The 288358-nt window shown below is 41.1% G+C and overlaps 3 protein-coding genes across 4 annotated transcripts; 1 reads left to right on the top strand and 2 right to left on the bottom strand.

Annotated features, from left to right (window-relative positions):
• Nucleotides 1-129050: 129050 nt before the first annotated feature.
• On the bottom strand, nucleotides 129051-205543 carry HTR7 (5-hydroxytryptamine receptor 7). 2 transcript variants are annotated; one of them, XM_045810054.2, is made up of 3 exons: nucleotides 204717-205543; nucleotides 136785-137548; nucleotides 129051-130749 (listed from the first exon to the last, which is right to left on the bottom strand). In XM_045810054.2, the coding sequence occupies exons 1-2, from the start codon at nucleotides 205259-205261 to the stop codon at nucleotides 136786-136788; spliced, it is 1308 nt and encodes a 435-aa protein (XP_045666010.1). In that variant the 5' UTR covers nucleotides 205262-205543; the 3' UTR covers nucleotides 129051-130749; nucleotide 136785. The 2 variants fall into 2 exon arrangements, with proteins under 2 accessions (XP_045666010.1, XP_045666009.1); XM_045810053.2 differs by having other exon boundaries at nucleotides 136790-137548; nucleotides 204717-205541.
• Nucleotides 205544-216371: 10828 nt separating this feature from the next.
• RPP30 (ribonuclease P/MRP subunit p30) lies at nucleotides 216372-242448 on the top strand. Its single transcript, XM_045809988.2, has 11 exons — nucleotides 216372-216480; nucleotides 217880-217935; nucleotides 218534-218590; nucleotides 218985-219059; nucleotides 222220-222291; nucleotides 228330-228419; nucleotides 236960-237076; nucleotides 237650-237679; nucleotides 238080-238117; nucleotides 238500-238579; nucleotides 241977-242448. Exons 1-11 carry the CDS (start codon nucleotides 216399-216401, stop codon nucleotides 242084-242086), a joined length of 807 nt encoding a protein of 268 aa, XP_045665944.1. The 5' UTR covers nucleotides 216372-216398; the 3' UTR covers nucleotides 242087-242448.
• Nucleotides 242449-249010: 6562 nt separating this feature from the next.
• ANKRD1 (ankyrin repeat domain 1) lies at nucleotides 249011-258092 on the bottom strand. The gene is made up of 9 exons (XM_045810003.2): nucleotides 257862-258092; nucleotides 257033-257212; nucleotides 256050-256187; nucleotides 255815-255922; nucleotides 254500-254598; nucleotides 253013-253111; nucleotides 252685-252783; nucleotides 252450-252548; nucleotides 249011-249881 (listed from the first exon to the last, which is right to left on the bottom strand). Exons 1-9 carry the CDS (start codon nucleotides 258075-258077, stop codon nucleotides 249771-249773), a joined length of 1149 nt encoding a protein of 382 aa, XP_045665959.2. The 5' UTR covers nucleotides 258078-258092; the 3' UTR covers nucleotides 249011-249770.
• Between the last annotated feature and the right edge of the window lie 30266 nt (nucleotides 258093-288358).

Genomic DNA, 288358 nt, shown 5'->3' with positions numbered 1-288358 from the left:
ACTCTACAATGAAAACCAATCATAATGGATTTGGAGTGAAATCACATTGCTCAAGTTGTTCAGATAGCCATGCCAGCCACTTTGTGCGATGGAGAAGTGGATAGGAACCTGAAGTACGAGTACTAACCTACATCAAAACTCTAATCATCTCCAATGTCACACAATTTTCTCTTCAATCATGACTAAATGTGTTATGGTCTATTTGATTTTTTTCATCTGAGCAGAACACAAGAACTAATTTTTTTCATGCGGTGAAGAGGGAGGAAGAAGAGTTCAACTAGAAAATGCAAGTGTGCAGCCAAAGCAACCTTTTTCATGACACATCTCCAAAGGCAAGAGAAACAAAAGAAAAAATGAACTTGTGGGACTTCATCAAGATAAAAAGCTTCTGCACAGCCAAGGAAACAGTCAAAAAATTAAGAGGCAGCCCACGGAATGGGAGAATATATTTGCAAATGATGCTACAGATAAAAGACTGGTATCCAAGATCTACAAAGAACTTCTCAAACTCAATACGCGAGAAACAAATAAACAAATCATAAAATGGGCAGAAGATATGAACAGACACTTTTCCAATTATGACATACAAATGGCTAACAGACACATGAAAAAATGTTCAAAATCATTAGCCATCAGGGAAATTCAAATCAAAACCACACGAAAATACCACCTTATGCCAGTTAGAATGGCAAAAATTGACAAGGCAAGAAACAACAATAGCTGGAGAGGATGTGGAGAAAGGGGATCCCTCCTACATTGTTGGTGGGAATGCAAGTTGGTACAGCCACTCTGGAAAACAGTGTGGAGGTCCCTTAAAAAGTTAAAAATTGAGCTCCCCTATGATCCAGCCATTGCACTACTGGGTATTTACCCCAAAGATACAGACGTAGTGAAGAGAAGGGCCATACGCACCCCAATGTTCATAGCAGCTTTGTCCACAATAGCTAAATCGTGGAAGGAACCGAGACCCTTCAACAGATGACTGGATTAAGAAGTTGTGGTCCATATATACAATGGAATATTACTCAGCTATCAGAAAGAACGAGTTCTCAACATTTGCTGCAACATGGACGGCACTGGAGGAGATAATGCTAAGTGAAATAAGTCAAGCAGAGAAAGACAATTATCATATGGTTTCTCTCATCTATGGAACATAAGAACTAGGAAGATCGGTAGGGGAAGAAAGGGATAAAGAAAGGGGGGGTAATCAGAAGGGGGAATGAAGCATGAGAGACTATGGACTCTGAGAAACTAACTGAGGGCTTCAGAGGGGAGTGGGGTGGGGGAATGGGATAGACTGGTGATGGGTAGTAAGGAGGGCATGTACTGCATGGTGCACTGGGTGTTATACGCAACTAATGAATCATCGAACTTTACATTAAAAACCAGGGATGTACTGTATGGTGACTAACATAATATAATAAAAAAAAATTTAAAAAAAAAAAAAGAAAATGCAAGTGTGAAAACATGGAGAAGGGACCATATCCCTAGGCTCGTAGCATGGCGAGTGTTTAAGTGTGGCCCAAGAGCAAGCTTGGTGGAAGAGATTAAATAGTGAGGGCATGTGTAAAAGGAATAGGTTTGGAAGGTTAGGCAGGGTCGCACATACTAGGTAGTAACTTTGGACTGTATTTTGTCCCCAACACACATTCTAAGCCATGGACGGAAGCAAAGTTGAGAGAGGACCAGGACTATGTTTTTAAATGATAACTGAACGGAGTAAAAGATGAATTCAAGAGGAGAAAGAATTGATAGCCAATGGAAAGCCCATTTTATGAAACTGGTCTTGAAATTACCACCAAATATAGGAGATTATTCTCTATTTAAATCTTTCCACATCCAGGTGAGACAGCTTTGGTATTATTCCAACACCCATGGGTGTTAAACAACCGTAGTAACTCTTTTATATAACTCAGGGAACATTAAAGCAGCTTAGTTAAATGATGAGTTCTAATTACAGTTTAATTAGAAATAGAAAGCAGCGTAGTTAGAACATGGCTTCCTATAGCTAGTTACAGGGCTTCATCTGCACCTTTGTTGGAGATTTTAAAACCCTCTATAAGCTGAATTAAGGAAGACGGGGATTGTGAATATATTCTGCCAAACTCATGGGTTCCAGGAATCATTGCTAGGAAACATGGGACAGAAATATCATCAGAAAGCCCCTGTATTTGTATCCATGCTTCTCAAACCCTGTTTAAAGTCTGCACCCAAGGGGTGCCGGGGTGGCTCAGTCAGTTAAGCATCTGACTCTTGGTTTCAGCTCAGGTCCTGATCTCATGGGTGGTGAGATTGAGCCCTGCCTCAGGCTCCAAGCTCAGGAGTCTGCTTGGATATTCTCTCCTTCTGCCCCTTCTTTCTCTCACTCTCTAAGATAAATCAATATTTAAAAAAGAAAAAAAAAAAAGCCTGCAACTAAAAGACCAAGGTGATGGGTAATAGAATTTCATCTTGATTAGACTTAACACTGATCAAATGATAGGCATGAGAAGGGTGGGACTTTAGGATGTAGTCTCAGCTGAACAGGGAAGAGTACTGGTAAGGACTCTGATAGATAAGCTGCAAGAGGCGGAGTGACTGAACACAGGAAATAGTCTCTCCAAGCAGAAGAGACAACAATCAGAACAGGGGCTGCATCATAGCCTTGTGAATGCTTCATTCATGTATGCTGCCCCTGGTGTCTTAAAATGATTGTTTTCTGTACTTCCTTATATAGGATCCCACTCCTAGGGAGTCAGAAACAGCCACATTGCCTCTAGAAGATTTAAATTCCTTATAACAATAAAAGAAACAGTAAGTTTTGAGATTTTTTTACTTCTAAAATAGATTTTTAAAAAGCTATTAACAGAAGCAATTGTTTTCAAAGCCAAAACTTTTAAATTGCAGGAGACGGGCTTTGTTAAATCAAGAGGAGTCTCTTGCAAATCAAAGGGAAAGTTCTAAAAGAGCCCGGGAACAACAGATTGAGCAAACAGGAGGAGGAGATTACACAGACTGAGCAGGGTGACCTGGGCTTGGAGAGACGGGGAGCATAGCAGAGACTGGTTGGGACCACAAAGTCAGTGGCCTCACAGAGAGGAGCGAACTGGCCACTTGTTGGCTCAAGAAGAAATGTTAAATGTTTATGAAGACTCGTTGTAATAGATTAAATATGTGCATAAAATATGGTCAGCAAAAAGCTTGTGCTTGAAAATATGTTGCACATTATGTCAATTGACCTAGAATATACAAAGAGCGTGCTTTAGTAGAGCCTGCCACAGTCCCAGGGACACATGGAGACACAGAAAGGATAGGCTGAAGGCTCTGTTCTGAATTTGGCCCTGAGTCACCTGAGCATCCAACTCAGCTGACGTTTGGTCATGTGCACAGAGATTCACCGCACCTTCCAGTTTGCCCTTCCCACCCCCACCTACGTGGCATCTCTCCTCATGCTAGTATTATAATGAGCTTTGGGGAAGGGACATAATAGAAGAGTAAAGTCATAAAGGAAGATGGTTGGCTGGTCACTCAAAGGGAAGCCCCGAGACTGTGTGCCAAGATCATCCTGGACACAGTCGCCTGTCAGGACTCTCTCAGGCATGGTCACAACTAGGACAAATAAGTGGATACGTATGAATTCACTGCATTCCTGGTTTGCCTATTGACCCACTGTGGGAAAGGAATTCCAGAGGTGAGGTCATACATCTATCATCACCATGAATTTAATTTTTTTGAAGAGGACACACTCTCTCTCTCTCACACACACACACACACACAATTAAAAAGTAATTCTTTAAATAAAATATAGCTTCATGAAAATCTATAGACTTACTTTCTTCCTTTGGCCTCTCAGGAGTGAGAATGTGCTCTTTTATTTTGTGCAGAGGCCTTTTGGGGATACCCTCCAGAGATTCAGCTGTAGGAAAGTGAGGCCAGCAAGACTGAGCAGAAGGTGAAGCTGACCTCCAGTGTTGTTGCAGCTGAACCTTATTCTCTCCTACAGGGAGCTCTGCACCTAGGATGGCCTTTCAGAATTATCTCCAATTGAGCATTAGAGCTAGGCCTTGGTGTCCTGTCTCAATCACTTATAGACCACAAGCCATCTCCTCTAGGGAGTGTAACCGTGAACGGGGCAGTTCATTGAAGCCAAGGGCAATTTCAGTGAAGGGTGGAGCCATGATCCCTTGGAAGCCAGTATTTCCAGCAATAGGGGTGAGTGTGTCAGCCCTGACGAGCCAGCACAGACTGCCAACATATATACAAGCTTCCACATCAAACCTGATCAGTCTAAGTATTAACATCAGAAACTACCATCTTCTAGGCAATTCTTTCAGTTCTCCCCTTCAAAGACTCCATGAACACAGGTAAGGTCTCCCATTACTACCTGCCCCCCAGACTACCAGCATTCATTTATTGACTACTGTCCTGGATTATGAACTGCTAGGGAAATCTGGGTCTGCCTGGAATGTGATGGATGGCTACACTGATTAGATACCAGCAAATCTTGAGAACACACACACACACACACACACACACACACACGGGGAAAAAAAAAAAAAGATTCCCATAGGAATGGGAATTTAATTTTTTCCCCTAGAATTTTACACACGATTAAATGTAAGCCACTCTGATGCCTTATAAGGTCAGCCCTGACAACAGTCACATGTGGCACAAACACTGAGTGGCTGCCTGGTATCCCTGTGAATCAAAGCAGCAGGAATGTTGGAACCCAGCAGTGGTGGTGTGTGCTGGTGGGCATGTCCTTCCCATTTTGCATCCTTTCCATTGTCAAAATAAATCAATCTGTTGGCCTCCAGTGGCTTTCTTCAGCACAACTGTGAACTCTTAATGGGATAGACAGACACAGGAAGGATAGAAAAAGCTCCCAAAGAAAAAAAGTATAATAATTTGGGAGAAAAGTTAAATATACAGGTTTTAAGTACAGTTTAAAATATAAGCTATCTAAATATGTATATTCATGCATACATGTGTGTGTTTTTATGTGTGACTAATATTGTAGAGTTTGTTTTTTTAAAGTCTTCCTCTGAGGTGGGACTTGAACTCATGACCTCCCAAACCCTCAAGAGTCACATGCTCAACCAACCGAGCCAACCAGGGACTTTTTAAGATTTACTTATTTGAGAGATAAACAGCATGAGCAGGGAAAGGGGCAGAGGGAGAGGAAAAAGCAGACACCCCCCCCCCCCCCACTGAGCGAGGAGCTTGACACAGGGCTCTATCTCAGGACCCCGAGATCATGACCTGAGCTGAAGGCAGACGCTTAACGGACTGAGCCACCCAGGCACCCCCAGCCAGGGACCTTTCTATCTGCTCTTTCTTAACTTTATTATCTTCCAGGACCTAAGATGTCTTCTGCTAATCAGATGTTAACTTGAAGTTTAGAATTTCTACTTTCTTTCCTTTGGTTTAATTTAGAATATAAATTTAGTTACTTTAAAAAAAAGAAAACAGTATATATAGGCCAATGCCATTTTTCTTAAATTACTTCTTGCTATTAATCTAGTCATCTTTCTCTGAACTCATCCAGAGAACACATCTTGAGTGATGTTCAATTATTAAAGACATATTTCTGTGTTGGAATTTAATGGGATTTTTTACTTTCCCTTTTTTTCCCTATACTTTGCATTTTTAATATGCATGTATTTTTACAGATCAGTAAACTAAAGGGTAACATTACAATTTAAGAAAATAGAGAAGAAATTTAAAGCTTCTTTAAACCTTATTTCAGTATAAGTGGATCATCTCCTTATTCCCATTTAATCAACTTCAACCTCAAGGTGAAGCAAAAAACCACAGACAGAGGGAGCCCTGCCTTTGATCCTAGAGAACATCTGTAATTGAGAACGGTCAGAAGCATGGTATTAGGAGGGAGGGCTCTTTTTACTTCCATTTCTTAACTTATTCTTAATTTGTGTGTATCCTCAAAATAAGCCTCCTGGAGGGAATATGAAATATGGCTAGGAAAACCTTGTGAATCAGATGAACCCCCTACTGGGGTCACATTTTTAAAAAATTTTTTATTATATGTTAGTCACCATACAGTACATCATTAGTTTTTGATGTAGTGTTCCAGGATTCATTGTTTGCATATAACACCCAGTGCTCCATGCAATACGTGCCCTCCTTAATACCCATCACCGGCCTATCCCAATCCCCCACCCCCTCCCCTCTGAGGCCCTCAGTTTGTTTCCCAGAGTCCATAGTCTCTCGTGGTTCATTCTCCCTTCTGTTTACCTCCCCTTCATTCTTCCCTTCCTTCTCCTACTGATCTCCCTGATATTTCTTATGTTCCACAAATGAGTGAAACCATAAAATTGTCTTTCTCTGCTTGACTTATTTCAATTAGCATAATCTCCAGTCCCATCCATGTTGCTGCAAATGTTGGGTAATCATTCTTTCTGATGGCTGAGTAATATTCCATTGTATATATGAACCACATTTTCTTTATCCATTCATCTGTTGAAGGGCATCTCGGCTCTATCTACAATTTAGCTATTGTGCACAATGCTGCTATGAACATTGGGGTACGTATGGACCTTCTCTTCACTACGTCTGTATCTTTGGGGTAAATACCCAGTAGTGTAATTCCTGGGTCATAGGGTAGCTCTATTTTTAACTTTTTGAGGGACCTCCACACTGTTTTCCAAAGTGGCTATACCAACCTGCATTCCCACCAACAGTGTAAGAGGGATCCCCTTTCTCCACATCCTCTCCAACATTTGTTTCTTGCCTTGTCCATTTTTGCCATTCTAACTGGTGTAAGGTGGTATCTCAACATGGCTTTGATTTGAATTTCCCTGATGGCTAATGATTTTGAACAGTTTTTCATGTGTCTGTTAGCCATTTGTATGTCTTCATTGGAAAAGTGTCTGTTCATATCTTCTGCCCATTTTTTGATTTGATTCTTTGTTTCTCGTGTATTGAGTTTGAGAAGTTCTTTATAGATCTTGGATACCAGCCTTTTATCTATAGTAAACAAAGCTGGGAGCATCACGTTGCCAGATTTCGAGCTATACTACAAAGCTGTGATCACAAAGACAGCATGGCACTGGCACAAAAACAGACACATAGACCAATGGAACAGAATAGAGACTCCAGAAATGGACCCTCAGCTCTATGGTCAACTAATCTTTGACAAAGCAGGAAAAAGCATCCAGTGGAAAAAAGACAGTCTCTTCAATAAATGGTGCTGGGAAAATTGGACAGCTACCTGCAAAAGAATGAAACTTGACCACTCTCTCACGCCATACACAAAGATAAACTCCAAATGGATGGAAGACCTCAATGTGAGACAGGAATCCATCAAAATCATAGAGGAGAACATAGGCTGTAACCTCTTCGACATCGGCTACAGCAACTTCTTTCATGACCCATCTCCAAAGGCGAGAGATACTGGGGTCACCCTTGAAGCTGCAGATTAACAGGTAGAGCAAAGGAGGAGCAAATTTTAGTGAGCTGAATAGGTAAGGGTTAATTTTTTTCATGTTTCTTGCAGTTTGGGGAGTTCCGTTTTTAAGAAGAATTAAAACACATACAATGGAGGCATAAAGATCGTTTCTAATTTCATTTTCCAGCAGCAGTCACCATTAACATTTTAGTTTAATTATAGGGGTTTTTCTAGGCATTTTGATTGGCACGATCAAACTGAGTAATATTTATACTGTTTGCTCCATGTGACATTGAAAAGTTTATCAACTTACACAGTTATGCAAATACATGATCATGAAGAAATTAGAAAATATAAAGTTAATCATCCTGCCACCTAGATATAAGAATTTGTCATGCCAACTGCCAAGCTTTTTTAAAGGGTAAAATTAAACAACCTCTGGATAGCTTATTTAAATGATAGACAGTGAACATTCTAGATACCTCTACTTTTTTGCTATTATAGAACTTAAATTCAAATGCTTTAAGATATACCCTTATATTTTACTCAGGAGAAAGTTCTAGTGGTGAAATTGTGGAGTCAAACTGTAACATTTTAAAAATTATTTCTGATTTTTTAGAAATAGGTTTGTGCCAATGTGTAGTTTTACCAGAAGTACCTAAGAATGTTCACTTCCTATTTTGGGTATTACTAAATTTAGCCTACTCATCCAGTAGAAAAAACAAATCCTTTTTCATTATCTTAATTTGTGTGCCTTGGATTATTCTCAAGGCTAAGGAATTTCATAGAATTACTAGGTCTTTCTTCTAGACTTTCCTTATTGACATGGCTATTTGTTTATGATATTTACTTATTCCTTTATCATCTGTTCAGTATGTTTTTAAGTTTTTTTATAATTGAATTAGCTAACATTCCAGAGTGAAACTAAGTAATAACGTAACAGAACCTTTGTTCTTATCTTGGTTTTAAGAAGAATAAATCTCATCTTCCAACCAGTAGACATATCTGTTCATTTGAGAGTAATAATTCTTCTAATCCTATTGTATTCAACTTATTTTTAAGATCAGGATGGGTTTCAAATTTTATCCAATGGCTTTCTAGGATCTATGCTTTTTTTATTTAATAAATGATACCTCATTTTTTCTAATATCGAACTTCTTTGCATTCTTGAAATTCACCCTCCTTGGCATTCAAGGTTTAGATCTGTTCCATCTCTTTTCATTTTCAAAAACACCAGTTGTGCATATATTAGACCTCCTTTATTTACTTTTGTAAACATTAGACCACCTTTATTCTTTTTAAGTTTTATTAGTTTTATAGGATTTTCCCAAGCCATCCACCCTATCTTTGCTAGAATTTTCATTACTATTTTTCTACGTTGTTACTGTCATTCTGTAAGGTCTTAGGTTTTGCTTTCATTTCTGAGCTTTTCCAACATATTTTTTGGTGTTATCTTTTAATCTTCTGAGCTTTTATTTTTAGAAGAATTACATTATCTGTAATTTTTTTGAGAATATAGAGAACTATTGAACTCAACCTTTCTTGTGTTTCTTTGCAGTTCCTTTTATAATGTATGTTGTTTGTTTTCTTCGAAGATTTTTACCCATCTTTGAATGATTCATCTGTCAGATTCTAGAAGAATAACATTCTATGGAGGTAGGGAGTTGTGAGCTGGTGATCTGCAGCCTCATCTTTCTCCTTTACCTTCTCTCTAAATCTTCTAGTATCCTAGAAGCAGAGTTGGGGGGACAGGGGAAGCACAGAAGATCATAACTAACCATAGGGCTCTGAAGTCACCTGCTTGGTTCCTAGGTCAATGACACCACTTACTACCTCAAGGCCAAATAACTAGTATTTTTATTTCTTTTTATACATAAAACGGGGATAGCAGTATTTCCTGTATGAAAATTAAATGAGCTAATACTTAACCTTGAGCAGTTCCTGCCATATACTAGTTATGGTATAAAGTTTAACATTATCATTAAGTATTATTGTCCTGTGACCTTTCTGCTATTTGCAACTGCTGCCTTCCTTTCCTTAAGACACTCTACTCCAGGTATTCACCTCGATTATGAGAGCTGGTTAGAGACAATAGAAAGGACACAAGGTATACAGTTCAGTTACACTTCCTGGACTTCCTGTGGTTTTGAACTAAGAATGTGTAGGGACATCCCCCATCTCCCACAGATGATCCATTCCTCCAGCTGTAGTCAGAAGTTCAGTGGACTCCCACCACCCCCCCTTTTCAGGACTACAGCACTAATTTGAGGAGAGATCTGTATCTTGCTCAGGGTCAAGAGCACCTCTCAGCAAGCTCTCTTCTCAGTAGAGAGCACACATTTGGCCAGTACTTTGTAGTTCTGGGTTATAGTAGACATCATTCTCTTTTATCATAGTAGACAGTAGTTCACTCTTTCTTGCTCTTTCTGGTAGATTTTAAATAGGGGAATAAATATGCCTTAACTTGGAGATTTCTACCAGAAACCTGGAGTTAGTTTCAATAGCTTAAGCATGGTCTGAAAGAACTCACTTGTAAAGCGCTCCAGGATAAAGCCTCACCAATGGTGAATCCTTAGGAAATTATAAAATCCAGCATGGTCATTACATTACTTACATTCCTACTGAAGACCTGTTACTAGTGGATATTTTCCAAAATGTCACTAAGACTTCCTGTTTTATTATTTTTCTTGTTTTTTTTTTAAATGGCTTTGGTGTTTCTTATTATAACACCTTTTTCATTGCAAATACTGTGTATATGTGGTCTTTCTCCCTTACTTTCATTGCCAGGACCTTGGCTATTTATTGGTCTTTCCAAAAAGCCCATTTATGGTTTTATTTGCTTTTATCCTTATTGATCTCTTCTTCTATTTTCCTTAGCTTAATTTTTAATTTTTCAAGATTCTCAAATAGAATGCCTGATTTCATTCTTTGTTGTTAATGATAAACCATTTGTAGTGAATCATTTTGCTCTGAATTTAGCTTGGTGATGTTAAACTATCATTTGTTTGCATACGTATTTTAATGATAATGAAATAGTCTATGGTCTACATAAAAAAGACTACAAAATACTGAACTGTTCATTTTCTGCTTGTAGGTTAGTTCCATTTTGTGGGTAGTTATAAACAATTCTATTAAAAATACTACTTTTTCTGGATATAATACAGGTTATAAAAAACTTGAAAGTTCATAAAAGCTAAAAGAACATTTTCCACTAAAAAAAAAAATCTAGGATATATTTAATGTTCCCTCAGCCTTTTATGGAGTTAAGTATTATTTTCATAACACTATAGTATGTTTACTGATTGTCAAAGAAATATATCACCATCTGCTTAGTATCAGTGACCTGTGACACTAACGGTGGTAAATGACAGATATTGTCAGTCAGAGGCTAATGTTAATACTTTTGTTTACTGCCCTGAAATGGTCTTTGGTTTAATTTTATGGAAAAAAGTTCGGTCATCTTTTCAAGTCATGGGAATTTCACTAGTAGGTTAGTAGAAGATATACCTGACACTATGTACCACTATAAGCAACGAATTCAACCATGTTTTCCATAAAACTCTGGAGAAAAGGTGGTGATTGGTTAGAGAAGGCTCTGACAAAGAACCAGAAGTCACTGGAGATACCCAGTGGGTGTGATGAGGAGATTGAGGTCTTCCAGGAACAGTGCTAGGAACTGAATGGTCACGTGATAAAGTGATGAAATTGTAAGAAATGTTGAAGGATATGGAGAACAGGTCTTTTGGGAATAGAACATTAGAATGAGGTAATGGCTGGGAAATTTCCCCAATTAGAATACATGAAATCTCCGACTGAATAAGCACCAGAAGTCCTAAACAAAATAAGATATCTACATCTTCTACTCCTAGAAATAGCAGAATGTCAAAGATACTGAATATAGAAATTTAAAAGTCATAGGAAGAGAAAGAGGCCGATTACTTTGTAAGAGGGAATAAACTGATAGCACAGTTCTCAGTAGCAAAACAGACCAGAAAAAAGGAGGAAATTGAGGCCCAGAGAGGTCACATATGCTCCACAAGGACTGGTAACTAGGGGTGCTCGAGTTCCTTTAAATAAGGTGGTCTGACTCTGAAGCTCACATTTTTCAACATTGCAATGCCCCTTTCTGGAAAATATGCTGGACAGTTGTCTTTAACTTTTTACAATGATGAAAGAACCTATTTATCTCAATTCAGTAACTGAAATAGTGAGAAGAACCATGTGTGTGTCTTTTAGCATATATGAAATTGATCTAACTAGAATTAATGATGTTTATAAAAATTCAAAAGTAGAGTTTAGAGCACTCATCGCAAGTGGTAGGATGGATTGTAGAGTTCCACACTGGGTCCAATTACATTATATTTAGACATGACTAAAGCTGAAATGCTCTTGACAATGTCATCCAAAAATGGAAGGTGGGTGAATTTTAATGGATAAAAATATTTCCAATTTTTAATTAGGCATGCCATGTGTAGTAAATTGAGATCTGTTGATTAAGATTTCTCCATTTCCCACATCATCTCTAAAGCATATGATCTTGAATATAAATGAGCTGGGCAACAGATCTTTAATTTAGGGAGTGTTACACATGTATTTGGAATTTCAATAATAGAAGAAATTATTTTTAAGATGGGACAGATTTTCTTTTGTAGCTCATTACCTAGTTCTGAAATATTCCCAAATAGAGGGATCAAAGGATGGTGGTTGAAATAAATATTTGACCTCCCACAGTGAATTCTTTGAAGGACAATACATATTAGCATATATATAAATTAGGTCACAGCTCAAGTAGTGTGAAAGACATTGAATTCTTCAAATATTCTCACATTTCCCTGTATCAACCAATGTTTCAGCATTGCATGGCACAAATGGAAACTACTCAATTTACCAGAAGAGTCCCAGAAAACTGCTATTCTGAAATTATTAATAATTTCCTTTATTGACAAAAGCTATTAAATTAGTGGCCAGAGAATGGTCAAAGGACTGGAATAGGCTCAATAGTCTGGTATTAAATGGGAACTATTTTCATATAATACTGCAAAGCTCACTTTCTAATAAATGACAAGCCTACTGGGAGGTGAGTAGTATAGCTGGAGCTTAAAAGATTGAGTTTAAATCCTTCTTATCCTATAACCTTGGAAAAGTTACTTGAAATCTCTGTTCTTTCATGTGGATAAAAGAGATAATACTTACTTTCAGGCTTTCGGTGAGGATTAGACAAGATAAGGCTTACAGTGGGAACTCTACAACTGGGAGTCATTTTTATCTCCAGTGAAATTGTGCCAGTGTATGATAGGAGGAGCTGTCTGGGAACTCCCGGGTTCTGGTCCTGTCATAAAAGGCAGACAGTCACACATACCTGATAAAGGTGTAGAGCCTGGGTACCCTAAAGAGACAACCCCAAGAGTTGGTTTATTTGGATCTAGAATTCCCCAGTCCCACCCTACGGTCAATGGAGTCTAGCCCAAAGATCCAAACCTTCACACCGGAGAGGCTTTCTGTCCACCATGACTGTTCTTGGCAATTCACGCCATGTGGGTAGACAGATATTCCTCAGCCAATAAAACCACCCAGCAAAGAAGGTACAAGTGACATGGAAATCAACTGGGATGAGGGGGTGAAGGTTCAGCCTATTCTGTTCCATTCTAGGACTTGGGCTAATGGGACAGAGCCTCCCAAGCAAGGGGTCCAAATGTCCGGTCAGTTCCAGCCTTTGACATTTCTCATGCTACTCCAAAGGACGAGTTACTTAATCTTGGCAAATGTCTCTCCTCGGCTAGTAACCTGGTCTATTAGCACATTCCTCAAACCAGCCCAGACACTTTTCACCAAGCATGGTCCCAGCCCTTACCTATCAGGAAAGAAGCAGGCCTGGGAGGAGGGCTACTAGCCCTTGCCTTGCTCCCCTGGTGCCCGTCCTAGAGCTTCACTTCCTACAATAGAGCTCACGTCTCTGAGAGCCTCCATTTGTTCACTATGAAGTTATTGAGCACTCATCATACTACAGGAGTCCTGTTTGAGTGCTGCAAATTCAAGAACATGCTAAGTGCTTTTCTATATGGATTCTTATTTAAGATCCCCAACGGTGGGGGGGAAAGGGCAAGAAATCAGTAAACTAACATGAATGACACAAACATGAAGTTGGAGGGTCTCTTTTAAAGCTGAGATCCTTGCCACTTCACCTATCAAAAACCCTGATTTTTGGTCTTCTGACCAGTTAGTATCCATCAGTCCCAGCTCTGTTCCCCCGGAGCACTCTTTAACCCTATTACACCATTTCTTTCACCTTCATCTTGTAATATGGCCTCTTGTTGGATTCAGAGCTCCATGAGGGCAGTCAATGGGTGATGTATAGCTTAATGATCTCAGCTTCCCACATAGAGGAGATAGCAATGCATAATGGAAAACACAGCATCAACACTACTACACCTACCTGGAGAGGACGCCTCTCGACGATAAACAGATCAAAGAGCCCAGGATGAAGAAGTCACGTGGCAGAGGAGTGTGCACTGTTGTGTTTATACCTCTTGGCAGTCCCCAGGGTCATAGCCACCAACTACAAGTCCAGAGATCAGAGTGCTGGCCCGGGCCAGAGCGAGTGAACAAACCTTGGGCATCTCCCAACATCTAATTCACAAGCACAGCCTATCTGGTCGACCTTCAAATTCAATTTTAATTCAGCCACTCCTCACCACCCAAGTCCACCCATATGCCTCACCTGGTTTTCTGTGGAAGCCTCCTAGTTGGCCACTGTCCCCACCCCACAGTCTGTTACCAATCTAGCTGACAGAGCCTTTTAAAAACTGTGTATCACATCCCAGTTCAAAACCCTCCAATTGATTCCCATCACACTTAAAATCCACTTAAAATCCAAAGCTTCTGCCATAGTCCAAAATGCCACCTATGGTTGTGCCCACTTCTCCCAGACCATTCCTACCTTGTTTCCTTCCACGCCCCCCTCACCCCACCCACCTTCTTGCTATTCTGTGAGCACATCTAATATGTTTCTTCCCCAGGGCCTTCGTCCTGCCTCTTTCTTCTGGCACTTTCATTTTGGATATCCTTAAGACTCACTGCTCGTATTATTCAAGTTTAAGCGCAAATGCTACCTCTTCCGAGAGGTCTCTCCCATCCTCTCCATCTAACATAGCATCCCAATTATTTGTGATTCTCACACTCCTTATGCTTGAGGAATTATTACTATCCGACGTGTTCTTTCGTATCTCCTGTAGGAGCAAGGGCTTCGTGAGAACACGGACTCGGTCTTTATTCACCGCATAGTCCTCAGGACAACACTTGGTATGCAATAGAAGGTTATTAAATGATTGGTCATAAGAATTAGCATTCAATGGGCCAGGAGATTATAGGCTCCAAGAGCAGACAATCTCAAGGGCACCTTATAGTCAAAGAGTCCGGGAACAAGCCCTGAGAAAGGAGCAGCTGGAAGTCTAGGTGTCCTCCAGCTGCTCCACCCACTTAGCTGCAAGGACGTTCTGACAACGAGCTCAGCTCAGTTACCCACTAGTCAGTTGTGGCTTACGGAGAGCACGCAGGAATCAACCTGAAAACACTTGTAGGTAAGCCCTCGTCAGCTAGTGGTAGGATTTAGGCAAGTTAACCTACCTTTCTAAGCCTCAGTTTCCTCAGTAAAAACAGGAAAACAGTCATCAGTACTTTGCAGGACTCTACAGGCAACAATTTTGATGAGCTAATGTATATAAGAGGGCCCAGAATATTAGTAAAGGCTCAGCAGCTATTAGTTTAATGTGACCCTGGTCTCCAAGGAAACAAGGTCAACTACCAACCTTTATCTTACACCTAGGAGAGTATCCCAGTACTAGATCATGAAATATCCAGAAAACTGTCCATTACTAATGGAGCTAACCACCTCACTGACCCATATTCTGGTGTAAATTGAATTAAAAAAAAAAAAAAGGCAATGAAGATACAAAAAAAAAAAAGAAAGAGTAAATGTAGGTTACTGTGCTGGAAACTTACAGCTTCTTCTCTGTCCTCAAGACCTCCCTCAGGGCCCAGCCCATCCCCAGGCAGGAAGGTCCCTAAGGGGTCCAAAGGAGCCAGATGTAGCTTCACATCCTGAGAGTTCAAAAGGTTATCCCCAAAGGTCTTTGGGTGCTTCTGAATTTCAATGAGCCCCTGAAAGGCAGGTGTGGAAGTAATTGTGGAAAATAGGGCCTAGTTTGCAAATGCTAAGCGAACATTAGCGGGTGAGTGTGCTTTGTGAATTAACTGACCATTTTTGCCTCTAACATGAAAAAGCCAGCTTTCAACACTCATGCTTTGTGCTGTAAAAACACAGGGCAGGGAGAGTCCCCAAACTTCTATATCCCTTGTAATCAGACCATCTTTCCCATCATAACTTAGGTGTAGGCAAGGGATAGCAAATTTGGGTCCAGTGAAGGCTCCTTGTCCTCCCAAGCTTTCAGATTCATCACAGCCTGTTTCCTAGGGCGCCCTGACATGGCCTTGCTTCATCAAGTATTCCTGGCAGGTACAGTCAATAAATTTGAATTGAAACACAAGAAAAAAAAATTCAATGTCTTCTTCCCAAGGATTGTTGAGAAGGGAGAACAGGTTTTATGGGAGCCCCCTCTCCTGCCCTGTCGTTGTGTACAACCCAAGCTTAAAGAAGAGAAATTATTCACTCCCCCCCCCCAACCTGTCCGGAGCTCCATCACACACTGACTACTTGGAAACTTACTCAGTGTATTCACTGGCACCAGCTGGCTGACTAGAGGAGTCTTACCATTCTCCTTAAGTATCAATGAAAACATTCTATTCGGTCTCTTGAATGTTTCCTTTTGGTTCCTCTTTTGGGGCCTTTATACTAATCCTCTTGCTGCTCGGACTCCCTCCCCTTTGCCTTGTCAATGCTTCCTCAAAGTACCTCAGTGACTCCCTTAGGATAGAAAGATGCTTTACAATTCGAGGTGACTGTTCACAAGGCAAAGCTATGATTTTATAGATGAAGAGGCTTGGTCTCAGAGGTTGAAGGACTTGCTAGGTGTCACGCAGCTGGTGGGGAGAGCTGGGTCCAAACGCGGAGTCTTCCCAATTTCAATGCCCAACATTTTCCACTCCACTGAGGAGCTTACCTTCAGGGCTAAGATGGCCTCAACCCCGAACAAGTCCTAGAGTCGCTGGCAGTTTATCTCCTTCAAGGTTAAAATACAGAAAAACTAAGGTTGTTTTGTTTTGTTTTTCTTTCAAAAGACCATCATATTCTCAAGAAAAATACATGGACAGGTCACAGCAGTGGTCTTCAAAACGTAAGCTTATGTGTCGTTGCCAGACTTGCGGCAACCAAGTTTCCATGAAGAATGAAGAGTCCCAGGAGGAAGCAGGAATGCGCGTGATACAAAGGGAAAAAAGGAACTACTGAGTAAGATGAATGACGAGCAAGAGATACACTTCTTTGGTGTTCAAGAGGTCTCTCCCCCCATGATGGCAGCGGTGTCTAGAAGGCCAGGCGCTCCTGCCGCCCCAGGCGGGGAACAGCGGGCTGGCGCCCCAGAGCCCACGTGTGCTCCTCGTAGTCCTCCCCCACATCCCGTTAGCTCACCTCCTTAGGGCTCAGCTTCCGTGTCTGTAAAGACAGTAATCCTACCGTGTCCTAGTGTTTCTGTGGCACACTCAGGACAGCTTATATAAAGCCCCAAGCACAGCATCTAAACGGTTTCAAACTAAGTTAGCTAGTTTTACTAATGTGATCTTTTGTGCTAGATAGAAATCCTTTAATGAGGACTCTTTGCCCTTTCCTGCCGCATCTCTGTGTGACCTTGGGTCGGTCACCTTCACGGAGCTCAGGTTGCTCTTCTATAGACAAAGACAATAATAGCAGACCTTCCCACTTCACGAACAGGGTAGAGTAGTAGAGTGCTTTGTAAACAAGTTTTGATTACAGTCTTCATATTCTAGCTGGGTCTCATTACAATGGGAGCTGAATCACTGAAGATTTCAAGGAGTGAAATGCTGGAGTCCTCTTCAGCCCAGCTGAATGACAGAGGGGTTTTTGTAAGAATGGGGGGGGATTTGATGCTGTGCGGTCCATCATTTATTATTCCTTTATTTCTCCACTTACAACTATTTATGGGGTCCCTGGTATGTGCTCGTCCCTGGAGTTGTGATGGGGCTGGAGCATGAATGAAGCAAGTGGAGAGCCTGCCCCACGCCGCATGCTCTCATAAGCCGTTGGAAAGTGCACACAAAGCCGGGGTGCACTGCTGGAAGAGTCTAGCTCATCTGGGAGGGGCAGGAAAGGACACCCAGGGAAATATTTGAGGGGAAGTCCAAAGGACAAAAAAGCATTATGTAGGCAAAGGGGAGGGCATCCTGGCAGTGGGAGGATGGGCACAGAAGGCCCCAAAGGAGGAAGCAATAGGAAACATTCAGGAGCCTTAAGGAGAGCAGTGCGAATGGGACCAAGCAAGCGAGGGAGTAAGAGCAGAGGAGGTAGGTAGGCGCTGAGCCCGACAGGCCAAGTCAGAGGGTCTGATCTTCATTCTAAAAACAAAGACCACCACCCACAGGATTACGATAAAAATGACCACCGAGAAGATTACTCATCTGACAAGATGGGAAGAATGGATGGGAGGGGCAGGCATGGATGCAGGGAGAGCAGTGAGAGCTGGGGCTCCTGCCTGGTCCAGACGGGTTAGAATGGCAGTTAAGGAGCCTATCGAAGATAGAGAAGTAGACAGATGCGGGAGAATACCGATGAGCAAAGAGCCCCAGAGCTCCGTGCTTATTCAACTACAGGATGAGAGGGAGATGCTACGGTGGACCCCTCTGTTTCTGCCCCCATTGCTGCCAGAAGCACCAAGAGAGACCACGGAATTGCCTCCGAGAAGGTGATGGAAGAACAGGTCTGGTCAACCCTGAGGCGTCCGAGTGGAAGGATCGAGCAAGCAGGGCAATGCTGGTCCAGAATACGGAGGACCTTGAAGCACATCCAAGCTAGATCAGCTGTAGACTGAGCATGGAGAACTCAGGAAAATGCTCCCTCTGATGCAGGAGAGGAAATGACGAACAGGAAATGAGCTTCTCTCCCCTTCTCAAGTCCCCACACTGAAGACGAGAGGACTACCATCCGTTCACCCCCCTCTCCACTCATAACCCTGCGCTGCTCTGGCCGCACTGCCCTTCTGGTGGCCGTCATGCTCACGTACGGAGCGGTCAGATCTCCTTACTGATAGAGTGGATTTCCTTATTGGGACAACACGAGGACAGCATCTGCCAGACAGCAGGGAAGACAGCAAGAATTAAAGCAGTGGGCCTTTCTAACTGGCTCTAGCATGGTTGGATTTTTCTAATAAGCGTGTTGACTGACCCTACAGGTCCTCAGAACCCGAAGCACTGGGACAGCCCGTGGACCGGCGCACCTCCCCAGGACCTCTCCTTGCTGGGCCAGTCTACATAACGGTTTCTCTGCTCTGGTCAGGTTCTCTCATCCATCCTCTGAGCCACAGGCTAACGACCTTAGGGGTCAGTGAGTGTCCCAACGGGAAGCACAGGAAAGTGTAAGAAAAGGAATTTGTGATGAAAGCTTTTCTTGTCCTTAGCTCTCCAACTAAGCATTCATGCGTGATGTCCGGTTTTGCTATTTGCTAGCTCTGTGTTTTTAGACAAGTTATTTAACCTCTTTTACCTGAGTTGCTTAACTGTAAAGCGGGATACTGTTGCTTTCCTCATAGGATCATCACGGGGCTGAAACAAAATAACATTCAGGAGGAACGACGGATGCACAGGAAGATGTGTTTGGTTGGTTGGTTGGTTTTTGGTGTGTGTGTGTGTGTGTGTGTGTGTGTGTGTGTGGTTTTTTTGTTTTGTTTAAGAGAGGAGAGACGGTGCTCGCGTGCTCAAGCAGGGCTTGGGGGGAGGCACAGAGGGGGAGAGAGAATCCCAAGCAGGCTCCATGCCCAGCAGCACAAGCCCCACTTGGGGCTCAATCCCACAACCCTGAGATCAGGACCCGAGCTGAAATCAAGAGCCAGCCACTTAAGCCACTGAGTCATCCCAGTGCCCCAGGATGGTCTCTCTTCTAGCGGATTTTTTTTCCCAAAGGATGGTCCATGAACCATCAGATTTAGTTTCACCTGAGAGGCTTATATATAAAAGAAATAATGCGATTTTAGGCACTCCTCTTGCCCACTGAGCTAGTCTGGAGTTGTATGGTGACAGACAGAATCTTATTTCCCTCAGTTTGAGCCATCTGTACCCGTGTGCTCAAAGCACTGAAAAGTGTGCAGACTTTCGGTCCTAGACCGTTGCTGCTCAACTTCAGCTACACATTTCACAACCCTGATGCTCAGGCCTGTGCCCTGACTAGTTAAATCAGAACCCCTGAGCATGGGGCCCGGGCATCCGCATTTCAAGAAGTACCGGTGTCCTGGATTCTGGAGTGTAGCCAGAGAGGAGAACCACTAGTTTTACTAAGCTACCAGGGAATTCTATCATTCCTTTAAAATTCCATTAATATCTAGCTCCCCTTCCCCTTTTCTTTCCCTAGCAAGAAATCAGCCTCCCTCCATCTTGGATGCTGGTCTTCTTTGGTATTAGCGCTTTAACATAGAACCATCTAGTCTCTCCTAGAAGAGACCTCCAATATTTACCTATTAACAGCACTGCCCTGTTGACATCCCCTACTTTGAAATGCAGCCCGACAGGCCACTGGGAGACAGGGCTAGAGGCTGGAGTTGAGAAATGGTCTTGACCGCACAACCCCAGGAGACACAGTCTCTCCAACGGCCGAGCAGGTGTACGTGGTGGCCTGGAGAGGGAGTTAGGCAGGTAAACGGAAGCTCATTCCCTTAAGAGTGGCAACTGTGTAGAGGAATTGTTTCTATGTAAAAGCAGGCTTCTTTCGTGACCTAGCTTTGTACAGTCTTTTAATTAGACTGTTCAGTTGCAGTCTAATGGAATAAAAAAGGTAAACCAAAGTAGTTAATTGCTAGGGGGTAAAAGTTAAAATTTTGGACAGATGTCATTGGCATATGGAAAACAGAAAAATGGAGTTAGCTAAAAACTTGAAATATGGAGACTTGGAAATTCTATGGTTCTTTGCCTTACGTTTTTCTGTTAAATGGCAAACACCCCAGGGTTGGGGGCAGGGTGGGGAATAAGAAATTAAAAAAAAAATCCAAGTCTTATTTTTTAAGATGTTATTTGAGAGCGAGAGAGAGAGCACGCGTGCACGCATACAAACAGGGGGAGCAGCAGGCTGAGGGAGAGGGAGAAGCAGGCTCCCTGCTGAGCAGGGAGCCCTACATGGGGCTTGATCCCAGGACACTGGGATCATGACCTGAGCCAAAGGCAGATGCTTAACCAACTGAGCCACCCAGGCGCCCCAAGACTTTTGGCTTTAATATAAGCAAGTTTATGAGCTCTTCTCTTAGAAGTAGGATTGATGGGGATGGGAGAAAACACAGACCTCCATGAACTTGAAGAGGTAGAAAACAAGAGCAATAGGGAAGGTGCCGAAGGAAGCAGGCAGTGATATTTTTGGAAGGAAAGCTATTGTGTTTTATATGCTCACCTTAGCGTGATGGTCTGCAGCTGCCTTTGTCCCAGATCAAACCAGAGAAACCAGCTCAACATCAAGGATAGTAAGCAACCAAGAGCCTGAGAAGAGCTAGAATGCATGCACTTGAAGCTTACCCTTAGGCCTACCTGATCTGTAATCTTGCCTCCTGGTGCCTCTCATCTCTCTTCCTCCTTTGCAAAGTGTTCTAGCCAACTGGGGAGGTTTGCTTTTGACACCTACATGCCTCTGTTACTTTGGTCCCTGACTGTGCTAGGTTTCAAATAAGATTTGTAAATATGTTGCAAATAAATCTTTCTATTTCTGACAAATGTGGTCCAAGCTTTCTAGCCAATATGAAGCCTGAAGAGCCTCACATCCGCAACTATAGAACAGTGCCCCACAAATTCCTCAGGCAAGACCCATGGTTGGGGAGTGGATACTGATAGGGACTCAATTTCTGAGCCTACCCTTGAGTGCATCCCAAGGATAGGCACCAGCCCACAATGGCAGAAGAGAGCCTCCGAGGAAGGCCCAGACGAACATCAGAGGAGTTGAAATGTCACTTTGGTTACAGTTCACGTGGGTCTTCTTTTTTACCTTATTCTGTTCTAATACTCCCCTTTTCACTCTTAAATCATCTCAAAATAGGTTTCCCTACTTCCCGTTAAGAGGAAATTAAATGGATACCACATTAGGTCTTTATTCTTAGAGAATAAACTCACTAGGGAACACTTTACCCCCTTAAATAGCCAACAAGCCAGAACACCCACTTACTTCCTCATTTTCCCTTGGTCCTGAGGCAGAACCCCAGAGGAATCCAACACTAACCAAGGAAATGGAAGAAAACAGGATTGGGGAAATTGGAGTAGGAGGACAGGAATTGAGACTGCCCTGAGGTGGGCCTGAATAGACGGCTCTGAATTTAATGGGTGATGTCCACAGGACCCTGAAAGAAACACAAAGAGTCTAAAATAAGTTGATTGAAAGGCATTTCAGAAACATGGTGGGGATTATGAGAACATTCTGATCAAGATTCACCAGCCTGGATTCGGAAGGGAAAGAAGAAAACAAAACAGCAAAACGACAGCAACACTGCCTCCATGCAGCCTTGGAAGCGGGCCCTTTATTCGCCTGACAAGGAGTCAGTGAGGGTGATACTGTCAAGTTTTTCAAAAGCCTTTTGACATGGTTTAGCTTCTGGAGATAATAGCCAAAGCAAAGGCCACAGAATAAAAGATAAAATAGTTTCACGTAGAAAAGTCCTAGGGCCAGGAGAAAGGAAGGCCCGGGTGACTCACCGAACACGTGTGGCTGAGGCTACGGTTACTGAGCTCAGGGGAAACTCCCATCTAAGCCCTTTAAGGACCAATTATTTCTGGGAAGACACTTCTAATCCCACCCAAACCATCTTCAAGTGTAGTCCCCTGGTCACAGAGGATAGGAAAGGCTGAAGAAGGCTACACAGAGTACTCTAAAACCACACCCTTGCCTAGGCTAATAAAGGAATCCAGGTCAGAAACTGTTGACAGTTCATGTATTTAAAAAAAAAAAAAAAAGCTAAGAGGGTAGGTCTTAGGTGTTCTCATTACAAGAGAATAAGAGAATACAGGGCAGGAAGAAACTTTTGGTAGTGATGGACAGGCTTAAGGCACGGTTTGCCTCAATAGTTCCATGGATTCCATGGGTATAGGCTTCTCTCTGAACTCATCAGGTTGTAGGTGTTGAACAGGTATGGCTTTTTGTAGGTCAATCTCACTTCAATAAAGTCCAAAAAAAAGCAGCCTCTGATTTTGACCTCAAATTTTTCACCCTAACCAGCCATTTTCAGTTGTTTCTACCTATAAATCTCTAGGAAGACAAAGGCTAACTCTTACAAAAACCAGTGATAAATGAGAACGTACGGCTCATTTATCAAGTTTGCTTTGGTCCCCCTCAGGTACTGCTCCCCTTCCCTTGCTGAAGTTTCTATCTACCGCCTGCAATGACCCCTCTAGAGGTAGGTGCCCAGGCCTTGAGGAGACCGTGCCCCTTGCCACTGAAGACCCACCCCCAGGGATGGGCTTCGAGGAGCTGTTTATGATATGAGCCAGATCTCCAACCCTTTGTCAGTGAGCCAGAGTCGGACTTTTGACCAGCTGAACCCCTCACAGATCATCCAGGAGGAATCTGGAAGTTCAAGAGCACTAGACAGCCTCTGCTTTGGTTTGAGGGATTAAAAACTAAGTCACCATGGGAGAGTCCTATTCCTCCATGCAGGCAAAGAAGTAGAGAAAGTGAACGAGCAGAGAATGAAAAAAGGATGTACAAAGAAAGAGCTGGAGAGAGTCCTAATTTTTTTTTTAAATTTCTATGAAACATCCTAGTCTTTGTCTTTTTCCTCATGTTGGCTACAATTGTTGCCTCCTCCTTGTAAATCACTTCCCCTGGCTAAATACATTGCCCTATTTTCTTCTCTTCTCCCTTCCCTCACCATGCGGAACATGGGAGGGAAAGTGTCCATCTCCAATGCCCCCAAAGTGCTATTTTGGCGGTATCCTAGCATGGGTTCTGGAATGCTCTGGCATTTAGTCATTAAGAGAATGAATAGAGGGTGTAAGCAATCTATTGTTCTCTAAGTTTCCAGTGAACCCTGAGAGATCTTCGTTAAGATGCGACAAACCATCAGAGAAGAATAATTTTAGAGTTGCCTTAGGCAAAGTGTGCCTTATTTACCCAACTTGCTAGCCCAGAGAAGATCTGGAAGACATGTGGATTATAAGATGCAGACAGGCAACATTCAGAAACTAAATGAGACCTTTCACACATCCTCTTCATTACATGCATTCTGGAAATTGTAGATACTTTTTGGCCAAATAGTCCAAGGCCCTACTTCTCTGGGAGCCTGCTGTATCCTGACATGGTTTTCGGGCTGCTGTTAGTTCCCAAGGAAAAGAGATGGTCACCATGAGTTCCTAGAAAACTGAAATTTCACAGATGCTCAGGCTATCTGCCATAAACAAATTCCCTGTAGAGATAAACTAGGATTTTTATTGGTGGACACACCAGAAGAGTGTGCTGTTGAAATCCAAGTAATCTAAGATCTAGTTTTCAGGAAGTCTCCAAAGCTCCTTCTTTCATGGTTGTTTCATGTATTAAAGAACACCTGAGTATCTACTGTACCCCAGTCACTATGTTCCATTGATGGGATGAGCAGCATTATTCAGAAGCGAACTGGGGAGCCCACTCTAGATTGTCTGGACAGTAAGGCCATGAGGACTAAGGATTCTGCTTTCCCACCAGAAGGGATTGCACCTGAGATTAGCTCTTTATGGAACCAGGGGCTTCCTTCCCAGAAGATTGTTTAGTCTTCCATGGGTCACCTGGGTCTCCCAGAAGACTCCTTTAAACAGCTGGCACTCAAATCCAGATGGCCCAGTGGAAAAGTCATCTAATTATCTCCCCCACTCAAGAGGCTGCTCTCAATTTTTCCCTCTAAAAAGGGCAAGAATTATGAATTCATATCCCCTCAGATTCATGTTGAAACCTTACCCCCACACCCCCCACACACACTTTGTGTGATGTTATTAAGAGGTGGGCCTTTGGAAGGTAATTAGGATTAGATGAGGTTGAATGAGACTGATGCCTTTACAAGAGTCATGAGAAAGCTCACTTTGTCTCTGTTCTCCACCATGGGAGGCTACAATGTGAAGTCAGCCATCCACAACCCAGAAGAGAGCTCTCACCAGAACTGGACCATGCTTGTGCCTGGAGCTCAGATTTCTGGTCTCCAGAACTGTAAGAAGTTTATTGTTTGTAATCCACTCAGTCTAGAATATCGTTGGGGAGGAAAGTTTTCTTCAACCTTCTTAGGGTCCCTGAGTGTGCCTCAAAATTAAACTGACAAAGACAAGAAAAAAGACCCACACAAATTTAAGTTTAAGGAGACAGAAGAGCCTTCATAAGGAAATCAAGACCTGAAGACATGGTTAAGCTGAGATTTTTTTATATTAGGTTTTATGCAGAACTGACAGTCATGGAGAAATAGACTAGGGCAAAGTAGGAGGTAAGTTTGGTCAACTAAGGGATACTTAGTGAGGTCGATTTGGATTATTCTCAGCATTCTTTTTCTTTGGAAGTAAGGTTTCTTTCTGTTCTAGGAAGGTAATCTTCACATAAGGTTTTTAGGACTTACTTCAGGGAGAAAGGGTGGGGTAGGGAGGTCAGAGTGACTTTCCTGCTCCTGCCACTTTCTCAGACTTGATCAGCTTAAAATATTTAATACGCCAACATACCATATTCTGGGGTAACCGGTCTTGAACCTCATCAGTGCTTTGTCACAACAGCCCACACGGACTGAGACTGATCAGTAACGGGGAAGCGCTCCTCCCCTGACGCATAGACCTGTCTGTGCAGCGGCCCCCGGCTCCACCACACTTGGTGTAATGATGGATTGATGTGCTTTTCTCGCTGTATCCTGCTCTCGAGGTTTTCCCTTTCCCTAGTAAAGCTGATTTCTTAATCCATGCCATAGGACAGAACGGAATTCTTCCCAACATTGGCGCCTATCATAGGAGGGCTTGGAAGGGGCCCACCTTGAGGTCAGCTGATGATTGGCCAGCCCCACACAGGAGGAGGAAAAAAAATAAAAATCAACACGAATAATTGTAAATTGAGAAAGGTGCTATTCAAGTAGTAGGGATGATCCCATGACAGAATAAATGTGGAGACCAACTTAGGTGAGATTATCAGGGAGAAGAAACTGACCCCTGATCAGTGAAAAGGGCCAACCAGCCATGTGAAGAGCCGAGGGCAGCACTGTCCAGGCAGAGGGCACAGTACAGGGGATGGCCCTGAGGAAAGAGGGCTTGTGGACTAATGCAGCTCAAAGGAGGCCAGTGTGGATGTAAGAGGGTAAAGTGGTGAATGCATGGTTCAAGAAGGGTCTATGCAAGCACTTGCCACAACCCAACCACTATTCGAAGTCCACACACCACTCTGGTTTGGCACCTGCAATGGAAGATAAGCTACCTTTCATAACGCTCGAGACTCTTCCAAGGCAGTACTATAAGAAATCCCCAGCTCACCAGCCACGGGGGTACTTCCACGGAGCACCCCCTCCCCTGCATACTGTCTACCATGAGGAAATGGTAGGTTCAAGAATCCTCTTCTCGGGACGCCTGGGTGGCTCAGTCGTTAAGCATCTGCCTTTGGCTCAGGGTGTGATCCCGGGTCCTGGGATCGAGCCCCACATCAGGCTCCTCCGCTGGGAGCCTGCTTCTTCCTCTCCCACTCCCCCTGCTTGTGTTCCCTCTCTCACTGGCTGTCTCTCTCTCCGTCAAATAAATAAATAAAATCTAAAAAAAAAAAAAAAAAAAAAAAGAATCCTCTTCTCACTGCCAGGTTTGCAGGCTAGACCTGCAGCCAGAAGGGTGGTGGTGATGAGGGTGCTGAGACTTAGAACCAGTGACAGCTAACACTGTTGGATCTGCCAAGTGCCAGGACCTAGGTAAGACACTCTACAGCTACAGGATTTAATCCTCCGGCGTATATCCTTGTCACAGAGCCAGGGGTAGTAAGAGAGTATCTGTGAGAGAAACAGGTCATGAAAGGTCACGTTTGCTTTCCAGAACATTTGTCACAGTGGCAGGATAAATTGGGTACCAAAGCACGTTTACGTTGCAGAGTCCCTGCTTTCAGATACAGGGACGTTTAGGCAGGTCTCTGAATTTGGCTTGGGAACACAAAATTCACAAAGCAAATACCCTACTTCCGGCTCGGGCCAAACAAGAATCCTAAAATCTGGCAGCAGATAGAAACTTTGTAATAAAATAACTAGGCTTTTCTTAAAGGGAAGGTCTTGAGGAGCTCAAGTCTGGAAGGCAGAGAAAAAGTGGTTGCATTTTCTTCTGGACGCAGAGTATGCAGAAGGGAGGGCCACTTTACATACATATAGCAGTCTTGCTATAGTCCGGTATTTTCTACACTGCAGCCAGGATATTTCTTGAACTTATATTTTTCTCAATTTCTCTGTAAAAAGATATTCTCTCCTGTAGCCCTCAATGCCCTCTTCACTCCCAGGCACTGAATTGGACAGCACAGCTTCAAACCAGCAGAAGCAGCTCTTCTGAAAGGACCCCCCCCCACACCCAAGACATTCCCAGGGGCAGCCCCGGTCCCTCCCAACTTACATGGCATAAGTAGCGATAGTCCCCTCAAAATTACCCCCTTGCAATATGAGCGCTGTTAACAGCTGGGTGCATTAATTCTTCACTTGCACACAGGCCCCCTCTATTTCTTGTACTAACAAATTCTTTCCTCCGCTTTCCTGGCTCACACTTCATGGTCACATTTCCCCTGTAGTGGTTATCTGCCAAGCACAGCCGTTCTTCTTGGAGGAGGTGCTTCTCTCATGTGAATCCTGCATTTTTTTTTTTAAATATTTTAGAGAGCAAGAGAGCATTGAGGGGAGGGGCGGAGGGAGAAAAACCAATCTCAAGCAGACTCCCCGCTGTGCACAGAGCCCCATGAGGGTTCGATCTCAGGGCCCCGAGATCATGACCTGAGCCAAAAAAAAAAAAAAGTCCAATTCTTACCTGACTGAGCAACCCAGGCACCCCTGTGAATCACACATTCTTGATGAGGGCTCCCAGTAACAGGATCCCCTTTTCCTCATGATGCTGATCAGCCCAGACTAGCTCTGTAACTCTGAGCATAGCACTGTGGCCATGGGAAGCAAGGGGCAGGATTGGCAAGACCTGTGTCACGCTGTGGAACATAGACAGTTTCTGGACACAAGCCCCCATTCCCACAAAATATAAAGTGGCCTAGTCATCAGACCAGCCTGACTCCCAGGAAAAGTCAAACTTTAACTGACTCAACCTCATGAGAATTTATCTAAGATGTCCCACAAAACAGATTGTAGAGAGACCCTCCCAAGCCGGTCCATGCACCCCAGCCTGATGGAATGGGGATCTGAGTTTATAGACAGACCTGTTGCTTTGCGACACTAAACTGTTCCTCATAAGTGTTCAACCACAGACAACATAGAGCAGAATTTTCCTTCTGTTTCCTGTCAACTCTTCAGTACTCTGGGTAGAGGAGTGCCATCAACTACTTGCAGTAGAAAAGATCTGTTGCCTCAGTTACCAACTGCAAAAACTATTTTTGATTTTCTGTTCTCTGCATCTTCATCTCCTAGAAGGATATAGCCTTTCGTTTGGGCAAAAATTTAATGTGCAAGAGATAAAGTAAGAAGAATGACCCAAAGCAATCTCCTTTCCAACCATGTATTTTATCACAGAGAACTTTAAAATTTTCCATCTAAGGAAAAAAAAAAAAAAAACACTATTTCTCAAAATAATTATTTTTTGGTTTTTGTTTGATAAACGGAGGCCAGTAGGTCATAAAATGAGAGTTTGCTGCTGGATACACTCTTAAAGTTACTCTGGCTCAAAGCCTGGTCCTTAAAGGGCCCAGGTAGGATTGTTCACCAAGTATCCTCTACTTCCAGAAGCAGATTCACTCCTAATCACTGCACAAGATTGAAAGACAGGGTCCAGGGTATGTGTCTGCAGCGGAGCGCTTTCTTTCCCCTGGGGACTGTGCTCCCAAGCTTCCCTGCGGTGAATATACAGAGTTTGACAGGGACTAGGGAAAGAAAAGACTTCATAGACTAACAGGGAGTACAGAGCCCTTGACTCCAACTCACCAAGACTGGTTTCCATCAAAAGCAGGAGAAACAAAAACAATACAACAACAACCAAAAAAAACCTGAGAAAAAGCAAAGGCCGTCAGGCCATTAGCACTGTGTCCATTTTCCTGAAGAAACGGAGTTCAGATCGAATAGCCAATGGCCTGTTCCTTGTCAAGGATGAAGAAAGTTAAACCTCCATCAGTAGGTAACGTTGCTTCCCGTAGGGAGGCAGGGATCACCATGGGTGAGGGCCTGGCTCCACCTGCCCGCTCCGGGACTGCCAGCACATGACTGACCCTCGGTCCCCCGGCTTTTTTTTTTTTTTTTTAAAGATGTTTTTATTTTTGTGAGAGAGAGAGAATGAAAGAACACACATGTAGGAGTGGGGGTGGTGCAGAGGGAGAAGCAGTCTCCCCGCTGAGCGGGGATCCTGATGCGGGACTGGATCCCAGGACCCTGGAATCATGACCTCAGCCAAAGGCAGACGCTGAGCCGACGGAGCCACCCAGAAGCCCCTTCTGGCTTCGTTTCTTTAAGGAGGCTAATACATGGCCTCAGGATGTAGACAGGCTTAAGGAAAAAAAAATACCTTGGGAGATCGCTATTTGCAGCCTTTCCCAAACGAGTTTAGGAGTGCTGCCCACAATGCACGAGGAGGAACTGACCCCTAAAATTTAGTCTTTGCCACATGAATATCCCTGGAGAATCCGCAACTGGCTATCGAGATCAAGCCGACTCGCCATGACGTTGTGTTTACGAACTTCCGTGAACTCACGTTCTGTGCGCCAGGAGAAACCGCCTGTCACACCAGCCTCGGAGTCTACTCTTCTGCAACCTGGTCCCCCCTGCTGCCTCTCCCTTTCACGACCCACTGTCCCGCGCTCTCTCTCGGGAGTTCTGGTCTCAAAAGAAAAGGCTACAGGGTAAGAAATCATCTCTCGGGTTAAAGCCTAGCTCAAAAAACAAATACAAAAGAAGCCCACTTTTTTAAAAATGCAGACTTTAGTTGTATTATTTTCATTAAACAGTATTTGGTAAAAATGCCAAAATAAAAAGTAGTAAGCTAGGGGATGCTAGGAGAATTAAGTGAGTTAATCCATGGAAAGTGTATAGGGCTTCCTATCTACCAAGCACTTAAAAAGTGTTTGCAATTATTACATGCCTCATTTAAATGCGCACTCTGTGTCCTATTCCTAATTAAGTTTAGGTTTAGCTAAAATTAAAGAGATTATTCCTGTGAAATAGTTGGAAGTGAAACTGTATTATAAGGAAATAGAAATTGTTTTGAGCACAGTTCCATCCTGGAACACAAGTGGCTGGTGAGAGGTTAGGCAGTCAACTCCCTTATGCAAGGCTGTCTGTCCAGTGCACGTCTCTGGTCAGTTCACAGACACTCATGGAGGCTCTCATGTTCCAGGCTGGGGGCTCGACTTTGACAGAAGAAATAGGGACTTTGAGTCAGGTTGATTTAGATTCAAAAATGGATCCTACCTTTCTTCCCTATAAAAATTCAGCCTTGTTCCTTAACCTCTTTAAACACAAGGCTGCCTACGTTCAAACCTCAGCTTCCGCCTGCTAAGGCTTCATCCTTTGCAAATTACTTGACCGCTTAGATCTTGAGTTTTTCATCGGAAGTGGGGACAGTGGTAGTACCCACTTCACAGGGCTGCTGGAGGATCAGCCGAGACTCCCCCAAATGCTTGCGTATTCCCACGTGTCTGGCACCTGGAAAATACTCAGGAAATGGGAGTTGTTAGGAGGACCCCCTGACAACACAAACGCCTGGATACATACGCCCTACAGGTACAAAGGGTCTAGTACACATTCCCTCCCCATTCCCCACTGCCACCACCCCACTTCTGCTCTTGGTCTGTCTTCCATCTGAAATTTTGACTTTCCTGTGACTTCTGCTCAAACTAACATTGCTCTTCAAAGATCACTTTCAAGATAAAACCGTTCAAGAACAGGCTCCCAAACCACTTATAGTGTTTGCCTCTTCTACACTGCTGTAGCATTTTTGGTACATCTTTTACAAAACTTTGTGTTCCTAATTAGATAAGCTTACCAGGAATAGAAATGCAAATTTTACTTCTCCCTGTCCAGTATAGTACCAGAAATTGTATTCATGCTAAGAGATGGGCAGCATCAAATTTTCTAAAAATAGCCTTGATCAGCACATTGCTTGACTGATCTCAGAAATCCTTAGATGAAGGGAAGGTAATATTTACTGAATTTTGGAATTTAGTTGAATATTGGATCTTGGGGCCAGTCACTGAACTAGATCTTTTACGTAGGTTGTTTCATCAAATCAAAAGCATGATGAGATCATCCCTATTCCACATGTGGGGACAGACATTCAGGTTCATGGAATTAACTTCGAGAGATTTAACAGTATGTGCTCGAATCGGAAATCAGGCTCAAGTATGTGATTCTAGCTGAACATTCCTCTCCCAGTATCGTACCACTTCCTGGCTGGTTAGGGTTCCATTCAAGGAGAGAAAGGCAGCTCCATTTCCCAACTCTGCCCTCACTCAGGTAAGGGGAGGCGAGCTTACCTTACTTCACCGAGTTTCCCCTCCCTGGCTTCTGAGGCACTCAGAGTAACCCTACAGAGCCTGAGATCCATCAAGTGCTGCTCCTTGTCCGGATTCTCATGGACAGTTGAGCATCGTGCTGTCAGTAAGTCAGAAAGCAGACAGATGCCCGTGGTCAATAGAACACCTATTTTTAACCGGGGGAACAAGGCTAAGCTGTTTATACTAGAAAGCATCCTTTTTAATGTGGCTGTCAAAGCATTCCATACAAACTATATTGCAAAGATAGTAATAACATTGTAATTTATATTTTGTACAGGATAATCTACCCCTTTCCAATGATGTAGAAGTTAGAACTCTGGTCACAAGCGAGTGAAATATTTAAAGACCTTCCTCTGCTCTGGGAGAACAAGTTTTATAATAAGCCTATGAAAAAAGTCAGCTGTTGGAAGTTACCCTACATGCTGTCCGATCTAGCAAGCGGACTATGCTGGCCTCTACACTGCTCAGACCGCATATGTAATGTGTCATTTCGGGCACCATGCTTCAAAAGAGACTGTAAAGCAGAAGAGATTCTAGAGTGGAGCACTGCAGATGCCGAGTGCTCTCTAACGGTCCTACTCGCAAGGGTTGCAGGAACAGAGCAGTCTCAAAAGCAACAAGTCACCGGTCCCTAAATACCTGATGGATTCTCGAAGAGAAGCCACACGTACTTTGTGTTACTCCAAAGGCAGAGCGAAGATCAGAGGTTAGAAGTCTAAGAGAAGCTGATCTCCTAGAACGGTCTCAGAGTAAAAATTCTTTCTGCAGTGCATGGGAGAATGTTAACCATCAGACCCAGGCAAGATGTAGGAGGCCACCTGCTGAACACTGAACCACCAGTCGCTGCTCATACCCTCTAGAATCTTGAGCTGTCTCCGAGTTCCCTTCCAATTGGCATATTTTTTTTCTTTTTGATGACGGGTCCGACCATGGCTCAAACTTCTCGCCTTCTACCCCACTTGGCCTCTAAATTGGCCACAAAAGGAGACAGAGGCAGCTGAAGTGGGGGGAGGGGCAGCTGAGGCAGAGCCTCTCCACACTGTGTAATGGGTCTTGACAAAAGTTCCCTGGACCTTTGTCCTCTCCAAATGCTGTTACCAAGGCAACTGCTTGCTCATGACTGCAAGAGTAGACAGCCCCTACATGAAATTATGGCCACTTTGTTCTAAGAACAAAATGATTTGAATGATCAGAGCTTGTTTTACACAAAATGAGATGCCGGCTAAGTGTTTCCGCTCAAGGGGAAAAAGAAGTGTTTAAAGTCTCCAGCTTCAAGATCCACCATTAGAAATGTATTCTGTCGGGCGATGGAAAGGTTACGAGTAGACGACTAGCAAGGACAAGAAAGTAAGTTACAAACACCGACGGGACTGAGTTGATCACCCTCTTCTAAGGTCAATAAAGTCAAAAGCAGATAATAGATGCGTGGACTTTCTAGTGAGACTCCCTCGTTTTGAATGTGGGCCTTGACACTTAAGAGCTGTGAGCCTTTGCCTTTGGCAAGTTACTAAACCTCTCTGCCATCAGGTTCATCTATAAAGATAATACCTACCCCTGAATTGCTGGATAAGTGATTTAATACATTTAAAGTGCTTAGAATGTGCTTGGCACATAAGCTGTTTAGTGTTAGCTATTGCTGTAATGGTGACGGTGATGCTGATGAGGAAGAGAATGAGGAGGAGGAGAGACTAAGAAGTAGTGGAGACAAAATGTCAGGACCCTTCAGATTTTTACCGGGGATCACAGGCAAGTCAGTCAAGGAAAAAGGAATGGACATTTCCTGAGTACCTAGGTACCCAGTAATAAGCCATTAGAGGCTTGATTTCCGGGCGTAGGGGGAGACAAATTTTTGGGGAGGACAAAAATCTTGGGAAGTGTCCTGACCCTCATGACTTCTAACAAACACAATGGGAGAAGGATCATGAACATCTCCAACCCAGCCCCAGAAATGGGTGTTATCAGGCTGCCAAGAAGAAGCACGGAAGCTCCTTCTAGGAGAAGGTTTTACTATTGCCTCCCAATTGCGTCTCTTCCAACTTCCCACTCCCCGTCATAGGATGGGGGGAGGGTGGGGACATCGGCCTCCCATGAAATACTACCCTCTGTATTTGCCTTGTAGGTAATTGCTGTCTGGTACCTCAGAAAGATCTGGACTTTCTGAGCATCTTTGTGCTTGTAGCAAATCAGACCAGACAAATATAAGCAGTGATATTAGCTCCTACCTACCGATCAGCGTTCATCAGCCAACAGTCACATCACCCAGGACTATTTGAAGGAAAAGAGATGCAGGAGAAAGACCGTTGCACCACTTGGTTCTAGAGCGGCTTGGATTTCCCAGCTCAGTGGCTGAACACAGAGGCCCACAGGGTCTGACTTCTGGTTCTTACAGTAGAAGCTCCTCTTTTCTCTCCTCTCCCATCAAGTGCCCTCCAGACTGAAGGCCACCACATTGCCCCATGTTGGTCACCTCAGCAGCTCTCCCCAAGCTGGAGGACAAGTATGGGTTCTTGTACTGAGAAAACAGTGCGAGTCCTGATAGGTTCCCCAACTCCAAAGAACAGACTTATGATAGTCCCAGATGGTCTGCTCAGTGGTAGGGTACCCTCTGAGGTGGCTGCTCCCTTAAGTCTCACGAGGAAGTAGGAGGGTAACAGGAACATTGACAGCGAGGTTTTATCCTGCACAGTGAAGGCCCCCCTGGTTCTCAAGGTAGACTAACCACTCCCTTCACCCTGCCTATAATCTGTATATAGGCCTAATACCTATAACCTTTTAGATTTTTTATGAATATTTGTCTCCCTCCAAGAGAATGAACCTTTGGGGAGGGAATACAGATAAGGTCTTATTCATCTATGTAAAGTATTTACCTCAGTGTTTCACACATTGTAGGTCCTCAGTACATCTGTTGGGTTGAACATTTTTTAGATCATAAGTTTCATTCCAGGAAAGATGGAGAAAAAAAATGTAGTCATCACTAATTATTACAGAAGATGGATACAAAAAGAATGGATTTTTCTCAGAAGGGTAAGAGGGTTCCTCAAAGGAAGAGCCAGTAGTGTATGTGTATCTATAAGATTTAGAAGAAATGACCACAAGAGCCAATGGTGTAATTCCGGTTCGAATGCCCGCAGGCTGAAGACCCAGGATATGCAATGTTTCAGGTTGAGTCCAGAGGCATGAAAAAGCCTACGCCCCAGTTCAAGGCAGTCTGGTAAGAAGAATTCCCTAACTGAACATTCGGCGGGGGAGGGTTAGCTTTTTGCTCTATTCAGGTCTTCAAATGATTTCTCTCCATATGTGGGTAGCCCTCATCCACATCAGCTTTACTCAGTCTATTGATTTAAACGCTAAACTCACCTAAGAACATCCTCACAGAAATTCCCAGAATCATGTTTGACCAAATATCTGAGCACCCTCTGCCCAGCCAAGTTAACATGTAAAATTAGCCATTATGTTAATTATCTAGAGGTCCAAATAGAACATCCCCACTCCTCTTATATTCATTCAAACGTGTAATGAGCACCTACTACATGCCAGGCATTATGAGATGCTCTCTTTTCCAGGTCCTGTCTCTCACAGGGTCTAACACGGCTCCCTGAGAAGGTGAGGGGACACCTGCATAGAACGACTGAGCTAGGGCTTCATAGGCATAAACTAGAAACACCCAGAACGAAAGTGCTCCAGCCTAACCACCAAGCAGGACTCAACTCAGATTTTCTTTTCTAGGCAATACCTCTAGAGAAAAAGGCTTTCCTCAGAAAAAAAAAAAAAAAAAAAAAGTCAAAGGCAGTATCTCTCAGAATGATTCACACAAACCTTCTCAAACTTGGCTGTACTTTTAAAATCACCTTGGGAGCTTTAAAAAAAGAGAAAAGAAAGTACTATGCATGAGCTCCAATTAAATTAGAACATCTGGAGGTGGAGCCGAGACATTGTTTTTAAAAGCTCCCAAAGTGATTCTGTGCAGCCAGGGTGGAGAACCGCAGGTGCATACAACCCAGCTCTTCAAGCTACGGGCTAGGCTTGTGATGATAATTACTCACTTGTCTGCACTGGTGGATACATGACTAGGCTTTCGGGCTGTGGCAAGAAAAAGGCAAGGACGAGAGACCGGATTCTATTAAATGTCCAGTTGGTCTGGGAGGAAATCAGCCCAGTGCTGCCATGGATTACTAGCTGAGGTTGGAGAGTCGATGGCTCATGCACTGAATGGTTCTAGCTAGAACTATTCTCTCTCGAGGTGTTCTTCGGTCTGGATGCTGCTGCTGTGTTTCCCACAACAGAGTCAAATACCCACATCCGATCTAGTGGCCTAGTCCTTTTACCCGAGTTTGTCAGTCTTTCCAAGTACTGGGTAACGCGGCTTGATTATAGCGCGAGACCACTACAGACTCCTCAGGTAAGAAGCAGTTAATTCTCTGCTTATGGTCAGGACAGCCCAGGTATGGGAGGGGGAGCAGACAGGCTACCAGGAAGATGCAGGGAAGGAGTACTTAGAACTTTCCTGAACCCATGGAGACAGACTCTAGTACACGTACTGCTTTGAGGGCCAGCAAAAGGCCTTTTACAGGAGAGGGCAGCCATGCACAAAGCCTTCCTCTCCCCCAACTTGTCCCCTACAACGAAGGAGGTCATTTCTGAGAGTCTCCGGATGTGCAGGGGTAACGTACCTGAGCGGTTTAGGAAGACAGGCCATGAAGGCAAAAAACCTGGGTTTGAATTTCGACATTGCCACTTACCACCTGTGTGACTTTGGGCAAATTATTTACCTTCTGGTTTATTTTCCTCGTAATTAAGGAGTTACACTAACGCTGACCCGTGAAAGTTCCAGGATGTAAGGCACACGAAGGGGTGAGCACAGGGCTCGGTGATGAGTCGTGCTCAAGTCAATGTAAGTTATGCTTAATGGAAAGGTACCTCCCAGAAGTATCTGCAGTTTGTGTTCTAGTCGGGACTCACGAATTCTCAGGTCCCTTCAGAGTCTGGCCTGCCCGTCATGAGGGCCTCCCATAGCTTAGTCACCCCACACTCTGCCCCAGAGAGAGGACGACTGGTGACCCATTAGGAACCACCTCATGAAAAAAATATTAAAAATGCTTTGGAAATTAAGCAGTGATCCCCAGGTAGCTGGTAGCATAGTGACATCCAACATTGCAAGGAAGCAACGCACACAGGACACACTCTTCCTGCAGCGACAGCTTCCTCGTCGTTTGTTTCTGTAATAAAAACCAAGGCAGAATGCCATCTTTTGTTAGGAGATTAATACAATCCTAAGAATTCCTTCCCACACACTAAGCACATCATGTGGATTTTGTCACATCTAGAAAAACACTGGCTACACACTCCACTCCTGGGAGAACGTGGTGTTTCCAAGGAAGTGCTCTTAAGATACCACTTACCTCCAACCTCAAGAGGATTCTTTCCGGCTGGTTGACTGGACATTTCTTATTATCTAAATTCTCCAGGTTTACCCATACCAGATCAGGTTTGGCCCAAATGTGAGCATAACACACACTGGTCTACCATATGCAAGTCTACTGCCGTTTCAATCGGTAATGGATACCATTTATTGAGTAGGTCACAGTTACCACGTAGTAGAAATTGTGCTAAACATTTCGCATGCATTATTTTACAAAAACTTCACAACCCCCCATGATCCCTGCTTTACATATACGGACTTCAAAGCTTTGGAAAGTTAAAACCACAAATTACGAAGTGGCAGAACCAGGATTTGAATGCGTGTATTTCTAACTCCCAGAAGCCAACGGTGAACCACAAAGTCCGCTGAGAAAGCAGAATGCCGAAGCAACCTTCTCTGCCAGATGGGGCTGAGACCCAGTCACCGCAAACCAACGTAGCCTTTGCCCCTGTCCCTTACAGCCCGGTTGTTTCCTTCCAAACATTCATCAGATTGAGAATGCCACCAGTCAAGATAACAAAAGACAATACAAGCAACAGCGAAAATCTGAAATAAATTATCTACAGGGAAGAAAAACTGATGAGTTTGAGAATATCCACAATAGAATCATTTTTACTAAAAAATGCAGTGACGTCAAGTTAGAGAATAACTAGTGAAGTACCTATGGAGCTTGGGTCTCTTGTAGGTACAATCACTCCAGACTTAGCAGGTTAGGACAACATGAACTTGTGCTCTTACGGTTCTGGAGCTGGGAAGTCCACCATCAGTCTCACGGGCTTAACGTCACGGTGTTGGCAGGACCCCTCCTTCCGGAGGCTCTTGTGAAGAACGTCTCCTCCACTTCTCAGCTTCCAAAGACCTCCCGTGTCCCTCCAGCCGCGCGTCTGCGCCGGCCCCACTCTTCTAAGGGTCCTTGTGGTTACATCGGGCCCACCTGGGTAACACCAAACACTCTTCCCATCTCAAGACCCTTAACACATCAGGAAAGTCTTTTTTGGCCAAATAAGGTAATATATCCACGAGTTGTAGGTGTTAGGACGTGAACATCTTTGGGGGCCATTCTTTTGTCCAGCACAACGACCAACATTTGTATTTTTTTTTAGTGAAGCCAACATTTTAAAATTAATTACAAAGGAATCCAACCTTTTCGTAAACACCTGTGTCCAATTTCCAATTAATTTGTGGTTTTCGGGGCTGACTTTCATGGCTAAGTAATGAGGTTTTTTTTTCTCTTGGTTGGAAACTTTCCGGAGCACGTGGGTGCAGGGGCTGCGGTACTGTCTGGGTTGCTGAGCAGCTTGGATGAGCATCTGTGGAGGAATCACTGTGCTGGGTTATATTTAAAAACTGTTTCTTCCAAATGTTCAGAACAGGGCCAGGTCTGCACTAAGAAGCAGCCTTAAATCTGCTGCAGAAAGAGAAAAAAAAGGTAGAGATTATAAAATGCAGAAGGTGGTTACATCAATTCGTTTAATATTAGCAGCTCACTAATGAGTGATGAAGCAAAGAGGATTAAAGGAGAGAGATGAAAACCCGCAGCTTCTTGACTGATCATTGGACCCGTTAATCACACTCTGATTAGAAGTGAGGAGAGCAAGAAATCACGGGCACAAGATTCCCCTGAGTTTTTTCTTCCAACCACGGAAAAGAAGACCCAGAGTGTGATGCACTCTGAATGGGGCTGGATCCCAAAAAACAAACAAACAACAAACAAACAAAACAAAAACCCGCAGTAAAGTCTGAGTAGGGCGAGCCCAAGTAGAAAGGTATTTATTAGCTTTTCTTTGTTGCTTCCTTACCCACTCCCTCAATGCCCTGAGGAGAGATGCAGTCTCTTGACCTCCCGGTCTGATGAGAAAAGAGCCCTACACCTGTTGTTACACAGAGCTCTGGGTTTTTGAAGTTTCACGTTGCTTCTTCTAGAAGAATCAAGTGAAATTGAAAGTACGTGGGTGGGGGAATGGGGTAACTGGGTGATGCGTTCTAAGGAGGGCACGTGTGGTGATGAGCACTGGGTGTTATATGCAGCTAATGAATCGTTGAACACTACATCAAAAACTAATGATGTACTATATGCTAATTGAACGTAGTAATAATAAAAAAAGAAAGTACATTTGTAAAGAGATTAACACAGTTCCAATAGTTGGAAATCCATGTTTACCTAAATGTTCCCCCCTTTTTCAGGCTTGCTTCACCTAACATTTCAACGTGTCTTTTCATCTCCTAGGAGGGCATTAACTGATACACATATTACTTTATGAAGAAACTATAATGTAGCTTATTTTTAAAAAATAATCTAATATGAAAATACATATCAGATGCTTTAAAACAACAAGCCATATCTAATAAAATATTCTTATTACCCTAATTAGAGTTCTCTTCAGGTCAGTGAGGAGAGAGAGGGAACTTTTTGGCTAGTAGTTCCTAATACCTGCTAAAGTACCTCTCAGTCTTTAATGTGCACACAAAACACCTAAGAATGTTGTTAAAATGCAAATTCTGACTCAGTGCGGGGAGGGGGGGAGAAGAGGAGCATCATAGATTCTCTATTTCTTACAGGCCCCCAAATGATGTCATCATTGCTCATCTTCCCCTGTAAGTAGCAATGTCGTAGAGAACTTTATAAAATTACAGATTTCCCAAGTGCCCCTCCCTGACTCCCGGCCTCCCCGCAGAGCTGTGATTTTAACAAGCCCCTTGGCTTATTTCTCCACCACCAGCCTTACACTGATGGAGTGAGCGGAATTGGCACAGCAGTTACAATTCAAATGGTTCCTAGGGGCATGTGATCACCTAAACGCTGGAATTGGACTTACCTGAAATGGGTGCGAGGCTGCCTGGTTTGGGACTAAGCCTCGGGCCAGCCTCCCTCACGCACCTCGTGCTCTGCGGCCACAACACAATACGGCCAACACACGTGGTCAGTGCACGGGCCGCCAGGGCGTAACCTCCGAGCCTAGAGCTGGCAGTCTGAACGTTTCGAAGGCCATGACCCCTGTGAGAATTTGATGTGCATTATGGGACGTCTACTGCCAGCAAAATCTACAAACACATGCACACATTTCATAAACAGTTTCAGGAAGTTGCATATTTCCTAGTTCGTCCATAGATTCCCTGAAAGTGCATGACCTCGGTCTGAGAATCCCTGGGCCGCCGGCAAGCACCATCTGTCTCAGCGATGGACAACACGTTAGTTTCAGATCTCATCTTGTTATCCTTTTGACTCTTCTGGGTCAGCCCCAGAACCTTTCCCTGAAACGATCCACTGCACGTGACCAAGGGTTTCTCCCTCCCAACCCCCAGGGGCTCCCTGTGATCCTGGCCTCAAAACCTGAGCTCAGGCTGCACTGTCTGCCTCTGCTTCCCATCCTGTCTTCACTTTTTCCTGATTGAGCCTCTAAAAAGTCCGCCTGCGATTGTAATTATCCCTTTCAAGGTTACGTGTCTGTTTTTTAAGCCTTCTTTGCCAATCTCCCAGCTTTGAAACTGCTACCTTTAATCAGAAGTTATTACTTAAAAGACAGCTCATTTGATCACTTAGTATCTTACCTTCCTCTTCCAAGAATCCTCTTTACCAGAAGGGTAAAAAGACCAGAAAGGGTCTTATGCTTCTTATCCTTGCAGTTTTAGCAATCTCGAAAGCCCTCTGCTTAGAGGGACTTTCTTTTTCACTCTTTTTGAAAGAAAAAAAAAAAAAGGTTTTAAAATGCAAATATATTTTGAACGGAACACAATTATACTTCAGAGGATGTGCAAAAAAATATAAGAATTTTAGCATTAAAATGAAGAAATGAAGTGTCTTCCATGTGGGTTTGGACGGCTACTGCATCTGCACACTCATACACACACACCACAGAGCTCTGGCATTGTGTGGTTATTCGGGTTAATTATTTTATCACCTGTTTCTGTAAATTTTCTTAGGAATTTATGTTTCATAACAGCTCTTGTACTCTCCTGTGCAACAACAGGTGGCTGTATACTAGAGCATTACTAATGAGTTGTAATATATGACATTACACATTGAAAATTTTTGTTGTAGTTTTTCTTCACTTAAAGAGAACACAAATAATTAGTTGATTAAAAATGCAGAACTAAGAAGTATCGGCAAATATTAGTTTTTCCTTTATCGTGAAATTTATCACATTGTAGCTGCAAAAAATAAGAGGAGGAGGAGGGGAGGACCTAAAGATTTCTCCAAACAAGCATTTACTGCCATCTTAACTACACGATCACGAGGCAGCTGCTCGGTACCAAGTTTTCTGTTTTACATGACGAAGAAGAGATTTTATAATTCAAGAAAGAATTCATTTGGATATAAACCTCTTTCTTGATAAGTAGACTTAGTGTTTAGAGCCCAGAATGAGGCTGTGCCTAGTCACTTGGTGATAATGGAAATTAGTTGATTTCTGAGAGTGAACTTTTAAACCAACATAGAATTGATCAGAATGAAAGTATGCAAAAATCAAGTTGGTCCCCAAAAGCAGTGTACCCGAGACCTGTATGAACATCCTAAATATCCAAAGTAAGATGGTGACAGTTATGAAGGGATAGGTCAGTCAACACAGCATTTAAAAGACTTTACAAAGTCAAAGTATAGTACTGCACACCCACACCTTATGAAGTTTTGTCCAATAGATGCTAATTATGTGTTTGTATTGTTAGGTGGAGAAATCAAACCATTTTAGGCTAATTCCATCAAATATTTGACGCCTCTGACCTTTTTTTCTTGAGCCCATGTGTATTGTTTACCCATCAGTGATATAACAGATTTCCTCAAACCAAGTAACTTAAAACAATACAAGTTTATTCTTTACTATTCTAGAGGTCGGAAATCTGAAATGAGCCTAAAATCAAAGTATCAGCTGGGCTAGTTTCTTCTGGAGACTCCAAGGGAGGGAAATCCCTTCTTTTCCTCTGCTAGATTCTGATGGCTATCAGCATTCCTTGGCTTGTGGCCATGCCACTATGATCTTTGTTTCTATTGTCACAATGCCTTCTTCTACCCTAATCTCCTGCCTCCATTTTATAAGGACCCCTGGAATTACAGCAGGCCAACATGGGTAGTTAATGAAACACAAACCTCTCCATCTCAAGATCTTTAAATTAGCCACATCTGAAAAATCCCTTTTGCCATATAAAGTAACACAGGTTTAGGAATTAGAATGCAGACACATTGGGGGCCATTATTCAGCCTACCACACCATACTTACAGAGCAACCTTCCAATTACGACTTGGTTTCCCCTATATACTTTCCTATTGAGAAATAAAGGGCTATCCACACAGGCTTAAGTAGTTCAGTACTTACATACTATATTTCTCAAAATAAATTAATGAAATGACAGTCCAGTCTTATCCATCAGGCTTGTGAGTTTATAAGTCTGCCCTGATCAGACTTCCCAGTTCAGTGCACCCTTATTGTCAGATTTTGGAAGTCTATAGGGGTAAAATTCAGACCCTACAATGGTGAGTTCTTCAAATCCACAAACAGTATCTTTCCACAAAATGTCCTACATTAATTAATAACTTCATAATCTCAGTGGCTTACTTACAACGATTGACATTAATCACAGTTGTGTGGGTCAACTATGGCTTTATTCTTCCTCTTCTCTTTCTCAGTATTAGGCTTAAGTAGAAAACTATATTTGAGACATGTAGTTCTTGGGGCAAAGAAAAAGAGTACACACACACACACACACACACACACACACAAACAAAAATAACAAGAAAACTAACCTAAACTAAAATCACTTACCTAAGGATCCTAAAAAGTAAACAAAGGCAGGTGAATTGGGACAGAAGGTCAAACTGGAAGAAGTGACCTACACAAAGATGAGTTTTCCTTTTTTCCCTTTTTTCCCTTTTCTCTCATGGCTCTGCACTCAACCAGACCTAAATCACTGAACTCCTTCGCACATGGGTGGCGCTGGTGGCAAAATCTCTGATAGAGATCCTGTCTTTTCTGGCCAGCAGAACCAGAAATAGGAATTTAGCAGGATGGAGATTGTGGGGAAGTCCCGGAGAAGCGAGAGCTAACAGGAGATTCCCTAACTCTGTGTATGAACCTGCCCAAATCTTGGACTGACTCATAATTTATGCATTTGTAGGGCAGATCCAAGCAGCAGAGCAAAGGCTCTGAGAACTGAACTGAAATTAGAAACACTTCCTACAGGAGGAAGGACAGCTTCTGGTCTGAACCCAAATGGTTCCAAAACTACTGACTAACTAAAGGACAATACAAAATGTGACTAATTCTCATTGGCAAAGACCATCAGTAAATGGCAAACACAAGATGACCCAGATGTTAGACTTGCCAAAGATTTAAAACCAGCTATTATAACTAGCAGAAATGTGTGGAAATGTGTGAAAAAGGTAACAGTTTTCAGCAAAGAAATAGAAAGTACTAAAAAAAAAAAAAGAACAGGAAAATTCTAGAAGTGGAAACTATATCTGAAACCAAAAACTCACTAGATCACCCAGTAGCTGAATGGAGATGAAAGACAGAATCAATCAATCAATCAATCAATCAGTAAGCTTGAATATAGGGAAATAGAAATTATTGAATCTGAACAACATACAAAAAAGATTTAAAAATCAACAGAACCTCAGAGTTCTATGGGACAGTATCTTCAGGCCTAACACATATGTTGTTGGAATTCTAGAAAGAATAGGGAAAAAACATTCGGGTAGAAGAAACATTACAATAAGTAATGTTTCCAAACATGACAAATTTGGTGAAAGAATTAAATTTACAGAAAAAAGACAGAATCAATCAATCAATCAATCAATCAGTAAGCTTGAATATAGGGAAATAGAAATTATTGAATCTGAACAACATACAAAAAAGATTTAAAAATCAACAGAACCTCAGAGTTCTATGGGACAGTATCTTCAGGCCTAACACATATGTTGTTGGAATTCTAGAAAGAATAGGGAAAAAACATTCGGGTAGAAGAAACATTACAATAAGTAATGTCCCCAAACATGACAAATTTGGTGAAAGAATTAAATTTACAGACTAAAAAAGTTTGGTGTACCCCATGTAGAAGGAACTCAAAGAAAATTACAATCGAACACATCAAAATCAAACAGCAGAAAACCACACACAAAAAAATCTTAAAATAGCTAGCAAAAAAGCAATCCATTGCAGACAGAATGATCACAGAATTCTTGTAAGAAACCAAAAGATAGTAGAACTACACCTTTGAAGGGTTGAAAGAAAAAACTCTCAGTCCAGAATTTTCTATCTAGTGAAAATATCCTTCAGGAATGAAGGCAAAACTAAACATTATCAGATGAAAGAAAACACAGAAAATTCATCACCAACAGACCTACCCTAAAATAATTGTTAGAGAATGATCAGGTTGAAGGGAAATGAGGCCAGAGGAAAAGTTAAATGAAGAAAGCAAGAAAATGTACATATTTGTGCAAATGTAAAAACCTATTTTTTCTTGTAAGTTCTTTAAAATACATATGATCAATGAAAGCAAAAATTATAACATTCTTTCAAGGGATTTCAATAATTGTAGATGAAATTCATATTACACCTGTAACACAAAGAGTAACGAGAGGAAGTAAATTTACCTATATAGTTGCAAGAATTCTACGTGTTACTTGAAGTGGTAAGCTATTACATCTAAACAGTGAGAAACTGGATATGGGTAGTGTAATCTTTAGGGCCACCGCTAAGAAGAATCATACAAAGAGAAACAGCCAATAGGTAAATGAAAACGGAATGCTAAAAAATATCCAAATAATCCAAAAAAGGCAGGAAAGAAAGAAAAGAGGAACAAAAACCGAAGTTAAAGATAAATAAAATGAGAGTCTTAAATCTAACCTGATCAATAATTATGTTAAATAATAATGGCCTAAAGAAAACACTCCAATTAAAAGGAAGAAATTAATAGTGTAGATTTTTAAAAAGCAAGACCCAGCCATATGCTACCTCAAAGTGACAAATTTTCCATATAAAGGCAAAGACAGTTTGAAAGGAAATGGGAGGGAAAGGAGATAAAGATATACCATGCAGACAATAAGCCTAAGAAGGCTGGAATGTCTATTTTTATATCAGAAGAAAAGGCTTCAAATATAAAAGTTAATGAACTTTAAGACAAAAAAGGACATTTCATGATGATAGAAAATATAATTCATCAGGAAGACATAACAACTTAAAATGTATATTCACTTGATGATGGAAACTCAAACTGTATGAATCAAAAATTGAAGAATTAAAGGAAGAGAGAGACCACTGTACAATTAAAGTAGAAGATTTTAACATCCATTTTTCAATAATTCAGAGACCAACTAAACATTAAAATGTTAGGAAGGACATAGAGATCCAAATACCTTTAAACACTTGCATTTAATTGACCTTCATAGAACACTACATTCAACAAGAGCAGAATATATATTTCTTCAAGCTCACATGGTCCATTCACCAAAGGAGACCATACACTGAAATATAAAGGAAGTCACAATATTCTTATGGCACTGAAATCATACAAAGGGTATCCCCTGATCACAACAGATTTTGATTTAAAAATCAATAAAATAATATATCTAGGAAAACTATATAAAGTTTAAACAATATATTTCTAAATAATTTGTGGGTGAAAGATGAAGTCACAGGGAAACTTTAAAATATTTTGTAGGGCAGGCCAGCAGGCTGGAAATTGAAGGTAAGAGTTGATATTGCAGTCTTGAGCCTGAAATCTGCAAGCAGGGTAGCTGGCTGGAAATTCAGTCTGGGGCTATGTTGCAGGCTTCAGGCAGAATTCCTTCTTTGAGAAACCTCAGTTTTTTGCTCTGAAGGCTCTCAACTAACTGGGTGAAGCCCACTCACATTTTAAAAGGTAATCTGCTTTGCTCAAGGACTACTGATTGCGAGGGTTAATTATAACCCTTTACAAATACCTTCACAGGGACAACTAGTCTAGTGTTCCACCGAACAGCTATACACCTAAGTCAAGTCAAATTGACACAAAAAAATTAACCATCACATATGATACATCAAAATGTGAAAGATGAAGCTCAAGTGGTGCTTAGGGGGAATTTATAGCTTTAAATGCCTAAATTTGAAAAGAAGAAAGAGCCCTGGGTGTTGTACGCAACTGATGAATTGTTGAACACTATGTCTGAAATTAACATGTTGGCTTATTGAATTTAAATTAAAAAAAAAACTGCATAAAAAAAGAAGAAAGAACTAAATACAAGCACATAATGATCTACCTTAAAAATAAGCTAGAAAAAGAGCAAAGTAATCCCGACGTAAGTAGAAGAAAGGAGACAATGAGCAGAATTTAATGAAATAAAAAATGAACAGACAAGAGAGAACATTTACAAGTCAAAAGCTGCTTTTTTGAGAATGTCAATAACATTGAGAAACCTCTAACTACCAAGAAATAACAAGGAACAGAAATCACCCATGGCGGGAACAAAAAGGTTATTACCATAAACATTAAAAGGATAGTATGAAAACCACATACAACTTTGTTATAACAAGTGAACCACGTAGATGAAATGGACAAATTCTCAAAAAAAAAAAAATTTACCAAAATTGACACAAGTACCAACAGAAATAGGAATAATTGAATATATACTAAATACTTTAAATGTGATATCAAAACATCCCCCAAAAGAAAACTCCAAGTCCAGAAGGTCTTAATATTGAATAATATTATATATTCCAGGGAGAAATAAGAAATAAGAAATTACTCAAACTTTTTTAAACAATAAAGAAGGAGGGGCGCCTGGGTGGCTCAGTCAGTTTAGTGTCTGCCTTTGGCTGGGGTCATTATCCCAGTGTCCTGGGATTGAGCCCCAAATTGGGCTGGCTCCTTGCTCAGTGGGGAGCCTGCTTCTTCCTCTCCCCTGCCCCCCCCCAAGTGCTTTCTCTTTCCACTGCTGTCACTCTCAATTAAATAAAATGTTTTTTAAAAAATTGAGGAGGAGAGATTATTGCTCAACTCATTTTATGAAACCAGCATAACCCTGGTGCCAATCTGACAATGACATTACTAAGAAAGAAAATTACAAATGAATATTCCTCATGAATATAGATAGGAAATCCTTAAGAAAATATAAGCAAGTAAATCCAAAAACTATATAAAAAGGATAACAGATCATGACCAAGTAGGATTTATACCAGGAATGCAAAGTTAGCTTAACATTAAAAAAGCAATCAATATAATTCATTATATTTAAAAAAAAAAAAGCAGAAAACCATATGATCCTGTAGTATGGAAAGGATGCATAATAAAAGCTCTGAACAAACTATGGATAATAGTGAACACCCTGCTGTTCTATTGTCTATTACCCTATTACCGTAATGTCAAATGGCATCTATGAAAAACCTATAAATAATATCATCCTTAACGGTGAAAGTGTGAATTATTTTAACCAGAGATCAGGAACTTCTACCCTACGTTGCTCTGGAATTCCTAGTTATTTCAGTAAGATGAGAAAAATTAAAAAAAAAAAAAAAAGACATAAAAGTTGGAACAGAAAAAAAATGGCATTGTTTGCAGATAATATAATTTTTTACATAGAAAATCCCAAAGACTCTACAAAACAACCAGTAGAACCAATAAAAACACTTACTCAGGACACAGGATACAAGGCTAATATGTATAAAATCTATTATATTCTTATATACCAGCAGTAAATAAATGCAAAGTGAATTTTTTTTAATTCCATTTGTAGTGGGGTCAAAAATAGAAAATACAAAAGACTAAATCTAACAGAAGATACCCAATATCTTGACATTTAAAACTGTAAAATATTGTGGGAGAAATTAATGGATTTCTAAAAAATGGAAAGATATGGTCACAGATGGGGAGGCTCAGACTGTAAAGCTGATAATTCTCACCAAATTGATCTATAAATTTAATATAAGCCTAATTAAATTTTCAACATGATTTTTATAGAAACTGACACACCAATTCTAAAATTTATTAGGAAACGCAAATTTCCAGATATCAAAACCAATTTTGAAAGAGAAAAAGTAAACTTGGAGAAATTATTCCATTTTAGAACTTACTTTAAAGTCACAATAATGAAAGTAGTTTGGTATTGGTAAAAAGACAAACAGATTAATGGAATAGAGAGTCTGGAAGAACTACATGTATTTGTTTAATTGATTTTGACAAATTTCTAATGTAATTCAAAGGAGAAAGGAAAGTCCTTTCAACAGATATTACTACTCAACTGGATATCCGTGTAAGAAAAAAATGAAAATTGACCCTTATCTCACACCACAAACTACTATGAACCTTTTGTGCACAAGTCTATATAAGAACTTACATACATATACTTTTCTTGGATTAATTCCTAGAAGTAGCATGGTTAGATGTTCTGGTAGGTATACGTGTAACATTTTAACAAATGGCAAAAGTAGTTTTACAAATTGAAAATTCAGGAAATGGATTATTGACCTAGATGTAAAATCCAAAATTATAATACCTACACGGGGAAAAAGAGATTATGGTTTTGATTTTTTAGGTAGGCAATGGGTTCTTATATATATATATATATACAAAGCATGCAACATAAAAATTTTAAATTTATGAATCAGACTTAATGAAAATGAAAATCTTTTCCTCTTTAAAAGTCACCAGCAAGAAAACAAAAACAAAAGCAAGCCACTGATTGAGAGAAACATCTCAAAACACAAATATCAAAAGACTTGTATCCTGAAAATAAAAAAAAATATATCATTCCAGCTCAATAATAAAAGGCAAATGGCCCAATAAATAAATGAGCAATAGATTTAAAGACACTTCACCAAAGAAGATAAACAAATGGTCAATAAGGGGCGCCCGGGTGGCTCAGTCGTTAAGTGTCTGCCTTCGGCTCAGGGCGTGATCCCGGAGTCCTGGGATCGAGCCCCACATCAGGCTCCTCTGCTGGGAGCCTGCTTCTTCCTCTCCCACTCCCCCTGCTTGTGTACCCTCTCTTGATGGCTGTCTCTCTCTCTGTCAAATAAATAAATAAATAAATAAATAAATAAATAAAATCTTTAAAAAAGAGTGGTCAATAAGTATATCAATAAAAACCTCAACATCTTTATACATCAGGAAAATGCGATTCAAACCATAATGTGATATATACTCATGAGAATGGCTACAATTAGAATAACTGACCATACCATATATTGGCAAGGATGTGGAACAATGAGAATTCTCATACACTTCAGTTGGGAATGTAAAACAATACAATCAATTTGTAAAACTACTTTTGCCATTTGTTAAAATGTTACATGTATACCTACCATAATATCCAACCCTTCCGCTTCTAGGAATTAATCCAAGAAATGCATATGTGTTTAAATTCTTACACAGACTTCTGCACAAAATGTTCACAGTAGCTTAATTGTAATAGACAAAATCTGGAAACAACCCAAGAGTTCATCAACAAATGAATGGGAAAACAAATCATGAATGATCCATATATAATGGAATATTAGTCGGCAATTAAAAAGAAAGAAGTACTGATAGATGCAACAATTTGGATTAATATCCAAATTTGGATTCTAACAATTAGAATCATTATGTTGAAGAAAAGAAACTGCGTGAAAAAAAAATCTGCATAATTCCATCTATTTAAAGCAGAAAAACTGACAAAACCAATTACGCTGTTAGAAAACAGTATCGTAGTTACTTTTGAGAAGTGGTAGTGACTAGGGGGTATTGAGAGAGGCTTCAGTGGTCCCTATAATGTTTTTTATTTCTTGATGTAGGTACTGATTATATAATTGTGTTCATGTAAAGAAAATTTATCAAACTGAATATTAATGATCTGTGTACATTTCTGTATATATGCTATAATTCAATATAAATTTCAAAATACAAAAGCAAAAGAACATGACTACAGACTCTGCATTTTCTACTGATTTGAGCATTAATAGAGCTATTTGTACTAGTATTTGCCATGCCCTCCGTGACCCTGTCACATTGCATCAGAAGGCCACACTCTATCCTTGAACCTGAAAGCTGGTAGCCCCCCTCATCCTCATCATTAACCAACACCAGCACCTGTGCTATCCAGCAGTGGCAGCCACGTGAACATTACAGACCTCTTGGCTGACATCAAATGAGAATAAACCTCTGTTCTGTTTAGAGAACATTTGCAGGACATTCTAAGTTTATTTGTTCACACACACACACACCCACCACCACCACCACCTCTACCACTGAAAGGAAGAGAACAAAAATTATATCGTAGCTATTGAAAGTAATATGCTTTGCCATATATCTGCCTAGTTCCCTTCTTCTGATGATCATGAGGGGGAGTAATGATAATTCTGTCATTATTTTGGGCAATAATTACCTTTTTGTACAATCCTAATTGACAAGTGCATTTGCAAATTCAGGCCATGTGCAGATGGTCATGATTCTATGAATAAATAGAAGGACTTTTATTCCAAATCTGAAACAAATATTTGCCTCTCCAGGTCAAGATCAGACAGGACTATCCGTTAGAAAACTTGTCTCAACCCCAGGAATCCTGCTCAGGGGAAAACGTGGTGGCCTACATAGGTCAGTCACCATGAAGCTGCTGGAAAACCTGATTCTCTCCCAGGGAAGACAAAGAATTGTCTGGAGAGCACATCAGAGCCCAGTGACAGATACTAAGATATCTGAAGTTATGAAAAGTTGATTTAAAAAACAATCCCAATTATATTCCTTATCATACCTATGCTTCTTGAAAATATAACTTTGCAGCTTATCCTATCAAAATGATGAGCCTTTTGGGGCACCTGAGTGGTGCAGTTGGTTGAATGGACTCTTGGTCTTGGCTCAGGTCATGATCTCCGTGTTGTGAGATCAAGCCTCGCGTCAGCTCCGCACTCAGCATGGAGCCTGCTTGAGAGTCTCTCTCCCTCTCTTTCTGCCTCTCCCATTCATGTTCTCTCTCTCTCTCTCTCTAAAATAAGTAAATCAATCTTAAAAAAGAAATGATGAGCCTCTTTTTTCATCCCCTTGAATCTAGGCCAGTCCTGTGACTTGCTTGGGCTAATGGACTATGGAGAAAGTGATGGTGTGCTGGTTCTGAGCTTAAGTCTCAAGAGGTATGTGTGCTTCCCCTCTTTCCTGCGATCCGGCCGCCACTGAACAAACCCTAGCTAGTCAGCTGAAGAGAGCTCAGTTGTACTAGCCACAGCTGTCCTAGACCAGCCTACAGCAAGCTGATCCTGATACCTGGAAGGGCCTACCCACGATCAGCAGAGTTGCTCGTCCAACCCGCAGCTGATCATAGACACAGAATGAGCCTGGAGGAGTCCAGAACTGCCTAGCTGACAGTCTTGCAAACCAGGTGTATTTGTATTATTAAGGCACTAAGGTTTGGGATGGTTTGCTATGCAAATAGTTAGGCAACAAATAACTGAAACAGAAATCTGAGGGTATCTATACTACCATCATCAGACATGAAGATCTTTGGGAAGAGTCAATGGTCTAATTTCCTCATTTTATGAATATAAGTAAAGGTAAACATAAAGAACATGAACTAAGAGTCAGAAATACTGCCCTTTTCTTTTTTTTTTACTATATTTAGCTAATGTTATAAAATTTCTTTGATTTAGCTAATGTTGTAAAACTTCTTCTTTTATGAATATAAGTAAAGGTAAACATAAAGAATATGAACTAAGAGTCAGAAATACTGCCTTTTTCTTTTTTTACTATATTTAGCTAATGTTATAAAATTTCTTTGAACAATTTCATTATAATAACCATATTAATAGCTACTGGCATTTAGGCACTTACTATAGACAAAAGTATTCTAAACATTTTACATCAATTTTTTCCCTATAATCTGAGGAAATGAAGGATTGTTCAGAATCACACGCGGAACTAGTATACGCATGTAAATCCTTCTGACACCAGAGCCCTTGTCCTACAGCTTCACTCTCTTCTACCGCCTCCCACGATGGTGCGGCATCGAACTGTACCTTGAGTGGGGCTGAAATTCTTAAGTCAGTACATTAAGCAAATAATGACTACAGTCAGAATTATCCTAGAAAATGTCTTTGTCTATAAATTATAACACCAGCTGTCAGGAAGTCCACCAGAGTCAGTTTTATCCTCCAATATTGTACAGACAGCTACAGTTTGGGAGGGACAGAAGTCAGTCTCATAGCTGGACTGTGTTTCAGAGTCAGAATAAACAAGATACATACATACGCGGCCACGTATTATATACGTGCTTAGCTGCTCACACTGTGAGAGATGCAGGGGACCTGAACCCACTGAATGATCATCGCACTCGCCCATCTCATTTTTCTTTTGGCTCATAATCCAGACTGACAGATGGAATCACTTGAGGTATTAAAATTTGCTCTTTCTCTATTCCTGTCTCTTCTCGTTGCCAAGTGTTCAAACACTTAAATTCACAAAAGTTAAATGTGTATCTGGTGCGACTCCACTATACTGTTTTGGGAAAGGATAACATGCCATGGTTCCAGAGTAATCAAGGAGGTTGGAGCTGTGTGGAGAACTGGAAAGGGTGCTACCCCAAGAGTCAGGAAGCCCTGGTCTTGGTCCCTGATCTGGCACTAACATGTGCTGTGATTTCGTTGCGTGTCAACATTCAGCCGACATCCTGAAGCTCAGTTTCCTTGCCTGTAACAAGTTTTTTGACGCTGTGAAACAAGCCTGAACCCTTTCAAACCAAAGATAAAATCTACCAGGTAAAATCTGACTGCTTCTGGGAAATCGAAAAGGGGAGGGGAGGGGAGGGGCAGGATCGATGTTAGGCTCCTCGTTCTTAGAGCACAACTGGCTTTCTTGCAACCCTCCTGGATGCTTCCTGAGATGCAGGCTTCCCGTGCCTTCCATGAGCTGCACCCTGCGCTCGCTGGCTCTATGATGTCATGAACCCAGGATCTGACAATCCTGAGCTCCAACCTTAGCTCTTTCCCTTATTACCAGCATAAACCTTGCAATGTACCTAAGCTCTTTCTAATTTTAATTTCTTCATGCATGCAGCAGAACTAATAGTGCATACCTAACCTACCTATAAAATAATAGATGGTGTTTTTGTTAAATATCTAAGATAACATATGTTAAGCCCAGTTATTTTGTGTCCCTTGATATCATTTAAACATTTCATAAGCAATAAAAACAGAAAACTAACTTAAGCAAAAAAAAAAAATAGATAAATATATTGGAATGATACTGAGTGAGCTCAAAAAATTGAAGGAACAAAACCAAACCAGGGAAGACTGGGCCCAGGACAATTTGGGTATTTCCACAATAGAGTGAGCATTCCTAGCTGGGTCTCCCCCACCCACCTTCTGTATCAGGGTGTGAATTGCTGGGAGAGAGAACCCAACTGGCCTAGTTTGGACATCTGACTGCACTGGATCAAAGGTGAAGAACCCTGTGGTAGAAAACCCCATTCAAGCCACACGGAGTGAAAAGGGTGAGCTCCCTAGAGGAAGGAAGCACTGTTTCCAGAACAACAGAAGGGATACTAGGCAGACAGAAAGCAGGTTCCATGCCCAGTCCTGAGAGTTATCATCAACGTTACACAAAGGTTAGATCCCAAAGTCATTGCTGTTATTTTCTAAATGGCCTATCCAATGATATTTTCCCCTAGCTATGTCCTTGCCATGATCTTTTCTGCTACCCTACCTGCCTTCCTGTTGGCCCTTTTTGTGGTTCCAGACAGTTTCCTGTTGAAAGCCTTGCTGAGTTTAATTACTTTGAGGGGAAACACTCTTATGCTGGTGAACTCAGCCATAAAACACCATCAATCCAATGAGTAGGGCTAGGTTCCCCCTAACAAGATTCTGTTTTTGTTTTTTTCACTTACAGAACAATACAAACTCCATATAATTGATGAATCAATACAGTTTAAAACTTCGATCGTCACCCAGAGACAACGCAAAGAAACTCTGAAGCCAGAGCAGGAACGTAGTGTCTCCTTCCTCCATGAGCTCACTCAGTGCTGTCACAGGCTTGGTCTGATCTCCTGAGAGCTCCATGACATTGGGTCAGACAGTAAAATCAACACCACGTTTAGCCATGAGGGAATTAGGAGATGTGGGAAATCAAGGTCAAAAATGGACCCGTGAATAGTGCAAGCTATTTTTTGGTTTGCAATTTTTCTTAGGAAAACAAGGAGATGCTTGGTCTATATATTTAGGCTCGAGAGGTCCAGATCCTAACATGAACTTTCTGGGTAATGTCTTGTGATTCATTTAATCTCTCAGTGGCCTTTTCAGACCCAGCACAAAGCACATGGGTGGAAATTCACACCCGTAGGTCACAGGTGGGGAACTGGAATTCAGCCCAATTCAGTTCTCAGTGTAGCAGAACCACTACAAGTCAGGATACTTGGGCTCTGATCGAACTGCCACCTGCTTCCTAACTTGAGGGGAGTTGCTTTCCTTCCATGGGTCTTGGTTTTCTCCTCCCTCATACGGGGATGCTGAGCTACTTGTTTCTACGTTGCTTTCCTTCCTGTGTTGATGTTCAGTGAAGCTAGGGCCAGAGCGTTTCCTAGGAATAAGTGCTTCCAGTACTCAGAGGACCCAATCTCCTCCTGGGGAGGAAACGTGGAAATTAAAGGGCCCCATTTGCTCACCTTGACTTAGCTGGGGATGAAGAGCTGGAAAAGGCACTTGCTGATGTTATTCAAGAATCCAGAATATCATTCTTTGTGGGCACTAATTCTATAATATTTGGGATAACCATAAAAGTTGGAGTCAGCAAACTTTCTCTGTAAAAGGTCAGATAATAAATATTTTAGGCTTCACAAGGCTAGTCTCTGTCGCAATCACTCAACCCCACCACTGTCGTGTGAAAGCAGATACAGACAATCCTTAAATACATGAGCAGGTCGTGTTCCATTGCAAAACAGGAGGTGGGGACTTGACTGATGCGCTGTGGTTCACTGACCCGTGGTGTAAATGACAGCCTTTGGAAGATCACTGAAATAGGAGCCACAAGAGGTAGGTCGAAGCCAAAGTCCACCATTTAAGTAACTGGCAAATTGTTTAACTTCTGTAAATCTCAGTTCCTTCATTTTCAAATGAGAAAAAGAATGGAAGAAAATGAAATGGTACACACTGGGCCTCAAAGGAATAAGACTACTACAGTTAACATTGGAATATTATAAAATTTAAAATATTCCTTTCACATTTATCCTCACATTTAATTCTAAAAAACAAAAACCCTTAGTATGTACCTAAGCTGGGAGTTGTTACCGAACTCCTAACATTCCGGCTTGTAGATATCATTATTCCCATTTTATGGGAAAGACACTGAAGGGCATGTGAGGGGGAAAGTGAGGAAAACTGTACAGGGCTGTATTAGGGCGAGGTGCTGTAATTATTCGAGATGAGGAAAATAAGGTCTCCTGAGTCTTCCCTTCACAGGTTCAAATAGGGGATTTTCATCCTAGTATTTAAAATCCAATTCAACATACATGTTCTAACATCCACTGTTGTGTGTAATCAGCCTCCACACTCAAGGAGCCCTCATTTACCCCTGAGGAGAGGCTGGAGAATCCCTCCTGTGTCCCTGTCCTCTCTCGGAGCATAGCCAGGAAAATGGAGTGGTTGCTATTCGCAAGGACATGGTAGTTACATGGCAACAGAGAACCAGGCATGTTTCCTACCTGTGCCAATAAGATGTGTGGAGGAATGGGGAGGGGGAAATACTAGAAGAAATCTGGAATCTTCCAACTGCCAATAGCCCTGCAGGTGAGAAGGCTGCAAGGATTCTCCTTTGCCTGAGGCCAAGAAAAGACAAGGGTGACAGGTACACAGGCAGTGTCTTCCCAGGCTTGAAAGGGGATGATCAGATTAAAAGACACACATGGAGAGCAGCACTTTCAAGGGTTTGAAATCATCCCAGACATCACTTTTAAGCATTTTACAATTTTAAAAAGCAAAGATCATAGCTGTTGAATTCCATTTGTACAGTATAGTTTGACAATTACATGACTTTTTTGGGTGTTTTTGACATATATTTTTCTACCATTAAAGGGAGCATTGTATTAATATGGAAAACACAGAAAAAAAATAATTGATGAAATAAGAGTAATCCATAATTCCACAAGGCAAAATAACTATTAATGTGGCAGATTGTTGTCAAAGATGGCCACGGCCTTCCCTCCCTTGTGCAAGCCCTTTTGCTACTGACCTTGCCATTCTCCTCATCCAGAAGTGGAGTTTGATTTTCCCTTCCACTGAATCTGGGCAGACACTGTAGCTGGTTTTGCCAATAGAATGTCAAAGTAACATTGTACAAACAAAGATGCTAGGCTTTAAGGGGGCTTACAGCTTACAGTTTTTGTCTCCTTAAGCCCTGAGTCTCCATATTAAAAAAAAAGAAAAGAAAAAAGTCTAGGGGCAGCTGAGTAGCTCAGTTGATTAAATGCCTGACTCATGATCACAGCTCAGGTCTTGATCTCAGGGTCATGAGTTCAAGCCCCACATGGGGCTCCTTAAAACAAAACAAAATGAAACAAAAAACGATCTTCTAAAATGATCTATTTAAATAAGATCCAGAGTCTTATAACACTGCAAAGTCCAAATTTCAACGGAAAATCAGGCATACCAAGAACAGAGAAGATCTCAAATCAAATAAGAAAAGAAAATCGACAGACACCAACAACCAAAACGACACAAATGTTGGAATTATCTGACAAGAATTTTAGAGCAGTCATCATCAAAGTTCTTCAATGAGCCTATGAACATGCTTGAACCAAATGAAAATATAAGAAGTCACAGAAGAGAAACAGGAGATATAAGAAGGAATCAAATGGAAATTATAGAACTAAAACACACCCTAAATAAACAACTCAGTGAATGGGCTTAACAGCAGAATGGAGAGGACAAAGGGAGAATTGATAAAGTTGAAAATGAAACAATAGAAATTACCCAATCTGAACAACAGAGAGAAAACAGATAGAAAAAAAAAAAAGATGTATAGAGCCTCTGGGACATGGAAAACTATAACAAAAGATTAACATTCATGTCACTGAAGTCTAGAAAAAGAGGAGAAAGCAGGCTGAAAAAGTATTCTAAAAAATCATGGCTGAACAGTTCCCACATTTGGCAAGACGTACACGTGCAGATACAAGAAGCTGAAAGAAACCTAAACAGTATAAACCCAAAGAGATCTACGTCAAGATATATCTGGGTTAAACTGAAAACTAAAGACAAAGAAAAAAAGAAAACCTTGAAAGTCGCCTGAGAGAAACGATGCGTACCTGTAGGGAAAAAACAATTCGACAGAGTCAGACTTCTCCTCAGAATCCAGGAAGGCCAGAAGTCGGCATCACATTGTTCAGATGCTGAATGACAAGCATCGATCCAGAATTTTATAATTAGCAAAAACATCCTTCACGCATGACGGAGAAATGAAGATAGTTTCAGATGAAGAGTAACTAGAATCTGTTGCCAGCGAAGCAACGATGTAAGAACGACTGATGGAAGCTCTCTAACCAGAAGGAAGATGGCAAGGGAAGGAGTCTTTGGAAGTCAGGATGGAGGAAAGAACACAGGAAGGAGGAAAGAACACAGGAAGTAGAAAGCACGGGTAAACGCACGAATACTTCCTTCTTTCGTTTTCTAAATTATGTTTGACGGTGGAAGCAAAATTGCAACAGTGTGTGCTGTGGTGCTCGATGTTTATGCAGGAAATACTGGAGGCCAGGGTCGTGGGAGAGAGGAAAGAGAGGTAGGGCTTCTCCGCTTCTAACTGGTAAGCGTTGCCCAGTTTACGTAGGTGCGGTAAGGGGTGCGCGGAGATACCCCACACCCAGAGCGATCACTGTAAGAAGTAGATGAAAAGAAACGCTCAAAACACTATCGATAAATCAAAATTGAATTTAAGTAATTCACAGGAAGGCAAGAAAAAAAGGAAGCAGAAAAATGAAAAAGAAAACAAACAGAAAGCAAACTTCTTCAAAGAAGCCGCCATTACAGTGGCCTGCGAGCATTCGGTGCAAAGCGGTTAAAGCCCGGCCTCCGGAGCCCGGTTCCTGGCTCCGGCCCGTTAGACAAACTTCCCAATCTACCTGCACCTCAGGTACCAGATCTGTAAACTGGAGATACTAATGTCTGCTTCACAGCATTTGGTGAGGTTGAAATAAACTAATGTTTACTTACAACAATGCCTGATGCATGGTAAATTTATACCTAGATTCCAATTAAATAAGTTAAATTGATTCCAATAAATTAAATTGATTTCCCAACATTCAATTATTGCTCTGTTTTACCCTCATAATTTTTTTATAAAAATCTATTTATTTATATGAGAGAGCGAGCCCACGAGGAAGGGAGGGGGTGAGGAACAAAGGGGGAGGGAGAGAGAGAATCTCCAGCCGACTTCCGGCTGAGCACAGAGCCAGCTGCATGAGGTCAGGACCTGAGCCGAAATCAAGAGCCCGAGGCCCAAGGAACTGAGCCACCCAGGCGCCCCGACCCTCATCAATTCACTCTGTGAAAAACATCCTATACTTTCGTCTTATTCCATAGTTCTATTTTTAGGATGCAGGAATCCTCTGAAATGTTTTGATGTTCATGTGCCGCCCCACTCATTTTTCCTGGCAGGATAAACTTCACAGACTTCTAGAAGAACTTGAATAACGAGAGCAGCTGCAGTTTTCACCAAATTTGTTTTGCCGGCGCACAGAATTGAGAGCGCAGGTCTTTACGGCAGGTGATGTAAGGAGAGCCTAGCAGCTTATGACTGCGCTGACGACTGCACCACAGCGTGGGCTCCGAAGTTCCATCGCGTCCGTTCAGACTCCAGCCCTATCCTTGATCCGCCCTGCAACCTTCGGCACGTTGCTTACCCTGTCTGCGCTTCCGTGTTTCGTTTTCATCTACGTAAAGGGGGAAATAATAGTATCACAGGGATGTTACGACGATGAAAAGAGTTAGTACACCTGATGTGCTCAGAGCAGTGCCTGCCATTAGATCAAATAGAAAAGTTCCCGAAGCCTCCTTGCTGATGGGCCAAATCCGTCCCACAAGCAGGCCGATGGGAAACTGATGGTGAACCTCCATGTGAAATGGTGAGGCAGAGAGGGAAACACCTCCCTCTGTCATTGAGCCATGTTGGCTGCCAGGCGTGTTGTGATGGGGCGGCTGGGTACGTGCCACCACTACGGTGGCCTCCGCAAGAAATCATCCCTGAAGCATGAGTGAAACGAGTCATTTCTATAAAGCGTTTTTCCATCTGAGCTGATCCTAGCTGCCGGCACATGTGGGAGCTTAGCGCGTTTGCTGGATGACAGACAGATGGCCTGTTCCATCGGGGTATCCGAAAGGCTCAATGCGTGGTCTGAAATCTTTGCAATTCTTGGTCTACGGGAACTCCATGACTCAAAGGGAGTATTCTTAGATTTCTTATGGCTATAAATCAAAGTATAAGATCATGCTTGGGGAGATGTTGTTTATTGTGTTTTTAAGCGGAGTTAAAAATAAACTGTTAAGATTCCCTCTTAAACTCTGGGCTTACGGCAGATTCTATTCTGAGGTATTATTACTCAGTATGTAAACAGACTCTGCAGAGATAAATTGTACAAAATTCCATAATTCCTTCCTACCAAATAGCAGCTGGTTCCTGCAAAATAATCAGCTTCCTATCTTTCCTTTCTCCTTTCCTCATTTTTAACAGCTGATTTTACTCTGGAGTCCAGACCAGGGACAGACTACAGAAGCATTAATCTGTCCATTGTATTCAACTTTGCAACAAGATATTTAAGACCCAAAGGGATCACGCTCAGATTTCATGCATCATAGAAAAGAGAGATGTTTGAGGCTGATATCTAGGTCCTCAACTCGTCCCTAACTAGAATGTTGACCATAGATCCTGATTTCCTATCACAGTTACGATGTGAAATATTCTGGCCTATTCTTAGCATAAGTTATCAGATTATCCTGAAATCCCAATAGCTAAGCATTCTTGTTACACTCCTCTAAAACCCCGAGGAGCCTTGTGTCCTATTTTAAGGTATGAAACATATTAGGACCAGAGCCCAGGCAGTTCCTCCTATTTATAGCTGCCGAGTATGGTCAGCCCATTTCCAGGGTACAATGTTGGGGTCTGGACTCCATAAGTTGGAGAACTTGACCAGCATTCCAAAGAAAGCCTCAAAAGGGAAGCTTCTTACAATTCCTTAATTTCTGCCCCAGTGTGTTTTGCAGGCCTCACAGATTTATTATTTTTTTTTTTTAAGATTTTATTTATTTGAGAGAGACAGCACCAGTGTGGGGAGAGAGACAGACTCCCCACTGAGCAGGGAACCCGACACGAGGCTCCATCCCAGGACCCTGGAGTCATGACCTGAGCCGAAGGCAGACGCTTAACCAACTGAGCCACCCAGGCGCCCCAGGCCTCCCAGGCTTAGAGGAGAATTTGGTATAAACAAGAAGACTCTGCTAGAGGATTTCCAGCTGGGGACTATTTGCATATTGAACCCTGTTCTCATAGGAGATAAGCTCAACAGAGCAAGACCAAGGTAATTGGAACAGAAACAAAAGGGGCACCCCAGCCTCTGTTGCTTTAAGAGTGTGCACCCTGGGACACACTGGATCAGACAGCCTGGATCTGAATCTTGTCTCTACAACTTATTAGCTGTGTCAACTTAGATAAGCTAAACAAATTCTCTTTGGTGGTAGTAGTGTCATCCTGACAGGGTTGCTGTGAGGAGTAATTGAGCAAAAACACATAGACTAGTGCTTCTAAAACAACATTTCCTGTTTTAGTGTTCTTATCATTGAAGTTATTAGCATTGTTGTGTCCACGTTGAGAGAGATTTACAATGGTTGCTTAGAAAACCAGAACCAATAAAATGTGTGAAACACCTACCGTTCACTCAGTCTTTAGCTAAGCGCTTGGTCTTCAAGGATGTAAAGACATGAGTAAATGGGGGAGAAGAGACAAATCTGCATAGAAGTATTTCAAATAATTTATCTAGATACTCAGCAGAGCCTACTCCTTGAGTGTGGGCTGCACACAGCGACTCTTTCCAAAGAGCCATAAATAGTACAGAAAGGGGTGGGAGGCCAGCAGCGTTAGTGAAGAAACCTGACAAACACTAACTCGGCCAAACAATCCAGCTCATCGTAACAATAAATCATGCTAATTATATGCACCCCGGCACCAGTCAACTCACAGGAAAAACCCGAGACAAATCACTACCGAGGGACATTCAATACCTGGCCAGTTCTCGTCAAAACTGCCGAGGTCATCAGAAACAAGGGACATCTGAGAAGCTGTCACAGCCAGGAGCAGTCTAAGGAGATAGGAACAACTAAATGTAGTGTGGTTGGTGCTGGAACTAAAAGGACATTAGGCAAAAACCAAAGAAATCTTAATAAAGTATGGATCTAGCCAGTAATGCCTCATAGTGGTTTCTTTATAACGAATATGCTTTACCTAATGTAAGATGGTAGTCAAGGGAGAAACCGGCTGCTGGGGCGTACGGGAACTCTCTGTACTGTCTGCAATTTTTCTATAAATCCGAAACTGTTCTAAAAATTAAAGTTTACAACACCTGGGTGGCTCAGTTGGTTAAGCATTTGCCTTCGGCTCAGGTCAGGATCTCTGGGTCTTGGGATCGAGGCCTGCATTGGGCTCCTTGCTCAGCAGGGAGTCTGCTTCTCCCTCTGCCCCACCCCTGACCCCATGCACACTCTTGTTCTCTATCTCTCCTTTGCAAAAATAAATAAAATCTTTAAAAAAATTTTTTTAAAAATTGAAGTTAAAGTTTATTTAAAATAAAAAAGATATGGATTTGGCTCATAAGGATGTCCCAGAGTAATGGGGAGACAAGTAAGTAAATCATAAATGACAAAGCAGTGGGGTACGTGGGACCACGGAAGCATGCATATACAGGGCCTGCACACAGCACAGAAAGTTTAACTCCAATGTCGAGCATGGTTAAGCATGGCGTTAGGAGGGAGGCAGTGTCTGAGCTGCAATTTTCAGGAGTGAATCAGAAGGTGGGGAGGGCAGGCCTCCTAAGCAGAGGGAATGCCTGAGTCAAGATTTGGAAACTATTGAGAATTTTGGAGTTGTCAGGGCGCTAAGTGTGAAGGGAAGGAGTCACAAAACAGGAGACTGACGAGGGAAGAGCCAGATCAGAAAGGACCTGGCAGTTAGACTAAGGACTGGACCTCACTTAGCCAGAGGGAGGCTGGCCCATCAAAACCATTCCAAAAGGGGATGACTGGAAGGGCAAAGCAGCAGGAAACACTGCTGACGGGCACCCCATTCTCTTAAAATTAAAATGCCTATTATCCCTCCATTGATAGAAATAACAGCTGGAAAGCACTGGACTTGACCTATTTTAATTCCATTTGTCATTGGGCTCAATTTATTGATGGCTAATAGGCTCTTTCTAGAGGAAGATTCGTGACTTGAGAAAAGGAACTTACCATTGTTAGTTGGAAGGCTTCTCCTGGAATGGACAGAAAAAATATCAAATAAGGTTTGGCCTGGATGACCATTTTGGCCATCTCAGCCTGTGTAGGGGTCCATGTGAGCCAGCACCAAGACAATGAGGGCAGAAAGGTGGCAGACATTGGGCCGGGGACAGGGATGGGAGTGGAAAAGTCCTTTTATAATGAGTTAGAATTCAAGGAAATGCTGTAGGGATTGAGCTCCAGCCTGAACACAGACCAGCAGACTAGAAAGGCTATTAAAATAAAACTACAATTCTCCATCACTTTTTGCAGGAGTCTAAGCATATTGCCACATCATTAGGAATAGGCAGTGTGGGTTATGGGCTCAATGGTGCCAATTTAATTTCTAAATTATGAAATCCATGAAGAGCAGAATTTGTCCAATCAACCATTCTGGTTGCCCCAATGATGGGAAGAGGCAGAAATTCCAGACGTCCCACAACACTTGGGACAGACCCACCCACAAAACAACTCTGCATTCTACATACTTCATACATGTCACTCCAGACAGCCATGCGGAACAAAACCCATCTATAATTATCAGAGCCAAGAACATAACTCTGTCTTACCTATAAATACAAAGTATCTTTTGCAAGATACTGATTTTGTGGAAACCCAACCACCATGTAAATCAGAGAGAGAGTTTCCATTGTTTGAAACTTACGAGAGTTGTTCACCATTTTGGATGATACCATGACTTATCTAATAGCAGCACTAATGGTAGTTTTGGATCCTAGACTCTGTGAGCCTGTTTTTCACAGTCTCTGCATTCGCGGAGTTTCCAAATATAAATGCAAGTATGCAACACCTTCATTGTGGCCGTGTTTGAAAATTTACATATTGAAACACATCTTATTTTAGTAGAAATTTCTTTCTTTTTATTTCTCCTCTATATTATCACTAAGATGTTACATTAATGTTTCAGTTGTGTGAATAGGTATTTTATTTTAGGAGAGTAAAGAGGACATTATAAGATGTTTGCTACACGTAGGTGTTGGGTGTGATAGGGTTAAGAATCACAGTATTAGATTCAAGGAGGCTAAGAAATGGGGAGAAAGCCCCTCCCAGCAGCCTGCCCCTTCATTATCTCTAGGAGGAAGTTAAATAGCTCTGGGGGGCTCTGTTAGTCCACTATAAGGGATTTTGCTTAAGGAAATTCTTGGGGGCAGAAGCCCAAGTGAGCTCCAGGGGTGTCTCAGAAGTTTGGAGCTGCTCTGAGACCCAATTAAGTGCAATTAAATTAAACTCCAAACATGCTTCACAGATGTCGGGGGAAGTCTAGTCTCCTAAGGTGCTGAGACCAAGCCATGAATGGGTTCTGCCTTAAAAGAGTAATATCTCACACACAGAGACAGAAGGAACCCCCATTAAAGTGTTTTCGATCAGAGGGCAGGGTGACCATTTACCAGCTTCTCCTACATTGGGCATCAGCGTCTTAGCTGAAATCAGTAAGTAGATTTCCTTTGTTCCAATAAGGTCTTGTATTGTTTTGTTTTGTTTTGACCTATGGAAGGATTTGGTGAAGATGACAGTGTCAGTAAAGACAAGATGCTTGCTATGAAGCAAGCTGGCACACAGTGGAAAGAGAGACCCTTAGGCTTCTGATGCCGGTCTCCAGGTCCTCCTCACCAAGCAGCACAGAGATAGCCTTTAAGCAGTAGGACCAGGGGACCAGTTCTGACCCAGCCAGGCTCCTTTTCTGCACACCACATCGCATTCTTGACCCACACAGCCTCAGGTCTTTGGTTCCCACATCAGGGTGTGGTGCACGGTGCTCAGGAAAGAAAACCTGGACAGACGTCCATAGCAATGGTATCTACCACAATGCCCCACCCGAGTTGTAGGAACAAGCTTCCTCGGTGTGCAATGCCTGTTTCAGAAGATTCTAGACATTAACACTGGATGGGAATTGGTGCCCTAAACAGAATTTCTCAGGGTATTCATGATTTTATAAATTGTTAGCAATAATATTACCCTTTCCAATCTCCCAGGGCTTTATCTGGCTCAAATCCTATTATTTGTCTCCATTTCCCTTGGTGAAAATATTAAAAGGTCAGTGCTTGAACGAGCTGAGGAAATCCATGTTGTACGCAAACAGTGGCATCCTAGATCCAGTCTGAGGGAGAACTTTTCATTGAAATGCTTCCCACGGAACCCTCATGGCTCATACGATCAGCACCAAAAGTCGTTTGCAGAAAGCTATAGGTCAGGTGTTGATCTCTTTAAGAGTTTGGAACTTTTAGGGCAGTTTCCAAGGAATTTTCCTCTGAAGGCATTATAAACAACAACAAAAATAACAAAACACCAATACCAATCAAATGCTGTTTATTGGGTCCTGGGTCTATTTCAGATATCACACTCAGGGCGTGTGGCCTCTGCCATCTCCTTCCTCACAACTATTCCACCACAGAAGTATTACCATCCCTGATTTCTAGAGAAGCAAACTGAAGTCCATGTATGCTAATTAGCTTTTCCAAGCAGTGTGGAAATAGATGTGAGTCCGGGACAGAATCCAGTGCTCTCAACCTCATCATGGCAGGAGAGGCGGCACGGGCCATGGAGAGAATATGAACTCCAGCATAAAATATGTCCCCGGTCACTGGCTGTGTGATCTGTAATCAATCTCTCAATCCCGGGCTTCGGTTTCCCCGAAATTTCAGGGGCTGTATATCCACCGATCAGTCAGAGGAGAGCATAGATGGGTGCAGACCGTTGCCTGAGCCTGGACTGGCTTGTTTATTCTCTGCTGAAAGGTCATGCAGAGGATACTCCCAGGTGCACGCTGACGGCGAGAGCAGGACGCACACTTGAAGAAGAATGGTTACAACTAATTTACGGATTTATGTTTGCAAGGCCAGGGCTCTTGAAGCTGTTCATTTCCTGGTCAGTCCGTTTGCACAAGATGGGGAATAGAGACAGCTGTCCTCAGTTTCCTGCTGTCTTGAGTATTCGTAATCACTGCTATCTGAATGTCGCTGAGATTTCCTCACCCTTCTGGATTTTGCTGCTGTTGGGTGCTGGAAACTGTTGAGAGCTAAATCCAAAGGAAAAAAATATATAGACTTATAATCCATATGGTATATAATATATAGGACTATATATATAACATATACTATTTATAATAAATAATATATATTTGATATTATATGTGTGTGTGTGTATATATCTGATATATATGATACATATATCAGAGCGCAATTACTAGCTACATGTACACAAAAGTACATAAAAGTTAAAACTATATATGAAATCAAGTATGCTGTACCACATGATGGAACTAATACATGAAATGGACATAAAATTCTCGAAAGCATAAATTTAAAAGGAATATAGATTTTATTTAATCATGAGGGGAAACTTGAGAGCAAGAGCTTAATTCTTGCCTGGCTCTGCCACTGGCTAGCTCCGTGAACTCCATAAGACCCCATGAGGTCTACAACAAGCATATGGGTCAGACAATTTAAATTATGGTGTGACAGTTTAGGTGTGCAATAGCAACCCAACACACAACAGTCCTATTTGTCCCACAACTAATCACATCGTTGTGAGGCTCTCTATCCAATGGTGGAAAGACCATAGGGGAAAATGAAATACTTAAATTGGACAAGTCAAAGTGATTTAATCTCAAGTTTTAAAAAGTCTCCTTCAGTGCAACAATTTTATTTGAACAAATAGTCAATTCAAACTCACACTCAGAGAAGTTTTTCCCTCTTTCTTTATTTTCAATATTTTCCCTTTGCTTCCTTCTTCACAGTATAGTATCGGAGTAGAGGGGACGTCTATTGTGTATCTGCTTCTTGGTAGGGCTGAACCATCTGGTCTACCTGCTTTCCTTCCCTCGCTGCTCTCCAGTGTATGTGTCATTGGTGCAGACAGGCTCCTGGGCCTCTCTACCAGTATCTGTGGAGGTACAGCTAATCCTGGAGATTTAGGGTGTTATGCTGGCCCCTGCTCCTTAGTGTCCTGAATATAGTGGTCAAAACAAATCAAGAAGTAAATGTCTGAGAAAGTATGGGAACGACAATCTTATTCCAGCTCCACCCCCAACATCAATAACCGTTTATAGTAGATGACTCAACGTGTTTTATCTCCAGTCCTACTCCTTGAGCAGCTGACATATGTGGCCAGCTACTACTTCATATCTCCATCTGAGGCCTGAAAGACACCTCAAATTGAGTATATTCAACCAAATTCATCATCTTAATCCCCCCCAAATCTGGCCTTGTTTTAGTTTTCCTTACAACAGTAAGTACATCTACCATCTACCAACTATTTGAGCTAGAAATTTAGAGTTCATTTTTAAAAGCCTCTTGACCTCAGCCTCTATATATAATCCATCATCAGGTCCAACTGTTTTAACCTCCTAATTACCTCACAGATCTGACCCCTTCCTCTCTGTCTTCACTGCCCCCTGTCTCTCAACTGGACTTCCTCAATGGCCTCCTGACTGCTCTACCTGTATCCATTCTGGCCTTCTAATCCACTTTCCACCTCAGCCAGAGTGATGTTTGCTAAGTAAACCAGTGCCAGCAGCATGTACATGTAACCGTGTATGCACGCGTGTGCACACACACACACACACATGCACACACACATTTCCTAAAACTCTAGTTGGCATTCTATTATTCTAAGAGAAAGACCAAAATATTTCACATGCATCTCAGAATCCTATGTCATCTGACCCCCATTCGTCTCTGCAGCTCCCCTCACACACTTGCCTTCACTCTCTGAGTTCCAGTGACTCTGGCCCAAGTTCTACCTCTCAGTCTGAAAGCCTTCTTCCTGACACAGGACCTTTGTCTCTGCTATTCCCTCTGTCATGAAGGCTCTTCTCCCCACTCAACCCTCCTTTGCCTGGCTAACAGAAACTCTTCCTTTGAACGTCACCTTGGCATCATTTCCTCGGGGAGCCTTTCTAACCTTCCTGATGATGTAAAATCCCCTTGTCAAATGCACCTTCTTTCATCTCTCAGTTTACACGTATGCATATGATTCTTTGATTAATGGACATCCCCTTTCACTGGATTTTAGGCTTCTCGAGAGCAGGAACTATATCTGCTTTTGCTCACCTTGGTATTCCGAACCATGCATGGCACATAGTAAGGTGCTTTCATACATATTTCTTACTTCTACTCATTGAAAGCATAACTGATTGAATAAAATCCATTCAGAAACTCTTTGAGGATTATATTTTTTAAAAATATAATAAGTTATTGATATTTGTGGTATTGACTGTCAACGGGAGAAATGTTTTTAGGTTGGAGATTTTGACAGCTGTCTATGCCGCCTATTAGCTCAATAAGCTTTGGAAAATCATTTAACTCAGCAGCAGCATTAAAATAATAATACCTGCTTTCAATCACAAGGCTACAGATAAACAGTCAAGTATTATACAAATGTAAGGCATTTTGATTTATTAGCAAAGTTTAAAGCTTTCTATGCAAAAGCCACAAAAAAAAAATACATGAGAACACATAATTAATATTGAAAAAAGCCTTGTGATTTCTCCCACAGGCTTTAATTTTATATTAGTGAATATGATGTTTAATCAAATGTTACACTAAATATTTATGGAACATTCTTTAGGTAGCCAGTACCTTGCAAAAAATATCTATCTATTTCCTATCATGCACTCATTATTATAGTTCAGTTCCATGGATAGTAGCAGCTCCTTCCCCATAGATGAGGAAACTGAGCTTTACTCAGGTAATTGCCTTGTCCAAGGTCATGAGCTAGTAAGGGATGAGTGAGGATTCCAACACGTGATGTCTGTTACTTTAAAGATTTTATGTATTTATTTATTTGTTTATTTGACAGAGAGAGACAGCCAGTGAGAGAGGGAACACAAGCAGGGGGAGTGGGAGAGGAAGAAGCAGGCTCATAGCGGAGGAGCCTGAGGTGGGGCTCAATCCCAGAACGCTGGAATCACGCCCTGAGCCGAAGGCAGACGCTTAACGACTGTGCCACCCAGGCGCCCCTGATGTCTGTTACTTTAAAAGCCATCCATGATTCTGGAAATTTGGGTTAATTTAAAGAAGAAATTTTATCAAACAAAAATAGCATTTTCCTTTTTTTGGTGGGGGAGGATCATTATTCAAATCCAAATTAGTAGCCTAGAAAATGGCCTGCAAGAACTATCTCAAAGACCTGAGAAAAAAAGTATAGAAATAGAAACCATGAAGGAAAAGGCTAGAGATTTAGAGTCTGTATAACCAGAAGACCTACAAATGAATGACATATTTTAGAAGGACAAAGCGAGTTCGATAAGAGGAGGTAGTCGTTAGAAAAATAAACAGAAAATGTTTGTGAGATAATGAAAGACTTAAGTCTACATAATTGAAAGGGCTCTCTGATTTCAAGCCTGGAAGATTCTTAGGCATGCCTCAACAGAATTTCTGATCTCTTAAGGATAAAGAGAAAAAAATCTTAAACACCACCAAGGGAAAAAAAAAAAAAAGCTACCTACACAGAAAGAAAAGAAATCAGATAGGCACTTAGAACATTGGAAGTTAAACAATAGAATGAAATCTACAGCTAAGAGCAAAGACTGCAACTGAATTCTATACTCTATGAAAGTATGCTTGCCCTTCCATGGAGGATGTGCAAGACTTCAGAGAGCGAATTGTGCATAGAGTCCATCTAAGGAAAATACTCAAGAACATTCACTGAATAAGAAGTGAAACCATGGGGTGCCTGGGTGGCTCAGTCAGTTAAGCATCTGCCTTCGGCTCGGGTCATGATCTCAGGGCCCTGGGATGGAGCCCCATGTTGAACTCCCCTCCCGGCAGGGAGTCTCTTCCTCTGCTCTTCCCTCTGCTTGTGCACGCTCTCTCTCTCTCTCAAATAAATAAATAAAAATTTTTTAAAAAGTGGAACCAGAAAGAAACTTCAAGATGAAAAAAGAGAAAAATAAAAGAGCAGTGAGCAAATAAACCTGATTGATTTGTACATAAATCATGGTGCAGATACATGTAGAGCTGAAAATATAGGTATAAAAAATGAGCATAAACGATCTGATATTTCCCAACAGAGGGTTAAAGAGGGATGCTTGAAATAGCAGAGGAGGAGGACACCAAAAGATACTAATTCCCAGCAAAATCTAGAAAGTGAGAGTGAGGAAAAATGAAAGGGTTCCAAAAGTTTAATGGTAGAAAGAGAGGAGAGAAAGGTGAAAGGAAAAGTAGTCTCATCCTGTAAGATGGGGGGACTGGAGAAATGGAGCATCCCACAGTGAAAGCACCCAGAGTTAGGGAAATACTTTATTCATCTGCTGGACGACGATCATTAAGAAAAGGGAAAAATACACTACTACTTCCAAATTAGTGGAAGGAAATAGAATGAATATCAACTTAAACCAGCTAGGTTAAGAAAAAAGAAACGAAGTGAGGAATGAAATGCAAAGATTGAAGAAATAAAATCATTACACTGAATGTGAATACACTGGAGTATCCTGTTCAAATAGATTATATATATCTGTATATATTGCTATTTGCAGAAGACACACTTGAGTGATAAAGAGTGATGGAAAATGAAAAGATCAGCAAGGAAATACCAGACAAATGCAAACAAAAAGAAAACAGATACAGCAGTATTAATACTAGATAAGGTGAAATTTAAGGTTAAAACATTATAGAGGATTGAAAGAATCATTACATACTAATAAAAAGCACAGTTTAGGAATTTCACTAAATCATTGTAGGGGCTCCTGGGTGGCTCAGTTGGTTAAGCATCTGCCTTCTTTGGTTCAAGTCATGATCTCAGGATCCTGGGATGGAACCTGCATTGGGCTCCCTGCTCAGCAAGGGAGTCTGCTTCTGCCTCTCCCTTTGCCCCTCCCTCCCCACTCGTGCCCTCTCTCGCTATCCCAAATAAATAAATAAAATCGTTGAAAAATGAAGAAATAAAAAATAAATCATTATAAACTATATGTACTAAAAAAACCATGGCAGTTAAGTAGGGGGAGCAAAAACTACTATCTATGTAAGGAAAACTCGAAGAAAATGCAATTGCAACAGGAGCCTTCAATACAGTTTGCTTAAAACCTAGTCATCAAGGGTATGTAGGGATAGAACAATTTAGTAACACAGTCAATACACTTGATTTAATAGACATGTGCAGTGGGGCCCAGGAGTTGCTTTGTACCGGCTTTGAAGAGCTAGCTGTACGTCCACCCCACCTCCTGCTTGCGTGATGTCTCGCTACTAGCTAGAAACAGGCCCTGGTGGCCACAGGTGCCTCTGGAAACCCACATGCTGCAGGTGCTGCAGGCCATCGTGTCCAGAGAGCTGGCTGTTCCATTGCTTTCAGCACACCGCTAGGTCTGTACGTGAAAATTCATATTTAAATAGAGAATATCGTTTTTCTCATACACTCAGAGAACATTTTGAAAAATTAATCATGTACTTGATTCAAAACCTTAACAGATTCTAAAACTGGAGATTTCTACAAACTATATTTTTCTGATCATACACCAATGACACTTGAAATAAGTAATATAAATGTGACAAGAATTACTTCCGACAATTTAGAAACATACTCCTGGTAAGTGCTAGATCAAAAGAGCACAATAAAAGGGAAATCAGAATCATCTAGAAACCAAGGAAAGAGAGAACCATTCATTCAGAATCTATGAACAGATGTAAAGCTCTACTCCAAAGAAATTGTATAGCCTTAAATGACTTTATCGTTAAAGAAGAAAGAGTAAGGACAAATAATGCAAAAAGCCTACGAACTAATCTTAAGAAACTGGAAAGAAAAAAACCACAACATGAACCAAGAAGCAATGGAAAGAGATCTAATAACAATAAAAAATGAAACGAACAGAAAACACAGAGTAGAAAGGATAAAAAAAAGAAAGAAAGCAAGCTGAAAACTGACCCTTTGGAGGGAAAAAGTAAATTTTTTCATCAGGATCTTGAATAAAAAAAACAAGAGAGCAAACATAGAGCAATATTAAAATTAAGAAAAGAAATATAACCACAGATGTAGGAACAATTAAGGTAATTTATAAGAAAATGAAACTAAGGAGACATTTGAAAATGCTTTTTCTGCAAAACACAAATTCTTTAAACTGATCTAAGAAGAAAAGGAAAACTCAAATATTCCAATGACCCTAAAATTGGAAAAGAGATTAAAAATCCACCATTCAAAACAGCACAAGACCATCTGGGCTCATTGCTATGTTTTAGCCATCTTTTAAAGAACAGACAAATATTTATTTAATCTATTCCATTCCTAGAAAGAAGATGAAAATGTCTCCAGTTAACTTTCAGGAGATAAAATTATTCTGATATCAAATCTGATAAACAAACCTGATAATCAAAATTTTTTTAGAAAAGAAGGGAAGAAGAAGAAGAAAACTTTCTTATAGATGTTAACTCCATGAGAATGGGATCTTTACGCTTAAATACTATAGCCTCAGCACCCAGAGTAATACATGACAGAAAGCAGGTACTCAATAAACATCGTTTGAACGAATAATAGACCAATTTTCCTCATGGATAAAGATGACAAAACTAAAAACAAATGTTAGTAACTAGAATCTGACAACACATCAAAATATTAATAGCATATTAACAGATGCTGAAAAGACATTTGATATCTTAATGTCATAAAGTATTTTAATTAAAATCAGACATTACAGAGGGAATGATATATAATACCAAAATTCTTTATTGTTATTATTGTGAAAATTCTAGCCAATTCAACAAGTAAAAAAAAAGTAAAATAATGAATATAGGCATCAAAAAAGAAAAAAAAGGAGTAATATATTATTGTTGATGCATGCTCCTGTATTGAAAACCCAAATATCTTAGAGAAATTTCCATAGGAATCATTGAGTGACAAAATCAAAAAGCACTGAAGTGGGGACAATATCTCATTCCCTAAAACAATAGCAAAAAAACACAAATATGCAAGAGGGAGAGAGATTTGTAAGCATGGAAAGATATATAGAAGGTTATTTTGGATTATCATGTGTCAAAGAAGGAAGAAGAACAGGAAGGAAAAGCCGGGTAAAATCCAAATGCAAAAAAAGTTTCGTATGTATACACATACACACTTATGGTAAATTATGCATTTATATGCATTTATGCAAAATTATATATGCACGTGTACAAAATATAAATAAGTTAAAATTTTATTTTTATTAACAAAATAGTTTTTAAAGGATTCTTTTTTTTTTTTAATTTTTAAAGGATTATGTTGCTTCAAAGGAAGGTACAGAATGAAAGAATTCAGAAGTTATCCTTCCCAACTACAACTTAAGATGTTGAGAGGCAAACTGAGAACACAGAGAGCATGAACTCCGATGCCATCTCCTTCCAGAGCACTGCTCTAGCACCCCTGGCCTGCTTTCTGACTCAGTCTTTCTCTGCAACTTTCCATAGGGAACGGCCTCCAACCACTTGGTGATTTATCAGCCATAAGAGGGAATTAGCCAACAACCACAAGTGTGTGCAGCTCGATGCAATTTCTCCACCAATGGGCCCCTTTAGAGTGTCACTTTCATTCCTTTATGTTCCTGCTCAAATTACTGCATGATTAAGATTTCTAATTGTTTCTTTTCTCCAAGCTTCTTCTAATCCCTCTGTTGTACAACTATAAAACCAGGAGTAGGTGAGACTGTCTTGAAGAGCCTTCCTTCTAAGGCAGCAACCCCTCACCCCATTCATTTGACCATGGTTTTCTGAAAAGGGTAGTTCATTAAACATTCAGAGGGATGCCCTTGAGGTATACTCACTCCATGGTTGAATGGATGGTTCAAATGTGTTCAGTGATGCTAGAAATATTCAGTGTATTTTATCTTATAAAGTAACAAAAATATTAGAGAGTTTAAATCATCTTATTCATTAAGATTAAAGTAATATGTTTAATCCTACATTTTTGTTTTAAACTTGGGATAAAAATATTTTAATATAAGAAGTGAATTTTTTATTCTTATTACTTATCCTCTGACTATGAGGTATATTTTGGATCCTGGGGCAGTACCAAGATTATTCTTATATTTGTTTTCACTATGGCATTATTTAAAAATCCCAGTTCACACAAGTCCATGGGAACAAAAGATGAACATACATGTTATGTCTTGAGATATTTGGATATTCTTAAATTGGACTAATCCAAAAAGTATTGATTGTTTCATTATAAACAATCACCTTTTTCTTTTCTTTTCTCTTCTCTTCTCTTCTCTTCTTTTTTCCTAGAGAAAGTGAAAGCAAGGGGAATGGGGGGGTGACAGGGGGGAGGGAGAGGGACAGAGGTGGAAAGAGGGAGAATCTGAAGCAAGCTCCACTGCTCAGTGTGCAGCCTGAGTTAGGGCTTGATCTCACAACCCTGAGATCATGACCTGAGCAGAAATCAATAGTCAGTCACGTAACCGACTGAGCCACCCAGGCACCCCATTATCTTTTTCCTTTTAAAGAAACTATGGGCTTTGATTGTTCATCTTCAATTTTGCAATAGTCCTTTGTGTGTTTTAAACTAATATATAACTTTTAAAACCACAAAATTATGCTCTTTTGATTAAAACTCTTTAAGCTATACTAGGTTCATGACAGAATACTTTGTTTAGTAAAAATATTTAATTAACAATTAACATTCAATAGCACAATAACATTCATCACCTTGAATCACCCTCCCGAAATCAAGAGAGACCTGTATGTAGATTACAGAGAAACTGAGTAGGTCTGGAGCCATTTATTGGCAGTTAGCTCATTATAGCCAAACAAAACTTACAATTATAAGGTGGAATGTCTTTCTAGAGACAAATATAGCTTGTCTACATATTTTTTAAATGCTTAATTTCTCCTATTAATATGAATCTGGCCCAATTCCTTGTAAAATAACATCCAGGTCATTTCACTGTAGAGTTACACTTGTCCTTCCTCATATTAACAACAGCAACTAGTTACACACTGAAATCACTCTTCTTCTAGTCCTCAGATTTCCCCTTTGTCCCCCAAAGGGGAAACAGACATCTCAGTCCATCCTGACACATTATTGTCATTACTTGATGAATACCCAGCTTTTCCCCAGTAGAGTGTAAATTCTGTGAAGTCAGAATCCTAGTCTATCTGGATCCCCAGTGCCATTGTTTCTAGAGCTTGTATAGTTCCTGAAACAGTAGGAGCTCAGTATTTGTGGAAACAAGAAGAGGAGGAATGGGGAGAGGAAGGAAGGAAAGAAGGAAGTCAGGAAGCAAGCAGGCGTATAATAATAAATGATAGCTTCTTCTTCAATAAGTGCTCACGATTATCATTGCTGTCACCACTCACATTTTATGGATGGAGTTGTAAGTCCATTTGCTTGCATTTACAAAGACTTCATTAGTCCTTCAGACATTTTGTTGGGCCTTCGCTACAATATAATCATATTTCCAGGCTAACGTCTCTGAAAGAAATTTACTGTGGCTTCTGTTTTATTTCTAAGCAAAGCATAGGGTATCGACATTTTCAAACAAAACAAAACAAAAAAGTTTTTCTGAAGATATTTGAACCAAGAACAACAAGTTATGTTTTCACAAGGAAATGGATTTTCTATTAACCGGCAAATTCCATTAAATGGCTGTTTCATAGAGTTCTCGGCAAAACGGTGTTTTTAAAAATTTACATGTTTAAATTTAGATCACTGGAAAGTCCATTTCAAGCATGGTTTCTGAACACAGAAAGAGCATCCTCACTCGGTTGTGAAGAAGGCCAATTTTCTCCTACCGCACGTCACTCAGCGTTTTGCTCTTCTGAGATAGAGAAACAGGCTATGACACTCTTTTAGCCTTTAAAGTTTCTATTACAGTCCACATCATCATCTCAAGAGCACTATTATATTTTAGCGCTTTTCAGAAAATTTATCATACTCAAAAATATGGCTATTTGTCAACATCCTCATCTGAACTAAGATGAATTTTCCCCTCCCCTCCCTTTCTCACCAGCAATGCTTCCTCAGTGTTTGAAATTATTTTAAACTGAAAAAGTAATTCTCCATCTTTGTTGGTTTTATCCAAAAAATGGAAACGATGTGTCATTACTGTCCACACCATCCTAGCTGTCACCCATGGCAGACATCACTAATTGATTATGGCAAATTCAGAGCCTAGATTTGAACACAGAGTTCATATCAACCTGGGCTTCCAGGCAGTCACCCACAATTATTCAGATTGTTTATGGTGAAATAAAACTTGTTTTGCCAGAACTAGTCTAGAAACTACCTGAAAGCAGTTAGGGCAATTAGACACCTTGAGATCCATTTCAGTTCTATTATTCATTCTTATCTACAAATCTTTTTACCTCCCAAATTTGGGAAACACAACTCAAGCAATCTTTTATACCCTAGAGTAGTAAGATTTCAACATTTGTCATGCTGTTGTCAGCCATCAAGTAAGAGAGTAGCGACTAGGTGATAGGTTTAAGTAGTAGTAGTTGTATGTCCTATGGAAAGATTGCAGTGTCTCTTTAGATCTCATATAAATCAAGAAAAAGAAAGCACATGAGAAGTCGGTAAGATGCATGTTATTGGAAATGCGGAATAAAGTTGGTCTTGGGCGAAAAAGAATGGAAAAGAGATCCCAAGAAGAAAGGGAGAGAGGATAGAACTAACCCTGCCCATTCAAGTTGACAAAACATGGGACAAGAGAGGAATGAATTCTGCTGCAGGATGGGAGGCCCAGAGTGTGAAACAAGGTATGGCCACAATCAACTAGTCCAAAGCTACCACATTTTACCTCAAAAAGTGTGGTGTCTGTGTCATTTTTGCATCTGTGTTTGTATTTTGTGTTATGGACCATTCAACTCACACAAGTTTTCTTTAGTGGTACAGCATGTTTTTACAATTGAAGCGATGGAATAGGGATGCTTCCTGATTATGAAGTAAACTGGAAGACAGAGTGGTAATTATTTGGGTTGATAACCTTCAGAGCCCAAACCCAAGCAATAATCACACATTCCCACCATTTTCCATATGGAAGTGGCAAGAACATACCAATGGTTATAGGCTAATATTTTTAGCACGCAAAATTTTACTAATTTGTATGTTTAAAGTGATTACATGCTGTCTATAAGATAAACACTCTTTATTATACTACAATAGAATATTTGGGTAGCAGAAATTAACTTCTATGTACATCTTTCTTTTTTTCATTCCCCGAAGATCCATGATCAAAGCTGTTCTAAGAGTTGTAATACTAAAGGAAAGCATTGGTTTTCTTATACAGAGGGATGGTCTTCCCAACCCAGTGTATATGGAAGGCATCATTTCAGTGCTTTCCACTATCGTGATGGAATAATTCTGTCCCGAGCCATCCACATCACTTACCTGCACCCCATTACAAGCATACCTGTTAAACAGTATATTGTGACGTCACGGCCTCATTTGTAAAATTTTTTTTGTAAAACAGAATTAAATGTGTGAACTTGTTCTCATATAAATGTCATTTTTGAGAGCTCAAGAGAGATACATCTTTTATCCTATTCTTCTGGAAATAATAATCCAGCTTCCAGCTACCTTAATATTATGTAAAGTCCTGGTTAAAAAAATAAATAAATAAATAAATAACCTTGCCCTGAGATCCACTCTGACTCCTCTCATGTAGATCCCTAGCTAATGCTAAAAGCATAATATGATTTTTATAAAGATGGGGATGTGCCTCGACATAAAATAAAATATGGTGTTATCAGAAGGAAGCCAGAGGAGTTTATGAAGTTTCAAAATCTTCCCCGTATTTTTCTGTTTTGCTAAATATAGAACCCATGAATCATATGAATGGGTGTGCTCAGCGTTCCTCTCCCCAGCTCCAAGCTCTTTTCCTTTTGGGAGGGGGCGGCTTGAAATGTGGAACACTGTCTCAGTTTGCTTTCAACCCTCTGGTCTCCCATCAAAGTCGTAGAAGTCTAGATACTGTTACCAGTTTTTCCCTGGTCCAACTGGAGACACAATTTCAGGAAAGAATGAAACACTCTGTATCAGTCAGAATTCCCCAGAGAAGCAGAAAGTAGAATTGCATTTATTTATGGATATATAGCTATACAGATAGAGATAAGATATATATACAATATATAAATAGGATACAAAATAGGATATATACACATACATAAACACACATTTATATATTATGTATATAATATATAATACACACACACACACACACACACAGTCTTGAGTCCAAAATCTTCAGGGCAGACCAGCAGGGTGGAAGCTTAGGCAGGATTTCTATGTTACAGTCTTGAGGCAAAATTCATTCTTCTTCCTAAAAACTCAGTTTCTGTACTAAAGATATTCAACTGATTATATAAGTGCCACTCACATTGTCAAGGGCAATTTCTTTCATCTAAAATCAATCATTACTGTAAATGTTAATCACATCTACAAAACACCTTCACGACAACATCTAGGCTAGTATTTTACCAAACAACTGGGCACAATAGTCTAGCCAAGTTGACAATTGAAATTAACCATCATGCATCAGGCCTAGCGATGTCTCAAATTGTTGATCTTCTAGAAATTAATTCTTTACATATCATTCTATCAGATGAATAAATATATGATTTTTCTTGTTCTAAAATAAATTCAAGAAATGTCAAAATGATGGCTACATACAGAGCACAGAGCCTTTAAAAGTGGAGGGGAAAATTATGTCACAAGCTTAGAGTTGTTTAAAGATAAAAGAAAAGCTCTAAGATATTGCAAGGTCCTTAAATATAGGAATAAATTATAGGAATACATGTAAAAATAAATTGGAATTGGAGAGCATTCTCAGGGTAGATGTCTGATACTGTCATCGCCCCAGAAGTATATGACTTCTAGAATTGAAGCAACACAGCTGAAGTCAATACGCATGCAAGACCCGCTGCAGCAGAATCTGGAGGGTTTTTTCCTTTTACAGGAAAGAGAGTCCAATCTTTTTTAGGAGTTTACATTCTCTGTGATTGCTTTCATTTCAATAAATAAGATCAACAAGAAAATGAAGGTGTTTTATTATCGCCCAAAATTCAACAATAAATAGACACAATGTGGAGCTGATTTAGTTTATGACACCATAAATTCAACATCCTATTGTTCTAGAAGTGCCTTTCATTTATGCTTTAGTGTTGTTATTCAACATGACTGCATGCCTGCTATGTCGCAGGCTCTCTGCTGTGGACTGGCGATGCAGCAATTTCCAGCATCATGGCAGTGACCCTCAGAAGGAATTTCTTGTGTTTATAAAATACCCGTGAGGCAGAGAGATAACATTTTTTTCTGTGCGTAAATGCATACACATGGCCTGAATGGCTATTGCACCACCTGCCAGATAGATGCATCAGCCAGGCTGGGTCGACAATGTTTGTGTATGCTCAGTAACATCCCCTTTGAAGTGTGCCTACCTCCCAACACACCTGCCAGCCGTGCTCCCAAATCCATCATTTTTTTCTTTCTTTCCTGGCTCCTTTGAGTTTTTCCTCAACATAGCAGGATCGTCACTTATTTGTTAGTATCTGTTTCTTGTTCATCCTTATATCCCGTTCTTGGCACAATGCCTAGAAAAGGAAAAAAGATGAATACTCATTTGTTGCATGAATGAACAAATAGCAATTCTCAATTATATGAACTCTGAAACCTGCCCTGGGCCTGGGAAGGAGGGAAATATACCTTACTCCCTGACCAAACAGGCATTCCCAACCACGGGCTGTGTCTGTTACTATCCGTGAAAAGATACATCTTTAAGAATAGAAAACCCAGAAATGGACCCACAGCTATATGGTCAACTAATCTTCGACAAAGCAGGAAAGAACACCCAATGGAAAAAAAAAAAAAAAGACAGTCTCTTTAAAAAATGATGTTGGGAAAACCGGACAGCAACAAGCAGAAGAATGAAATTGGACCACTTTCTTACACTATACACAAAAATAAATTCAAAATGGATGAAAGACCTAAATGTGAGACAGGAAACCATCAAATCCTAGAGGCCAACACAGGCAGCAACCTCTGTGACCTCGACCATCACAACTTCTTACTAGATATGTCTCCTGAGACAAGGGAAACAAAAGCAAAAATGAACTATTGGGACTTCATCAGGATAAAAAGCTTCTGCACAGCAAAGGAAACAATCAACAAAACTAAAAAGCAACCTTCAGAATGGGAGAAGGTATTTGCAAATGACATATCTGATAAAGGTTTAGTATCCCAAATCTATAAAGAACTTATCAAACTCAACACCCCAAAACAAATAATCAAGAAATGGGCAGAAGACATGAACAGACATTTTTCCAAAGAAGACATCCAGATGACCAATAGACACATGAAAAGGTGCTCCACATCACTCATCATCAGGGAAATACAGATCAAAACCCCAATGAGATACCACCTCACACCAGTCAGAATGGCTAGGATTAACAACTCAGGAAATTCCAGGTGTTGGCGAGGATGCAGAGAAAGGGGAGCCCTCTTACACTGTTGGTGGGAATGCAAACCAGTGCAGCCACTCTGGAAAACAGTATGGAGGTTCCTTAAACAGTTAAAAATAGAAGTACCCTACAATCCAGCAATTGCACTACTAAGTATTTACCCAAAGGATATAGAAATACTGAATCAAAGGGGTACATGGACTCTGCTATATTTATAGCAACATTATCAACAATAGTCAAATTATGGAAAGAGCCCAAATGTGCATCGACTGATGAATAGATATAGAAAATGTGGTATATATACACAATGAATCATTACTCAGTCATAAAAAAAGAATGAAATCTTGCCATTTGCAATGACATGCGTGGAACTAGAGTGTATTATGCTAAGCGAAATAAGTCAAAGACAAACACCATATGACTTCACTCATATGTGGAATTTAAGAAACAAAACAGATGAATGTGGGGGAAAGGGGGGAAAAAAGAGGGAAACCGTAAAAGACACTCTTAAGAGGAAACAAGCTGAGGGTTGCTGGAGGGGAGGTGGGTAGGGGGATGGGCTAAATGGGTGATGGGTGTTAAGGAAGGCACTTGTGATGAGCACTGGGTGTTACATGTAAGTGATGAATCACTAAATTCTACTCCTGAAACTAATATTACACTGTATGTTAACTAACTAGAATTTAAATAAAACTTGAAACATTAAAAAAAACTATTACATCTTTGAAGTGCAAGAACAATGGGGACCCTCTATAACCTGAGAGAATCAAGCTCTAATGCCCTGAAGCATCTATTGTATGTCAGAAATTAATGTCTCTCTTATGCATCTAGAATGTTCTGTGTCATCCTTAGGAAACTGCAAAAATAGTCACCCAAATCATTTTCTGTGTTCAGATGAGAAAGGCCGAGGGGAGGTACGCCCATACCCGAGCGGCAACTTTTCCACGCTGTATCATTGCAAATACACTGCATAACTATAACTATATATATATATATATAGTTTTATATATCTATAAAATTAACTAGATAATTACTCATTATTGGCTTGTTCCTTCCATTTCCCCCTCTTCTTTAATCCTGACCAGTTTAATTCTATATTGGTGGCAGGAACCTATTTGTCGCTGTTATTTTGACGCGTCACTATTAGGTAACACTTCAGGTCCTGTTTGTCAACTTTTGTGCTGCATCACCAGAGGGCCCCAGACACGGGGAGTTCCACGCTCCCGGCCCCCTGTGTTCCTCATGCAGTGTCTGCTATTTCTCAGTAGGCCACAGAACACAGTCAGTGCCAAGAATTTTGGGAGATTGGGGCGGGGAACCTAGAACCCCACTGTCAAGTCTGTTGCAGAGCAGTAAGCAATAGAAGCTAATCCAGGGACAGCCAGAACTCCAGGTGGAGGAGGGAGTGAGCAGGACTGAGCGTTCTCCATGCAGTGGACGCCTGCTGGCCGGCTGACTCACCACCTTATTTTCCTCTCATCGTTCTCCTGAGAAAAACAGGACTCCCTTTCCTATGCTTTGCTGCTCTTGGTAGGAGCCCAAACCTCAAAGCAGCTGGGACAACAATGTGAAAACAAGGATTTTTGATCACATTATATGAAACCTTGATATAAGGAGAAGAGAGCCTACCTCCTGTTTCCATGAAACAAAATACGGCTCAGCAGTTTGCTTAATCGGAATACATCTTGGCTCTTTTTTTGGCTATTTTACCGCTTTAAGTCTGCCGACCATTCTTTTAAGACGGATGCAACAGGAACAGTGTAACCCGTACGTCTCTCCAATAACAATAAGTAGAGAATTATTACAGATCTGGGAGAGGCACGCTTTTCATGTACCCTTATTGTGCTACTGAATTTCTAAAGTTCAGACCCTCATCTAAAATTTCAAGTAGTATCTGTAACAGCCTAAAATGGGTTTTCATGTCACTTGTGGGGATAAGCGATACTGATAAATAAAATAAGTCATTCAGTTAGGGCTTTTCTTTGTGTATGAAAGATGTTTGCTATCCCTTAATAGGTTTAAAAATAAAAGATCAGCCCTACACAGACTAGTCCCTTCCTCAAAGACCTAAGTCAGCTCTGGGTGTGTTGACCAGACCAAGAAGTTCCCCATGTGGTGTAAGTTGCTGAGGAAAATGAGATGAAGCATATTTCCATGCTCCTTGATGGTTTTTCCCTTCAGAGAAACTGTAAGAATAATAACACGGTACTCATGAAGCATAAATACATAACAACAGTAAAAGCAAAGCCAGTTGACCTTGGAACAGCATGGGTTTGTACTGCACAGTCTACTTACGTGCGGACTTTTTGGATAGAAACGTATTTCTCCTTCTTATGAGTTCCTTAACAACATTTTCTTTTCTCTAGCTTATTTTATTGTAAGACTACAATTTTAACACACGTAACATACGAAATGTGTGTTCCTTGACTGGTGATGTTATCAGTCACTATCCTGTCCACACTAGGCTATTAGTAGTTAAGTTTTGGGGGGAGTCAAGGTTATAGTGGATTTTCGGCTGCCCAGGGATCAGCGCTTCTAACCCCCACGTTGTTCAAGAGTCAACTCTGCTAGAGCACTTACTGGGAGCAAGCAGGTACTCTTCTGAGCATTTTACATTTACCAGTTCATTTAATCCTGATAAAAAACCTCAGGCAAGGGATGCCATTATAATCTCATTTTACCTATTAGGAAACTAAGGCACCGAGGGATAAGTAACCTTCGGTCACACAGGAAGTACATTGAAATGATACTGAAATAAAAACAGTTGGGTAAGAATGGTACCTCTTGTCACTAAATTTTGTTTCCATCACCACTTAATTAAAACTTGGCTTAGGAAAATTTTCATTTTCTCAAAATAAGAAAAAAAACACACAAAAATCCTGCTTGCCTTCGGCCAGGCCTCCCCTCCTAGCTGTTAGCAGCCTGCACGTTCTAACACATGGCAGACCCTTCTGCTGACAAAGTTAAATGGAGGCCAGTTCTCCCTAAATATTCATGCTGTGGGTAAAGAGAACCGCGACCTGTTCAAGTGGATTGTGTTATCTGTGGTGATGCCATATTGTTCCTCTTTCCGCATCAGAATCAGAATAACGGAGACTTCTGAAATCCCCAAGAGTCCCCAGAATGGTCATTCTAGCCATCATCTCCGTGCCACAAAACTTATTAAAGCACGAAGTCTCTGGTTCATTCACACAGCCACCCTCCTCTTGCCCACGGAGTTCCCTGCTCTGGCGCTTGACCGTCTCTGGCTAGCCTGTGCTCAGCAAGCACAGCTCCTTACTGGGGCCTTACTGAACATTTTCAAAAGAGCAGTAGTTTTTAAATACAGTTACATACTGCTTCCTTAGTATCTTGTGCAAGTATCTTGTGCATTTTAAGTGAGCCTTTTTACCTAAATCCTACCTAGACAGACCTTAGTCTCCAAAATAAAATTTGCCAGATTTTAAATCTGAGGCAAGTTCAAGGTAACAAATGGCCTCAGGTTCCACTACGCACAACACAGAAATTTTATAGCTCCTTAGCTTGTGTTTTAGTTCCGGACTTTGCTCCCCAAATGATGAAGCTAATTTAATTAAGGGTCTGTGGAAGCAATGGCCCGTTTAGTGCTGGAAACAGGAAGCAACACATATCATTTCTGTCCCTTCCTGCATCTCCATCCGCCCTCGAACCTAGGGATGTGAGCATCTCGTAGACAGTGCCCTGCGGTTTTAAGAAACACAGCAGGTCAGAGAATTCTCAGACTAATCTCAGGTACGTGGCTTATTGTAGGGACCCACAGGTGTGAGTCTGAGGACACAGTGTAGAGAAAAGCCAGGCTAACCAGAGGCTTCACTACCCAGTGAGCCCCATGATCAATGACCGCTAACTTTGGTTGAACACTCATCTCCGGCCAGGCACCTTTCTAAATGCTTCATGGGTTTCACTCATTTGTCTTCACAGGGAAATGATGAAATAGGTAGTATTCTTATCATCCATGTTGTACGCATGAGAACCCTGAAGCACAGAGAAGTTGAGTGACTAGCCAAGGTCACACACAGCTAGTTAGAGGCAGAGTCAAACATTTGGATCCCAGCCTTCCGGCTTCCGCATCCCTGAGCTGAACTACTCTATTCCAGCTGCTTCTCAGAACAGAAGTTTAATCTTCTTCCTGGCCTCAGAGATACAGAACTGGTGGGTAAATTCCCTGAGGGTTCATGGAGAAGGTGGATTTCGGAAAGCCCTGTGTTTGGGTTTTTCATTTGTTTTTGGAGGGGGATGTTGGGTTTTGATACTGGAAAAAAAGACTCCTTATAATAATTATCATAACGTTTGTCTAGCAGAGAACCTTTGGACACACTTATCTGACTTTCCACGGTGGGGGTAAACAGCAGTTAAGGCCCCCATTTGTACCTACAGTTATGACAACTTAAGAATCCAGTGAATACCAAAAGCACCAACATAGGTCACAAATGATATAAACAGAGCAGCAGACCCAGAGGATGAGGGATTCCTGAGCCCATTTTATCCCACTACAGTGGGATAAAATCAGTATGGATTTGTTGATAGAAACATTCAGGTTTCAACCTTTTCAGTATTCCTGACATTTACTTAGACCCAAGGAACAAGGGGAAATTTCACGGTAGTCTACAAAAGCAGTCAAGTCATTGGACCATCTCCACTGCAGAGTTTCAAACTAGCAAAAGCCATTTCTCTTTGGAGAGCAGGAATGAGTCTGGAGCTTTCAGAGCCTAGAATCTAAACCAGAATATACGGAGAGCCTGACCTTATTTATCTTGCACAATTAACGTGCTGCAGGTGCCTAGAAGCGTGCCCAGCAGAGAGCAGGCACTGAATACGCTAAGTGAAAGTTGGTCAGTGAGTGACTTGGAACAGCAGAGCTCTCGGAGTCTGGTTCCATTCCTGGTTTGAGCACCCTTACGCAAACTTATTCTAGAATTCCTTCTGCAGGATTTGCAATCTGAAAACATAACAGACAAGGGAAATCTTCGCTCAAACTTATACCTCTAAGACTATATTAGTGGGGAAATGGGATAGACTGGTGATAGGTAGTAAGGAGGGCACGTATTGCATGGTGCACTGGGTGTTATATGCAACTAATGAATCACCGAACTTTACATCAGAAACCAGGGATGTACTGTATGGTGACTAACATAATACAATAAAAAAAAACATTAAAAAAAAAAGACTATATTAGCAGCCTCAGGACTTGTTGACTATAATACCAGCATTTGATCACTGGTTGAAGGTAAAGAGGTCCATCCCCCCAAAGCATGTATCTCAAACTCACTTGCAAAGTCATGCAGTATAATGGTTAAGAATTTGATCCTTGTGAGCTACCCTATGATCCAGCCATTGCACTACTGGGTATTTACCCCAAAGATACAGATGTAGTGAAGAGAAGGGCCATATGCACCCCAATGTTCATAGCAGCAATGTCCACAATAGCTAAATTGTGGAAGGAGCCGAGATGCCCTTCAACAGATGACTGGATTAAGAAGTTGTGGTCCATATATACAATGGAATATTATTCAGCTATCAAAAAGAATGATTTCTCAACATTTGCTGCAACAGGGACGGCACTGGAGGAGATAATGCTAAGTGAAATAAGTCAAGCAGAGAAAGACAATTATATGGTTTCTCTCATCTATGGAACATAAGAACTAGGAAGATCGATCAGCAGGGGAAGAAAGGGATAAAGAAAGGGGGGTAATCAGAAGGGGGAATGAAGCATGAGAGACTATGGACTCTGAGAAACAAACTGAGGGCTTCAGAGGGGAGGGGGTGGGGGAATGGGATAGACTGGTGATGGGTAGTAAGGAGGGCACGTATTGCATGGTGCACTGGGTGTTATACGCAACTAATGAATCATCGAACTTTACATCAAAAACCAGGGATGTACTGTATGATGACTAACATAATATAATAAAAAAATATTAAAAAAAAAAAAGAATTTGATCCTTGGGGTCAGATGTAAATTCAAATCTGAGCTCCACCATTAGTAAGCTGCATTCTGGACGTCTCTTAACCTCTGTTCCCTTGTGTTTAAAACCGAGGTAATAATGCATTCCGGAGTTGTTGTAGAAGTATATGCGATAACATACAAGAGGGGCTAGCAGAATGCCTGGCTGTGAGGAAAGGCTGAGTAGACGGCTGGAAAGGGTGGACTGGAAACATGCTGAATACGCCTTCATTCTGAGGTTCATTCTCATGGAATATTTTTATCACTAAAAGCACATGGATTAGATGATTACCAATTTTTCTTTTAAACAGTCTATGTCCCCCACAGGTCATTGAACCTCTCAGAAAAGAATTCTGTTACCTTCTAGCAATGTGCCACATGAACCCAGGCAAGAGTAGGGCTCATCACCATGGCATTAGGAAGTCAGTTGTGCTATGCTCATAAAGAGAATACATTTCATTAAATGAAAGAATGTATGTGATTTCTAGAAACACTTAGCTTGTTCTGGGCTAGGGATCCTCATCTCTGTTATTCTCAGACTGCCTTTCCAAATAACTTCTATGAAAAGAACCTTCGACTTTTCCATACCTTGAAGATTCCAATCTAGTGTGTTATTCTAATATCAACACATTCAGGAGCCTCTTGGACTCTCTGTCCCACTCAGGAATTTTCTTTCCTGTACTAAGGGAATCTGACTTTGTCACAGAAAATATTTGTGCTTATTTGGTGATATAAGTCATAAAATATCAAAGACGTGTTGCAGATAAAAACATTTAATTAGCTTAAAATGATTATTGCGCAAACTAGCAACGTCATCTAACAGGTAGACTATCGGATTCAAGGAGGAAAGGAAGGCAAATGAGGCAGATATTTTTAAATTCATACAATGTACCAGAAGCTAGGATACTTAACTACCAGCATTTATTGAGCTTAACAGATGCCAACATCTACACAAGCACTTTTATGCCCATGCTCCCTCATATAATCATCACACCTATTCTTTGACATTGGTAAAGCAGATCCTTTTCCAAGTGGGGAAACCTTAGCAGGAAAGGGATAACTTGCCCAAGGTCCCTTATCTGAGAAGTGGTGAGTTCAGAACTTAAACCCCCAAATCTGGATCCAGAATCTAAGATTTCTCATGCTACCATTTCACGTGCCCCACCATTGACTTAAGCAGAGGGTAAAATCTTGGCCCTCATAATTGGAAAGAGTAGGGGTGTAGGATACAATTTTTTGACCAGTTTACAGCAACAAACACTATTGTATAGGAGGACAACTTCATTGCCTCTCTATACCACTGAGTTAAATATGCACCCCAACTTCTCTGTCAAATGAGGAATAAGCTAGATCTTGATCTTGCTTGAACCAGAGATCAACAGGTTTTAACAGAACTCTGAAATTCTGAAGTGTCCACTTACAATGGTTTTTTTGTGTTTGTACCGTGGTCCAATCGCAGCTCAAGTGGTTACATAGAGCAAGTTTTCCTTACTCACTCACCATCTTCTCCTAGCTCATGGCTTTTCCTCCAAAACCTTCTCTGGGTACTTTCATAAATAGGCTTCATAATCAGAAATATAAAGAGAATCACAGCAATGCCAATTCCACCCCCGGGACTGGTTCTTGAAGGCATGCTTCAGACCCTTCACTTGCTTTTCAGACAAGAGTAGAAATAATTGGGCTGAGCTAAGGTCTATTTTTATGAAATTATTCTGAAGAACAGTCATTATGTAGGAAAGAGTCTACCTTCTCCATCTCCATGGGCTTGCTAAATGAGGATAGCAGTTTGTGAAAAGGTGGTTGTAAGCTTTTAAAACCACCACATTTCATACAGTAGTTGGTTTCTTATGTATTTCAATAGGCATGGCCTGGAAGCCCAAACTAAAAAGAAAACCCATCGTTAGCTCTAATTTATTAACAATTCTTTTCTACAATGTCCAGGACTAGGTGACATGCTCAGAAAAAAAAAAATCCATATAAATTTGAGTCATAAAAACAAATATCATGATTATTAAACCCTGGGAGAGTTTGTCAGTTGGTGGGATATTTGTTTTTATGATGGGTTCAGGGTTGGCCCAGGGAAGGGGGGAGGATAGGGGGAGGTGGACTTGTGGAGCGCCTGGTTTCCCAACTGAGCTCTGTCTCCCAAGATTTGCAGTGACCTCAGCGCCTCTCACTTACACAAGTAGTTTAGCATGACTGAAAGTGTCCAGGCCAAAGACGCTGGCTCTAATCCTGGTCCTACTGGCCCATCACTCCATTTAGATCAATTCCCTCATCTCAAAACTGTGTGGATGGGACTGGGTGATTCCGAGGCTCTCTCCAGAAGCCTCAAATTCTAGAAGCTCCTTCTTCTACCCCCTCCACCCTATTCACATACAGACTTCTCAGCCTCTTCTCCTTGCCATGGCAAGCATCACCAGAAGTGGCGGGGGGGGTGGGGCGCAGTGTGAACTGGTCTGGTTGTCAAACTCCAGGACACGGAGGGGACCACTTTCACCACGAGGCAGGGTCACCGTAAGGGGAATGCTCACTTGGGAGTGGAATGCACTTGGAAGTGGCTTTCCTTTCCTGCTCTCAGGCATGCAGCTGGAGTGGGAAGTGGACCCCAGGCTTGTTCTCTGAGCCGCTCTATTCTCTCTTCTCTGACAACAGCCAAGCCTGAGCCCACACCTCCAGATGCAGCTTAGAGGCCATCTCGGGCATCGGGTTGGAAACAATTACATTTTTCCCACAGTGTCTCCTTCTCTCTCTCACTGTCCTTCCATTCCTGGGCAGCTGGCAGGTGTTGGGCTGGGTGTAACTAGCTGGGAGGAAATGAAACATCGGGCTCATACAGTCCAGTTGGCTTTACTGGAGTTCTATGGACTGAGACCTCAGGCCCAAAACCAACTGCCAAACATGTGGTTTTGGCCATTTACTTTCCACGTGGTCCATTTGTATTTCTCTTTCCCAGAGAAAATTCCAGGGAGGATAGGAGATGGGGCTGGATAGGTGGGGGGCAGATGTTCTGAATTCCTTGGGTCTAGTACTACTGTCACCAAGAATAGTACAATTACCATTAAGATGGTTTGGAGAACTCTCTTTGATTCCAGAAACAAATAGAAGCAATTTTACCAGAAGTTAGCTTAGACCTGAATTAATAGAGTTTGCATACAATAAAAATGACAAATATATGGCAAAAATTCATTTGTCTGAATTAATTCACATATAGCCTAAACCTTTCTCTTTCTCTGAGTATCTCTAGTTCTATCACTTTCTTTCCCTATCTGTTTCTCTCTCTCTAATACACACACACACACACGTACACACACGCACACCTGCACAAGTACACGGTACCGTGTGACCATGCAGGTACCACGTGACATCACATGGAGAAGGACTAAGAGTCTACTCCTTCCCAACAAGCCATCTGTCCCAGGAAGCCTCCTGAACCAGAGCCCAAAGAAGAAATAATATGCTTGGTCTCACTTTTTCCTCTCTGAAGCCCACACACCTGCCCACCTTGTGACACACACACAGCATCTGGCTTACACACCCCGGCATTTCCCCACCCACTGGGAACTGTGCACCCCAAACATGTTACTGCAGCTGTGGACAGTGAATTCGCAAGGACATGTCCTGGACTGAGAAACCATGCGGGCAAGAGGCAGCTGCCCTCTGTGTCCAGTGAGCTCAGAGTGCCCTCCTCACCAGCGAAGTCTAGCTGAACTCCTGTCCAGCTTTTCCTGGAGGGCATGACCTCTCGATAATGCAGCTCTCCAGGTCCTTAGCCTCCCATCCTGTCCTGAGAACCCTGTCATCTCCACACCATTGACTGGAGCCTAAACGCTGCTGTTTTGGGTACAGAAGAAAAGGAAACAAAGCTGAAAGAACACCCAGCAGTCACCTCCTCAGGCTGTTGCAAAAACTCAGCTGTGAGGATGACATCTGGCTTCCCAGAGAAGAAAGGGGAAAGAGGAAAGACAAAGACATTCCAGAGTTGTCACACTCCAGAGTTCTTCTTTCCACGGTGAAATGCAGGCTACATCAAAGACACTGCATTTTTCCTAATACGCCCCAAGCAGCTCTCAAGCTGTTGCCCTTAAGCGACTCTAATGTTTTCTAATGCACACGCACATTTACAGTAATTAGACACGGGATGCTTCTCTCCGTTCCAGAACCGTAATGCCGGAGCCTAGGAAAGAAAGTCTGGCAGAGTCTTCTCAGTTATGATGGCGACTCTGCTGTCTCTGTTTTCAAGAGGTAGGTGTGACGAGGGGGACAGTGACAGGCTGGTACCAAACTCAGGGTGGTCCCCATAGAGCCCAGAGAGGGAGAGCTGTGCCAGGGAGCACCCTCAGCAGCGCCCCACAGCAGGGCAGAGCGGCAGTGAGGGAGAGGGAGAGAGAGGAGGGAAGGTGGGAATAAGGCTCTTTGGCGACTTTCCCGTTTTGCCGCAGGGCTGACCAAGGGTGCTCCGCGACACTGCGTTCCTTAGGATGGCAAGGGGTAAAGAAGTCCTTTCTGGAGTGATCACGTGTGCTCCTCACCCCATCTGGCTTCCTCAACCTCCGGGCAGACACAAACACCGATGCCTCCTACATACAATTTGCTGCCGTAGCCAAGATTCTTCCCAAAGATTACATTTGAAATCCATTGTAAAAATATTACATAGTCAGAGTAAAATCTTCCGTTATGCAGAATGGTATACTGTGAAAGGTAAAATTCCTCCCCCCGTCACCTAACCCTCCCCCCACCATGTGCCGTGGCCACAAGTAACCACGCTCCACAGTTTACCTTATATCCTTCAAGAAATGATGTATGCATACGCAATTGAATCTGTATATAATACTTTCAAAAATATTCACAGGGAATCACACAGGGCATACTGTTTCATCACTCGCTTTTTAAACTTAATATATTTGGACACTTTTCCATGTCCGTATACTCAGATCTAATTCATTCTTCAAGAACCAAATATTGTTTGGGCAGACCATAATTTAATGAGTCCTCTCATTAGTGACCATTAGGTAATTTCCAGTTGTTTGTTATCACAAGCCATGCCGCAATTAAATTATTTGTACACATATCTTTGTGTACCTGTGCAAGCATATCTTACAAGTGGAATCCTTGGCTTAGAAAGTATGCACATTTGTAAATTTAGATAGATGAACTCAGATTGCTCTCCACAACAATAATTGAAAGTAAAATGCTGGCTTTTCCACATCCCTGCCAACACGCAGTATTCACCAGTAGGTGAAAATTGTATTTTATTGTTTTACTAAATTTTCATTTTTTAAATTATGAATAAAATTGGGAATATACCCACTTGTTATAAATCCTAAATGTGCATTTATAATGCCCTGTTTGTATACACACAGATACCTACCCAGAAACACATTTCCTTCATGAATTCCTTACTCATATCCTTTAGTCGTTTTCTTTTGGGTTGTTCATTTACTCTTCTTGATCTGTAAGAATATATCCATATGTACATGAAATTACTATGTCTTTATCATATACATTCACATTTTTCTTACTTTGTCCTTTGAATTGTTTGTACTTTGCTTACAGTACTATTATAATACTGAAGTTTTCATAGTTTTTAAAACATAACATAACATCTGGGCTGTATGTCAGACCCCAAGTGCTTCCCCATTCCAAACTATTTTTTAAATTACTGGCATTTTCTTCCGGCACTATTATTACTTAATTCTTTCAGCGTAAATGTTTCAATTGTTTGGAATTTATTTTGTTGTAAAACATGAGGTAAAGAACCAACTGTACATTGTTCCCGAATTTCCAGTTGCCCAAATATAATTTGTTACATAATCTAATTTTGGCTTTTTAATTCCAAATACTATCCTACATGTCAAATTCAAAACATATGCAGGTTATTTCTAGGCTCTAATCTGTCTCATTGATTTGCTACTTCTACCTTGATTATAAGCTGATTTAATTACTCTAACTTTATTATGCATTTCAATATTGGTAGGGCTAGTCTTTCTTCATAGCTTTTAATATGTTTTATTTTCAACCTGGAGAAGTTGCAAGCAGATTCTCTCTTCAAAAGTGGTGGTTTGGGTTTGGTTTGAGGGTAAGTGCTCTTGTTCTGTGAAAAGCTCCTAGGGTTCTGCGATACCCCCCATAACCTTGGGGGACAACTAGAATGCAAACCCAAATGCCCTCTTCCATCTGAAGCCAATGGCTCTGTTTAGAAATGTAAATTGGTCAGATTTTAAAAAGAGATCTAGGTTTCTTAGGTTTATATAGCCAACAGAGAAATGTTTCTTCCTAAGTGTGGAATTTTAACGTCCTATTCGTATACATGAGTGCATGGGGCATGGAAGAGCCAGCGTCAGAGAGAAGCCTGAGTGGAATTCGGACGTTCTCCTCACCCTCCAGCGCCTCAGAGAACGTGAACACAAACGGGCTAGGATTGGTGCAGTCCACGCTGGGTCTGGGTGCTTTATTCCAGCATTGGCGTCATGCACAGTGAAACACCCTGAATTAGGATAATGTATGTTGTTAAACTTCAGAGTTCTGATTTATTCTAGAGCCTTCAGAGAAAATTGTAGAGGCCACTTTTAGGCAACAGGCTTGAGCCTTGGAAACCTGATCCAGGCTAAAGGGCCCAGGCCTACCATGGAGCTGAATGCAAACAGACCCACCTCGAAACTGCCATAGGCCCTGACTGACCAGTTACAACCAGGCACAGTTCCTAAGACTACCAAAAAAGGAAAATTCCATACATTCCCCATACTCCCTCACTCCGCCCTGTAACTGCGCCCCTCACCAGCCCGTCCTCGCAGACAATCTCTCCTTTGCTGTCCTGCCCACTGCTCCCTTGAGGTGTATTCAATAAACTTCTTTCTCCTCTGTTCTGCCTTGGATAAATCCTTTCACTGCCTGTGCCACTCACTGGCTTTCATCCAGTTGGGCCACCCCACATTTGGGGGCCCCCATCCAATCGGGAAAGACACCACAGAAATCTTACTCCGGTGGCCTCTTCTCTTCAAGGAATGAATATTCCTAGTCATCCTTGAAGGAGGTGGGGATGTTGGGGGTCTTTAGGGTTTGGGGGTAAGAGAGATGTGCTTGAGCCTCTGACTCTTGATTTCGGCTCAGGTCATGATCTCAGTGTCATGAGATCGAGCCCTGCAGCAGGGCTCAGTGGGGAGTCTGCTTGAGATTCTCTCTCTCCCTCTGCCCTGCCCCTCCCACACTCATGGGCGCGCTCTCTCTCTCTTTCAAAAAAAAATATTTAAATAAAAAAGCTAAGGGGGAAATGTGGCTTCACATCTATTGACAAAGGGTCATTTCTGCAACAAATGTCTGACTTTTTGTAAACTCTAGTTTTGCTGCTTAGGGTGAGGTATGCTTTTACTCACTAATTAAACTAAGTTTCTCAGACAGGCCAGCTGCTGTCTCAGCCTCACCCAGCTGACACAGTTTTCAAATAGTCCAGTAAATCCTATCAAGGCAGGAAGACTCTTTATCCTAAACAAACGAACAAAAATTAAAACCTGGCTTATCCTGGTAGTTACCCCAATTCTACTCTAAGCAGACTGAGGACTCTTGGTTGCAGCCTTTCCTGGTGCCCAGGGAGAGCCCCCGACGATGCATGGCTCTGGCATTTCCTCATGGATCCGGCCTGCGGGGGACTTTGCTCTTCCAGGTACTGCTAAATTAAAATAATTACAGAGTGGAGGCTCCTCTGAGCCCACACTCTCCTTTCCCTCCAGTCTCCTGACATAGGTAAGCAGATCTAACCTCCGAGCCTTCCATGGAGCCCTTGGACTGCCTTTTGAGTCCTTGTTTCAATACAAGCTTTCTTTGATATTCCTTTGAACTCCATTCCAACCAGATATAAATTTGGATTTGGGGAGATACTTGTATCCCCCTACAGACAACTTTTAATGTGATTCTCACCTAAGGCCACCCAGTCTGTAAGCAGTCATGGAAGACCATCTTTTGACTCAGGTGCCACTAGTCCTCATGAGCTCATTGATCCATTTAATACATATTTATGAGCCTGTGTCTATTGTATTCACAACTCTATGCCATGGATAATAGAGAGGTGGGTGATAATCTTAGCTTTCATTTCAATAATATTATTTTTTTAAATAATTTCGAAATGCATTACCTCATCTAATCCTAAGTAGAAGAAATGGCTGTGCCTTAAAAGATATGTAGACTCCTGGGGAACAATATATTCCATGCCAAAGCAAAAATATAATTAACTTTGTACTTTCTGTCAAGTTTTATAAAATAAGAAAATTAACATGAGGTCAGCTTAACCTTAGAAGGATTCTTGGAGGGAGCTGACTCAGATTAGTTTGTGTGGGTTTTTTCTGCTTTGTTTTTTGTTTTGTTTTGTTTTTAATTTGGGGATGAGCATGAGTGAATTTTTTTTGAGGGGTCGGGGGTGGAGGGGCACAGGGAGAAGGAGAGAGAATCCTAAGCAGGCTCCATGCTCAGCATGGAGCCTGACACGGGGCTTGATCCCATGACCCTGAGATCATGACCCGAGCAGAAATCAAGAGTCAGATGTTCAGCTGACTGAAACACCCAAGTGCTCTGAACATGAGTGAATTTTTTTAAAGTTATTTTTCATATAATCACAGTAAAGAAATTTTGAAAAATGAAAAATAAAACACCTTTATCCTAAGTGATATTAGAATTCATATGAACATGAAAATAATGGAATGGAGCATATACTGGAGTGTTTCCTTCCACTAATTTTTTAATATGCTACATATCTGTATCTATACATAGTTTTTAACTAACATTAGGGCGTAAATACTTACATGCTGCTGCGAGTGTTTATAACCATCATTTTAATATTTTTATCCTATTACAGTCAGTGAATATATGACAACATATCATGTAACAATTGCTCTATTATTAGAACTACAAAGTTTTCCAACTTTTCAACTATTCTGAGCAAAGTAATCTTACCATATTATTGTTTCTTTAAGGTAGTTATCCATAGGAAACTTATTTTAAACAATCTGTTTAAGATTTCTTGCTGAAACTATGGTAAATTCTTGCAAATTAAGATGATTAAAATCCTAAAGATTTTTGCTGCGACTTTTACTTATTTAAATCTACATTCCTTCTTGAGTGACTAATCTTTCTCTATAATTTTTTTCTGACTGCTTTGTTCCTCTCAAAGTAAACAACATATTTTTCTGTCAACTTTTTGTTATACAAATGCAGAACCATTAACGTCAACAAGACACTCTAAAATTAAAGTTGTACTTTCTTTAAGAACAAAACAGTAAAAAAAAAAAAAAAAAAAAAAAAAAGGATCAGTACCGATACCGAGTGTTTTCTCTGGCTCGAATTAAAGAGTAAAACATTTTGGACCTGAGGAATCACTTTGGCGCTCTGAAGTCAGATTCAGGAACACATTTTCTTGAGTAATACAGTAGATTTGCTTCAGCTTCTATTTATTTTCCTCCCCCCAAGCCTGTTTGCTTGAAAACAAGAAATGTTCCTGATTTCCCACCTGCCTCACACCATTCTGCTATTCCTTTAATTAATCAGTCCTCTTGAAATCACCTTTTCCATTCCTCCCACATTGTTCTAATTCTATGCATAGATCCCATCCTTGAGCTGTTCACAGGGCTTGCTAGCATCCCATTGGTGGTAGATTACACAAGAGAAAGCAAATCCACATTTCTGTTACCTCTCAAGTTTCACAGCCAGAAATGTTTACTGTGGGTTCTCTGCAATAACGCCTAGACACTTGTTTCTTGCAGGAAATTGCAGTGCAAATGAACATGTACGATCATGGCAGACACAAAGCTGCAGGACCAAATTCCTCCAGCCAGGAAAAAGAAAAGGTACACGGAATACATGCATTTCCACGTGCCTCAGTATAAATTTCAGCACGTCAAATATAACTAGGAGTCCTTCATAAGATTGCTTAGCTATTTAAGCTCTATATACAAAGAACATTGGGAAAATTACAAACAAAAAATGGTAAGGTCTTTTCATGTTTAATGTTGTTACAAAATAAATGTCTTCACTGTACAAATTCAAAATTCACGGAGAAGCACAAAGAAGAAAATAAAATCCACCAGGAATAATTTAATCCTTTATGTCAAGAGAACCACACTGTTCAAATGAGAGTTTTTAAAATAAAATTGCGATCATGCTCCGCATCATGATGTCCAGTCATGCTTTTGTCAATTAACAGTATACCGGGAATAATTTGCTATGTTATTGGTGTCCTACAACATGAGTTTTGCCTTATTCTATAGATGAATATACCACAGACTAGCTAATTCCTGTTCTTTAGCAGTTGTTGGGTTTTTCTTTTTCTATAATAAGTAACTGTAATTGTAACTTTACATAAAACTTTTGTCTATTTCTTATTATTTCCTTAGGAGGGATATTTAGAAAAACTAGTTTTGCTGATCAAAAAATACAAACAATTTTAGGGGCGCCTGGGTGGCTCAGTCCTTAAGCATCTGCCTTCGGCTCAGGGCGTGGTCCCAGAGTCCTGGGATCGAGCCCCACATCAGGCTCCTCCGCTAGGAGCCTGCTTCTTCCTCTCCCACTCCCCCTGCTTGTGTTCCCTCTCTCGCTGGCTGTCTCTCTCTCTGTTTCTCTCTCTCAAATAAATAAATAAAAATATTTTTTTAAAAATACAATTTTAGAGATTCTTAGTAAATGTTGTTGAGTTGCCCATGAAGTACATTGCCTTCTTTTAATCTATGAAACTGTACTACACATATTCCTTCCTACTTTTAAATTTTTTAAAATCAAGTGTGATATTGTTAACCAATTTCTAAAATAATTTAAGTGTGCCTATGCACCCATTCTTTCGTACCTTCACACATTTAATCCTTTTATTTCTGCAAAAATTTTGTTACTAGAAAAATGGCATTTTGTCCCAGCATGCTAATACCTAGAAGATGACCCAGTTCGTTTCCACCTTAATCCTTAACCCCTTCAATCAAAGCTTTCCCAGAAAGGGACTTTTAAGATTAGAATGGAAAATTACTACTTCTGATTGAAAAAATAATCATAAAGACTTTTAGACTCCAAGGTGGTCCCCTAATGTTGTAGCTGCCCAGCATCCTCCCCTCTCTTGGTCTAGTCGGTATTCTTGGGGGTAACAACAGCTGCCTCATTTCATCTGCTTACAGTGCAGCTGCCGGTTAGCATCCCGCTCCTGTCACAGTACGTCATTCGTCCCTTCGATGATTACTGAGCACCTACTTCACGCTATGAGCTATTCGAGGATCTTAAAATTCAGCAGTGAGCCCAAGGGAAAATGCTCCTGCTTTCTTGGCGCTTTGATCTGTAACAGGGTGAAACTTAGCATGTCTGACGTCACATTGCTTCTATTTCCTTTGGTGCTGGGACCTACAGCTTAGAAGCTTCTGATGGGCCCTCCACGTAGGCATGTTAGTCATTGAAGGAATTTTGCTTACAGCTAAGATTTGTAAAAACTGCTTTTTTTGCCCAAAACCTACGTCTCTTGGGGAAATAAGGAAGTACATACAGATATGACTATGTTATGTCTGAGATTTGTGGGAACAACATGACCAGATTCCTGTACACGAAGGTCAACTGACCAAGGACAAAGAAGTTACACGACCTTCCTCAGATGTCTACAGATGTCAGTCACCTATTGACTCAATCCTCTCCCGCTTCCCCCTTTTGCTGACATTAAAGCAGCTTAAATTTCACGCTAAGGGGAAATGGTTTTTGGGGACAATATTCTGCAGTCTCCTCGGTGTGCTGGCTTTCCACATAAAGTCACTTTCCTACCCCAACATCTTGACTCTCGACCTCCTGGCCTGTCATGCGCAGAGCAGGGGAGCTTAGATTGGTTACAGACCCTAGTTGGCGGAGTTGGCCAAGTTGGACTACATGGAGTTACTTTCTAGAATTTTATATGCAGACAGTGAGAAAAATATTCTTTCCTTCACCTTGATTGAGAGCTGTAAAGAGGCTATTTTATTTATTTATCTATCTATCTATCTATCTATCTATCTATCTATCTATCTATTTATTTATTTTAAGCTCTACGCCCAATATGGGGCTTAAACTCACAACCACAAGATCAAGAGTCACATGTTCTATGGACTAAGCCAGTCAGGTGCCCCTACCGATACTGTTCTAGAGCTTCCAGCAGCCGTGTCCTCTGCCCTGTGAGGGTACCAGAAGAACGAAGCCAAGAAGTACCATAGAAGTGAGAAACAAAGCCGGAGAGCCACAGTCCCGGGGTTGTTTTCATCCCCAGCCCTAGCCCTGTGTTTCCCGTTACAAGAGACCATATAACGCCCCCTGCCTTTTTGCCCTTAACCTATTTATCCAACACAGACTCTGGTCCCACGTCTTAGAAGATGGGATCTAGGAGCACTAAAAAGCCAGCAGCAGGAGATGCTAAACTTCTGTCTTTGTGTTTCTTTTTCCTTTGCTCCAGGAGTACTTTAAGTATTTTACCTCCCCACACATTTCATTCATTCAACAAACATTTTTTTCAGCAATGACTGTGCATCAGATAGTCTTCTAGGGGCTATGCAGGCAGCAGTAAGCAAAACACAGGAAAATTCCTATCCTCACGGAGTTCAGTTTCTAGTAGAACCAGCTAGACAACAATCAAACTAATAAAGAGAATGGTGATACCACAAAAAACGAACAGGAAAGGAGAATCGGGTGCTGAGGAAGGGGAAGTAAGGGGTTGTTATTTTATGTAGAACAGCCTGGGAGGGCCTTGGTTTTTAAGGAATGGAGGGTGGAGAGGAGACCCGAAGGCGAAGGCGAGGCGGGAACAAATGGGGGGCGAGTTGAGGGAGTGCGACTAGGAAATAGAGGCAGCTTGCGAATGCTGTGACCCCACACAGAGAGGTCAGCTTTTAATGTCCAGTCCCTGGGAAGAGTCTTGACACTAAGACAAGAATTAATTTGAAATAAGAAGGAAAGTGAGGGGAAAAGGAAAAAGGTGTTAGAGGATATCGCAGACTTAGTTTACCCTGTTCTTCCAGTAAAGAGATGAAATGTTGTAATGAAGGATGGAGTGCCAAAATTATCCTTTCGGCATACTTAGTAAGGGATCCCCATCTAAGCTGGCACTGGAGTTCAATCTACCTGTACCCACCATTGTTCTCACCCGAAGAGTCACTGAGGGGTCAGAGAGAGTCAGGTTCCGCTGGATGGAAATCTAGAGTGGGGAGTCCTCAGCTGAGATGCCAGGAGATAGTAATGCCATAAAATCAGACATCTACAACTTTAGGGACAGACAGGCACTGTTAGTATACACATGTACATACAATATCCATCTACCGTACACATATATACACACCTACATCTCTTATATACACATACGTTATATGTATATATATACATACATACACACAATTATATATACATACATCTACCTTGTGCTTCTTACAGAAAATATTAGTTATCTTTACACACACTATCACTGAGACCCAGGATAAACTGAAATGAGGCTCCTTTCTCTGTCAAGGAGAAATGATACCACTATTAGCTAAAACCTCAACCTCCTCTCTTTAAAAGAAGAAGTGAGTCATGAATGTGCCCAGGATTGCTGCCCTTCTAAATCAAGGGCCCTCCCCTTCTCTACATCACCTGTTTGTAAAACAAACAGGAAATCAAATTAAGGTTACTCAAAAAGACGATAGGCGATCACCTGGATTTAAAACCCAAGAATCTCAGAACCAACCTGTGCAGTGATGTGTCAGCATCTTATGGGCCTATGGACCCCAGAGAGGCAAGCCTGGGAGGTCTGTTCATCAGAGAATCACAAATGCCTTGAAACGTAACCTGCCCCCTCTCTTCCCATCCGGAGCCCCCTCTATTCACAGCCACCCAACCCACTCTTATTCTACCATCTCATGCTTGGCCTTCCTTTCCTCACTGGTAAAATATTATAAAGGTTAGATCAGATGTTCATGAGGTCCCCTCTGCGTAAATTCATCCAGTCTTCGGTGTTAGGAACCAAAGGATCACGCCTGCAAGGAAAACTACACTTCACAAATGCTCACTAAGGCTTGTGCTCGGCATCGATCCCAACGGGGCGAAAGTAGAAGTACAAAACTTCTGCCCCCAAGGGGCCCTCTCTAGTCTATAAACAATGCTTTTTAAAAAGTTTACTCTTAATTTGAAGGTTAACACAATCCAGTCTCCTTAAAAAAATCCTTTAGTTAGAAGAAAGAGGAACCATTTTTTAACAGTATGGGGAAATTCTGCAGTACAGAGCCTGTGCTAAGTGATAAGCTACCACTCCCTTCTGTGATGCCCTTTGTGGATAACATACCAGGAAACCCAGGGCCAAACTACAACCACAGAGGCTTGGAAAGGGACCAACAACTGTTCCCCACAATATGACTAACGGGACTGGCCCTGAGTGAAAGTCCAAGGGCCATGCACGAGAGCAGTACCCCGTGGGGGGATGGAGAACTGACTGAGCCCTGAGTGCACCATCCCTCCCCCCACCCCCAGACATTTGTCTGGGATTCCTCTCAGACCTACTTATGGCGGTTACTGTTTCTAAGTAGAGGGTACATTTCAAGAGCCTAATTCCGTTCCTTTTAAAGATAACTAATATTTTCTGTAAGAAGCACAAGGCAGCAGATTACATCCCTGGCCCTCTCCAACATGTGCCTCCCATACATGCTTACCTGGTGGACCTGGGTGACCTACAAACTCACAAGTTGCCTGAGAAAGGAAGTGGCTGCCCTCTGATGAGCTTAGCCTTTCATCTCTCTCCTGCATCACGATGCCCCAGGGATGGCAGAACATGGCGAGTCCCAAGTCCGCAGAGACCTGCTGGCCCGGAATGACTGAGGGCAGGGCCCAGGCGTCCGCATCGGAGCAAGCACGCAGGGTTACCCCACACACGTGGAATGAGAAGGACCTCACTAACTGGCAGCAGAGTCACAGCAAGGGAAGCCTCAGAACCCAGGCCAAAACCCCCGGTCCCAGTCTGGCTGTCACCAGTAACTGTGTGGCCTGAGGGAAAGCTCCTTTGAAAAGGAGCCTCTGGTTCAGTTTTCTAAAGAATGGATTTCAATCGCTTTATGGCCACTTACACTTTTGTTGTATTTGACATTTGAAGACAAAACCTTAATGGGACAAGTACTGTGGTGGGGAAATACGACACTCATGGCACAGTTCCAGGCATTTAGAGCAGAAGGAGGTAGAGGGAACCTGCTTGCCCCCGAATCTGATCACATGGATAGTGGATAGCCCCTTTGCACAAGCAGGCAGGAGCTGAGCTGGCTGTCAGGCCCGCACTGCCACATCACTCTTGACTGTCTAGAAGTTCTTGAATCGGTTCAGCATTTGGGTGTGCAGTGGGCTTATCCCTGACGAAGGATTAAAGTAACTTGTCTGGGATACCACGACACCTTCAGACAACTGCAAGTGGTTTAGTTTGGCTACACAAACAAAGGGTGAAAAACGAGGCAAGAGAGGAGGTAGGAGCCAACATTTGGAAAGTCTTCTGGGCTAAACTAGTGAAAAGCATAAGACAACAGTGAAAGAGTCTATATAAGGAGTGCCGTGATTACCATTGCATTTTATAACAGGCTAACTCGGAGAGCACCATGAAGGGCAAGGGGGGGTGGGACCAACATGGAGACAGAGAGACCAGTTAGAAAGTTGATGGATTGATGTGTTTGAGAAGCACACAAGCTTGAATCAGGCAATGGTAGTGGGATCACAGAGAGAGGAATGGAGATACACTATTGAAAAGATGGGCCATACAGGGCTTGTGACGGGTTGGATATAGTAGTTGAAAAAGAAAAGCACCCCTTACTTAAAAAAAAAAAAAAAAAGACCCCCAAATACAATAACATACAATGAAACTAGAAACTTTTGGTCCAAACCTGTCTAATCAACAGTCTGACAAATCTTGGGGCACCGTCTTCTATTGCCATTCTGAATCTCTCTACTGGACAGCTCCTAAATTCATGTTTCAGGAAGCTGGTCTCCATTTGGACATGGACCTCCACTGCAAAACCTGGAGAGGGCTTAGAAAAGTGGCTTCCAGGAGCGTTCGATTCTTCATATGAGTGAAAGAAAAGCTGTCAAACGTTCACATCACCTTGCTCAGGTTTCTTCGAGAAATGCTCTGTCAGTTCACCGTGCTCCAGTAGATTAACTGCCTCCATCCAATGCCAGTCAAGAACAGGGCAAAAAAAGGAGGCGTGACATGGGAGGAACATTCCAGAGAACTTCATACCACTGAGAACCAAGGACACAAGATTAACTTGATTAATAACAGAAAAAAAAAAGATAAAAGAATAAATTCCCAAAGCATCACGCCCTCTCACCTTCCCAACCCCTCCCTTCATTGCACTCACCAAACCCTTTTTGGTAAAAGTTTTTTATGTGTTTGGTTTTATTTTGTTTTATTCCAAAATAATTGATGCTTAAGGTATTGGTTAAGCACACAGGGTCATAACATGAGAGGCCTCAGGAAATTCATAACATGAGAGCGCCAGGGAATCATGTCCATCTGGCCAAGATCCATCCTCCGGTTTGTTAGACTCTCCTCCTGCAGCAACAAGAGCCCTGCCAAGTCACCAGGCTGGAACGGCAACACGACACTCCACAGAGAATCAAGACATTTGATTTGAAGGTCAGTCTCAGCTGTGTCATGTAATCTCTCTAAGCCTTGGTTTCCTCATTTGTGAAAGGAGGAATTTATAATCCTGGCCTTGTCAACTTCAAGGGGCTTATGGGAGAATCTGAAAAAGGTAAATAAAAACTTCTTTGTAAATTATAAAACTCTACAGCAACACCAGCTTGTTTGATTATTATTCCTCTTATTATAGTTGTCAGATGAGGTGTTGGGCTACTCATCTGGCAGGGTGTGGGTAGTTCAGACCAAATCTATCTTCATTGTTGAAGTCAATCCCCAAACTCTAACCACCCCCTTAAGGTGAATTACTATTGTGTGTCATTTTCATACCAGAAGGATATTTGTGGATGCCAATGAGAGCGTAGAATAATAACAAATTTGTTCTAGTGCTCATTGTGCCTTGTTGACCTCAGATGGACATTAATGAACAAGTGTCAATTTTATTTCAACTTGTAGAACAAGTGGAACAATAAATCAGTGGGCCCCATTACTATGAACTTGGCATGTCTCATTATTTAGAAACTGTCTAAAGAAAATTCTAGAAAGAAGCATGATTTATTCATAAGAATGATGTTTGCTTCTATTTTTCTTCTAGTTTATGGCACTTCTCAATATGTTGGTAAATCATCCTATTAATAGTCTGAAATTCCGTGTGGGTAAAATGGGGTAAAATTATAACAGAAATCATCATTAGTGAACTCCCTAACAACCCCAAATTACTCTTTGGTTCCCAAGTTTTTCCTAATGCTCCAAACAAAAAAGTTCAGTAATTATCAGTGTAACTGGCATTACTAATGTCCTCTGCTATGTCATCCCATCATCAAGAGAATATGCTAAGAAGGGAATTGATTATGATCAGAAATATATGCCACCATAGCTTAGCTGTGCTCTTATACTAACCTCTAGTTCTAAAATAATGCCTCCTATTTTTAAAATGTGGTTGGTATTTTCAAACAAAAGATAGAGCAGCAGTGGGATGACAAGATGAGCCAAAACCAAAATGGACGAATTATTCTTATAACTCAAACAACAGCAGCAAGTCAGGACATGCAGACTGTTGATGTGACTCAACCACATTGCACACCTTAGTGATGAAGAATCTAACCAATTATCTACATGTTTGATGTGTACAAGGTATCAAACTTCCAGATATCAGCTGAATTTCCCCTCCTTTTAGTCAAAATGTATCGGACTCATGTACACCTAGGCAAATGCAGATAGGGAAGGGTTGGTGTGTAATGAATGTAACCATAATATAATAGTCATTAATCAAGTTATTTTAGAATCACAAATTATATAATGACAAGGGGGAGACATCTGTATCAGCAATATGGTTGACTAGACTTCTACGGAAACTTCTGGAACAGCCCTAACACTTAAAATTCTTCATGAAATCTTTTTAAACCCTTTTTAATTCATGGCTAAGACAGGGGGGAAAGAACTATGTGAGAGCTAAAAGCAGGCATTAGCTTACCATTAACCCTAGGAGGTCCAGAGCCTGGGACTTAATAGACCTACGGGAGACTGGAAACAAATCTGTGAAAACAAGGGAAGAAGTCAGTCAGAGACTCTAATTGAATCTGAAACTGCTCCTCCTACCAAGGATTTTCACCTTTGAGGGAGACAATAGGAATACATGATTCTCTTGACCTTGGCCATAGAAGGAGTTGGGAAAAACGCTCCCCTTAGAATTCCAAGCTATGGAAACAATCTAAGTGTCCATTAGTAGATGAATGAATAAAGATGTGGTATATATAAAAATGGAATATTATTCAGCCATAAAAAAGAATGAGATCTTGTCATTTGCAACAGCATGGATGGACTTAGAGGGGGTATTTCGCTAAGTGAAATAAGTCATACAGAGAAAGATAAATACCATATGACTTCACTTACATGTGGAATCCAAAAAATAAAAGAAACAAAGCAAAAACAGACCCATGAATACAGAGAATAAACTGGTGGTTGCCAGAGGACAGGTGTGTAGGGGGATGGGCAAAGTGGGTGAAGGGGAGGCATAGGCTTCCGGTTATGGAATGAATAAGTCACAGGGATGAAAAGTACAGTATAGGAAATATAGTCAACAGTATAGCATTGTATGGTGACAGATGGTAGCTGTACTTCTGGTAGGCATAGCATAACGTATAAACTTGTAAAATCATTACGCTGTACATCTGAAATTAATGTACCATTATGTGTCAACTATAGTTCAATAAAAAATGGCATGTCAAAACTCATAAAACACAAATAGAGACAAATGTATAATTTTAAAGTATGTCGTAGCAAAGAAGACTAAAAACCAGTGAGATATACATCCATCTCAAAAAAGCCTAAAAACATAACAAATTAAAATAAAGCAGAAAATGTAAGATAATGAAGAGAAGAAATTAATGAACTAGAAATAATACTTACAGTAGAAAATATGAACCAAGTCAAAACTTGTGTGCTTAAAAAAAACTATTAAAACTTAACTCCTGGAGATATTAGCTGAAGAAAAAAGAAGAGATGAATTAGATAAATTCCTAGAAAAATAAAACTTACAAAAACTTATACAGAAGAAATAGTAAATCTGAACAGTTTATAACAATTTGAAAGTCTAAGTCTGTAATTAACAACCTGAACAAAAAAAATCACAGTCTCACAGAACGTTGACTTTACAGGACAAGACTACCAAAGAATATACAAAGAGTAAACACTATCCAACATAATTCATGAAGTCGTAATAACTTCGTTATCAAAGCTTGCTGAAAACATTGCAAGAAGAGAAACTTATAAACCAAACCTCATTAATGAACATAAATGCAAAAAATCTTAATATATTAGCATAAAAAACCTGGTAATTTATTTGAGAAGGCAGGGGAGAGTTATGCAAGAAACAAGGTAGAAGACTTTATTTATAAAGATTGAGAACTACATTAAATTGTGCATAATAAGAAAACAAACAATCCATTAAAAAATAGGACAAAGACCTTAATAGACACCTTGTCAAAGAAGATACACAAATGGCAAATAAGCATATAAAAAGACACTCCACATCATATGTCATCAGGGAAATGTAAATTAAACGAGATACCACTATACACCTATTAGAATGGCCGAAATTCAGAACACTGACGACACCAAATGTTGGCAAGGATGTGGACAACAAGGGCTCTCATTCATTGCTAGTGGGAATGCAAAATGGTACAGCCACTTTGGAAGACAATTTAGCTGTCTCTAACAAAACTAAAAATATCCCTATATATGATTCAGTAATTGCACTCCTTCGTATTTACCCAAAGGAATGGAAAACTTTTCTGTGATTTTGTTCACACAAAAACTTGCACATGGTTGTTTATAGCAACTTTATTCATAATTGCCCAAACCTGGAAGCAACCAAGACATCCTTCAGTAGACAAATGGCTAAACTGTAGTACATTCAGAAAATGGAATATTATTCAGTACTAAAAATAAATGAGCTATCAAGCCATGAAAAGATATGGAGGAACCTTAAATGCATGTTGCTAGGTGAAAAAAAACAGTCTCAAAAGCCTGCATACTGCATGATTCCAGCTATATGACATTCTTGTGAAGGCGAAACTATGTAGAGAGCAAAATGATCAGTGGTTTCCAGGGGGCTAGGGTAGGGAGGGATGAATAGGTGGAACACAGAGAATTTTTAGAGCAGTGAAACTACTCTGTATGATACTATAATGGTGGCTACATGTCCTTACACCTTTGTCAAACCCATGGGGTGTATAACACATAGAGTGAGACTTCATGTAAACTATGGACTTCAGTTAATAATAATTATCAATTTTGGTTCATCAAATGTATGACTAATGAGAGATGTAGTCATCTGTAGTCATGTGGCAAGAAAGATTTGATGAACCTAAAAAAGTCTTCCGAGTTGATCAAGGTCTGATGCAATCGGACATGATAGCACCATCCTGGAAACTGGGAGGACATGTGGGCTTTAGAATCTAAAAAGCAGCCTTGACTCGCTCTTCCACCACCTCCTAAGTATGCGGCTGGGAATTTATGCAACTACTCATAGCCTCAACCTTCTTCAGCAAAAGAAAAGATTCGTTAGAGTAACATCTTATGAGTGTTTTAATTATAAGACAAGATTCCCTCTGCCAATGGGAATTAGAAGACTGAGACCAAATGGACCAGTAAAAATAGGGGAAGGAAGGGGAAAACTGAAGTGGAATCAGAGAGGGAAACAGACCATGAAAGACTCTGGACTGCAGGAAACAGAGGGTTCCAGAAGGGACGGGGGTGGGGGTATGGGGTAACCGGGTGATGGGTATTAAGGAGGGCACATGTTGTGATGAGTACTGGGTGTTATACGCAACTAATGAATCATTGAACACTACATCAAAAACTATACGTTGGTTAATTGAACATAATAATGAAAAAATAATAAAAAATTTAAAAAAATCTTTTATGGTTTCTTTTCTGAGATCTGTGTAGCACACCTAATGGCACTTTTGTAGGGAGACTTCTCTAAAAACAAGTGAGGGAATGAGCTAGAGACAAACTGCCAATTGGTGAAATGCTTCTCTAGTAGTTGAATTTTCATATTTTTATCCTTATCTTTTTATCTCTTAAACTAAGTAAACAGTAAACTAAGAAAATAATTAAGACCTATGTCTAAACCGATGGCATTATAGACACCATGAAGTTATTCATGGTCAGAGCTTCTGCCTGGCAATTTGATACCATGTCAAGACAATTTCAGTTTCTTAATTTCCCTCATATAGCAATCACTTAAATAATTGGAACAAATTTTCTAAGTCATATCCTTCCCTATTTATTCATAATTATCCAATCAATTGAAGTACTTTCCTGTAACTTCAACCATAATATAATAAGTGCTATAATCAGATAAGTTTAAAGTTTAATCAACTCAGACTTCTATGTCTATGGAAATGTTTTAGTAATCTAAATTAAAATCACCTATGATAATTCACTCACTCCTCTCAATGGTATTTGGTAGCTCAAGGAGGCACACATGTCATGGGGTTAGCATTCAATGGCTCTGTATTGTATTAAGTAAAAGTCATCTTCTTTAAGCACAATGTAAATTGCGTTTTAATATCTCCATAGTTTTCTATATTGGCAAGAGGAAAGCATAGCAAAATTTCTAAATAAACTTGAACGGAATTGCCCAGTGCTATTAATCATTTCATCTCCATATTTTAAGGACATGAATTCGCTTGCTTAAAAGCCATCCGATGAAATTCTAGTGCTTGTATTTTGAAGGGGAAGTAAGCTCAATTTCATTAGAGTCCATGGTGACATAGCCAAAGTAAGCATATGCAAATTGTTTATGCTTTGGGAATACTCCACTCTGTCGTAAAAATCCAATTAAATTATATATATATAATGCATAATAGATTACACAAACACAGAGGTCTATGGAGCTACTGAAGGCAAAAGTCTACTAGATCAGGAGGCCACTTCTGCATCTCTCAGCAGTATACAGTGATACCAAATCTGAAAATCGATTGTTGCTTTTTTCCAATTATACATTCTATTAACATTTAGAAAATATAGGAAATTATTGGGAAGGAATAATAATAGTTTGTAAACCCACTATTAAATATTTAAAATTTACTTAAACGTTTTGAAAATATATAAAAAGAAATAAAAATCACCTGTAATGTCAATATCCAGAGACAATCACTTTTAACAATTTGATATCACACTTACATAAATAGGTACACACACACATATATATAAGGACTTACATATATCATTTTTTTTCATTGGGATTTTATTACTATATATGCAGTTCCTTACCTGGAGTTTTTCACTAGATATTGTACCATTAGTTTTCTTTTCCTATTATTAACTATATTTCCAAAACATGTTTACTGTTGATGGCTGTAAAATATTTTTATTAGACTATAAGCTCTATGAGCATAGGGACTATATCTTGTTCATACAGCCAGTACCAAGTATGCCATAATTTATTTAACCATTTTCCAATTGTTTAACATTTAGTTGGTTTCCAAATTTTCACTGTCATAAATGTTACGATATTATTAACATATGAATTTTCCCACTATTTCCCCTTTGCTGACAGCTGTTTAGTTTCTTTCTCTCCCCCACCCTCAGAGAAGAGTCCTAGTTCCCCTAATGATTCTTTGAGATTTTGTGATGCAGATTTGGAAGGAAAGAAGTGAAGTTGAGGTTGAAGAATAAGAGTTGTGTGGGCTAGGACTGGAAGAGGAATTTTCTGAGAATTCAAAGATAAGTTGTGAGGGTAGCTATTTGAGAGAAATAGATGGGAGATGAGAGCTATTGAAGTGGTCTCTCTACCCTCGTCACTTGGCATTGTAAAATGCCAAGTATGAAAACTGAAGTGGAGTCCGTTTTTTTGTTTTGTTTTGTTCTTTTTGCCTGCCCAACATTCATCTTTGACTAATAGGCCACCCTAACTTCTGAGACAAACAACCCCCTAGATTTCATTAAAGCTCATTTCTTGCTCATGTCACTGTCTAGTGGGTGTTCAGTGGGTGGCCTTCATGGAATGATGTAGGAACCCAGCAGCTTCCATGTGATGGGTCTGACATCCCCCAGGGCCTCTGAGTCCTGCACTGGTCCTTCCACAACCTGCATGGAGGTGAGCAAACAGCGAGAACACCAATCCTGCAGGAGTTTTAAGGGGCCAGAGCTGGAGATGGCATACATCCCTTTTGCCCCATTCCATTGCTGAGAATTCAGTCCCCACTCAGCTGCAGGGAAGTCATGAATGTAGTTTATGGCATCCCAGAGATGCCAGTCTCTGCCATCCCTCCTTATTCTATAGAGTAGTGGTAAAAAAACCTGTTACTCGAGGTATCGGTGTTGTCCTGGTCAAATGATGGACAAGTAAGGCTATGCAGAATCTTCTTTCCAGGTATTTGAATCTTGAGTAAAGTGACAAAAGGATGGGGAGCATTTGGGACTAGTTCATCTTGACAGTGGCGCCCTGTGGTGACCATTCTTTTGTTCCTTTGACCCATCTTTTTCAAGAACTAGATATTCAACTTTTCCTTCATATCCATGGTTTATCCACATCCTTCCAATAAATTCCCTTGTTGCCTAAGTTAGCCACAGCTGGGTTTTTTGGTGCTTATAATCAAAGGACCCTAACGAATACAGAATCTGAATTATTTTGAAATTGTGTTTGGTGGTTGTTATTAATCTGTATTTCTTTGCTCATATAGTCACTTTGGGATGGTGGCTCTATAAAGTTTACAGAAATAACATTGAGGTAAATTGATTTGTACACAAATCTTTACCTTATTTCTGATCATTTTCCCAAGCCAAATGTCTAGATCAACTCTATTTTTAAAAAGCATTTTAATACTAATTTTATATTTCAGTCGTTTAAATATCAATACAAAATCTTTTCATATCATCGGCATTCCATGTCAGCTTTGGAAAATTGTGTTTTCATCATTACAAGGATAGCAAGCACAAGAAAGCACTCACCACACAGCCTCGTATTAGTTAGATTGAAGAATCTCATCATGAGTGAGGAATTCCTTACAGAAATTCTAGACCCAGTGAGAGCTGTCCTAGAAGCTACCCTGGGTTGCAAGAGGAAGGTGAGGAAAGTGTGGCCAGATCAGTAGTGAAGCCTTCTGCAGCTTATTTGGCTTGGTTTCTCTTATTCTTGTCTCCTCTCCTCTAACCGGTGGTGTCTCTTAGGACTCGTAAAGCACCAGGCCACTAGAGGTTCTGCACCCAGAAGCCAGTCAGGTAGCTAAGAAATTGTCTGTGAGGTCTTGCTGTTGCATGAAGACAAATTCTTTCAGAGAGGATGGGCTTCTCTTCTTGGCTTAGGAAAGGGAATGAGAATTGAGAAATCAGATATCCATGTATCCTGAAAAGATAAATAGGGAAAAAGCTTTTTTTTTTTTTTTAAAGATTCATTTATTTATTTGACAGAGAGAGAACAAGCAGGGGGAGCAGTAGGCAGAGGGAGAAGCAGGCTCCCCACTAAGCCCCAGTATGGGACTCGATCCCAGGACCCTAGGATCATGACCTGAGCCGAAGGCAGATGCTTAGCCGACTGAGCCACCCAGGCGTCCCAAGGGAAAAATCTTTGGGGAGGGCACGTATTGCATGGTGCACTGGGTGTTATAGGCAACTAATGAATCATCGAACTTTACATCAAAAACTAGGGATGTACTGTATGGTGACTAACATAATCAAAAATATTTTTAAAAAACTTAAAAAAAAATCCATAAAGAGGAAAAGTTTTTTTGAGCCTTGCATATACATAGGGCAATTCTTATATAATAATATTCAACTTTGAAATTAGAGTAGCTGTCACCGGTTAAAATTTAACTCAGCTATAGCCAACTAAGCCATGTAATTTGTTGTGGTTGTGAGAGTTGTTGTGCTGCTTGAAAAATACATTCTTTATTAAAATATTAGCATAAAATATTTAATTAGTATTTAACCCAAAATGTGATATAGTATCTAGTTAAAGAACAAGCACAAAATTAGCTAAAGATAGACATTTTTAACAGGCAATACAAAAGTGTGATCAAATGCTTTTAATAAAATTAAATTGGATAGTGTTTCTTACCTTGAAATCAAAGTCAGAAGAAAACAGAAAAGTTGTTTTTTAAAAGCCACCTATCAAAAAGACCTGGTATAATCATGTGAGCAAATTCTTTTTTTAAAATTTTTTAAAAAGATTTTATTTATTATTTGAAAGAGTGAGCAAGAGAGCAGGAGCAGGGGTTAGGGGAAAGAGGCAAGCAGGGGGGAGAGGGAGAAGAGTTGGGGGGAGGGGGAAGAGGTGGGAGAGAGGGGGAAGAAGCAGAGGGAGAGGGAGAAGCAGACTCCCTAGTGAGCAGGGAGCCTCATGTGGGATTTGATCCAGGACCCTAGGATCATGATCTGAGCCAAAGGCGGATGCTTAATTGACTGAGCCACCCAGGAGACCAATCTTTAAAAGCCAAACATGATAAACTTCTCTACTGAGCCCTGGAACAGTTTAAAGGAAAAGGTTACATTCTAAATATATGTTATAAGCAACATGACACTATTGCCAAACCTTAACAGAAAGAAAGCTACGAACCAACCTCACTTATGAATATTGACCAAAAAAATCCTAAATGAAATATTAGAAGAGATAATTGAATGGAATACTAAAAGGATAATAGATCATGAATAAGTGTAATTCATTCTAGACTGCAAGGATGATTTGATATTAGTAAATAAATTAACATACCATACTCTCTTAGCTGCCAAAAACATTTGTTTGATTCCAAATCTATTTGAGATTTTTAAAAAAAAAACTATGATGTAGGATTGAATGGATATTGCCTGAATATTATAAAATAGTGTACACTGTAACTCTAAAGCTGGCATTATGCTTAGTGGATATATAATGGAAGTATTTCCTTTAAAGCCAGAAATAAGATAAGGATATCGTAGATCAGTACTATTATTTAATATTGTTCTGAATATTGAAGAAAATGCAATTAACCAAGAAAATGAAATGAGGCACACACTTAAAGGGAGAATGCAAAATTATTAGTATTTCCAGCTAATATAATTTTCCACTTGTGAACCCCAGGAAAACAAACCTCAAAACTTTTACAACTGTAAGATAGCTACCTCAAAAATAAAGATACAAAAACGCAATTGCTCTTTCACATACCAACCATAACTAGTGAGAAAATTACCACATTTACAATAGCAACTAATAACAAAAACTCAAAGCAAAAAAAAATAAAGCGATATATTCATGCCTATTGTATTCAGCAATAATAGTAATGACAGCCACAGGAAAAGCACGCATGTGGTACTGGCACAGGAAAGACAGACAGACTGCCAAGGAGCACAGTCGAAAATCCCAGAAATGTTCAAGTATCATGAGAATTTAGAGAATAAATGTACCATTTCCAATCACAGGGGAAAGAATTGTTATTCACTAAATAATTTGGGACAACCAGCTAGCCACTTTAGGGAAAAGTCACATTTCATAAATTAAATTCCAGTTAGTTGAAGAGCATTAATAAATGGAAAAAATGAAAAAATATATGAGAAAACACTCCCAAGAATAATAGAGTGGAACGTCTCTTTCTTAACTTGACACCAAAGCCAGAAGCCATAGAAATTTACATAGAAGTTAAATATTTCCTGGCAGTGAAAACAAACAAAATACCACAATTATAGAAGTTTAAGAGACTTAGGAAAAACCATCTAATAACACACATGTTGGACAAAGAATTACTAACCACTGTACGAGAAGCTCTTACAAATCAATTATTTTTTTAAAAAAGATCAAAGACTATAGTCAGTTTACAAATAAATTAGAATGGACCAAAAAATTGATACATTCAGTTTCATGATTTTCTAAAATGCAAAGAAAACAAAAAAAAAAAAAAAAGGAAATTTTTAGGGTAAACTTCCCCTACCCCCCATTTGTTTAATTGAGGTATAACTGACATACAGCATTATATTAGTTTCAGGTATACAATTTGGTGATCTGATATTTGTATATATTGTGAAATATTCAACACAAAGAGCCCAGCTCACCATACATAGTTACAGAATTCCTTTTTCTTATGATGAGAACTTTTAAGATTTACTCTCTTAGCAACTTTCAAATATGCAATACAGCATTATTAATCACAGTTACCATGCTGTACACTACATTCCCATGACTTCTTTATTTGTAACTAGAAGTTTGTACCTTTTGACCACCTTCACCCACTTCACTCACACCCCAACCTCCTCCCCTGGAAACCACCAAGCTGTTCTCTACATCTGTGTGCTTGTTTTTTTGTTTGTTTTTAGGTTTGTTTTTGTATTTAGATTCTACATGTAAGCGAGATTATATAGTATTTGTCTTTCTCTTTCTGACTTAATTCACTTAGCATAATGACCTGAAGGTCCATCCATGTTGTTACAAACGGCAAGATCTCATTCCTTTTTATGGCAAAATAATATTCCATTGTGTATATATTCCATATTTTCTCTTCATTCATCTGTCAATGGACATTTAGGTTGTTTCTATATCTTGTCTATTGTAAATAATGTTGCAATAAACATGAGAGTGCATATATCTTTTTGAGTGAGTGTTTCTGTTTCTTGCAGATAAATACCCAGAAGTGGGACTGCTGGGTCATATGATATTTCTATTTTTAATTTCTTAAGGAAACTCCATACTGTGTTCCATAATAACTATATCAATTTATGTTCTCATCTACGGTGCACAAGGGTTCCCCTTTCTCCACATCCTTGCCAATATGTGTTGTTTCTTACCTCTTTGACGATAACTATTCTAACAGGTGTTATTTCCCTGATGATTAGCGATCAGCATTTTGTTCACATATCTTTGGCCACCTATATGTCCTCTATGGAAAAAAGTCTTCAGATCCTCTGCCCATTTTTTAACCATATTTTCTTGCTATTGAGTTGTACGAGTTCTTTCTATATTTTGGATATTCACGCCATACCAAACACATGATTTGCAAATATTTTCTCCATTCAGTAGTTTGCCTTTTCATTTTGTTAATGGTTTCCTTTGCTTGCAAAAGCTTTTTGGTTTGATGTAGTCCTACTTGTGTAGTTTTGCTCTTGTTGCCTTTACTTTTGGTGTCAAATCCAAAATCATCATCTTCAAGACCTGTCAAGGAACTTATTGCTTATATTTTCTCTAGGAGTTTTATAGTTTCAGGTCTTACGTTCAAGTCTTTACCATTTTGAGTTAATATTTGTGTATGGTGTAAGAGAGTGGTTCAGTTTCTTTCTCTTTGTGTATGTGACTGTCCAGTTTTCCCAACAACATTTATTGAAGACACTGTCCTTTCCCCCACTGTATATTCTTGACTTCTTTGTCATAAATTAATTGACCATATTGGCAATGGTTTCTTTCTGGGTACTGTATTCTGTCCCATTGATCTATGTGGTTTTTTATGCCAAAATCATATTGTTTTGATTCTATAGCTTTGGAATACAGTTTGAAATTTGGGAGAGCAATGCCTTCAGCTTTATTCTTATTTCTCAAGATTGCTTTTGCTATTTGGGGTCTTTTGTGGTTCCATACAAATTTCAGGATTGTTTGTTCTATCTCTGAAAAAATGCCATTAGAATTTTGATAGGGATTGTATTAAATCTGAAGATTACTTTGGGTAATATGTACATTTTAATGATATTAATTCTTCAATCCATGAGCACAGAGTATCTTTTCATTTATTTGTGTCTTCTTCAGTTTCTTTCATTAATGTCTTATAATTTTCAGTGTATAGGTATTTCACTTTCTTGGTTAAATTTATTCCTAAGTATTTTGTTCTTTTTGATGCAACTATAAATGGGTTTGTTTTCTAAGTTCTCTTTCTGATAGTTTATTAATGATAGAAACACAATGGATTTTTGTATCTTGATTTTGTATCCTACAATTTTTTAAAAGAAATCTTTTAAAACCATAATATTGGCATCAGATGACTAACAAGCCAAATGTTGGTGTAGGGGACGCAAATTTTTATCTCTACCCTCTTAGGGTTTTCCAGCTGGGCCTGATAATTAAACTGACATAAGACATATTAACAGGAGAAAAGCACACACATTTATATTAAGTTTTACATGATGTAGGAGCCCTCATAAGGAATGAGACCCAAAGAACTGCTAAAACCTACAGGCTTCACAGTAGGTTGAACAAAGAGAGACAATTGTAGAAAACTAACTATATGGGGAGCCTAAAGGAAGATAAGATTTATTTTAACAAGGTCTGCTTGAACAGATTTCTTTCAGCCTCAGTTCCCTGTCACTGGTGATAAGAATGTTTTCCTTCTTCCTGGTATAGGGAGGACACCTTTCACATGGGAGTTTTATCTCCTACCTTCAGGAATAAAAAGGAGGGTCAGAGTGTCCATCGTGGGTCTGCCATTTTTCAAGTGACTTTAATTCAAAATAATCAATATACTAAAGCAGCACACTTTGGGGTGGGATGCTCTGCTCTGCTTCTTTGGCAAAGGAGACAGAATATTGGCATTTTTCAAAAGCTGTTGAAAAGAGTATGAATGGATACAACCTTTCTGGGAGGCATTTTTAATCAATCACAATTATAATTGGGCAACCTATTCAATCTAAAAATCTTATATTTAGAAATTCTCCACAAAGAGATAGTTATACAACAGGGAAAACATATGTGCATAGATATACCTGTTTGCATCATAGTAAAAGCAAAATTGAAAACATAAAGCAAAACATAATGTCTGTCATTAAATGATTGGTTAAGTAAATAAGAAATTCTGTTACCATTAAGAAATAAGGTAGTGTTTTATTGATTGAGGTAGAAACATGAAATCAACATGTTTTCAAGTGAGAAAAAAATAGGCTGTTGTGTAGGATGAATTTATTTATAAAGCATGCATATGTCCACATTTCTATATGTGTGTCCATGTACATTTAGAAATCTAGAAGTTTATCTCTGGATGGTGAGATTTTGGTGATTTTTATTGTCTTAGTATATTTTTTGCATTTGTTTTTATGTTTTGCTTTGTGATGTTTTGTTAATGAGCATGTATCATTTTAATGACAAAATGAACTTTTTCAAAATAAGTCACCTTACCTACCAGTTCCCTAACGCTATTCACTGTCTTTGTCCCTCCTTTGCACCAATTTTACTGCATTTTTTCAATGCTAAGTAGCATATGTTTTTTTCCACTGCCATGCATCTTAAAATAGATGGCACTTCACAATTGCTGTTGGCCAGGGGACCAACATGACATAGCTGCCATTGCCTGTGTATGTGCAAACTTGGCCATGGTTATTTATATTGCCATGACTTCAATTAATTAGGCACATTATTAGTTCTACATCTGTTGAGTGTAATTGACATTTAAAATTGCTTTGGTTCATATGGCTGTATCACTAATCACCTCTAAAACAGCAACAATCACTTTATTATTTCTCACAGTTTCTGTGGGCCAGGAATTCAGGAAGGGCTTGGCTGGGTGGTTTTGGTTAAGAAATATCTCACGAGGGGCGCCTGGGTGGCACAGCAGTTAAGCGTCTGCCTTCGGCTCAGGGCGTGATCCCGGCGTAATGGGATCGAACCCCACATCAGGCTCCTCCGCTATGAGCCTGCTTCTTCCTCTCCCACTCCCCCTGCTTGTGTTCCGTCTCTCGCTGGCTGTCTCTATCTCTGTCAAATAAATAAATAAATAAATCTTTTAAAAAAAAGAAATATCTCATGAGATCGCAGACCCTTAGAAGCTGGAATGGACACAGCAGCGGCGGGGGAAGCAGGAGCAGCTGGAAACTCACAAAGCATCTTTCTCTCTTCATGTAGTGGGCTTTTCCACATGATCCCTCAGGAGTTGGGTGAGTCTGGGCTTCCTTGCAACATGGCAGCTACAGATCACTGAGACTGTTCACACAGGGGCCCTGGGCTCCAGAGCAAATATTCCAGCAAGCCAAGTGGCATCTGTATCATCTTTTCAGACCTAGCTTCAGAAATTGTGCCAGAGCTGATGCTTTCTATTGGTTACAAGCAGGTCACCAACTAGCCCAGACACAAGCAGGAAGAAATAGGCTTTCCCTCTTCATGTGGAAGCAGTAAGGTTCTAGAAGCACGTATGGGACAAAAACTATTATCGTGGCCACTGGAAAAAAAAATATCTGGCACGAAACATTTTCAACATGATTACACTATTATATGGCATTGACACATACAATTTTTTTAATTCAGAAAGGTACTACATGATAAAAACAAATCCCTTTCTTTATATGTCTAACAGCATTATTTCAGTGAGTGTAAACTAAAAATTCTAGGTGATAAGGGAGCAGTGTCTCATAATTTAACTGGCAGAATTCCTTCTTTTGTAGTGGCTTCTTAAAGGTCTCCTATTTGTCCATCCAGGTCCACCTTCCACACGTCTCATGATCTTGACACTATGCAGACATGCTCCTGTGCCCTCTGCTTCAGCTTGGGCTGGACCCCTGGGGAGGCCTGGCAGGGGACAGGAAGGAGGGAGGAGAGGAAGGGAGGAGCACGCACCCACGCGCCGCCTTGTTCTCTCCCTGGCAGTGTACCTGACTCAGGCACCTGCCCCACCATTCTCTCTCCTTACAGGTTTCTGTAACATCTCCCACTTCTCATTCTTTTATTGAGGTGGGGACAGCTTCTCTGATGTTAGCCCCAGGTTTCTGAGCTGTCCTTTGTGGTTCCCCCACACCTTGTAATTAGCACCTGTGGAAATAAATCCCTGACTGGGCGAGAGGCACAGAGAATAATGCTACATCTTACAACTAATGGCATATTAGAATAGATGAGGTAATTAAGTACAGCTTAGAACTGACAAACTTTCCTTCACCTTACATGCTAGCAGGATGCACAGGGCCTGTCCTGTCCAAGGCCTTCCCACTGTGGGGAGAGGCTGGTGGAGCCGGGAGCTCAGGTGAGACCTCGGGAACATTCCCTGTTGTAGACAGGCATGGCCAGTGGACTGTGGGGGCAGTGATCCACTGTCATATTTTCTATCTTGTAATTGCCTTGTGCTACAGACACACATGCAATGTGCGCTCAGTGTGACAGCCTGATCTCATCTCTGACATAAGCCAGGCCCGATCCTACCTTCGTTGTATAGCAGAAGCAGAAGAGCAGCAAGAAGAAGAAGATGGCCACCAAGCATCAAGAAGTGACCTAAGAAGGGTGGACAGTTGACTGAGGTGACAAGGAAAAACTGACATGGAGTAAGGAGGGACATGATGGTTTCTCACTTTGGGCGCACCTTAGAGCTGTTGGCCATCTACAGGGTTTTGGCACATGTACTCCCTAAAGTCATTTTGAAAAACTATGTAGCCGCTTGCAAATTTCTCAGATACCTGGGGAGGGAAAGATAATGAAGACAGGACTCCCTGCTGCCCCAGGTGACTCAGGGTGTCCAAGGAGAGGACAGATCCATGAAGACTGGGGACACCCGGGTTTCATACAGTTTTAACCCTATTAAGGTGAGCCTATTTCTTGAACACTTATGTGCATGAGGCCAATCTCAGCACATCCCTGCATGTCGGTGATGGGATGAAAGCCAGAACTTCCCAATCACTGGAATCTGCTTAACAATTTTCACAGCATCAGTTCCACCAGATACAGCAGAGATACATCGCACTGAAAACCAGGCATACTCTTTTCAAGTAGGAATGGGTGAAGGGATACCGTTTTGCTTTCATCTGATCAATTACGAATTCTTCTGAAAGTTATCAAAAAGGAGTGTGCTGACTAATTGGTTGTGGAAAAATTGCTTTACAAAAATTCAGTTAAACTTTTTTACAAAAATATTATTTCAAATATGTCTGCCAAGTGAATGAATCCTATTTTTCCCAATAATTGTAATTATTGACATTTGTCAAGAAGGAAAAAAAAAGATTATATTGCCAAAAATAAGAATGATTAAAAAGTATCACAAGGAGAGTCAGAGCTTTGCACCCTGTGTACTGTTTATACTAGAAAATCTCTTGCAACTCTCTCCTCCACCTCCTCTCCAGTTCCCCAGATCACAAGAATTGTTCTACGTGCAAAGATCTGTTTCCAAGACTGTAGTAGTTGTTACGTAACTCTCTCTCACCTGAGTACCTGTAGTGTCTCCTGAAGATTAGCTGTGATAGTGCGTTTTGCCAAAGGTGTCCACCTCCCTTGAACAGGCACTAAATATTCATATTTATATATTAATTCTTAAATATTTCAATATTAAAATGCATTTAAAATAAGAGAATTATCTGAAAAATAACCCTGTTCTGAGGGTTTCCTACTTTCATTTGTTAATGGATTAATAAACATTGTTGTAGAAAGTGAGAAAATAGATTCATCTTTGTATTATTCCCCCCAACCCCAAAATCATTCAAGTCTAGGAAACCCCACCTACGCGCAACAGCAACCCCAGACAAATATTCCCAGGAATTCCAGTTATCCGCATATGCAATGCTTGATCCACACATTCTATGTCATACTTAGTAGGTACAGAAGTATAAGGGTGTTTGCCCCAAAATAAGCTGCAAAAATGAACATGTTGTAAAACCGAGTGCCCCACATTACAAATATGTACATTCACAATTGGAAAACAGGCAAAGATATGAGAAAGGCAGCCCACAGAAGAGGAAATAACAGCTGGCCAAAACACATGATAAAGAAGTTCAACCCCACCACTGATCAGGAAAGTGCAAACCTAAAACCACAAAGTGATAGCATTTTGTACTCTTCAGACTGGCAAAACCTTAAAAGTTGAGAGTTGGAGAATGCTAAGTATTTGAGAAAATGTGAAACTATACGAACTCTCATATACTGCTAGTGGGAGTGTGAAATGGGGCAACAACTCAGAATTTGGCAAAATCTAGTTAAGGATATGCACTGCCTCCTACACAGCAATCAGGCGTGCGGCAGAGCTGTTGGGCTCCTCCAGCTTTTGCACATGTACTCCATAAGGTAATTCTGAAAAACTCTGCAGCCACTTGCAAATTTTAGACATGTAAAATTTTAAATCATAAATGTGAATAGTTGCAGAAGATGTAATTTTGTAATTGCTAGAAATACTGACATTTAAAAAATAAAACAGTGATGTCATTCATTTAAATCTATTCAGAAGTGGTATCAGATAACAAATACTATCTATTTTTAAAATTACACAAACTGCTCTCACTTAACATTTAGAAATTTTCTTTTTTTTAAATTTGTATTTCCATTCCACATCCCACTGAAGTTTATCTTAACGTAATACGTTTTTATGTTTGAACATCTTTTTTTGATCAACTTACCACCTGTTACAGATATGTGTATATAATGATAAATTGCAAAAAATAAAAAAATGTGCCTTTAAGACTCTGACAGTTAAAAATTTTTTTCTTGACTTAAGAAATTATCACTAAATAGCTATTTTAAGTAGTAATTTTCATTACTAATTCTTGTTAAGTCTAATTACTATTACATGAATTGCTACTAAATTATTATTGGCCAAAACCAAATGTATTGCACATATTGTTAACTACTAAATATAAAATTGTAAATTTTGATTAGAAATGCTTTTGATGAAATGAATGGAGAATTTTTTCCATTTAGTTCATATATCCAGATATGAATATGGCTTATTGCTAAAAGGAAACAGGGCTCATGAAATTAACTGCAAAATAAAGGTACGAGGCCATTAGCGGTATGAAGCTTACCAATAGTATATTAATGATTAAGTGCATTTTTTATAATAAATTCCACTAAAAATACCTAGGTTATATAAATCTAATAAGTACATGATAAAAATGAACAAAGGAGCTGAGAATTGATTAATGGGTGACAATGAGCAGAAAATTTAAGTCCAAATGAAGAGTCTATATGGATTTATAATGTCCAATAATCTTTTTGCAAATGTAATAGAAATATTTCTTCTACAAATCTGATTAAACGTTTGAGAAAATATAGAACACTAATTTACTTGTAACATGAGTTTCTTCTCTCTCTCTCTCTCTCTCTCTCTCACACACACACACACACACACACACGATGCCTAATTAAATTTGAATTTCAGAAAACAACAATTTTTTAATATCAATGTTCCCATGGTACCTACTGAGACATACTACTTCAGGATATACTTATACTAAAATAATGCAAAACTACCTGAAATTCAAATTTAACTAGACATCCTGACTTTTGTCTGAATTTTAAATTCCACCCAAGTTTTTGCCTTTAACAGAAATATGAGCAAAGAGAGACATGAGGCTCTACTGTAGACCCTCAATTCAAACAGACTATGTGGATCCCAAAATATTTTGAATTGTCCCTTTGGGGCACAGCACTATATTAAGATCCTGGGCGGGTAAGAAACCTTTCTTTTGGACAATGGGCGGAAGTGATGGTGAATGAGGAGATGGATGCTGCATGTGGCCCTCAGGCAGGTTAAGTTTAGAATGTGGAAATTCCATTGTGCTAGCAACCATCCACATTGGGAAAGTTCCAGTACTACATATGTGCACCTGCCTGTGTGTGTATGAAGCGGGGTGGAGGTGGGTACTGGCACAGTGCACGTACCTTAATTTGAAGACCAGTATTCTGGGCAGAGTTTCCCAACAGGTCTGCACTAAATGGGTAAATGGGTTACGGTTGTGCCACAAGAGACTGACGCCTTCAGCTCTCAGGGTAGCCTTAGTTTAGAGGCACAGTGGCATCTGGCAGAGGGACCCAAGTGAAAAGGGCTGGGAAGCCCCATATAGCAGAAACAGTCCCTAACATACGTAGGGTGGCACACCCATAAATGCTCACAACAGCAGTTTTTACAGTTACAAAAATCTAGACCTAAACTAAATGCCCGTAAGAGCAAAAATGGAGGAATGAGTCACTGAAGATTCAGCTAACCAAGTACTATAGTGCAATTAAAATAGACAAGCCTGATCTCTAACTCCCAAAATGAAGAGATCTCAAAAACCTGGCACTGAGAAAAAAGCAGGTTGAAGAAGGATGGCAGCCACAGTATGGTAAACACGTAAAATGTACACAGGGAAATTTTTAAAAAATACAACCATCGGTATTAAAAGCAGAGAAGCCCTGAGTAGAAGGATGTAGAGTAACTTGAGGAAAGTGCCTGCCTATGGCGGAAGACTGGGATGGAGAGGGAGGCGTGAGAGCCATGGCAGAGGAGGGCACTCGGGCAGGGGCGGGTCAGGCTCCGCTCTCCGTTCTTTACACCGTTACTCATTTACTCCTTTTAACAACCCCAGAAGGTACTGGATAGGATGATCCCCATTTTATAGAGGAAGTGACTGATGCACTAAAACACAGAGATTAGGGAACTTGTCCAAGCTCATATACCTCGAATAAAGGGTACAAAGGGGTCCTTAATTGTCTATTAAATTTTTTTATTATTAAGGATTTGAAAATATGACAAAATGACAACACAACAGACGAATGGGTGTTTATTACACTTCATTATTTTCCACTTTTTTGAAATATCAAAATTAAAAGGTCTGCTTTATTTTTTCAGAAGCTGAGACTTATCTAATAAGATCATTCTGAAACTCTGGTTATGAATTCTTTCCACGAAAACATAAGTCTTTTTCTCATTTGTCCTCACCAGTGGTAGATAAATTACATAAATGGGTGTTCTTTTTATTTTTGTGTAGTAAGATGGAAGTGAAGGCATTCTATCTCAGTCTAAATTACACAGTATGGCCATAAACTATTAGGGTGCCGCACTAAAATTTATGTTATAATATTTAATATCTAAGGGATGGTTTCCATCCAAAAAATCTGTGCTTTGCATGATCCAAATGGATGAATGGGAACAAGGCCCAATTTTCCCTTAATTGATTTAATTAACTAAATCTTTTATTTTTTTATTTTTGCAGATAAGTTAAAAGCCAATATTTAAAAGCTTGCTGCAATTAAATTTCTAAGAGCCAGGAGAATAAGCAGTATAAAGAGTAATCTTTGATTCATGCACCCAGAATAGTTTCAGGTGGTAATTTTATCCCCACTTCCAAAATATATTCTAACATTTCGTACAGAGCCATTGATGAGGAAGTTAATGGAATAATGAGGATGACAGTAAACATGCATTCCCCTGGAATTGCTCTCTTCCGGTGGTGGTCGGTGGTCGTCTCCACAGAGACCAGGATGGGGGCAACCGGCCAAGCCTCCCTGACACATCTCAGCTGTTACTTAATTACCCTCATTTGTTTTCCCTTTCAAAAGGTAGTAGTTGTTGGGGCGCCTGGCTGGCTCAGTGGGTGGAGCAGGCAACTCTTAATCTCGGGTTGTAAATTCTAGCCCCACGTTGGGTGTAGATGTTGCTTAAAGATAACATCTTTAAAAAAATTAAATTAAATTAAATTAAAAGCAAGTTGTTGGCTCCATTGTGAGCAGAAGAAAGACCTGGCCCAAGTCACATAGATGGATCTGGATAACAGCGTGCTTTCAGCTGCTGGGGCCCCTGGGGGTCCGTAAGTAACTAAACAGCTGTAGGATTGTGAATCCTAGACAATGAAGGAGACAAACAGGTAGAATGTGAGCTCCTACTGCCACTACCAACTTGTCACACTTTCTGAAATTCCTATCAACACTGTCTCAGGTTCAGACATTGATCCAAGGGATTGCTTGTCTCAATCTAACGAGGAACCTTGTACAAAGAGGACATTGTCCCTGAATATGGATTAGTGTATTTGATTAATTGGCTGACAGTTTAGAGACAGCAAAAGGTAAGAGAGTGGGGCACAGAAGAGATAAGTTTTAATGAGGAGAATATGGAAAAGCACACGTTATAGAAGCAATAGCAATTAGGGCAGCATATTAGGGCTCCTCAGAGAAACAGAACCAGTAGGTTATTTTATATATATTATACATAGGTTATTGATATATATATCCCATATATATCTTTATATAAATGTAAACCAATATTCTATTGACATATATAGTTATATATACATGCATATAATCTACATAGAGTTTTATAGAGAGAGAGAGATTTATTATAAAGAATTGCTCACGTGATTATGGAGGCAGAGAAGTCCCACAACGTGCTGTCTGTAAGCTGGAGACCCAGAAAAGCTGGTGGTATAGTTCCGTCCAAGTCCAAAGGCCTGAGAACCAGAAGGCTGGTGGTCCCAGTCCAAGGGCAGGAGAAAACCAATGTTCCGGCTCAGCCAGTCAGGCAGAGAGTTAACTCTCCCACTCTCCAATTTTTTGTTCTATTCAGACCCTCAAGGCATTGGACGTAGCCCACCCACACTGGGGAGGGTGATCTGCTTTACTCAGTCTATGGATTCAAATGCTAATTTCATCCAGAAACACCCTCACAGACACACCCAGAAATCATGTTTAGCCAAATCTCTGGGCACACTGTGATCCAGTCAAATTAACACATAAAATTAACCATCGCAGGCATGCTGCAATAGAATCGCAAACCGGGAGTTCGAACTGAGACGCTAGGTACCCGGATGTGGAGGAATCCAAGAATAGGAGTAGGAAGTAGGAATCACAACCTTTGCCTTCTTCACATTATCCAGGCTTTAACCTTGAACAGCTACTGTGGGGAATTCAGTGACTGAAGACTCTTGAGAGTTCAGACGCGTACTTCCAGACCCACAAAACCAGTCAGTATCACAGAGATGCATTTTGTGGAATGGAAGGGGGGATGTAAGAAAAAGTACACATCAGCCAGAGGGCTGTTCCGCTGCTTACCTGTTAATGTCCTTGAATTCCATATGCATCAGGTCCCTCATAAAATGGAGATAACAACCTCCTCTTAGGGCTGTTGTGAGGATTATCAGAATGACTGATGAGTAAGAAACACTCAACCTATGTGAGCTGCATTAATCACTGCCATCACACACACACACACACACACACACACACACACACACACACACAATAGTAAAAGCATGGACCTTGCCCAAGGTCAATATCTCATTCTCAACGGCTAATATCCAACATATATTTTCAGAGATCTAGTCTTTGCTTTGTTGACAAACATTTGATCAGCTGCTTGGCATGGGCACAGAAAGGTGAGGCATTGATTCTCAGCTGACCTTGTGCCAGCACCAAGATTAATCAGTTAATGCCAGGAGTCATTCAATAATGTCAGAACTAGCCAGGTCTGCACTTAAAACCAAAATCCATATGTCCTTACATACAATCGAAAATGATCTAAGGTGATCTGGGGGTTATTTTCTTCCACAAAATTGCTGGATTTTTGGTACAGGAACTGAGTACTGAAGACTATGTGAGAGAATTTGTGAGCGACTTCTGTATTTCTCTGACAAGACACTAGAACTGTCTACAAATGATTTAGGTATTATTTCATATTCATTATGCTTTTCCACAGTAACTGCACAGAATCAGCTACATGGTCCAGGTTGCCAGCATGTTTGGGAATAGCAATTCTCAACACCTGAAACCCAACTCAGCTGTACCAGAATCACCTGGTAGGCTGGCGAACGGCCCTCTTCACCCTCCGCTGCACCCCATGACATAATGAATCAGAATTTCTGAAAATGGGGCCCAGGAGTTTTCATGTTTAACAAGCTCCCCAGGGGCACCTGGCTGGCTCCGTCAGGCAACTGAGTGACTCTTAATGTTGGGGTCGGGCATCCAAGCCCTACATTGGACATAGAGCTTATTTAAAAAAATAAAATAAAATAAAATCCTTATAAAAAACAAGTTCCCTAGGTAATTTTTACTCAGAGTGAAGTTTAAAACACTCTGTGCTTAGGACAGAAGCCAGAATGGTCATTTGATATTAACCTTAACCTTTCTTATATCACAACCTTTCACCTTCAAACTATTGTTGACACTGTCAAAATTTAGTCCCTTTCTTTGCCCTATTTAAGCACAGTTTGGTTAATATAATCAGTCTAAAAATTAAATACCCTTCAGTGCCTTCAGGTCAGCATTCTGTATTCAATTTAATTGTGGATAATTAAAGAGAAGAAACACAGGGGGAAAGTTCGGTTGTTTGCCAGCTCTGATTGGTGACTTCAGGCTACTCCTCTGCTGGACCCGGGTGTGGTCCTGCCCTGTGCCCTTGGTGCAGCCTCCCTGCACTGTGCACACCACAGCACGCTGGAGGACAGCACTGCACACGGTGTCCTGTGCATGTCATGATTGTGCTAGTCATTTCTCAGCCCAGGAACTGCTTGGTTTTCCCTAACTGTACACTCCCAGGGGACAATGGCAAGTGCTTGTGATTTTTTTTTTCTCCATGTTAGCTTTGTTCTGACCATATTTACTGAACTGTAATTTTATGTCTACTGAACCTAATAAGAAAAATATTGGGGGGTGAGGGGCTGAGTTAGCCCGCAGCAACCCAGGTGATGGGTATTAAGGAGGGCACGTATTGCATGGAGCACTGGGTATTACACGCAAATAATGAGTCATGGAACTTTACAGCAAAAACTAAGGATGTACTGTATGGTGACTAACATAACATAATAAAAGAAAAAAGAAAAAAGAAAAAGAAAACAATTAAACTTCTATTTGCACTTTTACCTCACTTTTCTCCTAATTTGTTTTATTATATTTTGCGAACGCAGAGCTAAGCGATAGATTTTTTTAAAACTTTTTCACCAAAGATAGCATGGCTTTCCACCACTCTCCTTTAAAGAAATTCAGACAAAACACAGCTCTACTTTAGCACATTCTCACCTGCTACACAGTACGGGGTTATTCTAGGTCATCCATGAGATTCTACGATTCTCTGTGGATACGGTTCTATCTTCTTTCTACAGGTGACAAACTTTTATGTTCCCAACAGACTTTCTGTGGTCTTGCCATTGCTCTGCGCCATCTCTCCCACTTGAGACTGTGGATTTAAAGAATAAAGAGCATTTTAATAATAGCCCAATCCAAATGTAATTACGAAAGGTAATTTGGCACCGTTAAAAATATTACATAATATACATCAAAGATAAAGTCTAGATATTTCTTACCATCTGCTACTTTGGATGATCAGTTCTCTCCTCCACTGAGATTTAAATGTTCACATCAGTATTTTGAAGCGCGCACTTCTTTCTGAATCTCCTTGTATTTGCCTTATCATAACACATATCACACTGGATTAGAATCGTTTGTGTAACATTCAGCTTCCATGCTTGATTTTTAGCTTCACAAGAACGGAGATCATTTCTGTCTTACTCACCGCTAGGTTCTAGTGTTCAGTCTCTGATGTATTAATATGTGTTGGAATAAATGAGTGAGTGGAAGAACGAATGCATTTCTTAAGAAAGATCCATGCATTAGACTTTCATTTCTTTACAGACTCTTGAATAGTTCTTGTCCATTACTTTCCTTTTGTTCTACAATCTCTGAGCATAAATTTTATAGTTTGAATAGAATCTAAGATTTCATGTGTGTTCAGAGAGCCATACTTACAATATGTCTTAATTCCCTCCACTCAGCATTTTTTTAATGCCAAATACCCAACATAATTGTTATCTGCAAGTCTACTTCCGATAGCTGTCAACCTCTCTCATTTTCTGCTTCTGATTAGCATAGTAAATTTTGCTTTTACATTTTTTATTGATGATCACATCATATCTCTGTTGCTTGGGCTGCATAAGGAACGTTTTTTTAGAAAAATTTTATTTAGCCAGCAGGGGCTTAAAAAGCATAGTTGTTTTAAGTTAAGAAATTACTTTTCTTCTCCAGAGAAGATGTAGACAGAGCACGTTTAAAGAGAGATCCAGTTAAATAAACTTTTGTCTCTGGGAATTGGATCCCTCGAGTTGGTTCTCAAGGTCTGCCTGCTTCATACCGAATGTCTGACCAGGTTTTCCTTTTTGTGATCTACCTTGCTTGGACTAAGGAAGGAATGACATCACAACATGCGTTTCTCCCTGTGCTTCCTAAACGCACTGACCCCTTGAAGGTTTCAGCATGGCTTCTTTGTGTGCTGGGAGGGACCATCTGGCTAGCCGTAGATAAACAAGTTTCAACATATGGGCCATAGCACATACACGGCGCTGCTCTGCTAGAGCAGAAAATTAAGAAAAGGTTGCTCTTTCGATATGAGAAGCTCATGCAAAAGCAGCAGCACGCTGTCTCGGAGGGCCTGCCCCACGCCGCACACAGGAGCGCTTCATCCCAGCCCCTCTGTCCCACCCACTGAACATGTCACTTGATCATACCAAGCCTCCTCGAGAGTCTCATCTGAAAATTAACAAGGATGCCAAGAAAACTCTGGCCTTCCTCTTTCCCTCTCCCTCCTTCCTTCTCTCCTTTTTTCCTTCTTTCCTCCCCATTAAGAAATATTTTTTACATGCCTCCTATATATGTTGCAAGCACAGTGCAAAGTGCTGGGCATATTGATGAGGGAAAAAGACACGGCCTCCGCCCCTGAAGAATTACTAAACTATGATGGACATGTACATTAAATATATAATTGAAAAAATGAAGAATAATCCAGACAGAGGGTGGAAAGAATGTGTGAAGGTCCTGAGATGGGAAACATAGACTGTTGAAAAAATGCAGGATCTTGTAAACATTTCCATCTCTTAAATGGAGGACTCAGGTGAGAGTCAAAACGCTGCAAGGAAAATGCCTGCCACCTCCAGAGGGCAATCCAGGCAATAATCATATTAGCATAAAAGATCTGAAAAATTGTCTGCATCTTCTACTCATATCATTGATATTATGCCTATATAATCAATGAATCTAATAAAACCGCATGAAAAGATGATCATTGAAAACGTATACAAGCATCTCAAGCACATGACACTGTGGCAAAGGCTTTAAGAATGATGAAACCGTTTCCAGAAAACTTAGGAACTCCATGAGTGCCCCTGCTTAATATTTACACAGTAAAACCAAACACTAAGGGAACCGTCATTAAATGACAGCTTACAAGTACTCTTCCCTAAGCACCATTTCCCAACACCCAGCCTTGCAGGCTGACAGCTGACACCCCTGAGTGAGAAGAGAGATTAATCATCATCACAGCCATTCTTGCTGAACAGTCATAAAATATGTGTGAAGAGTTTCTTTCAGTGATTTCCCCAATTCTGGGTTAAAACAAAAGCTGTACCTTTGGCACAAATTCTGTCATGCGTGAAGTAGTATAAAGTGCTTGAGAGTTCTCTCATTCTCTCTCAGTTTCTACTTTCTCCTTCCATTCAGCTGCCATGCTCGTAAAGCCGGGCACCCACTGTCCAGCCCCTGCAGCAGAAGAAAGCAGCGTTCAACAACCAGGCACTTGTGTTAGGCATGATAAAGAGCCAATGTGAATAACCAAGGTCGTGATAAAAAAATGAAACAAACCCATTCACTAAAAGACAGGGTGACCATCTGAGAAATGTCCGCCTTCTCTCCAATGCCATGCTTCTCCAAAGTAAGGACTTGCTTTACCCATCTTTGTTCCCTCCATGTCCACAGTGCTGAATGTGGCAGAAGCCCAGTAAATGCCCACTAATTAAGTGAAGGAATGAACAGTCATTCTTAAAAAAAAAAATTTAAAAAAAGTTACAAACTGGATAAATCCTCAGAGTGAAGTGCAGTGAATTTGAGATGGTCTTAACTACCTTTTAGGATTTTAGGAAAACATAACAAAACTTGGCCTTCTGCTATTCTACGCAGAGCAATATTCATGACAGCAGACCTTCAATTAAAAATCATTACTTAAGTTGCTTTATTACAGCTACAAATAAACTTTATTTGATGTAATATAATAAAACATTTTCAAATTTAACAACATTTATCTGACCAGAATTAATCATTTAAATTATGAATATAAGTATATACAGTCACTTTAGCAAATCCATGGTTCAGGAATTTATACAAGCTTTGTCTGAAAGGACAGTGCCCACCTCCCCTCCAGACCCTTCCTTGTGTCTGGTGAGATGCAAGGTCAGTGAAAGCAGAAGAAATCCATAATCCGCGTTGGAATTCCACATTCTCCTGGAAGAGAACAGCTACATTTCTTGTAGGAAAATAATTTTCTCTGTCAGTTCTCTTTTATCAAACGAAGCTTTGCGTTCACTTTCTCCCCTTGGAGGTACTCTTCTGATCCACCATCTTCCTGTCTCATTACATATTACTTGTACATTAAAAAAACAAACAAACAATCTGCAAAGGGACCTTTTCTGCTTCCTTACCTGCCCTAATGTCTACCACTTTGGGGAGGGAGAGGGAAGAGGAACAGAACTGGCCAGGCGTACATTTGATTTAGGTTACAGAGAACACGAAAACAAATCCTCCCGAAGGAAGAGAATGGTGTTCTGAGTGTTTCCCTGTAGCCGCCCAGGTGAGCTCCGAGGCACACAATTCCCTTTAATACAGCACTGCCCAAGAGTTAACACATAGATGCTCTGTCTCTGAAAGCATCACAACCTCCATGGAAACCCTCTTACTCCCGCACTTCCTCCCCAAAGACACCCGGGTACTGCCCAGCCCGGGAGCCCAGCGCATCCGTGTGGACACGACAGCCACAGGCTCCGTGCCCACCACCACGCTGGTACCCAGCACGGTTCCGGAGTGCCCGCTCTGCATCCAGGTACAAAGCCTCACTGAAGGAATCCCCCTCATCTCTCAGGACCCTTCAGAAGAAGTGTGAGTGCAAGAAAAAGCTTTATTCAGGTTTTATGAGTCTCTCCATCCTGAGATCTGTTCCTGAGTTATACGAAAACAAAACACGAGTTCACAAAGAAAGGTACGTTGGTGGGGAAGTCACAGGGACCCTGCAAAAAAGCAAAACTATTTGACAGAAGCTGTAACCAGACACTGCTCTGGGACATCATTTGTATTAGCTGATGACGGGATTCTGTTTTCTAACACGGACATGCAACACATTCAACACTACGCTTACCACAGTTTGCTTGGAAAAACACCCTTCTGTCCTGCCACAAAATACATTCTGTCTCGTGAGTGATTCCTGAATATTCACCACAATGCCTAGACTTGGAAGCATGGGGAGTGTGCATTGGAACTTTCTTCCATTTGTAGGGGCTTGGACGTACGCAAAGCACCAGAAACGGTTTCCTTTCTGGGACTCAGTTCTGTTTGCGTGCTTACTGCTGAGCTGATCTGTCTGACACGGAAAACTCTTCTCCTTGCACACAACAGCACTGATCCACAGAAAAAGACGAGAGGTCACCATCTCCCTCACAACATGCTTTGTACAACACAGCACCCTGCTTGTCACGTCTCCTCTACCCCAGGAAAGGACAAGCCGCACTCCATTCCACGGCCTCAGCAAATGGTTGAGTTCTGTTTCCGCCTCTGTCTTGCCTTGGTGATTTCGTTTCCATTATTCCACTTTTGATCATGAATCATGACTTTTTTTTCTACAGTAGTCAGAGTTTTGTCTATAAAGGGAGAGAGAGAGAGAGAGAGAGAGAAGGCAAGAAAATGATTTAGCAGAACCACAAATGTGAGTTTTCATTTTGTGGTGGATGGATTTAATTTTTACAGCATTCAGTCATTTGAATCATTTGTGGCTTCTAAGGGGTTATGTGAGCTTCTCAAAAAGGAAAGAAAGTATGCTGAGTCTCTTTTCATAAATTTTATAATGTCTCTAAGTTGCCAGGGCTTTAATATATTTGCAGATCAGCCCCAGATAACCCATTTAGAAATTCACTTTTATAATACAGCTGTAGCCAAAATGGCTCCACTCTCAAAAATCCTTGCAAAATCCCACTGCACTTGCCCCACGTGAAAAGAATAACAATGACCACTTATGAGAAGTGTTCCTCCCTTCAAGCCTAGAAGGGTGCATCATAGAAACACATGTGTGCAAAGACCAGAAAACCCCATCTCCCTCACTTCCTTCCTCCCAGATTCACAGAAGTGGCATGAGTCACGGAGTAGTCTTGGCCAATAATTGAGGGAAAGTCTCTTTCTCCTTGGTGTAGAGCCACATTCCCTCCAGATCCATAGTCCCCTAACTCTCCACCTTCATAGGACTCAACTTACCAAACACTATCTGCGAGCTTGAGACCTAGGTCTGTTGACGTTCCAGGGCCTGGCACCTCACCCCCAGGCTTTGCCTCCCCATCCCAACAACAGTCCAATTCTCACTTGGCTCTCAAGACTGGATAGAGGGGTTTTCCCAGTGACAGGATCAGTTTCTCCACAAGACACTATCTCTTGCTTTGTCCGTCACCTCACAGGATGGTGCCTAAAGAGAAGCGCCATGCCAGCCCAAACCCACAACTCCAGGATCCTGGGTTTGTGGGAGTGGGCAGTGGAAACAGCTGTGTCCCCAGTGATGCTTCCCACCTACTCTTACCCTGGGGCCTTCACGTGTCTCAGCACAGAGAGACTGCACTTCTCCACAGCTCAGTGCCGCTTTGCTCACATTGGATCATGAAATGGACGGAACTCTTCCAGGCCTCAAGGGGCAGCACCATCTCCACGGCCCCCCACACTCACCACCCACCTGCGAGTAAACTACTGAACGTTCAGACATCCTCGGCCTCTTTCCTGGTCTCAACGCCATCCTCCTTGTGTGGGGCCTCATGGCAGGAGACCTCATCTTCATATTGGTCTCTTAACCCATCTCCCTTATCCTATTGTGAACCCGTCTACACAGCTGTCCTGGTCTCACTCTGGCTCAAATGGCTTCATCTCTACCCCCAACCCACACTGCCTACCTGGCCCTCCACGCTGACTCTAACCGACCCAGCGTCCAGGTACTGCTGAAGACCTGCCCTGGGTTCCTCGTCTCCCTCCAACCACATCTGAGCCCCTCTGTCCATGCTGTCCCACCTGCATTAAGGAGGCCCAACTCCACATCCACCCCTGCCGTCCCTTCTTGTTAAATTCTTGCTCTTCATTCAAGGCCCACTCCAAATATCACCTCCTTCCTGATGTCCACCATGGATAGTTTTTTCCTAAGACATTCCTCCAAGGCTTATTTTTCTTATATACCTATCCATACTGCTTGATTTTTAAAGATTGTATTTATTTATTTGAGAGAGAGAGAAAGTGTGAGCACCTGTTGGGGGAGGGGAAGAGGAAGAGGGAGAAGCAGACTCCCTGCTGAGCAGGGAGCCCAACACAGGGCTAGATCCCAGGACCCTGGGATCAGGACCCCAGCCAAAGGCAGACGCTTAACTGAGCCACCCAGGCACCCCTGTATTGCTTGATTTTATTTGGTGGTATGTGTATTTACTCAGAAAAACAAACAAATAAAATGTTTGAAAAAGCAAAAGAGGCCAACTGCCTGCCTTTCCTATTTAAAGAGATTTGCAAAGTTAGAATTTAGACAATGGCAAAGCAAACAAACTGTGATTATGACTAATTGATGATTAAATAAAAACAAAGAGTTGAATTACAGCTAGTTAATGATGAGGAAAATATTACCTTGGGGGGGGGGAAATCCATAAAATAGCAAACGTGTTGTTTCTGCCTTTAAGGCAACATCCCAGCACAGACACCGAGAGCTTCAGGGCCTTGGGGCTTCCTCCCTGTTTCCACTAGGACCCATTTCCTTTTAATTTTTTTTTTTTTTTTTTTTTGAGCTTCAGGGCCTTGGGGCTTCCTCCCAGTTTCCACTAGGACCCATTTCCTTTTAATTTTTTTTTTTTTTTTGACCATTGGTTTCCATAAAGAAAAGGTAGAATCACCCTGAACTCCAAAGCTTCAGCACAAAGCCTGAAGCAGCGGATTGACAGAACTCATAAAAGGGACCCAAGGTCACTCAGCTACAACTCAGCACTGCAATCGACCGGGATGATAAGAGGCTTTTTGAAGAGAAAGGCAGTATGATCACCAAGGAGAAGAAGGGAGAGGCGAAGGGAGGGCTACTCAAAACAATCCCATGAAATTCTTTTATATGGAAGTATTTTAAACACGGCTTCTCTTTTTTCTCTTTTTTAAAAGATTTTATTTATTTATTTGAGAGAGAGAGAACGAGCGGGGAGAGGGGCAGAGGGAGAGATGCAGCTCGATCTCAGGGCCCTGGGATCAGGACCTGAGCCGAAGGCAGACGCCTTACCAGCCGAGCCACCCAGGTGCCCCCAAAACTGTTTTTCTATATTGTTCACGATGACGGTGTCAAGGAACAAAAACCATCACAATGTGACACTTAAAAACAATTTACGGCAATCAAAAGCAACTCCACAAATGAGGTTGTCAAATTAAAAAGAAAAGCACAAGAATCCCTGCTTGTATCACATTATCACACTTGGTTTTGTATTACCAGATCCGGTACTTGTGAAAAGGTAAAAGAGGTTGTAAATTAGAACTGAATTAAAATTACCAGGGAAGCATGCTCAGCCTTTTCTCTCTATCCACTGCCTACCCAAGTGCCTGTTCGACTCCTGAGTCTCTCACTCTGCTGATCAAGAAAATGGGAAGAAATGGGTAGATATCTGGAAGTAGCAATACACAGTCTAGTAGAGCATTTACACAGAAAATCAAGAAAACTATTTTGTAGGAGGCAAAAACAGAGCCAAGAAGGCAGAGTTAGGGGCATAAGCGAATGAGATTAGAACCCAAACCGCAAGAAAGGAGGAAAGGGCTGGAGACACTGGAGGGAGGAACCTCGAGTCTGTAGGCTGGCCAAGAAGTGTAGGCACTGGAGAGACAGGTCAGGGGGACAAAGGATCCTGAGAAGGTTTGCTGTGAGCTACGGGTTGGACACCAGTCATTCTTCCAGAGACTCCAGTAGAGTTAGGAGTTATTTGTCTTATCCAGTTGGTACGTACTGGAATGCAAGCATGGGATATTCAGATTACTAGTCTTTCACTAACCATGACCGCCACAGCTTCCCCCACCCCAGCACACTGGACTGTGAGCTTCCAGAAGCAAGGACTGTCAGCTGTTCATCTTTCCGCCCCCTGACATGCCTTGTACGTAAGTAGGTCTCCAATGTTTCTGGAGAAAACCAGCCTCTGAAGAGACTTTACTTCCAGCCTCTGCCCCTGAGGCATCTCACCTGGAACCCTTGGATCCGTCTTCGTCGCTCGGATGATTCCTGTTCTCCTACTTGCAGAGATTCAGTCAATGGCTCCCTTCTGTCCACACTAGAGTTTGCAACTTCAGCATTACAGAATTTGGATGGGGTAATTCTTTGTTGTGGGGGGCTGCCTCTGCATTATGGGATGTTGAGCTGTGTCCCACTAGACGACAATAGGTCCTCCCCTCCACCAACTGTGACAACCAAAGATGTCTCTAAACACTGTCAAATGTCCCCTGGGGGCAAAACCAACTTTGGTTGAGAACCACTTGTCTACACTAAAATCCCAAATTCCTGGGGCTGGAATGGGAGAGCCTTCACAATTTGATCTCCAAATCTTGCTCACACCAGAACTTAGCGCCAGCCCAACTGTCCTTTGCAGGAGGCCCCACACTGGTACCTTTACATGAATGCTGTTTCTACTCTCCATTAGCTGTGAACACTTGACTACTTTCAGAGACGTCCTGGAGCCCATATCCTCCAAGATCTTCCCCGATCAGGGTTAGGGTAAGCTCGGAATTATTTTCCTCTGGTTTGAATCCTATAGCTTTTCCTGTTTCCACCTTTCCTTTGCTCTCATTATGAAAAGAGTGTGGATATGTGTGTGTTGTGTGTGTTTATGTTCAGACTGCCCAACAGAAATAGATGAGGACAGGAAAGACATCATGTATTTTCTGCATCCTTTCAATGCATGGCACAGTTATAAGCAAGAATTTCAAAAGGAGTCTTCCCACACAGAAAGTGACTAAAAATCTGCCTGGTATCAATTTTTCAAAACAGCAGTTATTGCAACTCTCTTACTGGAAATTTCCTGAAGTTAATGGAGGTTTAGGCCAATCATTCCAAATGATTTTCATATTCTATAATTATATATAAAATAAATAATTATAAATCAAATAGAGTGAAATGTAATGAGAGGACAGTCATTTCTTAGACTACGGGACAGCAAACTATGACCTCTGGGCCAAATTCAACAGGCAGCCTGTTTGTAAATAAAGTTTTATTGGTACATGACCATTTCATTTGCTTACTTGTGTCTATGACTGCCTTTTCACTGCAAAGGCAGAGACGAGTAGTTTCAAGAGACCTATGGCTAGCAAAGCATGACACACTTACTATCTGGCCCTTCAGAGTAGAAGTTTGCTGACCCCTGTCTTAGACTAACAGGAAAACAATACCTAAGCCTCCATACTTAGCTAAAGACCCGGAGGCAAATATCCTTGGATGCTATGTTGGTGAAGTTAGAGAACAGAATTTTGGAGCCTCTGAAGTCTACTGTGATCCGTGAGGACACTTCAGTGTACTCCCGGAGCAGGGCTGTTCTTCTGGGACAGCTAGGAGCAGGAAGGTGTCCTTTGACATGGTTGTTACACATAAAGGAATCTAATATACGAAGAATTTACAGAAGTAAGATTCAGATGAGGTGGGATCTAGACCTAGGGGTGCACTAGCTCACTGGGACTGGGGGGCTGCCTTAGTCCCCAGGTCTATTACCTCTTCTGTCAACTGAAGGGTCCAGACAAGATGGCTGACGGGCAGTCCATGGTTTTCTGGCTGCTCCCTCCCACCGGGTCCACTGAAGAAGAATGCCTCCTCCTCTTACACTGCTCTCTCAACAGCACCTTCCATCTTCTCGTTCCAGTTTCTTTGCCCTCAAACAGCTGTCAAACCGGAGGATGTTGCCTCTGCCTCAGATTTAAAGGAAAATCGAGGGGCGATGTGCTGACAACCCTAAATACCCTGTTGTCTCCTTCCTTCTTTACCATGCCAAACTCACTAGCAAGTGGGTTGCATGTGAAACCCCCATTCCTTCTCACCACTGGCCCTCAGATGCCTGCACCTCCCGCAATTGCTTCAGGGAAAGGCAGGGGCCTCCCAGAAAGACTCAGCCACCACAGGTTCTCTCCTCCAACGGTGAACGGCGCTTCCTCAAAGCTCTGCAGCTTCAGGACTTGCCTCATCCTGGCATGTCCCCATTCTATCTGCTCTCCCTTATCCCAGGTTGCTTCCTTTTAGCCCCTGTGAATCTGCTCCCTTTCTCAAATGACTTTATCAGCAAAGGACAAGGGCATCAAGAAAGCTTGACTGTATGTAAGAGTTAACTGCAACGAACACAACAGTGTCACAAGAATGGGAGCTATGGGACACGACTCGGATGTTGTTTATGGGAAAAGGGTGGGAAACGTCACCTTCCTTGTCCATCATACCAAGTGCAATTCCTTAACACATCAGTCCTGTCTTCCAGGCCCTCTAAGTGCCTGACTTGGGCTTTGGGAACTCTGTGGGCTGGAGGACCGGAGTCTAGAGTATCCTGAATTCGAATCTGATCTGCTTAGTAGAAAATAAGCTGGCTACGGAGTCAGAAAGCCCTCTGGGATATGCTCTAAGAGGTTCCATAGCAGGGGCGCGGGGGATAAAAGGAAAATAGTGATAAGTGACCTTACAGCACAAGCTCAGGTCTCTCGGGCCTCTCGGCGAGCTTCAGGGCCTCGTGCATGCCTGCAGCCGACAGCTTGCGGTTGATATTCCGGTACTGACACTGGAGCAGGCTGCGGTAGGTGGTCCTCAGGTCCCGGTTGAAGAAGGCATATATAAAAGGGTTAATGAGAGAGTTGGCATAGCCCAGCCACAGAAATGTCCTCTCCACCCACAGCGGGATGCAGCTGCAGGCCGTGCCGCAGATGAAGGGTCTGGCCGTCGAGAGGAGGAAAAAGGGCAGCCAGCACACGGTGAAGGCCCCGACGATGATCCCCAAGGTGGTGGCTGCTTTCTGCTCCCGCTTAAAGATGGAGATGTTTTTCCTTTCGTGCTTGAGGAGTCTCGAAAGGTTGGCACACTCCTCCACCTCCTTCTGGAGCTTCACCATGCCGTTCAGGGAGCTGATGCCGTCTGGCTCCTCGGGCCGGGGGAAGCCGGGGAACTTGTGCTTGGCGGCGCTCTTCCTGGCGGCCTTGTAAATCTGGTAGTACATGAACAGCATGACGGACATGGGGATGTAGAACGCCACCGCCGTGGAGTAGATGGTGTAGCCGAAATCCTGGCTGATCAAGCACACCTTGTCGTCGTTCACGTTCTGGGCCCAGCCGAAGAGCGGCGGTAACGTGATGGAGGCCGAAAGCAGCCAGACGGAGAGAATCATTTTCGCCATGCACTTCCCATTCTGCCTCACAGGGTACGTGAGCGGCCTCGTGATCCCAAGGTACCTGGGGGAGAAATGGAAAGCGGATGCGTGACTCTGTGATCACACCTGAGCAACCAGAGGCCACACCAGCCAGGTGCCAGGCTTCCTACCCGGCAGCTCCATTCCTCAGGGCAGCCTTTCCAGGGAGGCATCATAATGCCCATTTTACAGAGAGGTAAACTAAGGCTCTGGGATGTTACCTACTTCCGTCCAGGTCATACACTTAGCTAGACGGGCTGCCAGTGTTCAGCCTAGCAGACCTCTGTCTGTAATGCCAGGCCATGCTCTTCTCGAACCTCACAGCCTCTCCTATTCCATGCAGTCAGTGAACCAAAGATTAAACATCCATCCTCCCCCCACAACCACTGCCACCGAAATCAGCCAGGAACAAAATGTCAAGCCTGACGTGGGATGTTGTGACACATCCTCGCAAATTAACCAAGGTCTACCACGCTCTGATATTATGCACCCACTGATCTCCTGGGTTGTCTTAATTCAGGCAGGCTTTTAATTCATTTTAACTTCCCCTTTGCACGATGGTGAGAGCATTTCTTTAAGATCACAGAGATTTGTGAGATATTAAGGAAATCCTAGGGCTTTGGAATGGAAAGTAGCAAGTAATCATTTTTTTTTAAGCCCAGAAAATTCTCACACAAGAGTAATGTCCGAAAAACAATCTATAAAATAAAAACAGCCTACCTCATCTCTCCTCTCCTGAGAAGGATCACAAAAAAGGGGCACAATTCTGAAAAATAGGAGGTAAAGCCAACGTTTTTTCTGTGCTTAGTTCTATATAGAGAATAAATATTTCTCCGTCTCTGTCATCAAGGATTTCCAATGCAAAAGAGATTCAGCAAACAGAAAACATACACAGCAAGATGTTTTTGCTAAATGTTTAATGGTTCTCAGCTTTCCTTTTCTTCTCTGTGTATTTAACGGTCCTAGCTTCTATTCTGGGGAGAATGCAAAGAGCCCGTAAGAAGCCAAGACAGGTAAAAGCTAGTCATTTTGTTGGTTTTTTATTTCATGGATGTATATAAAAGAGACATTCTTAACACAGGAAAAGGAAAGGTGGAGAGCCCTCAAATTACCAACAGGTTATTTTCTGAAAGTCTCTTAGTTGGTAGGTTGGAACTTTAAAAATAATTATCATGTGCTAGAAATAGCCTCACGTGTTTTGCTTAAATTATCCCACAAAAGTCAGAAAAATCATACTCTCACCATGAAAATTAGCATCACTTACAACAAGGCAAAATTGAAATATCAGTAAAAAGGAATCAGCGATATTTGCTTATTCATCGAGAATACTTATTCATTCCTTCAACAAATATTAATTGAGTTTCTTCTGTATGCCAGGTGGTGTTTTAAAAGTTGGGGATATTGCGGTGAATAAAAGAGACAAAAATCTTGAAGGCAGGCACTTGGGGAAATCCTGTTGGGTTGAACAGGGTGGGGGGATGACTCCTGGTAATGCAGAAAGGGCTCCTGATTCTTTCCAAGGATTCAGGTGTTAGTGGAATGGGTTCATTTTACAACCTCTAGGTCCCTTTCCTCAATCAAGCTGACCTACAAGCACTGTCCCTAGGTTTATCAGGCAGAACTAGGATTAAGTTTTGGCTCCCAAACAGAATGAAGGATGAGAAAGAGGGCGGTTCTCAAGAGAACACAAGAATTAGAACTGAAGAGGAGGGGAGAGAAGAAAAGAAGGGAGCAAGGGAGGAAGAGGGGAAAGAGAGAGCAAGGAACGGAAATGCAGAGTAGACTTTGCTGTTTGGGAATTATCTAAAATTATCTGAGTTTTAAGTTGTGGAAAAATTTTTAAGAAAATTAAAACATACACACGCACGCACACACAAACAGTACATAAGGAAACCCTTGAAGCAAGGTGTTGGAACTGACTGGAAGCCTACAGTTAAGTTGATCCCTGCTCTGAGATGTTCCATTTCTATTTTTCTTTTTTCTTTCTTTCTTTCTTTTTTTTTTTTTTTTTTTTGCTTTGGTTCAAGCTTTTCCTGCTGGAATTGCTTTGCAGACCTGTCTTTTCAAATCTCATATTTGCTCTCTATCAACTCCTGTGGATGGACGTAGCCTTTTGGCTTCTTCCTTGTTTCCCAGTTCTCCCAGCAAGTCTTTGCCAGGACTTGGATTTTGATTATCTTCTCTCTTTGCTTGTAGCCACAGGCACAAGTTGCTTGTTCCCAAGCCTGGATCTGGCTTCCTGGATACTAACCCAGGCAGGAGGTCCAACGGTAGACCAGTTTCTCCAATTCCCCAGGTGGCCACCAGATGGCATTGTGAGACCATCTCTTACACCTACTTACTGGGGGGGTTGGGATGTGGGTAGTTAGGGCAATTGGTGTTTATTGGAAGGAGGAAGTAGGATCACTCTCCGTGAGAAAATTTATATTTTATTTGCGGGGTTATACAAAAAATTAGCAAGCCTGGAGTTCACAACCTCGTAAACTCCTATTCTTGAGTAAGTTGGTTCAGTTTTCCCTTCCATCCTTCACAGACCTTTACTCAAACAGGGAATTCTATCTTCAGGCTTAATTAAATTCAGTCTTTCTTCTGTGCCCATAAATAATATGGAATTCACGAAGATTAACCCTGAGAGATTGAGTACCCAAGGACATCTCACAATATTAAACAATCTCATGAGCACAGCATGCTTATTCATATTCTAATATACTTAGTCTGACTTATATTGCATTTCAGTGATGTGGTCAGCCCATATTTGGCCCTTCTTGGATGTATAAATTATATTCCATAAACTCCTATTCTAGACTCCATTCTCTAGTGGCATCAAGTCATGTCCTACAGTAAGGCAGTTATAGTTAACTTTTTTAGTCTCCTGGGTACACCTGGTGAGACTTTTGAAGGCGAAAATCAACCGAAGGATGACTTTAAAAAATATGAGTGCTCATTAAAGTGTCTGGAAATAAAATAAATAAACAAAAGTCAACAGTTTTTTAAAAAATCAATAACAATTAGAAATATTATGAAAGGAAATAACTATTCACTGCAACAATCAAGGAATTAAAATGTCTAGATAAATGTTTTAAAAGCCACAGCCTACATGAAGAACACATGTTTTAAATGCCTACTGAAAGAATGAAGAAAATGCTTGAATCCAGAGGGAAATTTTTAAAAAACAAAACCCAGTATTATAAAAGTGCCAATTTCCCCTCAATTATTCTAAAAATAATATACAACTCTACTGGAAAATTCCAGCAGGACTTTTCTTCATTTGACCAAATGATTTTTTAGTTCATCAAGTAAATATGGAAAAAGCAGAAAATCTGAAAAAGAAGAAGATTGAAGGGATACTCTTCTATTAAAAAAAAATAGTATAAAGCCACAGACACAAAAACTCAGTAATGACTCAGAAATAGACAGGTCAATTGAATAGAACAGAGCACAGAAACAGATTCAAATATATAAGGGAATAATGCAAGAAAATGAGTCCGTTTAAATCAGTAGTAAAATGGTGTATATATACCAAGTCTGACAATTGGCTAGCAATTGGGCTAAGTAAAAATAAAACTGGCTTATGTTTCTCCTTATTCAAAAATAAATCCCAGATGGATCAAAGATTATCATGTAAAAAAGTTAAAATCTAAGGCTACTATGAGGAAACATGGGGGAGTATTTCTGGAAGGACAATGCTCATTCTTAACTATGATACAAAAGCTTAAAACTACAAAATGACAGAGTGATTAAATTTTTGACAAGAACTTTATACACAAAAACAAGTAAATGATGTTTAAATTAAAAATCACTGTGTGCAGAGTTAAAAGTCAAATGACAAATTCTGAGTCCAAATAACAATATGTCAATATTCACAGATCTCTTACAGGTCAATACGAAAAAGACAACCATCCCAATAAAAATGCTGAAGCAATTAAACAAAGAGAAATAAGAACATCCAATAAGCGCTTGGAAATATGTGCGATTTCATTAATAATCAGAGGGATGCAAATTTTTAAATGATTTTTGGGCATCTGTCAATTTTTAAGAAAGACAAAAGCCAATATTGAGGAAAGAATGAAAAAACAAGCACTCTTTATTATTTTGCTAGGGGGAGCTGCAACTGGGATGACAGTTCTAGAGGGCAGTTTGGTAAGGAATATACACCAACGTTTACCTTTTGGCTCAGCAATCAGACTCCTAGGAATTTAAGAATATATCTGTACAAATGCAAAATGATTAATGTGCAAGGATATTAACTAAACACATAATAGAGCAGGAAAGCTACAGTGTAAATATCAATAGGTTAGCTAGATAAAGTAGGGCATATATGCATGCATGTATATACAGATACAGGTATGGATATGGATGTAGATAAAGTAACCACTAAAAATTATGACATACATATGTATTTACTGACAGGAAAACACAAAAAAGTGGATAGAAAACAATGTCTAGTCCTAAAAGACAAGTAACAGAACGTCATATATTGTATTAATCTTTTTATATAAAACTAGGTGTTGCTATGAGTGTGTGTGTGTGTGTGTGTGCGTGTGTGCATGTAGTGAGATGTCTAGAAGAATATCTACCAAATGTGAATGGTACTTTTATCTGAGTTGGAGAGATTTGAGTAGTTTAAAATTTTTTCTTTGGACTTGGGACTTTTCTATGCTTAATTTTTGTTAACTTTATGTAAAAAAAAAAAAGGACATTTTAATTTCATTTTAATTCTGAGAATAAAATAAAAGATTAAGGAGGATTCTGTGATTCCTAAGCCACCTAAGTGATTTTGGCAATACAGATGATCTGGTTCATAAAATCTTTAAAAAGCTGCTAATTAAATCTTAGATTGTTTTATTTGATAAGCTTTCCAAAAATGTTTTATTACATTCATAAATTCACACAAAGGAAACAGAACTCACTGGCATTTAAAATCCCATAATTAGTATATAAAGTAATATTGGTATTCAGGGAAGTGTTTGTCCAAATTATACATTCGTTCTCAAATAGTATAAATTTGTTCTCTCGTATAGTATAAATCTTACCTTGGGGGGGCAATCTAGATTGATTCCGAAAATTCCCTAATATGCATGGTTAATATTTGTCACACTACATTTTCTGAACATTTATGCTCAGTGTTAATTAAAAAGCAGGGTGCTTATAAAGCCTTCAGAATTTAACTTTAAAATGCATACAAATGTTAAAATACAGTAAATCTCAGAGACAAAGGCACCAAGGTATTGTATAATTGAGAAATATACGCAACTCACAACAGGGGCTTTATTAAAGAAGGGGTTCATAGAAAAAAAGGGTTAGGGAGTTATAATCTACATAAAGAGGGATTAGAAAGCAAATGAATTCTGCTGCCTGTCTTCCATTCTAACTCCATAGAAATTATAGGTAATGGTTCTTCAATGAAATGGCTTCTCCTGAGTTCTGCTGCTATGGAATAATAATTTTGAAGGTAAAAGAAAAGGGAGAGAATTACTCTTTGGCAAGTGTTAGGCTTGAAAAAGGTCTGCACACTGAGCACACCATTTCTGTGAGAAATCCTCCCTCACAGGTGAAATCTGCTGGAATCTCCAGCCCAAAGTTGTCAGAATATCAGAATCACTGAGAAGCTTTGGAAACCTGCAGCTTCCCAGACCGCCATCCACAGACTCTCTTTCAAGCAAAGTCTAGAGGCCCAGGGCTTTGTATTTAGGACTGTTCCTTATCCCGTGTACTGCTGTCAGTCGCCTTCCCTTGTTCAATCACAGCGACCTTACTTTTGTATGAAGGACTTCACTTTTTCATTTTAATCGTTTGCTTCCAGTTGGGCGCAGCAAAAGCATCATGAGCCGTGTCTCCGTTATGCCAGCTGTTAGTTCTGTCTCCCAGTGTTGCCAAATGCAAGTGAGATAAGCACGGTTTTTATGTCTTAATCAAGTTGTAGATTTGTTTTTTAAATGTACAGAATACCACAGGGTTTTGTAAACCTTTTTGACAATAAGAAATAAGAACAAATATTTCTTATAATAAATACATTTTCCACAGTCACTCAGCACACACATATTTATGTATATAAATAAGAAATTGAGACACATAAATGTGCATATATAAATGTAGGTACAGAAACACAGGCATGCATATATTTATGTATTATGAAACTGAAACAACAGTTTCACAATACCAACTTACCATTATAATTTGCATTTCACTCTCTTCTATTCTACTACAGATTTTTAAAGTGTTGGTTTTAATGTACTAAATTGATTTCATGACCCAATAATGGATCATGACCCAAGGTTTAAAAATTACTGGCCTTCAATGAACATATGGGAAGGTGTTAAATATCATGAGTCATCAGGGGAAATGCAAATTGAAAGCACACTGAGATGCCACCATCAGAAGGGTTACAATTAAAAATGATGGTGATTCAAACTGGTGCAGCCACTCTGGAAAACAGCATGAAGGCTCCTCAAAAAGTTAAAAGTAGAGCTACCCTATGACCCAGCAACTGCACTATTGGGTATTTATCCAAAGGATACATAGTGATTTGAAGGGGCACGTGCACCGCAATGTCCACAACTGCCAAAATATGGAAAGAGCCCCGATGTCCATTGATGGATGAATGGATAAAGAAGATGTGGTATATATATACAATGGAATATTACTCAGCCATCAGAAAGAGTGAAATCTTGTCATTTGCAGCGACATGGATGGAACTAGAGGGTATTATGCTAAACAAAATAAGTCAGAGAAAGATAAATACCATAGATTTCACTCATATGTGGAATTTAAGAGACAAAACATGAACACAGGGGAAGGGAAGGAAAAATAAAATAAGAGAAAAACAGAGAAGGAGGCAAACTATAGGGAACTGAGGATTGCTGGAGGGGAGGTGGGTGGGGCGATGGAGGTAACTGGGTGATGGGCATTAAGGAGGGCACTTGAAGTAATGAGCACTGGGTATTGTATGCAACTGATGAATCACTGAACTCTACCTCTGAAACTAATAATACAGTATATGTTGATTAAATTAAATTTAAATAAAATTTTAAAAAATAAAAATGATGATGATGATGGGGGAGCCTGGGTGGTTCAGTCAGTTGAGCATCTGACTCTTGATCTCAGTTCAGGTCTTGATCTTAGGATTGTGAGTTCAAGCCCCGCGTTGGGCATGGAGACTACTTAAAAAAAAAATCTTCTAAAGAAATTAAAATGATGATGGTGATGATGATGGTAAAAACTACAATACTAAGTGTTTGGTGAAGACAGGAAGCAATTGTTTTTCTCATATACTGCTGGTGAGAGTATAAATTGATGCAGTAACTTTGGGAAACTATTTTTTAACATCTATTAAACCTGAATAAATAAATAAATAAATATTTTTATATTTTTTTAAAGATTTATTTAATTTAGAGAGGGAGAGAGTGGGGGGAGTGGGGAAGGGCAGAGGGAAAGGGAGAGAGAATCTCCAAGCAGACTCCATGCTGGGTGTGGAGTTGGACGTGGGGCTCGATCCTAGGACCCTGAGATCATGACCTGAGCTGAAACCAAGAGTCAGACATTTAATCAACTATGCCACCCAGGCGCCCCTATATTCTTCTAAGTATAAAATGAACATTCATGAAAATACCAAAATACATGTATAAGAATGTTCATAGCAGTATTAATGGTAATAGCCCCAAATGAAACCAACCCATTCCACAAGAATAAAATAAGTACAGTTCCACAATAGAAGAATGGGTACATACATTGTGGGATAGTCAGGCAGTAAATTCTATAAAACAACAAGAGTGAACGAGCTACTGCTCAATGCACCACCACAGATGATTGTCACAAACATCACTTGCAGCTAAAGCAGTCAGAAAGAAAAAAATAACACACAGTTCAAAACCAGGCAAAACTAACCTCTGGTGATAGACCCCAGAATAGCAGCTACCTTGAGAGGACAGGGGATGTTAATGAGTAAAAAGGAGTCTCAGGATAACTTAGAGTTCCAGAACTGTTCTATTTCTTTAGCTGGGTGTGTTACACAAATACATTCCCTTTGTTGAAATTGAGTGAGCTGTGCAGTCATGATTTGGCAGTGTTTGGAACGTAAATAAACAAAGTTAATTTTAAAAATTAAAAGTAAATTTTTAAGAACTTACCATTTGCCATTAACCCATATGTGGACCTGTTCCCTAAAACCATGGTTATAATGGGGTTCCACTACACTTTTCAGCCATTTTCATCAGTGTTTCCAGGCTGTAATTACAGTTAGGACCAGTGAAAATCTAGATTCCCCATTCTGACCCCATTATTGAGGAAGAAAAGTGGGCAGAGGAGAGAGGGAGAAAAGACAGCAACAAAACTCAACGGAATGTGGAAACAGAATAACAAAATCTTCCTCTTTGAAAAACTAAATTATAAAATAAAAAATGATAGTTTCCCTTTAGGGAGAAAATCAGGCTTACTTAAAATAAAGCAAATCACTTAAAGTTAAAAGTACTTGTTAAAAATGCATATATACTGAATTAGTTTATTGTTGTTACATAATTTATTACCACAATTTGGTGGCTTACAATAACACCAAATCTGTAGGTGTTCTCACAGTTCTGTAGGTCAAGAGTCTGGACACAGCTCGACTGGGTGCTCTAGTCAGGGTCTCACCAGGCTGAAACCAAGGCGTTGGCCAGGGCTGAGGTGTCATAAGAAGGGAACTCTGGCAAGCATACGTGGCTGTTGGCAGATTTCATTTCCTTGTAGCTGCAGAACCCATAAAGGTTGCACCTTCAAGGCCAGCAGGGCAACACCTGCTACATTCTCAATCTCTCTGATCTTTAAATCCTCTTTGAAAAGGGCTCACCTGGTTTGATCAGGCCCACTGACATTGAGGGGGGAGGAATTACACAGGGCATACACACAAGTAAAAAGAGAATCTCAGGGCCGTCTTAGAATTCTGCCTACCACGGATACTTGGTGATAACAGAAGCTAAGGATACAGGAAATTTCCCACCAAGTGAGCTTAACAGAGACCTTTTTGCTACCTACTCAAGCTGAGACAAACCTTCCAGTGAGACTAATCTTGTCTGTACTCTATCACGAGGCAACTGTTTTCTGCTGAATTTTTCCATCGTTCATTACTGTCAACTCAACGTTTAGCTACCTAATATGTAAAATTCTATATCTATCAAGAACTATCGAAGGATTTTTTAGATAATTATAGAAAGTCATGAAAATAAATAATGTAAGAGAATAGTGATCCCTGAATTATACTTGGTGTTTAATTACTTCAGTTGTATCTGAACTTACAGCAAAGTCTGAATTTTTCCACCAAAGAATCTTATTCCTCAGAGAAAGAGAGAAGTGGAAAGGCAAAGAGTGAACCAAAATTTTACCAACCACAATAAAACAAAGGAATGGCATAAAACTTTATTTAAAATTTTAGAAGATCACAGGCAGGGAAAATATATATATTGTTTTATGATAGTACAAAGTGGCTTCTAATTCCATACTACTCCACAGAAGCAGCTGAAGAAAGAGGAAAAGTGAATTAAATCCTAAAATGTCTGATTAATATTATTTGAAGTAAATTTGAGGTGATGAGGAGCCAATGTAACGAAAAGCCATGAAAGCCATCAAGAAGAAAAGCCCCAGGGGCGCCTGGGTGTCTCAGTCCTTAAGTGTCTGCCTTCGGCTCAGGGTGTGATCCCAGAGTCCTGGGATCGAGCCCCACATCAGGCTCCTCCGCTGGGAGCCTGCTTCTTCCTTTCCCACTCCCCCTGCCTGTGTTCCCTCTCTCACTGGCTGGCTGGCTGTCTCTGTGTCAAATAAATAAATAAAATCTTTTAAAAAAGAAGAAGAAGAAGAAAAAGAAGAAGAAGCAGCAGCAGAAGAAAAGCCCCAGAATATCATTTTAGCCAAGGTAAGCAGGAGCACCCAAATCTGTTATCTTTTAAGAAACTGGGCTGAAATGCAAGATACACCAAGGTCCAGAACGTGGGTCATGCTTAGCTTAGTGGAATGTGCTCTGATATAGGACATTTAATAAGAATTCCAAACAAAAAACAGTCCTCCACTAAGGGCTTTTCACTCAGCGGCAGTAGTCCACTCCCTTCCCCTCCCCCAACCCTACACATTCAGGCTATATAGAAAAATAGATACAATAAATAGTAGCTTAAAGGAAGAAAAATAACTGATATCAAATAAAGCAGAATGTCAAGGAGAATTCAACCACATGATGTCAGAACAAACACTAAGATTTACGTAACTCATGTTAAGAATGAGCCAAATGGAAAAAAAATGTTACGGCAACTATACAAACATACTACAATAATAACAGTGAAAGAAGAAAGCAACAGAACACGCCTAAAATTGTTTTAAAACCAAATTGAAAAGAAAGCACACCCTTAGATTAGAAGAGATTTTCTTACAAATACTTTTCACTGCAAAGGACCTCGACAAGTTCATCTGACCTTTGAACAAGGCAGGATTAGAGGCGCTGACCCTCCATGCAGTCAAAAATCCATATTAACTTTTGATTCCCCAAAAACGTAATTACTCATAGCCTACTGATGCCCAGAAGCCTTACTGATAACATAAACAGTTGATAAGCACATATTTTGTATGTAATATGAATTATATACTGTATTCTTACAATAAAGCAAGCTAGAGAAAATAAAATGTTATGAGAAAATCATGAGAAAGAGAAAACACATTTACAATGCTGTACTAATCTTTAAAAATCCACATGGAAGTGGACCCATGCAGCTCAAACCAGTGCTGTTCAAGGGTCAGATATATACATAATCACTGAAGCAGGGCCTGAAAGGTGAGATGCTGAAACAGCAGAATGAGATAGAAAAAGAGACTACAGAGTTAAGGAAATAACTTGAGGTCAAAACACCACCAGTTCAGATCTAATAGATAAACTAGAAGCAGCTAGGAATAGAATAAACACAGGTGAAAAGCAAATCAGTGGCATGAAGGGAAGGCTGGAGGTAAACTAAACAGTGCAGAGGGGGAAATGTATTCACATAATTAGAGAGAAGATGATGGACAAGGAGGACACACAAAGATAATGCAACATAAGGATAACTGGTGCTCCCGAAGAAACAAAAGAACCCAACAAACAAAGTGACAACAACACAATGTCAATTAGAGGAGCAAAATGTAAAAACTATACAGAGACATAATATAGGATATTTTCCTTAAATGCATGAAAGAGGTGAATGTCATGATCAGAAGGACATACAACACAGCTGGGAAAAGTGACCTAGAATTATTATCAACAAGACCTATCCAGGTAAAGTTACTGAACTTCAAGACATGGAAAGACATATATAGGCATCTGGAATAAAAAAAAAAAAAAAGAAATCAAGTAATGTCCAAGGGGAAAACAATCAGACTGATTCTCAATGGTATCACTCCATGATGGAACATAACACAAAAATGTCCAGAAAGATGTGAATGTGCAAGAACATAATATGTGTTACTTAAGGTTATAAAGTCAACAAGTGGACATTCTCAAACATGAAAGAATTTGGGGACTATAGCACCCATAAACTCATTTGGAGGGCAGGGGGACAAAATTCATCCAACCAAGAAAATGAAGAATTTAGAAACAAAGAAACCATGATTACCACTGAACCTGTTTAAATGTAGAACTAACACCTGTGGGAATTATATTAGAAAAACAGAATGTAAATTTTACAAAGTAAAAATAGCAGAAGCCACAAGAATCAGGAGCTGAGGAGAGTGGTGTAGAATACAATGTTAGAAGACTTATCACTTCTTGGGGCGCCTGGGTGGCACAGCGGTTAAGCTGCCTTCGGCTCAGGGCGTTATCCCGGTGTTGTGGGATCGAGCCCCACATCAGGCTCCTCTGCTATGAGCCTGCTTCTTCCTCTCCCACTCCCCCTGCTTGTGTTCCCTCTCTCGCTGTCTGTCTCTATCTCTGTCAAATAAATAAATAAAATCTTAAAAAAAAAAAAAAGACGACTTATCACTTCAACTTTTGTGGTAGGGAAGAACTGATACTGTCTATAAAACATATAGTTTCTATAAATCCAACTTCTTGATCATTGCGTATTTTCCCCATAATCATCATGCAAGAATAGTAATCTTTTAGGAATTAATAGCCCTTACTTTAAGTTTGTATTTCCTTCATTTTAATTTTACTTTTCTTTTAAATTCAAGTAAACTTTGTTTTAATATTTTGTTAGAATAACATGTATAATGTGATTTCCTTCTTATAATTTTTCATCTATCAACCTTCTGTCTAACTGTTGAATCAGCCAACCAGAGGGCCAGCCGTCCTTCTACGTGGACAGAAGCATAAGGAGACCTCTAAAATGGTACTCACCGAATGTTAACACTTGTTTTTTCTTTCTGCACGGGGAGAGTTTAGACAATTTGTTGCTTTCTTATTTTTGCTTTTTATAATTGCTTGAAATTTTTATGATGAGCACACATAATTTTCAAAAAATTATTTTTCTAAAATAATGAAAGTCCTTTTTTAAAAAAAAATAATAATGGTTTCAGGGGCATCTGGGTAGCTCAGCCAGTTAGTTAAGCAACCTGCTGTTGATTTCAGCTCAGGTCTTGATCTCAACATCGTGAGTTCAGGCCCTGAGTTGGGCTCCATGCTGAGTGTGGAGCCTACTTAAAAAAAATAAAATGGTTTCAGCCAGTAATTTCATTCATCTGCCAGTTGGTTCTTCTTTACAGATCTCTCTACAAACTTGGCAAGTTTGGGATTGACTGCTGATTTAACTGTACTCAATTTCTCAGAAAATTTTGCAAATTATCTCTGCACTTTAAATTCTCATTAACTTCTTGAGTTGTGAAGTACATCTTGGGAGGAAGCCAGATCTAGGCATCCTAACCGTCTAATCTAATGAGCTGTGGTGGGCTACATGTGGCTATCTATTCTTTGCTGTTCTACCTTGCCTTTATTCTGGGCTAGCCTTGTGACTTGCTTTACCCACAGAGAGTGGGGTAAGTGATGTGTGACTTCTGAGGCCAAGCCTTAAGAGATCTGTAACTTCGGCCTTCACAGCTTGGAAAATCCCCTCTTGGAAGCCCACCATGCTGACAGGAAGACCACGCTAAGCATGTTTTTTTAAAAAAGCACCTTGTAAGGAGCACTGAGGAGTCGGACATGTGAGTAAAGCTTTCTTGGATCTTCCAGTCTGGCCCAGACACCAGCTCAGTGCAGCCAAATACATAATCCCTTATGATGCCATTTGATGTCAATGAACCACCCACGTGAACTCTACCCAAATTCCTGACCACAGAGTTTGGAACAATAATAAAGTTACATGGTGGTTTCTTAGGCAACAACAGATAACTGAGACAGTACCACGCCATATTCTCCTAATTAATACGTGATCTCAGAAACTGCATTTGCTGACAAGCACTTCACCTCATTCTTAGGAATGAACTACCACCAACTCCACTGCTTCATCTTGGCATCTGCAGCCCCTAAAAATGAGCCACGAACACTGACTAGCGTTTGAAGCAACTTCATTTCATTCTCTGCCTTCTTTCACTTTGACTTCACCTTAACTGCTTCATTTATTCATTCAAAGAATACATCCTGAGCACCTACACTAGGGTGGGTACTGTTCAAGGACGGGGGCTACAGCAGTGAACAAAACAGACGAAAATCCATGAAGCTTGAATCAAAAAAATGAAACAAATGAACAAACAAAACCAGGAACAGCATGATAAATACGGAGAACAAACTGGCAGTTGCTGGGGGAGGAGGTTGATGGGTGAAACACATAAATGGGATTAAGAGGTACAAACTCTATAACTTCTCAGTTACGAAATAAGTAGGTCCTGGGGATGAAAAGCACAGCATGAGGAACAGAGTCAATAATGTTGCAATAGCACCCACAGTGACACATGGTAAGTACATTTATTGGGGTGAACATGGCCTAATGTACAGAATTGTGGAATCACTATGTTATACACCAACTATATTTGTATGCCAACTATACTTCAATAAAAATAAATAAATAAATGATTTTTAAAAGATCTCTGGAGCTTACAGAGATCATAAATAACTAAGTAAAAATAGGCAGTAGGTCAGATCATTGTAAGTACAATGGAGAAAAACAAAGTAGGGGAGGGGAACAGAGAGCGGAGGATGGGCTGGGGACAACCTGCAGCACAGTGTGCACTGTGGTCCCTGAAATGTGGTGGCAGGCTGCCCAGTCTGTCTTGAAAGATTCTCTGCCCTCAACCTCCGTGGCCCTGCCTTCACCCACCTCCTTGCCTTAGGCTGCACAGAGAAGCGCCATCTTCATGTAGCGGCTCGACCATAGTCAACGTCTGGCTAAAATGAAAACTGTTGAAACCCTGCATCAGGCAGATCTGACTTGAACTCTCGCTCTGTCCTTTTCACTAGCTAGAGTACTATGAATGGGATACTCAGTCATCCAGAGTTTCTGCTGCCTCCCATGGCAGAAAGGGGGGAAGAATGGAGTCACTGTGATGGGGAAATGAGAATGTGTATGTCAGGTTTTCACACCACCCACTACCTAGCAGACACGCAAAAACTAGAGCTGACTTCCTGCCCCAGAACCCCATTTTAAAGAAAGGAACTGGCAAATAAGGCTGCAACCTGAGTCGATCCCATGGGAGAGAGAGTGAGAGGACATACAAAGCATCTGGGAAAGGAAGAACGGAAAGGGGTTATGCCCCCCACAGGGGAAACTAGCAGTGCAGAGAAGGTGTTTGTGGAATTTGTTGGTGTGAGAGCTAGCTGGCCTTGAGCTGGTGAAGTAGCTGTATGAATAGAGAAAAGACAGAAGTAGAAGACGTTGTTGAAACAGAGGAGATAGAACTTAGAAATGGTTTAGCAAGGACTGGGGGTAAAACTGGACAAAGAGAAAGGAGGAGCTGAAGAAGCTCATCAGTTTTCAAGCCAGGCTGACTGGGAAGATGGTGGGGCCATTAACTGAAATAAGCGGTCCTCAGTCTACTGTGATCCACCTTCCCACCTAAGAGGCCTCTGAGGCAAACCCCACTGGGATCACCGATGACCTCTCCAGATCCAGTGGACATCACTCCATCCTCATCATACTTGATGGCTCTGCAGCCCGCAGAATGCACTCACTGCCTCCTTCTTGAAACTTCCCTTGGTTCAGTACTGACAGACTCCCCAAGCCCTCCCACGCCTCTGGCCCACTCTTAACCAATCTTCTTGGCCTTCTTGGCCTCCACTATGGGGCCTTTATGATTTGGAACTCCTCTAGGCTGGGTCCCAACCCCCCTGTCCTTCTGACTCTGTTTTCTTTGGCTGTCCCTATCTCTTACCAGTGTTTTAAAATCCCCCATTGACTGAAAATCTGCAAATTTGAGTCCCCAGCCCAGACTTCCCCATGGAGCTCCAGACTCACAAATCCAACTGCCTCCTTCCCATCTCTACTTTGATATTTCTAAAGCATCTTATTCATTCCTTCATCCAACAGACTTTTGTGAAACACCTTATGTGGGTCTGGCACCATCTCAGTGTGTCCAAACATATCATCATCTCCACAAACTGAGTCTCCTTCTATTTCCCCAACTTAGTGAATCCATCTAAGGGTGCGGTTCAGGAACCTGGGAGTCATCCTGGACTGCAGGATCATTCTCATTCATCATTTCTCCTAGGTATTAACCTAGTCCTGCCCATTTTGCCTCCTCAGTAGCTCTAAAGCCTACCTACTTCTCTCTGCCTCCACTGCCACCATTCTAGAATCACTATCTTGCCAAAGATTACTGCAGTGGCCTTTAAATTGGCCTCTCATATCTATTCTTCTCTTTCCTAACCCATTCCCCTCATGCACCCAACATGAACTTTGCTTTTTAAAAATTTTTAATGTTAATTTAACTGAATATGTCACATCTTCTCTGACAAAAAAAATTAAAATATAGTAAAAGTGGACACTGAAAAGTCTTGCTTCAAATCTTGCCCCATCCTCCTACTCCTTACATTCCATATGTATCACTTTTATTAGAATCTTGTGTACACTTCCAGCTTTTCTTTGTACAAATGCAAGCAAATGAGAGTATTTCTTCTCTCCAACTTCCTTGCATAAAGAGCAGCATACTAGATACACTGTGTGGTTCATTGCTTCTTTCACTTAAAAATATATCCTTGAGATACTTTTACACTGGTGCATCAAGAGCTCCCGCATGCTTTTTTTAGAGCTACCTAGCATTCTATTGTGGGGCTTTGCCATCATTTATTTATCCAGTTATAAATAAATAACAGTATAAATAAATGCTAATGGTATCCACAACATTCATACTCTCCAGTCCACCAATCAGAGCCAAAAAGAAATCCACACTTAAGATGCAAATGCCCAGGCAGAAAAATAATGAAACAACTCCCAATGTCTTCCTTGTGATGTGAACTCTAAAACTTAGTGGCCACCTGTCCTTCGGTTGGCCTTTGAAGGAGAGGAAAGATGTCGTTGGCCAAGGCTGGTGTCCAGCTACTGAAGATCCTACTGACACAGAACACAGAGTGGATGTTTCTTTCTACTAGCCAACAACACTCCCATTAACTAGAGCCCGGAGCCTAATTTGCAGAAATCCTACAATAGCCCAGGGTGTGTGTCCTTGAACCATCTTTGCAGAAAGGGCAAGAAGACAGGTTCCCTCAATGACAAGTACCTCAAGTTGCTGCACTATTTGAATGTAAACATTATTTTCCTCCTACTTGGAGAATATCATACACAGTAGTCTAAACCCACCAATATTCAAGTTTTTAAAAACCATCTAAAAATACGGCACCTATAGCTTTGGGTAAGACATTTGTCTCTGTACTTAATACTTTGATAACACCATTTTTCTTTCTTTAGTGACCTGTATGGAAAGCTATGAATTAAATTTATTCTATATTCTCTTTTCTATTTATTACTGTTATCTGATAATTAATTTGCCCATTTCCATTAATCTTCCCCCAAAGCAATCAACTAGTAAATATATTTAATCTCGAAATGCTTATTACGTATGCATAATTTCAATGTTTTCTTTCTGAACTAAGTGCTTATCTGATCTAGACCTATCACAAATGTTCATAACTTTCCACTGAAATCGAGCGGAATATAAATCAGCATATACTTATCAAAATGTATTTTCTGGTTTAAGTTTTAACATAATAAGCTTTGCACCTTTTAAGTAACTATAACCAAATATATAATTTAAAATAATTACGAGAACAAATGAACAAAAGAATTTTTAGAATTAGAAAACCAATTATATAATATAGTCCAATCTGGAAACATAGTTTAAAAGATTAGATTCTAAAAAAAAAAGAAAAAAGAAAAATTAAACCATAACAACAGAAACAGTTGGAAAAATAACCAACACCAAGAGTTAGTTTGTTGAACAAAATGAATAAAATTGAAAAGACCCTTTATAGACTGTTAAATAAGAAAGAGATTAAAAGAGGAAAGAAATGAAAGTGAAAATAGCATTTAAAAAGATCAATAGCTTTCAAAGTAAACTAAAACATAAAACAAAGACTTTTTAAAAAAGCCTTTTGGTAAGAACTAGAAATCATTATATGTATAAAAAAACAGTATTTAGGAAGACATCTCAATGGAAAACTGATTACAAAATTACCATAAAATAATTCAATAACCTCCTAAATTCAGACAGTATTAAAATAAATTTCTAAAAACAAAACCCCACATCATAGTAGCATAATTTTTTGCTCTGATCTACTTAATAATCTTACTATCTACTTATCTACTTTAAAAAAGCAAATAGGCATCAGGCATTTGGGGGGTTATTTACTCTCTTCTTTAATTCTAATCCTTTATTCTTATGTCCTTTCAGTATTTTTCCTTACAATGATATTATTCTACAAGCGTGAAATGGTATTCAGTACTAGTAGCAGATATTAGCCAATATAGTCTAACCACTTAGCTACTTAGCTGTCTTCTCCTCCTTCTCAGAAACATGAAATGTATCAATAAGACTTGGAGATTTTCATCCTCCTTCCCCCTTTAGCACATCAAACCACTAAAAAACCAACACAACTTTAGTCCAGAGGCTTTTCTTCCCCTTAGCCCTTTTCTACATGGCGTATCTTTACACAGGGGTAAAACCTTTCCAGAATAAAAAATCACAGCTGATAAACTTATTTTCTACTTGTATGGGGAAAAATTTACATTTCTTTTATGCACGTGTCTACCCAGAAACCCAGCCTACCTTTTGTGAGTTTAATGAAATATGTCGTGTATTTTTCCTTTTATCCCCAAAATGATTATGCTAAAAGAGTAAGAGCAAAAATAATTCTGCCTCATGTCTTCCTAGCATTTGAATACTACTAGCTAACATCTACTGAGCATGCAAAATGCCAGGCTCTGTGATAAATGCATAGACACGGCATTGGATTCAGTCCTTGCAACCCAACGTGGTAGATATGAGCCACATTTCATAAATGAGGAAAATAAGGCTCAGAGAGGTTAGCTTATTCTCCCAATGTCACCCAGCTAAAAAGCTCAAAACTGGATTTCAAACAAGTTTTTTCTGACTCTAGAGCCCCCTCCTAACCAATACACATTTTCTACTTCATCACTTACAAATCACATCCATATACATTCTCTCATATACTCCCTCTTTTTCCATTTATGTTGGAGAATCACTGCAAATCTAGCTGGAAAGAGCTCAGAAGCCCTGACTAACTCATTATAGAAATTCTGATCTAGAACATTTCAAGCTTTTGGTTAAACGCATACATTGTCAGAGAAGTCAGAACTGAGTAAAGCAAATAGCTATGCTGTTGGATAGTGACAATGTTTACAAGTTCTACATCAGGTCCAGGACAAATGTGCTTTTTAATGGTTCCCTTCACTGGGTGCCATTCTTTTAGAGCAACCGAGAATAATTCTCAATCTTTTCCATATGACAACTATTCCAATAGCTTCAGACATTTATGATCCTTTCACTATTTGGTTCAATTAGGTACTTTTCATTGGAGATGACAGAACCCTGAGCTCAAATAAACATAAGCAAGAAGGCAAATGTCATGACTTGTGAGAATAAAAAAACGTTGAGGTTATGTTCCATGCAGGTCTTGATCCAGGGGCTCAGATGATGTCACTAGAATCCAGGTTCCCTGCAATTCTCATCTCTATACTCATCAACGTGGCTCCGTTCTCAAATTCAGTATACGGCTGTACTGCTTCCAGCACCCACAGAGTTATATTTCGCAAGGTTCAGTCTGATATAAGACTGTGCTGTCTCCCAGAAAACCCAGAAAAAGCCTTTTCTCTTTCATTTTATTGGCTTTGATTGGTTCACACATCCATCCCTGAGCCAATCATATGGGTCAGGAAAACAATACCCTTCCCACTCAATGCCCCAGATGTAAGTAGCATCCACTCCCCCTAACACATGCAGAGTAAGCACAGGGTAGGGATAGTTCCCCAGACTAAAAAAAATAGTTGTTCCAGGCATCTTCCTTGTTTTCGGTAGAATTTGTCAGTGATCTTAGAACATGACTACAGAAGCGAACTCAGGACTGCAGAGATGACATGAAAAGGGGAGTCCTTTTTTTCCCCCACATCTTTGTGTTATATTTACAATTCAAGTTTATATAATAATATTGATAATTCAAGGTATTTCTTCTTTTTCGGAGTTGCTCCTTCCTTAAGTACTAAGCACTCTTGTGCGGTGTCCCTCGCCGATTCCTTAGGGAGATGCTATTGTACAACAGTATCTCGTTATGACTTCCGCCCTTTTGTCTGACAGGTTTATGCTTTGGAGGCTGCTTCACTTGAATTTTGTTATAATATAGCATCAGTTAGGTACGTGTGGCTGGGAAAAACATTTTCAGAAAACCCAGCTCCAAATGACCTAAACAATGAGAATAATTTATCATCGCCCCAAACAAGAAGTCACAAAGTAGGACAGCTCTGAGATAGTTAATTTGTCAGCCCAACAATGTCTTCAGGGACTGGGCTTCCTTCCAACTTTTTAATCTGCTTCCCGCTTTCAGTGTTCGGACTCAGCAGCTCCATGGACCTAATATGGCTGCTGCCATTTTGGAATGGCATCACACACAAACCAAGACTGGTAGAACTGTGACAGACAGGTCCTTCTTCAGCATCTCTTTTTAAGCAGTTGACACCTTTCCCAGATGGCCTCCTTCTCAGAAGCCCTCTGCTCACAGCTCACCAACAAGAAATATATCACACCTCCCTATTCCTAAACCAGTCATAGGCAGAAATGTGAGACCACCATGAGTGGTTCCGTGAAGCAAGACCATGGGTAGAAGAGGGAGTGCCTGGACAAAATAAGGTTCTTTGAACAATGTGCTTGGATAAGTGGCAGAAAAAAATGAAAATCATCCATCACTCGGAAATAGACCTTATCTACATTTTGGTGCTTTTTCCTTCTAAACTGTTTTCCCCTTTTTGGTTGCTTCATTTGAAACTGTTTTATTCATTTGTCTGAAAAATATTTATTGAGGACCTACTATGTTCCAGTACTGTTCAAGGCAATGGAGATTTGGTGGTGATAAAGGCAAGGAACAAATAATTTCCATGTCCTTTCCAGGCAGTGTAGGTGCTACATGGATGAATTTTAAGAGGCGAAGGGGGTACAGTGGGGTGAAATGACACAGTGAGTTGAGAGGAGGCCTATCCAAGCGGAGACGAGAGAGTGAGCCACCTGAGCATCCAGAGAAAGCACATCCTATGTGCAAAGGCCCTGAGAGCAGCACATGGCCGACTCACACACCAGCAAAAGGGCCAGAGTGGCACGGAACGCTAGCAAGAAGGGGAGACGTAAGGGACTGATTTGCGAAGTGGTCAGCAACCAAATTTATGGAGCTTGGCTGGCCATTATGGGAGCTTGGGTTTTAGTCCAAGTGAGGTGACAATTTCCCGGAGAGCTGAGCAGGGGAGACGGGGCCTGAGTTACATTTTTAATGCTCACTGGACTGCTCTGTGGAAAACAGACTATGATGTAGAGACAAGATTCTAGGAAGCAGATTTCTCAAGATTCTCTAACAGTTTTTTAAGTTCATTTTTTCCTCATTTACAAGAACAATGCATTTTATTCACTAGCTTTCTCCTGTATCTCTGGGAGTCTGTTTCAATTACTTGTTTTAGACTAGCACCGTTCAAGAGAAATATAATGTGAGACACATATGTAATTTAAAGTTTCTAGTAAAAAAATTTAAAATAAGAAACAGGTGAACTTAAATTTAATACTATACTGCATTTAACCCATATATCCTAAATATTATCATTTCCACACATGATATAAAAATTTTAATGAGTTATTTTATAGTCTTTCCCTCATATAAAGTCTTTGAAACCTAATGTCTATTTCACACATACAGCACATCACCATTCTTAACTGCGTATCAAGCCCTCAGAAGCCACATAAGACTTCTGCTACCATATTGGACGTGGAAGTTTGGGACAACAGTTTCCACCTGTTCTTTATTCCTTCTAATGCCTTCCTTATGCTATTTCATGCCTTTAATATTTAAGGAGTAAATTTCATAAATATTTTAATTATAAAAGGTCTGACCAACTTTAATATCCAATATCACTCAGATCTGTTGGATGGACATTGTCTCATCCTATTGTCTCTTTAGACTTTTTATTTTTAAATACTTTAATTCAAATATACACACACACACGTACGCTAGCCAGCTTCAGTTCAGAATATTTGTTTGAAAAAGCAAAATGTTGGAAATCTTTATATGCCTTAATTAACTAGATAAATTCTATTAACCTTAGAAGAGATGTGAAACTTAACTATTTTTTCTTTCTCTTAAGTTTATGACCTAAATTTGATTTAATCATATAAGTAATTTCATAAACTTCAAACCTCATACCTTACATAGGTTGAAAGGACATAAACTTTTTAAAAATTTAAAAATCGACATTTAAGCAGAGTAAAATTAAATTATCAGGTATAAAAATGCTGATTAGCTAGAGTACTCAGGGAATAAGTTGGTTTTGTTAATTGAATTCTAAAGTTAATGTTTGCTCCTTATTGTGAAAAATCTTTCTAAAATATATTAGGCAGATTTCCATTAATTAAGTTTAGTCTACTGACTGTAATAGATTTTCCTTTGATGATTCCAGAAGTTATGCAGGCTCAGTGTTATTATTCTGAATAATAGCCATCCATGTACAGAGGTATAAAGGAAAGAAAAATCCAATTATTTAAGGTTTTAGTTTAGTTGAGGTCTGGCCAGAAATCCCTATAGCATGGCAAATGAGAACAATCACTATTTTATAGAGTAAGTGAGGGTATACTAGCTAGGAATGCTTTTGGCTAAATATAATAACCTCTCCAAAGTAGGGTTTGTTTTCCCCTGGAGGAGTTCTGAACAGATATGGTGCCTCTACGATGCCATCAGGGACCTATCCTTCTAAATTCCCCGTTGTAACAAACTTAATCTTGTGGCCTTGAGATGGTGTCTACCAAAAAATGGCATGACAGCCATCTTCTAGGCTAGAAGACAGGAGAAAGGCCAAAAGGCGAAAAGAAAGTCAACCAGGTCTGTCCATTTTTGAAGACTTCTCTGGGAGTCACTCCCAAGAACTTCCATCTCAAGTCTCACTGGCCAGGACTTGTGTGATCTGACCACCAGGGCACCAAGAGAGGTTGTGGGGGTGAGTGTTTCAGCTGGAAGCACTGCCATTCTAAACAGAACCAGAGCCTTGTTAATAAAGAAAAATAAAAGAAGGGGTTTGGAAAAAGTAACCAGCAGTTGCGCACAAGGGAACTGGGGCATAATTGTGGGGGAAAGGGAACTGGCTCCCAAATTCCCTATGTCTCGCGGCAGTGGGATGGGAAATGAGCAGACAGGATCCCTGCAAGAGAACACAATTTGGGTCAACAAATAACCATGCCACTTCCTCACCCTCCAACCCAAGCCACACGTGCCTCTTCATCTCTTCCTCCTCAGGCAGTATGGGACTCCATGGACACTTCCAGATATAAAATTTCCTACTCTTCTTTCCTCTTCCATTTCCCCTAAAATGGATTCTTTTTTTTTTTTAAGATTTTATTTATTTGTCAGATACAGAGAGCGAGAGCACAAGTGGGGGGAGCAGCAGGCAGAGGGAGAAGCAGACTCCCTGCTGAGCAAGGACCGGATGTGGAATTCAATCCCAGGACCCTGGGATCATGGCCTAAATCCCCTAAAGTGGATTCTAACTAGGTGAACCGTGGATCTCAAGGATAAGGACGACAACAGGTCTCTCTCTGGCGGCCATCTGAGCTGGCAGGGGAGACCACTGCACATGCAGAGTAATAATAAAGTGCAAGCACCTGAACAAACAGAAAGAAAGCCTCCCTGTTTGGGCTGCTCAAACAGGACTCCTTTAAATGAAGTGGGGTCCCACAGAAACACACACTGGATCCTTGCCCTCTACCCCTGTAATTAATCTAGGCCATTTCCACCTGCCGGCACCCACACTGCCTCTCACACAACGCTTTCCTGTTTCTTCCGCTGTCCAAACATGGCCCCATACCTGGACAGCCACTGTCCACTGTCCATGTGGTCCTCTTCTACCTGCCTCCCCCAACTCAATTCCAAACTTGATTTTTCAGCTTCAACTCCAACCATTGTCCCACCTACCAGACAGGAGATGAGGCACCCTCACTTTCCACCCAGTGTGCTGACTGTAGGAGTCAATTACCTCAAAGCGAGAGTCGCTGCCCAGATTCTGGCCATGATGCTGGTGAAGGGCCCGTGGGAGGGAGGGTACTAGACCTGCCACGTGATGGTGGTGCTGGCCTGCAGAGCCCCTGAGAGCAGTCCCTGAGGAAATGTGTGTGCCTCTTGGATGTGTTTAAAAAGAATTCCAGCAAAGGTAAGCTCTCTTCCGCCTTTTCCCTCTTTGGAGCAGAGAATGTTGGAACACAGAAATTAGGACAGACCAGAAGAAGAGGGACCAGTACCATCATCAGGAAGGACAAAATGAAACTTCACATTTCTAAATCGGCTGAGAAATAGGTCTGACGTGATTGGGGGGAAGTGGTCAGTGTTTTATCCCAGGAAGAAGACCGCAAGAGATGAACAAGGTTCTCCACACCCTGACCCCTGCCTTTGGCTCCAACCTCATCAGAGGCCACTCCCTTCCTATACCTGCTTTCTGTTTCTCACATACTGTGTCAGCTTAAAGAAGCTAGTTTCTGCTCTGATGAAAAACAGCTCTGAAATCCCAACAAATGTTCATTTTTCACTCATGTCACATCTTCTGTGAGTCCAGGCAATTCCCAGGCCAGCTCTGCTCCTCCGTGATGGCTAAGCAGTACGTCTCTGTGAAGCCACGCTTCCACAGTCCCATGGCAGGGAAAGAGTGTTCTGGAGACCCCACACCTACAGCTGAATCCCATCCAAAGAATATTTGCCATTTCCACTCACATCCCATTTGCTAATGCATATTATAAAGCAGTGATTAACCCCAGTGGGGCAGGGAAGTCAATCTGCCACAAGTGCAGAAGGACAGATGGAAATACTGCTGAGCAGCACAAAGAAGCCGCCACACCTTCCATGTTATCTTTCACCTCCACACTTCAGCTCCTCTGAGGGGCTGCCCTCCATAGGCTGCACTGCCCCTAACCCTTTCCTTGGCGAACTTCTATTTCTATCAGTTACTCTTCACCCTCCAGGCTGTTAGAACTCTGTACTGTCATTACACCTGTCACATTATTTGCAGATTTATCTTACTCACAAAATGACACACTTCTAACAGCCTATTACTTGTCTTCTGAAAATTCAAGTATAGAGTTCAGTGTGTGGCACATGGTAAGGGATTCCAAAATGTGTGAGAAATGATTAAATGAGTAAGCCTGTGGCAGCCCAGGAAGAGCCGAGAACAGCACGATGCACGGTGCCACGGGGAGGTAGAACAGACAGACCCACATGCAGCATGAAGGTCAGCCATCAGCAAGAAGGACAAATCAAACTCTCCACCTTTGTGAATCTGTGAGAAGTAAAACCCAATGCAATGATGAGAAGCGATCTGTTTTGGTTTTTTTCTGTTTGGGGTTGGGGGGGAGGGGTTCTTTTGTTTTGTTTGTTTTGTCCGAGCAAGAGACAAAGCCCAGTGCCTAGAACACTGTAGAAGTCCCTCTCAATTTTCTAACCCTTCTAAGATTACCATTGGTTTGAGGTAGAAAACACAGGAAAAAGAAAAAAAACCCTCCTTTGCAAGAAATAAATGTTCTATGATGGATATGGCTTGAAATTCAAAGGTTTTCTCTGAGGTATAATTAACACACAGTGTTCTATTAGTTTGAGATATACAATATAATGATTCAGCAATTCTATACATTACTCAGTGTTCATCACAATTAAGTACTCTTTCTTCTAAAGATTTTATTTATTTATTTATTTATTTATTTATTTATTTATTTATTTATTTGAGAGAGAGAGAGAATGAATGAACGAATGAATATGTGCTTGAGCTGGGGAGGAGCAAAGGGAGAGAGACAAGCAGACTCCATGCTGAGTGCGGAGCCCGATGCGGGGCTTGATCTCAAGACCCCAAGATCATAACCTGAGCCAAAACCAGGAAAGACATTCAACCAACTGAGCCACCCAGGCACCGCAGGATAAGTACTCTTAACCCCATTTACCTGTTTCATCCATCCTCCTACCCACCTTCTCTCTGGCAACCACCAGTTTGTTTTTTGTCTCTTTTTTTTGTTTGTTCATTTATTTTGTTTCTTAAATTCCACATATGAGTGAAATCACATGGTATTTTTCTTTCTCTGATTTATTTGGCTTAGCATTATAATCTCTTGCTCCATCCATGTTGTTGCAAATGGAAGATTTCATTCTTTATTTCATGGCTGAGTAACATTGTATGCATTATACAATATATACAATGCACATTGTGTGTGTGTGTGTGTATGTATATATATATACACACATCTTTTTTATCCATTCATCTATCAATGGACACTTGGGTTGCTTTCATATCTTGGCTATTATAAATAATGCTGCAATAAAATATGGGTGCATATATCTTTTTGATTTAGTGTTTTTGTGTTCTTTGGGTGAATACCCAGTAGTGGAATTACTGGTTCATATGGTAATACCATTTTTAATTTTTCGAGGAACCCCCATATTGTTTTCCATAGTGGCTGCACCAGTTTGCATTCCCAACAGTCCAAGAGAGTTCCTTTTTCTCCACATCCTCGCCAACACTTGTTCTTTCTTGTGTTTTTGATTTTAGCTATTCTGACAGATGTGAGGTGGTATCTTATTGTAGTTTTGATCTGCATTTCCGTGATGATGAGTGATATTGAGCGTCTTTTCACATATCTTTTGGCCATCTGTATGTGTTCTTTGAAAAAATGTCTTTTCAGTTTCTCTGACCATTTTTTAAATAAAATTATTTGTTCGTATAGTGTTGAGTTGTATGAGTTCTTCATATATTTTGGATATTAACTCCTTATCAGATATATCATTTGCAAATTATCTTCTTCCATTCAGTACATTGTCCGTTAGTTTCATTGATACTTTCCTTTGTTGTGCAAAGGAAACACAAATAAAACTCCCTCACAAGGAATAAATGTTTACATCTCTGACATATGTGGCTTGAAATTTGAAGTTTTTAAACTTTTCTCATTTTTTTATTAGAAAGTAATATACGACCCAAAACAAAAATTTCAAATAATACAAAATGGTATGAATTTAAAAGTAGAAGTGTCCTTCCCATATCCACCCTAGCTCCCCAATACCACCCTCAGAAGTAATCACTGTTAGCAGTGTATTCTTCCAGAAATCTCTATGCATATTATATTCCTACATGTTGATATTTAATCTTTTCACATAAGATCATATTCTATACATTCCACAACTTGTTCTTTTCACTGTACATATTGGACATCTCAGTACATATAAACATACCTCATTCATTTTAAGCTGAATAGTGAGAATAAGGAACTTGAGCCAACCCCCTAACAAAGAGGCCACAACTTTTTGGAGTTTTCAATATATCTTTCGAACAGGAAAAGAGTATTTAGGACATTGTCCTTTGGAAACAATGAGAAAGCAGAGTTCTTATTCCACAGAAAATCTAAAAGACATCAGAAGGGTAATAAATGGTCAACCTTATTATAGCCATTCATCTTTTAAGTGAAGATAAGAATCTGAGAAAGTAAATGCTGTATTTTCCATAGAAAATACTGTGTGTGATTCTATCAGAAAAAGGAATCTGATTTCAAATGTCCTTATTTCAAACATTCTGTCCTGTTACATAACAAGGGCTCTTCTTTTATTTTCTCACAAGAAGAGAATCTGAATTAAAAGCCTTCCCCCATCAACTTAAAAGAATATTCATGTGTCAGATTTTCTGAATCAAAACCAGGATTTAGCTAGGAAATAACCTCTCTTTGCTATTCTTTGACCACTATAATGTTCCTGGCATAACTGGCTGCAGTGAGTACAGACAGCAGGAAGCTCCAATCTGCCCCTTACTCAAGAATTACTCCCATGGCCCTGCTCTTTGCTCTGGGTTTGGACCCAGACCTTAGCTCTTTCATGCCTCTGCCTGGGTTGGATCAAGCTGGAGTCCAGGACCAAGCAGTGACCTCTGACTGTACCCTGTTTCCCCCTGGGAAGCTGATTCCTGCCATTAATGGACATCACAAAAACAGGGAGGGGTGCTCCAGCCCACATCCCGGAGAGGCTCCTACACACTGCCTTAGCTGGGTCAGCAGCATCTCCAATTCCATAGTCACAGGCAAGAGAGACTGCACCCAGTACTCCCAGACTCCTCAGGATACCACACTGAGTGCTCTGCTTCTCTAAGAGGGCACTTAGCAGTTTCCAGAAGTGCCAAAGTTCAGGAATGTTAGCTCAGAAGTCAGGCTGACAGTTCACACTTGAATATCATTAACTTAAATGGGTGAGCCATTTTCCTAAGACTTCATTACCTCATTTGTGACAGAGGGTTAATAATAACACTTATACAATAAGATTAAATAAAGTATAATCTTATTTTATAAGGTTAAATAATCCACGTCGTATGCTCATCACAATGCACGAAGCACAGGATGTACTTAATAAACGTTCACGGAGATGACAGTGATGATGGCAATGGTGAAAACGCTGACCTCTCTAAAAAGTGTTTGGAAGTTCTGACTTCCTTGAGCAACTGAACGCCCAGAATCAAGTCCCATCACCTTTCCTATACCTTGAGGAGTGCGATGGCCCAGATCCTTCCAGAGGAAAGGTGCTCTGAAAACGCTATGACTGTGCCTCAAATGGCCAGCTAGGCTTGGCCAGGATCCTCGGAAACAAGGTAAACCCTTGCCCATGCTATGTTCCTGGGGCTCCTCAAGAGTGCTTCTGAGGCTTGTATAATCATCCAGCACCCACCCTGCAGCCTTTCTTCTCCTTCCCACAAATCTATCTGACCATCTTTGAGCATTTTTGTTCCTTGTTCAATGCTTGATTCCATTTTCTTAAGCACAATAAACATGGGCATCTTATGTTCAATATTTAATAATGACATCTAAAGTCTGCAGATCCAATTGTGCTGTGTGTAGTTTTTGCTGGTAGTCACTGATTTCCTGAGGAGTTTTATAACTTGGTGATTATGGGGCCCTTCTTACTGGAACCTGAACTGTGGGAATTCTCCAAGGCCTGTGTCGAAGGTGTATTTCCCCAGAGACCACTTGCATCCATTTCTGCTGGGCCGGGCAGCGCTGCCAATCCAGGGCCCTTTAAGCCCAATGCTAGGTTGGAGATTTTGCTTATTTGTTTTTCCTGGACCTCAGGAGTAGTATGAACTCAACCCCAAGCCCTGTGGGTGCCTGATTCTCAAGAGAGACGTTTCATTCCCCAGTGCCAGGGTTAGGGAAGATAAATCTCCCCTGCTAACTTCTGTGCAAATTTGCCTCTTAAGTCAGCCTTTCAAGAGTCACTCTCTCAAAAATTTGTATGGCAGCTTTGATCTCACTCCCCACTTTGTAAAACTCCTGAGCTCACTTCTTGCCTCTGGAATGCAGCCTTTATACTGAAGACTCCGGGTCACCAGGAATCAGCAGCTCCCCATGGGAGGCCGCCAGCTTGCACACTGGTTTACCTCTCCGGCTGCTTGCTTCCTCTCCATGTTTGGCCTGAGGAGTCTTCTTACTTTCCTGCCAGCTCCGCTACGCAATTAAAATGACATGTATTTTTAAAATTTTATCCAGCATTTTTAGTGCTTTACATTACATGGGTTTTATAGAATATCTAGTCCATCCATAATACTACCAGAAATAGCCTGGATTTTCATGTGATGTTAAAATTTACTCAGTATTTTCTTCACCCTATTATTTGGATGTTTTATGTTTGCTTCTCCTTGTCATCTGCTTCAATAATCATGATATTCCTGCTCGACTATGAATTCCCCCACTAACTCACCTCTGAGTTTTCTCTTATTTCTCCTCTTGTTTTCCATTAAGCTGTGGCATTTTGTCATGAATTTTTCCAACTAGGTCTGCCCATAGGAGAAAGGTTACTATATAATTATTATTTTTATACTGTGACTTCAAGCAAGAATTCTAGAAAATTTAGTTCCTGACAGGTACAATACAATTACACAAGAAAGATGCAGATTAATTACATTCTTACCAAGACAGATCCTATTAAATAGATGATGTGGAATAGTACAGCATTTTATACATTATCTGTCACAAAACACGCCACATATAAAACTGTCTAATCGTGTTGCCAACCACCTCAGGAAATATTAATAATCTACCCACTAGAATCCTTCCACTATTTTACAATTAATCACAAAAGACTTTGGAAAGATCTGTTAATAGCCCTTGAATCGCATACCAAATACCTCTGTCTCGTTCTTTCTCTGAAGCTCTAGGGCTGGGGTTCCATGCCCAGCCTCGGAGACAGCCTGAATTTGAATCCCTGCTCTAATTCTCACCAAGTGAGAGAGTAAGAGCAGGTTGCTTCGTCTCTCAGAGCCTCTGGTCCTCATCTGCACAGTGGAATAACTGTTCCTCCCTCATATGACCCTATCAGGGTTTAAATATGAAGGTTTGTAAAACCCTTGGTACAGGGCCTGACACATGGACTGTCTTCAATCACTGGCAGCTGTAAGAATAAATTCTATTAATATCTATTTTTAAAAAAATTATTCACCCAGCATTATCCCAACTGGAATAGCAACCACAGCTGAGCCAGCATCAAAGTTTAGGAAGCCAAGAGGTTTGTTCAAGGAATGGAGATTAATGTGTGCTGACCTAGCCACCTCTTCTACTCGGTCCTCTGTGGGTAGAGTCAACCCTGTCTCCAAGATGGTCAGTTAGGATAAAGTCAATGGCTGCGGCCTTAATTCAGAAAGCATAATCACTGACCATGTGACTCAGCAGCATTAGTACCAGTACATACTGTTCCGTGTTATTGCCCAGTTTGTTCATCAGCCATGACCAGTCTGGGAAAGACTCAAGCTCCTGACCACTGCACAGGTCCTTCCTCTGCCTGGAACACTCTACAGTCTTCCTCAGGCTAAGTCCTATTCATTCGTTAGACATTAGTTTGGATGCCATTTCCTCCAGAAAGACTCTCCAGTCTCACTGAACGCCCTGCTCAGAGTTCCCGGGGCTTCTTCTCATCACATCATCAACTACCCGGGACTATGGTTATCCACTTATTTGCCTGGAACCTCAGTAACATAAGGTCCATTAGGGCAGGAACCATGTTTTCCCTTATTTAGCACTAAATCCAAATCCTAGTACAATGGCTGATATGACAGGCATTAAATAAATACTGATTGTATGAATGAATGAAACATGAGAGAACTGTAGTAAAAGATGTATTTGTCCTATAGACATCACCCAGAGGCATTCAGACAGACCTAAATATCTCATTGAGATGACTGAATTGAAGAAGGAGCAGAACATACACTTTGAACATTCTCTTCTCTGTGAAAGCCCAATAGAATGAAAGGGATTTTTAAGTCCTAGATGCAAATTCCTTTGTTACCTGTGTAATGTTCCCCACCCATCTGTTTGTTCCTCTTTCCCTCCCCGCCCCACACACTTGTCCATACAGTACATGACTCAGTACCTGGTACATAAGCACTAAATAAATGTCACCAAATAACTGAATGGCATCCCTGCCACTTCCCCCCCATCAATCCTAACGCTTTGCTTGTGGCAATAGACACTTCAGCCAGGAACCGGCTCTGAACTCCCGCAATCCACCCTGAGCCTCTGTTTTGTGGTACATTTTAAATAACACCATGGTTCATCTTGTTCTTTACTCAGACCTTAAAATTGTGTTTATTTTTCCTCCATTTTTACTGTTCCTCAAACAGCACCACAACGCCTGCTGACAAGGACTGAGGCCAAAATGCCGCGATGCACAAGGTCCTATAGCCCCGCGGAGCCGCTGCTCAGGAGAGCCCCACAAACGGTCACCCACCATGCTGCCTGCAAGCAGCCCGACATCGGAATGTGTCTGCCCCTGGAGTGTGCTTTCTCACTCAAATTCACGTGACCACAGGGCTGTGGCCTTTCTGCAAGGTGCTTCCACACCCCCTGGCCTCCGTCTCCAATACTGCTCATTCCAGGCATTTCTGCTGAGGGAACTTGCACAGCGCGCTGTGCCCAGGCTTATGTCCGACCTGCACCACCCTTGTGTTGTCATTAAAAACACAGAATTTACAAGAGCAGGCAGGTTAACACCTGATCTTTGCTCGGCATCGGCCCACCCATCCAACAAGCAGGCTATCCACCATGAACGCATTAGCAGCTCTGTAGATGCCAAGTGGCCAAGGGCAGGCCTCAGCGAAAGAGGGTTCACCTGCTTCATCAGCAGGAAAATGCCTGTCATACTTGCCTGCTTCCAGGTGTCCGGTTCATGTTTCTTTATGCAGGTCAGTGATTTCTATTTATTTGTTTATTCATATACTTACCACACATGTTCTCCTGGGAACTTGGAAGCTAATGAGGCGGCCAGATGTGGTGCCTGGGCTAACATTTCCATGTGTGCTTGCTCCTGATAGTGGGGTACGGGCTAAGAAATGCTTAAACAGACGGAAAAGTTGATGAGACAAGCAAAGAGAGAAAAAACCTGACAGAGTTTAACTTCCCTTATTCTCGGTTATTACCTGAACTTTTATTTTTAAACTACAAAGCCTTGAAATTCATGAATAATACAGGAAATCTGTAAAATGCCACTTTTCTGGAATAAGCAGGACATTAAAATGCAAATTGCAGTTCCACACACAGCTGTACTCTATGTGACAAATTAAGCTCTTCTTATTCCTAGTCTTGACATTTGCCTTCAAGATGTTTGTTCAATGTAAAGAGAAAGAGCAAGGGAGAAGCAGACAAGAGGAGTGGCTCCCACAAAGCCCAGGAGGTTAGCCCCCCCCCATAAGAGGTCCCCAGGGGATGAAAGGTCATCCTGGGAGCTCCCCTCCTCTAGCAGAATATATGGGGAAAATCATCCTCTGCATTACCACATTTTCTCAGGAAGGCCTCCCCATAAAAATAGCATTCTTTAATAATACACATACCTCTTTAGAACAAGCAGGACAGAAATCCAGAACAAACTGAGTCAACTAGAAAGTTGGAGTCCCTTTTAAACCTACAGTTCCACACTTCACTCACTCGTCTAGACCCACAAAGCTCATCCTCAAACCTTCCCTGATGATAGGACATATTTCTTCAGGAGAAGTGCCTGCTGTGCCAGGTGCACCTAGGAGCCGTCAGTACGTAATGCAGGCAGGCTCACTCACTACTTACCTGTCACGGCTGCGGGTAGGGAATGACTAACCAACAATTCGATGAGCAGTAGCACTAACTACATATTTGGCTTACATCATGCCCCCAGCAGCCCTGTGAGGGAGATACTACTATTATTCACATTTCACAAAGGAGGACACTGACAGGTTAAGTAATTTAGCTGGCACACAAGTAAGTGGGTGAACTGGGATGTGAACCCCGGCGCTCTGGCTCCAGAATCTGCTTGCTTCACCCCCTCATTAAACTGCCTGTCTCTCAACGGCCTCTTTCCCTTTGCTACCCTGCTATCTGTGGACAGCAAAGAGCGTACCCTCCCAAGGGGAGGGTCTGCACCCTAGTTATCTTTGAACGCACCCCTCACAACCCGCACCGAATTTGGTTCATGGGTAATCAATACTATGGCCTGAATAAATGATTCACCTGTTATTACTAAATAACCCTGGGCTGGAGCTGCAATAGCAAATGTTAGCACCACCTAGTGGACAGAAGCCCGGCACGGGAAAGATCACCATTATCCAGGGCTTGAGAGCCCGAGATTACAGCACTTCTTCTCTGGATAATTCAGGTGACTGTCCTCATGCAGGGACCTTGCCGTCATTCCACAGGCCTCTCACACTCCATCTGCTAACCAAAAGCTGGTCACCTAGTATACAAAGTTGACAATATCCCAAACAGATCAAGCTTTGGTATTCTCAAGGGATCAATAAGGCAGAATTTTTTAAACAGAACTCTACTGGAAAAGTCATGATCATGGTCACAATACAATAGGGAAGATCTCAAACTCTTACAGGAAAGACCTATGTATACGTATCTACAAATACCTGCACTAATCTCGTTAAAGCAGATAAAATCAATCATTTGGAGACCAAGAATTAGATTGGGTCCATATATAAACCCTAAAAGACAATGACTGTTCCTGATCTCTGCTTCTACACGAACTCAACTCTTTACCCATTCTTTTGCTAAATATTAGAAAATCGTAAAAAAAATTAGTAATTACAATATCAACGTATTAGTATACGAATAAAGGCTCTATCTATACTATGTTTAAAGTAAAACAAAAAAAAAAAACAAATAGAATTTCTTTGTTTTTAAAGACCTCTTATCAAAACAGGAAAAATAAAAGGAGTATTTTATTTCAGTTATTTTCAGTTCCTTTCCCCCTTTGACTTAAAATGAAAAAAAAAGAAGAGGGAAAAATGTATACGAAAAATGCAGGGAAAGAGAGTTTATAGGCCAAACTGGAAAAGTCAGGAAGACTTCTAATCCCCACTTTGTAACTTGGCAGACTCCTATTCATCCCTCAAGACCTTGCTCAAAGTGTCACCTCCACTGTGTAGCTTCTCCTAGTGTGTAGCTACTCCTAGCTTCTCCTGTGCCCCTCCTCCACTGCTTACTCTCATTATTGAGTTTCCATAGCACTTGATATGTACACTATGATATCATATAATATCATATTATAATTATGCACTGACCTGTCCTTGTCGCCTAGACACTATGAGGCTTTTCTTATGAAGTTTCTCAGAACATTTGCCAGCAAAATGACTACTGAAACCAGAAGTAAATAACGATCATTTGAAACAAATATCACTTCCTTCTTCCTAAGCTATACTTTGTACTGTTACACAACAAAAGGCTCTTGAAAGTAGCTTAAAGACCCAGCAGATCTCAAGGCCTTTGCTTTGACTCTTTCTTTTTGTGATTTGTGTGTGTGTGTGTGTGGTCTTCAAAACTAGCCCTCCCAAGCTACAAAATCGAAAATCACTGAAATATAAAGTAGAAGAATAACCAAGGGCTTTTGTTTCCAATGCTATTTTTGTCTGTTCTGCCTACGATAAAACTGTGTCAGGAGGAACACCCCACACACATCAATGCGTCCGTCTGAACTAAAAAGAATGTGCAAAGGCTCACTGGGAACATCAAACCCACTTTATAAATCCAAGTGCCTGGACATGATCTGTTTATTTAAATGCTATTGGCAAATGGACTGCTGAAGGTTAACAGACAATTAAGAATCACTGTGGTTCCCTGAAAATGATAAATGAAACAGAAGGATCAGTCTTACACAGTTTTATAAAATCAGCTACAATTACACAAAAAGAAATCACCAGGAAAAGCACTGTACTTGCTAAACGCATCTTGTTGGTATAGAGTAATGGTTAAAAAATGTTTGGATTGGGAGATACCACAGAGCCAGAATTCAAATCCACGTCTGGCCATATATCAACTGGGTGACCTAAAACATGTTACTCAATCTTTTTAAGCCTCAGTTTTCTTATCTGTAAAATGGGAGTGATAATAGCACAGTCCTGGATTTGTTATGAGCAGTTAGCAGAGCATCTGGCATATAGTAAACACTCAACAGATCCTAACTGTTATTCTTTCTCTTTTCTGATTTATTTATTCAGCGCTTCAAGAAAATAAACATTGAGTGCACACACTAGATATTATGCTGGAGACTTCTACACATATCACCACAGCTCCTATCTGGAAAAACGAAAGGGTCAGACACCATGAAATTTTCCCAGGCCAACATCTTTTATCTTAGTCATGCAAAGAGTCAAACTGTGCTCCCAGTGCTCTGCAAACATTTGATTCAAATTTCATTGTTAAAGTATATTAATCATTTTTACAACTTTAATGCGAAACATCAACCATACTCATTTATGTTCTCTATCAAAATTTCACGCAAAGGAGACCCTGAAGCACTTAATGTGTGCAGCCTGGTTAACTCTGCTTTACTCCAGAGTCCACACAATAAAGCTTCTCTGTGGATATATTTGATCTTCCTGGGAATGTGACACTGATTAAGAAGATTGAAGGTCTTTTTGTTTTGCTCTGTTTTATTTTGTTGAAATTTAGACCTGCACGTGCCTACTCACACAAAATCAAACGAGCAAATACAATCCTACAACATATGTGTGCTCCACGCAATTAAATGACAAGATACATTCATATGGTATTTTCTGACAAATGCTGACAAATTAAAATGGCTGAGGAACCCATTAATTGACTCTTTAAGCTGAATACATAATTAATAACCACATGCACTTGTTACTTGCTGTGATTTTAATTTGAGGCGAGTATTTGCTACTCTTTTGAGTTACTGTATCTGTTAAATTGAAAAGAAAGCTATTTTTAAAAATACTGTCATTCACAACTACTCCTCAGTATGAGTCCACGTTTTCTTGATACCATGCAAAGAGAGAGAATATATGTGTGTGTGTGAGAGAGAGAGAAAGAGAGAGACACAGAGTGAAAGAGAAAATTAAATTGGATGCTTAGACTGATGTGGCTAGAACTGTCCTCCATAAACAGAAATTTCATTGGAAGTTTATTAAATGAGCCTCATTGCTCTTTTGGATGACTTTCTAATAACCGGATGTCACAGATTCGAACTCACAAATTTATATGAATAAAATATCCACTTCATCTCTTCCACATATCTGAATCCTACATGATATTTAAAAGGGAGGTTCAGAAAACTTTTTTCCAAGTTATTCTCTTTAGTGAGCAATTATCATAGGATAGTAACTATTATGGTTCCTAGGTGGGACACAAAGAAAAATATCACCAAGTACCTGTCCACAAGAACGTTTAAGTCTAGAGAAGACAGACATGCCCAAATTTAGAATAAGGCAGTATGTGCGAAGTGCCATCAAAGTGTGTATGTGTTTTATATATATACCTAAAGGAGTGAGGCTGTAGACTGGGGAATGATTCGTTTCAACTAGGAAATTAGAGGAAAGTTTCATAAGTAATCAGTATTTAAGTAGCACATTGAATATTGGATAGAATTTAATAGGAGAAGTAAAGAGAACATATCAAGGAAAGATAAAGAAGTAAAAGATTCAGGAAATGCTCAAGAAAGGAAAGTGGTCCAAGCATTTGTGTATACATTTTTGTTCATGTTCACTGAAGGAGGAAGTGGGGGAGAGAGTACAACACGAAATAATAAAGCTAGCCTACACTGAAATGAGCCGTAGCTCCTGAAATTGTACCTAGAATAAAGATGTACATTTTGTATTTATCCTAGGTCTATGGAGCCGAAGAGAATAATGTTTAAAGTGAGCTCTGCTGATATTCCCTTCTAGTTTTTTCTGTCATTCAAGATACCCTTATCATTTCCAGTGAACTGAAGCTTGATAATCCTAACAATTTCTCACAAATGTAAAAATATTACAATATTTGACAAGAGTTTTGGTTTTTTAAATTTAAAATATCTGGTCATAGCAGCTCCCTAGAATTCTTTGTTATTTACCTGGGAAATCTTCAAATCTGTTTTCAGTAGAGCTTATAAAAAGAATGAAATAAAAGAATTTTAAAGAGGAAAGAAACCCTAGAATTGTGTAACTCAAACTCCTCATTTTCATGGCATCTATGACCCATACAGTTCAGATGATTCTGAGGAAAGGATGAAATAAAACAGAACATGAAACCAATTTTTACCTCAAACACACTTAAAAATGCTTTGTTTAAGTGTCACACAAGTTCATCCTTCAAGCTCTCAGTGCTAGGAACATAACCATGATACCATGATCCAAATTTCCAAGTTTCTTGACTTCCAACCCAAGCTTATCTTCACTCAGGGTACAGTGGGGGATCAAAAATAAGACACAAAGTCCCTGGTTCTAAGATTTCAATGTCTAATTGGAGAGATAAAAGATAAAGTCTGTAAATAACAAGAGTTTTTGTTTGTTTTTTGTGGGTTTTTGTTGTTGTTGTTGTTGTTGTTGTTGTTTTTACTACAGCCATACCGGATGGAAATTAATCATAACTCTTGGTTTACAACATATTGTCAACATTGCTCCAGGCATGACCCTCTTCTTATTTATTTTATCCTTAAAAATAATATAATGGGCACCATGAATGTACCATCTGTCCCAAGAATCAGAATGCAGACAGCCATACCTACCCATGGGCCCCTTCCTGCTGGGCTAAAAGGCTCAATGGACCTGTCAGATTTTGCTCAACGATGATCAGTAGCATTTGGGTAGAGGGAAAAGAATATCCAAACATGAACAAAAGCTTGAACAAAGTTCAAACATAGAAAACTCAAAGGCAGGTTTGGGGAGGGACTAGGGAGAACACAAAGATCAATTCAGCTGAAATAACAACTTGTGCGAGGGCTTAATGAGAGCCCAGACAAGATACACCTCTGGGTAGAGAACTCTAAGTGCCACCTGAAGTATCTTATGTGTATTCTGCAGACAATAGGGAGACTTTCAACAGAGAAATGAATGATCAAAGGAGTGTTTCAGGAAAATTAGCAGGATGGAAATAGACTGAAGGAAGGGAAGTCAAAATCAGAAAGTTCAGTCCGGAGTTGTACAACGAAATATCACTGAAAATGACATCTAGCCAACATGCCAGTAGCAGCAACACCCTGTTTCCCAAAAAAAATATGGACTCCTCATGCAAGTCAAAGACGTAAAACTTATAAAAATCCCTTAAGTGAATAACCTATTAACAAGTACCCTCAGATGATCTTTAAAAACACTCAACATGATAAAGCTTAAAATACACACATCTTTAAAATCATAGAGAGTTGAAGGATACACAGATTCACTGGGCAAACAATTTTTAAAAAGCACAGATGGTATTCATAATTTCAGGTAAAGTAGGGTATATAATTCAACTGACTTGAAACGTGTATGAGAAAATATAAATTTCCAAAGTTGACCCCAAAAGAAATAGACAATGTAAATAGACCAATAATAAAGAAGGAAACTGAAAGATTAAAGAAAAAGAAAAAAGGCTCCAGAACCAAATGTTCTACTATAGACAAAAAGATGCAAATCCACTCATTTTATGGATCTAATATAATTCTAATATCTGAAAAAACTAGCAGCAAGTAAGAAAAAACTACTGAAATGAACTACAGATCAGTCCTATGTCTTTAATTTTAATAGGGATTATAAAGAGCCTGTTATCTACCCTGCAACATGCTAAAACACAAGAAAAAATATGGTCTCTGTCTTCCTGGTACTTATGATTTAGCCATTAAGCAAGTAATTATAAGTGTAATGGGATAGATACGTAATATGTGAAAATCACAACAAAATACTGACAACAGAATTTTAAAATAAACTAAAAGAATCATTCATAATAACTATGGAGGAAGCAATCCCAGGAATACAAGTTAGGAAATTTATTTATATAATACATAGTATATCAACATATGTATAGGCTGACCACTTTGAATATATATCTATATCTATATATATATTCACTAATATACAGATAATGAAAAAAATTAATTATATTTAAAAAGAATTTTTTAAAAACTCTTAAAAAAAAACAACAAAAAAAAAGATCAGCTCAGAATTACAGAGCAGTATATACTACAGCCTCAACCCTTACTCACCAATTCCTTGATGTACAAAGAGAGTTTTTTAAAAATCCATAATATATTGGAAGGTAAGAAAGGGAACCTTCAGTGAAACAAAAATCATAAGGAACCCCATAAAGGTAAAAGGTAGACTGGATCTAGGATTAAAAAAAATCCAAAATGTTCAGAGACAATGACTGTTGAAAAACATGCGTGAGCCTCTGAAGGTGCTAAGAAGTGGGACGAATACAGGAGGAAGCGCCAGGACAACCAGCGTGTGGTCTGAGTGGGATGGTTATCACAGCAGGGACAGACAGACAAACCTGTCACTCTCCACTCACCCCCATGCTCAAAACACTAACTAGCAGAACACACTACCTGGAAAGGCAAGATGAACCCACAACCAAGAACCAAAAACATCTGGGGGACAACCAAAACCACCGAAATGAAGCCCCAAACTCAACTGCAAGAACTAACACCAGAGGAAGAAGAATTATTAGAGCAAACAGAGAGAGACTTTAAAATAAGTATAATTTTTGAAAGTATAATTCATATCCCCAGAACGATCAGACGAGATATTGAACCCATTAAAAAGTAAGAGTTGATATAGAAAATCATATCTTGGAAATACAACAGGGTATTTGTTTTCTTAGAATAAGTCAAGTGATTCTAAAACTCATCTAGAAGAATATTTAGATGATATTCGTCAAGAAATTTTGAAAAGTAAATAGTCCTAATTGTTAGATAATAAAAAATAAAACAGCAAAATATTGGTATAAAAATTGATAATTAACCAGACAGATTAATAGCCTAGGAATAGACCTTAGTACAGCAATGTACTTAGAGCAAAGTACAACAAACCTTATTACAACAATGAAAATGACTCAAGAACTAAAGGTAAAAAAAAAAAAACCCCATAAATTATCTAAAATAAATCACAGATATTTCAATTGTCAAAAGATAAAGATATCTTAAGCAAAAAAGCAATCTAAGAAATAAAAGATAGCTTTGACTATATTAAAAAATACAAAAATAAAAAGCAAATGATAATCCAGAAAAATATATCTACAACGTACATGACAAAAGAGAATTATCTTCAAATATAAAGAGTTCTAAAAAGTTAATCCTTCATTAATACAGATACTGAAATGCAAACAAAAAAGGTTATTTGAATATTCACCATTTCACTTTATTTTATTTTTCACCATTTTAATGGTATTTATCACTAGGTCATTAAAATAACAATTTCATTTCCTTTATGTTTTTTTGTACATCCCAGATTTTCTACAATGAACCCAGTATTTTCACAATCGGAACTAAAAGTTATCTCTAAATCAGAACACACAGGCAAAGACAATTCATAAAAAAAGAAATATAAGGCTGATCAATATGTGATAAAAGCTGGACACCTCGAATCAAAAATACAAACCAAAACGGGATGCCATGTTTGTTTCTTAAATTGACAAAGTTTAAAAAAAAATTTTTTTTAATGCTACTACCCAGGCTGGCAAGAATGCAATGAAATGGACACTTTACACACTCTTCTCAGGGTAGAACCTAAATTAGTACAATCTTTCTGAAGAAGGTAACAATATATGCCGTAAATATTAAAAATACACAAACTCTTATAATTCCCACTTACAAGAAATTATCCTGAGAAAATAATCAGAGCAACAAAGAAGTATTTTCATCTTATTCTCAGTAATAGCTCAAAACTAGATACAACCTGAATATCAAAATATAGGAAAATTACCAAATAAGCTGTGGTAGATAATTATGCAGTCACCAAAAGTCATAATTTTAAAAAATGACTTAAAGATGTGATGATTGTTCCCAACATAATTTTAAGTGAAAAACAGTGAGATATAAAACTCTATCTACAGTGGGAATGTAAAATGGTGCAGCTGTTACAGAAAACAGTATGGTGGTTCCTCAAAAAATTAAAAATAGAATTAGCCTATGACCCAACACTTCCACATCTGGGTATATACCCCAAGGAGTTAGAAAGCAGGGTCCTGAAGAGATATTTGTACACCCATGTTCATATACCCACGTTCATATGCCCATGCTCACACAGCGGGATTCAAAACAGCCAAAAGGTGAAAGGAACCCAAGTGTCCATGGACACATGAATGGATAAACAGGATGCCATCTATCCATAGAATGTAATATTATTCCACCTTTAAAAGGAAGGAAACTCAGACACATGTTGCAACATGGATGAACCTTGAGTACAATATGCTAAGTGAAAAAAGACAGAAGTGTGGTATGATTCCCACTTCTATGAGGTACCTAGAATAGTCATATTCACACAGACAGAAGATAGAATGGTGGTTGCCAGGAGCTGAGAGGAAGGGAGATGGGGAGTTGTTTAATGTCTATAATCTCAGTTTTACAGGATGAAAAGAATTCTGGAGGTTGGTTGCACAAATACGTGAATGTATGTAACATCACTGACCATACTTGAAAATGGTTAAGGTTGTAAATTTTATGTTATGTGTATTTTACCACAATTTTTTAAATAGGGGAAAAAAACTAGGTATGAACCCACTTTTGAAAGACATTTATAAAAAATTATCACGTCCTTCTACCACCTCCACCATCACTATCTTCTAAGGAGAATCTAGATATGAGCACAAAGGTTTAAAGCCTCTCCAAATAGCGAACAATAGAGCCACAAGATACTAGAAGTCTAGGACATGACTAAGAGAAAGAAGGCAGGAGCTGGAAAGATGGCAGTCCACAAAAGGGAGATAGAAAGTAAAAGAAAATCTAAAACTCCATTGTCAAAGAAAATTTACGATATACTATAAATTGCTTACAAATACTTTTATGCAAGTGGATTCTTCCAGGGAAGCTCAGAGAGGAGGCTGGTGGCAGCTGACAATTGGGTTATGTAAGAAATGTCTAAGCAAAAAGACTGGAAAGATATACCCTAAAATGTCAGTTATAGTTATTTCTAGACAGTGAGATTCCTGGCGTCTTTTTTCTCCTTTGCATGTGTATTCCTCTACGTGTTTTCTAAATTTTCTATAACAAGCATGCGGGCATTTATTTTTTAGTGGTTGTCTTGGGTAGTGGTGATGGGAATGAGAGGAAGGTAAGCAACAGGCCCAGCCTTATGAAAGATGAATCTACACGATTTAGCCACAGGACCACTGAGGGACTGCATTCTTCTGCAGTTCATTCACTCACCGATTCATTGACCCAACCGACACACATTTTTGAGACTCAAAGAACACCAAAATGAAGAATACCTATTCTTGCCCTCGAAGAGCCATCGGTCTAACAGACTCATTATTAGCCAACCAGAGAACCATGTGAGAAGCCCAAGAGGGCTTCGTACTAAGGATACACTATGAGAAGAACTACCAATCTAGTCAAAGTACTAACTGGGTGGGTGCCTGGGTGGCGCAGTCATTAAGCCTCTGCCTTTGGCTCAGGGTGTGATCCTGGCGTCATGGGATCGAGCCCCACATCAGGCTCCTCCACTGGGAGCCTGCTTCTTCCTCTCCCACTCCCCCTGCTTGTGTTCCCTCTCTCGCTGACTGTCTCTATCTCTGTCAAATAAATAAATAAAATCTTTAAAAAAAAAAAAGTACTAACTGGAATCTAGGATGATTGGAAAATGCTTTGAATTAGTGTAAAACAACAGACGAATGCAAGATACTGTTCCAATTACCTGAATTATTCTGTCAAGGAAAAAACTCCATGAAACAATGAAGACTGTATCAAGGAAGATGTTTCACTAAGTAAAATTTCCAAATAGTGCATTTTTAAGCAGCATTTTGATAAGCCTTATTGAATGAGGTCTTTGGAAAATAATTTATGTCCTTTTTTTGCATTATGAAACACCATCCACAGAACATCTACTGTTTTCCTGATGACTCAGAGTCACCATCAAAAGCATCAAGCCCGGTGCTGTCGATGACACAGTTATGCCTTCAGGTGCTACCAAGTTCTCTAGGACTATTACCCCAATGCTGGTCCAGACTTCTAGGTTTTTTCCATTCTTGTGTGTTTTTCTATAGCTTTTTATAGCTTTTATCTTAGACACACTGAATTTTAGAGCTGGAAGTGACCTCAGAGATTAACTAGTATGACCTACTCATCTCACAGAGGAGCAAACTATTTTCCTCCTCCACTCTGAGGCTCTGCTTCCAACGTTTAGCTGTGTCAGTGTGCCTACCGTGAGCAACGCCTCTCCAGTTTCCAATGTTCTGCTTCTAATCTGTCAACTGGGAAACCAGATAAGCAACCTTATTAGAAGTATACCAAAAATAACCATGATCTAAATGGAAAACTATTCTTAGAACACAAAGCAGGAGTTTTAATGTTGTTCTCTTGGGTCATACATATTTGTGTGTGGGGGGGGGGGGATTTGGAGGCCTATTTTCCATCCCTCAGGTTTGGGAAATGTGTTTACAATACAATACTGAAGGCTTCTAGAACTGTATATAGAGAATGCTAATCCTCTGAGAAGAAGGAATCCTTCCTCTCATGAACTCTGTGATCTCAAGTAAACTGTAATAATTCTGAGCCTCAGTGTGCTCACGTGTATAATGGGAAGGAAGTCCACCTGGGACAATAATGAATGGATTAAGTGGGGTCGTGTGCCTTAAAGAGCGCTCAAAAATGGGAGCTGATATTGCTGTTCCTCTCCACATTCCCTCAAGCGCCACAAGAAGGCATGTTTGCAAAAACTAACATAGTACCTTCATTTATTTAGCTCCTTCAGCACTGGGTACAATCTCACTCAAAGCAACAGTGGGGGCCCCACTTGCAGATACTCTGATACATTGGCCTGAGTTGGCAGCTAGGTATAGAGATCTTCAAATGATTCCCATAGGAGCCCAGGTTGCAAATTAATGCTCTATCCAAATACCTTGAACCCTGCTGAGCCTCCGTACCTGCCTGCATCAGATCAGGACCCCTAATAAGCCCTACTGTCCACTGGTGAGACTCTAGGTTGGTTTACTCTTAGTACTTCCACACTGATCCCCCAGGGACCCTGCCCTGATTCAATTCCTATTTCCCTCAAATTGCTTGATAATATCTAGTGTAAGTCTCATCATATATCAGGTACCTACATTGGTATGACTGTAACAGTTGTTAAAATACTATAATACTTCCATACTAGCTGGCATATAGCTGTTGCCACAAACTCCCTGAGTAGCCCCACTTCTCCATCATCCAGCCCTATGACCTATATCCACTGTGACTGATTAGTAGCAGCAATCAAATATTTTTAATATCATTCCTGATTTTCATGACCTAGGGCTTTGCACCAGGACACTGAAATTTAGAGGGTGAAAATACTGTAACTTATGATTTTTTTAAGTTTATGGGTGAATAATGAAACAGCAGAAAGAGAAATCAAGGAATCGATCCCATTTACAAATGCACCAAAACCCACAAGATACCTACAAATAAACCTAACCAAAGAGGTAAAAGATCTGTATTCTGGAAACTACAGAACACTGATGAAAGAAATTGGAGATGACACAAAGAAATGGAAGGACATTCTATGCTCGTGGATTAGAAGAACAAATATTGTTAAAATTTCTATACTACCCAAAGCAATCTACACATTTAATGCAATCCCTATCCAAATACCACCAGCGTTTTTCACAGAGCTAAAACAAATAATCCTAAAATTTGTATGGAACCAAAAAGACTCCAAATAACCACAGCAATCTTGAAAAACAAAAGCAAAGCTGGAGGCATCGCAATTCCAGACTTCAAGTTATATTACGAAGCTGTATCATCAAGATAGTATGGTACTGGCACAAAAGCAGGTACACAGGTCAATGGAACAGAACAGAAAATCCAGAAATAGACCCACAACTGTATGGTCAACTAATCTTCAACAAAGCAGGAAAGAATTTCCAATGGAAAAAAGTCCCATCAACAAATGGTGTTGGGAAAACTGGATAGCAACATGCAAAAGAATAAAACTGGACTACTTTCTTACACCATACACAAAAATAAATTCAAAATGGATGAAAGACCTAAATGTGAGACAGGAAACCATCAAAATCCTACACAGGCAGTAACCTCTTTGACATCAGCTATAGCAACTTCTTACTAGATATGTCTCCTGAGGCAAGGGAAACAAAAGCAAAAATTGACTATTGGGACTTCATCAAGATAAAAAGCTGCACAGTGAAGGAAACAATCAACAACTAAAAGGCAACCTTCAGAATGAGAGATATTTGTAAACGACATATCTGATAAAAGCTTAGTCTCCAAAATCTATAAAGACCTTATCACACTCAACACCCCAAAAAACAAATAATCCAGTTAAAAAATGGGCAGAAGAGGGGCGCCTGGGTAGCGCAGTCGTTAAGCGTCTGCTTTCGGCTCAGGGCGTGATCCTGGCGTTCCGGGATCGAGCCCCACATAGGGCTCCTCCGCTGGGAGGCTGCTTCTTCCTCTCCCACTCTGTCTCTCTGTCACATAAATAAATAAAATCTTTTTTTAAAAAATGGGCAGAAGACACAAATAAACATTTTTCCGAAGAAGACATACAGATTGCAAACAGACACATGAAAAGATGCTCAACACCACTCATCATCCGGGAAATACAGATCAATACTACAATGAGGTATCACATCGCACCTGTCAGAATGGTTAAAATGAACATCATAGGAAACGACAGATGTTAGCAAGGATGTGGAAAAAGGGGAACCCCCTTATACTGATGGTGGGAATGCAAGCTGGTGCAGCCACTGTGGAAGACAGTATTGAGGTTCCTCAAAAAGTTAAAAATAGAGCCACCCTCTAATCCAGCAATTGCGCTACTAGGTATTTACCCAAAAGATACAAAAATAGTGATTCAAAGGGGCACATGCACCCTGATGTTTATAGAGGCATTATCAACAGTAGCCACATTATGGAAAGAGCCCAAATGTCCACTGACTGATGAATGGACAAGGAAGATGTAGTGTATACATAAACAATACAATATTACTCAACCATAAAAAAACAATGGGGGCGCCTGGGTGGCACAGCGGTTAAGCATCTGCCTTCGGCTCAGGGCGTGATCCCGGCGTTCTGGGATCGAGCCCCACATCAGGCTCCTCCGCTATGAGCCTGCTTCTTCCTCTCCCACTCCCCCTGCTTGTGTTCCCTCTCTCGCTGGCTCTCTCTATCTCTGTCAAATAAATAAATAAAATCTTAAAAAACAAAACAAAACAAAACAAAACAAAACAAAAAACAATGAAATCTCCCCATTTGCCACAACATGGATGGAGCTAGAGAGTATTATGCTAAGCAAAATAAGTCAGTCAGAGAAAGGCAAACACCATATGATTTCACTCATATGTGGAATTTAAGAAATGAAACAGATGAACAGGGGAAAAAAGAGATAAAGGCAACCATAAAACAGACTCTTAACTAAAGAGAACAAACTGAGGGTTGCTGGAGGGGAGGTGGGTGGGGGAGATGGGGGGGTTAAATGGGTGATGGGGATTAAGGAGTGCACTTGTGATGGGCACTGGGTGTTGTATGTAAATGATGAATCACTAAATTCTATTTCTGAAACTAATATTACACTATATGTTAACTAATTTAAATAAAAACTTGAAACTACAAAAAAACAAAAATAAAAAAATAAAGTTTATGGGTGAGCCTGTTTGCATAGACAGTCACACAACTGGCCTCCTAACTTTATTCAGGTCTTTGTTCAAACGTCCTCATACCAGAGAGAATGTCCCACACCACTCCACCGAAAACAGCACTTCTCTGCCTAATGTTACCATGTCCTAATTTGTTGCACAACACAAATTACTTTCGATTATGTTTTTTGTTTTGTTTTAATTTATATGTTAACTCCCTCCACTAGATTCAAGGTTCTGTGAAAGCAAGGACTGGTCTGGTTTGTTTGCTCTCTAATTCTCAATGTGTTGAACAGTAGCTATTCCATAGTAAGTATTAATAAATATTTGCCAACAATAAATGAATAGCATAATTCACATACCACAAAAAAAAGATTAGGGATGGGAAAAAATATCTGCAAATCTTCTATCTGATAAAGAACTTGTATCCAGAATATACAAAGAACTCACCAAATATCTCACCAAATAAAATACCCAATTGGCTAATAAGATGTTCAACATCATTAATCAGTAGGAAAACACAAATTTAAGACAACAAAATTCCACTACGCACCCACTAGAGTTGGTATAATCAGAAATACTGGGGACCATGTGAAGAAACTGGACTTCTCTACATTGCTTTTAGGAATGTACAACTGCTTTGGAAAATAGCTGGATAGTTTCTTAGAAAGTTAAACAGGGGTGCCTGGGTGGTGCTCGGTGAAGCATCTAACTCTTGGTTTGGCTCAGGTCTTGATTTCAAGATCATGAGATTGAGCCCGGTGTAGGACTCCGCGCTCAGTGCCGAGTCTGCTTGAGATTCTCTCTTCCTCTGCCCCTCCCACTTGTGCGCTCTCTCTCTCTCTCTAATAAATGAATAAATCTTCAAAAAAAAAGTTAAACATATTCTTACTAGCAGTTCCACTCGTAGTTATCTACCCAAGAGAAATAAAAAAATGTCCACACAAGGACTTGTCTACAAATGTTCATAACAGAACTATTTATAATACCAAAAAGTGGAACATCCTAGATGTCCTTCAAACTGATGAGTAGATCAACAAAATGTGGTATGTCCATACAACAGAATGTTCTGCAAGATATACATATATATCTTTGGGTGGGGAGAGGGTATTTGAAATATTCCAGAACTGGATTGTGGTGATAAATATACAACTTTATACATTCACTCAAAAGCACTGACCTGTGTACTTACAATGGTGAATTTTATGGTATGTAAATTATATCTCACTAAAGCTGTTAAACAACACCCAAAAAAAAAAAAAAGAAATAAAAACCACTGTGGAAATCGAAGTGTTCATTTGCAGCCCTTCCCAGAAAATCTCTCCTACTCCCTTCTCACTAATACTGCCTCTTTATCCACCGTGACAGGCAGAGAGGCCTCAGGCTGGGGACCCAAAGTCAACAGGAATCTGCTAGGTTTGGGACGCTGTGTTTGAACAGTGTACCCTATTCCCCCTTAACCTCTCCCACATATCTGTTGATAAGTGGATAACTTAGAGTTACAACCCCATTGCCCCATGAAGGCTTAGACCAGTATCTGGTTTCTACTTCTGGAGTCTACCCACTCCCAACTGACCTCTTGGTGCCCAAGCTCACTTTTGTCTTGGACACTGGTTTTAGTTCGGCCTTTTTCCTCAATGTATAAACCTGAAACAAAAACCCTAAATACCATCCCCTACCCTGGGCCAAGAACCTCATTTCAAGTGGCATCAGCTAGCTTCCCCCTAGTTCTGGGGTGGGATAGAGTTCAGGCAGTACCTCCTGAGCTGAAGGGTATATTCCAGGGATTCCCATCCTTCTTCAAAAATGAGGACCCCTTTTAAATGTCAAAACATTTTTCAAACCCACACTTAGTAGTAATTGCACTTTTAGTATCAGTTGACTAAAAAAGCACAGAATGACAAAACGCTATGCTAGCTTAAATGCTTTTAAGTAAATTTGCATTTTATTAATCATAACCACATCTACATTTACCACGAAGGAAAATCTGCTATTTTTTAAAAGAGAGAAATACTTAGCTCCAGCTGCTTCTGCATCCTGAGAAAGTGCAGAATTCATGTCAGGGGGAAAAAAAAGGTCATTTTTTTCCTTAGGATGATGCAGCCCTGGGTTGTGAAAGGGAAGCCAGCCTCTAGACTAATCTGATGAGAGGAAATAGAGGCTGATGGGAAATAACTTGCTCTGTGTAATGAAATAATAAAGATCTTTCAAGTAGTTCTCAGGCAGCTTATGAGAATGGTGGTGGCTTTTAGTATTGTTTTTGTTATGGGGGGAGGGGGCAAAGGAGAAGAAGAACCCCAACAGACTGAAAGTGGGGAAAAGTTTCAATGGGAAGAAGAGCTGAACACCAATCCAGGCCGTTACTGCTTGGAGCAAGGACCTGGATGCTGTCAGAATGCTTCCGCCCACAACACGGGAGATCCGCTCTAGGAAATGGGGTTTCAGATCATTTCTTGTGTCATCTCTTGAGAATCAGCAGAATCATAAGTGAGCTTCACAGATCCTGGGAGAAGATCCCATCTGAACTAGTAAAGCACACAGCTCAGAACATCAACATAGGACTCACAGTCCCACCAAGTCTGTCATTTCAAAGACAGTTATAACACCCTAATACTACAGGAAAAGTAATACTCTCCACTTACAAAAAAGTACTCTTGTACGTAAGTTCTTACTTTTACCACCAAAACATCCTATGAGAAAGGTGTCATCAGCCCAACTTTACAATATGGAAGTTGAGGCTCAAAGAGAGTGAAATGATGTCCTATAGCTAGTAAGGAAGTCACAGAATGGACCCCAAAGTGAGGCCTTTAGATTCCAAATGCAGTGTGTTTTCTACAACATCATGGGTATGGAAAATAAACAGAAAAAATCAAAAGAAGTCAGGGCATCTGAATTCTAGTTAATATCAGGCTTCAACAGATTAGGTGCTCCTGCTAACTTTACTATTTCCCACTCATCAACATTATGAATATTCATTCATTAAATCATTCAACAAATATTGATTGACTGTTTATCTTGAGCCAGTGCATTGGCAAAAGCCAAGTTTCAGTAATTGCAAATTGAATACCATTCAATAATGATATCAATAAACAGCGTGACGATATCCTTTCCTTGACGGTAAGAACCTGATTCACTGCCATTGTGGTTTGTGGGCGTTATTAAGCTCATGAAAACCCTGTATTTCCCAAAGAACAAAAACCACTTAGCCCGAAAGATGCTAATTATACTCACACACAAACCATCTGCCTACACTGCTTTTAAATGTATAATCGAATAAACACAGAAGCCCATTCACAGCATTTTGTATTCTGGAGCACCCAAGATAACGCAAAAGTCATAGCTGACCAGTTGCCCAAGGGCAGTTGAGCAATAACCTGGGCCAAGGTCATCACAGGAAGATGTGACTCAGTTAAATTGCTCTATAAGGAAAGGAAATAAAATAAACAACTGTCTCAACTACTAGAGTACCATTCACTGGTCTGTCCTCCCTGGGGTGTATGTGAGAATCACTGGATAGGAAGTCAGAGCAGTGTGCCTTCCATGTTCTGGTCCTGTTAGTTGCTTCAAGCAGGCACTCAACTTTCTCTGTGCTTTGGTTTTCTCTTTATAAAACGTGAAGGTTGGACTACATCATCTTCAGAAGTTTATATCAAGGTCAGCACCTAACCTATCACTGTACAGACTATTTCAAGGTGCTGATATCATGCCCCTAGGTGAACTTCCAAGGTCTAGATATATTATTTGATTTTCATCTTTAAAAGAAGACCCATGATCTACCAGGAATAGACCATACCTTCCATTCCCTTCTCTGAGAAGCATAAGAGTTAAGACACCAGCGCTGGAATCAGATATACCCAAGTTTGATTCCAGATTCAGACCCGGAGTAACCTGATTAATTTCTCTAAACCTTTCCACATTTGTAAAATGGGGATAACAGAACCTACTTCACAGGGTTGTTGGAAAGAGTCAGTGAAATGGTCAGCATGTAGCACAGAGTCCTATGGATACCAGGTAACATTTAATCCTTCACTGGGCATTTATTTAACAATAATTTCTTTGGAGTTGTTAATGATTTTTTACCTAAGTTACTTTTTTCTTCCTTCATTCCAACTCTGAAGGACTCCTTCACAAAACTTTCTAGGGTTCCCAAAATACCAACAATTGATCAGGGACTTTTATTGAAGCTACACATGAAATAAATTTGTTCGAAGAGTCATCACCTCAGACAAGATGAAATTAAGAGCTTTCAGTGGAAAACTGTTCATTTTGAAAATACGACTCCTACACACTGAAAATCAAATCAAATGTAAATAAAATAAAAATCAATCATCACATAATGCCATTTGAAAATATAATTTAGAAAAAGGAAACTTGGATTCTTATCAAAAAGATTTACTTTGGCCAGTGTCTTTTGTGACTACATAATCCTATTTTTTAAAAAACTTGGGAGGTCTTTGCTACTACCTATAGATACACAAAGAAATTTTAGGGATGGGTAAGAGACCACCATAACTATAAAAGAGAAGTGGAAATACAAAATGTCAAAAGTAGAGCAAACATCAGGTGCTGGAAACCTAGCTGGGGAGTGGGGAAGAAATGAGTAAAGAGGCTACTGGTGACATAGAAGCCAAGATTCAAAGACATTTGCAATTGAGCTGCACACATTTCTGTGGCCTGCCCACATTTCCAAAGTGCATTCTTGTTCCCTGGCATTGTGATAGGCCTTAGGTAGGCAAATCCTACCAGTCCTCCAGACATTGCTTCTGCTCTTGGAGTATCCAAGGTCTACCGGGGAGGTAGACTCATAAACAACCATCCAGAGAACATGATGGACATTGTGCTATAACATGAGCAAACCAATATGGGAACATAAGTTCAGGGAAGAGGAGGATCAAATCACTAATGGCTTGCTATCAGTTAGCCTTGAGATTTAAACACCAGCCATATATTCAGCTTGCTATTCTGTGAGTCAGCTGCGCTGTTCTGGTCTAGGTTGGTTCAGTTCATCTCGGATGGGTTTTCTTATGCCTGTGGTCAGGTGATACATCTGCTGGTGCCTGAGTAGTTTATGAAAACCTTATTTGCCTGACTGGGGACTGGCATCCAGGGAAAAAGGAGGACTAAGCCATGAGTCTCTCGTCACCCAGCCTGGTCTTCTTCACAAGGAGGTAGTTACAGGGCCCCCCAAGCAGCAAAGACAGGCAAATTCCAATGCATATGTTCTTTTCAAGTCTCTGGCTGCCTCGTGTTTGCTAAAGTCCCATTAGCCAAAGCAAGGTAGAAGGCCAAGCCTAGAGTCAATGTGAGAAGGGCTGTAAAGTCACACATGAAAGGCATGTGCATACAGGAATGGGAAGAATTTAGGGCCATTTTTATAATCTACCACAAGGCTACATACAAGTGACGTTTGAGGGGAATGTAACAGTCTCCTAGGAATTTAGCAGGATAAGAATTATTCCCTGGAAGAATAATCAAGACAGGAACCAATGTGTACATGTGAACATGCCTCTGACTCACCAAAGATGGAGCAATGAGAGGTTCTGGAGGCAAGGGCACATTTTATCATGTGATTTCCCATTTTGTGCAGGAATATCTGAAATATCCGTGGCTGTAGTGGATCCCATTATGTGACTTCCAGCACCTCGTCTTGCCTCTGGGGTTCAGAAGCTAACCCAGTAAGGCTGCTGGGGATGTTCACGTAATGCACCACAACAGGTAAAATGCCTGTTATACTGACCACCCTTACAAAGAGACCTTAACGACAGAGCATCCTGACGATGAAATCCACAGTGACTTTATAAACCGTGGGAAGCAGAATTGTGCCTTCAGAGTCAGGAAAAATGCCCCTGGCAGCAATGATGACACCCCCACTGAGGGAGAAAGGAAACAAGGCCTACCAAAGCAGAACTGGATCAAAAATGGTGTGGCTTCTATGTCCCTCATTTTCCCTGCCTACTTGTTCCAAACCCAAGACCCAATTAAATAGTCAAGTTCTGTTTGCTTGCTTCATTCATTCACTTATTCATTTACTTATCCATCAAATATTTATTGGGCACCTTGCACATGCCAAGAAAAGCCGGAGGCAAATAGAGATGAATAAGATGCCCCTGTCCCCAAGGACCCACAGCATTTGCTGTGTGGGGTGGGGGAAGAAATAGAAACAAGTACATTTCAGCGTGATGATAATAGAGAAGGAATCTCAGGAATGTTAAGGGAAAGCCTGGGAGGAGAATCCAAAAAGACCAAGAGGTCAGGGACAGCTTCCTGCAGACCATGGTATGTTAGCTGAATCTTGGAGAATGTTTAGGAAATAGGCAGGAAAGGGAAGGGCATTCCAGGCAGAGGAAACAACAGGTACTAGACACAGGAGCAAGGGAGGAGGGATATACATTCGGGAAAAATGGAAACAGCCCCTATACTTTCTGTGACACACAGGAATTCCACAGAGAAAGGGCACGAGTAGGAGGCAGCTGGGATGTCATCTGACAAGGGACAATGCCCCACAGTTCTCCTCTCCCCATTATCTAGAACATTATATAAGGTACCAGTTAATCACCCTTCCTGACTGACCCACTGAGCAAACCCCAACATGAAGGAACTCAAGTCCCTGACTTGCCTCAAGCAGTGTCTGACTTAATTATGGAATAGACTTTGGCCCCTATTTCTGGCATCAGTGGACAGGTAGGATGGTTTAGGGGCAGGTTGGCATTCCCTGAAACGTCATCAAGACCCCATATAGACTCTTCCTGCAGGCAAACTTGATTTATTTCCTTCCTTCAGGATGAAAGGAGAATCAGAAAGGGAACCAGTGAGACCTCCCATTCAAAAGCTCTAATTCCAGAACGCTGCCCTGACGGGCTGGCAGAGCTCGAGTCTCCAGCACAGCTCAGAGTTGAACAGTATTAATAATAGTAATAAAAACAATGGTCTCAGTCCATGGGCATTTTATAAGAGGCAGCTGCTTAGCTGAATTCCTCTTGGATGTAATCTTATTTATTCCTCATACTAACTCTGTGGAGATATTTCTATCATTATGAGCAATGAGGATTAGAGATAAGGCACAGTGACTTATGTAAGGTCACAGGAGTCACAGAGACAGAATTTGTGTCCTATCCCATCTCTGCCCTTTCCTAACCCAGACTGCCCTATTTGACTCCCAAGTTTCCCAGATACCAGGATAAATATTCATTCAAGGGTATTTTTGCATCCCGCCTAGTGTACAAGAGCCCACAGAAGATGAATCAGACATGGTCTCGAGCCTAGAGTGTTTCTGCCCTCATAGGATAGTCATTAATTGTTCCATCCACTCATTCAATTAATATGATTGCGCACCTACTGTGTGCCAGGAACTCTGTAAGTGCTAGGAAGTAGAAGTGAAAATGAGGTCAGATTTCTTGCCCATTGTAATGGAATTTAAGACACGTACTTAAATAACTATCATCAGGGTCCATGCCGCAGATACCGGGGCTGGTAGCTCAGTTTCCTGACTCCCAGCTAAGCAGCTATCAGCAAAACTTCTCAAAAGAGCTGTGGTTCACAAATGATGTTCACAAAGTCAACACTCCTCTGGGTCTCAAAACACCTGAAGTCAGACATCTCCTCAGCCAAATGCGATTCTACTACTTTCTTCCGTGTGCCCTTCTGCAAGTTATTTAAGCTCTAACAGCCTCCCTTTGCTCACCACACAGGTGGCCATGATGAGAGTGCACACAGAGTGGTCATGGGGATGAAGTGAAATGAATTACCTAAAGCCCTTGGCAGTGGGCCTGGCACAAAGTATGCACTCAACGAATGACACTGCAAATGCCAGTTATTGTGTCCCCTACTTGGCTCTCACCTTCATGACGGACACCTGTGACTCCCATTCTGGGATGTGTGAGCTTGGTCAAAAATATGTTTCTTCACTGAAAGAAAAAGGCTCTGGGATTTTCATTCCATTTTGGCTGCATTTTCCCCCTGCTCCATGGCACAACAATGATGATAATAAAGAGCCTGGCTCTAAGATGCTAATTCTTCAATATCCCTGGGTCTTTGTTAAAGTCAGTGTTCTGCCTATGCAAGGAGAGCAGCCTACTACACCTTGATGGGACAATCCCTATGGGGCTGTCCCACTGCCTCCAGGCTGCTTCTGTTCCATCAATCCCTTAATCCTAATTTGGTTTCCCAAGGAAACTTCTATGTTGTAACCAGGAAGAATGTTTCACAGAAATCTGGAAAATAAGAAGTCAAGGCCAGACCTTTGGGAATCTGAGGCACCCACCTTCCTTCCTCAAATCAACCCACAATGACTTACGAAACATCTACCATGTGCCAAGTACTATGCTGGGGATGGGGATACAGTCTCCAAGACAGACTCCTGCCATGCAGAATATATGGATGATTCTATGCAGAATGTACAGGTCCTGCTGTGCAGAATGTATGGATGATTGAGCCCACAAATCATGCATTCATTACGGTTAATTTCACAAACCATTAATTACACATTGAGGTGAGCATTAGTAAGAAAAAATGCAGGGAGTTATAAGACTGTTTAAGGTGGTCTGGAGATTCTAGGATTGCTTGCATGAGACAGTAACATCTAATCAAGGACCTGTCTGAAGAGTGATAAAAATTAGCCACCCAAAGAGGTAGAAAAGGGTGGGGGGCAATAAAAAGATTTGTGAAGGCCCTGCACATCAAAATGTTAAGGAACTAAAAAAAAGAACAGGTTTCCAGAATATTGGGGGCTTGAGGGAGATGGGGAGATAGATAGATAGATAGATAGATAGATAGATAGATAGATAGATAGATAGATAGATCCATAGATAGACAAACAGGCTGACTGAGCGACCAACAGAGAATTGAATTGAATTGAATTGAACTGAACTGAATCGAATCGAATCTTGGGCAAAAGTTGGTAAACTCCAGCAGAGTCAAATCTGGCCTGTTTTTGTATAGTATCCCCAGCTAAGAACGGTTTTTATATTTTAAAATAGGTGAACAAATAAAAAATAATATTTAATGAGATATAAAAACGACATGAAATTCAAATTACAGGATCCATAAATAAAGTTTTATTGGAACACAGCCACTCTCAAATAGCTACATAATGCCTATGGCTGCTTTCAAGCTACAGTGGCAAAGTAGTTACAACAGAGACCACATGGCACACAAGCCTAAAATATTTACTAAAATATTTATCTAGCTCTTTACAGAAAAAGGTTTGCCAACCTCCAATCTAGTCAGATAGGCAGAAGTCAGATTATATAATCTTTTAAGTCACAATGAACATTTAGGACCTCATCCCAAGAAAAGGGGAACTCATTGACCCATTAAAGAAGCAAGAGAACAGGGACGCCTGGGTGGCTCAGTTGGTTAAGCGTCTACCTTCAGCTCAGGTCATGATCCCAGGGTTCTGGGATCAAGTCCCACACTGGGCTCCATGAGCAGGGAGCCTGCTTCTCCTGCTGCCTGCTGTTCTCCCTGCTTGTATTCACTCTCTATCTCTCTCTGACAAATAAATAAATAAAATCTTAAAAAAAAAAAGAAGAAGGAGAAGGAGAACAGCATAATCCAGTAGTGTCCAAACCTGTCTGTACATTGCACTAACCCTGGAGCTTCCAAAATATGGATGCATGAGTCCTACCCCCAGAGGCTGTGGCTTAGTTGGGCTTATCTGTGGCCTGGGTGTGGGCTGTGGATAAGATTCCTAGGTGATTCTAATGCGCAGATAAGTTTAGGAACTACGAATAAAATTGCATTTGCCTTTTTAAAAGAACATCCTAATTCAGGGGTTCTCCATCTTGCTACACATTAGAATCGCCTGGGGGGTATTTTCAAACATAATGATGCCCAGGCCCACCCAGACCAATTAAATCAGGATCTCTCTAGAGCTGGGGTCCAAGAATAGCTATTTTTTTTAAATTGCCCAGGTGATTTTATTCTTCAGCTAGGGTTACACATGCTGCATTAACATGGAGCGGTAGATACAGGGAACCTCCTGGGAGGCTACTTTGAGTGGTCCAAATGAAAGATGACAGGGGCTCTGGCTGAGTTGCTGGACATGGCTGTGGGGAGAAGGAAAGGGGAGGAATAATCAGCAGGATTTGGTGACTGGCAAGTGAGAATGGGGGGCTGACTGGGAAGTTTCAAAAATGGTACATGAATGTCTAGCAAAGTAAATGGGTGCAGATTGGGATGGGAACGTTGGAAGAAGAACAAGTTTGGGGGGTAAGAGTATTAGCTCTGTTCTGACATTGAAAGAGTGGGACCTATGATGGAGTTAGTGAGAATGAGGCAATAAGGGAAGCTGGTGTTAAATTATAAAGGGCCTTGAACGTTATTCTAACAACGTCCTACTCACGCAGCAGGCTATGGTGACAGTGACAGAGAGGGACTCATGGGCTTTTGATCCAGATGCTGTTCCTGCCACACAGACCATGCCTGTTCCCTCAGCTTCCTCATCTATAGAACGGGATTAAAAACGTGCATGCTTTCTCTTGCTCACCTTTGTCTAGCAGAGACACTCAATGACAGACACTCAGTAAACACCCTTGCTATGAAAATTAAATAAGATATTGTGTGTGGAGTCTCTAGGAATTTATGTAGCACCAAAGGCTCTCAAAAATGGTAGCTGTTATTCCTAAAGGATTTTCAAAAGAAAATGACACAGCGACACCCTCCGTGATGTTTTATGATGTATACATGTGGACAACCATGGGAAGGAGCAGTGAGTGGGGTAAGAAGCTGGCATTTCTGTTCAGCAGTTGCGACGGACAACATAATGGTATCTGTTCACCCATTACTAAGAAGTCAGGGTTCCAGGAACCCTGTCGAACCCACAATCCTCCAGGATCCAGGCTACCCTTCCAGCACACTGCTCCTCCCTCCCAAGTGGGGCCCTCTCTTGACCAAGATGACGGCCAGAGCTCTAGCCACCATACTTAAATGCCAGGTGACAAGATGGAGCCAAGGACAAAAAAGAAGAGGAAGAATGTGCACACCAAATATCTTGAGGGAAGTTTCCAAAAAGCTGAAACACAATACTTCTACTAACATCTCTTGTCAAAATTTGTTAACACTGCCACACCTAGCTGCAGGGAAGAGACTAGAAAATGTCGTCTTTGGGGCACCGGGATGGCTCAGTTGGTTAACTGTCTGCCTTCGGCTCAGGTCATGATCCCCGGATCCTGAGATTAAGCCTCGAGTGGGAGTGGGGCTTCCTGCTCAGCGGGGAGTCTGCTTGTCCCGCCCACCCCTCCCCCCTGCTCTGCTCTCTCTTGGTTGCTTGTGGTCTTTCTCTCTCTCAAATAAATAGAAAGAAAGAAAGAAAGAAAGAAAGAAAGAAAGAAAGAAAGAAAGAAAGAGGAAAGGAGGGAGGAAGGAAATGTAGTCTTTATTCTGCACACCCATATTCCCAAGTGAAAACAGGAATTCCTATAAGTAGGGAAGAAGGGGGTGACAAGTGTCAAGAAAGGCAACCAGCAGCATCTGCCATAAGGGGTAAGGTCTGACAGACTTGGGCTTTTCCTGTGCTATTCCCTCACCTGGGATGCCTTTCGGCTCCCTCTCTGTACGTTCACTCACAGACTGATTCACTGCCTCCAGCCTCTTGGCATCTCTGTTCCACTTGCCTAGAAACTCTCCTGCCTTTCCATCACCAGTCTAATTCAACATTTCTTCTGAGACCTCAATCAGGGTTTAACTCCATCATGGCAGTATCTAAACTTCTATTTTCCTTAAATATATATACATTAATACATGGCACTTGAATAGGCTTCAAACACAGGTTTCACCCATACGAACTGTGTCTTTGTACAAGTCACTTTCCCCCTCCAGTTCCTCCCACACTGAGCGCAGGTAATAATGCCCACCTCCGAATGTTGTCGGAAGGATTGAAGGAGGTTTCTGTGTGCTGAAAGTGGTCTGTGGACAATAAAGCACTGAACAGCTATTAGCTCCTGGCATTTCTATCCTGCTAGCTAACTCATAAGAAGAAATAAAAGTAGTTTGTGGGAAGCAGTCACTCACAAAAGAGCAGAAGATCTGTTTATCTGAAGATCTGTTTATCAGAAGATCTAATCTCCCTCTCCTCTTCCCATAGCAAAGCTTGAAGAGAAGTCTAGCAACTCTTAAAGTGTACCTACAAGCTGAAAATTAATTTAGAGATGAGCAAGGATGACTTCTTCAAAAAGAAAGGCGATCCAGAGAAGCCAGAAGGCTCCCTGCACTGCTGATCACAGCGGAATGAAAGCCAAGAGCACAATTCAGATCATCGAAGCGAATGAGTCACAGTACCTGGTGAGGAGGCAAGGCTTCCGCCAGACACCAGTCAGAGCTCAGGAGCACGGCTCTTGCAAATAAGTCAGATGAGTTCCTGTAACCGTGAACAACCCCAGGATGGCCCTTGCCCTCACGCATGAAGCTCAAAAATAAACGGAGGCTTACAGCACTGAAACAGTGAGTGCACCTGCTAGACTGACCGTCCATCTGATGTAATCCTCACAAGATGTCACCAAATAAAGACTTCCGTCCTTTTGATTATAACACAAAATGCGGAGGCAGGAAAGTACCTAGAATATACATGGATGCTTTAGCAGTAATTTAAAAAGCAAAAGAAATAGAACATGACAGCACTTCAGAAGCACGCCCAGAGGTAATCACTCTCCTTGCTCTCGTGATCTGTATCTCTTCCCTTTTCTTTCTAGAATTTCCACTTACATAGGTCTCTAAACAAGGTTGTTTGTTTCCAATTTTTATACTAATGGAGTCACATTGTATGTGTTCTTTGGGACTCTGCTTCTCCTGCTCAGCATTATGTTTGTGACCCCAAAGTATTTATGTCTGAAATGACATGACGTCTGCAATTTGATTTAAAATACTGTGAAGATGGAGGAGTTGCAAAAGGATATGTTGAATAAATTGGCCATAAATTGATCACTGTTGAAGCTAGGCAATGGGTACATGAGGTTCTTCATACTCTACTCCTGACTTTAAATATGTTTCAAATTTTTTACAAGAAAAATTGTTTAAATTACTTTGTGAGATTCATTTTAACTACAGTTTGTTCATTTTCATTGTTGTACAGCAGTAGTTCTCTAAGCAAGGTCCCCAAACCAAGAGCATCAGAATCATCTGGGAATCTGAAATGCAAATTGATTGGCTCCACCCCAGACTTACTGAATCAGAAACTCCTGGGGTGGGACCAAGCAATCTGTGTTTTAATAAGCTCTCCAGATAGTCCTGATACATGCTCAATCAAGTTGAATAACCACTATCGAATAGTATTCTATTATGCAAATGTACCACAATTTATTTATCCATTCTACTATTGATGCACATATGTATTACTTGACGTTTTAGGATTCCAAGTTTATAGATATTATAAATATTCTTGTACAAGACTTTTGGTGACAAGATACATACCTAATGGTAAAATAACAAAATCATAGGCCATATGTATCTTTGACAATACACAATAATGCCAAACAATTTTCAAAGTGATTCACCAATTCACAACCCTACTGGTAATGTATGAAAGTACCCTCTGCTCTACGTCGTTGTCAATACTTGGTATTTTTCAGATATGTTAATTGTTGCCATTCTAGAGCATTAAACACTTTCAGGCTTTCCAACTTGAGATCAAAAAATATATATTAGGGAATAGATATATTAGGGAATAGAACCCCAGACATGAAATCATAGTTTTGCAAATATGTTAGTTGGTGTGTTTGCATGGAATGGACCTGATTTCGGAAAGAATCTGGCATGATGGAGAAACTGCAAAGGTCAGTGAGACTATACTTTGAGAAGCAAAAGGGAATGTGGTACAAAATGTTATCAAGAAGGAAGGCAGGGACAAATCAGGGACCTTACAGATGTGCTAAGCACTTTCGATTTTACTCCAAGTGAAATGAAAAACCAATGAAGGGTTTTCAGAAGAGCAATTTTACCTAACTATACTTCTGTATTTGTATATATTTAAAATATTTCCGGTGCACATCCACTTACAGCTATGATGAGGTTGCATGATGCTTCAGACCAATGCTTCTCCTGAAACAACTAAAAAAGCTGGATAAAGCACAGAGACACATACGCACACACACCTGCTTGTAGCCATTAGAGTTTCTGAGACAACCAGGAGTTGAGGGGACAAAATAATCCTGGAGAAGAGAGAACCACAGAGAGGTGAGCCAAAATTCTGTTGCCACCCTTTCCCTTGGGACTTTTGCCAAAACTAGGGAGGGAAAGGGGCTGCGGATCCAGGCAAAGAGCCTCAGCAGAGCTACTTATGAAAAGACAACAATACCAGAAGAGTTTTGGTAGTCTCTTGAAGATAGATAGACAAAAATTAAAGACCTGAGAAGCCAAGATCCCAGTAAGGAAGGAGCAGAAAATTAAGCGCAACACTTGGCTGGTATTCCCCTCAAGACGTTGGTTGAGTTCTGAAGTTGTGCTGGGTAGAAGGTTGATAAGCCAAGGAGAAAGCTCCCAAAAGGCTTTCAGCACGAGTTTTAAAAGTCTCACAGTGCTGACAAGAGAACAATTACAGTTCTGAACAAGCCAGCGGGAGAAGACTTTGAGAACACCCTATGCTCTTAGCCAAAATCCTAAGAAGGCTACACCCCAGGAAGAGGCATCAGCCAGTAGCAGACAGAGCTCTAACAACACCAAAACATTGCCTATAGTTAGCACAACCCCTAATTGGATTACAATAATAAGTCCACCAATATGCCTGCCTAGCAGCTATTTTCTCTCGAGGAAAATAACATCATCTACAACATCTATAATTTTTCATACAAAATGTTGAGTATATAATCAAATGTACTAGGCACGCCAAGATATAGACCCAAAGCCCGGAGGAAAAAAAAAACAAAAACAAAACAGATCACACACAAAGAAACCACAAGTGATTCAGATATTGGAATCAATATAAAAAGAGCCTAGGTATACTCAAAAATAAAATAACAAAAAGGAGAAATTACATGCATAAGGCAGAGAATTCAAATCAACAAAAAGGATCAAATCAGAAAAAAAGGATCAAATGGAACTTCTAGGAGTATGAAATTAGTAACTCAATAGGTAAGGCTGAATAATTGATTAGACATAGCAGAAGAGATGATTAATAAATCGGAAGGCAGGTCAAAAATTTTTCAAAACTGGGGGCACCTGGTGGCTCAGTCGTTAAGTCTCTGCCCTCGGCTCAGGGCGTGATCCTAGAGTCCTGGGATCGAGTCCCACATCAGGCTCCTCCGCTGGGAACCTGCTTCTTCCTCTCCCACTCCCCCTGCCTGTGTTCCCTCTCTTGCTGGCTGTCTCTCTCTGTCAAATAAATAAATAAAATCTTTAAAAAAAAAATTTTTTTTTCAAAACTGAAGCACAGAGTAAAATGGAAAATGGAAAATAAAGAGTGTAAGAGACATGTGTGATTGAGTAAAAGTTCTAAATTATGTAAATTTGAGACACAGAAGAGAGAAAGAATGGGACAGTAAAATTATTTAAAAGAGATAACAACAAACTGATTAGAAGCATCAAAGCACAAATACAAAAATTACTAAGAACTCCAGTAGGGTTGACAGCAAATAAACAGCAAAAAATAATCAATAATGCCACATCTGGGGACATCATAGAAAAACTGATGAAAACTAAAGACAAAGAGAAATTCCTAAAATCAACCAGAAGAAAAAAGACACATTATCTTCAAAGGCGTAATAATACTGTTGGTTAATGGCTGATTTTTCAACAGAAATGATGGAATCCTAAAGACAATGGAAGAATGGTTTAAAGTGCTGAAAACCCCTCAAACATAGAATTATGTACTTAGAGAAAATGTCATTCAAAAATGATGGCGAATTTAAGACAGTTTCAGATAAATAAAAACTGACAGTATTTGTTACAAACAAACCCTCACTTTAAAAAAAAATCCTATTGAAAGTTTAACTGGGCAGAAGAAAATAATCCCAGATGAAAGCATGGTAATGTAGGAAAAAACTAAAGAGCAATGCAAAGGTAAATGTGTGGGGAAATAAGAATGAATACTGACTATCTAAAATAACAAAAATAATATCTAATAGATCTTTTAAATATGTAGATTAAAATACATGACAACAATAATGCAAAGGATGAAAGGGTGTAAATAGAATTAAAATACAATAAGGAATCTTACTATACAGTATTATATTTACCCAAAACAAATGAAAACATGTCCACAAAATGACTTGTATACAAATAAATGTTTATAGCAGCACTATTAGTAATATCCAGAAACTGGAAAAAATTCAAATGTCTATCTACAGGTGAATTGAAAAACAAATTAAATGGAATACTACTCATCAAAAAAAAATAATATAAAACAAAATAAAATACCAACAGACTATAAACTGTAGATGAATCACACAGATACTATATTGAGCAAAAGAAGCCAGAATTAAAAGTACATACTATACTGCTCCATTTATATGAGGTTCTAACCAACAAAACTAATTTACAATACTAAAAGTCAGGACAACAGTTATCCCTGGAGTATCAGAAACTGGGAAGGGTCAGAAGGGGAACTCTGGGAGGATGGTAATGTTCAATTTCTTTATCTAGTGGCAGATTAAATCAAAGTGTTCGCTTTATGGAAATTCATCAAGATCTACGCTTAGGATTGTTCATTTTCTGTATGTATTTCCAAAAGACATTAAAAAATATTTTTCAGATATAATGAAAGTTATACAAAGAATAGCAAGACTGTATCAACCATCAAGATTAGAAACAAAACATTACCAGTATAGTTGGTATGCGTGCTACTCCCTCATTACACCCCCACCCCTCCAGAGATAACCACTCCCATGAGTGAGGTGTTCATCATTTCTCTGCACTTTTTTCTTTTACTCCTTATATAAACTCACCTAAACTATGTATAGAGCTCTTTTGCATGTTTTTAAATTATATATAAAATATAATTTGATTTCTATTTTTAATTTTAACGATTTATTTATTTATTTGAGAGAGAGGGAGGGAGAGAGCAAGTAGGGAGAAGGGCAGAGGAAAAGAATCTCAAGCAGACTCCCTGCTGAGCGCAGAGCCCCACCTGGGGTTCGAAGATCTCAGGACCCTGAGATCATGATCTGAGCCAAAATGGAGAGTCAGACGCTTAACCGACTGAGCCACCCAGGGGCCCCTGATTTCTATTTTTTTTTTAAAGATTTTTTTATTTATTTATGTGACAGAGAGACAGCCAGCGAGAGAGGGAACACAGCAGGGGAGTGGGAGAGGAAGAAGCAGGCTCCCAGCAGAGGAGCCCGATGTGGGACTCGATCCCAGAACGCCAGGATCACGCCCTGAGCCGAAGGCAGACGCTTAACGACTGCGCTACCCAGGCGGCCCCCCTGATTTCTATTTTTAAAAGATCATCCGGAAAGTGGCATAAAGGAACTTTCTAAAATTAGAAAAATATGTTATATTCTGATTGGAGTATTGGTTACATGGGTATAGACATTTGTCAAAACACATCAAGGTGTGCATTTCACTATAGGTAAATGCTATCTCACTTAACACAAATTTTTTTTAAAAAAGATTACACTAGCTACTTCATGGGCAACGGACAAGAGATGGTCAGAAATGAAACCAGGAAGGCCAGTTAAAATATTTCAGTAGACCTGATACTGCCAAACTCATCTACCTGAGGAAGAAGGAAATAAAGACAGGCTGTGGGCACAGTTCCCTGAGCAGCTTAGCTGAAGTGGAACAGTAACTGCAGAGACAAGTAAGGCCAAAGGAAAATAGAAGATCAAGCTTGACCCAGTTGAGAGGAAAAGCTGAAGACAAAGAAGAGAAGAGGGATCAAGGAAGGAACAAAATCCTTGAGATGAGAAGGGATGGGATGTGAAGTGCAGGTGGTTTGGTCTTTGCCACGCCACAATGTCTTCTAGCCTTTTAATTGGACAGAAATAAAAAAGGGAACAGATGTAAGAAAGATTGTTTGGTAGTGGAAAAATAATGAGGCTCTCATTCAATGACTGCTACTTTTTCAATGATCATGAATCATTATCTGAGAAGGATGGGGAAGGGAGTGTTGAAGCCTCCACAGAAGAACAGCATGAAATTGCACTGAAAAAGGCTAGAAACGCACCCCTGTAAGGTAGGGGTGTGGCTAAGAAAAACCAAAGGTTCCATTTTGGACATGTTAAATGCTCAATAGATATCCAAACTCTCGCAATACAGTAAGAGTTCAAAAGCAGGAATACTACTATTCATCCTTGATTATGCTGTACAAAGTACACTGTAACCTAACCTTGTACTCAAGAGGGAATGAATACATGAAGATTAAAATTTTTTGTATTTTCTTAGCACATTTGTAGATTCATTGGTCATATTCTACAACAGAACTGAAGAAAACACTCTCTTCAGAAATAATTCACCTTAGATATCGAAGGCATTTTCCTTTTTCTCATTTTTATTTTTGTGTGTTCTTGGAAGAAAAAGCAATCTGTGTCTTCCAGTGTTATCAGTTCTTCATTTTATCTAAAAAAAAAAAAACCCTATGTTCATCCTCCAAAATAATTTTTAAGCAGAATTCACCAATGGAGCAATTCTCATAGGAAATAAAGAGATTGACTATATATCCCTATAGTACCACAATTTGTAACAATCGTTAAGGATATACTGGATGAAGAAACTGGAAGTTCTAGCCAAGAAGGATTAACCTCTGTAATCGAGACATTCCGGCTGCTTGCTGGTAAGTCACATGTGCACACTGAGTGAAGAAAGCCTTTAGCTCATGTACAGGAATCTCAGGGTGGTCCCAAGCCTAACCTGAATGTGCCCAGCAGAACAGAAGCACTGGCTGTGTTAGGAGATGAGTAGTATACTGTACTGTTTACGTACCATTTATCAATGATGAAAGGAAAAAAATTATAAATGCATTTCTTGCAGCATAAATTGATACGTGTCGTACTACACTAAATTCCATTTAAAAGGACTCCATTCATTCAAGAAGTGCTGATTTGGTTGACTTAGCAGTCCAGTTTTTATGCTTACAATTCATTTCTATACTTACTATGTATATTGAGTGCACTCTTCTATTTCCTGTTGCCACAGCCACACTCATATGACTGTGAGTGCATATGTTTTTGTCATTCTTAACTACAGTATTTCAGAACTTCAGCTGTCAGGTTTGGAGCTAATATTCTCATATATGCCATTCGTGCACTACTCTAAAAATAATTCCTTGTTTGCTCTCAGAAGCTCCTACCTAACATGATATATAAAATGGCAGGATCAATTCTTTAAAAATTACCTAGATCTTTAAATGCAGCTACAATATAGCTTTTTCTTGAAAATATCCCCTTTCCTATCGTTCCCTTTATTCAATAATTATAAACCCTGGTCAAGCAGTAAAACAGGACAACATGTTAAATATCAACAAACCACAAATAGCAGTGTTTATAGGGAGGAAAAGGAAGAAAATCTCAGTTTCCTGCTAAACCATCCTTTGAGGCACTGTCGTTTTAAGTGTGGAGGCATCAATTATTTCTTCTATGCTGAAAGGTTTACATATTTAAAGGTTCTGTAGGTCCACAAAGAAAATAAGCAGTCATTTCTATGTATCATTAAACACAACAGGATACCAGTCCTGTGTGGGTTTTAAAACACCAGCAGAATTATGTGGGTGAATACTAAGGTTTAATATTTCAGTTTCAGGAGAAACAGAGTTATTAGGTGGCCAAAGAACATTGGAACCATCCTTTGAGTTGTCAGTTGCACAGTGTTTCAGGGACCAAAGACTAGCTCCATTGCAGAATCCTGTAATCCTAGAGTCTGAAGAAACCTCAGGGTCTCCTAGCCCAATCTGACACCCAAGGCTGGAATTTTCCCCCCAGTATCTCTGACAGATGGTCAGCCTCTGTTGCAATTACTCCACTGGGGAGTTCTCAAGAGAAGATTCTCAAGGGATATGATGAAAGGCTTGAACCAACCATTCAAACAAGCTCCAGTCAGCAAGCCTGCAGGATACAGACCGCGATGCCAAACACTAAAATCAGACTTCCCAGAGAATGAGATTCAGAATCAGCAACCATAGGGGTGCAACGTTTAGAAATGTACAACCCCCAATTCTGGAACCATCCTCAGTCCCCTCATTGGCCTGGGGAGCAGTTCCCACAATCTGGAAGCAAGGAGGCTTTTCAATGACTGACTTCCTAAAGAAACGACACTTTCAGACTCACAGCAAGGGTTTGTTGAGCTCAGAAAGAATCACATCCCTTCCTTTTAAAAACCAAGCCAGAGGACCCCCTGCTGGAACTGCTAGTGCTTAAAATACTTTAACTTTGGTCTTAAAACCCTCACTACAGTAAACTAGAACATTTCGGGCTCTTCTTTTAAAGGTGCATATAGGCTATGCTGTAACTGAAGTTGCTCTGGTTGGTGTAGGGTTGATGTGTAGGGGTTGATGTTTTAGGCACAGCCCTTAATCCCGCTGAGGAGTCTGGTTTATCCTCCCAGAAAAGGCGAACGCTCGGGGTGGAGCCACCAGCATAACCCCAGCCGGACCCCGGGACGGGACGGGGCGGCCCGGCCCTTACCTGTCGATGCTGATCACGCATAGGGTCATGATAGAGGCCGTGCAGCACATGACGTCCATGGCGATGAAGACGTTGCAGAAGAAGTGGCCAAAGATCCACTTGCCCCCGATCAGGTCGGTGACGCTGACGAAGGGCATGACCGCCACGGCCACCGAGAGGTCGGCCAGCGCCAGGGACACAATCAGGTAGTTGGAGGGCTGGCGGAGCTTCTTGACGAAGCACACCGAAATCACCACCAGGCAGTTGCCGGCGATCGTCAGCAGCGTGATGAGCGTCAGGATGGAGCCGATCACAACTTTCTCGGCTCTGCCGTAGTTGATCTGCTCCCCGCAGCCGGAGGCATTGTCCGGCGGCGCGTCCCAGGTGGGCACGGGGCTGGCAGTCACCTCCGGTACCCCGCGCAGCAGGTGCGGCGCCCAGGAGCCCGAGACCGGGCCGGCGCCGTCGGGGCTCAGGTCCGGCAGCCCGCGCCCCACCTCCGGCAGGAGCAAAGAGCGGAGGTGCCCGTAGAGGTCCGGGCGGCCGCTGCTGTTAACGTCCATCATCGTGCCGCTGTGCGCTGCTGCCCATGGAGCCGGCGTCCCAGCCACGCGCTCCGGCCGCCGGCCCGGGGGCTTCACCTCGCCGGTTCCGCTCCGCCCGGCCCAGCCATGGGGCCCGCGCCGGCCGCTGGGGGGCGCCTCGGCTCGGCCTCGCGGCTCCGCACGTCCCGGGGCCCCGGCCGCTGCGGACCACGCGGGAGCGCGGCCGCGCCGAGACTCCCTGTGCGAGGCGCCTCCGGCACCGACGGACGTCCGGGACGCGCGGCTCGCCGGCCCGCGGGCACGCTCGGCTGGCCGGCCCGCAGCCCGCGGCAGCCGCGCGCCTCGGCCGAGCGCGTCCGGGAGGCAGCGGCAGAAGTTGCGGAGTGCGCCCCGCCCCTCGCGCCCGCCGCCGCCGCTCCCCTGCGGCAGTCGCGCCGCGTCCCCGCCGCCGCCGCCGCCGCCGCCGCCGCCGCCGCTGCCCGCGCCCCGCGGGCTCCCGGGACGGGCTTCCCTGGCTGGGCCGGGCCGCCGCCTCTCCCGCACCTCCCCGCCGGGCGGGGGGCGGTGCTCCCCGCGCCTCCCGGGATCCCGAGCCGGTTAGCTCACAGATCCCTCTGTGCGGCTGGAGGCGCAGACCCCCTCCGACAGACTCGAGCCTCCTCACAGAATGAACGACGCTTGGATGGGGGAGGACTCGGGGGCCGGCGGACGCTCGGACTCATTGCAAAATGAAGAACCTGGAGAGGATTTTTTTTCTTAATTAAAAAACCTTTTCGAGCGCTACACCAAGCAACAAATAGATACTTCCGTTTCCTATTTTGACCACTTATGGGAGAAAGCGAAGACGGAAAAGGAGAAGCAGCCGAATGGGGTGGGGGTGGGAGCTCAGAAGAGAGCAGGGAGAGGGTGGGATGCCTTCAGGTCTTGGCAGCCAGGAGGAGCTGGGGGGTCTGGGGAAGGGACCAACACGGGGCTTGAAACCCATTGTGACTAACCCTCTAGCGTCTAGAAACAGGCCTCTCAGGCTCTGAAAATAGACCCCGGCTGCTTTTATATTCCGACTTCAAAGCCTAATATACTGAAATGAGGATTAATTTTCCCATGGTATTCTGGAAATCTTGCCCATAAGCGAAGAAATGACGGGTTATAATGTTCTGCAGAAGAATCCTGGAGGTGTATGTTGTCTTAGTGCCCACTGACTAAAATCCCCTTGGTATTCAAACCCTGTCAGAGTGGCTGATTTTTATTATTTGTGAGACTTACTTCACTCCATTTTGTAGAAAGGTTTTATTGGAAACCAAAAGTGATTTCTTTAAAGACTCTAAAAATAATCAAATCTGTTTTCTTTTCTAGTTAGGCCCTAGCAGATTATAAATAGGAAGAAAGGGAACAGAAACCTCAAAATGTATTGATCTGAGAACTGAAAAATACTCTCATTCTTCAAGGTGGGTATTAGCCCTATTTTTCCAGATAAGGAAACACAGTTGTTGCTACTGCATTCAGCTAGTAAGTAATATTTAGGTTTCAAACCAAGGTTTATCTGCTTACTATGTCCATATTCTTCCCTCTACACGCTCAAAAACAGAATTTTTTTAAGTAAAAAAAAAAAAAAAATCCCTACGTGTCAGGGTATCTCTTCTCACTGAGATAGGCAGACCAATACATTGAGTCGTAGGAAGAGTGGAAGATAGTTACCTAGGCCACAAAGCAATACCATTTAGTAGTTAAGAAAATGGAGGAAGAAATGTCTTCAATCTTACTTATGTTAGTATTAAACATAGTTTCAGACAAAAGAAAACTAGTTTGCAGCCAGAAAGCATCTAAGAAACTGTTTACCCTTCAAGACAGAGAGGGAAATAGAGGTTGGGAGAAGTTTAATGACTTAGCCAGGATCATATACAACAACACTGAAATGGTTCAATTTTCTGCTTTTGAGTTTAGAATTGTCTCAAGGACTCTCAAAAAAAAATGTGGTAATTTCACAAACTACTTTTGACTTTTCTTATTTTAAGTTTTTAATCATTATAATTTATTTTGACTTTCCTCCCCCCCCCCCCGAATAATCAGGGCAACTTACATCCTGTCTTGGCTCTCGTAAACAATATCCCACATTAATGAATTATACAAAGAATTTTAAATGCAATAGTTTTATTATTTGAATCTACAGTTAATATAATTTGCCACCTACACCCCTACCAGCTCTCACCTGGACTACTCATTCAATAGCAGCTTCTGCTGTTTCTTGCATTCGTTTTTTCATTGTAGGACACAAAAATGCACCAAATAATCAGTAAAATACTACTTTCAAATTGACTTCCTCTTCCATTTTCCATATAGCATCAGGTCCAAACCTCCCTTTTTACAGAGCAGTCACCTCTATTACATTATCCTTGGTGATGGCTGGGTGTATTTCCTTAGAGTTGCTAGGTTTTTAATTTATAAGCTGTCACAATGCATAAACATAGTTATTGAAAATCTCAGCTTCTGCAGCATTACCTTGCTTATGTTGAGTTTAAATTTCATCTATCATTTTCCCAAAATCCTGACAGAACTATCTGCAATTCTTTGTTTCCCTCTAACCTTGACTAACAAATAATCCTCTCTTCATAAAAATGCTAAAAATCGCCTGTATACGTTTCCATAATTTTCTCTTAATGAAAAGCTAAAGGTAAAGCTTCACAAAATACCCATAAAATACCTAAACACTCCCCTAAATTTGTTATTTGTTTTGTCCTTGTATTCCTAGTGTTTAAAATCCATACCAAGGTGCTGCTTCCTTCACCCTCCCCCTGCCCACCCACTCTTTGGCAGTTACACTGGAGAGAGTAAGAGAAGTGTTGGCATTTAAATCAAATCATGTTGTTCGTTTTCATCTCTTTTATTTCTTTCATTTAAAAAATAACTCTGCTGCCTTAAGAAGTATGAAAACTTGTCTAGATTCTCATTTCCTATAACAGCAGTCTCATAAAATTGTCGATGAGGGCACTGGAGACTACAGGTTTCTGATGCTTCCAACTGGTAATCCCTCTCTCAAAACTGCTCTGGGGTAGTAGAGAAGAGCCGGCGAGGCCTACAACAGGAATTACCGCCTTTTGATAAGCTCTTCCTCCCTCCAGGTACTCATCTACTCACCCACACGCACATGCTCAGTCATATCTATGCAGATGCACACATACCCATCCATAGACATAAGCTTAGGAGAGTCTTTTCCCCTAAAACCAGCATATTCTGACAATCTAGATTTACTTCAAGAAACACAGTAAAATAAAGCTTTCTATGCCATAGGGTCCACTGACAACTCCCTAGTCAGTTAAGTGTACTAACGTCATGCTGCCCGGGGTTCCAGTAATTTCAAATGCCCAACGCGGCTGACTTCCTACAAAGTTACTCTTTTACTTCTCCAAAGTTTTTCAGCTTCTCACTTTTACACTCCATTGCTTCACTCAACTAATCTATTCGCCAGGGTGTCCCTTGATCCCAGAACTGGATGGGAAAAGACTACTAAAGCCAGAATGCTTGGGCAAATGTCCTGCTAAGATGTTTGCATATGAATATCCAGGTAATACCCTACGGCTACCAGCTGGGCTGTGGAGCAGTAGCACAGAGACAGACGTCAGAAGACCCATCCTCATGACAAGGACTGAAATCTGTCAACAGACATTGGGAGGCTCAGTTGGGATAAGAGCAGCTAGCTAGTCTGGAACCAGGACTGCCCCTTTCTCTGTGATGACCCCCTTTACCATAGCTAGTTTCATCCTTTCTAGATTCCTGAAGCATTTTTTTCATATTTTTATTCTAGCATCTACCAGTGCAGTATGCTTTACATTTCCCTATCTTCCCATTAGACTGTGAACTCCCCCAAAACAAGGATATTTTCTTAATTCTGCCATGTGTCAGGTGTTCAATAAACATTTGTCAAATAGGGGCGCCTGGGTGGCGCAGTGGTTAAGCGTCTGCCTTCGGCTCAGGGTGTGATCCCGGCGTTCTGGGATCGAGCCCCACATCAGGCTTCTCTGCTGGGAGCCTGCTTCTTCCTCTCCCACTCCCCCTGCTTGTGTTCCCTCTCTCGCTGGCTGTCTCTATCTCTGTCGAATAAATAAATAAAATCTTTAAAAAAAGAAAAATTTGTCAAATAAACTGAGGCAGAATAATGCTTATAACCAAGTGTCATTCATGATGTAAAAGAAATCCTCAGCTTAAAAGTGAATTGTGAGTTTTCTTTTATTTTAGATACATGCATCCTTTAATTATGCTACCTTTGTTTGCATTATCCCTTAAGGCTGATGACAAAAATGTACTTTTTTTCTTTGGTTCCTTCCATTTAGAAAATTTTCATTCTCTTTACAAAATAAGTACAACCTTTAAAAATTCTAAGAAAAAAGAAATAGAAAATCAAAGAACAGATAGATCTAAGAACACTTCTTTTTAAATTACTCAATTTTTTCATACTAGGACCCTTTTGAAATATAAGTGGTACACGTGCACCCCCTAGTGGGAAATCTATTCCTCAATACAAATTCCACAAAGAGAAAAACTCATGGAGAGCTTTTGTCAGGGAAAAAATTCAACAATGTTGGCTTTCATGCTCTGAACCTGAAGGACTAATTAAAAGAAAAATGAAGTTCTTCAATTTAAATAAATGTAAAGAAAAAACGATAAAAGCAGCATTCACTCAATGATTGAGTCAACATTTACTGAGTGTCTAATACTGCAAGTTATAATACAATAGGCAAAGCCTCATAGTATACCTATGAACTAAAGATGAGCCCACAGGAAAGAGGCATTGAACCTGACTAGAGAAACCAAAGAATTCACAGAGCTAACATTTCAGTTTAACTAGAAATTTCATCAGTAGACTGGAGGAAAGGCGACAGGGTTCCATAAATATGGGGGACACTCTTTTAATAAATATGTTTAGATTCTAATATGTTTAGATTTCGTAAAGATTTTATTTATTTATTTATTTATTTATTTGAGAGAGAGAGCACAGGCAGGGGGAGTGGCAGGCAGAGGGAGAGGGAGCCAGATGCAGGGCTCAATCCGGAGACTCTGGGATCATGACCTGGGCTGAAGGCAGATGCATAACAGACTGAGCCACCCAGGCGCCCTAAATTTAGATTTAAAATAGCTAAGTGAATATTGTCAGTACTTCTAATTTACATGTAGTATTTGTAAATAAAGGTTAAATATACATATATTGACTTATTTAACATGTATTAGATATTATGTATATAAGATGATGACATACATATATGTATGTCTATAAGGGTAATATGTATGTATGTGAGTCACCATAAATCTGAGTGCTATAGATACACAGTGATGCAGGTGTGCTGCATTGCCAACCCAAATAACAGCAGCAGTGTTACTGCAATGACATGATTTTTTGAAATGAGGAACAACTTTCTAGTTTTCTCACAGTTTCAACCAACTCATAATTCCAAGCAAAGTAAAGTATAGTCCTCCCTCTGTTTACTCAATAGTTATATTCCTGGAAACTTCTGTGCATATAAAAAAAATTGTGAAAAAATTGCTGTGCATTTATATATAAAACATGTTTAGGTTCTAGATGCAAAAAATTATAAACACACTTCACCCATGCCAGACAAGGAACAAGTGTTCATCCCACTAGACTTTCTCATACACTGCAGGATAGTTACCATCCCTGGGCCCTTCCTGCTAAAGCTAGTATCAGCCAGCCCACTTCTCAATTATTGTGACAACAATAAGACTAAAAAAATACCCACATAAATTTTCAAGTGCCCCACCCCCAGGGTTGGCTAGGATGTGGAAGAAAGGGCATCAACACTGTTGTGGGACATTGATTTAAAGAATGGCTCATCAAACATTTTCTCTAAAGTATAATATATGTATTTTACGTTTTCCAGGCCAAGATGCAAGATTGAAGCTATTATGTAGGTCCTTAAATAGCAAAACTTCCTCGTGTAATTTTCATTCATAGTAATGATATGAATTGAAAAGGACAAGTTAAACAATATTATCATAAAGTTTAAATGTTTAAATCAGAGTACCTTTTTTGGATCATAGTCTTGATGCTACAGTATGAGGTTAGACCATAATTTTCATAGCTGAAAACTAGTTTCTGTGCAGAAAATGACCTAGATTATTCCTAGCCAGATGAGTTTCCCAATGACACAATTTTGTTATCTATGAACAAATCAGTTTATGTGATTCGGGGAGATCCAAATATTTGAAGGAGATATATCGTCAACCAAAAGACTAAATCTGGGGGCGCCTGGGTGGCGCAGTCCTTAAGCGTCTGCCTTCGGCTCAGGGTGTGATCCCAGCATTCTGGGATCGAGCCCCACATCAGGGTCCTCTGCTGGAAGCCTGCTTCTTCCTCTCCCACTCCCCCTGCTTGTGTTCCCTCTCTCTCTGGCTGTCTCTGTCAAATAAATAAATAAAATCTTTAAAAAAAAAAAAAAAGACTAAATCTGACCCAGTCTTCACTGATGAGCCAAGGTGGAGATATTTTCCTTGACAATATTAACAAGAAAATATCTTTCTGCAATTCAAAATTTTTCAACATCCACTCCATCCATTTACAGGTATTTGGAACTGAGTGGTTAACTACCATGGCTATTATTTTTGTACAGTATCTAAGTTTAGAGCTCAAAATGGTTTCTAGTCAATGGTACAATAAATTGGCTAAAATTCTGTGTCTTGACAAAATCTTGTCACATTGTGCTTATGTTTCATAAGTCTGATGTTAAAAATGACCCCTGCAGGAATCCCATCTGTAGTCATGGTTACCAATTCTGACAAATCTACTTTAAAATTCTCAAAATTCTTCTCCATACACACAAGAAAATCCATTTCCTAATGATGTGCCTTTTTTGGGGGGCTCCATTTCCAGATGATATTTAGTCATATCGAAATTTTCAACAACACAAATAGCTTGTATATATCTACTTGATTATCGCCTGCAATAGAAAATGCCCAAAATAGCTTGATTTTTAAATGTCATTTATCCTGCAAGTTCCAAGCTGTATTTCCAACACACTGAGCAATAGAATTTATAGTTATTATGTTTGCAAATGCTGATTTCTATTTAGGACCTGTTCTTTCTTTTGCTTTCAATAAACATTCTTTGTAAACTTGCCTTTGGTTAAGAAGTTGTAGTTGCCTGAGCAATTTTTGTTTTCACTTAATATGCCACAATTTCAAGGCAGCATCACTGTGATGGGTAATTTTATCTATCAACTTTACTGGGCCACAGGGTACCCAGATATTTGGTCAAACATTATTCTGGGTGTGTTTGAGGTTTTTTCCCTGAACGAGATTAACATTTGAATCAGTTGGCTGAGTAAAGCAGAATTAACCTCCCTAATATAGGGGGACTTCATCCATCAGGTGGAGGCCTGAATAGAACCAAAAGTCCCATCCTTCCTCAGGTAAGGAAGGATTCCTCCTGCCTGAGTGCCTTCAAGCTGGGACAATGTTTTTTGGTTTTTGTTTTGTGTTTTTTCTCTCATTGGACTCCAGCTGAAATATCAGCTCTTCCTGGGTCTTGAGCCTGCGTCCTTCAAACTGGAGCTACATCAGCAGCTCTCCTGGGCCTCCAGCTGGCCACTTACAGATCTGGGGACTCGTCAGCCTCCATAATCCCCTGAGCCAATCACTCATCCGACACACACACTTTTTTGGTTCTGTTTCTCTGGAGAACCCTGACTAATAGAACCATTTATTTGACCTGTATTAAAAAACCAACCCTGGTTGAAATTTCAGTCCTCCTCTTTCCATTCACTCAGTTTATCATCACACATCTTTCCAAATACCAGTTCTTCCTTCGATTTCTTTCCTAATGTCTTCTTGAGGTGTATTCTTTTGTCACAGGCATACTTTGCATCTTAAAGAGGTAAGAATATTCTTTATTTTCGCAAGGCTAATTTTTATAATATATGAGCCTTTTCTATCTGTTTTTCATTATCAAACTTCTGATAGAAATATAGACATAAAAAAATTTCACTTTCATTTTAATTGCACGTTAAAAACAAAAACAAAAACCAACTAGTTAACATTGCAAACAGGGGTAGACTACCCTGGCTCAGAAGATGGATAAATTCAGAAGATATCAGGTCAGTAATGGGAGTTTCTAGGGGAAGACAAAACGATGAGAGAGGAATTATTGAGAGAGCCTTCCCGGATTGGTGAGGTCGTATGGAGTACCATTAGAGTTCTAGGTTTAGCAATTAACTACTGTAGTATGTTTTATTAGGAGCTCTGGAAAAAGACGGGCAGATCATTCACTACAGACTTACCAGCCATGTGGCGAATGGGAGCAAATACAAGTCTGCCTAGAGGAAGGGCACCATTTTTCGATCTGCACCGGAGCTCCTGTAAGTGCTCCATCATTGGGGAAAAAAGAGGGGGTTCTTTTTGGATGGCTGGTGTATCATGCCAGCATACCATATGCATATTTCAGTGGATTTCAGCCATGTGCTTAGATCATTGAACACATCCAACAGCTACAGGAGTGATGATGTGGGTATGAAGGTGAACAAGAGCTCAAGAGTTCATTGATTAAATCTGCAGATTTTGAGGGAGCACTGTCTACTTTGTGCCACTTCCGGATAAACCCTCGACCTCTGCACCTTGTTACTCCTCAGTCCATGCATCAAAATCCAAATCAAGCAATCCCTCTTCCAGGAAAACATCCTTTATCACCTCCAAATCTCTCAAACTCCCCGCAATCTGGGAGAGAAAACCCTGCTAGATGCCTGTGCAAATCGTGTTATAATATTGCTTTTTTGCCTTGTGCCCCCCACCCCCAATCATAAGGTGCCAGGGGACAGGGGCCCAGTGGAGTGCTCATTTACGAAAGGGGAACCAAGTGAAAAGAGGATAAGGCCAAAGATTAGCTGAACACACACTGACTTTTGAAGACCAGCTCAAGAAAGACAGGCCTTTGGGGAGACCAAGAAGGGCTCAAAGGTTGCTTTGGATACCAAAAGCCACCCTTTCTTTCTAAACTCCCCAAGGAACAGGAAATGACTCAAGAGCCATCCATCTTCTCTGACCTCAGATATAATAAGAATAACAATATCTCCCTCACTGGCTGGTTGTGATAATTAATCAGATAATGGATACAAAGTGGATACAAAATGGATAAATCAGATAATGGACACAAAGTACATAGAGTAATTATGCAGTACTATTATTTTCCAGGCAGAAATTTTTAGGGTCTCCTTCAAACTTCAGATCCTTGCTGCCTCAGCTTTCCCTGCAGGCCAACTTCTGAACCTTCTTCCTTGTTCCTCTTCCCTATCACCATCCCATCCTATCTTTCCCTTGTCCCTTCCCAACCTCCAACTCTCCCCACTGCTTGCTTTGCCCAGGAGACAGTACAGGAAGAGAAAAGTGAGCCAAATTGCCTGGATCTACATATAGTTCTATCCCTGTTACCTGAGCCATAGATTTCTCAGATATAAAATGCAGATGTTGCTAAACAAAAACAAAATAAAATAAAACAAAACAAAACAAAAAAAACAGTACCTAACTCACAGTTGCTTTGAAAATTAAATAAGATATCTAAGTACTTACCAAATTGGCTGGCCAAATTAGCTGGCCCTCAGTAAAGTGTTCAGTGATTCTTATTTATTCACTTTCTTTCTCCCCCTTTCTTTTCCTCTTCACCTAGGCCTGGGGTGAAGATAAGAAAAGAAGTCTAAATGGTACAGTTCACAACAAGAGCACCATGACTTTCAAAGAAAGAAGCCCTATTTAGTCTAATGCTGACATCAAAGAATCAGTTATCTTATTCACCTTCACCACACATTGGTCATATTTCTGACCAATCTAGATTTTGTGGTCATAGGTGAAGATGCCTGTATGATCCTGCAAAATTAACAATAGATTTTCTGATGAAAAGCTGAGTTTGCTTTGCATGACCTTGTTCCATTTACAGAAGTAAAAAATTCTTCTGTTCTTACTCAGGAAATGACAAGTATTGGAAAAAAGCAAAATATTTCTTCTTTATTAAATTTAACCAAAAGGAGAATTGCATGCTACCACAGGGAATAGAGCCCTCTTAAAATTCCCTTCTGAAATCAGGAAAGAAAGCATGTAAAGGAGCACTAATCAAGGTGTGGTCCATAAACCGGAGACTATCTATGTACTGTTTAAGTACAGAAATTGAAACTGCTTAGAAATGTTTACGGCACTTTGGTATTGTCTGGATATTTAACCCCCAGTTAGTGGACTCTTCTTATTCGGCCGAGTATAGGCAATTCGGTTGTCGTCAAATCAGTTTTATGAGGCCAGAGCTGCTTACCCGGAACGCACAAGGGACCACGTACCGGTCTGCGAAGAATTGGAGGCGGGGTAGGGTACGTAGGATGGAGTGGAGGCGAGACTGGCCCTTCGTCACAGTTTGAGAAGCACCGATGTAAACTATAGTTCCACAATTTTGTCGGATAATTTATCAATCTTCGAGAGTTCATTGAAATGAGGTCCAAAAATGTGGAAACATCAAATGTGTGGGATATATACCACTTTGTACCCTTCTCAGATGGAAAACTGACACATTCCAATTTTGCATCTCCCTTGTCGAACCTGTCTGGCTAAACCAGTACTGGGGCTCACCGCTCGTCCTAGAGAGAGCCCTGCCATCTCGTGGCTGGAGACGGTGACCGCAAGACAAAGCCGCGTGCTGGGGACCGCCGTTCTGATTGGACAAAGACACCCTTTCTCCGAGGTCTTCTCGTCAGTTCTCCCTCTTCCCGATAAGACCATTTTAAAGAACAAACTGAATTTTAGGAGGCAGAGGGAAAAAGGTTTCTTATGACTGTTTCAAAAGTGCTACCAGCCCTTGGCAAAAGTGTCCGGTTCGCCAAAGAATCACTTTCCCCACAGTATTTTCTAGAAGGAATGGTGGGAGATGTGAACGTCTCTGAGGGAAACCCAACATTCTCATTCAGAATAAGGCAAAGAAGGATTGAAGTGAGGCTGTGGATTTTAACACACTAACTTTTGCTGGTACTTGTAGGCGAGGCAAGTGCCTTAGAACCTTAAAGCGAATACTTACTCGAGTGGAGGGAGGGGCGGGCTGCGCAGGTAAACTACAATTCCCAGCATGGCAGAGGGGGCGGGTCCTACGGCTGCGCAGACGGGCTCGCGACGGTCATGTGATTTCAGCATGGCTGTGTTCGCGGATTTGGACCTGCGAGCGGGTTCCGACCTGAAGGCTCTGCGCGGGTTGGTGGAGAACGCAGCTCACCGTGAGTCTCCCGGGGTTTGTGGGCCGCGGTACCTGCCTAGCCTCGCTGCCCCCCAGACCGTCGGGCCACGTACAGGGGGGACTCGAGGGCCTGTCCTCGTCAGGTCTCCTGGGATCTCGGGGATGTACTGGTAGCTGATGCCGCCGCGGTGATGCTCTAATCCCGGGCGCGGGAAACTCGAAGGCACTTGGGAGCTGTTACCCGGTCTAGCTCCTTCTCCCCTGCAAATTGGAAAAACAGGCTGTGAGAGGATGGGAGATTTGCACAGAGCCCCAAAGCTGATGGATGGCAGAAGCCAGGGCTTCCAAATGTATAAGTCTCCTACACCGTGCTTTTAGTATCACCCCTTTCTGCCTCACGGCTGTATCAGAGCAATTCGGAAAATTGATTCAAAGGGGGGGGGGCGTGAGGGTGACATTGTGGGAATAATATTATTAAAAAGAAGGGGAGGTAGGGGGAGGAGGGAAGACGTACTAGGCGGGTGAGAGGGGAGCCTCGTGGCCAGAATGCTAGAATGTTATTCATGTTTGAATCCAAGGGCAGCAAAGCCCTGAAAGATAAGACCCTTTTTAATTATTGGAGTTAATCATGACTGTTGTCTTCTTCCTTCCACTACAAAGTGTGGGGATAGAGAAGTTTAAAAATAAGGCGGTTTCTGTGGAGCCTGTCAAGTAATTGGTGCTTATTAACTATTTGAGGGGGAAGAAGGAAAGAAGGAAATCAAACAAACTAATGAGAGAGAGAACCATTCTTCTGGCATTAATATGCATTATCTTTTAATACTAGTATCCTGTCGTTGGCATTGGTATTTAAATAACTTAAAGATAGGAGTCATGATTCAGACATATTTTTGGTAGTCTGAATGTCCAGAACAATGCTATATTGAGTCTGATAAAGCAAGGCCCTTGTCTCAGAAAGTTCCCAATCTACTGATGGTGGGCAGCTGGAAAGGAGAAGTGAGCAGTGGTGTGAGGGAGTGATTACTCCGTTTCGCCCTAGGAAAAGGGCCTCTGAAGGAAGTAGAAAGGGTAAAAAGCAAAAGAAATGAGCGAAGAAAAAGGTATCATGCTAATGATACATCACAGAGGTCAAACAGCCCTGCCTCTGTGTCAGGCACTGCTCTGAATCATCCTATGCTTATTATCCTATTTATTTCTCATGACAGTTATGTGAGGTAAGTTCTGTTAACACCATTTGACAGTTGAAGAACCTGAAGCTTGAAGTGAAGTAACTTGTAAGTGATAATACTTAGATTTGAAAGCAGGCAGTCTGACACCAGAGCCTATACCCACAACCACTGTTCCTACTGACCCCTAATCTTGACATGAATTGAGCTGAGCCTATGTGTACAGGAAAGAGGTTGTTACGTTTAACAAGAATGTTCAATTTTTCTTTTCAGTTGGCTATTCAGTTGTTGCCATCAATCATGTTGTTGAATTTAAGGAAAAGAAACAGGTAAAAACAATTTCTGAGGTTAATAATAACCAGCATTTACTGTTGTTTTTGTTTATATCAGTAATGTGGAAGCTACAGATGAGCATATTTCTTAAATGCACTGTGTTATGTACTATCGTATTTTGTATGTTAAAACAGCTGAGTCAGTGCAAAGTTTTTTGTGAAGTACTAGGGCATGGTGGAAGGATTCTCAAAGTTGAGCTGATGTTAAATAACTTTCAATAATTTTTATAAGTACATTGTTATTGACTGAATTGTAATCACAGTATTTAATCCTTTTTGTTTTACTGACCTGGACTCATTACTAATTGATTTCTCTTAAACATGCTCATAAATGGGTATATTTCTCTTCAGGCCAACAACTGTACCTTTTAGATTATTTCAACCTAAAAACAATTTTTCATCCCTCCTATCCATTGATGTTCCCAACTGTTTCTCTGATCTCCAGATTTCTTCCTTTTTTTAAAAAAAAAAAAAACTTATTTAGTGTTTCTGTGTACCAGAAATTAACTTTTCTGAAAACCCATTCTAAGTTTTCCATTATGCTTCATTCTGTTAATGTGTACAATCTAGGGTGACTGTGTATTGTTTTTTGTAGGAAATTGAAAAACCAGTAGCTGTTTCTGAACTCTTTACAACTTTGCCAATTGTACAGGTGGGTATTTTGTTGTTTAAGAACCATAATAGCTATTCAAATATCCCCAGTTTTATGTAGGGTTCTCTAACCTGCACTGTTCCTTCCTCTACCAGTCTTCTTCACAAGACTCAGCTCTTCCATGAAGCATTCCCTTACTATCAATTCAGTACTTCTTTGATGGTCTTTTTTCCTGAAGTCCTATAACCTTTAAATAATCTCATTATGTAGTTTAACACATGTACATCTTAATTTTTCTAATTATATTATAAATTCCTTGAGAATGAAGACTAGCTTTTACTGATTGTCACTATCCTTTATTGCTGGTACCTTTTAATGACTACTTTCCACTGGTAAAGAGGAAAATCAGTCATTGGTATTTTGAACTTTTTTGATAGAATGTTTTTGATTATAGGGAAAATCAAGACCCATCAAAGTTTTAACTAGACTGACAATTATAGTTTCGGATCCATCTCACTGCAATGTTTTGGTAAGTTAATTTTTCTTCTTTTTGGCCTTGTAAGTTGTACTGGTTAATGTTGAATCTCACTCCCTACTCTTTTTTTTTTTTTTTCAAGATTTTATTTATTTAATTGACAGCAAGCACAAGCAGGGGGAGCAGCAGACAGAGGGAGAGGGAGGAGCAGACTCCCCACTGAGCAGGGAGCCTGATGTGAGGCTTGATCCCAGGACCCAAAGATCATGACACGAGCCACCCAGGCTCCTTGAACCTCACCCCTTTCTTAAATCCCCTGCCCCCAGATATGATACCTGCCTCCTCTCCCTATCCTCAGAATTCACATAGCATAACAGTCTCTTCTACTCTTGGCACATATATAGGGATACCACAGTTAAAGAATCCTTTGACAGCTGTTATTCATTGAACTCACATGAACCAGACATAGTGTGGATGCCGGGGATATTGCTGTGAATAATACAGACAGAATTGTTGAATTTATAAAGGCTATAGTTTACTTGACAAGTACTGGGCAGATAATTAAGAGTGAGGAATATTTAAAAAGTTGGAGGTAATAAATAAAGGATGCTCTGGGAGTGTGTAATGGGGGGGGCAACCCGAGGAAGTTGATGTTCCCGCTGGGGCCAGAAGAATCAGTAAGTGTCATATAGGTGCTGAGCAGAAGAGAGAGTGTTCTCACAGACAGGATGGATTAGGCACAGGTTCTGGGTCCCAGGAAAACACACGGTGTTTTCTGGGAAAGGAAACAACACCAATAAGGCTGAGCCTTGTGAGCTGGCTAACCTGGGATGAGGTTAGGGAGCCAGGTCTGGGTGAGCAGTTGGAAACCCTTGGAAGTTTTAAGTGAGGGAGTGAAATTATGATGTTTGCATTATAGAGAGCGGATTAGAGGGGTTGAGGGGATTTGAGAGGCTTGGTGGGAGGCAGAGGATTGACAGGATTTGATGGTCGATTGGGTGTAGTATGACCACTCCCTAGCATGGCCTGATCAGCCTCCTAGGTAGATGGTGCTACCTTTTCCTGAGACGAGACCTACAAAGAGGAGCAGGTTTAAGGGCATCATGTTTGGGACATGATGGGTTATTGTGAAGATTCCAGTGGAGTTTGTCAAATGGGCAGTTGGAAAAAGGGGTGTGGCCCTCAGAAGAGTGGTCTGATTAAAGATACTGATTTGGAAGCAGTCCCTCTGTAGAGAGTAAATGAAGTCATGGCAATGGATGAGAATCCCTGGTTCATGCGCGATGTGTGAAGAGAAGTTCCAGGACAGAGTCCTGAGGAACTCCGGCATTTAATGGTGGAGTAGAGAAGGAGAAGCTAGGATTGGAGACTGAGGCGGGACTGTGAGAAATAGGAAGACAATGAGGAAAGTGAGAAAGGAAATGTGAGGAAGGGTCAGCCTCATCGGTTGAGCCCAAGTAATCCAGCAGGAGAGGGGCTCAAACGTGTCTTGGACTATTGACGGGGAAGTCATTGGTTGCCTTAGCAAAAACCATCTCCAAGGAAATGGTAGGGATGTGAGGAAATGCAGACAGTGTGTGACGCTGACTTTGCTTGCAGAGTTGACTCCATAGGGGAATAGAAGGCACAGGGAGGTTGGTGGATGAGAACCTGCTGTCTGGGTTTTGTTAGGTGGGAGAGAAGACTATGCCTGCTGATAGGAAGGATCTAGTGAAGGAGGGAAAAAACGAGATCCCTGAGACAGGAGCAATTTTATCTTGAGCTGGAGTGGACTCTGCTGCCATAGAACAGGAGTCATTGAGGAAAGGCTGGCCTCCTTTATAGCGATGAACATTGCTTAAAAAAAAAAAAAAGGGAAAGCCGAATTCTGGTATTTTATACAACTGCAAGGCAGGGTTCTGGTTCTCTGGGCTCAGGTGGACCTAAAGGGAACTGACTTTAGATGGGTCACAAAGATGTTCATTCTCTCTTGTTATGAGCATCCTGGTGGCCCCTTTTTGTCCCCTTTCCAATGGGGAGTGGGCAACCAGAGGCATCCTGGGTCCTGACTTTCCTAAGACCCGGAGCCTGCCTTGTGTCAGCATGTCTGCCCAGCAGCCCTGCCTGCCTGTTTCATCTTGTCTTCACCCCTCCCCTTTCCTCCTTGGAGTTTTAGAATGCCTTTCTTTTTACAAAATAAGAGGTACAAACTTTAAAGGTGCAAACAGACAAAGAAGAAGAAATATCATGTATTATCCCATCATTCAGGGACCGTGTTTGAACATACAGTTGACCCTTGAACAATGCTAAGGTTGAAGGCACAGGCCCCCCACCCCTACCCCCACGTAGTTAAATACTCATGTATAAATTTTGACTCCCCAAAAACTTCACTACTAATAGCTTCCTACTGTTGACCAGAAGTCTTACTAATAACATAAACAGTTGATTAACACACATTTTTTATGTTCTATGTATTATATATTATATTCTTACAATAAAGTAAGCTTGAGGAAAGAAAATGTTATTAAGAAAGTAACAACAAAGAGAAAATACATTTACAGTACTGTACTAGATTTATTTAAAAAAAAAATCCGTATATGGGTGGACCTGTACAGCGTGAACCCATGTTCAGGGCTCAGATTCATAGTTTTCCAGCCTGTTCGTATACGTACACATACAATGTTAAGTTTGAGATTTTCATTTTTAAGCAATAACTATTTGATATATCCCTCTCCTACTGTCAGAGGACTGTCAGGTATTTTCTTGCACATCTGGCATTTTAATTTATATTTAATAGTATTCTTATTGTGAACCTAATCATATCATGCTTAGTACGTGTATTTCTCGACTCACAAAAAAATGGTGAGTTCCATTGAGAGCCCAAACATATGCCTTAAATGAGTTCGTATCCCCAGTGCCCTGTACACAGTTAGGTGCTCAGTAAATGTCTGGTATCCTTCTCCACTCACTTGTAAGAGCAAGAGCTATCCAATTTGATTTTATGTCTCAAGCACAGTTTGGTACACAGTTAAAGTAACAATGTGGGAAGGAGGAAGATGGGCGGGATATAAAGTCTCATGTGCTTAGGCTGGCTTTTCTGTCCACATACAAAACAAAGCAGAAATGGCGTGTAAGAAATGTTACGTGATTAAAATAAGTGCAGCTAGACCACGAGTCAGAATTCCACGTGTACACTCTTCGTTATTGTACAATAATACTCTTTTTGTACTGCCAGAGAGCAACATCTTCCAGGGTCCGGCTGTACGATATCGTTGCAGTTTTTCCAAAGACAGAAAAACTTTTTCATGTAAGTAACAGATCATGAAAGAAAATAGTATTTATTATTTCATGTAAGAAGTCTGATGTTCTGCTTTTCACTCTATCTGGAAACTTAAGATTTTTCATTTATACTTGGAATTCTGGAATTTCGCAAGGGAACGCTGAGATGGCATGTGTTGCTTTGTTTTGTTTTGTTTTATTCATCTTGCTGGGTATTTGCTGGGCTCAGACTGAAAGAGTCCCTCAGGTTTTCTTCTGTTTCTTTATCTCTGCTTCATTCATGTATTCATTCATTCATTTGAAACGGCTCTTAGGTATATGTTGGTCTGTCTCCTTCAAAGCCCTGAAATCACTTCAGTTTCTGCCCTTTGTGCTATTCATTGCCGCCTGTGAGGGAGGAAAGGTGCAAAGTTGTGCTGTGGCGTAAAAGATCTCTCTGTTTTGGCTTTCTCCTTTGCATGCTCTGGGGTGCGGTCCACGTGCCAACGTGATCATCTCAGCCCTTAGTCTTCCCGAAGTCCTTCACAATCAGCCATCTGCCCATACTCTTCCCCTTTGTGCTCCTTGGGCCTTTATGAATTTATTGCCATTTCCGTGACTTTTCAGGAGGGAAAGTTGTTGAACATGTATGGTCATTTTGTCAAGTCGAGACAGAACACACTGGGTATTTTATTTGATTTTTTTCACTCTGCGCATTTTAACTGATTACAGGAAAGAAAAAAAAAAACAACTGTAATATGGTTTTTCAAGAATATGTTTTACTGTGTAAAATAGGCATAGCTGCTTTTAGAAAGTTCTGAATGTTGTTTTTATCTAGATTCAAGAAAATAGCCATCTACCAAAACTATATCCACCAAATGGATACTGCAGGAAAAAAAAAAGTACTGGTCTTTGATGTTTTAATTTTATAGCCTAGTTCATTTTTAAACAAAATCTATTCCAAAATTATGGGATGATTTTCCTTGAGTTTATCCAGTAGGTGGAGCTGTTGGCTAAGGAGGCTGATGTGTGATTAAATTTAGTTTTTAAGGCAACTGTCAATTCTTAATTGTTTGTATTACTTCAAGGAAACAGCACAAATTATCTATGAATTTTTTTAAATTTGATGACGCCCTTCATAAAATGCTCAATTATAGTAATTCTCAAGAATTTTGTTTCAGAAAAAAGGTGAGTAGGATCAGGTGGCTCTCAGTTATCAGAAGCCCCTGTGGAACTTTTAAAAATCAGGCATGTTCAGATCTCTACCACTGGAGATTCGGAGCCATTACATTTAGGATTAGAGTATCTGGTCATTTTTTTTTTTTCAAGTTCCACTGGAGAGTCTGATTCAGTGTTGAAACACTAAAGAGGAACATGAGCATATCCAAGTTCATTAAATAGCAACTTAGTTTTGTTACTAAGTAATAGCAACTTAGTTATAACGTAGACTGAAATTTGGCAACGTACCTAAATTTTTTTGCCCATTTATTTTTTTAATTCATTCTGAAGTGCACACAATGTACATTCCATAGTCATATAACATGGTGGGGAGGCATACATTTCTATATCCTTCTAAAGACTTACACACATTTATTATCTTTAAAACAACAATCCTGGGAATAAACAGGACAGATATACTTTATTACCTTCATTTTTTAGAAGAGAAAGGTGAGACTTAGGCTAAATGATTTGCTTTAAATTTCAGGTAGTATGTAGGAGAGCCAGGACTTTTGGGTTTTAGAATACATCAAAATTTCATTTAGCGATTTTATCTTACTACAGTTGACCCTTGAACAACATGGGCTTGAACTGCACAGGTCCACTTTTATGCAGATTTTTTCAATAAATACAGTACAGAGCTATAAATGTATTTTCCTTATGATTTTCTTAATAACTTTTGTTGTCTAGCTTACTTTGTTGTAAGAATGCGGTACATAATACATATACAGACGTGTTCATTAGCTGTTTGTATTATCGGTAAGGCTTCTGGTCAACAGAAATTAAGTTTTTGGGGAATCAGAAATTATACATGGATTTTTGACAGAGTTGGGGGTTGGCATTCCTCAACCCCTATGTTGTTCATGGGTCAGCTCTACTTGTTTTTCTCAGATTATCCAAAAGTGTGAATTTGAAAGCATGAACACATGCTTTATATGGTGGGTAGAACTGTCAGAAATACTCTGGAAGATGGAATAAAGCTATAAGTAACATACAAGGTATTTGTTTGGAATTGACTGTGCAGATATACTCAAAAAGTTACATGAAAACTATTCCTAAAATTGGAACATCTTCCTCTTGTCTGTGCACATCTTTCCCATTCCTTAAGGCGCAGTTAAAGTTAGCACTCTCCCTGTTTTCTATAGAAAACCAATTTTAAAAGATATTTTTCTTTTAATCATAAAGGTTTTACAAGTATATCATGGTTTGGAACTGGGTCAAATGCAAGCAATGTGTTGCTTAGCAGGTTATATTCTGTAAGTGGTTTTATTTGTTTGGTTCTTAAGTAGATTATCTAGAATTTAAGCAAGCACCCCTGTAGATGTGATATTCTAAAACTCAGGTCTCTAAAATGCGTCATAAAAGCATACACACACACATATGTTAACAGTTAGTAGTTTAAAGTCTAACCACCTTAAATAGCATTGTTTCCATGGGAAATAACATGATTTTCCATTCGAAGTATCTGGAAGATGTCTCATGGATAAACCCTCCCTCTCCAAAGTTACCCCAGGGGATAAGGCAGAGATGAAAGACTGTAAGGGGAGTCCATTAGCCAGGACTTCTTGGGATGGGAGATGGCAGTGGAATTTGGCAGACGGCGTTACGTAGAAGCTTCGGGAACTTCTGAGTTAGTTACTCCCATTTAGGATTTAAAGCGACTGAACAGGGTGAGGAGGATTAAAGTTATTTAGTCCAGTGGTCTTCAAAATACTTGATTTTGTACTCTATCAATTAAAAATAATATTGAACCTTTATCCACAGTACCTTGTTTATTTTCTTATAGATTATGTGTATGTTCCATTATATCAATGTGATTTTTGAAATAATATACACACACAAAACAAATTTTAAGAGAATGAACTAAAAAATAAATGGAAATGGGAGGTCTGTTTTCTTCCTTCCAAAATCCATATCTTACCCTTCGAAGAGCACTATCGTAGAACATGCTCGCAACCCCTGAGCCTCTTGAGGAGAGGGAGTACCTTTCGAGGCAGTGCTGCTCAAGCTGTGGTCTGGCTCCACCAGCTTCAGAATTGTCAGGGCTGTTTCTTAAAATGCAGGTTATTGGGCCCTACTTAGTACTGAATTCATTACCGGGAGTAAGGGCTGATAATTTCCATTTTAAATAAACTCTTCAAAGGAGTTATGTACACACTTCAGATTGAGGGGCCCTGTTTATGGACATCCCTCTTTTCTCTGGATAAGTCTGGCTCTCCCTTGTGTATTGTTTGTCATAAAGTACCAGCGTGTTAACCTGACACCCATGAAGGGAATTTGGGGGAGACTGAACCCTGACCCTCCTGTTCCCCCAGTTCCATAGAATGAAAAGTAAATGTATTTGTGGGTATGTGCAGTTTGGGGAATACGCCTTCCTTAAATCCTCACAGAAGTTCTTGGCCAAAAAAAAATTGAAGAACGGTTGGTATGAATTCATATGCAACTTGGCAAAACCATTGTAATCAGGTTTTTAACTGCAAATATAATTTGAACATAATTTAATCTGTTTTAGTGTTGTAGAAAGTATATCATTATAATGTAAAATTAGCTGTAATTTTATAGTTCTCTAAATATATCAGTTAAACATTTGGATTAATAGAAAGTTAAAGAACAAAAGAATTCAGTTTGAGACACTTTAAGTTTGAGGTGTCAGAGGGAGCCAAGTGGAGCTGTCCTTTGTAACTGAACGTTTTTTATAATATGTGGACTTACACCAACACAAGAGATAGTTTTTCATTAGCTACTGTCATATAAGAGGGGGAGAACGAGCAATACATCTGTTAAAAAGTAACCAAATAAGTTAGCTTTACTCGGGGGACGAATGCTTAACGGACTTTTAAAAAATGAATCTGCTTTTTTAAAAAATGAAAAACAGTAAGTTTAAACAGTTTACAAAGGGATATGCATTGAAAAGTACACTTTCTTCCCACTTGAAACTCTCCCTTTTCTCCAGAGGCAACCACCCCTAAGTTTTTGTGTATCTTCTCAGCAGTAATTATTTATGTACTCCTTCCTTCATTCCCGTCTTCCTCCCTCCATCCTTCCTAACACCATGCTTTCTTTTTTTGTTTTTCACCTAATAGTATATCTGGCTCCATGATATCAGTTAGAGATGTACCCGTTCCCTGGAAGGAGTCCACATATTCTGCTGTATAAAGGGACTATAATTTATTGAAGTAAAATAAAGGGATATTTAGTTGTGTCTAGTCTTTTGTGATTGGTATTGCAATGACTGTCCTTGCACCAATATTCTTGAGCATTTGTTGGGTATAAGGCTATAGAATATATTTCTAGAGGCTCTCTACAGGATACATTCCTACAGGAGAAATTGCTGATGTGTGCATTTAAAATTTTGATGCCTATTGTTAAGATACCTTTCAAGACTGTACTGATTTAAAGACCCCGTGAGTGCCTGTTGATCCATTCTCTTGTTAGCCGTGGATTACTGAACTTTTGGATCTTTTCTATTCTGAAAGCTTAAAAATGGTGACCAGAAGCTGAACTTGTTATTTCTTCTATTCAGAGCTTTTCACCCATTCTTATCAAATTTTCAGTGAGTCTTTTATGAGGCGGACAGCTGTAGCAATAGGGATGGGGCAGATTCTTCACGAGCCAAGTGTTTCTGCCAAAACCGCATTACTTCCCAGGCTTACTAAGTTACTATGACTGTCTAAAGCCAGGCAGCCTCTCATCACTGCTTGCTTCCTAAAGCCCTGGAGTGGGGGTAGGAAGGACCAGAGTGGGAATTCTGAAGAGGAGAGGCGAGAGGTGACATTCCTGTCACTGCTAAAAGTCCAAGCAGATCATGTGGGGGATATTATTACCTGCTCTTTGCCCTCTTCCTTACTCTGCCCTTCTCCGTCCATAGCCCTGATGTTGGTTTGCCAGCATAGCCATCCCGGCATTTTGAATTTGTTCATCAAGCCTGTCTACACCAGCATTGTCAGTAAGACTTATTTTTTAATATAGTGCAAAACAGCCAGTTCTTTCTGTCACTGTAAGTCAAGTAACGGCCGAGTCAGAGCCAGATGCACATCTTCTGCTGTGGTTTCAGCCTGTACTCTTATGCTCGTGATCTTTCCCAGCTTTATTTTGCTTCTCTCATTTTTCATTTATCCTGTTTTACTCATCTGTTTATTTTCTTTTGTATGTTTTTGTTTTTTGTTTTTTTTGTAAGCCATTTCAAACCTCTTTTGGAAGTATATGCAACATATTGATGAATAAGCAAGAACAAAAATTAGAACAAAGGAAAGGGAACTTAAAAGTTGAAAAATGAGTTCAATATCATTTGATTTGTAACAGCTCTGCTTTGACCACTTATGTAGACTATTTCTCTTTGAGTTGGAACAAAATGCCATCAGTAGGGCCGTGTTAGTATTCCTCCAGCACCTCAGTTGTCTGATAGGGGCCACAGGCCTGCGACAATTCCTGACACAAAAATAATCTGTGGACTAAGTGGACCATGTGTATATTTCTTTGGCTTGTTTTTCTTCCTGGATTTCAGAACAGTAGTTGCCTCTTTCTGGAACAATCTAATGTAGCCTTCTGGAAACTGAGCCTCTCTTAGCATCCCATCCTTATGTAGCAGACCATGAGTTAGAGGGTCTCCAGGCTCTGTCTGGTGAGATGATCGGTGGACATATCACTGTGCTCCAGCTAGGTTACAATTAAACCATTCAAACCAAATGTGAAGGAGTGGAGAATCATTGACAGAGATATTTCAACACCACTATGATGCCTATGGACTGAACCATATCTCTTTATATTTCTTTAAATCAGGTTTGACCAAATCTCCCATTCTTAATGTGTGCTTTTTTTTTTCTTTTGGCTTTACCTGTGGTTTTTTTTTTTTTTTTTTTTTCTTGACAGGTTGCTTGTACACATTTAGATGTGGATTTGGTATGCATTACTGTAACAGAGAAACTACCATTTTACTTCAAAAGACCCCCTATTAATGTGGTAAGTGTACTTTCCCTTCTATATGTGAATCTGTACAAACCCGCATGAATGAACTGGAAGGGGGCATAAGAGTCTAGTGTTCTTTAGAAGGAAAAACCGAAGGCTAGGTGATAAATAGGCAGTTCAGAAAGGAGGATTTCATTTTTGAAAGCTGACTAAAGGTAGAAAGGGAACTTAAAAACTATCTAGTAAATTATTAAGATGTTTTTAAAAGGCCTTAGAAGCCAGAGTTTGTGAAGGATATTTTTTAAAAGGATAGCCATAATGACAGACGTTTAGAGCCTGAGCATTGAACACTAAGGGGATAGGGCAGTCGAGAAAGAAGAGGTAGTGGAAAAAATACAGAGAGGGTTCCTGAGGCACCTGCAAGCCCGGGTGGGCGGGCAGAGGAAGGAGCCGGGCGTGGAAAGCCCAGTGGACGAGGTCCAAGTAAGATGAAACTCTCCCCTGAAGCCCACTAGTTCACACAAAAGCCCAGGGTGACTTTTATAATAACCTCAGGACATGGCCATGTGTTCAGGGAAGTTTTTGTTCCTGCTCCTGCAATAGAATTCTTCTCGTTACCTTTCTACATAGTTTCTCTTATTTTTCCCTACCCTTTATCTTCCATCTGTCACACCTTCTTGCCCATCTTCTTCCACCAGAAAGGTGGTGGGGCTTCACCTCCGTGGCTGCCGGGTCAGCGCGGCTGTTGGCCGTTTGCACGGGCAGCCAGATCCTGGGGAAGGGTTAGGATGCTGTTTTAGAATAGCGGCTTCCAAACCTGTCTCCCCTTCTCAAGAAGTCCTCTCGAAGGAGACAAAGGGTCTCACAGACAGTCCAGATTCCATACCCAATCCTGTCAGAATTGGAAAATTAAAAATTTACGCACTTTTTCAAGATCAATAACTCCCCTCTTCTTCTGTCTCTGTAGAATCACAACTTCCTCGAGTTTTCTTTCGCTGTTGCTGCTGCTAAGGAATTGGCTCGATGCCAAGAATGGGGGAAGACAGTGAGAGGAGAACATTGATCTATGTAGTGTGCAGAAATTGAATCCGTGTGGAAAAATTTAAGTTGGCTTGTGTTCCACCCCTAAAAATATGCTACTAAAGAACTTGAAAAGCACTCAAAATTTTAAAGTCACGTATGTAAAGGGATAACTATAAACCAGCTCTTTTCTGATAAATACAGAGCGTGCTGCTGAACATAAAACAATATATATTAAGCTCAAATCATTGTTTTCCGTGTTCTTGCTGATACTTATAAATAAGTAAATAAACCCTAAAAAAACAAAACCAAACCCTGAATCATCACATTTTCGAGTTGGAGATCTGTGTGTTTTTAGCCGCTCACCTATGCAGTGTGGTAAAATGCAGGCTAGCAAGGAGAAGCCATTCAGCTCGTCAGTCACAGGGTGGGGACGATTCTGGTTGGTACCCTGTCAAATGATCTCTGAGATGCTCGAGCTACCTGTGGTTAAAGGCACAGACTGATACAGTACCCAAGGTGATGGCAGTCTCGTTGGTCTCATCTATTGTTCCTCTCCAGAGGTAGCAATCTCTGTCTCTAGAAGTTTGCCAAGGCTCTTTACCAGCCTCCAACTACCAGTCCAGTTTCCGGAGTTAGGTGGTGCAGCCACTCTGTAAGTTGCTATTCAGCTTGCAACTTGTTTACCTTTGTCTTTGTCGTAATGAACAAGGAAGGCCATTTTCTAGACTTCTTCGCCTGAGAAAACCCACCTACGGTACTGTGTCCTTGGTTGGGAGGAGATAGTAGCATGTGATGGTAAGGCCAAGTTCATGGAATGGACAGACAGCAGTGCGCAGCACATAACCCCTCTTGTCCTACAGCAGTGGTAGGCGTCTCAATGGCTGTTTGGGCGGGGGCCTTCAGTTGATTCCTTATGAATGTGCCCTACTGTTCAGCCCAGACTGTGAGCTTCTAGAGTGCACCAGCTATGATTTGGGCCTTTTTAATTACCTCAAAATCTCGCCTGCAATGGATGCTCCTTAGAATTTGCCAATCGAATGAATATATGTCTAATTTAGCATATCAAGGTGCAGCCTCGGGAACATGGCCAAATCCTGCTTGTCATCAGTGTTTAGCTGGCCATCAGGGTTTGGTGGGAAGCATGGGCAGGGAGGGAAGTGGGGCACTAGGGCAGAGTGAGGAGGATGGCAGTGGGGACAGTGGCAGTAGGACCGCCCACCCTTCAGTTCCATCTGTAGGTTCAGGAAAACTGCTGTTTGATGGATATTTTTGGCTTAATTCCCACATATTTCAATTTAAGAATTCTGAAAAGTAAAAATTTGACAAGCAAGAGGGATATGCAGTATTTAACACAGTGTCTGCTTTTTTAAAAATCTGGTGTGAACATTTTACATATGTTGTTTAATAAAAACTAGATGATGGAGTGGAAGGAGAGTCTGTGCAAGATTATTTTTAGTCTTCATCTAGTGTAGAAGTGGGCTGTGGTGTGAATTGGTCAGGAAGCACAAAAGTCCCTATTTATTCACCACCCATTTTTCATTTGAAAGAGAAAGCTGGAAACATATAATAAGAGGTAGCTAGCTTATTGTTCAGGGCAAATAAGAGTTGTATGATATGTATGTATTATTTGCATCTAATAATACCTGTTCTAGATCCGGAGCTGTATAATTTTACATTAAAACGTGGGCATACGTTCACCACGCAAGTATAGAACATGTGGTAAATGTGGGTAACAGCTACTAAGTCCCGGTCCTTGCAGCTCCTTTGGACTTGGGAGTAAATTTGTCTTTGGCCATGAAAAGTTAATAGTTTGACTTTATAAGGATCACTTTATTGGGCACAGATCTTAATTTGGATAGGATTTGTATCCTTTTCTTTTGTGGTCGTGAAAACCAGGAACATTAAGATACTTAATTCATTAGTCTTCTACCTAGAGGCCTTAAGCCATGCGACAGTTACCAGCTCAAAAGGTTGGAATGATAGGTTGGAGGGTACAAATTTCCAGTGATAAGGAGAATAACTTCTGAGGATCTAATGTACTCGCATGACTGTAGTTAATAGTACAGTGTTGTGTGCTTGAAAGTTGTTGAGTATAGATCCTAAGCATTCTCCCCCCACCACACACACACGCACAAAATGGGCTATATTAACTATGTCAGGTGATGTATGTGCACATTATGTGAATCTGAGTAATCGTTCTACAATGTATATGTGTATCAAATCATGGCATGCTTTAAATATGTACAATTACGTTTGTCACTTATTCCTCAGTAAAGTTAGAAGACAACGGTCGGGGTTGTGAAGGAGGGCCCAGGAGCTCGAGCAGCACACCAGAGCACTCCATTTGTACAGCTTACAGCTCGCATCCCCTTAGTTATCTTCACCCCAAGCTTAGGGCACCATAATATCAGTTATGGAATTCCCTCTAAAATCTCCTACAAACCTCCTGTGGAGTCTAATAAGTAACTTGCACGGAAATCACAACTTTATCCTGTGATAGTTGGATTTCAAAAAATCAAATTCAGCTCCTCTTCTTAGACAATCAGGTGACTTCCCATTACTTATTTTATGGTGTAGGCACTTTCTCACCTGCTCCAGCCCAGCAGCTGTGGGGGGGGGGGGTGTGAAGTATCTGCAGATAAGGAGTCGAGACTTGGGTAGTTTGTGGCTCACACTTCTCTCACAAGTGGACTTGGGAATTGTACTCAAGCTCTGATTCTAAATCCGCTGTCATTTCCCACTGGGAAATGCTATTTAAAATTACTTTACAGCAGAGCTCTTTGTTAAGCATAGAATAATTGCATATTTCAAAACGTGATCTTTGGAATTCAGGTTTCGAGAAGAATTTTTTTTAAGCAGCATATATCTTTACCTTCCCTTTAATTTTTTTCCAGTGTTACTGCCATTCAACAACGACTTCAAATTTATGGAGTTATTTCAGTGCGTGTATGTCTTATGCTCCCTGATGTTTTCCTCTCAGCACTTCCTTTAACTGTAATCCATTTCTGTCTTCATGGTCCAATCAGTCCCCACTGAGAAATGTCCAGTAAATAGTGTCTGAAGCAGTGAAGTTGTTCCAGGAATCATGCCATATATACTTGAGTGGGGTGCGAGTGTTCTGTAAACTTTATTTTTCATCACACATATTGTGAACCTAAACGTGTTGAGTGCTTTATCGATCCGGTGCTTAGACCAGTGCTAGCGAACTTGCTGGTATCAACAGCTTTTGTGTGGCAAAAAAAAAAAAACAGAAAGAAAGTTAAAAGACTGCTGAAAATATTTTCACATATATCAAAGACAAAAGACTAATCTCCCTAATGTCTGAAGAGCTCCTAGAAAATGAGAAGCTAAAACACACGGATGAACAATCCCCCAAAAATGGATCAAGAATTTGAAAAGACATTTCACAGGACAGGAAATGCAAATGGCCCTCAAAGGTGAAAGATACTTAAAATTCATCATAATAGGAAAAATTCACATTAAAAGGACCTGTCTAATTGGCACAAACCCAGGAGTTTGATGATACAGTTTGCCGTAAGGTTGCGGAAAAGCAGGCATTCTCTTACTTTGCTCTAACAGTATAAATGGGAACAATTCCTTTGGGGAGGTGGGTAATTTGGCAACAACCATCAAAATTACAACCGCTTTCCCTCCTGAACTTGTGTATTAGTTTCCTGGGACCACAAACTGGGTGGCTTAAAACAACAGCAATTTACTGTCTCACACTCCAGAGGCCAGAAGTCTGAAATCAGGATATCATCAGGATCCTGCTCCCTCTGAAACCTGTAGGGGAACCCTTCTCTTGCCTCTTCTTGGCTTCTGGTTTGCCGGTAATCTTTGTGGGTCCATGGCTTGCAGCTGTGTGACTCCACAGTCTCTGGCTTGGCCTCGCAGTGTGTTCTATCTGTGTGTCTCTGTGTCTTCATGTGGTTGTCATGTCCTAAGGACACCAGTCTTGGGATCAGTGGCCCACCTGGCTCCAGTGACCTCATCTTAACCAATTACATCTGCAGCAACCTTGTTTCCAAGTAAAGTCACACTCTGAGGTACTTAGGGTTAGAACTTCACCATACCTTTCAGGAGGGTGGAGTGGGGGGACACAGTTCAACCCATAATACTTGAGTGTTTATTCTACAGATACATTGAAACAACCCAAAGTCTATCAGTAGAGGTGTGGTTTATTACCCACCATAGCTCTACAGTGAAATACTAGGCCTATATAAAACAGAATGCAGGAGTTAGGAGCTGACACGGAAAAGCCCTTGAGTCAGAGCAACAATATGGTAGGCTTTCTTTTGGGTAAGAAAGAGGACAAATAATACATATTCATATTTGTTTATGTTTGTATGAAGACATTCTGGAAGAAGACACAGAAATTAATAGAAATAATTATGGGAGGTGGGGATAGGGCAGATGGGAGCAGAGATACAAGTAAGACTTTTTATTGCTTTCTTAAGTTATTTTCATTTGTGAATTATATGAACAAATTACCTGTCTTAAATAATGATACCCCAAAAGGGTGTTGAATCCTTTTGAACTCAATAAAGAATTTTTTTTTTAAGATTTTATTTATTTATTCGACAGAGATAGAGACAGCCAGCGAGAGAGGGAACACAAGCAGGGGGAGTGGGAGAGGAAGAAGCAGGCTCATAACAGAGGAGCCTGATGTGGGGCTCGATTCCATAACGCCGGGATCACGCCCTGAGCCGAAGGCAGACGCTTAACCGCTGTGCCACCCAGGCGCCCCTCAATAAAGAATTTTTATGAAATTAACAGAGAATCTCTATATTGTCCTAGTAATCAACTCTCTATTTTCTTCCTGTAATCTTAAGCTTTGCTTCGTTTTTGGAATTTTACCACTGGTTTTTCTTGATTCAAGCATCACACACCTGCCCTTGGTTGGTAGCAGTCATTATGACTGTTACTTCTCATTAGTAAAGAAATCTGATCATCTGCCTGTTCCAGAACCTTGGTCAGAGATGTGAACAAAAGCCAATCAGGCAGGCACTGTCATTCTTTATAAAGAGGCTGTTAGGAACAATCATTTAAGGAGCTGCAGGCAATTTACATTAGAATGGTCTTAGAAGCAGTCCCAGGTAATGAGTCTGTATTTTATCCGTCTAAAAATTTCAAGTATAGTATTATGAAAGAAATATTCACAACCTTCAATAGCACATTATGTATAATTTCTCTGTCTCAGACTTCTCTTAGCTATTTAAAAGTGAACTTGATTAATGTACTAAGAGCAAAATCAGAACTTTTTTCTTAAAGACTAATTAAGCTGATGATTGTCTTCCCTCCCCCCACCCCCACCAAAGAGAGGAGTTTTTATTTTGATCTCATCCCTAGAGGGGCTAAAATTTTAGATACAGTTAGGAATACTTTATGACCTGGTCCCCCAGTTCTGTGTATCATCCACATCTTTTATTTCCCCTGTTCTCCATCCTACTGCCTTGTGTTTTAGTTCAGCAAATAGAAGGATGAAGAAAAAATTTCAGCTTCTTTGATTAATTAGTAGTTTTGGTAAGAGAAGTAGCCAAAGGAATATTTGAAAATATGGCTGAAGGAAGTGTTTTGGTTTTTCTGTTGAATAATCAGCTACATTCATCCTGGTTCCTTTTACATGAATAATCCCTAGTGAACAGCATTATTACATAACCTCTTTTCTATAAGCTACTATTTATCTACTCAGAATATAACTATTTTAAATACTTCTTGCATAAAAGGCAGTTGCACGTTACCAAGAAGTATCATGACACCAGCTCTCAAGCCGTGTACAAGACAGGCAGGGAGACCGAGGTGCACATTTAACTATGGCACAAAGAGTATCATCACAGACACCATTCCTAGAAATAATCAACACAAGCCCAAGGATTAGAGGTGGGAAAAAGCTGTCAGGGAAGGTTGCAGTATGGAAAATAGCATGTAAAGTTTAACTAATATCAGATATGTAAGGAGATCTACAATAAAATCTCAGAACCATAAGGCAAGAGGAAAAGTTAATGAAGGGAGGATTAGTGGATGAAGAAAGGAAATCTCCGTTCAGGGAGGGAAAGTAGGAGCCTTCCACGTAACCTGAATTAAATCAAGTTGGGCTGCCAGTTCTGGAAGAAGACTGGTTTTTCTGTTCCCTGTGAACATTCACTAGTAGACCTCCAGCAGCCACACTGACCACTCCCAGCTCTTCCTCTGGGTAATAGAAACTCATTTGCCAGGCGCTGCCTGGTATGTTCCTGCTGCCCTTCCTTTGTTCGTTCAGAAGACCACTGCAGCGAAGGGACTTCGCCCGGCCATGCTAATATCCTTCAGAGGCTCTTCACTGCTGAGTCTGCCTGCAGTCCTAAAGACCTGAACAGTTGGCCCTTCCCATCCTCCTTAGCCTCCATTCTTACCACAGGGGGCCCGCTCACTCTGTCTTCCCCAGCCCATGACCTCCTCTCCATGCTCCCACACTCCCCCTCCAACACTAGAGCCTCTCCATGTACTCCTCCCTATGAAAATTCTCCTTTCTCTGCTATTTACTCAGTTCCTTCCTCACCCACTCCTAAACTTCTTACTGGCACTTACCACAGTTGGAACTGTTAAGTTTTTGTGTAATTATTTGATAGTCCCCAAGAGTAAACTGTAAGCTCTGAAGAGGGAGGAGCCATGTCAGCACTTGCTCACCATTCCCACACATAGTTGGCTGAACACGTATCTGTTGTGAAAGGATGAAGATACGGAGTTGCTCATCAGAGAAGATGGACAGTGTAGTGGTGGATTTCAGGTTTTTTTCCACCCCTTCCAGGCTGCTTTACCTGTAGATGCCTACCTATTAAGAATACCTTAAATAGGAAAGAAGTTTCTTTTTCTCCTGTAGAAGACCAAGCTTGTCTTGTGAGCTGGGCGAAATAGTCAAGAGCCCAGGCTTCTTGTATCCCTGAGCCCAGCCAAAATTCAGGGACTCTAGTAGTAAAGAAAAAGGGGAGAACAGATATTGGGGGCAGTTAGCAGTCTCTGCCACAATGCCTTAGAACAGTATCATAGGGTGAAATATACACAGAAGACTCTTAGCCCAGTGCCTGACACACAGTACTTCCTTCATTGAGCATATGTAATAATTGACTCACCTGAGAGGCCTTCCCGCCCCTGTTCTTTGAGCTTTTTTTCAGCTCTTCATTTCTTTGTCTCTTTATTCTTGGGTCAAATTAATTTTTGGTTTTTGTTTTTTTTGGTTTACTGTGTTTGTAGTTTACCTTCAGTATAGGGAACAAATCTCCATTTTCCTTTTACTAGTTCACGGAGGAATAGCCCATCTGCCAGCCCACTGGGACTTTGCTCTCCATAGCCTCCTCATGATTCCTGTTTATATAAAGTCAGCTTTCCACAGCTAAGAAACTCTTGATCAAATAGAGCCAAACCTCTGCCTTCTCCTGTGGTTGGTGCCATTTGGGCATAAATCTACCTTGTTTAAGGCTATGCCTTGACATGCAGGAGGTCTATGGTAGGGTTGAGGAGGGAGGTGAGGGAGAATCTTAGTAGGACAGTGTGTGTTTATCCTTGACAGTTTATTTTCTTTATTTCCTGTGAAGGCAATTGACCGAGGCTTGGGCTTTGAACTTGTCTACAGCCCTGCTATCAAAGATTCCACAATGAGAAGGTACACAATTTCCAATGCCCTCAACTTGATGCAGGTCTGCAAAGGAAAGGTATGGCTCCCTAATCTCAGGATGTTTTTCAAATCTAGCAGTTTTTTCTTATTATTAACACACTAGAATTGTTTGATTCCTTTTCCCTAAAGCAGAAAGTTCTCGTGGCCCAGAAACAAATTCTCCCATGTCAATGAGCCCTGCAAGTTTTAAGGGAAAGAAAAATACCAAAGGAAGAGTAATACAAGGGTGGGGGGTGGAAGATGTGTTGAAACCCTTTATCTTCCCATAAGGAATTTGTGGTTTACCTACTGTGAAAAGAATGGTCTAGATAACAATAGTTTGTTGTCTGTGAGTTGAATTAAGATTATATGACCTTTTAAACTAGTTTTTTTAAACGAATGCATCTTTTGTAAGATCTGGTGGGAAGGCTTACTCTGTTTCTTATCCTATATCCTGCTATTGGTCCTAAGGTCTTTCTTTGACTTTGATTCTTTACTTTTTCTTTAAAAGAAGTTGGTATTCGTAGAGCCTTTAATGTTAAAAAGTGATTACTGGTTATTTGTATTAGAAGACTTGTCAATTTTTTTTACATTTATCTGAGATTAATGTTGATCACTTTCTATTTTGTAGAATGTGATTCTGTCTAGTGCTGCGGAAAGGGTAAGTCTGGCATGAGTACTTTGTTTTCACTTTTCAAGTTATAAAACTTTGAAACATTTCTAGAGGAAAAATTAGTAATGTAATGAATGCTTATTGCATATTTTCATTTTGAACCCCCTGTGCTCATTGCAGTTGCCGAGAGTAAAATGTATCCCCAGTCCTTTAGGGCTGCAGGTTTTGTTTGTGTGAAGTTTTTTCTTTATACTGTTACAAAATGCTTTCAGAGTTCTTTTAGAAACTTTTGGAAACTTAAGAAAACCATCAAAATCATAAGGACTTAAATCGATGCGGTTGACTCCTTTATTTTTAGATACTTAAGCGTCCTCCTAATTTACTACCAATCAGATCACTGAAATGTTACGAATAACTTCTCTCCTATTTTTTGTTCACTTTATTTTAGCCTTTAGAAATAAGAGGCCCATATGATGTGGCAAACTTGTATCCTTTTCTGAGTCAGAAGTTGAAATGTTCTTTTAGGAACTTTGGAATTTGATGTGATAGTATAGTTTAAGAAGGTTTTTTTTTTTTTTTTTAAACCTTTTACTGTGAGTTTACCATTTAAAAATTTCAAAAACAAATTACATAGGTTGTAGAGAGCTTCATACTTTTGTTTTCTGGGTTAAGGGTGAAATCGAAAAAGGGGAACAAGGGACTCTATATTATAGAAGCTTAGAGCGAGTCTCTTCACAAGATGCCTGTTGCATTCAGGCTAAGAACGGCCTCTCTTGGGGTGGCCAGGTGAGCTGGCGTTGGCAGTCGTGTTTCTGTTAGTCCCTGTCCTTGGCTGACACTGGGTTGAAAGCTTTAATGGCCCCACCAGAGGACTGCTGTTTGGACTGTCTGAAAGTGACGCCAAGGCTGCCGTGTCCACCAACTGCCGAGCAGTGCTTCTACACGGAGGTGAGCAAGTTCTTCCAGGAAAAACACCACATGCTCACGTTAGGAGCCTCCTTTACTTTTGCTGTCCTGCTCTGCAAAGCTCCTTTCGGCTTGTCTTTGCTCAGCCTGTTTTAACGCTACCCATCAATGCTTCTGACCCTTCTCTTCAGGCTTTACTCTGTGCACTCTGTGGACCGAACATGGTCTGCATTACAAACGTGAGTTCGGAGCATGTCTTCCAAGCTCTGCATGCCTCTCCCTGGCTACCTTTGGAGAGGCCTCCTGTCTCCCTTTCACCGCCCTCCTCTCTAGAGTGGCATGCTTCCCCTGCTGAAAATCACTGTTTGCAAGAACTGAAACGTAAAAAATTGATGTTAAGCCATTTATTAGGAACACAAAAACAGCAAATACATTTTCAAAACCCAACGAACAAACTCAAATAGTATCTTTTCGCATTTATTACAACTCGTGGTCCTTTTTCTCATATTTTTGTTTACATGCTCAACTCTGTGCACACTATATATTTTTTACTCACATTTCATTTATGTGTATCTACCTTCTCACCCTAACTCCACTACTTGAAGCCACTGAACTTCTTATTCATCAGATGATAAAAATTAAACTAGAAGTATTTGATATGCCAAGACTTCAGAGAATAAAAATGAGATTTTATTAAAAGAAAAAAATTTAGAGGTGCCTGGGTGGCTCAGGTGGTTAAGTGTCCAACTCTTGTTTGGCTCAGGTCTTGATCTCAGTGTCGTCGGATTGAGGCCCGCGTCAGGCTTTGCGCTCAGCATGGAATCAGCGTGTCCCTCTCCCTCTGTCTCTCCTGCATGGTGCACACGCATGCTTTCTCTCTCATAAATTAGTTAATTAATTAACAAAATCTTCAAAACATACTGTCTCTGTTCCTTCCCTTTAAAAAAAAAAAAGAAAGAAAAATATTCACACTTTGGATCTGCTGTTTTATCTTTGTTCCCTCTGCGATTTTTAGCATTAGTAGAAGTGGTCACAAAGCAGTTTACTTGATATCACCTAGATGAATTTAAACTTCAGAATAGGGCTACATGTAAACTACGTTATTTGGTATCTGAATAGGTGAGTTATTGAGGCCTTGTGTGTTGTGTCTGGATTTTAATGATCTGATCTCCACTTGGGAGAACTGATTCCTTTATTGACTTAGCATAAATTACATGATTTTGCTTCTGTTTTCAACATTTTTAGTTTGAGATAATTGTATAGTCTAGACCCCATCACATATGCTCTGGGAATGGCCAAATTAATTAGAACTTTATCAAGATTTTCTTGAAATTAGGAAATAGTTGGTTTATGCTTTGGTTGTTCTGCCTTTATTTTTGTCTGTTTTAAATGAACATAAGGGGTCAGCAAGATTTTGGGTAACAACTGGTGTTCCTAAATAGACTAAAACAAGAAAGGGAAACTAATAAGAAAATATGAGAAAAATATGAAGTTCTGCATTTGACTTCAAAAACCTCAGCTATTCAACAGAGGATACATATAAAGCTAGGCTTTTATGGAAGCTAAAGTAAAGGAAGCCTTATGGATTTAGGTAGCATTACCTTCCCCTTAGTGTGACAGTCCTAGTTTATGGCTGCTGTCCCTGCAGAATTAACAGCACATCTGGGGGATACATTACAATTACCCTGGTTTTAGTTGACATTGGGATCAATATTAGACTGCCATGTGGTGGGTTCCTAAGATGGCTAATTCAGCCTCAGGTTACACTAGAAGAAATAAAGGAATCTGAAGCAAGGGGATTCAGTCTCACTATTACTCTGTGTGTTGATGAAGTCCCAGCTGGCGTGTGTATCATCTCGAGTGCCCCATTTCAGAAGGACAGCAGTGCAGTGGAGCACTACCAGAAGATGGTTAATAGGTTCTTAGAGCGTCTGGAAACCTTATCATGAAATGGTTGAAAGCAGTACTGGAAGGGATACCTGGAAACAGAAGACTGAGGACACATAGTACCTGCCATTCAGCATTGGAAGGCTCCCTATAGGGAATCAGAATTAAGTGGGCCATCCAGGGTTCCAGAAACCAGTGAATAGCGATTCTAAAGAGGTTGTAGAGAGAGGGCGGAGGAAGTTGGCATTTTGATGACCTTGAGAGAAGTTTGTCCTTTTTATAAATTAAAAGACCTTAAATAACTGGCAAAGATCTAATAGTCTTGGTAAATTAATCCTGATAAATGAGAAGGTCATGCTTACATAACTCTTTAGAATTGACTTGACTTTTATTACTTGAAACAAGAAATCTTGACTGAATTTATGTTCATCAAATTCTTTTGATTCTGTCTTCTTTGTAGCCGATGGATCTCTCCCTCTCCCCTCCCTAGTCCTTATTTCGTAAGGACTAAATTTGGATCTTCTCATGGTATTGTGGCCCTTCACAAGCTACCCCTCCAGCCCCGTTTCCCTCTAATTTTCACACTCCTCCTTCACACCAGCTTATTGTCCTCTAAACATACGAGGTTCTTAGTTCTCTCTCCATGCCTTTGCAAAGGAATCCTCTCCTCTCTTTTTCTTGTTCTGTATTCCTGGTGTTACTTCTGTTATGATACCTTCCTGATTGATCCAGGCAGGATTTCTTCTTACGGGTGCCTCCATTTCTATTACATTTGCCCCTGATGTGCTTTTATCTCTGTGGTAGGAAGAAGCACTGTGGTAGACATCGCAGTGCCCTCTGTGGATGACACAGTGCCTGGCTCAGTAGTACGTTTTTAGCCGAAATTGGATAGATTTAAGTTGAACTCTGCTTGCCAGCCTGACCTAAGATCCAGTAATTCCCATTCTTTATCCATTGTCACCAATATATGAGAGAGCAATAAACGTGTGAGCTTGATTTCCTTCATTCACTTAACAAGTATGTATTGAACACCTGTTAGCTAACCAGGCATTGCTGGGTGTTGACAGTACAATACGATTGATTCTTCAAATGTATATCAATGACCTAGCGAGGAACCCAGATATGGTACTTGCTGTAAAATGAAGTAAGCACACGTCTTCACCATGGGAGCAATACAGTTGACTGTTGACCAGGCTGTCTTGATTCATCTGCCTTTCTACCATACATAAAACAGCTGCTACACCAGAGTTTGCGACTTGGGTCCTGTCTCCATAAGACACCGTGGACAGACCATTCGAGAGAACCTGCCCTGCAGTTTTACTCTTGAGTAATCCCTTTAGAATGAATTAGATGTAAGTAATATACTGATATTTGTGTATGTTGGGGAAGAAAAGGTACTGACAATGAAGGACATCAGTATCCATAGCAGTTCATTCTGGTTTTATCATTTACTAATGTTGTAAGTCAAAGTAACATAGTGGTACTTGTTAAACCACATCTTTTTAAATCATGTCTTAACTTAAGGCTTATGGTTTCCCTGTTTGTTTTATAGAAACTAGAAAAACTGCTTTTGGAATTATTTCCACGGTGAAGAAACCTCGGCCATCGGAAGCAGATGATGATTCTCTCCCAGCTTGCAAGAAAGCCAAGTGTGAGGGCTGAAAAGACTCCCCAGCCTCTGTCAACACTCCCTTCTTCCCTTTGATAGTCCATCAGCCACAACAGAAATAAAACCTTTATGATTTATTGTTTTCATTCGGAGCTAGAAATCAGTAGTCGATAAAAACAGTTTTATATTCAAGCCATCAAAATAACAAAACCTAGTGAAGTGGTAAAAAAGAAGACTGCCTACTTAATGAATTTAGATATACTTTAAGAAAAAATGAGAGACAAGTTTATTTATTTTTTGTGGTAAGTGATAAAACAGCAGGTGTAATTGAATAAGATGTTTTCATATTTCAGGAGACTCTTTAAAAAAATGTTTCTTCTTCATTTAAAAATACATGCTTTGCTGCTTTACTTGATATATGTGGCTTATTATTTTTTCATCTTACTATTCAAAAAGGGGTTATTTTGAGACCTATTAAGACATACTAAGGGGTTGGCTTTTAGTTGATTTATTTTTGTTGGAAGCCTCTCTCATTGTATTCATCAAGTCAGAGTTCTTTCTGGAAGAAATTGCTATAAAATTTGTGGAAGGAGAGAGAAAGTACATGTAAAATTACACATGGCCTCTTCCTTTGCTCGTTCTTACCTCCATAATGTTCTTGAAATAGAGTTCCCTCCTTTGAGTTGGAAGTCCCTGAAAACCTAATATTGATTTTCCTAACAGCAGTATTAAAAATACCAAACCATGTACTCAATCAACTTTGGAAATAATTTTTTTTAAGTAGCAGAATCATTAAAATAAATGGAAGTAGCCTTTTTTTGCAATTATCTGTATTCATGTTAATATAAAGAAAATAATTTCAGTGAGATAAAGGGCACCATTCTGAGAAAGAAAAGATAATTTTTTAAAAGAGAAAACTTTGTTACCGGTCTCACTTATGGATATAGATGCTTAAATAAAATACTGGTCGAGAGAGACTGTTAAAATAGTACGCCATGACAAGTGAGATTTATTCTAGGAATGTAAGGATATTTCAGTTCTTTTTAATGTACTGTACTTTATCATATTTATTCATCAAATGAGAAAAATCAGAATCATTTTAATGGATGTAAGACAGTTGATAAATCTTAAAATCCACTCCTGATTTTAAAAACGATAAAAACCCATGGCAAAACACAAGTAGAATAATTCACACACACACACACCTATGCATGTCCATATATATATTTATGTATTGTATGTATCGAGCATGATGGCTCTAAACGCATTTTTGTCTGACTTCCACTTGAGCAATTTGATGGATTAGCATCTCCATTCCCTCCGGAAAACGGATGCCGCCGCTGCCGAGCCCACACGCCAAAGTCCACCACTTCCTCGAGCACCAGGTTTCTTCTGCCCTCACCCCACTTGGATTCACCAACAGTTAATGTGAGTTTATTTACAAGTCTGTTTATGCCACTGTGATTAGCGTTGTAAAGTTACATTCGTTAACTAAAAATTATGAAAACTGTTGCACTACAAAGGACAAAAAAGGAATTCCCAGGAAATCTAAGTTTATGCTTTTGAAAGTCTTGAGAAAGATGAGCCATTAAAAAAGCTGTCACAGTAGGTGTGAACAGGACAACTAAGATTTAGGGGGATCCAGTAAAAATTCCACACTTGGATTGCTTCACTCAAGTCTTAAGTTCTCTTTCTTCTTTAAAGAGACTGGAACTCAAAGACAGCTGTAGATGTCCCATCAGAAGGTCTATACTCCCAAGAACAGATGCTGATCTTTACAGATTAGCACAGGAGTATGCATATATTTTAAATTCAGAATATGTACGGGGACGTATGTTCAACTTTTTTTGATGTCCCACCTTAGTCTACTGTTTCAATCAACTGGTTATATTATGTGTATATTTGCCTCACTTGCACCAGATATAATATTGAGGACTTCCATTATAATAGGAAGTAAAGTTATTGCAGATGTATCTGTCCCCAAAAAAAGAAGCAACTGGGAAAAGATTAGAAATACAGGTGCTCCTTCGTTTATGCACGTTTGTTACATACTTGCAGTTGTACCTGCTTTCTGTTTATGAACAGGTGCTTATCCTGTTCAGAATAGGTGGGCATGATGGCTGGTCCTCAGTGAAGAGTGGCAGGCGAGTTTCCTTCTAATGTTTATCTTTGGTAGAGTATGACGCATTACTGACTTATTGCAACAAAATGATAGTACCTTAAAGAAAAGTTCAGCAAGGTGGTCAGTTATAAACTAAAGACACAAAACTAAAGACAAACTAAAAAGTAATCGTTTTGGTTAATAAGTTACTATAAAATGTCATTGTAAAAGATGGTACTATTCACAAAGATATAAATTAAGAAATACGTAGGTCCTCTATGAAGAAAACCCTTAAGGTAATAAGGGAAATGAAAGAAGATTGGAAGACACTCTTTTTTGGGATGAGGAGACATTGTTCATCAAATTCTCCCGCAAATTATGAATTTAACAAAATCCAAAACCGTCTGCATATATTGGTTTGCTTGTATATGTGTTTGGATTTGAAGGAATAAATATGAGAATAGCTAGGAAATTTCATAGAAAAACAGTGGTTAAGCATCTGCCTTGGGCTTAGGTTCTGATCCCAGGGTCTTGGAATCGAGCCCCCGTCAGGGCTCCCTGCTCAGTGAGGAGTCTGTTTCTCCCTCTCCCTCTGCCCCTCCCCCCTGCTTTTGCCCTCTCTCTCTCGCTCTGCTCTCTCAAATAAGTAAATACAATCTTCAAAAAAAAAAAAAAAAAAAAAAACCAATGGGAGGGACTTATACACCCAATATTATAGAGTACAATAGGACTCTAGTAACTAAAAGTGTGTAACTGGTACAGAAATTCATATAGATCGATGAAAGAGTTGGGAGTCCAGAACGACTCCAGTTACAAGAAGAAATGGTGGATATCTGAATTCAGTGGTGTTGGCATTACGGGTTACCTGTGTAGGAAAGGCAGTACAGAAAACCAAGTAAGTGCAAAGACTAAAGACACTACATGTGTTAAATCTGAACTTGCTGGTACTCAGTACCTGACCGTGTGCAGATTACATAATCACTCTGTGCCTCACTTTCTTCATCTCTTCTCTCTACCGACGGTACTATTGCAAGGGCTAAGTAGATTCGTATTTGTAGAAGGCTCAGAGGAAGACCAGTCCTTCAGAAGATACCTGCTAAGTATCAGCTATTGTTCTATCATTTAGGGAAAAAAATAAGACTAATCCTTATATTTTACCCAATATACACCATACTAAATTCAAGTGGATTAAAGAATTAATTTTAAAAAATTGTAAAATACTAGAGGAAAGGTAGGTAAAATTTTTTGTCTAAAATAACGGGTTGGAAAAACCTAAATCTGGTCATCAAAGCCAGAAAACATGAAAACTTGATTAATTTGCCTCTATAAAATTAATGTTCTGTTAGAAGAGTACAAACAACTAGGAAAGTACATTTATAAATGCATCTTATAGAGCAGAGAAGTTTAGCATCCTTAGTAAAAGCTTAAAAAGAAATTGTTTTTTAAAAACATATGCAATTTGAGGGGCGCCAGGGTGGCTCAGTCAGTTGGGCGTTCCACTCTTGATTTTGGCTCAGGTCATGATCTCAAGGTCATGAGCTTGAGCCCCGTGTCAGGCTCCGTACTGGGCATGGAGCCTGCTTGAGATTCTTTCTCTCCCTCCCACTTTGCCCCCCCCCCTTTCTAAAAACAAAACAAAACAAATGCAATTGGATAAATGCTGTTAGTGTCCATCAGGTCCCTTTGACCAGGCTGGTGTGCCCTTCCTGCAGCTGCTTCAGATTTGGGCACTAATGGTTTCTCTTCACTCTTCCCCAGAGCATTGCCCAGGCTGCTGGAAGTCACCTTACCCAAAGATGCCTGGGAAGTTTTATCCCCACCCCTTGAGTTCGGCCTGTGGCCAGTGCCTAATGCAGGGCATTATCACCCAGCCTTCTGGCCTCTATGGCATGATTTATGCTCCCAGACTCCTCCTGAAAGCACATCTTCGCCTGTTTCTTCTGCCATGTGCTGTTTCCCTTAGTGCCTTAGAGAGCACGCTCAATAAATCACTTACACAAGAATCCTCATTTCAAGTGCCGCTTCCAAGGAACCTGACTTAATAGAAAACTGGGCAATGAAGATTGATCCAGAAAAATGCTCAGTAAACATGAAGATGCTGAACTTTTTTAGTAATTAAGGAAAATCCACCAAAAATATATCTTTTGCTGATCAGGTTGAAAGATAAAAGATTTATAAAATGAGAATTCTCACAATTTGGGGGAAAGACAGTAACATAATGAAAGGTATAATTTGATACCAACCTTACAGATTGTTTTGTGAACGTGTTTCTTCAGAAATAGCTGGTTAGGTGTAAAGGGTACGAGGATAAGGATACTCATTACAACAATGTCTAAGATAATGGGAAAATGGAAACAACCCAGATGCCCAATACTAGGACTAAATGATCCATTGTAGATTGAAACATAATACCATTCATAAAGATGTCTAGAATAAGTTGTTCAAATGAAAACAAAGTTAACGGAACTAAATGTACAGTGCCTATATGTAATGTTCACAGAAATAATCAGTACCATGAGATGACTATTGGCGATGTTTGCTTCCTTCCTTATTCATTCCTGTGACTGGCTTAATACTGAGTAAGTAGGTATTACTCGCTCAAGGGGAGAGAGCGATTTTTTTCCGTTATGGGGGTAAAGGCGGTATCATAGATGATACCTTTGGACTAAAAGTACAACAGGAACACACTTGGGGGGGGAGCAGCACTAACAGTATAAGTATGTGTCAAGGGTGGCTTCCCTTCCTCCACCTGAAGGGGAGGAAGGAGAAATTTTGCAGCGGGGTGGGGTGGGAGGAAGAGGTCTCCAAGGAGCTGACGCAGTATATGAAAACAGACAGCTAAATGCCGGATTTTTTAAGGAACTAAAAAGTCCACAGAGATGAAATTCAGAGTTTAGTGAGGAGAGTGATGAGAAATGGGTGAGAATAGAGAGTTACAGGCAGTCAGATTGCAAGGATTTTTGAAAAATGTTAAGGAGTTTTCATTTCATCCTGTGGGAAATGGGAAGCCACTGAAAAATTTTAAAGAGGTGAGTGACTTGGCCAGATTTGCATTTTAGAAGAATCCCTCCAGCTGCAACTGAGCAGATGGGGGGGAGAGAGCCAGAGGCCGGGAGCCCGACAAGGGCCATCTGAACAATCGGGGGGCGCTGCGGCCATCTGAGCTAGGGCACCAGCCCCTGGGATGGCAGGAGCGGACAGACTGCGGGGCCGCTTAGGGAGCACGCTCGGTAAGAAGACTTGGAGGTCGACTGGAAGAAAGGAGTGAGGAAAAGAGAAGCAAGAAAACTCCCAGGCGTCTGTTGGTCAATGGGACGTTCTCTTCACGAGGGAAGAGACAAGGTGAGAGACTGATTGTGGGCAAAGAGCTGGCTCAGGTGGCAAGACAAAGAGCTTAGTAGTTGACCACCTGTGAGGCAGTGTTTAGCTTCTCTGTTAGCAGAGGCGATGGAGTTGGCCTCGCTCAAATGGGACTTACCCCGTTTTGTCTCTCATGCCCTCTACCTCTGTGCTAGTGGAAATCTGTGGTGACTTGAAAGTGTTTTAACCGCTTACTCTCTTCTTTACGCTCCCCGCTGTTGTGGGGAGGGGGATTTGAGGAAGGCAGCATAAAGAGAACTTGGTCACATCAGAACCCAGCAAGTTATGCTGTGGGAGACACCAGTACCAGCAAGAAAAACGTGACTTGTGTCATGGGTGCTTTAAGAGGAAGAAATAGGAGGACCCTGAGCCTTAAGGACGTGACTGGTTAGAGCCAGGACCCTAGCGGGAGGGAGACAGTGGAGGGACTGAAGCTCCTGATGCCCTTGGGAGGTTAGGAGACTAGATTCAAAAGGCTCAAAAATATTTCAACCATCCTCACAACTTATGTGCCCGTGAGCAGCTGACTGGAACACCTGGTTAGTGTCAGAGGCATAGCTACGAGGCCATGTGTGTTCTTCCATCTGAAGTGAGTTTTGCGGGGAGGGACCCTAGTGCCAGTGTTTCACATTGGCCTTCCTACATTTTCTAAAGTGCCAAACTTTTCCCATGCCCTTGTCCTTTCCGGTGGCCTCTCTGCTGTCTGGAATGTTGTGCTTGAATGGCCCCAGCTTATCCTTCGGACTCCCCCGAAAAGTCACCCCCTCAGTGAAATCTTTGTAGAATTCCCCACCTCACCCCTCCCCATCTAGTGATGTGCCTTTGCGTCTGAAACTCTCACAGCACTCTGTTTTTTTACTTCATCAGACTTACCACAGATCATTACTACGTATTTATTTCTGGGATCATTTCAATATTCATCTGTTCCAGGAATGCAGGGAAGGGACAGTCTGGTTTTCTCATCACAGGCCTTAGCACCTGGTCTAGCACCTGGCAACAAAATGGCTCCCATTGGAGGTCAGAAATCATTGACCAGGTGTGTTTTCTCGTGCGCAGCCTTTGATACCAACAGCTGGTGTCCACAATAATCCTTAAACCTCAGATTAGCCCGGATGGGAACGTCCCAAAGAGCACTTGTTTAACTTGCAGTAATCATTCTGCCCACCAGGGGTCTCTTTCTCCCCACCACTGGGGCCAAAAGAACTTGAACTCTCTATCTTGAGGTTTTCCCAGCCTTGTGAGAGTTGTGTGCTTGTGGTGTACCACCACCTCTGCATGGCCTGGGAGCTGGTCAGAAATGCAGAGTCCCAGCCCCTCCCCCCCCCCCGCAACAGGAGGGATAGATCAGAATCCGCATTTTAGCAAATCCCCAGGTGGTCTGTGTACACAGTAAATACTGAGAGGTACTATTTTATAGGACATATCTAATCCCAAAAACTTGGAAGCCAAAAGGTCCATCCAAATGGCCTTTTTCACATGGTTCTTTCCCACCATACTTAACAGAAGCACTTAGAAAGAGGTTTAGGATTTGCTTTTATTATGAATATAAAATAGACATACAACATAATATACATTTACACATTTACACTTTGCAGTCACTTTCATCTTTTTTCGGCAAATTCACTTCTGCATGGCCCAGCGGCCCGCACCTGCCACGACACGCCACTTACACTCATGACATTCTCTTCACCTTGGTACAACACGTGACTTGGTAAGAAATACCAGGCCCAGGCGTCAAACGGCTTGGCTTTACTGTCCTTCTCAGAGAATCCTCTCATTCTACAGTTTCCTCTCCTGTCGCTATGTGCCTCCCACTGCCCCAAACTTCAGCATTAAAAAACTCAGGAGAAAAGAGGGCTGTGATAATCACTCTTGTCCTTTAAAAACACCTTGAAATATCTTCCACCAACGAGGTGCACATGAGTAGGCACCAGCAGCACTGCTTGTGAACATGGTTTAAGAACAATCTAGAGGAAGGTTCTGAAGTGTTATATACAAATTAAGCTTTGCTCATCAAACGGATCATCATGAAGGATCCGAATACCAGGGGCATCCAAGTAAATAAATAAATAAATAAACAGGAATAAATAAAAATAAATTGAGTTTCACTAAGGGAAATTCCCATACCTATGTCCCTGTGCTTTCTCAGAACTCCATTAGGTGCAGCTTTACAACCGGTGGGTAGGAGCGGGCTGTTAGGACTAGTTCCTCTACTTCGGAGCCGTGCCTTCAAAATGCCGGTGAAGAAAAACGGGATGTGAGCGGCATGGTTTCCCTCAGAAGGAGGCTATGCGAGAGGTTTTGTAGGAGTTCTCCTTGAGGCTGTCAAATATTGCTTTGGTTCCATTCTGCCAGTGCAGCACCAGATCCATTGGGGTCTTCCCGGCCTAATCAAAATACGGGAGGAAATGTGACTTCCACCTGGGAGGCATCTATAAATCCCACACATCCTGTGTGTGTGTGTGTGTGTGTGTGTGTGTGTGTGTGCGCGCGCGCGCGCGTGTTTAATGAGGTAGTGGGTAGGTGTATGTTATTGAACTGTTTTATGCTTTCCACTATAAGTGATTCGCAGTTTATATTCAAATCAGCCCTTCACTGTTTCTCACAGGAATGCTTTTGGCATTTCAGATTAGCAATATTTTTGTCCCCCCTCCCCCGCCCCGCGCTCTGTGGGACTGTCCCAGGTATTGGTGAAAAAAAAAAAAAAAACCCTAGTCCCTAGACAGTAAATGGCAAGACCATGCCAAGTCATTTTGAAATTCAAAAAATGCCTCAATACATCTCGGGTATCCTGCAGAAGGGGCGTGGGGAGATAGTGGTCAAGAAGCAGTTCCTATCAATTTGGAAAATGATTCCTGATTGATAAAACCTGTTGGTAAACGAGCTGCGCAGACGCCTTGGCTGAAGTCCTCAGGTGCTGTGCAGAACTATTACTGCTCTGAGGGGTGGGGTTGTCACACTGGGAACTCCTGGGAAATTTCATTTTTCTTGGAGGAGACATCAACGATGTGTAAATAATTTTTGAGACCAAAATGCTTTTCCCCTTATGCATAGGTCTCAAGACATTTACAATTTTAATACCATGTCACCTCTCAATTCTTGTCTTTAAATATGAGAGATCTTAAATTTTTCCACCCCTAATCATTTGGAAGTCTCTTTAACTCAGAGACTGAGAACTGGCAGCTTTGAGATGCAAATCAGTCTAGAGACCTGTTTTGTTTGGGCCCAAACACAGCTTAGATTTTTTAAAAGTTGGAATTAATTGGCAACAGTTGGAAATTAGGAGATTTCCCAACTGAATTTGTGAACTCTGAAAAAATCAAAAGAGTTGGCCAGCATGATACCTATGGCTTCACAGAGTAACAATGGACTGGGTTGGGGAAGAGCCACCACCTTTAAAAGTTATGTGCACAGACTCCCGCAGTGACCGTTTACGTAATTTAGGTGATCTGCCTGGCCCCTGTGCTTATTTGAATTAGTGGCCCTGTAACCTTCATTTTGGAACTTCCCACCTCTGTAGCGTATTCCTCGAGAAACGCTCATCAGTACACATGATGACAGACCTTTGGACAACAGTAGAATAATGAATGTACTGTGTATTGTTTCCAGTTCCCTTCAAGATGGTGTCCAATGGTTTAATGGTCTTTTGGGGAATATCCAGCCATCACATCCATGACATTAATAGTTCCAGGACCCTTATGCTGGGGTCTAACTGATAATTCAAAGGCATGAGCCCTCTTGGTATATTTTGGGCTATTCTTCCATGAATTCCTTCAACTTCTATTAGAATTTATCTCCTGATTTTCTGGCTACTTACATAGTCTCCCCAAATCTGTATGCTATTTCTCTCTGCTGGTAGTGTCTCACTGCCTGAAAACAATTGTCATATTTTCTGCAGTTTTGGAGATTTCATTAAATCTACTCTTTTTCTGCTAATTTATTTAAATTATTAGACAAGACCAATCCCAATATGCAGGATGTGGGGACCTACTATTAACACTTTCCCATCCAGGCAGCCTCTATTTATTGCTTCTATCTTTTGTTCCTATCACCAAGACAGTTTTGTGGGGTTTTTTTATGATAAAATATTCCTCTCAGTTTCATAGTAACACAATAAGGGGAAGAAATTATTCACAACAGAAGAGGACTGGGGTTTTCTTTTCCTTCTTTGTAAAGTGATTCTCTACCAAATCTTTCAAATTATTTCTTTGGGAATTTATATCCATTCCTTCCAGCGATATTTTTAAAGCTTATATTAGATGATGTTTGTCTGGGAATTGGGACCATGAGGAAAAGTTGGCTGTCTTCCCTGGCTTGCAGATGAAGCTAAATTAACACGTACTTGTAGAAGGGACTTATACGAGCATTTTCAGGGCCTAAATATAGGAAATTATTTTGAGGGATATGCAGATAAACCAAAATGGAGAATGGATAGAAATTATCTCAAAAATATAGGCAAAAGCATGGCTAGCCCTGGAAGAAAGTGGTAGTATGTCCTGCTGTTGTAAGGAGGGGAGGACTACTCAGAATTCCTCGGATTAGATATTGATTAATTTCAGTTCATTGGCTCTTGGCCCCATGGACCTCTGTGGAATGTTATCACAGCAGGAAGGGTGCCTGTCTTTATTCCTGACAACCCCAGGCCTTGCTCAGCCAGGGGTGGCCAGGGAAGATTGTGCTTGGGTTTGTGAAGGTGAGCAATTTTGACCATCTTGTATTTTCGAGACCAAATCTTAAAAGAATCACCAGACACTATGCTGGCACTGAAGCCATCGCAGTCATGATGGCTCCACCCATCTCTGACCAGGTGACCCGAGTCCTTGCCAAGGACTAGCATCACAAGACCACCCACAACCTTGAAATCCTACCACTGCGGGACCATTGTCAAGTACAGGAGATATGCTTTTGTGAATCAGAAAGCCCACAAGCAGGGGCTGTTTGTTTTGGTTACTTACGCAATTCTTGATGTTGAGGTCAGCCCCATACATAATCAGGAGTCTGATCATCTTGTAACGGTTCAGCCTCACAGCGTCATGCAGAGGGGTATCTCCTTCCTAGAGAAGCCAAGACCACAGGCTAAAGTGGGGCCTGAGGCCAGGAAGTGCGTCCCACAAGAGCCCGGGCTTGGGAGTGATTCCAGATGAATGAGGGCTGGAGCTGCGGGAGGTGGAACTTTGCCCAGGTACTCACTCGGTCTTTGGTGTTGAGGTCGGCCTCACAAGCGATGAGGTGCTCTGCGCACTCGTAGTGGCCGGTCCTCACGGCCACGTGCAGCGCTGTGCTGAGCAACTGGGAAATTTAAGAATGCAACTGATTTGTAGGGCTCGGGGACAGAGGCTGTCCCAGACCCCAAGGCATGCGAGGGGGACAGGTGGCCACTACGGTGCCCCACACAGCATGAGCTCAAATGGTGAGGTGGCTTTGGGAGAGGAGGGTGGAGGGGAGGAGGAGGCGCGGGAAAGGGGAGAGGAAGCAGGGGAGGAGGGAAGAAGGGGAGAAGAGAGAAGGGGAGAAATACCTTATCCCGAGCACTGATTTTTGCTCCTTTATTCAGTAGCAATTTTAAGACATCCAGGTTTCCTCCACGGCTTGCCCAGTGAAGGGCTGTGGATTCAAGCTATACCGGACGGTAAAAGGACATGATTTAATGTAAAGAACTGGTCAAGAGGAGTTACTACTTGGTTTCTGAGGCCCGGGAACACCAGATTTGCTAGGACATCCATGGCAGCAGTGGGCTGTCCCCCTCCGGACTACAGCTACAATGACTGAGAACTACAATTTATTGAGAATTTCTGCATGCCGACAAGGTGCTACACACCTTCGATCGATTGGTCTTCCTAGCAACATTATGTGATAGGGGAGACCGCACTCGTTTTGCAGATGAGAAAAACAGGTCTCCTATTTTGGAGAGTTTCTTGCCCAAGGAAGCACAGCTAGTAAGTATCAGATAGATATTCAAACCCACATCTGCCTGGAACTTTTAGCCACTTTTGCCAAATATACTCAGAAGTTCTAGACAAATGCATTCTAAAATTCTGGCAGAATAAAAGTTGTCTCTTCCAAGAGATTTTAATCTGGATCTGCCACCTCTTCCTGTGTCCCTGTTGTTTTTTGCCCGTGTCTTGCTGGTTCTCTGCCATCATTTGTGCCGGCACAGCCTCTGTGCCTCAAGTGTCCACACTCGTGGTCACTGCACGTTTCCCTGGCTCTTAGGAGATCCTCTCTTCCACACTCTGACATACTCCTGGCCTTCCAAATCACACACTCATGAATTGTTAGTGTATTTTTCATGCAAACTTTTTTTTTTTTATTGCTTTCCTGTGTGTTTGTCTTCAGGGTTCAATTTTGTTCAAATTCTTTGGACTTTTTTAATATCCCTCTTCCGCTTTGCTATAAAGTCAAATTGAGCTGCATTTAAATAAATAAAGCATTTTCCGAGCTCAATTTTCAGTCCATAAAATATGCTGTATGCTGGTCTTTATAGAACTCACAGTAGTTGAATTATTGAGGTCTGAATAGCAGCTACTTTCCATAGATGCAGTTCATTCCACGTGCAGTTTAGCCCCTGATCTCACTGATGGCATCTATCATATAAGGTGTACAGCTGGAGAATTCTGACATGTCGCTGGCAGCCAAGGGGCTACGAGCAGACTGCCGTGTGTAATGGAAGGACAGGGATGCTAAGAGGCAAGTGCTGAGTGTATTATTTCTCAGTAATGCTACTGACTTGATACCGACCCAACTCTCTGATGAGGATATTGAATTGCAGCCTTCACTTCCTTCTTTTCCCTGAAACACTCCTCTCCTCTCCAGTATGTATGGAAAATACTTTCCACATGACCTAGCCCCATCTCCTAACTTCCCTTTGTATGGAGAAATGAGCTTTCGCCTCGTTCTCTCAGATCAATTTTCAATCCAATCAGCCCCATTTTTCATCGTAGGTTTTCTCAAGCTTCATATAGTCTACTTATTTCGGCTCATTTCCAAACAAAGAAATATATTTACCATATCACGGAATTCGATCTGGGCTCCAGCTTCTATTAACTTCTCCGCAATTGCCAAATGTCCTTCTAAGCATGCTCTGTGAAGAGCTGTCCGTTTATACTGTCAGAGGAGAGATTTAAAAAGAGAGAGAGAGAGAGATGCATATAAAAATGATCAGAAATCCTTTCTAGGAAGTATGAAGCTGAGGACTGCGATCACCTCAGTGGTAGAAACTTGAGTGCTTCTTTTTGAATTAGAAGTGCCAAATTTACTAAAATTGCAGAACTGGAACAGTGATCCTACAACTGAGGTTTGAGTTTCCTGCAGGTACATTTCTAAGTGCTCAGAGGTCTACATGGACGGATGTGAGCCTCAAGTTCACAACTACCTCAACGCTGACATTTCCCTTTCTTGAATTCCGTGCCTTCGTTTTTTGTGTAGAATTTGCCATGCAGATCAGACGGTTTTCTTCCATCTGGGACTGTTGCTAGGTTGAATATCAAAAAGTATTCAATTCTTTTTTTAAGAGAATGGGGGACTCATTTTTAGTTCACCTTCAGAAATGATTCTCTATTCAGTTCAGGGGGGAAAGGATACAAAAAGGATTAGTGTTTCTGGTAAGAAGGCTTCATATGAATGAATTAATAGACTATTTGGCCTAAAACAAGTGTTGGCATTATTCACTCCAGTGCCCTCTATTTACAGACACGGAAACAGAGGTCTAGAAAATGCAAATTAGCTGCTAAAATCAAATAGCCAGGTAGTGATAGAACCAGCACTTGAACTCCAGTCCAGAGTCCCTATGTAGCGCTGATGTGTTTGGGTCCAATCAAGGAAGGTGCTATTGGGGCACCTGGGTGGCTCAGTTGGTTAAGTGTCTGCCTTCGGCTCAGGCCATGATCCCAGGGTCCTGGGATTGAGCCCCACATCGGACTCCCTGCTCAGCCCCTCCCCCTGCTTGTGCTCACTCTCGCTCTCTCTGTCTCAAATATTTTTTTTTTTAAAAAGGGTGATGTTATTATGTATATCTCCCAAAGGGACTTGTTGGTCCTGCCTTATTAAAAGTCTATCCCAAGAATATAAAAAGTTGAAGACAAATGAAAAACCAGCCAGAAGAATACGAGAGTGCAAAAAATGGTGCAATCCACAGCATGAATCCAGCCTCTTTTTTCCAGACCGCTGCGCTCTCCCAATATGCTAGTGGCATATGCAACAACAGCTGGAGAGACTGTTTCAGGTGGATTGCTTTTTGGCACCATGTTAGCAAGGCTGAAGTTAAGCATAAGAAACACAAAATTAATGAGCTGGATTTTGCAGTGCTTTGTAGAAGCCTTACCTCATCACAGACATCTGGATTGTTCTTGTCTGACAAGAATTTTTCTACTACTGGCAGTTTATTCTCCAGGGCAGCCTTCAGGAACCGAGGCACATCCACAGGTTCCGTCTAAAGCCAAAAGAGAAGCGCAAGAGTTACCGTGAGCTTCCCGACATCCAATCCAACCCCCGCGGGTATTTATTCCCCCGCAGCGTAATGCCGGCCGTGTAATACCGCACAAGCAAACAGTCCTTACAATGATTTCAGGCTCAGGTTCCTTTACAGCTGGAACTTTAGTCTTCCTGTACTTTTTCCTTTTCTTCAGTTGAATGATGACTTCAAGGTCTTCTAAATTTTCAAGTTTTGATCTTTGTTCTAGCTTTTTCTTCTTGAGCTAAAAAAGAAATCCATATTTCAAAATATGGTGACAGGCATTCTGGTTGTGTCTAAACAAAATCTGCAAGGTCTGAGATAAGTATGTGAACAGTTGGAGCAAAAAAAAAAAACTTTGATTTTGTCTTAGTGACTTCTTATTCAAGTATTTGGGGGTCTAATTTTTGGGCTAATTGCCTTCATCTTCACTTCTCTTGCTTGTAGCATCAGGTTTTTGACTCATTGGAGTTAGGATGTAGTCTATAAGTGACTATCGTGTAATCATTGCCATTAAACCCTGGATTTATGTCGAATTTTTTATTTAACTCAAAAGAATCCAACAATAAGCGTTAAGCTCTGAAATATCAATGCCGTCTCTTTCGGGCAGCCTACAAAGCAGGACCCATAAAGCAGACTTTCCTGGGACTACTGCTAACTAATGCATGTTTTATCTGTGATTAGTAAGGAATGAAAATTCACACGGCTCCAGGGAATTTGTCAACACAGATAGTGAACGCAGCCAAAGCCACGTTATTGAGAAAAAAAGGTCTCTCTTGCTTTGGATTAACTAGACAGTGTATGACATCAGAAATTCACTGGTCATGTGTCTCTTTCCAAGTCTTTAAATCAGAACACAGTCATAGAACATTCAGTCATTGATTCAGAATCCAGAGGTCATGGTCTTGCTAAAGAATTAGTTCCTTCAACCTGTCCTATAGAAGTTGCCTCTTTATGGGTTTGAATTTGGCAAAGAGACACCTTTGGAATGGTTGCATTTGTTTTCCTCTTTTCTCCTCCCTGCCTGGCACTTCATTCTCCTACCCTACCTCCGACTTCCCACTAGTGGGTTCCATGAAAGGTCCTTACCTCTGCCTCTCGCTCTTTCTCAATTTTCCACTGTTGCTCCCCCAGGCTCAGGGAGTGGGCTGGAAGTGTCTTCAGGTCCTCTTGCTTCTCTAAAGTAACAGCGGCTTCATACTGCCCATCTCTGAAATCCTCAGGTAGGAACTCCCCAGTCTCCCCACTGCCATTCTTCTTCCCTGTGACCTAGGAGGAAAAAAAATTGTAGGCTCAGAAGTAGTAGGGCCTGTCCTGGGGTCGTTCTCCACAGAGGATGCTGCAGGAGGGCCCTGGTCCTCTCTGCCTGATGACAGCCACCTCCGTGCACTGTGCTCTCAGACCTCAGGCTGGGGCACGCTGCTGCAGTGTTCCAAGTATTCCAGGATTACCATCAGATGATGGTCCTCCTCTCTTGGTAAAGCAAGGCTTAGGTTAGGTTGGTATGTTTAAATGCACTTTTAATCCACCTAACCACATTTCGCCTAGGAAAACTGCCACCCCTCCATGATTATTTAAAATTCTTCCATTTCAGGAAATTTGATGACTCTTGGCCTTGAGTTGTAAAAGTTTCCAGACGTCTATTCTTGCCATAGGACTTCTTCCCTAAGGCATCCTCGTAACTACATGTGAATCCACACTTTAGTAAGAAAAACAAACGAGAAGATAATAAATAGGAAATAGAGAAAATTCATTACAGCCAGCTTCATTTTTCCAGTTTCACTTAGGCCAACTGGGTTCCACATACGACATCCGAGTACCTGCACATTATGCCCGAAGAAGAAGGACATTTCAGGGTTCAAATAAAAATCAAGACTAAACCGGTTTTCACGGTGAAACAACAAGGTGTCCTACGTACCAACTCCTCCACCTTCATCACCATCATGTTGGCCTGAGGTTGGTTCGTCTGTGTGTTTTCTCCCGTGGAATGAGTGCCTCGAGTCAGCCCTGCGGAGCCCCTCCACACCGGTCGGCTTATATAGCTAGGGCCCGGTGAGGTAATCTCCCAACCTGGGAACCCAAGTAACACCCCTGCCCCCACCCGCGGCCAACTCAGAGGCAGGTGAATTTTCATTCCAGACTCAGTGTCTGGGAAGCAGAGGAGGGAGGGGCTGACAAGTAACCCCCCCGAATATGTGAATCAGGAAGAAATGTGAGAGGGCCATTCCTTTGGCGGTGACCGCACCGCTCAGCAATGCAAGTCATCCTATTTATCGAGAAGCCAGGGGACAGCTGTCTGCTGATATTGCACCACAGCGCTGCTCCTTTTCCTTCTTTGTCAGCTTTCACATGACTAACCCTATCAAGAAAATGTAAATGCCCTGCATAGCACCCTGCCAATAATATCTTGCTGATAACCAGACTTATCATCACTTCACTTGGGGGAAGTGTTGCTTCAGGACATCCTATTCCCATCGGTAAACAATCTGAGAGGAAAGGATCCGGGTCCTAATGGCCCTTGTCTATATCTGTTTGGAATTCTCTGGAGTGATGTCTAGGGCTAAAAAGGCCCCATGACATGCCACCTTACCATCATTATAAGAAATTGAAAGCATTCAGTAATGCACTTTTATTTTGTGGTGTCACTGGCCATAATTAGCACATGAGGTACCTACTGTCATCTAAAAACGGCATACTTACGAGGGCCTTTTTTGATGCAAATGGCCCCCAGCAAGATTAGAGGAGATCAGTTATTAGCAATGGCATGTTGTCGATTGGGTCATGGAGCCAAGGTTCTCAGATGCTATCGGTAAAACACTGAGCTGTGGGAGCTTGTCAAAAATGCAGATCCCCTGGCCCCACTCGAGGGCATTCTGAATCCATTTATGGTAGGTCCTAGGAATCTGTATTTTTCAAAGCACCCACATAATTCTGAGGCATTGAGGTTTGGGACACATTGCTAGAGGGGCAGAGAGCTTTTTGCTCTGGGGAGGGGTGAAGAATACCCCTGTTTCTCGTTTCTCATTCTGAAGTGTTAAATTATGTAAAAATATTTAGGTCTTTTTACAGTTCAGAAAGGCACTGGGATTGTACCTTCAAAGCCATTTAAAACCTTAGTCTTTTCAGTAAGAGAAACAAGGGGAGAATGAGAGAAAGGAAGTATTTATGGAGGGGATTGTTAGGGTGTTATGTTGAATTTCTGTATCTGTAACCCCTCAGACTTACCTGCCCCACCAACATGGCTGCCATCCTCTTCTGCCCTTGAACTGATCAGCCCATGGACATCTTCTGGAACCAACAGAATGAGACATTGACGGCCAAAGAGGAAACATTGGTAGGAAGAATGCTCCTAATAAGTCCTGTATGTGTCCTGGTCTCCTACTGTTCTTTCCTAAAAGGAGTTTTACTTAAAGGAAATCTGGTGTTTTCTTTGAGGTGGACACATTTTAGCTTTTCCTACCATTTCTCAGGGCTTTTTGTTCCAGGCTGGACCCAAACTGAGGATAGCGTTAGGAGATATGTTTGGGGAAGGGTCATGGGTTAAAGGTCTTGAATATGGAATCCCGCAGCCGTCAGTGCCCTCAAAGTTCAAGCAAGACCAATGCTTTCATTTTATGGACGGTGGTGAGGCACAGAAACATTGTCACTTGCTGCAGATACACAGCTGGTTGGTGGATACTAGGTGCAAGAGTTTTGATTCCATCCAACAGAAGCAGAGGGTCACTGGGCGCAGAGCACATTTTGAAGGGCAGTTCACAGCTAGACCCACTCAGGCCCTAACCAAAATTGATAAAAGGCTCGTATGTGTTCAGATCACCTCAAAAAATGCAAGCAGAAGTGGGTAGAACGGTGCATCAAGCCCTAGTCTTCCTCTAGTCCCTGAGTTTTCCCTTCAAACCTGGCTGATTCTGTATGGGAGGCTCCAGGAAGTCTTTTTTTCTTTTCTTTTTTGTTTTTTTGGAGAGAGAGAGAGACAGAACAAGTAAGGAGAGGGGGCAGAGGGAAGGGGAGAGAAAGAATCTCAAGATCTCAAGCAGACTCTACACCCAGTTCAGAGCCCCATGCGGGGCTCAATCTCATGACCCCAAAGTCAAGACCTGAGCTGAAATCAAGAGTCAGACGCCCAACTGACTGAGCCACCCAGGAGCCCCTCCAGGAAGTCTTGAAGGGAACTTTGCAGAGGATGACAGTTGAGGACAGTTCATGGAATGGGCTGAACTGAGAGAAAGGAGCAAGCTGGGCAGGTCGTCCATTATTGTTGGGTCAGCACAATCCCTGCTGGGCCTCTTCGCTCCACTGTCCCCGTGTTGGGCCAATTGGCATGATAACACAGGACAGGACTTGCTCTTCAAAAAGCGATTCTAGATACATTTAGCTCCCTAACAACACATAAGACAAAATTGTATTTTCAAATCATTCTTATCCAAATTGAGAACAGAACATCTCAACTAGAGGCAAGTTCTCTGACTCCTGTTTTAAAAAAAAAAAAAAAAAAAAACTTCCTTCCTGTAAAAGTTCACCTCGTGGGAGAAGTTCTGAAATGTGTATATTTGGCTGGATCTTTCCATCAAACCAGGCACAACCCTTCCTTCCCAACATGAATTAAGAGAAAAAAGCTCCCAGTTGGTTCCACCATTATTTAGAAACCCAGCGTCAGCCATCTGTGGACAGAACGAGCAGGGAAATGGTTCCTGGGCTTTGTCGGAGTTACCCCAGGAGTCTTTCACCCAGTTTCCGCAGGATTTATGCATTTCAGTGGGACCAGAATTAGAACCCTGTTTACAGCTGGAGAGGGTGAGAGGCAGAGGAGCAGAGCCCATGACACTTAACTCCTGTTGCCCCGAGTTCCAAAGACATGCCCAGACAGCACCCCAGTAATTGTGCCGCGGCTCCGCTCCAAGGGCAATCTCGTCTTTCCACATTTTGGGACATTGTACTTCTATTGTTCTTCATTGTACTTCTACTAAAATATTTCTTTCTTATTATATTTTCTTAACTCCGTAAGTTATCTACACGTGTCATTGTTAAAAACTAAAATGACACAGAACGTTGCTTATTTGCAATCTTACCACGTGTTGATTTGATACTTGATTTATTTCACCTGGTAACGTGCGCTAGGGCTCGTGTTCTACCGGCACAAACAAATCTAGTTCATTATTTTAATCAACCGCGTGGATTTCCATGTGTGTGGACAGACCATTGCTTATTTAGCCACTCTCCCATCTATCAATATTTAGGCTGTTTTATTTGCTACAATCAAAGACATTTTATAGCACATAAAATTTTATTGTTATTAACACCCTTGTCCTTAGAACACCCACCTCGATACTAAAAGGAATGACTGTGAGGACTGTAACCAGATTCTGACTCAGAAGACACCTTGTCCCACTGTTGCACCTCTAATTGCTCATTTTGCCATCCCTCTTAATAGCCTTCCCGGAGCCAGCTGCTACTCACCTCCCTTGGCTCCGAGAGGTGGCTGACTTTGCCTGACTAGGAATCCAAGAATCCTTACGGCCAAGCCATGGCTCAGTTACACACTTGAAAATGCCAAAGGCAGGTCATAAAATGAAGCAAACAAGGTTCAAGGTTGTTTCCCCACCCCCACCAACCAGGAATGGAATCACCTGTATTTGAAAAGCTGAACACACTGGGGACCTATTTGAGCAGGATGGTGCTATCTGCCTTCATCTCCTCTCAAAGGACAAAGGTAAGACGAAAGTCCTCTTCTACCCAGGGCTCTGGATACAAAGTGCATGCACACTGTTTGTAAGCAACAGGGCACAAGCTTCCTCTTTGCGGGTATCGGTGGCCCCCAGAGGGAGAGGTAGGTGAGGGCTGTAGGTCTCACCTCCACACCTTACACCAGGTGCCTTGTTATAGTAAATTACATGTCTCAACCCAAATTCTGCCACACATATGAACCCATGTCAGCCAACAGGCACACGCGGCCACATGGACTGTTCTATAAACTCAATGAAACCGGGACTCCAAAGGGCATAACAAAATGTCTGACACACAGTAGGGCTAAATATGTAGCTAACACTTGGCAGTATCATTATGTGCTTTCTTGGCCACACCACACATCTTGAATCCTCCTTTCAATGACAAATAATTTGTAATATTGCTAATGCTAATTGACAAAGAATTCTTTAGTACTAATAAGAGATAAGGATGATTAAAGGGCTTGTGGTTGCCTCTTCTGGAACATGCATGGCTGATTGGCTTCTCATAAATCCTAACTAACCACAACAAGTGTACTGGACCAGTTAGGGCACCTCAGGTGTGAATTAACATTTCCCAGGGCAGTGGTTCTCAAGGCTGGGTACATCTTAGAATTGGCTATGAAGCTTTTAAAAGATGCTAATACTCCAGCCTTACCCTAGGTAAATGAAATCTGAATCCTTGCTCTAAGTTCCAGGTATTGGCATTTTAAAAAATTCTCCAGCTGATATCTGGTGCTCCATTCCCTTAAAGTAAACGCCCGCATAGGCACTATTTCATGTTTTCTGTCTCCTCTTATTCAGAAGGCTATATTCTCCAATTCTAATTTCCACCCAACATTGAGAATACCAGCACAGGATATAGGTTTAAGTATGTATGTAAATAAATGTACATGTATTCTTGAAATACAGGAGGCAGTCAAGCTATCCTTATCCCAGTTTCTGAATTTTGGCTGTTAAAGATTTTGCCTCTACTAATATTAGGGAATACACACAAACACGCACACACATGCGTGCGTGCACTTTTTTATTTCAATATTTAATTGGCCCTATTATGTGTCAGGCATTTTTATAGTGCTGAGATATACCAAAGCTCACAGCAGACAAATTCTCCTGCTCTCATGGAGTTTTTACAGTTTCACCGAAGTATTTAAAGGAAACTGCAGACGGTAGAACAGCTGCTTCTGCCACAAAGCCAAGGAGGGTCGGGGAAGTGTGTAAGTACAAAGGGCATGGGATAAGGAAACAGGGAGCCTGGCTTTTAATCCTGGCCCTGCCCTGTGTCTCGTTGGAGGACTTGTGAGCAAGTCCTCTGACCTTTTAGGATCTCAAATCCTCCAGTTACCAAAGGAAAGTTTTGAACGAAATGATCTCTGAGGCCCTAAAATTGTATTGAGGTCTTCAAACCACTGAATCAAAAGGCAGAAATAAACATTCCTGATGGCAGCCTTGTGTGCAGGTGGCAGAGCTGATTCTCCACAGCCCTTGCAGGAGCAAATGGTCCCTAAAGCCTCCGATGGCCCAGTCATTTTCAAGACACACCCCAATTTGATAAACATGAAAATCTCACACCTTCTGTTACCATGAATAGAAATGTCAGGATGAACTTGGGCCAAAACCAAATCAAAGCAATAGTCATTTTAAATATGCTTTTCCAAACTCCCCCAGACCCTAGAGATCCTGATAAAGCTTCTACCTTCCTCCTTCCCATCTGAGAATCTCTGCCCAAATTCTTGCCTTTGCTGGAATCCATGTAGAAAAAGGACTGATAAATGGACAGGAAGGGCTATCAGAGACTTTATATTAAAAGTCTTATTTCTCTAAGCAGTGGGTTCTTTTTGAGGCCTCTGCATTAACTTCCATAGTCTTAGTAAGGCAGAGCCTTTAACAATCAATATTCTGAGCCGGTGATAAGGATGAGGGGACTGTCTCTTACTAGGGAAGGGAAGAGTGGGGGTGCGGGAGAATCAGCTAATGTGAATGTATAACGATTCCCCTCACTGCCCCTAAAGTTTCTGAAAAGCTAAACTTACTTCATAAGATGAAATTTCACTGAATGGACAGCGGGATGGTGGAGAGTTTGCATTGAAGCAGTTTTGGGAAAAAAAAAATCCGATTGTCATAGTAACGCTCTGAAAAGATTTTGATGCAACTTTGGAATTACTTCACATCCAATTACATAGGACATCCACTTGGGGTGAGAGATAAGTGCCTCTATGACCGCAAACATAGAAGGCAAATCCATTTAACCTTTTTAACCAATTTATTAAAGCAGGGAAGAATTATTTTTTAAATGCAATTTCTGACTGCAGGTAAAGAGTATTGGGAAAAAATGTCTTGGTGTGGTTTGGAGTTTCCTAATAAAAAAGAAAGTGCTGCAAGACATCTTAGGTATGGGTTCTTTGGGAAGCAGAGAAATTTAGTAAAAATCAGTAAAAGCACTGAGCCGTCACTGAGTCCATTGTCTGGCCATTAAGAAGGGCCAGGCTGAGGCAGGCAGGACCCTTCTTACTTTAAAGACTAAAACCTCCCTTTGTAAACATCCCGATACCAAAATCTCACTGCAGCACCATTTCTTATGGCTCACCTAAATCTTGGTAGGTTAGTCTGTTTGCCTCATTCTAGCTTCAGAAAAGACCATCACCAACAAAAACATGCACTGAGCACATTTTACAATAAGTCTTACTAGAGCAAGGGGGACAGAGCGAAAAGATGACGTCCCTGCCACTGAAATCTTCTGAAACTACCCCTCTTCCACTGGTTCAAAACCCTTCTTTTAACTAGGTATTTTCAAGCTCTTTTGAATACTGAATTTTGGAATGTAGAAAAGCCTTCAATATTGTCTAGCCCAGGCTCCTAATTAAACACCTTGGAGCAAGTGACACCTGCAGAGGTCAAGTGGCTCGTCCCAAATTGCATAGAGGGCCAGGGCACAGACCCAGGTCTCCCTACTTCTAGTCACATGCTCCATCCCCAGATTAAAAGTATTTTTCTTCACAAAGTTTTGCTAGCTGATATCTGGTGCTCCATTCCCTTCAAAGTAAATGCCCACATAGGCACTATTTCATGTTTTCTGTCTCCTCTTATACAGACGGTCATAGCTCTGTCACTTTAAAAAATATATATAGGCTCTCATTCCTGGGAGAAAGTGCTGATTCCAGGTTTGGGACAAGGAAGGTGCAAGATGAGCTTAGAATATTCTGGGCCAGAAAGCAAGCAGGTGCTTGTGACTAATGTAGGATTTGCCAAAGGAGCAGCTGTAAGGGGCTCCTGCTATCCGAATTTGGGATATGTTGAGTGTCAAATCAGATAATGATGGGAACTTATGAGTGAAACAATCTATTGGGTCCATAGTGTTATTCAATAAATAAATAATATAAATATGGGGTGCCCGAGTGGCTCAGGTGGTTGAGCCTCTGACTCTTGTTTTCTGCTCAGGTCATGCATGATGCCTTGAGTGGTGGGATTGGCTCCATGCTCAGCAGGGAGTCTGCTGGAAGATTCTCTCCCTCTGCCCCTCCCCTTGCACTCTTATGTGTGTGCACTCTCTTTCTCTCTCTCTAAAACAAATAAGTCTTTTAAAAAAACTTGTAAAGTTTATAAGAAAATAAATATTAATATATAAACAAGTAAATAGAGAAGGGAAGGGAAAGGGCAGCTCTTCTTTATAGAAGAATGCCAGCTAATTAATGTAGAGAGAAGGGTAAAATTAGAAAGCTCATCCCAGTAAAATAATTGACTCAAGCAAAAATCATCAATGAATGCTAAAACTATTTTATGAAAGGTCTCTGGGCATCAGGATATTCTCATAGTACCAAAGGATCACACAGAGATTATCTATTAAATAATATGGAGCAAAAAGTGCCTTTAAAATGGAGAGAACCGCAGGCATCATTTTCATGAGTGACCAAACTTATTATCACAAAATCGCTGGGGCTCAGGTCTCAGTAATTTTTAAAACTTTCCGGCTGATTCTATTTTCCATCTAGAGTCGAGAATACCATCCTAGGATTGAGATTTACGTGAATATGTATGTAAATATACATATATATGTATTTTTGAAGTTGTAGTGAACAATTAAGCCATCCTTGTCAGAGTCTCAGACTGTAAGATTTTGGGAAAAATACATCTTATATTCAAATTATTCATTCAATGTTTATTTAGCCTGTTCCTGCAGGACAACCTGAAATTACGTATTTCCTAAAGTGTTGCCGTAAGAAGTGCACACCATCACTTATGCAATATTTTTACCAAAAATGATTAACCTGAATCCAATTATGAGGCAACATTCAGACAAATCCAGAATGTCAGACCTTCAACAAAACAACCAGTTGGACTCTTCAAACAGGTCAATGACTTGAAAAGCCAAACAAAAAAAGAATCGGCTTTCCTAGATTAAAAGAAACTTAAAGAGACATAACAATCAAATAAAATGCATGAACTTTGGTTGGATCCTGTAATCTAAAAAACAAAAACCATAAAATACATTTTGGGAACAATTAAATTTGAATAGAGCTTGTATTTTCAACACTATTAATTATAGTTTTCTCATGTGTCGTAATGGTTTTGAGGTAATGGAGGAGGATGTCCCTGAATTATTCAGGGGTGACATGTCACGGTACCCGCTTTCAAATGGTTCAACAAAAAAACTCCGTGTGTGTGTATATGTATCTAGAGAGAAAAGGCTGAGAAAGAATAAAAGAGCACAACTGTAAAATATTAATAATTGACTCTAGGTGAATAGTATAGGGGTTCTCACTGCTGTTCTTTCCATTTTTCTGTACCTTTTCAAATTTTAAAATAAATACAACTTCTTAGTAAAATAGGAACCCCAAAACATAAGCTCCACGAAGCAAGGGAGGTTTGTTTCCCTGTTTGTCTCACTGATCAACGCCAGGCACTTAGAGCCGGCCCCGCACATAGTAGGCGCTTAGGAAACCTGTGTCTAATGCAAAGTGAACTCGAAGAAGGCGGTGGACTTGGGGTCGGAGGGAGGGGACGGAAGCGGGGAGCCAGCTGCCTGCGGGCACCGTGCCCTGCTCTGTGCGGTTTGCAGCAGTCGGGCACAGGAACGCCTGCACCGGGCCCCCGCGGGTGGAGCCCTCTGCCTGCGTCCGCTTCTGAGCTGCCAGCTGGGCAGCAGGTTGGGGCAGGAGTCACTCAGCCAGAACGGCTTACCCGTGACCCGCTTACCCGTGACCCGCTTTCCCGCCACCCGGCACCATCGAGCTGGAAATGGCAAGGAGATGTTTCTGGTGAGAGGATAAAAATGTGGCGTCCGTCAGCACACACCTGCTCAGGCACACCCCACGGATCCGAGGGGAAACGTGAACATTTGTGGAACGCCCGGGGTCGTGAGGTCCGAGAGCCTCCCCCCACGCAAACGGTGAAATTGAAAGTCTTACGGGAAGGTGGCAGCTGACTTCTTTCTCCGTTTCATCTCCTTTCCGGCCACCTAAATCGTGTATTGCTTTCACATTCGACCGGCTGATGACTTCTTACTTCATTTCCCAATTCTGGGGTTGAATGTGTACTAATGGCTAAAATATGAATAAAGCAAAAATGGCCCGGGAGGTGAATGGAGCAGGAGAGTCCCTGAGGGTGGTGAGGGACTCAGGTGTGAGACAGACGTAGTGAGTAGACGTAGTGAGTGGCTCAGCCCAAGGGCGGCACCTAAAGGTTTCTTTCTTTCCTTCGTTCATCCCTCCTTCCCCTTCCTTCCTTCCCCTTTTCTCTCTCCCCTAGCCACCTCCAAAACCACAGGGGCTGAAACTAAAGGCAGGTGAAGGTCTGCTGACCCCAGCCTCCATCCTCCCTGCCACTGGTAAGTGGAGCCATGCCCCTCCTCTAAGTGATGATTTCAGAAAGAGTTTGAGACCCTTTTAACTAGAAACACCCCCCCTCCCCCAGGCATGTCATCTCTTCACTGTGTGGACCTGCAAGGGAGGTGATGGTACCTCTCCCACTTAGAAGGAGCCTGGCAGGGTTTTCTGAACTGAATTCTCATAAGAAAGGGAAGAGCCTGTTTGGAAAAACATAGTCTTCTGCTGCCAACACAAGCAGACCTTTTAGGGAGGAGGGAAATTGTAACCCCTCCAAGATCTTTGCTCTCCTTCGGAGCCCAGGCTCTCAGGTTTCACAAAGGAATTTATAGAGCAGACTGACGCCTCTGGGGTTGGAATCAGCTCAGGACTAAGTGGCGAGCCATGAAGAGAGCTAGCACCCTTCTCTACTTCGTGCGGGCTGGGGATTGTTTACCAGGGGATGAAAACGTCCTCTCACTGAAAAGGAATGTTTGGCAAGGAAATGACCCCTGGAGGCATAACCCAGTTGCTCCCTGGGGACTCGGTTTGGGTTAGTAACAGATCAGAACCACCAACCTGGACAAAGCCCTACTGGGTGGGGCAGGGGAGGGGGCTGAGGGTTACAGGAGCTTCGTGATGCTTAAAGCAACACCTGCCTTCAAAGGACAGCTGTCCTCTTTTCTCGGTAAGTTTATGTACCCCAAATGAAGGAAAAGGGGAAAAAATGAAAGGTTAGAAATCACACAGGGAGACATAAAAGCAATGTTTGACCTGTTGGTGTACGTGTTCCCTACTTAGCTCAGAGCTTGACCTAGGTCTTCTCAAACCCATGTTTGGGGCACTACATGGTGTGGGGTGAGTAGTTCCGGTGGCTGACATCTACACTTGAATGAAGCAGAGAGAGATGATGTCCTTCCTTATTTGGTGGCTCTAGAAGCCACCTTCCCTCTTCATCTCTCTTCCCACCGGGGCCCGGCCCTGGTCAGCAGAAGTCCCAGCCATTCAGCGGCCCCCACCCTGGCGCTGTCTTATCTCAGTCTTCACTGTGGAATTCTGAGGCCCACCCCAATGCTCCGGATGTGCTTCAACCCATGGCCTGCCACTTGGCTCTTCTTGTGCTGACAAGCAGATAACATAGCTCACGTGCCTTCCCCGTTTCCTGCATACCAACCAGACCCCAGCTCTGAAAAGGAAACGCACCACAAACCGAGAGAGACGGAGTTTTATTTTTATAGAGCCATTGTGAAGACATTGCAGTAAGCCTAGAATTATGGAAAGTGCTTCCCCATGTGGCTCCAGTGTATGTCCTCAATCACCATAAGGTTTTTACAGATGGGGGAATTAGTGGCTGCAGAGGTTAATTAAATATCCACAGTCACATAGCAAGCACGTGTGTGTGTGTGTGTGTGTGTGTGTGTGTGTTGAGGGGTGGGGAGCATGCAAATTCAAAGCCCAGGCTGACTCCAAGTCCAGAGCACCTTTATTGTAGTTAAATCCTATCAGAACTAAGCGCGTCCCTGATGACAGTCACTGTCGAGAAGATTTGCCAAGTTCGGGTATCATTAACTTCGAGACAAGTATTCCTTCTTCAAGGCATGGTATTAAAGGTTCCTTTCCATTATTCACCAACATCACTGTGGTTACAACCACAACTCAAATGCCGTTGACAAAGTCTCTATATCTGAGAAACAACAAGAAAGCAGAGAAAATATTTGCTAAACACATCAGCAAATGAATGGATATAAATCTGAAACAAAGTGGCAGGATGTACATCCAAATCGATAAATATGAATGAGCTAAATGCCTCTTTTAAAAGACAAATACTCTTAAATGGGGTGAAACAATACAAAGCAAGCTGTCAGCTATTTATAAGAGACACACTTATGCCAGAACGAAATTGAGAGGATGAAAATAAAGGGACGGACAAAGGGATCCCGTGTAAAGGCTCAATATTCATACCAGACACAATAAATTTGCAGCAAAAAGCACCAAATGGGAGAAAGAGAGATGAACAACATCCAAGAGGAAGTTCTACTGATAATGAATGTTATGCAGTCAACAACATAGCACTGGAAATATCAAAAGACCAAATCTGTGTACTCAGGAATGCTAAAAACAGGTACACAATAAAAAGTACTGTTTGGACCCGATACAAACTTGCTGTCTCTTCCAATGGCTAATTTGTCTGCAGTGTATTTAAGGCAGGAAGCTTAAGCTCAGACTTCCAGATTGGAAAGATTCAAAGTATTTCAGGGAGAGCTTATTTATGCTGTATGAGTATTTTACGTCAGGGAAGCATTATGACAAATAGACCGTGAAAATCACACCACATCCCAAGGAAAAACAAAAAGCCACAGAAGATTCTTGGAGTGTCTCTTCAGGAAATCCTCAAGCACTCAAGGCTCTTGCCAGTTAGGGTAATGTGTTCATAAATTTCCCCTAACAAACTCATTCCAGCATCAGAAAATGACAAATCAATCAAACTTTAGAGGATTGATAGCTAAACTCTTCCAGGGCTGTGGGCATGAATCCAGGAAAGGAATTTATGCCAGAATATTGAACCCCTTCCTGCCAAAAATGGAAAGAAAGGTGGAAAGAAAACCAGTTACTTCACTTCAATTCATATCTACCCCATCTTGGGCAAGAGAGTGAGGATTCGCTTATAGCTTCTCACAGGTGAGATGAAATTCCTAGCAGAAGTGTGAAAGTAAAGCGGTCAATTCTTAAACAAATCTCACATTCTCCAGCAGGGTGTGGGGGGCCAAGAAGCTAATGAGGTTGTCCATGGAAAACCTTGGGCATCTAGGATTCTAAATGATATCTCGTGAAGGGATGAAATTGAGTTGGTATCGAAGGAAAACCTAAGAACTAGTACGTGCTCGCCTAGAGTTTATTTATTCTGTTAAGTGTAAATCAGACAAGGAATTGGTTAGACATGCTGATGGTTTTCCAAGAGAAGAGGACTTTTTCTTCCGGATTCTGTGTCGGGTACCTAGATGAGATTCTGACACCTGAAGGGGATTTGATGTAGTTGAGGTCACCAGTACCTTACGTTCTCCCTCCAAACTCTGTGGGAACATGGACTGAAGACCCCACCGGTCATTGACCAGCAGGGTAGGCTGGTGTGTGGAAGGGTTAGTCACACACACACACACACACACACACACACGTACATATACATGTATGAAACACATGAATATATCTATATATAACTGGAGAGAGAGAGATTAACTTGGGTCTATTTCTGCCTCTTCTTCATTCCTGTATTTTCTTTTCTCTTTCTCCTCCCCAGTCTAACACTCTGCTGCATTCCCCGTGTGTCTGCCCGTAGGTGGGTCTTGTCTCTGCGTGTCTCTCCGCGGGGCTCAGTGTATTTCTCTCAGTCGTTGGCTGCCTGCCCCTCTCTCTTCCTCTCTCTGTCCCCCTCCCTTCCTTACCCCTGCCTTGTGCTCTGCCTGTGGCTGCTGCCCCTGCTGCTATGATGCATTTTCTATTGATGGAGTGAGCATTAAGGATGCCCAAATATGGTAAGGGTTTCAGCCAGGGTTGAGATCATGGTAGCCAGGCAATGCTCACACCCTGCACAGTGCTCAGGAAAAGCAGGACTGTCACAAACCCTGGCCCACCTTATATCCAGCCTCCAGAGATCAGAGGAAACCGAGTGATGTAGCCAGACCCTGGTTTGTAAAAGGCGGCAGAGGCTCTCTGTTGGCAGCTGCCACTTGTTACAATCCAGTCAACTTTCCATCCCAAAGCAATTTACATTCGTGTCTCTGTTACGATCGCTTTGCTGTGCCCTTACTGGAGGGGAAACCATCTTCCCTAGAATCATTTAGATAATGAGAGTAAATCCACTGGATAAGGAATGCTCAGATACAACAATGCAACTATTGAAAGATTTTTTTTTTAATTCGCCCTCCTTTTAAAAGAATGTTCAAAGAAATTGCCACATTAGAGTTCTGAAATGTCAAGAATTCCTCTCATTTCTTGCTGTGGTTAATGCCAAGAACATTCTAGAACACTGTAATTGCTCATTCCTTAGAATGAAGGATAGAGGATGATTTTGTTTGCGGGAGATCAACCCACCTGAGAAGTATTTTCCCCAGGTGCTCCTTGAACTAAAGGCTGGCTGAAAACCTTTCAAACCAATCAATGGGAAAATATCTTTTTTATTAAAGAGCTTTGTTTAATCAAGCATTCCTCCATGGCATTTTAGGGATTTTATTTTTACTGAATCCTTCTAGAACCTGTAGGAAATCTTCAAAATGGACGGCACCAATTTCAGCTGCAGAAAACAGCCGCAGTGAAGGTCAGGGAGACAGGCAATTGTAAAGAATGTAAAGGGTATAGCTCCGTTTTTCTATATTCCCTTTTGTGATTTTTTTTTTTTAGGGGAGTCCAAATCAGAAAGGCTGGGAAGCCTATCCCTTAAATTCATGGTTCATGAAATTGATTAGAAAAGTCTTGTGGAAGGGTTATGTAGGGTGTGAAATTTTCCACCTAGGACAAATTCCAAACTGTAATGGGACTCTCTCTCAACTTAACCTACTTATTAGTATTTACTGAGCACTCACCATATGCCACCCCCTAGGATAAATGTTTAATTAGTTTATATAAATCTCATAGTCATTTTTTAATACAGGTATGATTCTTTTTCCCTTTTTCACTGATGGACCAACGGAGCCTGATGGGTTAAAACAATTTGTTTACACAGCTAAGAAGGAAGAGATCTGAGATTCAAACCCACAACTGCTGACCTTACAGTCTATGTTTTCAAATACCTGTCTCATGGCCAGACTCACCACCTAGGAGTCCAGATACAGAGAGAAAATTGGCTCTGAGCACCAGTGGTAACAAGTGTCCCAGATGGGGAGCCTGCTAACCCTCCCCTGGGCCTAGTCAGCAAATCCCAGAATGTTATGGAGATCATCGTAGGAAGAACTTCTCAGGTTCATCAAGCCCTACGCCATTTGCAAAGCCTGGAATCTATTATCTCAGATGATCTTTTCTAGAACTCTTTTACTTAGGGGTTGCTGTTCCCATTTTAACAGAAAAAGAGACTAAGACCCAATGAGGTTAAGCACCTGCTCAAGGCCCCATATCTGGTAACTTCAGAGCCAAGACTTGGGTCAAGTCCACCTGACTCTTTGTCCAGTGACCTTTGATCTGCTTCTCCTGGGCCAACTCCAATCCATTGATCATGACTACTCTGATGTGTTTTGAAAAATAGTCTTAGGATGGATCAAGACTTAGTGAGAGAAAGAGTCATGATTGATTAGCCATGTCTGCATGGACACCAGAATGAGGAATGGCAGCACACTTGCCACAACAATGTCATCTCTGATATATTTTGTGCAATCTCAAATTTTTAAGAAGAAGGACTGAAGCCTGTTCTCAGAAATTCTGAGAATACTCAGAATTTGAATTAAGTCAATTCCAACTGAGCTGAAACAGAATTGAATGAATTGAAGTGAAAAACTAATGTTTAATATAAATAAAAGGGAAGTAATTTGTAATTAAAGTTATATCTGCTTTAGTAGTTATTTTCTGGGGCACAATGACACTAGAAGACATAACGAAGTAGTCGATCGCTTGGCCTGCATATAATGAATAAGTTCGGACTTTAAAAAGAAGCCACTTTAAAGTTTAATATTGTTAACACCTTGTCTTTGTATTTAACATATTGAAATAAGGGCTAAATAAGTAAATTTCTTTTTACCTATAGATTTATTATCAGTGGAATGGATAAAATGTGGATCGATAGATTGGCTGCTTAAGCAGTACAGTTGGCCTTGCCACCACTGGTGTGATTGTCCAAAATTATCAACAGTTCTTGATAAAGTTCCAAAAAAAAAAAAATAAGCACCATATACTCTTCCCTTGATTCACATGGTAGTTATGTTTCTGGAAAATTCAAGGCCTATTAAAGCTATATAAAAATACCTTGTATTTTTTATGTACAATGGAATTAGGTTCTAGGCTCAGATAATTATAAAATGTCTTGCAGGGCACCGGAAAGACATGCTGGATATGAGATCATTCTTGGTGTGGAATCGTCCCACGCATTCCTGGCAGTCTGGAATCCCTGGCCTTGTCCAGTAAGTGTCAGTGCAGTCTCCCATTCACTGTGTCAACCAATAATAGCTTCATGTATTTCTAAAGTGCCCCTAGGAGATGTTGCAGACATTGTCCTCTATAGAGAAGACCAAAAAAGGAATGCAAGTCTAAGAGAGTGTCATCAGGCATGGCTACGATTCCATTTGCCTGGACGAGATTGAGGGAGCAGCGTCCCACCCAAGCCAAGTAAGGGGGGGGGCATCATCAAGAGAATTGGGTATAGAGATTGGGGCTTCCACCATGAAAAGGAGACTGGCATCTCCTTCCCCTGGTTGAATATGCACAGCAGATTAGCTCTTCCTCATCTATGTCAAGGAGAGTTGGAGAGATGTGGAGAGCAGAGGGAGACTGTCCACCACTTGGAGTAGCTGCATGCTCTCAAGCCACTGGGCCTGGCAAAGAGCTCACGTTTCCCATGGGGAAGCTGGACACAGTGAATTTCAGGTAGTTGGGCTTGAGCCATCTTGCTGTTATCCCACCGATGGAGATTGTCTATTGCACAGATACCCACCAACGAGTGGATATTGCATAAGCCACGCTGGGTGGGAACTGAAGTGGAAGGAGAGCCCAGGAGTAGAAGTGGGGCTGGAGCCACATCTTCCAGTCCGGGATTTATAGAGTAGGAGGAGAGAGGGGCCTTCAGGAGCCTCAAAGAACCTCTGCATGAACATCTGTCACGCTGGAGGTGTGGTCATTGACTGGCATGAGCTAGATAATTAGCAAAACAGCACAGGAAGACCTCTACCAGTTAAGTTAAAAACAAGTTTGGCGTTTCTCCTTCCCTCTTCTCCACTTGTGATGGTTAATTTTATATGTCAATTGTAACAGACAGGGTGCCCAGATATTTGGTGAAACGTTATTCTGGGTATATCTGTGAGGGTGTTTCTGGATGAGGTTAACATTTGAGTCAGTGGACTTGAGTAGAGAAGACTGCCCTCCGGAGTGTGGGTGGGCCTCATTCAGTTCGTTTGTTGATGGTCTGAATAGAATAAAAGGCTGAATAAGAGAGAAATTGAACTCTGCCTGATTGTCTCTGAGAAGGAGCATTGGTCTCTTGCTTTCAGACTCAGACTCAGACTGAAACTAACATCATTGGCTCTCCTGGTTGTCAGGCCTTTGGACTTGGACTGGAACTGAGAACATCAGCTCTCTTGGGTTTCCAGCTTCCAACTGCAGATCTTGGAATTTCTCAGGGTCTGTAATCACATGAGCCAGTTCCTTATAATAAATCTCTATCTATTTATCTGTCTCTATGACTATATCTATATATTGAATATAATATCCTGTTGGTTCTGTTTCTCTGGAAAGCCCTCACTAATATACCATCCCAACCCAGTGCAGAAGCTAGGACCATCATGAGTGCAGAGGAAAGGTATAGAGCTTTGAACTGCATAGGAGATTGGAGTTTATATTGTACTAGACAAAATTTTTACAACTGAAAGTGAAGAGAAGTCTATGGACTCTATCTAAGAGGCTGTGAAAGCATACAGAATGATTTGATAGGAGAGTCCTGGGACTTGGGAGCAACTGTTGAAAGAAATCAAAATGTCTCATGTTTATTCTTCAACAGGTTGCAAGTCCTCAGTAACCTAGTGACATACCTGAGTTTGTCCCACAAAAGATTTACAATAATTTCTAAGAAGCCATTTAAATACAATGGGAAATGAAAACTAGGATAAGAAAAAATACAAACTGAATAGAACACTAGTCAAGAAAAGGAAACATCAGGTCAAAGATTCATAGGGCTTCTAGTTCTGTACTGTCATTAGGGTTGAGCCATCAATTTGGATCTGATCTTCCAACAGCTAAAGCAGAAAGGGGAACATGATCCATTGAATGAGAACAGGGATAAAATATGCTAACAATTTCCTGAATAAAAAGACGCTGGGAAGTGCACAGTCTGATCGAAGAATGAACACCAATGACTGCCACTGTCCAGTGTTCTGTCCTCTGTAACCTTGATGGCTTAGATATGCCTTCCAATTAATGGGATGCTTTAGATTAATACTACTGATGACTGCAATTGAGAACTGCTATGTATCAGTGCAGTGCTAGCCCTGCTAGTCATCATGCCCATTTTATAGATGGAGACCCTGAGGCATATAGAGATCAAGTAACCGAACAACATCAACCCAGCTAGCAAGTGGCAGAGCCAGAGCGTGAAGTCAAGTCTGCTGGTTTCTAGGCCCACACTCTTCACTAAACCCAACTTCTAGTGCTGTTATGAGAAATGAGAGAATGCTGACAGTGCTGTCTTCACCTGAGTGCCCAAGGATGGGGCCACTCTGCTTAGCTGAGGCGTGGCCACACTGGTGGCATCCCGTAGTTTTGGAAAGGCAACAATGGTTAACAGTGTTTGAAAACCCCACCTGGCAGGGGTTATGCTCAACAACAGTTGGTCTTTCATAACACAAAATGCAAACCCACGCCATTCTCACCATATTTAGGGCAGGAGTTTGAAAAATGTGTATGTATTTTTTTGATGAAAGCACAATATTGGTTTTAAAAAACAGTGACTCATAGAAACTTTTATAGTGAAGCTTTTATTTCACCACTTAAGGCAAAAGATCTGATTTCCTCGATTATGTGAACCAATTGGCTTTGAGTTCCGATGCCTTTTAGTATTGGGGCAACAGCTGAAGTGTTGTGGAAAGTGGATTGAATTTGGAATCTGAAGGTTTTGTCCGCCTAAATTAGTTATCTCGAGAGATCTTGAGCTCCCATTCTGTCATCTATGAAACTGATATAACAAATCCTGCCATTTAGGACAAAAATGAGTGTGTACGTGCGTGCGTGTGTGTGTGCGTGTGATATAACTTTAAAACCCCTAAATTGAAATTATACAGTATGATATTTCTGTGTTGAATTCAAGAGAGGGGAAGTAGCTGGCTGGCTGAAAGAGCATTTGGTTAAGAATAAAGAGATCACAGTATGTACATAGCGGGTCTGAGTGAGTGACGTGGCACTCTAACTTCGTGAATTTAGATAAATCATATATTTTTTAAAAACTTAATTTTTCTCAAAAAAACCTTAATTTTTCTCAACTATTAACTGAAATTAGTTAAATGCTTCTTTTTATCCCTAAATATTTTTATTTTTGATTGTTGGTTTGCTTCAATTTATGTTTCCATATTTGTGTAGGAATATAAACTAGGATCAGGAATATTATTGCCTGGATTTCTATTTTGAAAAAGTGTGAAATGTGAAGACTTCCAAACCTTGGTATTTGTAACTAACACATGTAAAATCACTCACAGTGACTTTTGGAATATTTTTATCTGTCAGCAGATTTGGATAGAGGCATCGAGTGCTGAACTTCAGATCTTCAACGTGTTATAACCTCTCATTGATTTCCAGTTGCAGTTTTAGCTCTTGGAAAATTGCCTTTTACTTATGGTTGCCATACTCATTTCCTAGGGCTGCCATAACAAAGGTCCACAGACAGGGTGGTATACGCAACAGAGTTGGCTCCTTCTGGGGGATCTGAGGAAGAATCTGTTTCATGCCTCTCTCCTAGCTTCTGGTCATTTTCTGGCTGGTATGGGTTGAATTATGTTCCCCCCAAATTTGTATATTGAGGTCTTAACACTCAGTTCTCTGACTGTGGCCTTATTTAGAGATAGAGTCTTTAATCAAAATAAAGGAGGTCATTAGGGTGCATCCTAATCCAATATGGCCGGCATTTTTATAAGAAGGGGAGGTTTTAACACAGACTCATATGGACAGAAGGCGGTGTGAAGACTTAGGGGGAAGATGTCTGTTTCCAAGCCAAGGAGAGAGGCCTGGAACAGAACTTTCCCTCGCAGCCCTCAGAAAGAACCAAACTTGCCAACACGTTAATCTAGGACTTCCATCCTCCAGGACTGTGAGACAATACATGTCTTTTGTGGAAGCCACCCACTGTGTGGTACTTCGTTATGGTAGCCCTAGGAAACAAATAAACTCATAATTTTGCCATTCTTTGGCTTGTAGATGCAACACTCTGATCTCTGTCTTCATGTTCACATGGCAAACTTCACGTGTGTGTGTGTGTGTCTATCTGTCTCCAAATTCCCCTTTTTGATAAAGGACAGCAGTTATATTGGGTTAGGGCCCATTCCCTGCTCCATCGTGACCTCATCTTAACTAATCACATCTGCTACAACCCTATATCCAAGGAAGGTCACATTCTAAGGTACTGGGTTTAAGATTTCAACTTGTAAATCTGGGGGGGGGGAACACAGTTCAACAAGTAACAGTTACTTTTTGTGGTAGATTGAAAAACATGATCACAATATTTTATAGCTCCTCCCATCAAGAAGTGAAGTTTCTTCTCTCGTTCCTTGAGTGTAGATAGCACAGTGACTTACTCTAAGAGAATATAACAGTAATGACACTGTGTAAAGTGTGGAGCTTAGGCCTCAAGAGTCCTTGCAGCCTCCGCCTTCTGCCACTTGCACTGCTCCCCTGAGACTGCCATACCAGAAGTTGGACCAACTTCCTAAAGGATAAGAAGACTTATGGAGGGAAACCAAGGTGCCCCTGACAACAGCCAGCAACAACTGCCAGACCCTGAGTGAGACCATCCCAGACCTTTTAAATAGGAGTTGGCAAACTTCAGCCCATGGGCTAAATCCAGTCCAGCTATACTTATATAGCGTATGAACTCAGAATGGTTTTAGCCATTTTAATGGTTGGAAAATACCAAAAGAGGAGTACTATTTTATGGCACATGGAAATTATGTGAAATCCAAATTTTAGAGTCCACAAATAAAGCTTTGTTGAGACATAGCCACACTCACTTGTTTATATATTGCCTGTGGTTGCTTTTGTGCTCTAATGGCAGACTCAAGTATTTGTGACAGAGGCCATATGACCACTGAAGTCTGAAATATTTAATATCTGGCCCTTTACAGAAAAAGTTTTCTGAGCCCTGTCTTAAGTGCAGCTGAGTTTCCAGCCAAATCCAGCTGCGTGATTGAGCCCAATGAAGCAAGCAGAAGGTCTGTCCAGCCTACCCATAGGGATCAGGAGAACAAATCCTTGTTTTAAACCACAAAGTTTGAGAGTGAGTAGTCATGCAGCAATAGATAACCAACACACTTATGTATCAGACTTCCAGTTAAGTGGAAAACAATTTTAATGTGAAGCCAAAACAAAACATGTCTGTCTTTGCAAAAACAACAACAAAAAACAATCTCTGAATACATTGGGAACCTAAACCAAACCTCCCAAACCTTTTTTTTTTTTTCTTCACACGCCCGGTTGTAATTTTTCAGGTAATTATTATTATTATTTTTTAAAGATTTTATTTATTTATTTGACAGAGATAGAGACAGCCAGCGAGAGAGGGAACACAAGCAGGGGGAGTGGGAGAGGAAGACGCAGGCTCATAGCGGAGGAGCCTGATGTGGGGCTCGATCCCCCAACGCCAGGATCACGCCCTGAGCCGAAGGCAGACGCTTAACCGCTGTGCCACCCAGGCGCCCCTCAGGTAATTATTTTTTTAACCAATGGTGCAGGGAGCAAATAATTAGTCGAAACAAAACTCTTCACAAAACTATATTAAATGTCCTCAATTTACATTGGATTTTACCCTAAAGCAATTTTCTGAATTTCATGCTATCTGACTAGTAGCCTATGACTCTGACAAAAGTGCCTGGAAACAGCAGACAAAAGCTCAGCCCGGCCTCTGTGTACTCATCACTGCCAATGGAGTTGAACTGCTGCTAGCCGAACCCGGAAGGAACGCATCGTATCTGTGCTCTCCGAGTTCTGCCACGGTTAGCTGACTTCCTGTGCAGGAGACACAGCCATCGCCTAACCACAGAAACGTGCAGTTTCCGGCCTCTAACAATGAAAGCTGGAACCCGTGAGATCTGGGAAAACCTGGGTCTGAATCTTCCCACTTAAACTAGAGCTCCTGCCTTGACCACAGCAGCCAAGTTCCCACATGGTTATCAGAGACATCACTGAATCAGAAGACCTAAGACATAGGAGTTCAGAGTAGTCGTCCATCCTGGAGATACACTTGAGAGTTATCAGTATAGAGATTGTATTTAAAGTCATAAAATTGTCTGCAATGTTGAGCTGGTTATGACTGCAGGCAATTGAGCTCCAATCATGCTGGAGGTACTTTCAGGAGCTATGTAGAACGTGCCTGAGAATTGTCCATCTGAGACGTGGGATAGAAGAGAAGCCCCTAGATCTCAGGTGCTCCATGTGGTGTTGACTCCCTCAAACTTCCAGATTTGTGTGTGTACCAGAATGTTGGAACAGATTCCCTTAGGCATTACAGTATGATGGTGAGTGTATAGTAGGTTAAACGATGGTCCCCAAAGATTTTCAAGTCCTTATCTCTGGAACCTGCAAATGTGCCTTATATGGCAAAATGGGACTTTGCAGATGTGATTAAGTTAAGGATCTTGAGATGGGGAGATTATCCTGAATTGTCTAGGTGCGCCTTAAGTGCAAGCACAGAGTCCTTCTAAGAGGGACACTTGACTACACACTGGAAAAGAGCCACGAAGGCACACAGGATCATAGGAGGGGCTGCATGGCTGGCTTTGAAGTTGGAGGAAGGGGCTGTGAGCCAAGGAATACAAGGAACACTGGTCTAGAGCTAGAAAGGACAAGCATACAGATTTGTAGTAATTTGTGACAGCAGCCAGATGAAATGAACAGAGTGGCAGAGAATAGTATTTGGGGGTTATATCTGCAGATTGTGGCACCAATGACTGGAGTATAAAGGCGGACCAAGAGGATGTGAGACAAGGAGCAAATCTGGACTAATACAGTCCCCCTTCCCACGGCTGGGATCTGTTTGTGGCCTATGCTGAGTCCAGCCCATCAGAGAGCCTGCATGGGGGGAGCAGTCTCCACTCAATCCAGATTAAACAGAGCAAGCTACAGTCTCTGCTGCGGCCGCTGGCCCTCCGCTAGGACTGAGAGTTACCCTGTTGCTCCTCCACCGTGCTTTTACGTGTCTCTCGCCTTGGGCTGCGCTTCTGTAGGCATAGGATGTTTGCCTGGCAGCGTCACCCAGAACTTCATGTCTGAGGGACTAAAACTCATAAAAGTTGCTTTATCCTGGTTGGATCATGAATCCTGCAGTTGCCCATTTATGTCTATCATTGAACATGGAGACACTAAGAAACACCTCTGATCACTCCATCTTGCCCTGATGTTGTAACAGTAATCCCAGAGCCTCGTGATAAACAGGGAAATGAGTTAATATGGCGATTCCTGCCTCTGCCTTTTGTTTAACTGGCTTAAGAAACCAAAATAACTAGATGCCCATGAAAGCTTCAGGTTCAGTGGGACACGTAGTGAGTCCTCCTGTGAAAATATTCTTCCCCTGTCACCCAGGTGGGGAGTAAGATAGGAAAGACTTCTAATCCAACACAACCTAAGATTCAAGGGACGGGAAGGACAGATTTTACAACTGGGTCCTTGGGAATTGTGATGAGAGGGGATAATCCGCCTTCCATCCTGTTGGCTCCTGGAATCACGTATTCTATCTATCGAGGACGCAGCACCATATATCTGCGACTGGTGCAATGCTTATACTGCAGGATAGTCCCCTAATTCTGCAGGGTGTTTTTCCTGAGATGAGGCCATAGCTGAGTCTTTAATTGACCATTCCATCATTGTATCATGCTGGTGCCTTCCAGGTGATTTGATATATAGTAGGAAAAATGAGTTCCATAGTTATATGCCAAATGTCACCTCCTCTTCACTGTAAAATAGGTGTATTGATCTGATACAAAGTTATGTAGGAATCTCATGTCAGTAAATCAGACATTTTATACGACCTTGGAGGTGGTGCAGGAAGAGGCATTGCAGGCACCGAAGGCAAACCCATGCCCAGAAGGAGTAGGTTGGTAGAGACCAACCTAACCCCTGTAAGCAATCTAGTGCTCAGTAATCAATGCCCCTGTGTGGCTAGCCTGTTTCCTCCAGCTAGAGTGCAATACCAAGGGTTCAGTGTCAGTCTCTTCAGCTGTCACGATGGGAATTCGTAAGTGCCAGTAGCTAAAAGAAGAGCCTCAATGAGAGGAATCCCATCATCTTAGGCCCATTTACAGCCCCATCCCTGCCACAAAGGCCACTTATGGCCACAGTGTCTCAGCCCTACAGTGACTGAGAGGAGAAGGTGGCTAACATCCCTACGCAACTTATCCTCCCTACCTGTTTGGTGCCTCCTCTTCAAAGTAAAAGTCATTGTCACATGACTCCTTCCCAAACTTCCTTTTCTCTGACTTCTAACCCTTCTTGTCCTGGGTCCTGACCCTTCAGCCACACCATTTTCCACTTCTCTGTGTATAGCTGTACCTCAAGCTATTCATAAACGGCATGGCCAGAAGTCTTGCTGACTGGGAGGAATTTCCTTCAGCACCGTCTGTGAGGACTACCTCTGTGTGGCGGCTCTGAAATGTAATAGCCGTACATTCACTTAGCACCCACCCGTGAACCACACTGGAGTTTCTGTCTCCTCTGCTAGCTGGTTGCAGGGGCCTCCCCATGAGGCCATAGGTGAGAGCTGAAGTCAAGGCATTGGTACAACAGATGGAGGTAACGTGAAAATCTTTGTTACCTGTTTATGGAAACTTACTTGTAGCTTTGGGGTCTGCTTGGATCCAAGACTGAATGTACTCTTCCATCAAATGGTAGATTGCCTGGCTTTGTGACTTGGTGAATCTGATAATACCTATTTCATCATTAGTAATTTTATGTCCCATGCTCAGGTGCTTGATCTCTAGGAGGGCTCAACCCTACACCAGGCACTGCTTTGCAACTGGTAATTCGTTTTTGCCGTAGGTGACGTGGCTTTGCTCTAGAACCCTGGGCTGTGACTCTCCTAGTGGACCCTGGCAGAGACTCCACACGACATTGACATCTGCCATATCTATCTCTAGCACAACTGAGTTTAATGAGTCATAGAGCCCAAATGGCAGGACGCTTCTATTACAGCCTGAATCTCCTGAAACTCTCTTGCCCTGTGTCCCACTCAAAATGGCAGCCTTCTGAGTCATTCAATAAATGTGTTGGAGAAGTATTGTCAATTGGAGTATATGTTACCTCCAGGGTCCAACCCCCCCCCCTTGTGCTGTGCTTGTCATTAGTGGAAAGGAATGCAAAGTATAACAACTTGCCCTTTATCTTGGAGGGAATGTCCCAGCATAATCTGGACTGTTGGACCCCACACTTTGACTGATATGGAGAGTAGCGAAGTTTTCACAGGGTGTAGCTCCCTCTCTCTGACATATAGATATTTTATAACAGCCTCCAAACTACTTGCCACATCCTACTCATCGAATTCAGTCAATAACAGTGCGCCGGGGGGATGTTCTGTGGAATGTCAAGGTGATCAAGACTCTTTAAACCGTATTGTGACAGAGAATAGGCGGGATTCCCGGGACACAGTCTTAGAATAAGGCAGCGGACGTGTACTGCTCTCCAGCACAAATGAATGCAAACTACATTTTATCATCTTTATTGATGTTAATTGAAGAAAAATTTTTTTTTGCCAGATGAATAGCAAGAGCTAGCAGAAGCCTTGCTCTGATTTTATAGATGAAGAAACTGAAGCTCTACAGGGTTAAGAAACTTTAGAAAGGGTGGTTTGGAAGTCACCTCACCCAACCTTTTACCTGACACATGAAGTCCCCCTTCGACGGTCTTCAATATAAGGTTACAAGTTTAGGAGAGTGGGGAGAAAACCCACAGGTTCGCGGTTAGGACGGCAGCACAGTATTGCCGTGTAATAAGCCACCGCAAACTTTACTAGCTTAATAACATCCTAGTTTCTCTAACTACAAAGTACAGTCTTAACCGTAGCCTCTCTCTCAAAGGCTGTTATAAAGACCAAAGAAGATCCACGTGAGGCGTCTAGTGCAGTGTTTGGAACTGGCAGGACTTAAAAAAAATTGGTGCCTCTGGTTATGAAGAGAGGTATCTGGGTGGATAGGTCTTTTGCTACCTAGAGCTCAGAACGCTCTGGGGGATGACCCCAAGTTAACCCAAAGCTAAGGTCTCTCCCTGACCACTTGGTCTAGGGGGTTGGCTTTTGAGGACCCACACTGGCCACATCTAGAGGTCTTACAGGACCTTGGGGACTGTAGCTTCCCACATCCCTCAGATGCAATATTCTATAATTCACTGACTCCACTCTGACCCAGTCACCAGAGGGAGAAGATGGCGGAAAGCTTTGAGCCACCTTCTGAAGACAGGATGAGCATTTGCCAATAATTAGACTAGGGTTCAAAATAAGTCAAGCTGAGAAAGACAATTATCATATGGTTTCACTCATTTGTGGAACATAAGAAATAGCAGGGAGATCGGTGGGAGAAGAGAGGGAAGAATGAAGGAGGGGTAAACAGAAGGGGGAATGAACCACAAGAGACTATGGACTCTGGGAAACAAACTGAGGGCTTCAGAGGGGAGGGGAGTGGGGGAATGGGATAGGCCAGTGATGGGTAGTAAGGAGGGCACGTATTGCATGGAGCGCTGGGTGTTATACGCAAACAATGAATCATGGAACATTACATCAAAAACTAAGGATGTACTGTATGGTGACTAACATAACATAATAAAAAATTATTATTAAAAAATAGATAAAAATAAAAAACAAAATTTGACGTGGTCACTTACTAGCTGGTATGACTTTGGGCAACTTACGTAATGTCTTGAGCCTCAACTTTGCCCAACTTCACGAGTCTGTGGTAGACACCACTGAGATGATAGCTGTTTGGGACAATGAGCTTCTGTGCATGGCACTCATGTCAGGGAATGAAGGACAGGAGGACGAGGTAATGATCAGGGACACTTGGGCATTAATTCTGTGCAGTATGTGGGGTTTTCACCACCAACAGGCAGTTAATTCTGACACTGTCCACCTGGAGAGAGCATCAGATCCCGCAGGTTAAGGGCTCAGTCCTACAAGACACACCCCTTCTACCCCCTGCCACTTCCAATACTTCAGTCTGGGTTGTTGTCTGTGCTTCTGAACGCTGGCTATAAACTGGAGGTTTCAATCACCCCTTACTGGGGTTTGATTACTTTGCTAGAGTGACTCACAGAACTCAGAAAAACTTTTGCTAGATTACTCATTTATTGTCAAAGAATGTAAGTCAAGAATAGCCAGATGGAAGAGATACATAGATATGGGGAAGGACCCAGAGCTTCCATGCCCATCCTGAGCATACCACCCGCCCAGCACCTCTGTGTGTTCACCTCAGTCACTCCCTGAGCCCCACCCTTATAAGTTTTTATGGAAGCTTCATTATATTGGCGTGATTGATTAAACCATCATCCACTGGTGATTTATTCAACCTCCAGCCTGTATCCCCTCCCCGGAGGTCAGGGGAGTGGGACTGGAAGTTCTAACCCTCCAACCACACAGTTGGTTGCCATGGCAACCAGCTCTCATCCTTAGGTTCTTTCCAAACATCACCTCATTAACATAAACTCAGGTGTGGTTGAAATGGGGTTTTTGGTAAATCAAGACACTTTTATTGCTCTTATCACTTAGGAAATTGCAAGGATTTTAGGAGCTCTGTGCCAGGAATGGGATGAAGACCAAATATATATTTCTTATTATAAATCATGATATCACACTGTTGGTTTTTTCCCATGTGGCCTGGCTGCCAGCAAGTTTAGTCCAAGAACCAGAAGAACCCAATGTTTGTAAACATTTCCTTAAATATAAACATATAGATGTAAGTACCAGTTTTTCCAGAATAGTAATACAATCCGAGGCTCAGAAGGGCAATGGCAGAGCAAGCAGTGAGCTTCTCAGATCTGTTAAGACTTTGCTTTGTGTAGATACCATCACCAGAAGCTCAAACCCCTTGCTGGGGGGGGGGGGGGCAAGTCTCCTCCTCCCCTGTGGAGCCACCTGCTTCTCAAGGTTTCTGGATCCTTGACTCAATAAATCAGGTACATACTAGAAGCAGTTAGTGGGTTTGAACCTATGTTTTCTTTGCCCACCAATCCATAACCCACTGCAGCCCATAAAATACTTAACATAGCACAAAGCCCATGAAGAGCCCTCAGGAAATGGCAGCTCCTTTCATCCCTCCTTCCCAGCCAGGTAAGACAAGCACAGTTTGATTCTAAACCTTTCCATCACTTTCTGTTATTCAAACAACCTCGTTAGGCTGGTCCTTGAAACTTGGGCCTACTTATTTTAAAACGTCCGTCCATTTTCAGTTCAAATCTCTCTTCCTCCCAAACCTGCTGCTCAGCACAGGCTCCTCCGGGAGCTCTGGTTGCTGGAATGGGGCGGGCAGCGCAGTGAGAGGGTGATCTGCCCTCCTAACTTCTCTGCACCTGCTTCTCTGGTTTTGGGATGTGGCACGAGGAGTTGCAAGACCCTTCAGCTGTGCCTGCTCCGGCAACATCCTCCCTAGATCTGGGCTCTTTCTCCGCGAGCTAGAGGAGCGATGGGCACGAGGACACCCCCCACCACCACCACAGGCAGTGATTCAGTCCCAAGGAGCAACAGCAGGCATGAGTAGTCCCTTGCAAAAGTCCATTTCCTCCACCAGCTAGAGACCCCTGGCCCGGTTTCTCTGGGGCAAGCACCTCTGTGCCCTTGACTGTGGTGGTCCCTGGCAAAGAGCACAACCCTGCTCTCCATCCCCGCCTAATCTTATCTACCCTTTGGAGATTTGGGGAACAAAAACTCATGTGCCTTTAGGAAAATGAGAACTTGAGGGTGATGCCATTATCCTTCTTTGCCTCCCCACCTACCTCTGTTCTCTCCCCAGGGCCCAGATACCCCTGGAGTGGATCTGCAAGTCAAGAAGCTTAGTAGACATTCGAGCAGGGATCAAAATGTCAGTCTACTCACCAGAATTTACAAGACGGTTCTCTTGGGCCTCGCTACCACAGTTCTAGGGAGGGACTAGCTGGTGGCCTTCTCCCTGAAAGAAGCGTAGCCTCTCTTTGAAAATGATGGATTTCCTCAAAGACGATCTCCCTGCAGATTCCTGTTGCCTCTTGTATCTCTTCTCTCCAAGGCCCCCGGGTGGCCTCTCTTGCACAGGTGGTGGGTGGTGGCAGGTGAGGGGGGCCCTACAGCTAGAGTGGGGTTTCTTTGAATTCCAGCAGCTCTGAGAACTTATTAATGTGTCAGTAGTGTGTTACATCCGAGCCATAAAGCAAAGGAGCAAGAAAAAGGCCTCCATCGATTCTTCACAACATCCCATTCCATACAGGATGAGTTGTTGCAATAGACAGTCCACGGTCTGTCCGGAGGACTTGCATCACAGATGAGGGCACTGCCCAAGGCAACTAGGGAAATTCCTACCAACAGAAGAGATGTGGAAATATCTGTTTCCCATTCACGTTAAGGCCAGGGATGGAAATTCCGGCCTAAAACAACCTTTTCTGGGCCAACCATCTTAATGGGACATTAAATTTCTCTAAGACTCAGTTTCCTGACCTGTAAAATTAGAGTTGAATTAGGCTGCATGGTTTTCCTAGCTCGGATTTTTAAGAGTTAAGATAATGGAATGTGCTGGTGTTGTATAAATAAAAGAGGCAAGTTTTGTTTTGTTTTGTTTTTAGCTATTTGGAAATCCCCTGTGCAATTTGTGACTAGAGATAGAATTCAGATTTATAACCTAAGATAATCTTTTCCTATCTCAAATATCCCCAATTTACTCTCTGGCTTACTGTTATATTCCATTGTGAGTTAAGCCACATATATTTTGTCCTGATTAAATAAAAGCAAAATCAAGTAACTACTTCAAGCCAGTGAGTAAACTCATAAAATTAGAAAGGCATGGCAAAGATGTCAACTAGCATTCACAGCATGTGTTAAAGCCGTCTGGTGACAAATGGGTAAGGAACAAGTGAGGGTGTGTTTGTCCAGGACAATTACAATGATCTGAAGATTAGGAGGTGGGTTTGTTGGAAGGACACGTGCGGTCTTCTGGGATCCACAGGCGGGTGGGGCAGCAGGCTCCACAGGGACGGGCCCCTTCTCACCAGCTCTCCAGGCACAGGGTCTTGTCTCTTGGCTTCTCTCTGCATATCTACGTCCCCCTTACTGAGGAGGAGGTAAGGGCAGGGTTGACAAATGGATGAAAAAGCCTGTTTCGAAGTGCAAATATCTCAGTGAGATATTTTTCTAATAAAACTGAGTCTTCAGTTTTAGTTACTTGTGCACTTAGTTTTAATGGTCTTTGTTGCCGGGGTGCCCCAGGAGCTTAGAGTTGGGGTGCTTTAGGATCTCTAGTAGGGGAAAAAAGGCAATAAAGCACTGGATAACAAAAGAGGGAGAGTTGATTGAAAACTGTCAACTCCCTGAAAGATCTAAACAAGGCATGAAGCCTTCCATGTCCCTAGTTCATGATTCTGGAGACAGTTGACCTGTTGACTTAGAGATATCATTAAAAAGCATCGGCTAGAAATAGTGACAGTGTCAGAAGCTGTTCTCCACGTTAAGATCTGACAAAGAGTTACTTTCAATAAGAAAAAGTGAACCTTTGCTTATTACTCAGACATCAGACATCTTTGGTCTTTTTTTTTTTTTTTTTTTTTTTGGAAATAATTTCCAGACCTCACAATAATTTGAGCCAAAAGTTAGAGTCCCAGATCCTAATCCAGGCTTTGACACTAATTTTTCAGAAACTGTTTTCCTGGAGCCTGGAGTTTGATGAATGGCACTGAATTCCTTCCCTGCTTCTTTCAGTGGCTAAACACTTTGACATCTTAGAAAGGGCTAGAATGCTGGTTCCATCACTTATCAGCTATGTGTCCTTGGGAATGCACTTACCCTC

Source organism: Ursus americanus, chromosome 6 (genome assembly GCF_024610735.1).
Source record: "Ursus americanus isolate L20-20 chromosome 6, mUrsAme1.1.p, whole genome shotgun sequence".
NCBI lineage: Eukaryota > Metazoa > Chordata > Mammalia > Carnivora > Ursidae > Ursus > Ursus americanus.
The sequence above is the reverse complement of the archived record's forward strand: the minus strand, read 5'-3'. Positions and strand labels throughout refer to the sequence as shown.

What these genes read in the sequence shown, in the direction of transcription:
- HTR7 (XM_045810053.2), bottom strand. Translation starts at nt 205,261, where the DNA reads ATGATGGACGTTAACAGCAGCGGCCGCCCGGACCTCTACGGGCACCTC. An exon ending in TGCGTGATCAGCATCGACAG is followed by an intron (nt 137,549 to 204,716) that starts GTAAGGGCCGGG and finishes TTTCTCCCCCAG; the next exon opens with GTACCTTGGGATCACGAGGC. An exon ending in GAGAGACCTGAGCTTGTGCT is followed by an intron (nt 130,750 to 136,789) that starts GTAAGGTCACTT and finishes CTCCCTTTATAG; the next exon opens with ACAAAACTCTGACTACTGTA.
- RPP30 (XM_045809988.2), top strand. Translation starts at nt 216,399, where the DNA reads ATGGCTGTGTTCGCGGATTTGGACCTGCGAGCGGGTTCCGACCTGAAG. An exon ending in GGTGGAGAACGCAGCTCACC is followed by an intron (nt 216,481 to 217,879) that starts GTGAGTCTCCCG and finishes TTTTCTTTTCAG; the next exon opens with TTGGCTATTCAGTTGTTGCC. An exon ending in AGCAGTGCTTCTACACGGAG is followed by an intron (nt 238,580 to 241,976) that starts GTGAGCAAGTTC and finishes TTTGTTTTATAG; the next exon opens with AAACTAGAAAAACTGCTTTT.
- ANKRD1 (XM_045810003.2), bottom strand. Translation starts at nt 258,077, where the DNA reads ATGAAAATTCACCTGCCTCTGAGTTGGCCGCGGGTGGGGGCAGGGGTG. An exon ending in AGATCGAATTCCGTGATATG is followed by an intron (nt 253,112 to 254,499) that starts GTAAATATATTT and finishes CGTCCGGTATAG; the next exon opens with CTTGAATCCACAGCCCTTCA. An exon ending in ACCTCAACACCAAAGACCGA is followed by an intron (nt 252,549 to 252,684) that starts GTGAGTACCTGG and finishes TGGCTTCTCTAG; the next exon opens with GAAGGAGATACCCCTCTGCA.